Source organism: Ptychodera flava, chromosome 15, assembly GCF_041260155.1.
Source record: "Ptychodera flava strain L36383 chromosome 15, AS_Pfla_20210202, whole genome shotgun sequence".
NCBI classification, from domain to species: Eukaryota; Metazoa; Hemichordata; class Enteropneusta; family Ptychoderidae; genus Ptychodera; species Ptychodera flava.
Genome location: NC_091942.1, coordinates 33800188 through 34080963, shown reverse-complemented (window position 1 = coordinate 34080963; position 280776 = coordinate 33800188). Strand labels below are relative to the sequence as shown.

General features: G+C 37.6%; 8 protein-coding genes and 2 long non-coding RNA genes across 15 annotated transcripts; 5 read left to right on the top strand and 5 right to left on the bottom strand.

Moving 5' to 3' along the window:
* The first annotated feature begins 5663 nt into the window (after positions 1-5663).
* LOC139152397 (uncharacterized) lies at positions 5664-16880 on the top strand. The gene is made up of 6 exons (XR_011556626.1): positions 5664-5795; positions 10754-10825; positions 11346-11417; positions 11805-11876; positions 12660-12734; positions 16674-16880. It is a non-coding gene; the product is annotated as an uncharacterized lncRNA (long non-coding RNA).
* Positions 16881-69717: 52837 nt separating this feature from the next.
* LOC139151969 (uncharacterized) lies at positions 69718-94633 on the bottom strand. Of its 3 annotated transcripts, none has more exons than XM_070725034.1 (9): positions 94533-94633; positions 82821-83105; positions 82243-82476; positions 79465-79530; positions 78623-78808; positions 77471-77530; positions 74583-74726; positions 72376-72672; positions 69718-70978 (listed from the first exon to the last, which is right to left on the bottom strand). In XM_070725034.1, the coding sequence occupies exons 1-9, from the start codon at positions 94570-94572 to the stop codon at positions 70398-70400; spliced, it is 1893 nt and encodes a 630-aa protein (XP_070581135.1). In that variant the 5' UTR covers positions 94573-94633; the 3' UTR covers positions 69718-70397. The 3 variants fall into 3 exon arrangements, with proteins under 3 accessions (XP_070581135.1, XP_070581134.1, XP_070581133.1); XM_070725033.1 differs by lacking the exon at positions 94533-94633 and adding an exon at positions 91245-91555; XM_070725032.1 differs by lacking the exon at positions 94533-94633 and adding an exon at positions 86116-86388.
* Positions 94634-100090: 5457 nt separating this feature from the next.
* On the top strand, positions 100091-140994 carry LOC139151968 (fas-binding factor 1 homolog). Of its 2 annotated transcripts, none has more exons than XM_070725030.1 (30): positions 100091-100240; positions 100461-100497; positions 101924-101974; positions 102833-102911; positions 103580-103634; positions 104124-104171; positions 105002-105152; positions 112140-112265; positions 114030-114176; positions 114870-114986; positions 115234-115395; positions 116144-116243; positions 116704-116997; positions 118301-118390; positions 120329-120396; positions 120885-121177; positions 122290-122442; positions 125669-125740; positions 125960-126060; positions 127878-128084; positions 129261-129368; positions 130185-130324; positions 131986-132104; positions 132799-132921; positions 134120-134263; positions 134946-135164; positions 136955-137092; positions 137389-137479; positions 138752-138933; positions 140711-140994. In XM_070725030.1, the coding sequence occupies exons 1-30, from the start codon at positions 100232-100234 to the stop codon at positions 140807-140809; spliced, it is 3723 nt and encodes a 1240-aa protein (XP_070581131.1). In that variant the 5' UTR covers positions 100091-100231; the 3' UTR covers positions 140810-140994. The 2 variants fall into 2 exon arrangements, with proteins under 2 accessions (XP_070581131.1, XP_070581132.1); XM_070725031.1 differs by having other exon boundaries at positions 100096-100240; positions 120374-120396.
* Positions 140995-148325: 7331 nt separating this feature from the next.
* Positions 148326-157825, bottom strand: LOC139151967 (sphingosine kinase 1-like). Its single transcript, XM_070725029.1, has 5 exons — positions 157385-157825; positions 156655-156804; positions 155657-155751; positions 154463-154578; positions 148326-151578 (listed from the first exon to the last, which is right to left on the bottom strand). The coding sequence occupies exons 1-5, from the start codon at positions 157785-157787 to the stop codon at positions 150459-150461; spliced, it is 1884 nt and encodes a 627-aa protein (XP_070581130.1). The 5' UTR covers positions 157788-157825; the 3' UTR covers positions 148326-150458.
* LOC139151966 (rho GTPase-activating protein 44-like) lies at positions 156340-197350 on the top strand. 3 transcript variants are annotated; one of them, XM_070725028.1, is made up of 18 exons: positions 156340-156454; positions 158174-158271; positions 160331-160370; positions 160795-160896; positions 161435-161511; positions 164385-164496; positions 165145-165221; positions 172879-172999; positions 175300-175368; positions 185388-185645; positions 186041-186110; positions 186906-186987; positions 187536-187616; positions 188142-188255; positions 188583-188662; positions 190354-190555; positions 191723-191905; positions 192528-197350. In XM_070725028.1, exons 2-17 carry the CDS (start codon positions 158201-158203, stop codon positions 191901-191903), a joined length of 1737 nt encoding a protein of 578 aa, XP_070581129.1. In that variant the 5' UTR covers positions 156340-156454; positions 158174-158200; the 3' UTR covers positions 191904-191905; positions 192528-197350. The 3 variants fall into 3 exon arrangements, with proteins under 3 accessions (XP_070581129.1, XP_070581126.1, XP_070581128.1); XM_070725025.1 differs by lacking the exon at positions 191723-191905; XM_070725027.1 differs by lacking the exon at positions 156340-156454 and having other exon boundaries at positions 158078-158271.
* Positions 197351-199200: 1850 nt separating this feature from the next.
* On the top strand, positions 199201-214051 carry LOC139151962 (probable ATP-dependent RNA helicase DDX5). Its single transcript, XM_070725022.1, has 13 exons — positions 199201-199408; positions 201287-201500; positions 201840-201936; positions 202284-202417; positions 203069-203134; positions 203283-203424; positions 203633-203793; positions 204105-204277; positions 204645-204755; positions 205178-205239; positions 210544-210603; positions 212285-212524; positions 212914-214051. Exons 1-13 carry the CDS (start codon positions 199347-199349, stop codon positions 213474-213476), a joined length of 2085 nt encoding a protein of 694 aa, XP_070581123.1. The 5' UTR covers positions 199201-199346; the 3' UTR covers positions 213477-214051.
* A 2373-nt stretch (positions 214052-216424) lies between these two features.
* Positions 216425-222899, bottom strand: LOC139151965 (ragulator complex protein LAMTOR2). The gene is made up of 4 exons (XM_070725024.1): positions 222747-222899; positions 219791-219953; positions 218614-218703; positions 216425-217396 (listed from the first exon to the last, which is right to left on the bottom strand). Exons 1-4 carry the CDS (start codon positions 222812-222814, stop codon positions 217340-217342), a joined length of 378 nt encoding a protein of 125 aa, XP_070581125.1. The 5' UTR covers positions 222815-222899; the 3' UTR covers positions 216425-217339.
* Positions 222900-222907: 8 nt separating this feature from the next.
* On the top strand, positions 222908-235391 carry LOC139151964 (protein ecdysoneless homolog). The gene is made up of 14 exons (XM_070725023.1): positions 222908-223318; positions 225120-225237; positions 226010-226097; positions 226760-226938; positions 227929-228070; positions 229077-229127; positions 229260-229388; positions 230383-230523; positions 230937-231025; positions 231373-231476; positions 232262-232540; positions 233093-233170; positions 233725-233864; positions 234804-235391. Exons 1-14 carry the CDS (start codon positions 223060-223062, stop codon positions 235017-235019), a joined length of 2013 nt encoding a protein of 670 aa, XP_070581124.1. The 5' UTR covers positions 222908-223059; the 3' UTR covers positions 235020-235391.
* A 5564-nt stretch (positions 235392-240955) lies between these two features.
* On the bottom strand, positions 240956-248649 carry LOC139151961 (uncharacterized). Its single transcript, XR_011556521.1, has 3 exons — positions 248384-248649; positions 247498-247675; positions 240956-242619 (listed from the first exon to the last, which is right to left on the bottom strand). It is a non-coding gene; the product is annotated as an uncharacterized lncRNA (long non-coding RNA).
* Positions 248650-263615: 14966 nt separating this feature from the next.
* Positions 263616-274077, bottom strand: LOC139151960 (uncharacterized). The gene is made up of 3 exons (XM_070725021.1): positions 272281-274077; positions 267956-268136; positions 263616-266277 (listed from the first exon to the last, which is right to left on the bottom strand). Exons 1-3 carry the CDS (start codon positions 273496-273498, stop codon positions 266111-266113), a joined length of 1566 nt encoding a protein of 521 aa, XP_070581122.1. The 5' UTR covers positions 273499-274077; the 3' UTR covers positions 263616-266110.
* Positions 274078-280776: the final 6699 nt, after the last annotated feature.

Genomic DNA, 280776 nt, shown 5'->3' with positions numbered 1-280776 from the left:
ATAGATATATATATAACGTATACTTGATATGTACAGATAGCTCCCAGTGTTGTTTGTAGCGTGGTTTGGTAATAGCGGATGAATAAAGTTGAATACGTCTACTGATCTGCTTGTATATTTTCTGTTTATTCTGTTGGTAATTTTGATAGAACGTTTCGTCCTAAAAGTAGGACTTCATCAGGTTGAAGATGTCTACAAAAGGGGAATACAGACAAATAAAGAACAATATAAGGCTAGTGTTGATCTTCATTAAATGTTGAACGTACTTTATAGGCTGAGTAAATTAGAAAGTTACAAAAGATATAGGGTGGCGCAGATGGAAAGTGGCGATTCAAAATTGGCGGTAATGATTATTTATGATGCCTGTCCGAGGGCGCTGTGAGCAATTGTTATTTAAATTACTTTTCGAGCACAATTAGCTAAGAATGTTGACGCTGTTTGGTTACAATGTACCCAGTTTTGAAATCCGGATGGACTCTATTTTCTTGCGTAGCGTGTATATATATATATATATATATATATATATATATATATATATATATATATATATATATATATATATATATATATATTATATGTATATATATATATATATATATATGTATGTATGTATGTATGTATGTATGTATGTATGTATGTATGTATGTATGTATGTATGTATGTATGTATGTATTTGTTTCGAAGATCGATACACACGCTTTGCATGAGATTTCATCGGTCGTCGCATCTGTTTGTAGACCGAGGCTCATCAGATCCTTCAAAGTCACAGCTTATAGTCCATAAATGGTTTTGAAACATTTTTCATTTCAGGATGCAGCATTAGTGAAGTGATTTTCAAGGTTTTCCTGAAAGTTTTTTTAAGAAAATGGATCAAAGTTTCACGAAGTCATATATTGGTCTATTTATTAAACTATCAATTTGACTTCCGTCATTACAGGGAGAGGCTGTGGAAGGCAAAATGTTCAAAGACTTTCTACCAACACTTTTAAGAAACTGTAACTACACATTTTCATCGAAAATGGTTGCTTTTTTAAAGTCAGGAGCGGTTTCTTATCTGGTACAACAATACAGTCCTGGCTGATCGACGGAAACATCTTTACAATGCTGACAAACTAAAAAAGTTTCCTTTTTTTCTTATTTACATCGGATATCAGAACAATACGAATGCGCTGGATACTTTAAATGCCGCGGCACAAAATATTGTATTACTGAGGACCGTTTATGTGATGGTGCAAATGACTGCCCGGATGGAGATGATGAGTTCGGCTGTGGTAAGATCGTGTCCTCTTTCCCACTACTTCTCTTCTCCTCGGTACATCTTTCATTAGTCGATTCGCCTCCCTTGATTTCCTTCGACAACCAAAGTAACAGAATGTGTTTTTAGCAAATTGCATTGCTGACCAATCATCTGTAAACGTTATGACGGATGCTTGATAATTTTACGCTGGAGCTGGAAACGTTCTGGCAGAAACGTTCTGACCGTACATTCTTACACGCAGCAATCCGTTTCGTTCAATATAGCTTACTTCGTATTAAGGGGCGACGTCAAATGTAAATGCCTGGTAACGCCCCCAAACTTAATTGTTAAATGTTGATCAGAGGTTCCTTGCATTATTTCCTTTGATACATATTCATTCTGCTATCGTTTATCAGGAAACAATCACAGTATTATATAGACAAAGATAAAACAGTTTCTCCTTCATACAACAACGACAGCTCTTCAAAAAATCAATTGTGTTTTGTAAATTCGATTCATTCGATTTCATCAAAGTCATTATATATTTAGGAAGCAGTATCGTATGTTAACGCATCTCGCCCATTATTAGACATCTCATTCGATGCTACCTTTTTGTAACTCCCTGTTGATGAGTTTGGTGTGTACTCATTACTTACTCCGAGTCTTTGGGCTTAACTATGCAACTATATTATAAAAAATAATGAATTTCCTGAAAATTTGCTTCGATTTGTTCCAACGCCAGAGACGTGCACGCATTTAGATCGGTGTAATCGAAACAGATCGAAAGATGAAATATCAGTGAGGAATCCCTATTGAAACATTTCAAAAAACAACAAGAAACTCGTTTGCTAATCTACGTGACCTCGTGATCTTGGAAGCTGCTAACGCCGTAATTACTTTCTATCATGTTTATATTTCGACAAATTGTAAACGGCTTATTATACCAATGTGTTAAGAAAGCCCTGGTGTAATTTCAGTCGTACTTTACCAAACTGCAGCGATGTCCCTTTTCGACCAACATGCTGTAAACGGCCCACTATACATTGTCTCTGAAATACCGACCGACCACCGGGAGATGGAACACTTGTAAAATGCAGGGGATTAAAACGCAGGCGTTTCAACAATCGATTGAACACGAAACATATTTGCTTTTATCCTCTGCATTTTACAAGTGTTTTATCTCCCGCTGGTCGGTCAGTATTTTATTGTATCAGTTTTTACTAGCTGCAATTTTATCTTCCCTTTAAGGTGGTTTGTAAATTTCCATTTTGTTCACGAGCTCGCTCTCAGCCTCATTTAACAGTAGTTCCGGGCCTCGATCGACTTTGCCACAAAGAGGCGAAAACATGTAATTATTGCACCATTTTTAAGAAAGCTTTATTGGCTCGACTTAGGATATCGTTTTTGTCGTATTATGGAAAGCTTTTTTGGGTAACCTCCCTTTCCGATCCTTTCAGTAGAAAATTTGAACTAACATTTTTATCCGACATGAATCTTTTGACGCAGTCCCTTCACTAGTGCAGAAATTTGCGATGAATTTGCGAGAAATGGACATTTTCTCGCTTTATAGCGAGAAGTATGCGAGACTACATACTATCTCGCAATTAATTTGCTAGAAATTTATTTTCTCGCAATCAACCAGCGAGAACTGTGTTTTCTCGCTCTGCATCTGCGGAATTCTCGCAATCAATCTGCTAACAAAATTCTCGCACACTTCTCGCTAAAAAGCGAGAAAGTGTCCATTTCTCGCTAATTTCTAGCAGGATTCTGTACCAGTGCTTCTGATGCAATACTTTTTAAACGTTCATCAGTATTTGAATTAAAAAGATTTTTTACTAGAAGAGCTATATATGAGCCCAACAATCAGTTACCAGAAAGTAATGAAAACATTTAGAGTCCAAATATCTGTGCCTGAGGCATATCATACCGAACAGTCTCAGTTATTCAATATATTGCCTGGCTCTGATACAAGTTTTTCCTTTGTTCTCGCCATTTACTGCATGAGATTGACGAAGTCATTCTTATGGCTGTAGGTATTGAATGTCCCGGTCAATGTCATTGTTATGGGTTTACCATTTATTGCACTCAGAGTGATGTGTTCCTAGAGAATGTGACCGATGAAGTCCGCAAACTGTAAGTTCAAGTTACACAATGTATATTTCCTCATTTCTCCATCATCATACTTCCAGGGGTATTGTGTTTGTAAAATTTGACAAACTCATGATTCAGTTACGTCGCTTGTGTACTCTACGGAACAATGTATTTTCGTTTTGTAGCAATTAAGTCTCACGCTCTTCTTTGAAAGAGAGACTGACACTCATCAAATCACAATGATACATTTTGACATATAATATTCAATTAAAAATTCAGCGAGCTTAACCCCAGTTGGTTGAGACAATTAATCGAGGTAAATGTTAGGGTTTACAAAAAAGACATAAGAAACCCAAACCCTGTGTGTTCCCTTGGAAGCGTATACTATATACCGTGGGAGATTAATTATAAATTATTATTGAAAGACAACGATTGATGAATCTAAATGACTAATCCTTAAAAGTTTGATCGCACAATATAGAAAAATTGCCTGTTAGCCATAAGATCTTAATCATTTAAGATTCTTTGACTTCACGAACATTTTGAATAATTTTGAGTGCCTGGTGGTTTTAAAGAGGCACTCCCATTTGGTAACATTTTTAAAACACATTTTTTTAATGCCAACGGTCGATATTTGACGTGGCGACTGCGCGCGGATCGCGAGATATCGATAAAAACATGTCATTTCCCGAGCGTATTTTTCACATCCCGAAGTTTTACGATCGTTTCTGATTATGACGCGAAATCCACCGAAGGTTTGTTGTTGTGCTGATTGACGATATTCTAGGGAGTCCGTAATAAGTTCGAACGACGCAATTTTACCTCCCACTGCGAAGACTTTATATACAGCATTATGCCTTTACAACAGGTCAGTTTGTGAAAACTTCTACTTAGCTTTGTCGTTGTCGTTATTCTAAATCAGTTGTATTATGTTTTTCACCAATACCACATAAACATAAGTTTTTACGTGTTAAATATTAGCCGCCTCCGATGAATACATTTTGTCGTCTGCCACACAGTACGTGTGGTTCGCCGCGCGCGTGGTATGCGTCTATGCATACCACGCTGTGGCTGCTATGTATCAACCGCACGTTACTGGGCTAGTCACCTATGCCAATTCTGGTGGAATCAGCAAAAATTGTTTTTCGTTTTATCACCAAGTCAGTAAGACTCAGCTTTCTCCCACGGGGCATGACCGATCACCGAGGCAAGTGGTACTGTGGCGTACAGCAGCGTCAGTGTAGACTCGTACTCCATAGCTTAGTTGACAATGGCCCCAGTGCCGAACGTTCGATATTCGGAAGCTGAATTTAGGTGGGCCACCGGAATTCAAACTTTTACTTTTTTGAAGACATGTTTTTATCGATATCTCGCGATCCGCGCGCAGTCGCCACGTCAAATATCGACCGTTGGCACTAAAAAAATGTGTTTTAAAAATGTTACCAAATGGGAGTGCCACTTTAAAATGAGCAGATGGGGCATGTTCTCGTACACTTTTTATTGATTTAAAATCTTCCATGCTTGTCAATAAGTTTATAAACCCTAAATTTCAACGTTTCTGCTACATTACAACAGAATATGTAAATGGTCCAACTTACCATCATCACTATCATACTCCATGGCACAGCTTAAGGAGCCGTTATCCATAACTTTTAATAAATTTTCATCGTTTCTTTGAGTATTGCATGTTGAATCAGTGTTGCAGCCAGGGATGTTAAACAAGGGAACAATGTATTCCACTACCCCTTATTTCGGGGTACATTTTGCATATTTGGGGACAACATGAACCTGTCAATCAGAGCACAGTCGGACTTCAACAAATATCGCAGTGTTTTAGTTACTTTTAATCATAGCTTCGAAAGTACGTAAATCTATTATTATCACAATAATCCTGCAAAATAAAGACCCTCGTCTATTTTTACACCCATGTCGTCAGTAACAGATATTTCTTGCAGACTACACCCATTCACAGTCCCAATATAGGGACTGTGACCCATTGAACACAGTCGACTCATGAGTGCGCCCGAGGTGACCCGCAGTACGCGAGAATGCGGGACAACGGGTTCAATTTTGCGGGCATTGTCGCAAGGGGGCGCCCTGGCTGCAACACTGGTTGAATTTTGTATGTACTTATACATGTATTTACGTATGTGCGTACGTATATAGGTACGTAAACTATGTATCTGTGTATGTATATTGTATATGAAAATTGTATTTATGTAAGTATATGTATGTATGTATGTATGTATGTATGTATGTATGTATGTATGTATGTATGTATGTATGTATGTATGTATGTTTGTACTACTGTTCCTTGAAATGCCTTTTTTGTAATATTGTCTCTCAAAACACATTTAACTCACTGAAGAATTGTTAGCGGTAGGCCATGGAGTACTCGATTTCAATCAAGGAAGTCAAACGAGATCAGCGTCGACGATTTAGGAAGATTTACCTTTCTCGGAGAATTGTGAGTATTGTTGCAACACAGGCAAATATGTTCCAGTGCATGTCATAGTCGACATCATCTCAAAGAAAAGTGCGTCCCGTGATGCAAGAATCTGTATTATTGAAATATTATCGTTTATCATACATGCTATGCCTGTATTGCCAACCCAGCTACGAATTATATTTTCACTGTAACCGTACTTACAGCGACGTGTACGCGTGACCTTCGCTGGTATACATGCATGACCTTCGTTGGTATATGTACATATAAAACAGTTGAGCGAATAAGACAAATGACAATCCGAAACGTCATGATGATTATGTTCAAAATTCTGTTGTTTGCAGTCACTTCATGGGCATTGCACTCAGGCACAAGTACAATTGTACCAAAAACATACAAACAAACGTATTGAAAATTTGTATTATTTGCCGACACCTGTCATCGTTCACGGCCGGTCCCGTGGCGGTACAGTATTTTCATGTCGTCTACGCTGCTGAAGATTACACGTAAGATATCGGTTGACAGTGCATCATGATAGAACCGCTTTACGACAAGTTTTCTGTTTTTGAGCTTAAGTATCTGGGCGGTGAATTACATCGCTTACAGCCGTAAATGAGCAACAGAAATCCAACCGCACTGAAAATACTCGCGACAGACAAGGTTGAAGCTGAACATAATATTTCCGATTTGTACCTGTCAGTGAGATTCACAGGTCATGATTGTGTCTGGTGCCACCGGTGCGGTGGGGGTTTCAGATACAATGTAAGATCTAGGGAAAGTCAAACTTTCGCTTTGGTTGTTAAAGGAAGTTTAGTTCTATTTAGGCAAGCCAGGAACGAAAATATACGAGCAGACGACGGAAATACCTTTGAAATGTTTTATTCGTACAGCAACAAAATCACAAACGAGTTACGACACTACAGCTTACAGTGTACTCACTTCATGTTTTCCCTAATCCGCTTACTAAGATGGTAAATTTGGCATATTTGACGTCGGGGGACATGTATAATTCTTCGAGATAAACGGACTGGTAGGGGTATGTCCACTGTGCATCCATAGATGTCGCAGAGCTGCTTGCTCCAAGCTCTCAGCTGTTCATACTCGATCGACTTTGAAATCGAACGCTAGCGTGGCGCGAGTATTTTGACCCGATTTTTGCGGCCTCATAACTTTCACGCAGGGATGAGGTAATGTATGAAAACACGAAAACACATCCATTTTACAAACTCCCGCCTATGTTTTACATCCACGGTCATTTTAAACTAAAAATATATCTTCTTCAAATTGTGAAAAGCTGTGTCGACATCGTAATATTTAAATTGTTCGCTTTAAAAGTGCTCCATAAACCCTCTTATGAAGTGGAAAGGCCCAATAGCGGAATAATATCAAAGAGTGATACGGTTGTCATCACTCCTTAGCAACCAACTTTTTACCAGTACAGCCCAGAGGAAGCAAGGTCGATTTCAAGTTGAATTCGTCTCTAATTTCGGAGCGTCTGTAGGAAAACAGTCATAACCAAAGCATGCATGTATGATAAAGGGATTATTACACGAAGTTAGGGCGATACCGCGTCGTATTCGAGTGATGTGTCCGTATTTTGACTCGTTGCTGCGCAACTCGTCAAAATACGGACACATCACTCGAATACGACGCGGTATTGCCTAAACTTCGTGTAATAACCCCTAATTACTATTGTATGTATAGTAGGATCGATAGCTGTTCATCGTATAGTATACAAAAGAAAATTAAGAATACACACACACGCGCACACCTACACACACACACATAAGCTTAAATATATATATATATATATATATATATATATATATATATATATATATATATATATATATATATATATATATATATATATATATATATATATATATATATATATATGGACACGAAGTTTGGGCGATACCGTGTCTTATTGGAGTGATGTGTCCGTATTTTGACGAGTTGCGCTGCAACGAGTCAAAATGCGGACACATCACGAGAATACGACGCGGTATTGCCCAAACTTGGTGTAATAACCCCTTTATCATCCATGCATGCTTAGGTTATGACTGTTTTTCTACGGACGTTCCGAAATTAGCGACGAAATCAACTGAAATCGACCTTGCTTGCTCATCGCTGTACTGATAAAAAATTGGTTGCTCAGGAGTGATGACAACCGTATCACTTCTTGATATTATTCCGCTGTTGGGCCATTCCACTTCAAAGGAGGGTTTATAGCACACTTTCAAAGCGAACAATTTAAATATGACGATGTCGACACAGGTTTTCACACTTTGAAGAAGATTTATTGTTTGCTCGAAATGACGGTGGATGTAAAAAATAGCCTGGAGTGTGTAAAATGAGTGTGTTTCGTGTTTTGAAACATAAGCTCATCCCTTCGCAAAAGTTATTAGGCCGGCCAAAAGTACTCGCTCCGCGCCAACGTTCGATTTCAAACTCGATCGAACAGCTGAGTGCATAAAGCAAGCAGCTCTGCGACATCTATGAATGCACAGTGGATATAATAGCCGTACCAGTCAGTTTATCACCAAGAATTATACGTGTCCTAAGTCGTCAAATATGCCGAATTTACCATCTTAGAAAGGAATTTGTGAGCAGATTAGGGAAAACATGAAGTGAGTACACTGTAAGCTGTAGTGTCGTAACTCGTTCGTGATTTTGTTGCTGTATGAATAAAACATTTCAAAGGTATTTTCATCGTCTGCTCGTATATTTTCGTCACTGGCTTGCCTAAATAGAACTAAATTTCTTTCACAACAACCTTAACAAAAGTTTCACTTTCCCTAGTAGCTTACATTGTCTCCGAAACCCGCACCGGTGCCACCGGACACTATCATGACCAGTGAATCTCACTGACACAGGTACAAATCGGAAATATAATATGTGCACATCGTCTGTCATGAGTATTTTCAGTGCGGTTGGATTTTTGTGGCTCATTTACGGCTGTAAACGATGTAATTCACCACTCGAATACTTAAACTCGTCAACAGGAAACTTTTCGTATAGCGGTTCTGTCAACCGAGATCGTAATCTTCGGCAGCACAGAGTAGACGACATGAACGATGACAGATGTCGGGTCGGCAAAACATACACATTTTCAATGCGTTCGTTTGTATGTTTTTGGTACAACTGTACTTGTACCTAAGTGCAATGCCCATGAACTGACTGCAAACAACAAAATTTTGACCATAATCACATTCACAATGACGTTTCGGAGTGTCACAAGTCTATTCGCTCAGCAGTTTTACATGTATGTGAACATCCCAGCGAAGGTCACGCGTACGCGTAGCTGTAAGTAGTTCGGTTACAGTGAAAATATAATTCGTATTTTCACTAGTTAAAATACGGGTTCATATTAGTACCGTCTAAAACAATAGGAGAGTTGCAATACAGGCATAGAATATATATATATATATATATATATATATATATATATATATATATATATATATATATTTAAACAATTAACAAGGACACTTTCATGAATTGCTTTTAATCATATTGTCACCGGAAATAAAATAAGCTACATCTACAAATCGAAACTTTCGACTCGATAAGTATGACATCAAAAGTGCCCTTATATAGTCTTGATATCGTTTCTTGGCATTACTGCTGCACCAAACTAGTAATAGGAGTAAATACATGTGTATGCGAACATAGCTGAGAGCATCAATGGTGGGAGCCACATGGGTTGGCACAAATGCGATATATATTGAAAATGGTGCAAAATGATATTAAAGTATGAAAAGGGTAGCCTATACATTTGGAACGAATTGTTGCCCTATACTGATCCATATTCAACAAAAAAGCAAATCTTTAGCCCTATTGGTATGTCTAGAATTAGAATAGTCTTGGGAGTGACAGTAGGTCAAAGGTGAGGTAATAAAAACTCGTGTGCTGTCAATCTTGTCCATATCCACCAAAAAGCTAATTTCTAGCTCTGTTTGTTAGTCTTGAAAATTTCCATATGGAGGATTAGGTACATGAAAATCGATCAAGATCATATTTAAAATTGCAAAAAAATGTTGAACAAATACTCCGACAAAACCCACACTATGGTACTTTTAATATTGTAAGGAGGTGTGTAATTCATAAACGACGTTCATAAAAAGCCCGTCAATGGTCTTCGAAAAATGCCAAAATATAGCAATAAATTTGTGTTGGTTATAGCCCCGTATCCAATTAAAAATCACTTGTCTGCCTCTAATATTTTGCCTAAAATTTGATGCACCGATAACGTACGAACTAAACGATCATTTTTAGCTTGCAATACAAACGTTGGATCATACGCATAAATAGTTTCCTATTCCTGTTGCTCAAACATTACATTAAATGCGACTACTTACTTTTTTCATCAATAAATCGCATGAATCGAATCCAGTCTCACAGTACAAAGCATAATTATATTTCTGAATGTCTGAAAATGACTAAGTTGCATGGTGATAGTATTCCCGCAGTTTAACTTTATTTGCTGCCTTTGAAAAATAGAAGGGTTTTCACCCAAGGAATTTTCCGTGCGTCGAAATTTGCATCCCGACTGATAGCAACATCGTTGTGTCCCATTCGTTGTTTATACCGCATTCAGTTTTACTCTACTGCCCTTGTCCTCTTCATCTCATGATGGCAGCCATATTGCTGTCCTCGTCATTTGTGTTTCAGAACTACTCCGCTTTTAATTAATCATCCTGAGTTACCTGAACTTAAGATTTCAGAATATCGAGTCTTAAACTAGTATTGAAGTACCTTTTACTTTAATCGGAACAATAGGAATATTACAGAAACAACCTGCATGGCCAACCACTGTACTATGCCCGCCTCTGTGCGCTTGGTGGCTTCAAACTGCGTCCGTACTTCTTATCTCATTTTACTGGAGAGCCAGTAAAGAACGTTATATCCCCGGAAGTTTTTTTGAATTGCGTAAGCAGGGTACTCTTTTTAATTCACGGTGTTTCTTATCGTAGAGACCTCAGAGCAACTGGACTGACCAGAATTGCCCCTGGTGCCTTCCGGAACACAAGGAATCTTTACCTCCTGTAGGTATATCTTTGAAAATTATGATTAATGTTGATCAATTCCTGTGTCAGATTTCCTATTGAGTTATGTACGGAACATCTAGTTTTACCATATTGCGTTTAATTTATTTAAGTTTCAAAAAATCTTTAAAAATTTACTTTTCACAGAAACAGCAAACAGATCTGACATAAGATTATACATGTATGCCCTGAAATGTACCTGTGTATGTATCGAAGTTGTCCTGGAAAAATTAACAATTATTAGTTCCTCACGCTAATTTGAACCTCTGATTGTCTCTGTGGAACAGAATTTAAGTCTTTATTATGTACATTTTAATCAAATATTGACTATGATGATTCGAAAAAACTGACAGACCAATATTCATGGCAGATGACCGAGGTATGCTTACTTTGAAAGGGAGGGGCATTGTGTTAAAAGTAAAATGTCATCTGTGGATGCAACAGCGATCTGAATAAAGGACTTTTGCAACCTATGCAAAGGACCACGAACAAAATATCTACCCTTGTATTGAATTTTCAGGGACATCTCGAATAATAACCTGCAAGTCATACACATCGACACTTTTCTTGGCCTGGACAATCTTCGATACCTGTGAGTCAACCTTCATCCATACTGTTATTGTTATGCACATATTTATGCCGCAAACTGAAACATTTACATATCTATATTGAGTGGCTGAAGTTTGCCATCAGCTGAAATCATAGAAAAGTAATAAACTGAAAGAGTTCAAAATGAAATGTTCATTTCGATCATAAAATCTACCGTACATCAATATAACGAGTGATCTTATTGGATTGGAAATATGTCCCCCGTTTATCTTAGAAGCGTCTTCACTCTGGAAGAATATCATAAAATATCTTCTGATGATGACAATGGATTTCAGTTTTAAGGGCACGACTGCTATAACTTTGCCCTGTTGATATAGCCCTTCGCTTCGTTTGTCTTTTGCCCGAATGATCTTGTTTGTTACACACCCAGATTCGCCAAAAACGCTGGCATCAAGACAGTAGAAGAGGGAATATTTGATCATATGACCAGAATTAAAAATCTGTAAGTAATATATGTAGTCTCTGGATCCTTTTGGTATTCAACCACATCAACCCCTGGTGTAGAAATTCAAGAAAAAAACTAATTACGCTTTTTAGGTTGATCACAACAACCTCGCCGATGGATTTACGCTTTTTAGGATAATCACAACAACCTCGCCGATGGATTGAAGACTTTCATCTAGACTGCCATCGGGGGTGGGGGTTAATGGTAAAAGTGCAGATAAACGGGCAGTTTTCCATATTACTGGTGAATAATGAGTTGTTAGTCTCAGAGTTTAAGTAATTGATAATCTAGTCCCCGGGACACGCCTTCAGTGTATTTCTTGGTTTGTATCAAAAGATTTGTGTTCACGGATCCTCATTCTCGTCAAAGATTGTATCGGAATTTCGAAGTTCCTCGCCATGACAAGACTTCGATCGTACGAACATGTTCGAAGATGCTGACTCTAATGTGAAATTTCTCCGTCTGTGAAATTTTCAAGAGTTTCAAGAGTTTACGGAATTGTTTTGAAGGTTTTAAACACGTTCAGGAGTTTTTATAATTCATCAATGATATTGACGAAGAGATACATGACTGTTGAACTGTAGATGTAATTTATGGTCTTTGAGTTGTTTTACCTTTTCGGTATTGTGTTTGTTTCTGTAATGTTAGGATAATAGCTTGATTAAGAGTCACGATGGAATTTTGGTACAAAATTGAACTTAGCCTAACCGTGCTCTCGTCGTATGTTCTTTCACATTGTTGGATGCCGCTTACTTCTTCTTCTTTTCTCGTTATAAAAAGAGACTTATCGAAGAACACTTTGGATGACATCGTCAAGGGCGTGTTTGACAAGATGAGATCTTTTCAAGCAGACTTGTAAGTGTGACTGCATCAAAGCATTGCTTTCAGGGACAAGGCGCAAACCTCTCACCCACTTTTAAATCAGATTTAAGGATGCGACTCAGGTTCATTTACACGTATTTTCAATCCGCATTTTCAAATAGAAGAAGTGGTCACACACCCGACATGTGGTACTTTTTTATCACCGAAGAGTTCAGAAAGTGTGTAAGATTTTCAAAAAAGTGCGCATACGGTTATTGTACTCAAAACACGTGGTGTTTTTAGGTTTTTTCTACTCAAAAAAGTGTAAGTACAAATCTCCAATCGGCCTTGGTGATGTTTACAGCAATCGGCGGCTGGTATACTGGGTATACTGGGCAAAAAGCCGTGTCCCTGAGTTTTGAAATTCGCTTTTGTTTTCGCACGATGAGTCTTCAAGGTGTCAACTTGACAATTTTTGCATAAATTTTCGGCCTTTGTTCACGTTTGTCAAGATACCTTCACTTCCAGGCCTTTTATCGGAAATCTGAGACAGGTTGCTTCAGATATATTCACTCACTGTCCACAGGTGAAAATTCAGGCTAATCTGTCCAAGCGCCGCCGACTTATACTTATTTGAATAATGTACACACTACCAAAAACGGAGCTAAGAAAATCGTCGATTTGTGTAAACGACCTATGCGTCACAAGTAGTCAAGAAGTCCGACTCGCGCACTATATTCTGCGAATTTTATTACACCAGTAATAAGCTGAAATATTTAGCGTCAGTTTTGTGAAGTTAGAACATGTTGGGATTGCAGATCGTGTGAAAATAGAAAGAAATTATACACTGAACTGGCAAATGCTTGGTGCCAGCAGTGGTTGGTATTTACACAACAAACACACTAGGTTAATTCGCTATTTAATCCATTTGTCGAACGTTTAAGTAGCATATTTACTGTATACTATTGTCTCAACGGTTACAATCTGGTTACCAGAGTTCACAGTCAGGATGAAGATGTCAAAACTTGTGTAAAATAGTCTATCCGATCGAGACCTGTGTGCTGTCGTCGCGTCGGGCATTCACTTGTTCTTGACTCAAGTGGTCTACTTCCTGTCTCGCGATAGGCAATTTATGTTCTTTGTGAGAAGTGATTGTCTAGTTCGTGTTAGCGCCGACATCTGTGCGAACGAGACGTCAGTTGCTAGTTTTCCCACCTCAAGATGAGAAGAATACATGTAACTTTGCTGCAGACTTGTCGCCCTTCGTTACGATGGGAGAGATTGACTCGTGTTATTTTTTCAAACTTTATTTATATGTATTCTTGTTCTTGTGTGTCTTACATAGAGTACCGATTTTATCAGATTAATACTCACGCCATAGCGTAGAACAGTGCAGGCTGTCATCGACAGCGTGTTCCGAGAGACAGAGTACCGAATTGTCTACAGTGAAGTCACGCAATCGGGAGGTTGCACTCGACTTGCACAATACCAGCGCACACATAATTATTTCGGAGATTTTTTCGCGAGGCTATTTTTAATCAAACTTTTGATGACCGACTATATTTTGTCACCAATTCTTTATTCACCGTAAGTTGAAATTTTATGCACCGCTAATCTCACCACTGTATAATAGAACCAGCTAAAAAGAAAAGAAAAGCGAAGTCAACTGATGCTGACCGGACCACAAGGCATGAATACAAAATCCTTGCTAATATTTTCTGAGTATGTTTGTCTTGCGTGAAATCAACCTTATATAGCAAAACTTGTTAATGTGTCTCCGTAGTTGGCAGCCTACGTTGTTGGAAGATCACCGGGTTTGTTTTACGTTTAGGGTTGAGGTCCAGCTGTGGAGTTTGCGGATAATTGACAAGTTCAGACAACACAACTTTCCACAGAGATCATTTGTGAACTCTCGCAATCCACGTGTACTTTGATGTAATTTATTTTTAGGGTTATGTTTAAAGAAAGAAAAGGCATGAAATAAAAAATATTTCCATTTCGGTTTGAAAAATTTAAGCAGAACGGCGAACTTGCTCTTGTGAATCTGCATCTGAATGTGTATGAACTCAAGAACTCGCTTGTGAAACTCCTTGATATAAATGTCGCGTGTTGCCGGGTACGGTGTAGCTCAACGTTTGTGTAATCGTACCTTAGCAGACACGAAAAGGCTGCACGATAGAAAGATGAAACTTCGAGTTTCAAAATATAAAGGAACACGATACTAATACCAAGCCAGAGAGATAAAATTATCGCAATTAAGATGTTTCATCTCGCTCAGGCTAATTTTAGGACTCGGGTACACAATCAGCGTAGCCTACTATGTTCGAAAAGCAGCATGTCAAATACTTTCATTGTTTTTGAACTGAGCACGCCTCCCTCCGTTAACGACTACGTCCTCGGCCAAATCTGATTCTTCACTTCGTTCTTGATCGTTGTTGCAGTATGAGCCAAAGTCGGACAGTTTTTAATCATAATCATAATAATGGTTTTAACCCGACTTTGAAATTATCAAGTGACTAAAATGCACGAAGGTGCGACGGCAAAGAATTCCACACAAGAGGCGCACATATTGAAAACGCTCTATCACCATAGTAAGCTATGCAGCCAATGGGTTGATGTAACTTAATTTCCCCATTTGAAAATGAACGCAATGTGTGACTCGTAATACGTCTAATCAAAAGCTCATCAAGGTAAGATGGTACATGACTACAGAGAACTTTGAAAGTGGTACAAAGTATTTTCATTTAAATCGACCTTTGCGCACGTTGCCGTCTTTTTTGGGTTCGCTTTTGTGGCCCTCACTTGCTTTTTCGACTGTAGTGAGCACGAGCGCCGGCTTTGGTCTGCTGGACGTGTTTGCCATACCGATACCGACAGAGTTGAGAACGCTCAGCAGGGTGTTGAAGATAGCGCATGCGCACTATTCCGTGAAGACTATGCATAATCTCTGTGTGTATATCACCGTTAACAGGGAAATAATGGTACGCGGTGTAGCTGATAGTTTGCCATTTTAGTAATATTTCAGGAATTTCCCGGTCCGATGTGACCCAACACTTTTCGCCAAAAGAAAGCTGTCAGGGGTTCGATATTAGAAATAAAAAATTTAATTGCTAAAACTGACCTTTGAACCTGAGTCGCATCGTTAAAGAATACTTATTTTTGAAAAGGCAATATGTGCCATACAGTGTCTTTTTGCTAGGGTTACTAAGGTATGACAGTTCACAGTTTCAAAAGTTCAAGCCTTGCCCATGCTTTTACAGGAGAAAACCCCACTGCCAATTCTATGAAGAAATACATCCTACGTAAACATTTATGACTGAAGTTTTGAAGACCAGTACCGTTATTTTAGAATGCGCTCAGGCGACAGATTTTTGGATCGTCAATATTTTGCAATTTGTGTGTGATCTAACTCTTTCGTTGACTCAGTTTGAAGATCTTGGAATAAGTAAAGTTTTCACGGCCTTATCTTTGAGAAAATTGAAAACTTTATGTTTCCCCATAGAGCTAACAAAGAAATGAAGGTCATTAACAATGTCAAATATCGGTAGATTTTAGGTTATGTGTTTCCATTATCAAGAGGTCTGCACGGTGACACCCGACTTTTATATTTATTTTTATTTCGAAATACAGTGATTTAAATTGTTGCTTCAGGTGAGCTAAATTTTGTCATTCAATTTTGAGGCGCATGTTACCTTAATCTTTACCACTGAGCAACATTTTCACAGACATGTGGAACAACCATCATATTTGACGTGGAAGGAAAATTTTAAAAGGGACAAAAATTCAACGATCTGATATTTTGGTGCCATTTTATTATTGTTTTTAGCATTATTTTGTTCATTCCCCTCTCAGATGGTTTCTCTGTGGTTTTTGACAGAGGTGAGCTTTACAGTACTAACAAACGTGCGTGTCTGAAGAATGAACAAAACTGTTCAATGGTTGCTTTCCCTCTCCATGATCTAACTCGCTTTCTACTTGTTTAAATTTTCACAGAAGCCTGGGCAGCTACCGGTTGTGCTGCTTGGCCGGGGACAATTTAGACACGTGCCTGTCAACGCCAAACGAGTTCTCATCGTGCGAAGATCTACTCAAAGAGAGGCTTATCGGCTCGATGATGTGGGTTATTGGTTTCGTCGCTCTGTTTGGTAATGCTGTTGCGATCATGTTTCATTTTTTGGGGAATAGACGGGACAATATTATCGTATCCGAGAGGGTAGAAAGCTTTCTCATGCTTAATCTAGCTGGTGCTGATCTTCTCACAGGGATCTACTTGGTAATCATTGCATCAATGGATCAGGTGTACCGAAATGAATACTATCTTCATGATGACCAGTGGCGTGGAGGTGCGCCATGCAAGTTCTGTGGGTTCTTGGCCACTTTTTCGATTGAGATGTCAGTCTTCATCCTGACTTTATTTGCTGTAGATAGACTTCTGCCTTTCATTGTCCGTAGGCCCGCTTCACCGATCAGAATAAATGTCGCTCGTGTTACCATCGCTATTGGTTGGGTTACAGTCGCTCTCTTTGGGCTATTACCCTTCATGGGCTTGGAGTATTTCCAAGGAGCCTTCTACTCTCGTACCGGAGTCTGTCTGCCGCTTCATACTTCTAAGACCTTGCATCCTGGATGGGAGTTCTCAGTCGCCATCTTCATAGTTCTAAACTTGGTGTTGTTTCTGCTGATGTTTTTCATCTACACGAGTACAAGTGTTTACACAACACTCAAGGTCAGGGCAGCACGCAAACGGGATCTGGCATCAGGCTCTACCTTGATCACAATCACTAATTTTTTCTGCTGGGCGCCATTGTGCATCCTTGGATTTCTTGACGCGAACGGACAAGGTATTTCACCGACTGTCTATGCATGGGTTACACTGGTCATGCTGCCTATGCACTCTGCCATAAATCCATGCCTGTATATTCTTTCTACACTTGGCGCCAAACGAAGTAAGGGTTTTGGGGGACCACGTGGAAAGCCGACCTACCGCAGCACGAGCTCTAAAGAAGGTGAGTGTGGCATCTGTTTATGGACACATTTTGTAAAAATTATTATCTCTTTCAGAATACTATTTTGCCTATGTCATTGGGGTTTTCTTTTCCCTGGTAATCAATCATAAAATACAAATTTGTCATTGAGTTACGTTTCAAAGCTTCCCATGAAGTATGTTCACTAACTTGTCGATTGTGAGTGTGCCATGAGAAACCTTGATAACGACACTAAATCTACTACTCTACATCCTGCTCTCTGCCTTCAGCAAATAATCTTCATAATCACATATTCAACTTTTTTAGTGATATCCAGCCTACTCAGACGGATGAATTCACTGATGATAGATTTGGACAAAGGGGAGTTTCAGCCCGCAAATGAAGATCTCAATACGTTACAAGATAGAGTAATTGGCGCCTTAGAGGTTATACATGAGATCAAGGGAGAAGAAGGGATGGCATTGGAGCATTCGGATGGATTTGGCAGGGACTTACCAAAGGTTGGGATATAACGTCGTATCAAGTTATGTGGTTTTGTGTCATGTGCCCTGTTTTTGTTTTATTAAATTCCTCATATAACGAATATTGTGGGCCAAATAGAATTCAACGGTGAATTGTTGATGACATAGCGGACTGCATTGTCATTATTTGACTGCAAGTGACCTGGAACTGTTTTCAACTTCAAGATGGCAACTTCGGGATTGAATTTTCAGAAAATTGTGCTTATAAATTGACAGACCCAATAACAGTTGTTAAAAGATATCAGTGTTCCGTTTGATGATTAAAATCATTCTTATTTTTATGGATTGTCATATATAATGAGAATTAAGCACATGATTTGTCACTTGCCAAAAATCCAAAAGTTCGGAGTGAAAATTGTGTAAGAGGCCTATAATAAAATCGTAGCCTGCCTAAGCAAGAGACTATGTACCCTCGAGCAAGGAGGCAAATTTCCCTCCAAGCAAATGGTCACCTGACCTCAGGTACAGAGTCCCTTTTATCGGCTGTAATATATCACGTGTCATGTTATTATATGTTTTGACATGACATGATGAGTAGATGCATGGGTAGGTTGTTTCTATGTTGCTTTGTGTATTGTATATTGCGTGATAGATCACAATACCACGTGAATGGTATTAAGAGGGCACTGAGAATGGATGATAATATTGCATGACTTTAAGTGACACATAATTGCAGGCGTTACGCTGTATGCTGTGCAACTCTGCCAAGTTGTTCACTGCAGTAATAATGGAAATAATGTTGAGAGTAACGACGTCACGACGTCAGTCAAAGCATAGTATCAGGTTTGAGTGTTATGACGCATAATATACCACTAGACCGGGTAGAATGGGGACCAAAACGTGGGACAGAAGTCTGCAGAGCATAGTTATGAAAAGTTAGCCATGTTATTTTGCGTAACATAATTACATGACAGACATGTGGGTAACATTCCAATCAAAGAAGAGAAAACCATGCAACACGATTGGAACTTCATATTTTTCAAATTTTTCAAAAGTGTTAGGTGCCATATAGCTGAATATTGCAATATTACAAATTACTCATAAAACAAGTGTGTAACTTAAAAAGAAAAGCAGGTGAGCTTACATTTGCAGGTGAAAACGACTTTACTTCACTATCCAATTATCCCAAATTAGTTCCAATCGTGTTATGCATAATCTGCCTACTTAAAGGAGATAAGTAAACTCTAAAAAGGCATATGATATCCTGACCCGTAAGTTCTGCCACCCTAACGCGCATCTCCGATCTATTGTAATGTGAATCATTAGAGGAAATATCCGATTGCGTGCATCTCTGCGTTGGCAATCATCCTGCAAACGCCCGTCACAATTCAAGCCAGTCCCATCTATACACTTGAGATAACTTCCCTCATTGACACTGGTTACTATCCTTATCTGTATGACAGCCGGAATATGTGTACGCGACGCATGAGCGAAGGGGAACAAAGACAAGGCTAGAGTCTACGCAAAGTACAAGATTTGGCGTTTTGATTAAATACCATTACAGGATAGGCATTTGGATAGGCATTTACAGAATAGAAACAATTACAAAGGCAAGTTGAACCAAACTGAACATATCTAAAGTGATACTCAACACGCAACCATTGCAATGGTGAATGTTAATTGTTGAATATTCTTTCGATTACGCAGTCCCGAGCAAGTTTGCCCCGTACATGACACACTTCTCCGTTTTTATATTACTGAAGGTCCCGGACGGTGATCAGAACGGTTCAGAATGCAAGACGCGCGCCGACGCACCTGATGTGAACGATGGCTCCGGGAACGACGGCTTCATAAGCAGCCGCGATGTCATTCCGCACATTTAGCTAAGATAATCAAATACAACATGATAAATAAATTACAGTCCCATGTATTAATGTTATTTCTCTGCCTTGAAGATCCAGACTCTTTGTTAATGACACCTTTCAAAAATATTGTGCTGTAAACACGAAATGCAGATCACTCTAGTTTAAATGATTTTTTGCCGAACCGTGAAATTGGTATGAAAACTGTTTATTAGTATCTTGGTGAGCTATTGTTTCATATTTTATTTGCAAAATATCTTATATGAAAATATATGTAAGACAAGTTATGTTTTGTGCGTGATTTGCATACAGGGCAAGTTAGCATTTGAGTTCGTGTGCAGTCAGGTTTCTATAATGTCACGATTCTCCGTATGTCTGAAATTTATCACGAAGAAAAAACAACAGAATTAAAGACGCTGAGACGACTTTTAATAGACTGATTGATGAGTTGCTGTCATTATGTGTTGGTACTATCTATAAGAAATATACCAACATCAAGAAGGTTACTCTGAAAAAAAATGATTTAGCCGCCGCCAGGCAACAATACTACTAACTGGTCCAATATAGTAGAATTTAAGGATTTCTTGTAATAGAAATGTTACCTGCAATGGAAGAATGTCAAGTAGTCGGTACCAAGCGATTATAACACAGTTTTCTTGGTCTGTATAAATGTGCCTCGCGCGGTTTATTATTCTGTATGTGACTCTTGTAGTTTTTATCATTAATGTTAAGGTGACTTACTGATTAATGTTATTTATCGGCCAAAATTTAAACATGGAACATGTCACATGGCATTTGTGAATGCACACTGACATTTTTAAAATTGTATTTAGGGCAAAGCTTTTTCGCTCGGGCCAAACACCGTAAGTTCTATTTCACCTTCAATAAGCACACACCCTTTTATGATAGGAAGGTAGACTTTGGATCCGTCTGTTATTGCGAATCCTGACTTCATCACTTTATCCCTCGAAGCAATTAAAGCACAAATTAAATTGTAATCCATCTATATCATTACATGGTCAATGAATATACAACGATGATTGGAGAGGAAGAAACTAGAAAAATGTGTTGTGTTCCATTCATTAAAGCCCCAATAGCTACGAATTTTATGCATTGTTTTCATGATTTTATTTTTAAACCAAAAATGGTTCAAGTAAATGTGCTAACGGAAGGACATGTATAGAACTGCTCGCAGATTTTGACCATGCCATTGCATTTTAACAGGTCAAATAATAAACTGGTGCTTCACTCATAAATTGCGCCCCAACGGAATAGTACAAAAAGGCAGTATTTCCTGCTCATACACATCGTGCTCATACCAGATACAAGCATGATGCCATTTACGTGAATGCACAACACATGATAGCCAAATTTTTGTTGTTGTTATCTCTATTTCCTCTGTCACATTATTTCGAAAATGGCGGGAAATCTAATATGATAATAACTAGAATTAACGTACCACTTTCGACATTGTTATACAGTGTTATACAGTTTTTCAGTCTTTATGGGTCTTATTCAAAGAAAACTCTTGGATAACTCAGGATATTTTGAGATCGGTTTATTACACATTCACATCTGTTGGGGCTTTAAAGAATGCCAAGACAAGAATAAATACTTTTTTTTTCACTTTCTACACTAAAATTTCTAAATGTACAAATATTCCTTTTCATACTAGTATATACATATATACATATATATCGAAGTATACAGATGTCCTCGTGGGAAATTACAGTGCTCAATGCAAAAGCAGAGCGTTATAAATAAACAGATTACTTCAAGTACAAAGTAATGAAATCTATTACTTAAGTTTCATGCATCTTGCAGTCCTCAGATAGAGTGAAAGGATTACTAGCTCGACACTCTGACATATATGATTGGGACGAACCATTCTATTTGTAGGTGGTGTTTCTATCGAATTTTAACACCACCTACAAATAGAATGGTTCGTCCCAATCATATATGTAAGAGTGTCGAGCTAGTAATCCTTTCACTCTATCTGAGATTGCAAGATGCATGAAACTTAAGTAATAGATTTCATTACTTTGTACTTGAAGTAATCTGTTTATATATATAAATATATATATATATATATATATATATATATATATATATATATATATATATATATATAATATTATATATATTTGAACAATGTGTTGACCACACTTACGCATACGCATATACTTTGTATCATTACAGAATGACTTTTTCTGAGTGAATCATTAAAAGTCATCACATTTAGGCCAGAGGCTTTGATTGTTATATCTTTTCTAGGTGACTAGATGGCGTACTGTTTTGAGATCGAATCTGATCGAGAATTCGCTGAATTTTTAATCACATACCATGTTCATTCAATATTCTTTGTGTCATATTATATGTTCCACTAACATTACACAAAACCATGAGAAGCACATAACCTGTAGGGAAAAAACATGTTTAATTAGAAAACAGCAATCACTGCATTGAAAGAGTTGACAGAGATGCGACGGCCACTGCTCAGTCAGTTGGTGTAGGTAAGCAAGATACCCACACTTTTGATTGTGAATTTTGTAAAGACTTAAAAACATTAGAATAAACTTGACTGTACAGAGATCAGAGGGGTGGAGAGGCAGTTGAGGTTTTTACTAGTTATTGGTGATAAAAATATGTTTGCTTGTCATTTATTGAATTAAGTAAACAATTCAGGTTTATCATTTGATCAGAAATATTTTGAAATTGACAAAATCATGACCTAAGGCTATTGACAGCTATGGAGAGAAATCCACACCGGAAATTAAAATCACTCGAAATCTTCAAGACAAAGCAGATGAAAAGCGAATTTTTCAAAGATTTGGCAACAAGGTTTTGAAGCTTGTTCCACCAATTCCTACGAAGCAGAATAACAATCATATAAAGACAAAAAAGTAAAAGTAAATTATTCAAAACTTCAGTTTTACCAAATTGATGATTGGTAGTGTTTGATAGATGACGTAAAAGATATGAGATATGCTCCGCATACTTTGTCCGAGCAGATCACCCAGTGTGGTAAAGTCTCTGCAAACATTGGAGATAGGAGAAAAGTCAAGGTCCTCTCATACTATTCCGCCCTGCATTTTTTGTTCAGTTATAGTATAATTCCTTGAAAGGTAGCTTTTTGCTACATCTTTGAAGTTATATTGTTGGTCTATCCTCATTATTCAAAGGCTAGCGAGAGTGTAGCTATTAATGCCGGTAATAGAGAGATATGGCAAGATTGTCTCTGCAAACAATTCTCTGTATTTTACTATTGAAATAAATTGCACTAGATGTCAACCAATTCAAGGTTTGTTCTTGTTCTTCATTTCGTCAGTTGTGTGATACCTTAAGGTATTATGCGCCTCGAAAGTGAAAGACTTAAACTTTTGCTAAAACTTTCTAAACCATTCTCTTTCAAAATCAACAAAAAATCGGGGGTCACCGTGCAAATTTTGGTATTAGAGAAACAAATAGCCCAAGATTTACCGATATTTAAAATTCAAAATGGCCGCCATCCCTGTGTTAATTCTATGGAGAAAAATAAAATTTTCGAATTTCGAAAAACTAAGCCGGTGAAAAGTTTTCTTACACCTAGAGCTTTAAAATGAACCCCCGCAAGTGGTAGATCAGAAAAGAATCGTAAAAGTTTGAGAGTCCGAATATCTGTCCCCGAGGCGCGATCTACCTTAAAGGCAAAACATATGAAAACAAACATATGTATCCATTCTCGGTGCTGCAGCTTATCAAACAGGTCATTAGCAGATAGGGCTTGATGAATGTATTCACCGGTCAGGTCGACGATGAATGAAAAGAAAAATAAACAACCAAGTTTTTCTTCCCCTTTGATGCTTCACAACCTCTAAGTCTCCCAGTGACCAAAGAATGGACTGAAAAATTCATTTCGCCATGTCAGTCCCTGACATGTGTCGATGAGAAGTGGTTAAACCATAGACAGTGGAGTCTATGGTTAAACATAATCGTCAACGAGAACCCTACGACAGCCTTTGGTGCCTGATTACTATTCGACATTTAGGGAAACAGAAGAAAAAAAATCAATTTGCACAATATGTTTGAAAAAAGTCAGCTCAGATATGTCTTCACAACGGCTTTGGATACAACTGTAAAATTGTTACTCATAACCGTATTCCACAGCATCGACAAACACATTGGTGTGAAAGTGTACTCTCGAGCTGTAACAAAACCCATGCATTGAAGTCTGATTAATGGCTTTTGACCAGAAAGAAGCAATGTTGGCTCATATCGCAAAACATATGTATAATGTTTCTGCACCATGGTATATTACGTTCTCGTTTTGCCGGTTTTGAATACTAGAATTAGTGCATGTCTGAGGAATGACTTTTAATTTAAAAAATATCACTATACATTGCTGACAGGCTGCGGCTATATTGGATCGCATCGCGAAACAACCAAAAAGTCAAAGTGTATGATAAGGAATTGTTTCCATGGAAAGTTTGGATAAAATCAGTGCAGCCGTGTAATAATCAATGGTACAACAACTCTCTCATCATGATGGCAATTTCGCAGCCTATGTCAAAGAACAATGTTTTCCGCATTTTCTCATTTGCGCCATATCACATTCAAATAAGGTAAAGCTTAACAGGCAAAACAGTACGGAGAAGAGAGAGTCTCGGAACAAAAATGGAGATTTATGCCATGGCTACGAGCACCTTTGTCTATGGTATCAGTTTCGGAACTCTGTCGGAACTATTTTCTGTCAATACTCGCTCAGAGCTTAACCATCTACAAACGGTATGGTGGCATCTAAATAGTTACAATGGTGCACATGTACTGTGAATATTTCAATCGCGTCCAACATTTTGGGGAGAGAGAGAGAGAGAGAGAGAGAGAGAGAGAGAGAGAGAGAGAGAGAGAGAGAGAGAGAGAGAGAGAGAGAGAGAGAGAGAGAGAGAGAGACAAACAAACAAGACTGACGGACAGACAGACAGACAGACTATAACAGCGAGTCCAATAGTTGTGCCGGACCATTGATTTTGATGACGCTTACATTCTTACCAATAACTATAGGGCTCATTAATATAAATGTATTGTTGACTGCTTGCCGTTAACAAGGTCGAACTTTCTAAATATTTTTTGATTATGAATGCCATTACAAGTCTTTGCTGCATGAGTTCGCTTTCCGTATTATACCACAAATATGCAGAGTTTTAGACCCTTGTTTTCCCGCCGAAAGTTTGGATTCGTGGTTTTAGTGCACTGCAAGTTGAAGCGTTGGGAGGGAAACATTGAAGCATCCTGCCTGCACTGCTTTCAGTCGGCCCGACGTTGCTTGAGCCTGTTGGGAAACGCGGGACACAAACTTGAAAGATCTACACAACACAAAAGTGTGTCAAAGTGATTTGTAATTTTCAAAGTTCAATCGCATCCTTTATCAATTTTTAGATTGGTGCCAGCCATTACTGTTTCGTAGCCGATTATGAAACCAACAGCAACAAGCTAATTAAGGTTTCAAATTTGGTCGCATACTGACTTTATTCTATAGACATCTGCTCTCAGGGACTATTAAAAAGGCCAGAATGACATGTAGCCATAGCTTAGCTGCAGAGGTATAGGGAAGGTCAAAGGTCACAGAAAAATATGAACAAAATAATCGGGTCAGTCACAATCAGGGTGCGCTAGAGTGTGTCACTTAGGTCAAAATTTCAAGTTCATGATAACTGTCCAGTTAAATAATATGTTGAAAGGTTATGGTATGGTATGGACACAAAAATGTCATAATAAATTTTTAAACAATGATTTGTTGATGCTTTCTTATGTTAGTACAATTTAAAAGATGCATATTGGCATTAAAATAAGCTATACTTGGTATGATTTACTTAATTTTTCCATGAATAAACACAACCTCAAGTTTAGTGAGAAATACAACAATATTGATCATATTTATTAGTAGGACTTTCAACTTCTCTATGTCCTTCCGCTGGTATGCTGTACTTAAAAGTTTTATTGTCATGAATTAACCATGCTATAGCAACAATATTAATACCATTCACTGTAATCAAAATGAACTTCTTTCTAAAATATTTTCTGTTTAGTATGACATTTAATTTTGTCACGAACGCTACCAAAATCAAACTTGAAAGTTAGGTCAATTTGAAATATAAAAAGCTATTAACAATCTGGTTTTTTCTTTCTCTTCTCTCCAAAACCTTTCTCTATCAAACATTTGAATTGTGAAAATTGTGTCAAACATTGACAATTTCTTTAAATTGAACAAGAAAGCTATAGCAACTACTGCAAAAATCAGTTGGAGTATATGAAAAATGTCTATAACAGTAATAAACTTTCAATACGTCAAAAAACACAGAAGTTAACGTTGCTTTGTGCCTTAAAGTGTAAAACCAAGATAAAACAAGACACTAAAGGCTTAAATTTCAACAGAAGTGTTCATAGTATTCAATTATGTGAGTGCTGTCATGGACGCTACACAGCTACATGTCCTTTCCACTCTCAAGAAAATCTCAAAGTGTGTATTATTGTAGTCTCTGACCACTCATTTTAATATCAGTTGGAGGTTGGAGTACTTTGACGACTTGGTCTTGTTCAATAACAAATGAGGTGAGGCTGGAGATCAGAGATGTAGTCTGCCAACCTTTGACCTCTCTTCTATAATTTATCTGTACTCTCTGCCTTCTAAACATGTGAAAGTGGTGGAGACGGAGTTAACACAAATGTCATTTCTTACCCCCTTGATTTTTTAAAATTCAAAATGTGATAACAAAACAATAAAATGTGGTGGTTATTTCACATTTAGATTGGCTTATAATCTGAAAAACAATGTTTGCATTTTATTGTAGCATCCGTGACATAATGAATTGAAATGGAATACACAATAATAAATGCATATACAGCACAGAATTCATTGTTCTTTTCACTAGAATTCTAATAACATATTCAATATAATTACTGCATTCTTAAAAAAACACCAATCTAAGTGTTACAGTTGAGGCTCAACATAACTTTTTGAGTGTTTTATTACTTTTTAAAAAATCAATTTTGTGCAAATTTAGAATTTTATGCCTTGAAGACATTTTGTAACCGAACTCCATGTATGTACACACAATACACATTAGTATTTATATGTTTCAGTGGATTAACTGCTTTAAAAATGTTTTAAGTAGATATTAATTATGACTATGTAGCAAACACCGTCACGGACGCTACACCGTCACGGATGCTACATTTCCATATTTTAGGAATATTAATAGTGAACCCAAGGGACAGTAGTTATATAATTTGTTTATTTAAGGTAGGCACCTATTGACACTTAGGCCTGTGACATCAGATCTTTTATAACTCCTGTTGTCCTTAAGAAATGAGTGTGTCACGGACGCTACAAGAAATTCCGACCACAACGATCTCCATTTTCATCCATTTCTCCATTATTTGATGTCCCTTGAAGTGTCACACATAGGAATACATACATATGAAGTTAACATTCTAATCACGATAAACTTTGGTTGAACGACAACGGTCACGTTTGTACTCGCAGTTACCTTCGACATTTCATTCTCAACTGACGGAGTTGCATGCGCCCCAAAATCTGCGTATAGTATGCATTTCGTTTCAGAGTCTCTATGACTATCAATGAAAATAAACGATGTGAATATTTGTTTCTCTTCAGCTCGCGCATTTAAATTTCGATTAAAAAATCTTTCCATACACATTTTTCAGAATAATCTTGCTCTCACAGCTCACCTTGCTCCAGCACTTGACCCAATTTTGGAAAATTAAGGATAGGCGTAGAAATTTGTTGGCATTAGTATTGCCTCCGGGTCCATGTCCAAACCATGTTCAGTCCCATTTGGCATGGAAGTAAGCGAAATTTAGTCAAATTTGTCAAATATTACCTTTCCATTTTTACGTTTCCCCACTCACTCGATGCAAGAGGCTTCTCACAATCATCAACGTGTTGTCAGCTATGAAGAACACTCAACTTAAATGCGATAACCCTCCCAACGACATACAATCAGGATAGATTTGTTAAAAGACGAATATTTTTAAGAGAATACATAGATGTCTAAGATGACTTCGCCGTTCATTTTCCATTCAATTTACGCATTAAAAGAACACATGACCATTAAATTGCTAAGTTATCTATAAATCTATAATTATATTTTTTTTTTTTTTTTTTTGTTTGTTTACATTAAAGCATTGCACATGTTTATGCTCAGATCGAGCTGAATTGCCAAATTTGGATGTAATTCTCCATGGGTAGATAATTCAACATAAATATTGTAACACTTGTAATTACTGACAACGGAAACTGCTATTTGAAGTGAAGTTTCTATTCTATACCATACAATGACACCTACGCAAATACCAAAGTACAATAATTTGTTCTCACTGGACGTGCAAGCGTCGTAAGTAACTCTTCGGGTTAAAAAAGTGACGGACAACGCACATTTACATTTTTTAACTTCGAGTAATTTGTTTGTATCGTCAATAAAATCACACAATCTGCAAATTTAGCACAGATTCATATGAAACACACGTTCAATAGGATGTCTACGTATTACCCGGGGTTACACTCAATATTTTCACACGGGGTCAATAATCTACCCATGTTTGTTGTCAAAAACAGACCCAGTGTTAGGGACGTTTTGTTAGGGAATAATGCAGAGAGCAAAAAAAAGCCGACCAGTTGTAAAGTAGAATACTAGCAACCATGAAAGTAATGCTGTAAAATAGTACTCATGCAAATAACTACTACTTCCATAAGTTTTATTGCTTTGGATTACCATATTTATTGCCAGCAAAAAACAAATTGTTAATTTTTTGGGAGATAGTGTCATTGAAATATAAAAGTATCTGTTGAAACTTCAAATGTCCTTAATTATCATGCAAGCAATGCCTTTATTGCCACTGACCTATCTAAGACCATATTTCCACCAGTCAAAAACAGAAATGGATTTTCACTTTGTAACCTGAATCACTTTTGAGAATATACAAAATCACAATAACTGCACAGTACAATGAATGGTGAAAATAACTTGCGGATAATCAGATTGTCATTTACTTCAATCATATTATTATGTGATGCGTTGAAATCACCGTCTAATACCCCCCCCCCCCCTCGGCCGATTTCTCCCAAAAGAGGACGGCCATCCAAGGCGTACATCCTCTGAGCTCGTTCGGCACAGCACATTTCATCATTCCGGCTGTGTGTGACTGGAAGCCGTGCCTGGGAAGGCATGCAGACAACAATATATGAATGAAATCAAAACCCGATATCTTTCACAGCTTCGTTCGATTTTGTAACACTTGAATAAAAGATCGAGGTTATTCCCGGGGGTTTATTATAACTTAAACTATGGGGATTTTCTGGGGAAAAAAAACTGGAATCCTCACCTTAAATGCGTGAATGCCACTGCAGCAGCACCTCCCGCCATGGCAGATGACTTCCAAGGGATCAGACACACACACAGGAACTGACGATACTGGTTGTCAATATTAAAGTCTTTCAGTGGAGAGATAGTTCTCGATCGAGAGTTGCGTCACCACGTCACCGCGTACGCGCATCGCGTAAACCGTCCTATCTCGGTGCGGCCGGCCCGAGGGTTTGGTCTTGGGGATTTTATACCGTTATTCTAATACGTGTAAAAATTTTAGGGACGTTCGCTGTGTTTCCGACCCATGTTTAGGGATATTTCCAATGAAAATTCGATCTATATTTACGAGTTTTTCCGCAAAAAAGTGACCGATTTTGGCAGCACATACCCGTTCACCTTCTATGGGAGTACCCCCTTCCCCGGCGTATTACATAATAGTTTGTGAATAAAACTCACAACCTTGATTATATAAGTGTACTCACTTATAGATTCCAGTGACTCAAACCAACAAAATTTGCCGGTCCAAAGTATTATCCACCTGGTTTGTCTGAAGATGTCGCATTAGTGACGGAGACACCATGTATTGTACCTAGTGACGGAGACGCCATGCATTGTACTTTGCAGATACGTAAATATTTAATTATAATAGCTGACAATTGTTGGTTAATTTCAAAAATTACACCATCAGTTAGCCTAATTTGCAAAAGGTACTTTTTGTGGAAGTTCTTTGGGAACCTGTAAAAATTTTGCGTCAACATAAAACATGCGTTCAGCACAAGGCCCTTTTCAAGGTCAGGTAACAGTACCGGTATATATAAAAACTCAAAAGTCGTTAGTCTATTATTTATATAAATAAATTATTTCTGAAAAAGTGTTATCTCTATTTTCATCTTCTCCACAACAAGCTGAAAATTATGAAGGCAAGATTGAACACTGTTATTCAACTCTCCAGCGAAAGACAAACTATATATATTACCATTATTCTTCGAGATACATGGATCAACAAACAGTTCAGAGAGTTATCTTTTATGGGGGACACCCACCTTCGCAGACACTTATCTTTAACCTAATTTTTCATTATTAAAATGAACCCGACATGTAGTATACATTTGGGTAGCTCGACAATTCAAGATTAAGAAAATTGTAAGAATATTTCAATATCTGTGGGCGTGTGTTTGTCTTGCTCAAAAATGTGTGTTTTTGAGTTTTTTCCACTTAAAAAAGTGTAACGACGAGAGGGTGATGGCTATTGGTGAGCCGTTTACTGCAATCGATAGCAGAGTAGGGTGTTTAAAGACATTGTCTTGGATTTTTGATATTCCGCTTTGTTTTTGCACAATTAGCCTTCAAATTGAGAAGTGGTGGATTCTGAATAATTTAACGGCGTTTGTCCACGTTTGTCACGATATCTTTGGTTTTTAGAACATTATCAAAATTCTGGCACACTGTTTTGTAGAAACAGTCACCTACTATAACTTGCCCAAAGACAAGGCTAATCCGTCTACGTGGCACTAAGTTACTCTCTCCAAAAGTTGCGATACATTGCTAATCAAAGTGAGACTTGAGTGGACACCGTGGGTCATCAGTATGTATTAGGGAGATGGTGCAGTGGCAAAGAATGTGAAATTTTCAGAAGAGTTACTTTCAGAATGTGCTTAGGAATACAATTCAGAATAACATTCAGACACTCACTATGTGAGATAATATTCTGTATATTCCAGAAGAGTCCTTTAAGAATGTGCTTTGGAATACAATTCAGAATAATATTCAGACACTCACTATGTGAAATAATATTCTGTATATTCTAGAAGTAACAAGTCATTGACAATGACATAGTCCTCACTTGTAATAGGAGTATTAGTCTTGATGGGGCAGGGAAATGAGGTCATTAAGAAGTATCACTGGAGTGTATATGTTCAGATCTATGGACACATAGGTCTATGTCATTGTTCCCATTTTGAAACAAGAGGCATGTCTAAGTTATGGTTCTAAATCGGGAAAAAAGATCAGACCTCTAGCTGTATTGGCCTCCCAAGAAATACATATGTGCATATAAATGGGTACAAGATGTGACATCTTAAGGTCTACTATCCTATCAAAATTGAAGCGTAAAGAACTTGTGGTTACTGAGTTATGCATATATATGCATATTCAAGGTCAAAGGTCATCAAGGTCACGTGACATTTTGGAAAAAAAAACCATTGTATTGCTAATTAATCCATATATGCCAAAATTCAGACCTCTAGCTCTATTGGCTTGCCCACAATTATATATGGGCATAATTAACGAGGTAAAGCATGTGTTGTCATAAGGTCTCCCATCCTACTAAATATAAAGGACATAGCACTTGTGGTAACTTATTTATTGACATAATCGTGTATTTTAGGTAAAAGGTTATCGAGGTCATGTGACATTTTGTCAAAAAATTTCTTTCCTGTAGTCTGTCCCTATATACTAAAAATCATACATTTACCTCTATTGGCTTGCTCAAAATTAGATATGCACATAATTAATGAGGTACAATATGTGGCGTCATAAGGTGTCCCATCATACCAAATATGAAGGGTGTAGCACTTGTGGTTACTGAGTTATGCACAAATATGTATATTTGAGGTCAAAGGTCATTGAGGTCACGTGACATTTTGTCAAAATAATTGTATTGCTAAGTTATCCCTACATACCAAAAATCAGACCTCTAGCTCTATTGGCTCGCTCAAAATTAGATATGTGCATAATTAATGAGGTACAATATGTGGCGTCATAAGGTGTCCCATCATACCAAATATGAAGGGTGTAGCACTTGTGGTTACTGAGTTTTGGACAAATATGTATATTTGAGGTCAAAGGTCACCGAGGTCACGTGACATTTTGCCAAAATAATTGTATTGCTAAGTTATCCCTATATACCAAAAATCAGCTCTATTGGCTCGCTCAAAATTAGATATGTGCATAATTAATGAGGAACAATATGTGGCGTCATAAGGTGTCCCATCATACCAAATATGAAGAGTGTAGCACTTGTGGTTACTGAGTTATGCACAAATATGTATATTTGAGGTCAAAGGTAATTGAGGTCACGTGACATTTTGTCAAAAAAATAGCATTGCTAAGTTATCCGTACATACCAAAAATCAGACCTCTGGCTCTATTGGCTCGCTCAAATTAGATATGCACATAATTAATGAGGAACAATATGTGGCGTCATAAGGTGTCCCATCATACCAAATATGAAGGGTGTAGCATTAGTGATTACTGAGTTATGGTTAAATATGTATATTTGAGGTCAAAGGTCACCAAGGTCACATGACATTTTGTCAAAAAATTGTATTGCTAAGTTATCCATATATACCAAAAATCAGACCTCTAGCTCTATTGGCTTGCTCAAAATTAGATATGCACATAATTAATGAGGTACAATATGTGGCATCATAGGGTGTCCCATCATACCATATATGAAAGGTTTAGCACTTGTGGTTACCGAGTTATGGACAAATATGTATATTTGAGGTCAAAGGTCACGTGACATTTTGTCAAAGCGTCTGAGATATCTGCGTGAACGGATGGACTCACATGGATGGACTAACGGACTGACATGACCCAATCTATGAGCCCCTTGGACTTTATCTGTGGGGACTAAAAACTGTGTCACTGCATCCTTTTTGCCATATGAATACGATGAGAAACTAAATTTTTATTTTTCTTGGCCTTATACATGGGAGTCTGTGGACTGCCTTATACATAGGAGTCTATGGACTGCCTTATACATGGGAGCCTATGGACTGCCTTATACATGGGAGTCTATGGACTTCCTTATACATGGGAGTCTATGGACTGCCTTATACATGGGAGTCAATGGACTGCCTTATACATGGGAGTCTATGGAGGTGAAAACTAAAAAGTCCTCTAACACGGCCAAATTTGACCGCATTGTGAAACAAATCAACGTTCATCTGTATGAGGTAGAGTACTATCCTTTTACCAAGTTTTAACGAAATCGCTCCAGGCGTTTCTGAGATATCTGCGTGAACGAAAAAAGTCATAAAATATGCAAATGAGCAATTAATAAATAAGCCACACCCACCAAAATCTAATCAGATCTAAGTCTCATCATGATAATACCAAATACCAAATTGCATGACATTGGACCTAAGGGTTCTTAAGTTATGAGTGGAACAAAATCTGTCTACGGACAGACGGACAGACGGACAGACGGACGGACAGACGGACGGACGGACGGACAGACGGACACACACACAGACATTGTGGCGACATAGGACACCTTTGGTGCTTCGCACCACGGTGTCCAAAAACGGTGCACCAAGTTACTCTCTCCAAAAGTTGCGATACATTGCTAAAAACGGAACGGAGTCAATCGCAGAAATGTGTACGTGACGCTTGGAGTCGCACAAAGTCAGCTAAAATTCCGGTTCGCTCACATTTTCGGTAGAATTTCCAAGCCCATAATAAAGTACGGGACTTTTTACACAGTTGTTTGAGTTTATGGTGTGAATGAAATAATTCAGAACGTGAAAATTGGAAGAAAATGAACACTGAAACAGCCAGTTCGCGGCGTAAGCGTTAGGCTTTATTTGCACAAATGTCACTCAGAGTTAAATCTTGGGATATTCTTCTTGCTAAATATAAATTAGCGTATTAACTGCACACTGTAGTATACAAGTTAAAATCTGATTATCAAGCGAAGAAATGGCCGGCTGCGTATATATTTCATTAAATTGATGAGACTTTGCAAGCGAAGTCCGATGACATTGTGTTTTTCTGTCTTTTGGTTGCGCAAACGTCACCGTGTTTTCACCTTCCTTTTCGGAGAGAGATTCATGACAATGAATTAACAATGTCGTACATAGCGACAAAGCAAAAGTTCATTCAGACGCCGTGTTGCGTACGCTCAGCTGTAATAAGCTAGCTTTTACGTTCCGTACTGTCAAGATGAAACTTCTTCCTGAGCACGACTGCTGAGCGAGGGGACCGAGTCAATTGTAGTTGCATCCTAGCTTTTTTGCGTCTTCCACGTTATCAGAACCTGAAACTTCGAGTTTGTGTCAACTGCATGTTGTGGTTACGACCACAGTCCACCTTGAACACGGTTTCCGACGACCTCAGAGCAGTTTCAGTGTAGGGCTAACATTAGTAACAAACACTGTTGTGCCAGGTTAGAACCAATCGTTATAGGCTAAACACGAATATAATACCAGACAATATCTGGTATCTAAACGATTTTCTAATTCAAGATAAAGGATAGCAGTGGGCGAAAAACTGAAAGAAATCGATTCTGACAAGAAACTCAAGCAATTCTAAAAGCAAATTGTTTTTGCTTCGCGAGTACGTAAAATACTCGTGAATCTGTGACCACTCTGATTACTGAATCGCGACGGTCGAGTTTTGTACATATGAAATACGTGAACTTCAGTCAAACAGTTGAATATCACGTTCTCTGATATGTTGAAACGAGAATTCCGTTATCGTTCTTGGATCATGGCGACTGTCCGTTTAACTACTATAATAACGAAAATAGACAGACCAGCAGCACGCTGTTCATCCACAGGAAAAAAGCAGTTGCTGATTCGAAAAAAAGCATGTTCGTTGTTGTTTAAATTTTTCCAAGTTCATGGAAATTATTCTATTATTTTTTCTATTTTGGTTTCTTTAAATTTATTGCGTCAGAGTATAATTACCTAAAAACACTTTAATCGCAATCATTTGAAAACTCTGCTGACATGAATTTGTGCTGTGAATTATCATATACTTTTAAATGTAGATTTACTTCGACTTATTTCATGAGCAGTCCGCCAGTAAAAGTAGGTTTGAAAGCTGGACTTTGTTTGGCAAACATGTAAAACATATGGAAAGGTCGTACTGGGTTTTCGGCCGTTATTATTTGTTTTGTACGGGAACAGTTTTATTAAATACGTACGATATATAAAAACGAGGTAAAAATAACGTAAACTACAATAATCAGCCTGTAAGTAGACGCGACAAAATGAATCACCAGCTTTTGTTCAAAGCCCCGTCTTTGATGAATGAGTAGCGTTCTGCGTTAAAGTGCGTCCTTACGACAAGTTCCAGATCACACCTTTTGTGAACGCATCTGAAACTGGCGTTTTATGGGTGATCGAGTCACTTATTACGTCATCATACCTACAAACAATAGAACGCGCACGTCCACTGTACGGGACTGTGCTCACTGTAAAAATTACACCGTGGTTTTGATGGGAACCTATATTCATACAACTTATTGTCAGAGTTTTTAGCACGAAAGCGGACGATGTTAGTGATGATTGAATGATCATTATATTATCTTCGCGTTGTAAAATTTAAATGGTTGAATTTCGATATATTTACAAAGTATTTAAAAGCCCCAACAAAATAATTTAAAAAGGACATATTTCTCATCAAATTATGATTTTTCCCCCTTTCACATGTGGGAAGGGGGTGATGGTCAGCGATGAAGCATAGAATAGAGGCTGGTGATCCCATATTTTTATTTGATACATATAATGCGCAATATCTGAACAATAATTTATGGAAAAAATTGTTGGATTGGAAATTTAAATAATTCTAAAAAGTGTGGATAAGGCGTGGTCATTACATTTAAATTTGCAACAGCATTAACTGTCGTTTGGAAGGCCTGAGAAGTGATAATTTAAATTCTTATGCACATTTTCAGCGGAAAAATAGCTAAAACTTTAATTTATTATTCAATGTGGTTCACATGTAAATAAAACAAGTGTAGCATTTCAAGAAAGGAACTGAAAGTAAATATATCGGGTTGGGCAAGGCTCACGGGAGATTCATAATTTCTGTCATTCAAATGGGATAAAGTGGGATTATTTCAAATTCTTCTTGCTGCCAAATTAATGATCTGGTGACATTTTGATTTTTTGTCCTAATCTCATCCTCACATACTGTTAGAGAAAACGAAAATTGTTGGTAAAAATTGTAGTGGCTCGATCACCCTTAACATAACCTGGACTGTAACTCTGACAGTTTCAACTCTTCTCTCATTCCTGGCCATATGCTTGATAGTTCGCTTTTGTGGACCATGCTTTCGCTGTCGATAGCTACCTTCTGCAGCCACTACCACAGGCGTTATGTGGACCAGGTAGTTTGTAAAATTATAGACGGTCGAGAAAGGGGACGGTCTATGGTAAAAGTGTAGTTTATGCTGTGAGTTTTTGCTACTTTCGACGTACTGTGGTAAGGCTACGTATCAGAACGTCGGAACGTAGCATAAACCACACTGGAGACATGTCACGGCCTGGAGCTAGTTATCACCATCGAAAGTCTACAAACGTTTTTGCTTCAGAATGGACGTAGTTAAATTCACAGGTAACTTCGAGCGTAAAATATTGAATGGCAATATGAATTTCACTGTTAAGAAAGTCTATGACTTTCAAACTAGTCGTACAAACAAGATAAACACAGGAGCAATGATACCGACTTCAGAGACTGCGTATTTTTTTCTTCGGGAAATTTTCCAACCTGGTGTGCTTGGTTATGCACATGTAAACTAATAACAAAAGTTTAGTATTCTCTGTAAATCAATAAGCCTTTCGAACACGAAAGATTCGGATATCTGAGCCTCAACATTTGCTATGCAGCTCGAAATTTATCCTCCGAAAGAGGACAGGAACATGGATCAAAGCCGGATTTCGCATGGTAGCTATGGAAACATGCGATTCATTCTCAGAAAGCATGCGATGTACAGCCTACTGCTGATGCTCCCTTGGGTCCGTGGACTGTTGCTGTCCGTCTCGCCCCGACACACCGTCAATTGCCTAACAATCACAGAATTCAGTTACGTGTGTCTTCAAATTTTGATACAAAACACGGAACACATCAAAAAAACAATGGTCGCAGCTACGGATTCAAGGACGTTCACTAGGAGGCACCATCATTGTCGCAGAATTGTTTTGACCAGCTTTAAGGAGAACAACTTGTCATTGATCTGTGTACGGTCGCACATCGAATCGACAAGTGTACAAGTTTTGTTTTATTCCCCTTTTTTCGGGGATACTGTAACATGAATATCTCCCCAATGCTACTAATGGCCGAGTTTCCAATATTCATTCACCGTTTCGCAAAACATCTCATCAAATATGTGCTTCGGCAAACGGGCCAAGTTTTTGTACGTTGGTCAGAAACTAATGACAAAATAGGTTAAGATATTACATCTATCAAATTAGGACAGAGTATTGAAGATGAAAATACTTTCATCGATCGACAACGGAGAGAAAGAATGAGTCAGTGAATATCGAATCATAGACGGGAGAATCGAAATTGTCAATGGTTTAATCAATTGGGAACAAAAAAAATTCGATTGATTGACTAACACAATTAGAAAGGAAATTTTAGGGAGTATTCTTTTTTTATGGGGGGGTCAGTAAAACTTGAGCTACAAATGAAATGTAAAAAGCGACCCCCTTCGAATCAAATTTCTAAAATTCGACACCCCTAAATTCATCAATTGTAAAATGTGACCCCCCCCCCAAAAAAAAACAATCATCAGATTTGAGTCATTAACCCTTCGCACCCTATGGCCCTGGGCTGAAAAATTAGGCCCTTCAAAAGTGTTTGCAAGAAAGAGAGTTACCTACCCCAATTTTCATGCACAAAAATAGCGACCTCCCCAAGATGTCACAGTCCGTATCAATAATATCTTAATTGGCTTAAAATCTTCCATTTGACTGTTGAAATTTCAAAGAATCCTTTTTGACTTTACAAATAATCAAATGAAATTCCAATATCATATTGGTTTTTCAGATCTGCCCTTTCAAATATGATATTCTCGTCACGTACATTTACATCAATTGTCAAACTTTTTTAAAGCACAGATTTTAATTAATAGCTAGTTTTGTATTGTAAAAAAATATTTAAAGTTTCATCACATACCACAATGTTTGGAGAATCAACATTTTTGGTGAAATTCTAAAATCGAATTTTTTGCACAAACGTGAACTTGTAATCGCCCAAGTCTAATCAAGTACACTAATATCATTAATCAAGAGTACATACATGCACAAATTTACCTAGTTTGTATTGGAAAAAAAAATTCATAGTTTTCTCATAGACAAGATAGTGAATCAACATTTCGGTGAAATTCCAAAATCAAATTTCTTGCTCATGTACCGGTAACTATCCTAGTCTGTTCGGGTACATTAATATCAATAATCAAGACTCTATAAATGCACATATTTAGCTAGTTTTGTATTTAAAAGAAATTATTCATAGCTTCTCATAGACTACTCACAGATTATGTATGGAGAACCAAGCAACATTTCGGTGAAATTCCAAAGTCATTTTTTTCCATAACTCCATACAAACCTTTATAAAATATGACCCCTTCCAATCATTGATTGTAAAATTTGACCCCCCCTAAAAACGGTTTTGTAAAAGTCAACCCACCCCCTAATTTTTACCGACCCCCCCCCTCCCTGTAAAGCACGAATGCTCCCTTATTCAACTTTGAAAATAAAGTCACCGCCTTTTTTGACACCAGATTCTATGGCAATGGAGCAGCACACGATGTCGTTTAGGTCCTCAAAAATCTTCTAAAACGGCACGATACTTTTCACGACAACAAACAACTAAAAGAACTTGAATCTTAACATTAAATGACAGTTTTGTGGAAGAATCGATCGGAAATAGCGGCATGCCTTTGTACGACGTCTTCGCGAGAACGCGCTATGGTTCGAGTGACAGACATACTTGCGAGCACAGGAGATAGGTAGCTACTAAGCTAGGTAGTCTGCTAAAATAGATCGATTTTCGGCTTGATCTATCGATGCCGTCGTCGATATGCCCGCCGCTGCAACCCAAATGAGTCCTTGAGTACTTCGGTCGCCCCATATAATTACAATGCTGTACCGCATCTAACATGTTGACATCGCAAACGTTTACCAATTCATAATAATAATAATAATAATTTATTTATTGCCATATGCATTAAAATACAATGGAAATTGATTTTTCACGTGCGCATCAGTGAAAGATTTAAAAATATCATAAACTGGAATAAAAATACTAAAAATAAACACACGTTAAAATACAAAGACTAAAAATACGAAATGTGAAACTAATATATTACATTTGATTTAAAATTCGAACTGCTGATGGATAAAAACTCTTGCGAAAGCGTTCAGATTTTGTTCTGATGCATCGATAGCGACGCTCAGAAGGTAAAAGTTCAAAATATTTATGGGCTGGATGATTTTCATCATTAATGATAGATGTGGTTTTCCGAATGGTCCTGGAACGATAAATTGATGGCAATGAAGGTAAATCTGAACCAATGATCTTCTCTGCAGTGCTAACGACTTTTACTAGTGAATGAAACTCTGCAATAGTGATATTTCCAAACCAGACTGTTATAGCATATGTTAAAATACTCTCAATTGTAGTGCGGTAAAAGTTAATCAAAATGACACGACTCATGCCAAATTTCTTCAGGCGTCTCAAAAAATACAGGCGTTGCTGAGCTTTCTTAATTAAAGACTCTGTATTTGTCTGCCAAGACAAAGCATTAGAGAGTTGGATTCCAAGATATTTAAAAACAGACACAATTTCAACCTCACTGCCTTGAATCACGATGGGAATAGTTGGCTGACTGACTTTCCTAAAGTCGATAATGATTTCTTTTGTTTTACTGACATTCACACCTGTAGCGTCGTTTTTTTTATGGCCGTTTGCCACGCTTGTTGAAGAAACAGAGAAATACCTTCATCGATCAAAATCAGCTTTATATACATTCAATCACTCGACATTCATAGGTAGGTATAGGTATATGTGCATGGATGCCTGCGTTTCTTCGGCTGTGACCATTTCGGCATGTTTTTTACGGAGCGATCGAGCGTGACGCTACCCAAGCCACGCTTTGCATGAACTAACTCCAGCAGGGGCAGCTCGCTATTTATACACCGACCTGTCCTTTAGACATAAGAAAAACAACCGCACGCAAACTGGCCTACAATGTTCATTTTTGTTAAATTGTAATAAATTTCCGAGTATGGTATGGTTTCAAACTATTCGTCCTCTCAAAGCCCATATTACAAGAATTCAAAATTTGCCATAAAACAAAAATATGACCAAAATCAACCAAGGAAGGTGAGTCTCCCCCTTAAAATCGTCGTGTTACCACACTTGCAGAAAACATCTTAATTTTACACAGGTGTTTAGTGTAAACTATCTGCTAAATTTATTTCTTACTGGTGTTTTACAGCTGTTACAGTAATTGATGTTGGCAAAAATCACATTAGTGCCGATGTGCACACAAAATACGCGCTAATGGCCCCATAAAATGTGTTGGGAGATTAATAATGTCCATGTCAACGACACGAATGATTTATTAAGTTAAAGGAAAATATCTTAATTTAGTCCTAAGTATTTAGTGGCATTATTATTGTTGTTGTTTTTTATTGTTGTTAATGTTCCTTAGAAACGGAACTATCAATTCAAAAATGGGAAGGCGATAATCAACATAACGACAAATGCATGCGTTCATCGGCAAACTCGCACTTATTTCCTGTTTGTTTTCCTAATTTTGCAAGGGTATGGCAGTATTGAGACTTAAAGTTTGCGATAAATTACTTCTCATCATCTAGGAAAACCTCAAGTAGTTTTGTATCAAGTATACATGTCCTGTCTATTGATAGCTCGACACAACAGGAAGAGCTCTGCCAGGCCGGTAACACAGCCCAGTAATACAAACCATAGACCCTATACCTTGTATTCAACCTTTGATATAGTTGAAGCTGCTACTTCAATGGTAAGAATTACTGTGGGGGAATACACAGTGAAAGCACAAACAATCACCTTCGGGAACAGTGATAACATGTATATACCGGTGTGTTAGAAAAATGGATGTTTTCATAGCTCAATGTCATTTTCATGTGAATTTAGTCCAACCCTCAAGAGATCAATTGTACACCCCTTGGTTTAGTTGCTCTCACTGTCACATAGCCCACAATTCGAAAGGTGCAATGGGGAAGGAGAAAACACCATTCACGACTGGAGGTCTAAAAGTAGGAGTAAAGGATTATCGTAAAGATTACTGTTTTAGTTGTTTGAGAAAATTCTTACCGGGACATTACTTGGAAGCCTCTGTGAACAGTTCGTCCCTCTGCCATGTGATAGTTGCTATCCTGAGATGTCACTTCCACTGATTCAGCTGTAAGGCTCCCAAGATAATACGCGTGGCACAGAACTCCATTTTACAGCGTCCATACCGCAAATAGGGGAGCAAAAAATTGCGCAGTCTTTATGCCACAATACTGTCCAAACTATAGAAGCGAAAGTCGGCGTGGTGTCTTCATATTATGGTATCCTATCAGTACATGTCCATGACGTAGCATGTATATACGGCGAGTCCGTGCAACAACGGATATTACAGATGATGAGACGGTAAACAACTGATAGACATTGTACGCCGTGACTCAGGTTGCTCTCCATTCTGTTTTCCGAAGAGCGCCGAACGTGCACACTTCGGTCGCTTCCAGATTTTCGCAAATTTTTCGCAAATTTCGGCGAAGTTCATGTTGTTCTTGTCGTGTAGAATTGGCGTGCTGACGAAAACGGGAAAAGGTTTGAGCTTCGGAGAGGTGAGTTTTACCATTCTAAAAATTCCTCTCATATTTTTATGAATATATAATAAGTGGGAAATCTCGTCCTACTTCTTCGCATAATATCGTGCAATTATCAACCACGCTCCAAATCTGCCAAAAGTATAACACCTGTGAAGGTCATTTTAATATGAAAAGGCAATAGTTTATCGAGACGACCATGACATCAAACGGCGTGCCGCGTTTCTAGCCTGTGTTTCTCTCTGTCTGTGATCAAATTAACCAAACTATAAAATTCACGGCTATGGAATGCAACGACTGCAAGACCTTGTCAGGCGTCCTGTTCTGTCAGGGAGATTTTATGCTCTGTCAGAGGTGCAAGAAGAAACGCTTTGGTCCTACGGGCGGTGCGACAATGCATGGTGGCGTGACTGTAGCCAGTGACAATACGTTTAGTTGTCTTGCTTATGAAGATGACGCCAATAAGACTTCTTCGCGGTGCACTAATCGTTCTTGTGTTCATAATGGTATCGTTATCAATGAGCTGTTGTGCTTTATTGTCTGTAAAATGGACATTATGCCTATGGAGTCGCTACTGAAGGCATGTGCTGATTTCTATTGCGACACTGATGTTGAGGATGCCAAGAAACTTTTGTTTGACTTGTCAGTCGAGTTCCTTCTTGCCACGGACACCAGATTCATCAGAAGACAAGGTCAGTACAAAAAGAAGAAAAATTTACAGGACATGTACAACTTATTACAACAAATAAATGCTGAAGAGATGCCTAATTTTATGTTAAGGATCTTTCGAAATTACCACCTGTTGACATCAGCCATATTGACGTGACTGGACTGCTGAGGGAAATACGCACTCTGCGCCAGGAGATTGACACAGTGAAGGTTACCCAAGCGGAACATCAGATGCAGATTGATGAAACTGAAAAATCTGTGAAAGTGTTGAGTGAAGAAGTAGCCAATATCAGAGGCAATGTCAGAGACAGTTCCAGCATATGAATGTCGACATGGTGATAGAAGTCGCCAAATATCATCAGGCGGTAATGCGACGGCATCATGCGACAAAGACGGTAAGGTGATAATGAGCGATACCAGTGTGAAAGCATTATACTCTGAATTCGCAGCGGTACGTACTATTCCCGATAACAGCGCTAACCACTAAGGTAATCACCAAAACACAGGTGGTGAAGGTTTTGTCCTTGTACAATGACGTATAAAGGTGAGACAGCAGCCCGTGATTGGAGTATCTACATGCAGCAAGTCAAAAATCAGGGGAGTAAGACCACATCACACATACAGTATATTCGTCTCGCGGCTACATCCTACGACGTCGGCAGGTGATATTGAACTTTACGCTCATTAAAAATTTGGAGTTCACGCTAACTGTACCAAGCTGCAACTAAATATGACACTTATTCCTCATTCCTAGTCGAAGCATCGGGGGTTGAAATCAAAACGCTACTTGATCCAACTCAATGGCCAGAAAATGTTCTAGTTAGAAAGTACCATATTAGGGACAAACAAATAATTTATGAATCTTACAAATAGGTTACGAATCGTTTCTTACAACTTCAGATCTCTGAAATCGTCTTTGAATGCAATTTATGAATTATGTAGCAATCATGATGTCTGCCTGCTGCAGGAGCACTGGTTTGCTAAGGAAGAAATTCAAGATTGACACAACATTCATCCTGATTTCAATGCCTATGGAGTTTCCGCTTTCGATATCCAGGAACTTCGTTTTGGTAGACCGTTCGGGCGAGTTGCGATCCTTTGGCGTAAACGTAACCTTTGGGTAGTTTTGCAAAATTCGTCGACTTTAAGGATTCTCGTCTATTAGGATTGGCTATTAGAAATGGTGATAGCAAATCAGTTGTTATTAACTCTTACTTACCATTCAACGCAGCTGAAAATTTTGATTCTTTCAGTGAGTACTTACTTAAAATTAAGCAACAACCCCCGCCGCAGGAGGTTATACACGAGATTTTGGTACAGTGCGCGACACATAGCATGAGCCGATAGGCGAGTGCTATATGGAGCGAATAGACCATGTTCCGAACCGCGCGAGACATTCCGAGATATCGCGAGAATATGTGGTTCGCAGTGGACGCGTTCTCGCAACACAGGACAAACTGCGTAAAACAGGACAAGTCGCTAATTACGTTAAACACTGCATAAAATATATGAAGTTGCAACCTTTGCTCAGTTCTGCACTTTTTCTAGTTCCATACAAAGTTTGACTTGTATTACTGAGCTGGAAACCTGTTTCTACGGGCATGTATTAAAGTCTCGCGAGATCTCGCAATCAGCGGAAAATCGTCTATTGTCCAAAATCGAGTGTATACCCGACTGCGAAGGGGGTTATTGCTATTATATTAGGGAGCCGTCATTATTTACGGCCTGGGGGTCGGAGGAATTGCTTTCGAAACTCCAAAATTTCGAGTAACCCCCTGCCAACCATGACGTGTTTGAGTAACCCCCCTCTCTGCTACAGAAAATTTGAGTGACCCCCCCTCCCCCCAAAAAAAAATTGGGAAAGTTAAATATCTATACAGTAAAATGGATTGCTGCTGCGACAGGCCCTGTACAGACCCTGATTAAACCCTGTGGTATAGGTCTTTGTCGGAAGGAGGTTCCAATTGCTGTGGCAGGGGCTGATGTACAGGTCTGTATCCAGTGCTCTGGTGACATGCAGTTATTCTGTAGGATTTTTTTTCAAGAGGGGGAAGATGTGGTGTGAAAGCACCACAAGAGACCGCATAAGCGGTCGCGGGGGCAGTCAGGAGGGGGGTGTCCTCCCTCCTGCCATTGGAGCTTTTGAAAAATAGAGATTAAAATGGTGTTATTTGGTGGCACTTGGGGAGTATTTTTTTCGTATAAAAACTCAAAGGAAAATAAATCTGAGACAGTATTCCAAAACTTATATTTCAGTTCACTGATTTCAACTATATTTTTGAAACCGAAAAAATAGCGACAGACATACATTTATTCACATTTATTATTTATCATTATTTTCCTGCAATAAAAGATGGTTTGTTGTCAAGGCATTCAACTGGCTTTAAACTTTATAGCATCAAAATAAGCTTGCTTTACACATTTTCCCCATATCGGTAACCTATACAATGTAGAATATAGAAAGCAGACGTTTCTCATTAATGATCAGGCAAGTATATCAATCTTTAATCAGGAAATACTGAAAAATGTACTCAGTACTAGCCTCTAACATAAGGCTTGCCACGTCGAATAGCTGATCATTCTCGTCTGAAGATCACAATAACGTGAAACACATAGTGTAATGAGATTTTAGTTTCTACTTGAAACCACCTGTATTATGATTGATATATAATATATATATATATATATATATATATATATATATATATATATATATATATATATATATATATATATATATATATATATATATATTGTGTGTGTGTGTGTGTGTGTGTGTGTGTGTGTGTGTGTGTGTACACAAATACCGGGTATGAATATACATATCTTTACTATTATTGTTGTATTAATTCGTAACTCCACTAAATGCTTCAATACATGTCAACAAAATTGAGTAGCCCCCCCCCCCCTTTCTGTTCTCCACTTTTGAGCAACCCCTTCTTGTAGCTTTCGATTTTTTTGAGTGACCCCCACCCTCAGGTTCCTCCGACCCCCCAGGCCATAAATACGACGGCTCCCTTATATCAACTTGCGTGTCTTTGTTGTCTTACTTGGGTATTTTCATCACTCTAAGCCCAAATACAGAAAACGGACGTCTGAGAGATCGTACGGACGAAATTCTGCGCCCGAGACCGAGCATTTTTATTCGTTGGGATTACGTACAGGCACACAGTAGGCCTATCCTACGATAAATACGCATTACGTTCATAATTATATTGCATTTTATTCGCTAGCTGTGATATCGCAGCGGTACTTGTGCGTATATCGAACGCGCTCGGGTCATTGGGGTCATCGCACTGTGGCGATGACCTCAATGACCCGAGCGCGTTCGATATACGCCACAAGTACCGCTCCGATATCACAGCTATTTATTCGCGTGCAACACGAACACTATACTTGTCAAAAAATATCTGCTGCAGTCACACAGAAAATGGGGCAAGAGTTCAAATCAAAAGAAAAAAGTAACAATGTTTTTCGTAAATTTACATAAGAACAATAGTCCTGGCTTTTTGGATGTTTAGTCAGGGCATATCTTCTGCTTTAGTAATCAGTAGAAATAACTAATGATTGGATTAGACTGACCATTTAACAGATATACTATAGCACACTGTTTTCTTTGAAACACTATAAAGAGCGGGGATTAGCTGTATAAGGCTACGGTCACTCAACAACTGACACTGTTCAATCTTTGTCAAAGAGGAAGAGTAATTCATCATAAGGGTAAACAATTAAAATTGTACTGTTCCGATAACCCGACCTACTCTATTTTTTACCTGACGACCCTAAACTTTTTAGAGCTACATAAACACGGAAGGAAAAAAAGAAAGAAAAAACCGGTAAAATCACGCGTTCGTTACTTTGCATTTGATTTCTGCTTGAACGAGGATGTCTTTTATGTTTTATTCCTTTTATATGTATGATACGTTTTTCTGGAAATGTTGTGGCCAGTGTTTGACCGCCCTGAAACCCTGAAAAATGCATATATAAAAATAAAAATATTTTGGAAAAAAGAAATTCCTGCCGACCTACCTACCCTATTTTTGAAAACCATGTTATCGGAACAGCACAATTTATTTATTTATTTATTTTTTGACCTGATTAAAAATTCAACACATGCCTCGCAAGCGCTTGTTCGAATCGTTGATGTTCCTAACATGTGGTGCCGTGCCTCCATGTCCCCACTGTTACATTGCGTTCCCCCACAAATAAACGAATCAAAGAAAATAGGCCAATTAATTCAAGGGTAGAATGAGGTATAAGAAAAGTCAGGTAACGAAATTAATTTTCCTAAAACGTTTTGGCACATATTTCTCGGAAAAAATGCTGCAAAATCGTCGTGAACTCACAACCAAACCGAAACTTCTCACGCCGCGCCGTCAGACGTGCGCGTAATGACGTGTAACTAAACCTCTCTTAGATTATTGAGACGTTGCTTCGTACTGGTACCGTTCGCTATCAGTGGCCGCTGGTGAGAAACGTTGTCACATTATAGGAGTGTGAGTAGAAAGTTGACCAACTTGTAAAGCAACAGCAGAAATTGATTGCACAGCTCACGGTTATCGAATTTGACCTGAACCGAAGTAGGTCATGCAACTACAGCAATGCTCTCCACTCTTTCAGAAATTGAGAGCAATATCAACATTCCACGCTCTCTGGATGCCTTGGAAACCATCACACATTCTCAAAGAACATGAAGAAATAGCAATACACCATAAACCTGAGGGTCTATGATTACACACAGCTTTATAATGCTAGAAAGTGACTTCTTAAATACACCGCGGGCTTTGTTCTCGGTTGTGTTTTCCTTCTTTGTATTTTCTTATGGTTCTAACGTCATGCCTTCAAATTCCCAGCGCGGACAGGATCAGCTCAATAAACTGAATCCTGTTCTGTCAGCAACAACCCATGATAAGATCCAACCACAGATATTACTCTCGCTTCAATTTCCTATTCTCCTATATGCATTTTAAACGTGGTATGAGAAACCGTCGCTCATATATTCGCGGAGGGCGCTAGTTACTTTCGTATCTACTTTAGTCCTTGGGAAACTATAAGTTTTTCTCGGTATTTTTGTTCGGTGTAGCAACCATAGTGTCCGCTCCTTTATGTATGCTGATATGCGTCTTGTCAACATGTGTTTGTGTGAAAAGCATTGTTATTATTTACAAATAAAGTTACGAATGCACATGTAATCATTTTTAAAAAGAGCACTGTGCGTGCGTGCGTGCGTGCGTATCTGTGTATGTATGTATGTATGTATGTATGTATGTATGTATGTATGTATGTATGTATGTATGTATCTATCTATCTATCTATCTATCTATCTATCTATCTATCTATCTATCTATCTATCTATCTATCTATCTATCTATCTATCTATCTATCTATCTATCTATCTATCTACCTATCTATCTATCTATCTATCTATCTATCTATCTATCTATCTATCTATCTATCTATCTATCTATCTGTCTGTCTGTCTGTCTGTCTGTCTGTCTGTCTGTCTGTCTGTCTACCTTTCTATGGCTGTTATCATTTAATGATAATGGCAGATATTTGGCAGGTATAACCAGTAGGATAGCGAGTCAAATTTAGCTTAATCATAGTATTGCAGGGCAGCTTATCCTTGCTCGTTGGCTAGACAAATTTTACAATTGGGCGATAGCGTAGATTCAAAGGAAGAAAACAATAGGAAAGAAATAGATCTGAGAAAACAAAATCATGGCTCAGTAGATATGAATTGTCACCTTTTACATACAAAGAAAAGTGGCAGGTCTGTCGATAGAGCTTTATTTCGTCCTTGTCTATGAGATGATTAAAATAAATTATCATTCAGTGTTTTAATTGGCTGCTTCACGTCAGCGATTATTTCAGTATATTTTGATAAATATCAGCTGTCAGCATTGACATATTAACGTGCGCCTCTCCTCTTATTACCGTAAATTATCGACAATCAACTTTAGAGAAACACATATCATACGTATAGAAGTTGCTTAGAATACTGCAACCTTTCGTATGTTTATTTTCTACTTTAATCTGCCGTTTTATATCAAATTCACTTTTTCTAACAAAATGTCATGACATCGCGCTTCATATATGTGAAAATGTTACTAGTGAGAGCATGCCTTCAGTTAGCGGTAGTCCGATTATGAAGAGCATGATCAATGAGAAAGCAGTTTCCTGTCACAAAAGTGCATCTCGGCCTCAATTTTGACGTGCAATATAAATTTAAAGAATATACTCGGCTGTGCGTGGTAATTTTGTCTAAAATATTCAGTTGCTCTTTATAGAAAATGTGTACGAAACGTCTTGTGATAAACTGCGCAGAGTTAGAACAGTGCTATGAGCAATCACGTATACTTGATCAGTTTTATAAAACATAAATCTGTAGAGAGTTGCCAATCATGATCGACAGCTAATATGGGAAGACAGTTTGACCTTGTTTTCCCACGTAAGTTGATGTCTTGAATGAAATAAAGAGTCTGAAAAAGTAAATGTGACTGATGTATCTATATCAATTTACACGTCATATTGACATATGGATTTATTTGCCCAGAAGCGATCCATTTCTGGTTTACAAGTAAAGATACATATAGGAATAACTTTCAGCTACACGTATTTGAAAGTAAAAATACACTTAGGGGTAACCTTGTTGTCTTGACTGGGCAATATGGGTTGAAAAAATGTTTCAGGGAAAGAGCAGAGTCGTTACCTTAATGTAGTTCCAGCTGCCTGACATTTGGTTTCACAAAAAGTTAAACTGACTTAATATTTGTCCGAACAACGCCCGCTGAGGTTGATTTGGTAGAAGTACGTGATCACTTGTTCTGAACCGTTCGTAACAGTGTTGAAAGTTGAATTGACTCTTGAAATAAGGAAACCAACGCCAGTGGACGATTATTTTACTAACAATTACACTCATAATTGTCGGACTAATACTGGGAATCAGTTCAACTCAGACCCCCTTATCTGGCGTTATTATGATAACCTAGCACTGGTAGTGAGATATTATCTCGACATCATTATATGATATTACATTTTTACGTATTCAGAAACCACAAGCATTTTGAAATACCTACAATATCAGCGGATGTTTATAATTATTACAAAATACGTTAACTAATGTTACAAAACGCTGATACCCTTATTACAAATCGCGTAAACAATATTTTATTACAAAATGCTGATACCCTTATTACAAAATGCGTAGACCATTTTATTACAAAATGCTGACACCCTTATTACATTTTGCGTAAGTTGTTACAAAATGCGTCATATTACAAAATGCCGCAGTACAGTGTACAAAGAATGAGACATCCTAAAATGGTAAATCTGGAATCATCTGTCCATAATTAAACAATTGAACGAGTCTTTCAAATTTTTCAGTTTGCTTGTTCAGAAGGACTATCCCCCTTTTAAGGACTCATATAGAGATGTTATACTTTTGTCCACAGATAATGCGTACTTTCCGTCTGGAATGCTTTTAAAGCTCACAAGATGATACGCACCTCTGCGGCACGCAAAAAGGGTTGTCCTATTATAGGAGTTAACAACGACAAATACATATTCAAATCAAACAAATCTTGCTGCCGAAGTTTATGATAAACTAAAGTGATCAATCGAACACATCTAAAATAATGTCTCTCTCACAGGCCCAACTTCGCTGGGCAGCTCTGATTTTCTCCTATAAGAGAATGCACCCTCAACCGTCTTCGAATTCGCGGCTATTGCGACTCACTGAGCCAGCCAAACTAAAACGCGCGCAGCGAATCTAGACTAGTTTGATATCGCAGATTATGATCTTTGCAAAAATGTTTCAAATCCAAGCTCCAAGCTCAAGCCAAACAAGCGTCAAAGCAGGTATCTAATTCAGCACTCAGCACTCTTTCTCACCCGAGTTCTCGTGAATTACAAGTCTTGTACAATATCGGTGTCGTCTACGACCGAGACGACTGATAACACAGAAACTTTTTTGAATCTGCAGAGATGAAATTGGATAAGATGGGTCACAAAGCTCATATTGACTGGCAATGTTCAGGTAATTGCGTTCTGGTTTTTCTCTCGAGCCTGAAAGTTGCCCTAAATAGCTTTAGCTTACAGCCTCATGAAACAAACTGTTTTAAGCCACCTCTCAGGGCCTAGGGCAATTGCGCTCACTCCATCGATTAGGGTCCTAATTGTACTTTACCTGGCAAAAAGTGGTAGATGCTGCTTTGTCTGAAAGCAGATTGCAGGGAAATACTTGATCACGACAGACTTTCAAGAAGTCTCATTCGACATTGTTACTTTTTTCTCAAAGAGTGACAATCACCACGATACAATTTTAGATCTGTGTTGAAAGCAATTTTCAATTACACAGTGTATTTGCAAAAATCAATACTGTTGTATTCTTGAAACGAATATAAGAATGATATCGACTTACAGATTTACAGATATAGGCATTTAGAATGCCTACGTCCACGGTCGAATCGTCGCTATTCATGTTTAAATAGGAAGTGTTTTCCAGAGGTTTTTGTAACATTCTGTGATAAATACATTTTTGCTTGAGGTAGTAAGTTTCCTATTTTGACTGAACGTGTTTGTATTTACAAGCTGCCCCGTTTTAAGATATCAATTTGAATTGTAGCGTAAATTCAGATGTCATTTCATTTCATTTCACATCGTTTGAAGAGGGAGACATTACAAACAAGGAAAAGACCGACCAAAGCAATAATTATAATAACAATCATATATACAATAATAATGTTACTGATAATATCATAATTTATTTCTTAAATAAATATTAAATACTGTATACATCAAAATATATAATTTTATAAATACTATGTTTTAATCATAAAAATAGTCTCAATTTGTACTTCTTTTGCTATAAATATTAAATTCTGTATACATCAAAATATATAATTTTATAAATACTATGTTTTAATCATAAAAATAGTCTTAATTTTTACTTCTTTCACTATAAATATTAAATTCTGTATACATCAAAATATATAATTTTATAAATACTATGTTTTAATCATAAAAATAGTCTTAATTTTTACTTCTTTTACTATAAATTTTTGACACTAAATTATACATTTTTGTATCATTTACTATTAGTATTACTTAAGAAAGAAAAGGCACAAGAAAATAGCAGAAATACGTTTTCAGATAACAACTTTTCTTTAAAAATCAATGTTTGATAGTCAATAATGATAAATTTAGACCCATAGGGTCTGTGGATAAACTTATAGAATTAGCAATATGCTATACCATAGAAAGTGCTATACACTTAACATTTGGTCGTTACAACCACATTATAAAGAGAATGTCATTTGCTGCAAAACAAAGTCGTGTCCGCACTAAATCTGCGTCGATTTCATGGAGTGACGGCATCTTAATCTGTAACAAAACACAAAATAATTATCACAGAGGAAAGCTTATGTGTTTAATGAAAAACTGCGCCATGTTCTTTCGTTTCGATTCCGACCATTTTAATGATACCTCAAGCATGTATGTTGTATGCATTCAATTCCAAGGTCGAATGCAACATTATTTAATATCCTCGCCCTTCGACATCGACAGATTTCCAAAAGTGAAGAGTTGAAGCAGCGTGGAGAATAGTAAACTTTCTCGTCTCAGAGTTCGATATGCATCTATTTGAAAAGTCGTGCGGAGTTGAAGCCCATAAATTCATTGGCTGACATGTACGTGTCAAATCCAAACCGCGAAAAACAAAACTTAAAGAAATCAAGCCAGCCAGTATTTATTCAAAGAAATCTTTCATCTGTGGGTAAATGAAAATTACAATTGATCAGCCTACAAATTTATGGACAGCACTTCCGGAGACAGTGACTTCACTGCGCCTGCTATTTGAAAAGCAGACTGTCTTAAAATGTCATTCCCCTCGCGAAACAAGCTATACCTTCTAAGGAGAACAGTGGAATGGTCATAGCAAATAATGTGCGTCTGTGCCCCTTGCGTAAATTCTGACTTCGCAATAAGATAATAATTAACTTACAATGATTTAACATGTCAGTTTTAAACTGAGGATTTTATCTGCATTTGGCCAAAAGAATAATTTTGTCTGCGTATACCATGAGCAAACTTTGGCATATTGGCAAAACAGTTATTACCTAATTAGAGCAGAGATCCTTGCATTGGCAGATCATCTGTAAACGGTCTTCTTTAAATTTCATCAATCTATAGTAAATAACCCAAAACCTGTTCTAGGATTATGGATTGAATCATTATTCAGTATTGTTCTACACTGCTTTCAATCAACAGTTCACATTTGGGAGCTGACAGTGCATACATCAAAAGAACATACTAAACTAGAACTATACCTTTTATTCTACTGACGCATTCACACTCGATGTCCACAGGTATGTCAGCTATCAATTTGCTCTTTACGCCATTATGTTCATGATATGCCTGGAGGGTGAAAAATAGTCATCTTTAGTTTATAAAGTTGGAAAACTTTGAACAGTACGAATTATAACTTCAAAACTTTTATGAGCTTCAGTCGTTTTGATGATTTCGACGACAATCATAATTAAATTCAAAAATGAATGAATGCTTTATTTCACCAGATGCTTCACAGTATATACAATGATAAAAATGAAAAGAAAAGGTGACTTACTGAAGTTGTACAAAGTCAAAAAAGAAAGAACATTGCAGTATTGTAAAATCTGGTGGGACCATGAAAATAACCGAATAGGACTAGTCGAGTTCATGGCCCCTGAGTATACTAATAATTATTCATTACAAGCTTAAGTGTGGTGGAGGATGGAAACATACACAGCTTTAATGCAGATTCAGTAAATGATGTGTCAATGCGGACTTGAAAACTTGTCTACTTGACAATTGTTTGAGATAGCCAGGCAGGGAATTCCAGTGTTTCACAGCTGCATACCTAATATTATGTTGTAAAATTGTCAAATTTGAGCTCAGGATACGAAAATTTTCAACTTGTGTTAAACGTGTTGGTAATATGTATCAGACAATGCTGAGCTGACCCAATGCAACGCAGTCAAATAGAGGTTGTAAAAACGTCACAGGAATGACGAGTTTACATTTTTTACATTTTGATACTCACGGTAAAACCTGTATATTTTGATGTCTTTCCTTCGCAAACCTCGTCTTCATCTTGACAGCAGCCACTAATTGGCAGGCATCGCTTCACCCTGATGTGACTCGGATAGATGTTGACGCCCAGCCCTTTAGGGATATCCAATTCTTCATATACATCTACAACGACGCTGGTCGGTTTTCGACACCGCACATTTTTGTTTTGTTTGGGTGGACTGCCGGCTGCGAAAGATGAACTCAGTTATTTAAACTGCAGTTTTTAAATGAACAACTGACATGTTAATAAATGTTCATTTTCTACGTCAAGTTAACAAAAGCGTCAGAGTTATGATCCCAGTGGCAAAACTGACTTGGTTAATCAGGCATTTAGTCATTATAGGCTGACATCGCCTGACCGTCAAAAGTTCAAATGGTAGTTAAATGTAAACAGGATACAAGTAACGTGCTTTACATTTCCTACTTGGATTAGCAAATCAGGATACTTTTAGTGTGTCCCACTTCTATGCATTAAAGTTCACACAACTGTGATATGTATCAACACTTCACTATCGCAGACCACGGTAAAATAGGGTAATATCGCACGAAAAAGTTCAACTGGTGATAGAAAATGGCGAATACAATTACTTACACCATGGTTCCAATTTGTACTTGGCGCCATTACTTCTTGATGCATCCCTTGCTGTACGTAACGCTGCCGAATTCTGAAACTGAAATTCCTATTCGTTTAACTTGGCTGACAAAGTCCTCGCCCATACTATAGCCTTGGCAATCGTTCTATTTGCACGTGTTCAAATATTTCATATGCGTCGAAAAGCGATGATTTGATATTCAATACTCGATTGCCCCATTCTCAACAAACTAGCATGGTAGTGGTAGTAGTTTTCGAGGAACCATTTATTCACCCTTTCAGTCAATTTACATCATATACTAAAAATAAGGACACGTGATTGACTGAAAGTAAAAAATTAAAAATAGCAACTAGTATTTATGTAAACAGAATAAAAGGGCAGTAAATAAAAAAGTATGAAACATCGAAAATAAATCGGCATAAAATAGATAACAGAAATTAAAGTTAACAAATAATCAGTTTAAATGAAAATAAGACATCTCGGAACAGGAATTGTAAACAAGTGACAAGAGCGCGCCGACCCGAAATCAAAATGTTAAGATCAATTGCACTACTCTTACTGTCATGAATAATTCCATGATTACGTCACTGATAAAGATATCTATTTTTGCATGAGGCGATAATATTGGCATTCATAATGGACCATTGCATGAGGACGCGTTTTAAGAATATCCAGTGGATTTATAGCGTAACAGTTGTAGAGTCGTCTCCATATCAACAGAGATAGAAGTGCACCAAAAGAACCAACCAGAATAAAAAACCGACGACGTACGGAGAGGCCAAATTTGGTCTGATACAAATGAAGGAACCCTCAGAGTTGATAATTCTAACTTAAAATTATATCATTCAGGTCTTAGGCAAGTCTTGATAGATGCAACGTTGGACAGCGAAGAGGCAATGAACATTTACTTCCCTTCGAGAGTACGTTACACGAAGTCGGAAACTTAATTTCCGCTCTTATATGCATTCGGTCAATTTCGAGAATTTTTCAAGCTAGGAGACAAACACTAGGTGTGAATACTCGATAATACAGACAATGGTATGATATGCAAGCTGTATGAAAACTGTTTACCGTGATTTTCCGATGTGGTATGATCTCGTCATCAAGTGGCACTGCCATAGATAATGTTAATACCACCATAAGATAAGATAAACTCAAAAGCAGAAGAATAGTAGAAGCTGGTGGAACCATGTCAAGTATAAGTACAAAGAAACGATGCCGGTGGTATAGTTATGGAGGTACTATCTTGATTTGTCGTCTCTTACTATGTGATGTCGCATCTAATGAAATTATTTGCTGAACTCTGGCTATTTATACTGTGTGTTGAGGGATATTGAATTTATTTAAAAAGACGTGCGTAACATTCCGGTTAAAACTATTACTTTATTTAACGGATCATATTAAATCATATCAGCAGCAGGTGACTGCAAAATGACATATATGGTTATTGCGTTTAACTTTGTAGTAGGCCGATGTTGATGTGACTCATACATTTGGTAAGTCCTTTATGATTCGTACTGTGAAACATGATCCCCACGTCGTGTAACTTCTTGATCGAAAAATAGCCACCGAGATGTCCCGACTCGAAACTGCTAAAAATAATACGAGGTCAAATAGGCGGCATCTTAGCGTGACATGGAAATAGGATTCGTTCGCGAATACTAGCCACGCATTCCGCTTTCTCGTAATACTTTCCTTTGCTGTGTGACGTATTGGTTTCAACTCGCAGTAGCAGTGAACGTAATGTGGCGTATGCAACCCTAGACGAACAGATGTTCCTTATAGTTATGAGCCACAACGCATGCGTAACCAGTGGCCGATCCAGATAAAGCACTTACGCTGGTAGCGGTCGTCGATCATAAAAGCTGGCGCAATCGGGACGTAGGCCTACTTCCTTAGTTTGATGTCAACATCCCCTCTCTCCTCAAAACGACATTCCCTGATGCGAAATTGGTGTTAAGAAAACTATGTTCTTTATTATGTATGGAGAACTTTAATACCAAATTTCACGCACATGTTGCGAAAAATCTATACATTAATATAGATAAACAAACTTAATACAGTTTACACTTTTTCAAAGAATCGAAAACAGTGGTTTGACCACGGTAGGTGTCATTTTCTATATGGTAGGAAGACATTTCTGAAAATATCGATCGATCATTATTTTCTCCGGTACAAATGTACTAAAAAGTGTCAAAACAGCCGTGTGTCATAAATGTACAACAGACAGATCATTAATCAGGGTCATGACTGTTAGCAATTCCATATGTTGCAATCAAAATACATGTACCGTAATTGTTTAAGTTTCAGGGTCTTGGAATCCTTATTATTTTGACGCACGAAAAAAAGAATTGAGGTCTTACCCCCTCCCCCTCCCCTAACTAAGGAATTACGTTTCTAGTGCGTCAGCTTTTACGATCGACGGCTCCATAGAGCCCGGGACTATGGATATTTAAAACGCACGCATAGCACACGAAATTCACTGTGTTCGATCTCAAAGCACGCTGCCATAATTATGCTTTGGACTTCCCAAACAAGAAAATCGCTGGAAATAGGTTCTTGAAAATGTACACTGCTGACAGATATTTGAATGACACATGTTTCAAAACAAAATCTAACTATTGATCGAGTATCATGCATATTCATTATGTCATTGCGTAATCTTGGCATATAACAGGTGCGAATCTGCGCATGCTGATCAGAATGGCAATTCGTTTGTCGTTCGCGTTTTTCAATTAATTATTCCTACGCTGAGGACTGTGGACATTTCCCGGTTTTTCGGCCTTCCCTCTCACACAGAAGTAGTTGTCATAGTGATTACATGCAAGGCAACCACACCCTTAACGTTGCCGGCCGTCATGAAAATACGATTGAAACAAGATAATTGACTGGCTGATTGCATCAGTCTTCAGAGAGCGGAAGCAAAACCATGAGACCAGTGCCAAATGCATGCGTTTTCAATTCCATTGCCAAAATCTGAGATCAACCAAAGAAATTCGGCGTAGGTAAAATATATGACTCAAATGCTTTTTCTTCAGCAAAGTTGTGTTAAATCGTGTCGTCTGAATAGGACACATTACCAAATATATGCTACATATCATTGAGCTAACTGACCAAAATATATTTTTTTTATTGTACGCAAATGAAAAGAATGAAGCAAGCGTTGCAGTTATCTATTAAGGGAGCAGCCTTACATTTACTTTATGTCATATTTTAGCATGTTCACTTGTCAAATGTTTCTTTTTCCCCTGACCAATAAGCATAGTATCAATCCGGTTTCTTGATGAAAAATGGAACATCTTGCCGCAAAGAGAGACTGTGTATTTGTTTAAACAATCAATTTCACTGGATCCAATTTCGTACTGGTACCGACTGAACTTCCGGGTACACAAGTAGGCCACACTGGCTAGTCTCGGTAGATACGTTTCGTTTTGATATTCACCTAAGAAATTCTGCTACAAAATCAAATGTGTGAAATAGAAATATTATGAATAAAATTACGTTTACTTATCATCGGGATAGTGTTTGTTTACAGTAGTACCATATTTCGACGATGAATAATCCGGGTCACAAATTTAGGTCGTGTAGCAGATTTACGAATTGCTAATGCCACATCGTAGCTGTTACAGAAGGTCCATACAGAGCCTGTTCAGCGTTCTATATAGTATGAACACTATCATTGTCATTTGATTACACAAACACTATAAATATCTTATACTCTTGCATCAACGTTTCCTACAGGCTGGTCGCGGAATTCAAAATTTATCAATGTTTCATGCAATTTTAAAGTTGTACAGAAAATTCAGAATATACATATATTATATATATATATATATATATATATATATATATATATATATATATATATATGTATACAGCTGTATAACTGCTTTTGAATATATATATATATATATATATAATATATATATATATATATATATATATATATATAATATATATATATATATATATATATATATATATATATATATATAATGTATAATCCCATGGTATTTTTCTCTGTTTGACGTCATCGTATACGAGTGTTTTTCGCGGAGCCGTACAACTTCGAGCCGAAGGCGAGAAGTTGTGCGGCTCCGCGAAAAACACGAGTATACGATGACGTCAAACAGAGAAAAATACCATGGGATTATATATTTATCACATGAACAGTCTTCTTATTTTTCTTTTGACGTAGATGGATCAAAATTATCGTAACAAATTGCATGAATTTCGTCGCGATTTGTGTTTTACTTACGCGGATTACTTTCATTTAAAGAGTAAAGCGGCCCGTCACCCAGGAGATACTTTCATTCATAAATCCCATCAAGCTGAAATTTGCTACATGAAAGGGTATCTCCACCAACCAGACGTACGGATTCGGTCACGTGAACGTGTCAATCATTGTCTCGCGCTGTACCGAGCACCGATGCCAAGGCAAGTTGGCCACCGGCGGACATAGTTTTCACCGTGCTAGCGACGGATAACCATAGTATTCAGAGTTACTTAGAATATTTACAGTTATATTTATGAAGTAAATGAGACGACATAATCGAAACAGTAATTCCCATTCTCAGAGATGCCGTGGCTTTCAAAATATCACACAAGTTTACGACCTTTGCGAGCGCGAAAGATTCCGTTCGATGACACACTCATTGCATGTCTGTGCCCACAACGTTGCCGTCACCGGTCTCTGCCGGTGTCAAACTCGTCAATCCCGATCTCGGTCATCAATGTTTTCGTCCTACGAACTTTGATGTTTGCATTGACACATATCTCGTCCATGGATACATCCTAATTTTGTTGACGGAAACTCTGTTTTGAGTGTTGTCTGAGTCAACTTTCGAAGTACATGGGATTCCACAGCGCAGCGCTGCACATGTAGCTCGACAGCTTGTCTTCGCTACAGCATTATGCCGCGCTGCAAGTTTAATTCCGGGCGAGACTTTACGGAGTTTTTGTGTGATTAAGGAAATTGATCGTTGTTAGTCGAATGACTTTAGGCTTGTGCCTCCTATGTCGCTTTCCCGGAGATTATACTATACTCTTTTATTCAGTTTGAGGTGTAGGTTTCGGTTTTATCGCCAACTGGGATCGCCAGGTACGACGTCCACACGACTCGACTGGAGCCGAGACGTTACTGAGCCATTAAAATAACGCTCGTCGGTATCTCCATTCGATTCTCGGGAAAAGCTATTGTTATAGCGACTTGAAATTTCGTTGGACAAATATGCTTTCTATGTTTCCATGTCTGGATTTATCGGGTCACCTTTTTGTAAAAATAACGTGCGAGCTAGCACGGCATCGATCACAACAAATCTATTCGTGTCGCGACGCCTGCATCAGTGCATGTATGAACGGTACCATGAAAGAAAAAAGTTCCGGTTGATGACGTACAACAGGGGTAATTCGGATTTCTTATCCGTCCTGTTCTACGTCACACAGGTGGGAATTCGGGCCAGTTCATGTGATAAATATATATATATATATATATATATATATATATATATATATATATATATATATATATATAATATTATATATATATATATATTCCAAAAGCAGTTATACAGCTGTAGCACAGGCATTTTGAATAGAAATATGCCCATCTGGTGGTTAGCTAAAGTCGGGGTCTTTATTTCCATCTGGCAGACACTGGCGTTGAACGGGGGAAACTGAAAATCTTATCGTATGTTTGGCTATGACATGATGAAAATTGTTGGGTTTCACGGTATCTTAGAGTTCTCCCTAATTTCGTATTCTTAAGAGTGACAAAGATTTTATCAAAGCAGTGATATGGCGCCCGCGGTAAAAGTGTTTGAAGTTGTAAGCGTGACTCTCAGTGACATGTAAGGGCCTGGACTGAATTAACAGAGGGGCTGATTTTTCATGAATCAGTTTTTTTTCATTTCCTGCATGAATCAGTTGGAGTGTCATTAATGTAAACATATAGAAAAAATCAATTTTTAATTTTAAACACTGCATTGAAATTTAGGTGTAAAAAGTAAGCCAGGATTTGTAAATATATGCGAAAATACTCAAATATCCGCAAGAATATATAGATAAAGCGTAGTAGTTTTGACTGTATACTGGTACTGTCAAATATGATCCTAAGAATAACAATTCAAAAGCTCACACTTTTTACACCTGTTGTATTTAAAATAATACATGGAAAACAATAAACAAGACATACATGTTACAGCAATGTATTATACAAAATTAAATAATGAAGTACTGAATCAGTTTATATCAATGTTATAGGAGTTGGTGAACAAAAAAGACGAATTCTTTGTTATCTAATGACGTCACGCGCGCATTTCGAATTTCCAGCTGGCGGGCAACGCGCGCGTTCCGCGTGTAGTATGCAGTCCTATTATATATTGCAGACGACAATGCCATGCCGTGCCTGACACATGTTACGTGTATTGCTGTAATAATCGATCAAATAGGAATGTTGGAAAGACATTTTTTAGGATGGTGAAGGAAGTTGTACACAAGGGTGACAAATCAAGAAAGTTGAGTAGACTTTGACTTGAAAAGGGGATTTGTCAAAATGTCAGCATCTGGTACCATGTTGTTTTGCCCGTTACTTGGTAACAACAATGTCGTTGATCACATGCCCAGGTCACGTGATTGATAGTGAAGAATAACAAAATACTGAGAATCAGTCTCTATCGCTGTCTTTACCATAAACATCGACTCCGCCATCACTTTCTGCAGCATCACCATGGCTGTCAAGGTCATCATTGTCATGAATATCTTAGTTGTCAAGACAATCCTCCTCCTCGCCCTCCTTTTGGATCTCAAATTTTTACAATTCTTTTCTTATCTACCGCTTGATGGGCTCATCATAAAGCTCTTGAATTTAGAAAAATTTTCACTGTCTTACCATTTCGAAAATCGAAAGTTTTATTTGTCCCCCATAGAGTTAACACATCGATGGCGGCCATTTTGAATTTCAAATATCGGTAAATGTTAGATGATTTATTTCTCTATAACTAAATTTTGCACGGTGAACCTGATTTGTATTCTTGATTTTGTAAGAGAATGGTCGAAAGTTCCATTATGGAAAGTTTTAGCAAACGTTTGTCTTTCACTTGCGAGGCGCTTACTGCCTTAACGTGTGTATTTGTCGTTCTTACATGCGAAATTTACAAACATGTATTCTAACTTTTCGGACTGATAATTATTTTTGCACATTGATGTGAAAAAAAGACGTCATTTGCAAATAGGCCTAACCATATGCAAATTATTTGGCATAGGGGAGGGTCACTTGTTTTTAATCACGGAGAAACGGTCATCTCTTTCAGGATATGCTACAAGATCACAACGCTCCGTCAAAGGGAGACAATACTTAGTAAACTTGATCAACCACTATTGAAGCTATGTTTTGTTTGCTTTATTCTGAACGAAATACTTCTGATTGGAAACATATCACTTGTTAATCATAAAGATAATCCATGTAATGAACTTTCATCAGGTTAATTATACTAAAACATCAAAGGACCATTCACATGACTACCAGTTGGGTGCAATCCATTATCTATAATTCTAAAATAGCAAACTTTCACAGCAACGTATTTTTCAAGCCCTATCTTTCACCTGAATATTCAGAGACGGTGGAGGTGGTCTCAGATGTGTCAGGAGGGTTTTTCACATCAAGAAACAAAGTCTCTGTCAGTGTTTTGAACCTGTCATCCGACATTACACTGTTTCTACTGCGCAGTCGCGTACTGTATCGTGAAGAATGGGCGGAGGTTGGTAACTTCGGCCAATCAGTTCCATCGCGGTGTTCTGCGGTGTCTGATACAACCACTGAATCTCCTGTTGCACCTGAATTGATCGGTGGCAAGAGAAACCTGGCTTTTTCAGTAAACGTGTGCGGTAATGTTTGCAATAAGTCTTTTCGATTACTTTTGTTTTCATTGAGTTTCGAAGAAAGTTCCTGTTGTCTCTTCAGAACCTTTTTAATTTGAGCGTCCATACGAGCAATTTTTCGGCGATGGGCCGACTCTTCTCGTTCGAATTGTTTTCCGTTCAGTCGCTGCCTCTGTAGCTCAAGACTGGGTGACTCAAAGCTGGTGTAGGATTTTTTCCCGATGACCTGTCTCTTGAAGGGAACGCCCATACTTTGTGACCCAAGGTAGTTTACTTTCTGCTGAGACGGATGCCGGGGTGGTTCCAGTAATTCGGTTTTCACGTCCCTTGTTCCGTCATTGTTTTCTCTGAACATTAATAAAAAAAATATTATCCTTGAGAATATTTACACGTTATTGCCTATTAGTCTCAAGATCTTCATTTGATGTTTTGATTTTCCGTTAAAATAGATATCGAGGCTTTTCAAAATGGAAGCTCCCTTCTAAATGCTTTCATTATTAGAATTGTTGGGGGAAAACGTAAATAAAATATTCAGTTTATTTTGATAGAGGAAGGGCCCCAGTAGTCATAGCTAACGTTGCAAATAACAGCATTTTAATAACAGATACAGCAATGGTATTACAGACAACTGTTATTCTAAAATATTTTGTATTTTGCTCAATATTTTAATTGGAGAATATCGCCTGCTCTTTCACATAAATATCACGTGGTCAAAGTCAGCGCATGTCAACAAAATACCAAGATTACGACGCTAGTCTGTCCGATATGTTGTAACCCTCCTATCCCAAAGGTCTCCAAGGCATGTTCATGTTCATTTGAAGTGTGTTAGTCATTATATCTACTAAAGTGAGTGACATTAGAGAAAAGTGTCTCTTATTATATTTGTCTTTCGGTGTTTGTGATAAGGCCAACAATTAAAACGCAAAAAACTAAAATAAACCAGAAATATAATTAATCTGTGAAGAAATTTGAAATACGAAATCCAATCATATGAATGACTTACTCAATGGAAGTCGTTTGACTTTATAGTTATTTTGGTATCTTTTGCAAAGAGTCTATAATTCACAACGTTCAATTCAAGACTCTTAGATCACACGCCTCATTTTTATTCTAACGACAGTCAGTAAATAACTGAAATAGTGCACGCAAATATTCAGGTGCAAAGAACAGCTTCTTGAATGCATGTATCACAGTCCACAGTTCCTCCATCACGTGTGTAGGGACTATGCATGTACTGAAATCAACAACGCACCCTTGACTGCTGTATATGGAGGGGAAAGCCGTACTCAAAGTACCTATCGGTATACATAGCAAGCCATAAGAATGCAACGCAGAACCAGTGTAGCCTACTATATAACTTATCTTTGTTCGCAATTGACGATTCTTTCATGAGTTTAGGGAATTGAGGCGTGTTCTGGTTGAGAAAAGTGAACAGTGTCTTCTTGAGTATCTATCATCGGTAAGCAGCACAAAATTTTGATGAAAAATAAGTTTACTTACTCGGTATCCATGCCGTTGAATTGCACACAAAAGTTGCCAGAGGGAGTTTGACGCAAAAATTATAGTGCTCACGCGAACATGTATCGCTTGTGTCGTGTATGTTGTTAGGTACGCGTTGCAAGCTTATCCATATTCAGCGCATGGTTCTATCAATGATCGCGTCATTCATGGACTAGCGTACCCTGCATCTGTTGATTGGTAACAAAACTGCCACTCATAATTGCTTTGCTGTAGTCCTCTCAGTCCATTCAGGCTCTCGGTGCCGCTTTATTGTGATGCAGTGTCAATTGTTGAGTTGCAACGCATAAGGTACAATACAAATTAGAACTATGGACTCTTTTTTAAGGTCTTTGTCAGAACACAATCCCTCCGCAAAAGGTCTGTTGAGGGACCGTGGTCAGAACCTGACGACAAAGCGGCTAAGATTAGGTCAGCTACTTTCATAGTGCAACTATAGGTTCCCTACTCGTATACATAACCATAATGGATTTCAGAATTCCTTGCTTACAGTTGCGTTATAGCGTTGTGCTATGATACAAACATCATGGATGCATTGACTTGAGTAATAAAATTACAAATTACAAGGTTACAAAAATTACAAAAGCTGTTGATATTTACGTCGTTAAAAAGCGACATAGAAAATCAAAGGCAGCATAAGAAGGCCTTTAGAAAGAGATGGCATCATTTTCTCTTATCTACCAGCTTCATATGCTAGTAAGGTGACGACCGGCTGCTTTGCAATCGCAACCTTTGACGTGGTATAAACACTTCATAAAAAAGGTCTTCCCCTTCCAAAAGCGTGACATCCAGTAAAGCTAAGATATAGTTGACTCTCATCGTAACGTATTTTGACATTAACTGAGTTCATGGTTTGTTTGAAGAAGATATTACAGTTTTTCTTTCAATCACTCAAAAAAGCTGAAAAAGAGTGACTATGTTTATAGAATACAGATGAAAATTGCACGACTTTGTTTATAACTAGGTACAATTTCGGATTTCCCCAGAAATTCGTGTTTATTTGATGGAATATAATTATTCTTGCATGGCTTCTATAAGTCAACTGCTTTCGCAATTATGTCATACTTACAGGAGAATTGTGTGATTGAATCACCAGGATGATAAATGGATGATTGAAAACACAAACTCGAAAGAGAAACGTCAATGATTTGCCTAAATCAATCATATGCTATGATGAATTACATGTAAAATACTGTTTTATGGTGCTGTATTGACATTTTTGTGTTAAAAATAGACAATAAATAAAATGGTATAACACGTTGTACCGTAGAAAGGTCGCAACGGCAACCTGTTACATGTTGTGGTGAAACCATTTCGTGTCGATTATTACATGCTGCGATATCGATTCGCCCAGTGCATTGACACTTTGCAAGGCTGCGGAGTAGTCCGTGCAATAATTTATCGCATTGTGTCCGAATTACACTTGCCAGAATGCATTTGCGAAAAAACACGAACTTTTTGTAACCAGAACACATTGAGTTGCGATTTTCATAGTCAGGTTCCAAGAAATTGACCTCTTTAATCTAACAATTCTCTGGTCGTAAATAACCTCAGAACCCCCGTAAATTATATATTTTCGGAAAGGCTGGATATGGGGGAAGATTTTGGTAACCACAGTGTTACCATTGTTTACATAACTATCACGTGAGAGGTAATTTGCATAACCTTTCAAAAATCGGGTTTCCCCATGTTTTGTCTCAATACTTCAAAATATCTTACTCAAACTTTCTGGAATGCAAGCTGTCACAACGCTCTTCCAAAGTCTGTCTCAGATTTTTTATATCTTGCTTAGTTTTTATTTGAGCACAATTTTGAAGAAATCAACTAGGATTAAATTCACCGCTCTGGAAGTTTTTCTGGCGTTAAATTTGTTTAAGATTTAAAAAAATTCTGAGACACACTTTAGAAGATCCTTAAGATAGCTTGTACTCACACAAATTTCGGCCACATATCTCAAAGCATTGAAACAAAACATAGGGAAAACCAATTTTGAAAGGTTATGCAAATTACCCGTCACATGATAGTTATGGTGACACTATTGTAACCGAAATGTTCCACTATAGCTAGGCTTTCCGAAAATGTATAATCTACGTTGGTTCTGAGCTTATTAACCACTAGAGAATTGTTAGCTTAGAAAGGTCAATTTCTTGTCTTGGAACTTTAACGTGGTGATAACGGAATGGCCATTTTAAGGTTTTTGAGTCGAAGAGATGCAATTTTGATTTTCCCAGCTTCAGTTTCCTACAGATAATACGTCAACTACTCATATGATCAGAGTCTGCTTTAAGGTATATAATGAAACACCTACGACCCGGATAAGGCTTGCGGACTTCGGTCGCATGGTTCAATGATGACCGGATACATTTCCGCCGTGAAATTCTTGCCCAAAACTCCACGAAAGCCGTATATGAAGCCGAAAAGATGGACGTTGCACCATTATTGGTGACTAACGTTTTACAGGAGAGAAGGACACAACGTCATTGGCAAGGAATTCACTGCAGACGTGCAAATAATGCATCCTATTGTGTAAGTTGAAGAATCACTGAGAACTAGGGTCATCCGGAGATGACCCCGAGATATTGAAATAGCAAACACACGGTCTCTATTTCCGTGAACGTTTGGATGGCAGCCGCTGCAGTCATTATTACAGACACTTATCTACATTAACATATACGTGCATTAATGAATGATGTATACGTGCATTAATGAAATTCTAATTAGTTCACATTCATAGTGTACACACTGGCATTAGACCTCCGTACTTTGGGACATTTATTACTACTCTTCATATAGGATTTTCGTGAAAAAAATGACTTTCTACAAAAAACACATTAAAAATTTGTATTCATCACAACATGTTCAAATGTGTGAACCTCCTCCGAGGTCAAGTTTGTAAAACGTACTCCCTCTGAGGGTAGGTTTGTACATGTAGAAAGCTGACCCCCTCCCAATCCCCCCCTTATAATAATCGAAAGCTTCCTTACACAAAGATAAGTTACAGGAAACAGGTCTATAAAGCATGTATATATGTTTCAATGCTGTAACATGGCTCTAGTACATGACGTAGGTTGGTTGGGACTTTTTATTATTCATTTGTTACATTTGGAGACCAAAACCTCAAGGAAAGTGCTTAATATGGCAAACCCCGCCCTTCGTTAGCAGGAATTTGCTTATATTTTGGGAAACGTAAAGGGTGGGAAGAGTCTAAATAGAGATAATGACCGGATTACCGGAATCAAACATTTTTCTTGACCTTATTAAGAATAATTGTACTATAGTTTTCAAATGGCGAATTTTGTAATCGTAGTGGCGAGGTTACACTGTTGACTTCATGCTGGACCTTGTCATGACGTTCAGGGAAGAATTTACTGTAAATCCCCTATTGTGGATAACATCAGGACATGTAGGATGTGACACATGTAGGCAGACACACAAAAATAAACCAAAACAAATCTTAAAAAGAAACACACCAAAAAAAAACAGAGCGAAGGAGACAGGGACATCAAAAGGAAAGACATCAAGTTTTAAAATGCTTCGTAAGTTGTTACAAAAAAGTTGGAGTAATATGCCTTTTGATCTATGATAGCTCAGGGAGGGTTCGTGTGGCTGAAGCCAAATGTGTGAGACGCTTGCGGTACAGTGGACCCAGTCAGCGAGTTTACATCTCAGCATTATCCTATATATGTATATATGCACTCCCCGAAAACTTAGATAACTGCTTGAAAGATGATTGGAAGTCATATTCGTACAGATGTAATAACTTACTATTTATGATATGTTGAAGTCGCCAGGTCACGATGCATTGTCTCGCTGAGCGGTGCTAGAGGATACTATTTCTCTGATGTCATTGATATTCACATCGTTCTAATCTTTGGTGAAAAGTACAGGTCAAATTTGGCTGATCTCAAACGACGTTATTTCTACCTTAATTACACCAAAAGATACCCGTAACACACGAGAGGCTCAAATCACGGACTATCGCAATAAAGCCATCAAAATTTATCACCGGAAGATTTATTTCGTGACAAGACAGCAATCATGGTGAGCGCCCACTCATTTACTGAAAGAATATGTGTAGGGCTTTCATTTCATCATGTCCGTTTGTGGATGTGTAAACTGAACGGAAATTAACTGATAGTCACTGAAATCAGCCGTCATCAGTCTCGACGTCCGTAGCCTATTGTAAACGACGCCCTCATCGGCATCGGGCGGTTTGCATCGTTCAGAGCCCTCGTCAGCATGCACAAAGCTGCTCTCAGGCTAACGGGTAGAATTAGTTCAAGTCGGTGAATTTTTAAAAATAAAATCATTTGTAATAGTTTCTCTTGAGTGTCTCTCCTATTCCATACAAACCTATTTGGAATTTGGAAGCCCAGGCCAGGTATTCCAAGCGATTGAACGTGTTACCTTTGAGTCTGCGCAGTAGTGAGTTAGTTTCCGTCGGATTTTATTCCGGAAATCCGGTACCACTCATCGCGTTCATGCCCACTCACGCGTTTCACATGAAAGCAGAACACAAATCATCGCGTTCATCCCACTCAAACATTTACAAGTCACAGAGTTGACCCAAATCTAGCTAACGGGCTGTATTAAGGTAGAATGCGACACTAACGTGAAAGACTTAAACTATGTGCCAAACTGAACTAAACAATTCTCTTTCAAAATCAGGGGTTACCATGCAAATTTTTTGTATTAGAAAAACAAATTACCTAACATTTCTCGATATTTGAAATTCAAAATGGCCGCTATTCTTGTGTTAACTCTATGGGAAAAATAAATTTTTCGATTTTCAAAAAACTAAGACGAAAGTTCTACACCAAGAGCTTTAAAATGAGCCCCAAAAAGCGGTTGACCAGAAAAGTACTGAAATTATTTGAAAGTCGGAATATCTGTCCCCGAGGCGCATTCTACCTTAAAAATACTAAACCTACATGTTTAGATATATTGCTGTAAATGACAGAATAGGAAACACATAAGTAGGGCAAATATCCCGAAGCAACTATCAACAGTAAATCATTGAGTAACGACAAGCATGACTATTCTTAAAATAGTTGTATACTTTATTTCAAAGACACAAATTCCGCTTTCTTTTCGAGTGCCGTGTCTCTGAGACAGATGCTCAAGGTGACAGTTGCAAGCATAATTTACAAATGACGTTTATATGTGTGCTTGTATCAGCCATGTTAGCGCCCTCAAATAAATAAAAAGTTAATACATACTTCACATTACCGAAATGGCGAACCCATAAATGCTGCGTTCACAACAACTCTGGATGGTGCAGTGGGTGACGAGTGATTGATTTAAAGTACCCCCACCTTTCACAACCTCAAAACATCCATTTACCCCACTCAAACTCATAATAGGGAGACTATTAGGGGGTCCAACAGAACCATAAGGTGCTAATCAGTCTGCTAACTTACACACACACACGTTTGGTTCATGTCTCTGCCTAGGAATTCAGCAAATTATTGTTTGGTAGACTACATGCGTAAATTCATAAATATTCTGCACATGACGAGTTGGTCATTGTACCTAGATCACTATAATAGTGTTCGTACTCAAACAAACAATGTTCTCTGACACAATCAAGTGGCTGGATCAGTCTCGTGCGATATGTGCTAACCTTTATGGGAATGACAAAGCACTATTTTGACTTCGCAGGAAGCTAATAGAATAGTGAACAAGTGCAAATGTGACATGAATTCACATCCGTCGACTTTTCTGATAACAACACCCGGGCCTATTTATATCTAATTCTGTCAATTTGTGTTAGAAAGTCACAGGAGTAGGCGTTTTGAAAATAATTCCTTGCCTTTTTTAGGTATCATTGTGATCGACTTGATCATTACGAAAACCATGTGTGCGTGCGTGCGCGCATGCCATATATATATATATATATATATATATATATATATATATATATATATATATATATATATATATATATATATATATATATATAAGTGACTTTTGTTCAATATTGGTTCATTATGACACTTCCAATCAGCAGCATTATTTTTTTCGAGTCCCCCTTTCAGTACCACAGTATTTTCAGGTCCATAGTGTCACAGTCAATATTTTCAAGGCCGCCTAAATCTCACCCACAAGGTGTCTGTGAACGCAGCTTATACCTTTCCATAGCAAAATCAAATGTGAAAGCGCTAAATTGTGCCCATTGAAGAAAAAAACCGTGGACACATGGTTATGTAGTGTGCTGTAAATATCGACTCGGTCCGGCTGTGATGTACATAAGCGGATGGTAAAAAGTGTCAGATTTCAAACACAGATCTTTTCAAACATACCAATTAAAATTTCGTTATGCTATTCTAACTCTCTCGTTTTACCAAGAGCAACTGCAGTCAGTTGGAGTTAAATTGTGATACATAAGCTTAAGGTGAAACTTGAAAATGAACATCTACATGTCATAAATTTATGGAAACATGAGAAAGCACCCTATGGATAAATGACTTGTTTTTCAAATTTTCAACTGAAGAGTTTGCTGTGTCACGTGTATTGACGTTTGTAAGCGTCGAAAATTGTAAAGCTCAGTACCTGTCAGTAGGTAGTGGTAGCTTAGGCTTGATAAAGCTAACATGTTACAGTTAGTCCCGGGATCACATTCTAATAAAACGTAACGCAGATATGTTTTGCATATCTACATTTCCTGTGTTCTGTATTTGGATGTTAAACTTTACTGTTGCTTTCGTCTTCTTTAATGTACATATCAATTCGACGGTCAAACTTCCCGGCAATTTCAAGCACAGTTGGTAGAAGACTGAGCACGGGTCTCAGGGCTAACAGATCGGGAGTCGGTGTGTATTCCTTGGCAGTGTGGTGTATCTCTATCTGGGAGATGTCACATTGGTGATCTAGTAATTTCTCCCATTCGCCGAGCTGACTTTTCACCTTATCACGGCATTTCCTCTGTGTGTCAGTCTCAACCTCAGGTCGAATTTTCAACATGGTTTCTAGTACATTTTCCTTAGCGTTGCTATGGAGCTGCCTCAGTACGTCGATAACGTTAAGGTAGGTGCCTATGGCTCGTTTCATATTGCTTGTCTTAGACGTACAGATCTCGAAGTACTTTTCGACCATGAAGACAGATGACACTTTCTGTACAGACGGGGGTTTGATACGTTTCAATGCCGACACAAAGTTCGTCATGTTCAATTCAAACTTATTGTATTCCTCAATTGCTTCTCTATATTGAACTTTGTGTTTGTCGAACTGTTTCTTCAGTCTTTCCATGACTTCCTTCTTCGGACCTGACAAGATATGATATATTAGAAATTAGTAAATACAGTTCACTTCATTACCAACTATTTGTTTCATTTTATCAGGGGCGGTTACTTTCTTATCCCCATGATTTGATAAAGTGAAGACACCGAGGGTCAGGCTCACTCACATCTGGAGGATGTTGTGTTCGAGACTCGGTAGGTCCAGAGTAACGCCAAGAGTAACGGACTCACTGTCGGAGGTGTGTTCGAAACTCCAGCACGGTGTTGTGCCCTTGAGCAAGGCACTTCGGTCCTTATTGATCCATTGGGTACCTCATCCTGTAATTGGGCGTTCACCCGTCGGAAGATGGATTTAATTAAAATAAAATAAAATTCAAAAAGTAACTCGTCATTTCAACACCAGAGAAAATCTTTATTATGGTAGTACCAGGAACGACCTAGATTTGTCCGAAATCCGCGACTCTACTTATATTATAACACAACGCTGAATATGGTTCTGATGCTTGGGACAATCGTGAAATCCCACAGAAGAGTCGCTTGGCAAGCATACCGCATACGTTCGAGAAACGTTACAGAAAAATACCAAGTGCATTATAGTGGGCTAGTCTGGGAACGACCCAACTTTTCTTTCCTTTTTACTTCATGCAAATTCTGACAGCTCCATGGGGGCCATGTTTTTCTTGAAGTTTTGGCAGTATATATTGACACTGTGCCAAGAGGAGTCATTAAATCTAGCTAATGGGTGTGTACTGGAGTGCGTTGATCCTGTCTCTGCACAACACTGTTCCCGTAAACCTTCATTCTTTAGTGGTAAGACTGCACATACTGCACATATCATAATGTCTCTATCTGTCTATACTTTATATACACATCCTGTTTATGAAAGTCTCCATTTCATTTTCGAGTGGCTAGTGATGACTGTGTTTGTGAATTTAAATCTACTATTGGGGATCTTACGGACGAAGGAAGCGAAACACGGCCTAACAGAGTAAATACTATAATAGAGTATGTTGTGTGATCTATCTTTTGATGGTTATCTGAACCATTGACAGTAGAGGGTGCAGATCTTCTCCCTCTATAGTCTATGTCCAGAGGGAGGTTTCACGGTGTACTAAAGCCGTGACAATGGGATCAAAGACGACAAAAAAGAAATGTGGTGAAAAAAACAGGAAATGACATGGCCTTGAAGACAGAAAAAAGAAAATGGAGAAAGTTCCGGAAATCTCATCGTTTTTATCGGGTTAGATATCAATAGATAATATGATAAAAGTGTCCAGTAAAAATAATACAATAACACGCGCAGCATTCACATTACTGAAACAATAACGTGCGTATCAACAAATAAATCCTGAATCCTATCACATCAATGGTTTCCCTTTCAGATCATACCTTTGAACTATGAGATGGCATGATTGTTGACCTACCTGAATAAGACATTGGTATGTTGAGACCAGCGGCGGCGGCAGCTAACAATTCCTCTCTGCAAACATGAAATTCCTCCTCGTTCATAGAAATCTTAATGATTAGCCCTCTAGCGTCGATTTGTTTCAGTAAAGGTTCTGTCACTAACGTCTTCTGCATGAGCTTAAGCAAACGCTCCCCTTCGCCGTATCTATCCCATAACGCATCGACCGCCGTCAATGTCCTGCAGTTGACGATAAAGGTCACACTGCCATCTCTTAACTTGATGACGTCATCCACCGATAAATAAGGATTGATCCCTGGACATAAAAAGCGAGTCAAAGCCAGAGAAATTATTGCAACATAAAACTTCAGATGAAACGGCATCGGGTCTGTTTGTGAGGTTATGAAACTAACATTAAGTACATTTATTTCCATTTCAAACATTTGAGCTGGACATTTCGATTTATTTTATGGACAACGAGGCTGGAGAAACAAAGCGACAGTAAATACAGAGGGCGTTACATTGACCAGGTTCCAGTTCACATTTAAAGACACGGAGTTCAGAAAATGAGTTCAAATTGCAGCCTGTTTATCTGCTAGATCTGATAACACAAGATAAATTAGGTCGCTCATAACATATTATAGAGCTTTTTCCATATTTCAAATAGCCATAAACTGATGCTTGCTAAATTTTAGAGACAATACTTTGATCATCTTGGATTTGACAGTTTAGATTACAAAAAGGCACTATGATTGAAAGACCAAGTTGACATTTAAATTGAATGAATTACTCGTAACCTTTAGCTGAGCGTATCCCGTGTAAGTATTGTCATGCCCTAATAAAGTTGAAAGGTAATTCTTTTCATAACCAGTGCAATCAATGTAATGTCATTATTGGCGTTTAATTAGATCTATAGAATTATCAATGCCATCAGAAAAAAGAGAATCTTTATTTTCGCCTTCCCTATTTCGTCTGATATTAAGTCAGGTCGGTATCAAATTAAATACGACGCCGTATAGCTGGTAATCAAAAGTAGGATCCCGATTAAGACGATTAAGGCTTCGATAATTACGTTTTAATTTTCGAAAAAAATTAGGGCTATGATTTCTATGCATCTGTTGTCAGCAGCTGCTAACATGGCTACAGGTAAGATCTCTTCGAAGCTCGTTAGTGAAATGGAGTATTGAACACGCTCCGCTTTTGTAGTCTATGTGTAAGTGGGTACAAATTGTTAATTTATCAAAATCAAGTGATAAACAACGCTCACTAGTACACTTTGCATAAATGAATATATTTATTTGGGGAAATCGAGCTCCTGGTGTTACTATGGCTGTATTTTAAGATTATAGCTCTGTTTTACATGGAAGTACATATAGTCACCTTCCTCCATATAATTAATTCAGATTTCGAATTGTAAAATACGAGGGATGGAACATCATTTTGAAAAGTAGTTTCAAGTAGACTAGAGACGTACTCGAAAGTGTTTCTCACAGGGGCGAAATGTAATCTAACTATCATTCTCTTCAGAGGGAAAACAATTTTCATTTGGCATATTCCTAACTAAATGTAGCAGATTCGGGCACAATGCATGTGATTGGCCGGTTTTGGAAGTATTCTATACCGCATTTCCGAATACCTAGACAACGGACAAGTGAATTTTAAGAATGTTATTATCCCTGGATATAGTGTAATTGAGAGAAATGCTGTCCAACTATAAATTCCCCGTAAATCCCTTTGATAACCAAGTAAATTGTACTTGTATTCCTAAAAGTTACCCACTTTTCTTACCTTTTTCCATAAATATATTTGACTGCAATATTAATTGATGTGTCGACCATCAAGTGAACAGCCAGCAGTGTATATTGAAATCAGTGTGTATATTCCATTTAATCAGTGTGTATATTCAACAGAGTAGGAGATCGTGAAATTCAACGATAATGCGGTATATTACTACACACAACCGACATTATTTATGCTGGAGATGATTTTACTTGACGTGATAAACGCCGAGTGAAAACAAAATAAGATGTGTTTCACCGGGCGTGGAATTTGCTAAATATAGAATAATAAATATTAACTATCTCGACTCGGCATCGTATGCCACAGCTGATATGGCTTGTTTCACTCTATAAAGCATTCCTATGATGACGCGATTGACATATGCCTGCCATGTTTTCGTCTTGCTTATACCCACAGTCTTAAAACGATGGAACGTTTTCACCTTACCTTCGATGGCATATCTGGTTGGAGCTGAAAGCTGTTTGTCTTCAAGCAGCTTCTTCAGAAACACAGTGATGACTTCCTCCTCGGGCTGACGTGGGATTGGCGACAGTTCCACCGCCTCAACGCTGACGTGGATCCTCATTTCACCTGCCCAAGGTGTTTGAAAAAAAACCCGAGATATATTAATTGATGTTTCGTGACTGTATCAACCTAGGCTGACGTTTACTGTTTTACTGATTTCGGAAAGAAAATCTCGATCAAGATGTTTTCACCATGTGTGTTTGATCTAGTAAATTAGACCGCGTACGTGTCATGGGATGGCGTTGTCATGACAACGGTACTTAACTGGATCATCTCAGGCTGGCGTTGTTAATGCAGTCACTGACACCATTAACTAGCTGTACTAAGTTGAAACGCATTACAATTTCCGATATAATTCGCCCATTTGTGACGTTTAATCATGAATTAATTTTCCATTTTAAAAGTATTATTTGCAGTGTTTGTGATTTCAACAATTACTCAATAAAACTGACAATAAATAGAAGTCGTTAAATTTTCAAGGACTCACGTTTTCCAACGCGGTTGCGCTTTTAAATTCCACTGTGTTCTAGTAACATATTAATGCAGAGCAAACAGTCGCCTGAGAATGTTTAGAGTGGAATATGATGTACACACTACGGTGAAGAAAAAAGTTTGATGCCCCAATCGAATTCTGTCAAATTGCTTTATACCGGTGTTCTGCTATCTATCTTGCTGCCATCTATCCTGACATTTCTCATTTGCAAACATAAATATGCGTGTTTGGGCAACGTGTTTCTATTGATATGCAAATGAGAGGATAATTAGCAGCTATATCTGCCATCTATTTTCCCGTGCTATGTATCCTTCCAGGCGTACCGTCAAAGCTCTGTATGCGTTATTCGGTTTTATTCATTTGGGGCAAAAAGTCGCTAATTTTATTCTTTGCGAAATATGCTGATGTAAGTGAAATATTTCTTTTCAAGGAAGCAGTGACAACTATAAGAAGGTAGTCGGCAGAATCATCAAGTTTGTACTCCATGGCCGATCTGCAAAAAGGACACGGTCCCTCCTTGTGGAGTGACTGTTGATATGACAAATTGACTACAAGTCATCGATGTAGCCCTAAATTAGTGCTGAGCATTGTTCAATTTGCTACTGGAAACACATGTTTTAGGAAACATTCGATTCTGTTTTTGTATCATCATAAACATATATACATTTGTTAAATGTTGTTTTCTTGGGGTTGCAATCAAGACATAAACATTCAATGAAATTATGCACTATACTGATTACAGTTTCGGGAAAAAAACAAAGAATAGCAATACCAGTTACTCTGCTCTTAATCCTTGAATTGAACTTGATCCTGGGTACTACAGTGCATTGAGTTTATACTAAATAATGGATTGCGCTACCAAACAATATCAATATAAATCTTTTCTTTGTTCACATTTACACCAAGTCAGAGTTGACAATTTACCTGCCGTATATCTTCTCATTGGTAAGGCTGAGTTCACAAAAAAACGGTTAGGGGGCTGGACTGGAGGAATTCAGTGGGGATTCGAAAATTTTGGGGGTATTAGAGGGGGGACTTTACAATTTTGCTCTACCTGTAGTGGGGGGACTTGAAAATTTAATGAGCCCAAAATGTTTTGTCTGTAAAATATTACAATCTCGACAGATTTATTGAAGTTTATCACAATCTCAGCACAAGCTACAGTTACAGCACAGCACAAGTAAAATGTTGAAGAAATGAGTTGATACTCAAATTTTGTAGTGTTTTTGTTATTCCGTCACAATTTATGTGTTGATCTCTGTGTCGATTCATGTCTTTCATAATCTGTCTACCTACCTCTATAAGTATCTGAGTATGTCTCTGTCTCTGTCTCACTCTGTGCCAACATCTCTTTGACCAGTTTATGCAGCCTCTCTCTCTCTCTCTCTCTCTCTCTCTCTCCTCTCTCTCTCTCTCTCTCTCTCTCTCTCTCTCTCTCTCTCTCTCTCTCTCTCTCTCTCTCTCTCTCTCTCTCACATGTCTTTTTTGTTTATATCTCTTTCTTTTTTTAACATTTCTCACTCCATTATTTTTCTGCAACTTCATAATCAGGGGTCGCGACAAGGAATTACCGGCCACTAGGTCACTATATATTTGCGGAGTCAAGGGATTTATTTGGCTAATATGTCACCAAAATGTTATAGTGCTTGATTTGGCAGAATTCTCACAGTTAAATTTGCCACAGTTTCTCCACAACACGTTGCAAATATCTTTCCTCCTTGTTCACGATTTCTTTTCAATGTCTTGGGCTCTCAGTTCATTTCTATTTAGCTACCGTATTGTCGCGTTTCGCTAAAGACTGTGAACAAAATAAGCTTCTTAACTGGAACCAACGGCCAGGGATCCGGTATTACCGTAAGGTATGGTGTCCACTGAATTATTTTACCACAAGCTTGTTTGAGATTACAAACTGACCATTTATACTGGAAATCCTTGCCCTTTGTTCCCGCCTTCAGTGTGTTAATGTTGGTAAACCAGCTATACAATAGTCTTTGTGTCCTTGCCAGTAAGGTGCGGAATGCCGCCGTAGGTATGGTTGTAGCTTTGCTTTGAAATGGCTGTATTACTACTCGAGTCATAAACAGCAGCATTAGCACTGTGTTTATGATCAAGATGAGATCGTTTTAAATTTTAGCCACATGTTTCGGCAAGTTTGCAACGTCGTGGAGAAAACTAGAAAACTTTAAAGAGCAGAAATGTACGTACAATCGTGTTATTTTACGTCACCCAGAGATAACGCAGCTTGGACATGTGTAGCGAAGAACGTTAAAACTAACCAAGTGAACGATAAATTTACCTTAAGGACGATAAAACTTACCCAGTGAACGTTTAACAAGGTCCTCTTCGAATCTTACTCGTTTTTGTGAGTCTTCTTCATCTGTAGACGAAATTGTAAAGCGACAATGATAAAAACGCTTGGCGACGATTAAACAGTAATTATATGGATGTAAAGTAATAAAGTAATTTCCACCAAAAGTAAACAATTTCGTCAGTGGATCTTCAGTCGCTGCCTTTGATAGCGTTTACAGAATTTGTCCGTTCACAAGTCGTTCATTGACGGTTGGTTTGCAGGACCTGGTGCTAGCTTGATCAACGAGTAGACTCGTGCGGAAATTTCAATTTACTACCAATGGATACATAATATCTCATTCGCAATCTTTTTACGAGCTTAACAATGTAAAATCTCTATCCCATCTCCAAGGTTTACCGAATTAAAGAACATAAAATCTGATAACATTTCGAATTCAGATCAGTGCTTCGGTCGAAACCATCGCGCTGATGCCTTACATAAAGTCCTTGCGATTCCAGTGATTTTAAAATTGAACCATGACAAAGGACTATATCGTAAAAATTTACTATGACATTGGCTGAAATTGGTTAATAGGTCAATATTAATTAATAGTGTGTCTTGGCGCCAGCACCTCCGTCGATAATTGTCATAAGAAAAAGACTTCGACTGCGTCCTTTATTAACACCAGTATTATCAACGTCTTTCAAGTTCCCAGGGTTCGGTGCTTGTGTGTTAATAAAGTTTGAATCAGGGGTTAGAATACCCATTCGCGTTCGTTATCTTTCTCATTTCTCGACTTCTGAAAATTAAAATATTTCCTCGGAGGTGTAAACAATGTATTTGACCAGTCAATTTTGAACACCGGCGCTTGTTGGGTTTCCAGGCTCGAGAGGTCGATAGCGCACTTGGCGATACTATACTGTAAGGCCGATGAATCTACAAAGTCAACGTTGATGTCACGGCTAAAAGCTCAAGCATCCCACCCCACTTACATTTGTAAATATTTGTCATTTAATTCACCAAACTTGACAACAAAACTCTGTAGATAAAATTTCTATATACCTTTTCAACACGCGGAGGCACAACAAACATGGAATATGCACTCTATACACATAAGCCTAAGATGCCACACCCTCCATTCTTACAATTCTACTGATTTACGATGTATACAGATCATACCTTCTATTACTGTGTGTTCTTCGGGTTTTTCGTTCTTCTTTTTCTGTCTTCTACCGCCTTTCACTCGTTTCTTGGGTTTAGATGACAAGTTGCTGCTGTTTGAAAAGTTACCGGCCTGTGTTGGCACAGCCAGCGGGGCTCGGGAACGCTTTACTGACGGGGACGGACTGGCCTTTCTCCTCGCACCTGAAACCCAATTTGAAATCTCGTCATGTGAGCCTATGGTGCTGAAGTGGCAATTGTAATCGCTATACGTTTGGGTGATCAACGAACAAACAAACCTTGTGAAGCGGAAAGTTGAGCCTTTGTGATATAAGCTGTGAAAAATTTCATATCGGAAGATGAACTGCAGAAATATAGTTCAAAATTATATATCATACATTAAGATTAAGGCGACTTGGCAATGAAGAACACACTGTTACAAACTTATCATCAATAACAACCGCGTCCTCTGACGTCAAACTACCGAGTAGTGCTCGCTAAGCAAAATATGATCTTACTCTTATAAACATGTGTTAGTGTCTTATAATCATTTGTTTGAGAAAGTTGTCGCCTGTATCCAATCAGGGGAGGCCCTATACCAGTTGTTTACGAAAGTTGTTATTACATCACATTTTCGAGACGTGTGTATCATACTTTGTTGGATATCTCCCACGTTAGATCATGGAGGTACTTCCATGGTTAGATAGAGCGACCGCTCGAAAAGAAACAACCTATCTATGTGTTTGGAGACTCGACTGCTACAATCGCTGGGTAGAATTTCACCAAAACATTTCGGCTGAAGAATGGATTCTAAATAACACAGCTTCCCTGTTTTGTTTTGCCCCGATTCACTGACTTACCTGTAGATTTTGTTTTCTTTCTCCTTTTCGATCTGGACTGTGTCCGATTGAGCTTCTTGAGAAATGCTACAAAGTGATAATAGGGTATATAGACAGTTAGTTTGCCGGTATGGTATATGTACAATGGCGAAACCTAACCTGCCTGTGCTAATTCTTGCTTCACAATGACAGCTCCAATATAGACCGTATCCCTAAATATACACTGTGAGCCCCGAACCGTGTAATGATATGTGAGTAAATAGACTATAGTGCGTGGGTGATTTGCCCCCTGAATCATTCGTCTCTAGCACCATAGAAATGCACGAAAGGATTCATATGCCCAGGTATTATATTGTCGTAATATCTAAACGCATAATAAGTTGGTCGTCACGTGAGTCGCAATTCAAAACCATGCTTGAGAACAATCGTACCACTATCAAAGAACCAGGCGTCAATTCCGTCATACTATTCACTTGTGTTTGATCACTATGCACATGATGTTATTGACACGTCCCAGATATTTCAGACCCAAGCTACTGCAAACCACTTCTTTCTCTTTTCACGTTCTTTAGAAACCGTGGCAACTCTGACTTAGCGAATATAACTGGGGCGGGGCTGTCGGAAGAATAGGGGAATTTTATGAATGCAAAGTAATGAAGAAAGTGGTAAAAATAATCGGTGGGAACAACACAGATTTCCGCTGAAATTGCTTGCTCCCTTGACTTTACTTTTTCAGGAACGATCACAAATATTTTGTCTAAAATGTGGGCACACAGAATTTCAAATCAAAATGTAAAGTTTATGGTCATAATTCACGTTTTACAATCGATAAACAGTTTAAACTTTAAATGTTTTGAAACGAGTCGGCCATAGTAACGTTGTTAAACTAAATACTAGATGTCGAAACCATTATAAGTATTTTCACGATGAGCTTGACAATGTAATTATGGTTAGAGGTACTTTGTGACGACAGTGCTATGTAAACGCTGTGTTTCTAGGACACACTGAACAAAGTCAATGTCTACTTCTTGAATGCGACAACTTGACCTATGTATGTCTTTAAACCGTGTGTTTGTTCACTGGAATAAGCATCATCTATTCTTCTTTGTAGTCTCGAAGATAAGAGTTATACAACACAAATTGATATTCAGGGAAAAATTATAGAAAAAAAACTACGAGTTTGGGGTGATTCACTTCTATTAAGTCAGTTCATGTGAAAGAAAATAAATATGGGCTTTAACTAGACAAAATACCGTACCGATAGATTGTTGCATGCTATTGTAAAATACAGCGGGTGGGAGTCGACAACTTTTATGGAGGTAACAGCCAACATATATATCATTTACGGCCGTCACGGCAGATAATACATTGTGATGTATATTAATTACGATCATATCTCAGCATATCACGCTTTGCGAAACACCCCCTTCCAAAACTGAAATCCAAAAAAGACACAATGATCGAAATATCACATATTAACTATCAAAGAACTTTACGTGACGTAATGCCTTTCATTAATATATTGCACAAATAGACGATCTCAGTATCGTTCGCCCTATTTATTCAGACATTTTGTAAGTCTGAGATTTCTCCTTCAGTTACATCACCTATCAAAGTGCCAATTCACACTTTTATTTCAAAATAAAACTGACGGTTCGTATTTTGGACTGAAACTACGTCTCTCCATTGAAAATACCCACATAATCAACTTTCATTGTTTTAAATTTTGATGATTTCGTCTCAGGATAAACAAATGTATTACAAAAAAAAGAAAAGTAGATGAGCTTACATTTGCTGATTAAATTAACATTAATACGATATCCAATTATCCCAAATTAGTTCCAATAGCTTTTTTTATGATAACTTCAAGCTTGACCGATTGTTATGGTGAGTTTGTTAGAACGTTGACAGTGCTATCAACTATGCCAGTATCGCCATAGACAGTAGACTGTCTATGGTTGCACGCAAATGGAATATTTTGTACGTATATTCTCTGTTGTTATGAACATAGTTTTAAGAAGGGAACTATCAGTTATTCTGTCCTTTACTGTCAAAATTTAAACTACCAGTATGTTCTGATCTTGACTGGCTTTTGGTACAGTAATGTTCTTTACATGGGGGAGGGGGCAATCGAGCGTAATCAGTATTTGTAATGGGCAACCACTAAATTTGCAGTACTATCACTGTTTCCAAAGCAAACATGGCTGACATTCACTTCTATTGTATATAGATATCTGCAAATATAAGGTGATCTCATTATTTTGTCTTTCAACGAGTGTATTTGGTATACAGATTTCTGAATCGTCCTCTATTATAATTCATTTGAAAACACGGTTTCCTATGAGAAGATTACCATTTAAGGTGAATTCTCAGCTAATATTCGGCAGATATGCACATTATCAGCGTAAATAATATTGTATGCAAATACGTTTGACAAAGAATTAAATTATGCTACATTTTACAACTTCTACGTTACAATCGAGAAATCCGTGTGTGCCAAACAATGAAATACGGCTAGTTTTCAATCGGATTCGAACCCACAACATACGGCATCAGTCAAAAGACAAGCGCTGTAATATCTTATGGAAGAGAAACGACACGTCAAATCTATGTCATAACAAATATGGGTCACAATGAAGTTAAGTTCCAGTAGTTACCGTATCTGAAAGAAGTATGGTGGACAAAAACTCACAAATAAGGCACCGATCACTTAAAATTACTTGTTCCTGTGCAATCTTACTTTACATAAAATAAAACGACAAAAAGGAAAGAAAATTATCTTAAACAATGTAACATTACCTGCTGCTTTCTTCATCCCACAGTGTTGTAAGGTTTCTACTAAGGTCTTCACGTTGGCGTTGGCGGCGTCCTTCTTCTCCCATTCGATCAACCAGAATAAAGCTTGTGCACGCACGTCGTTGGGATAGCGGGACATTATCTTGGGTATACTGTCGTGAGTTTTCAGTTCCACCGCCAGTCTCTTCCAGTGGTTGCCAAGTTTTCGGGACGCCGGGTCCCAAAAGCCGATAAGTTCTGTGTCCAAAAAAACAAAAGCAAAGAAAATAAGTACTTATAAAGATTACAATATCTTCACCAAAACAGACATAAAATATGCTATGATAAAATATGTGGTCAGTAAATCTTAAAATGACTTTATTTCCTCAATTTTCACTCTGCGTTCTATAAGGCATCTATGCATCTTCTCCTATACAGAGCAAGAATGCAAATAATGGTGACAAAAGTGTTTGATGTACCAAAGCTTGTGACTGCCATTTCAATAAATTTCAGAAAAAATGTCATAAAAACAACAGAGTGAAACCCCTTTTTCAAAAAAGTTTTAGAACAGTTTTGTTTGGGACATAGCAACAATTCAATACCTGACGTGACGTTTTCTTGAACTAAATCAGCCAAGAAGTCTTGTCCATTTCGCTGGATAATTCGACAAAGCCGTACAATATCAAGGTCATCTCTGCTGTACAATTCAGCGATGATGGCTTCGTTCATTTCCTTGTTGGTTCCCTTGCCGATTTTTCGGATTTCTTCGGCGGTGGCTTCGTTGAGAATCCGGTCTTTCACAAGCTCGGTGAGAATAGTTCGGGCCCTCATATTACTGGCAATTACACCGCGATTTCGTAACAAGGCAGCCCGAAGTGGGGTGTCGACTGTAAGAAAAGGATATTTTTGTAGGTTTAGTCACTTAATTTTACTTAATTTGTCTGTATCCGTATCTTATTCTGACTTTTACATGTAATGTTTCGACTATGATAGAAAACGGTCGAAAAATATAGAGGATGGGCCAACACCTTTTCTTTCCTACAATGGGCGTTATGCAGCCAGATTTTCGGGTGTGAACGTAGAGGTACTAAGCGAGGAATGGGGCACTATGCAGTATCCTGAAAGTGATGAAGTGGCAGAGACGATCTTGGTGGTCAACCATACACGAGTGAATTGCACTGAATTTGAGTGTTGACAGGTATCTATCAGGTTTCCTTCCACTAATGAATGTGGCTGGTTTACTCAGCTTGCAGTAAATTGATTTACATGTCATGACATACTAGTACTTGTTCATGAAGAGTGTAGTGTTCACTGAATGTACACAATATTCCATGCGGATATTTGACAGTTGAATAGAACAGGGTCGAATGTTTACACGTTTGAACAGGAATCTGACGGGCAAAGTTTTTTCAATTGTAGAGTCGAACTTTGATGTGTATCATGACCCATGTTTTGATATTGCGCAATGCTCTTGTCCAATGCGGATATGATGTCCGACTGAGAGAATGACGGAATACTTTGATCTGCGTAAACAGGTTTAAGCGTCTAATTGGTAAGACATACAAATTTGCTTAAAGTGATAATGCTTGATTAAAATTGCTACTAATTATTTTTTTCTAATTCAAGGAGGAAGTTGCCCCAATCCCTTGACTTTTGGCTAAAGTAATTTATTGACGACCGACTGTGTTATGATCACTGTTCGTGCGGTAAACGAAAAAAGTGATATATTACCTCGGGGAACTAAAAATAGTGGCTGTTGTACCAGGTGACGTGTAATATTGTGAAATCTGCGAGCTGCTGACGTGGTTCTTAATATGCCGTTATTCGAATCATACAGGTAATTATAAAGCATCCTTGGCAAAACAACCATATGTGAAATCATATACTGCGAGCGTTCCTAATGCAATACAATGGCGTGTATCTCCTTAGACGGTTTTATGGATGTGCTAATTTGATACCCTTTCGGTTTATCCACAGGTTATCGTAACGTTGCTTGGACAGTCGTTCGAGGCGGGCAGCTGCAGGTCGCCGTTTACTTGGAAAAAATCCAGTAAACGGCGACCTGCGGCCGCCCGCCTCGAACGACTACGATAACCTGTGGGTTTATCCCTCGGTCTTTTTTCACCAAGTGAAAAAAATCATTTGCTATATACTTTTAACAAATTAGACAAGACTTGACGTAAGGGTTAAACAAAATCTGGTCATGTCATTTATTCTGTTATTCCAACCAACACGTATGAAATTTGAATTAACGGTTGTACGGCCGAGGAAGGGTCGCCCAATCCGACCGACTCAATTATCAGCTTTGTTCTGACTGTAAAATTTACCCTAATGTACTCCATTTCCATGTATACACGTCCAACTCTGCCACAGAAACAATGGAGTTGGACCAAACCATGGCGATGGAAGGGTTGAACATAGTTTAACTTTATATCCAGTCTCAGGTTCCCCACAGCCCAAACAACATGTAATAACATCATGATGTAAGATTGCATAGAGGTCGAGAGAACCCTGGAGTATTCAGTTTACAAATTTCAACTCCCCTTCTTCGCGGTAATTTTCAGAAACTGGGCGACTCCTTAAAGAATTTGCCGCTAGGAAAGCAAAGGAGATTGCCGTCATACAAAATCTGACATCAAAAAACAGCTCATTGTATACCTTGACGACGAACATGCTAGACAAAATTCACCGACGGGTGTGTCTCAGCAGCGTAATGTGAAATATGGAACGACTGCATCAAATAACCGAAGGTTACACATATTAAAAGTCAAATTATAATACATATACGTCAAATAATAATGTTTTGAACTAAGCTAATTAAAATGCTAGATCGGTATACTGACCCTGTCAGTGTAAGTATAGTTTGTTTTCTTATACACACTGAACCATTGCAATCATTAAACAGTAAATTATGTTTTTGTACAAAGCAACATACTCAAGTATGTCTGTCATGTTCTACAATCTCTTCAGATAGACACCTTGAGATAACCTTTGACACGAGGGATCATAAATGATCTGAATGATGGAGCTGTCCACGCATATCAGTTAGTTTCCACGTGGCTTCTTGAATAACATTATCATGAATGCTGCAGACGAAGTGTGCTTCATAAAAACTTTTCAATGGACGATTTTTATCTGTGAAAATAAACCGTTTGTGGTATTTGTGCAAATCATTACCAAGAGGCATAAAATTGTGCAGAATAAGGAACAAGAAAAATACAAGGAGATCAGAGTCAGAGGAAAAGAATGAACGTCAAATTGTACTTTATGATATTTGCACGCAACATGTCAACAACGTCTTATTCCTGGTACCTGAATTCAAAGCTTGGTAATAAAAATATGTTTGAAGGAACATTTCGTACATTAATCAGACAAACACTGCTACGTGAACTCGGTCTCGCCACAGAACTCTGAAATAAAGTACTTTTTTCAACAAGGCAAAACTTAAAATTATAGGTTACAAGACAGTTTTTTCGATTCGACACATTAGGACGATAGAGATACGGTTTCAATACAGTAACTCAAAACCTGAACTCATATCACACATCTCGTATTTCTAAATGGTCAATTACATTCGTACAAAGGCCGTATCTTTGAAAACGTTACACTCACAGTATGATGCACGCATTTCTATGAATACATTTTTAGAACCACGATGATGCAAACTGGAGGACGTGATATTGATTCACTTGAAGAATATCAGTACAGTATATGCTTATTGACATCGTTATGTCCACCTAACTTGCAGGTATTCCAATCATTCAAATGAAGTAGTTACCATGGAAATGAACTGCTGAGACAGTAAGCGTACATGAAAGTAATACCGTGTAATACAGACAATCTTATCCGCATAAACTGTATTCAATGTTACTTGTGAAATAGCGTTTATGGACTTACCATTGTCAATATTCAAAGCCATTGCAATGCCAGTGCATATGTTTGGCAGTGGTGCAGACAACAAGTTATGGGCACCGCGAGTGACGACGCTTGATTCTTTCCAATGGCTAATAGTTTTGACAAGCTGACGTGGCAGGGGCGTGTTGCGGTCACAGATATCGCAACCATGAGGGGATGGCGACAAACTATATCCATGTGAAATCATGGCGGTGGTTGAAACTTAACAAAACTGTGTGAGAAGTAATACAGCATTCGGTCGATCTGAAGGCTTCTTCCAGATTTTATAGACATAGCAACACCTACTAAAATTGATTTGCATAATACTCTATAATTAAAAGTAAGACCAACTTTAAATTCTATTGTTTTTATCAAGTCATTACTGGTCTGATTACATATGCAAACCAAGAAGTAATTGAATTCTGTTTTACAATCTTTCTAGTTCAAATCCAATTTACAACCACTCATGCTGAAAGTGCTTCAGCGACGCATGCCATTGTTTTTGACCTCTGACATCACGTCTGACCTCTCCTATTGGATTGGCAGCATCATGCATTTCGATATTTCAACCGGGACACTGCCAAAACCATAAACTATAATATTCGTTCAATATATAGCATCAGACTCTAGATTTTGTAACGTTACTTAAAACCGACTACTTTGTGGTGGTAATGGATGCTTAGACACGAGAATATTCATCGAATTCCATAGAGTGCAGATGCCTGAACTTAAAGTAACTTAATCAAATGACTGGACAAAGCAAGTATTATATTCAGCAAGTTATTGAAAGAAAGTACAGATGCTTGAAATTAGATCTACTCAATCAAGAAACTGACAATATAATTAATGGACTGTACTGTCAAATGTGCTGCAACGAGTAAATCTTACCCTTACAAAATGGTGGCGCTTTTTTCTGTATGAGGTGTCTGTTATATTCCTTTCTACAAATGATACGAAATATATAACCAACACCTGATTGGTTGATAAAAGCCTAGCTGTGCATTGAATTACGTTGAGGTCACGTGTTATCTGTGAACACGTTTATCGTCTGCACCGATCTCTGCATTTTGAAAGTTGCCACAGCAACTATGCTAGAATCAAGGGGACAGCGTGGCAAAGGGCTTGTGATCCTCTCAAATTTAAGTTCGTACACGGTATAATTTTCTCAATTCTCAGACTGCCCATTGAGAGAAACTCTAGTGTGATGGCGATAATAATGCGTATGGTGAAGTTTTTCGATAAATGTTTTCGGCAAAAAGGTTGGCTTGACCACCGACAGCTGATTTGCGGTAGGTTTTGCTCAGGCGTTGCTTGTGTCCTGGGTGTGTGCGCGCTTAGATTATTTTGCTAATTTTCCGCGATATGACTTTGACATATGCCACGCACAGGGGTCTATATTGAGATAACAAGATTTGGGTCTTAAAAATGGGGAATGGCCGCACATCCCTACCATTTCCTCAAACGTGTATCCCCCACCCCATTTGAACACTAAGGGTAAAGGGCATCTTGATTCAAACAAATCACAGCTCCTAATAAAAGTATGAGCATCTTCTGAAACTCATGAAACTTTATACTGTTTCGTTTATTGAATATCAGTGCCAGAATAGCGCGGATGTATGTTTCTGGTTCAAATCAGTCTCCATAACTACTTTCACAACGCAAATAAAAAGCCTGCAAATTACTTCCACTTTAGAAATTCAGCTCTGTGTGGGGTGAAAATAATGGCAACTGTTCTAATTGTAGCTGCACTGATAAATTTAGTTTTCGTGTTCTATTTTATATATTTCAATATACCTGCTTTATCAGTGAATGGACTCATAAAAAGCCCTAAATGACATAAACAAAAATGTAGAGTAGATGCCAATAACAATTCGATGCAGTGGATATGTTTAAAAGAGACTGCTAATATTTCATGTGAATGGGTCCGCACGTACAACGTCTAAACCCATTCTGAAATACGCTATTCCTATAGCACCATTGGGTCAATTACTCGTTATGGATCCAAGCCATTTGCCCTGAGTTCGTTACGCACATCTGAGAGTCGAAAATTCCCGTATAGTGTCTTGACAGCAGTTGATACAGTGCTGCTGTCGACATGTTTTAAAACTGTCAGCAAAAATGCAACTGAAGGTTTTGAAATTTCCTAGTGTTAAGACATATATACTGGCAAAATGTATGTACATATCACACACACAAACATACAATACACACGCACGCGCGCGATGTGTTCAAAAGTTCACTTAGACCAAATATTACTTGTTCTTGCCGCCGTAACAAATCTTTTCACAAATTATAACCTGCCATTGGCATATATAGACTCAGATCCCGACCCTACTTGAGGTCGACAACAGTACTACGTATGTATTTTAAGGTTTAAAGAAGATGCGAGACTAAATAATTTACGTGTTCACAGCACTGGACACACACTCTTTTCCAAATATAGATTATCATGATTAACGCACCATCTTTGTGATAGTATTGTACATGTGTACAGTCTTCGAGGGGGTAGCGTTTTCTGGCATCGGATTACATAAACAGTCTACCATAGCATCGGTCTTGAAGAACAAGAAAGATTTCAGTCGTAAAAATATTTGAACAGCTTTATTTAGTCAAAGAAGTGTCAATTCTTTAAATATAAATCTTCTGAATGTCGGCTTTTGCCAACGAGCTTCCCCTTGGAGAGCGCCCTCCAATGCCAGAATATGGTAGGCGTGGGAGGATAATTTGTGCTTGCAAACTTTAGGAATGGACCATTTAACATCCTAGGGGGTCTGGAAGATTTTCAAAAATTATAGATTCCAAGAGAATGCCTTTGAAAAAATCTAGTTAAAGACAGTAGAAAAAATTAAAAACAGATTGTAAGCAGACATTGCAGCCATTTTATAGTAATATATTGCATTTTTTCACCAGATCTTTTAATTTCAAATATAATTTCAAATATATTTCCATATTTCATTTTGAATGAAATGTAATACCGTGAATTAGAACCCATATATCACTTAAACTTTCAAACATTTCTCTAGCATGTACGTATACATATAAGCTGCATTTGGAATTCTTTTCATTAACAAAGGGTGTTGAAAAAATCCTCATTTAAGCTGCCACTTCCAATAAAATGTTTTCCTATAGGGATATCCACTTGTCTCTTTTTAAAGGTAATGAAGGGAAATCATTTTGTGAGCTGAGTCTGATATAATTTTGAGCCATTTTCTACGAAATTCTGTGTTTGAAACATTCCAAAACGACCACAAAATGACTCCATTTCAATTGGTAATTTTAAATTTTCTGTGTCAGGTGGGGCACACCCCCTCCGACCTCCTCTGAGTAATTTGATTAATTGTGACATTTTAGTGTATATAAATCCTGTGCCTCTATGCAATGCTTCTAGCCTGCTACCTTAAACTAACTTAATCACTGAACAGTGGTAGTGAGGGTTTTGAGTCAACAATGACTTCGAAGTCTTTTTCAGTCCTCCATCATCAGTAATCTTTCTGCATCACAGGTTGCTTCTGTTTACTTTCCAACTTTCCAGCATTTTGAAACGGATGCTGTTTGCACATAGCCACATGTCAACTTTGTGCTGCTATGCAATTCTTTCCCAATTCACTGTTGTCATATGTCATGTGAAAGAAAACGTTTCAACAAAAAGAACAGAGAATTTGTGCAAGAGAAAAACAAAGATTCCTCTGAGAAGGAAACTAGGAAAAATGGCCGAGTTTAAAAAAGAATTCCAAGTGAAAAAGGGAGAAAAAAGCAATCCCCCTGTCAGTTTTCCAGACAGACCCCCCCCCCCCTATAATACTGAATGGTCCACCCCTTATCAAAATGTGTACCGCAGTCGGGATGATCAACTGATGGCACTTCAGTAGAATTGAATTTTCGTTCTTGATCTGATTTTGAAAACGACTTTAGTTCATGCTCGACCTGAAGTAAGTTAAACCCACACCAAGTCGAACGCGTCACGTATATCCTAAAACAGACAAAAAAGTGCGACTGTCACGATTTACTAACATAATTGCCCCATTATGAATGTGAGCATGGGCAAAATATTCATGTACTACATCTATTGAAAAAAATAAACCCTTAATCGATGTAAAATCTCATAAACCTATACGAGCTCATTAAAAGTACATCATCGTGCGGTTCTCACTTGTCGTCAAATACTATACCCACCAGGGCGACGACTGAATTAGGAGCGACGATTAAATGCTGGCAGACAGGAAATCTAATTTAAAATGGATGCGGGAAACCCAATTTTATTGAAAGTTTGGACGTCACGGAATAAAGATTGATTATTTTCACATTTTTGCCGAGCATTGTAATTATTTGAGGTGAGGGACCCCAGTACTTGCACTGATATCCAATCTCAACTTAAAATGGCGTGACATTGCCATATGTTACATATTCCATAAACATTTACGAAAGACAGGCGTATCCTGTTTGCTCGATTTTAAATTCTCTGAACTACAAATGTAAAGCGCTTGTTTAAAATGTATGAATGATATCTTGTGTGATATTTCACTCAGCCTTGTTGACCAATAGCTATTCTTATGTTGTTCTGCTGGTGTTTTCGAAGATATTACCTATTGTCTCTTGTGGGGGCTACACTGATCTAACGTTGGAAGTTTGATCGTTAAGAAATGCACCAGGTCGGAAATATGGTAGTTACACACTGGTGGTGACGTACTACTCATCGGATTTAAAATTCGTTTTGCGCTGCGGTATCGAAGTTTTTCATGGGAAAATAGATACCCTGCTATCTGTGAGAAACGATGGTCGATAATGAAACGCTATGCATTGTCTTCAATAGAGATAACAGAGAAATTACAATAATGCTTGTTATGGGATCGCTTGCAAAAGCTATCAATGGACCTAATGGCCAACAATCGATCTGTTGCCTTCGGTTTCATCTCGTTTTGAACGCGCTTTTACGTGAAAAGTTGTGCCTGGTCTAAAAAAGTACCAGGATTTTCAAACTTGTGATTTTGATAATGGTATAAACGATGAGCACAAGCTAATGGTAAAGGCAAAGACTAGCATTCGCTATACTTGGCGCAAGCTACATAGACAACAGCATAAACAATGGAGAGCAGACGTTCCTGAGGAGTGTATAAACAATAAACTAGGTTTACCTAGATCACGTGGAATGTCAGCTTGTGAGTTACAACTTCTTTCTGGAGCTCCAGCATTGCCGTTCCTAACCGCATGAGCCTTCTCCATCGCAGATGTGTATAAGGTACAGTCCTCTTAATCGAGACTCGCCTATTTCATTTAAAGCGTAGCAATGCTGTCTGATGTATTTGAAGCACTGAAAATTGTCCTCATCGATGCTTGCGTCTGCGCCTCAAACAGCTCAACACGTTGCATGTTTTCAGTACACTCTGTAACAGCCGGCTCCTCTAAAGCTTGTATTTTGTAACTGTAGCGACGAGTGTTAAATGGCAACACTTGTCAAGGCTCTCACAAATTTACCCTTAAACAGTCTGGCGGTATTTGTGTCAGGGTTTGGTTGCAGTTCACGAAGAAAAGGCGACGACTCGAATTACCAAGCCCCTCTTCTATATTAAGTTTCAGCTCTATGCAGAGGCAATGGCCATGTCGATCTCATATTCCGTGCTGGAATTTAGGTCTTATTATCAACTGAAATGAATAAACATAACGATCTGTACGCTCAACAATATGTCTCCTCCCAATGTTATCACGCAGAGAAAGGTGTAGTAAACGGTACTAGAGACTTAGTGTTCTGAAGTTTTCCACGAGATCGGTATTATTGGTAAACTAATACCGGCAGCACGGCAAAGGTCGGCAAGTCATCAACGATATACAGCTAAATGTCGCCGTTGTCAATGTGGGCTGAACTGGGGAGCTTCCCAAGTCGACTGCATGTCAGTGGCATTTGGAGATCTTCCCGAAACTTTCGAAGAATGCACCAATGAGTAACAAGGTCCAATTTACACGAATGTTAAGAATAACTTCCGGCATATTTACCTCCATAGCAACGAGAAAATATTCCATTCCGGCTGGAAAGAAGATTTGGTCAGTAGAAATTCAGTCGCCCTCCATAATTCTGTGAAACTGTTGAATCCTGCGAAAAATTTGGAGTTACCAAAAACAGTTCCGTGGAGCAAGAAAGAACTGCTGCCCGTTCTGTCTACTAGTTGCCCAATCGATAAAAAACTCAGCGGTGTTGTTTTATCTTTTGAACCCTGGCTTTCGACATTTGACCAGTGTGTATAACAATGCCCCTCGTATAGCTCTATCGATTTCCTTGCCAGACGATTTCGCCCTCCGAGGCTATCTCAATATGTATTAAAAACATTGATGCAGAAGAATGGAGAATGGTCGTCGGAGGGCCACAACCAAAGGAGATTACATGCCCTTACACTGTATAGACACACTGAAGTCACTGTTTAATACCTTTTATCAGCATTACCAGCTTTTCAAACACCACAATGGATTAATGTTCACTCAATATGCCCTGTAACAAAACCTGGAATTAAAAATACGAGCATGTAATCCCTCGGTGCCATTTCAAACCAATATACAAATACGACCTCGGCCTATAAAACTTGCCGTTTGATCAAAGTTCAGTCAAATTATGCAATGCTTCGATCCCTTAAATTATCTGTTTGGGAAAAGAAATGACACAATGAACACTTACCCACAAGTATTAATTTCAGAGTGTCCCACTTTTGATATTTTATCCTATGGCATAGCTTAGTCAAATCAGAACTGACATGAACATAAAGCCCGCCTCGTGTACAGGTCGAAAGGATTAACGTACAGTGGATAACACATCAAAGCGCAGGATTAATGTCGACTTTGTGACGTCATCTTCACAAAAATCACAATTGAGCTAATATTGTCCGGGGACAGTTCTATTGACTGCCCAAGTAAGGTATATTTCACCCACGGTATCAATAAAATATCCATTAAGAAACAAAAGCTATTACAGATGAGGAACAATTTATTGCCTCGTTAAAAGATCCTAAGCCTGGAATGACTTTCAGACTTTCACTGCAAAACAAAACTGACGATACGTCATTGCAATTCGAATATCTTGCTTTGACATTCTATGAATACGAACCTTGTTACATCAGGATGGCATACCTTAATAAATTTACATTCGCCCGCAAAACAAGTTAAAGGAAAAGTTGTTTGTATACACAGTGATATTAATTCCTGTAGGGATAGTGCTTGCGTATTAGATAAACCGCATAAGCTGTCACTTTTTTAGAACGGAGCTGTTGCGTTTAATTCAGCTTATTCTTTTCATCTTTTTCGGATTTTCGTCCTACTCGCCAGTCAACCTGTTTCGCTCAACTTCACACTTAAGCCGGTTTTTACAGAAGTTATTGAAGTTATGACGAATAGCATTGGTTAACAGGGCAAGGCCTTGATACGGGGACGTCACTTTTAATTGATCGAGAATTCATCGCTCTCGAGATTTAATACTCAAACATTCCAATACACGGCCTTCAGTATCAACAGACAGACAATACATTCAGTTTTCCGCATAGTATATCCCGTGAGTCCTCAGCAACTGATTGGAAATGAAATCGCCATAGTGACATGCAGTATTAAACTGCAGATCTCCGTTGGTATATCCATCATTGAAATAAAGAAATGGTTTATCACGAAATCGCAGGAATATCACAGGCGATTTTGGAGATCAACTTTCAAAGAAGACAATAGTCTTCTTAAATGTTTGATGATGGCGTTATCTCCTTATCGCCTGTAGACATGACTCTTTCTTATAGCTTCAGTGTTCAGTATGCGATGATACCATACATGCATCGGATGATTCCGACTTTCCCTGTATGGAGATATCATAAATTCCAAATATACTTTATGCGATAGTTTTTTGTGGCAAAATAAATCGATGCACAAATGTTAGTCACTCGACGAAGTGAGTGCGCCATGTTGTGCATGTGTGCTTATGCAACATGTACTATTGTCGAATCCAAAAATCAAATAAATGTGAATTTACTATCAAAAAGACAGTTGCTGTGGTAACTTTCCTTCTCTTTCTGGTCATAGACAGCAACTTTATATCACGCTTCGATCCCTGCAAATGTAATGTTCTCCCCAGTGCACTGCAGAGTTTACAAGTTGTTAGGATGTTATGTCTGCCCTATCAGATTGCATGTACCGAATATCAGTGCGACGCCAAAATGAATTTACTCAGAGCTTAATCCATATATTCATGGGAAGGAAACAAGAACTTTCTCTTTCATGTCTTTTGCCTGTGTATGAATTGAGGTGTCAATGAGAGAGAGGTCCATTCAGTCTACGCATATGCAAGCTGCTAAGAAAGCGTATAGGCACATATAACAAAACACTTGACTAGAGATTAGAGTCTCGACCTTCTTAATCTTAGACTATAAACACGTTTGATTATCTGCTATAGCTTTCATTACCTGTGATGTGTAACTGCAGCCGGTCAAAGACATCAGACATTGTTCACAGCGTAAGTCCCGTTGCGTGTACTAAAAACCGGGTAATAGGTATCCTGCGTAGGTGTCACAAAGAACGGGATACGCGTAGGTAGTAGAACTAGAAACTTCGCTTGACAACTATACACAAAACGCCTCTCCGAAAGTCATAAAAAATATATCTACTTTCCCTTTAACCATCAATGAGCTGAGTTCTTTTCTTCACAGCTTTATTTATTTATCACTGATCTGCATTTATGCTTGACAGGGACTGGGTGTTTGAGCATTCTCATTCACCAATCATTGAGAACATACATTATTGAGTAGGACTCAATGCTGAGTCGTGGGTTTAAATGAAACTGCAACACAGTGTCCCCATAATACTTAATGAGCGGAATACTATTTTTCATCTAATGGAAGGTAATTATTCTTTGAGAATAGATCAATGTCAGCATGACAATCACATTATCGTAACAGAATCCTGAAACGAGAAAGTCATACCTCAGAACAGAATGTATGCAGACACTTTCTGAACACACAGCAAATCAGAAATATGTTTCCAGCTGACGATAATCCTATTAGGTATGTAATTAAAATTATCAATTAAAACCAAATGCGTTTTTCAAGTACAAATTACAAGGATTTCGTTGTACGATTGCAAGATTGATAACTTCAATTTCATCCACACAACATTTTGCACCAACATCTGAACATGCAGTCGTATTTTTGCGATTACACTGCTTTGGAAGGTCGTCTAAGGGACGTAGAACTGTGGGACAGTCCCATATTTAAACGGCACTCACGAATTACGAATTTTGTTCCGAAATACTCGAAATAATTCTTTGAATTCATTTTTTCTGAATCTACTCTGTACAAAAAATCTAGTTACACCCCATGCATGGTCTCATGACCGATTTTCGAATCACCTGACTCGTAACGCTGTTGCATTCCATTCAGAACCCTCCAGGATTGTAGTACATGTCCAGTCAACATTCCATATCTGGCGGGAAAATTAGGACTTGTTCATTTAAAACATAGTCAAAATGTCTACTTTGACGTAGTAATATCTGTATCTTAATGTTTTGAATGTATCTTTTCGATAGGGAATGTGGTGTCACTATATTCATATGTCACAAAGGTGGATGAACGTTGACAAAATTAGCATGGAAAGTGGTTTAAATCATAAAGGTACTTTGAAATTCTTATGTCACATCATCGGGTGTTCTGGTTGTTTTCACACCAAGTGACAAATTGAAACAAGTTGCGAACTAGAGTTTAAACTCTGTCACGAGGAGCGCACTCTGTTGCGCATGGGATGTGTTCAGTGGTCTTTTGAATCATAGGAAAATGCATAGGTGGGTGAAAATGCCAATGTGGTATACGCAGCAATAGCCAGGTGCAGCCAACGGAGCTATTCAACGAAAAAGCTATTCCGGCAGCAATTTTTGAGGGCAGGGGACATTTTTTCAGGTGACAGGGGAGCAAATTTTAGTGTTTTTTGTCGGGCAGGGCAGATATCGGTTGATTGTCCTTGGGACAGGGCGAGGAGAGGGGAAGCTACTTTTAAAATGGGGACAGGGGAAGTTGAGCCATGGTGTCTCCAGGGATGGGGACACAGGGCAAGTACTTATACCTTTTAAAGGTTACCCAGACTACTTAGCCTATCGTAATTGATCCCACATCAATTTTCAGGGGATTTTTTTTCACGGAGCAGGGGAAAATCGACATGTTTTTTCATCACAGGGTAGGGTAGCTTCGTGTCTGAAATGGAATGACAAAATTTTGAGGGGAATTTTTTCCAGCGCAGGGGAAATAGCAAGTTTTTTCGCCACAGGGCAGGGGAGCTTCAAAAATTCACAGTGGGAGGGGAAACAGCCAAAATAAGTGGGGAGTGGGTAAAAATGAAGTATGAGTGCGGGAGGGTAAGTCGAAAAATTTTCTGTGGGAGGACAAATTATGAACAGCTAATTAATTGCCCTCTAGTAAGTTCACATTACTTGTCATGCACAATATATCTTATCATAGTAAGGACCCTTTTTAAAAGTGCATTGTTCGTTGGCTGCACCTGACTTTCTAAAATTTTTGATTTCGAGGTGTACAGGTCACCGCCTCCCTCGGACATCAACTAATCTGATCAAATATGAAACCTGGATTTTCGAGCGCACAACAAACTAGCATGGGGTCGTTGCCCGGTGTCCCATTGAAGAACAAAATGGTGAAAATGCGCAGCCCAGCACTGTAAAGCTTAAGCTTTACGAACACAAGGGAAATTTTCTGATATGGTGTTAGTATCTTCCACCTGGTTTGCATCTTTAAAGTTTTATTATGCAAATTATATGCAGTACATCATTAGACCGGGTGCCGTCTCGGCTTTGCCGGCGAAAGGGTAATCCGGCCCGCTGAGCCGATTTGGAGTGCCGTACCTGTCAGCACATCACCGTTGCAAAAATTTCGCCCTCTGTCCTGGTTCACGCCGAGACAATATATATAGGAGGCAATTGTGCCAGTTGGACTTTACGTAGCTCTGCGTGGTAGGGCTGTGTGTTACCGGCGTTTGGCCGTGTAACGCCGGTAACACACAGCCCTGCCACGCAGAGCTAGACTGTACGGAGACTGCAGGAGGCTAGGCGGTAGAGGCGTTTAGGGCCCCAGCCTGGAACGTTGGCTCCCGTAGGAGAGCAGGGGAGAGCCTAGAGCAAGAACTTGTCTTCCTAGACCCTAGGGCAGGAGTATGCCGAGAGCACTGTGCACGTGATAGTCGGAGGCCCGGCCGGAGCCCGACGCAGGTTGCCAATATTTTCACCCTCAATTGTGATTCGTGCCTAGACTTTTAATAAGACAGCCGTCTCGGCTTTGCCTTTGCCGGCGGAATGGTTATCTGGCCCGGTAGGCCAATTTTGGCGTCCCGTACGTGTCAGTACACCATTGCAAAAATTTCGTTTCTGATCTTAATATTTTACTATTGCATGATATTGAATCTTACAAAGGCTCCCATCTCACTCACATTGAAGTTGAGAAGACTTTAATGTTTACAAAAATTCATGTTTATCAATAAAAAAATCGCGCACGCGCAGCGCGACGACCACTGCGCTTTAAGCATGAAGCTTATAGGCGATCAATGTTTCAAATTATTTCACTGCATGGGGTAATGATTATCGACAACAATGTTCATTTCTATTTAATCTTCAACTCGCTTTGCTCTAAATGTCAAAACATGAAGAATCTTTACCTACACTACAGGACATGCGTCCTTAAAGCTTGCGTTGATTTGATGACCCTATCGAAATGGTAACAGCTAACAAACAAAAACGTCGCTGTAGATGGTCAAATAGATGATTCCCGCTTAAAATTAGCCTCACTCATATCTACCCTTTATGATGCAATGATGGTTGATAGTATTTCCGGTAAAAATTATTTATTGTGGGCTTATAGTAAGACAAGTTGAGGCTTGCATCGAACTACAGAGGCACTGACCGACCATGATAGCAAAGGTATGATAAATATATAGAAAAGCTTGTTTGTAGTTATTAATTTCATGAGAGTAATTAATTGATTTTGAAGTCTTTAGGTCTGCATTCATATCTAGGAAAGTCAATAGGAGGTAGGGATTAAGCCGCACGACGGCCTAACTGTAGTCGAATGATAGCTATTATCACTCGTACACAAATTCAAACGTGGTAATATCAAATAAAATTAAACTGCAGTTAGTGTGTGGAAAATATACCGGAGTAAATAACTGTACTTGCGTGTAACTGTTCTCATTCACCTTTAAAGAAATACAGGCTATCTTTTAAAATATTTTGAAAAGGCACGCCTATCAGAACGATATGCTCTTCTGTACGTGCAAACATGGCGATGCAGTGATGCGAAATTCAGTGATAAATGTATAAAAGAAGAGAAGTGATTTATAAATTCAGTTAATAACTATTTCCTCTTCATTAATCTTGAATAAAATGGCTCACTGTCTCATGATTGTTGAAACCAAACTACTGACTTTGTACACATCATAATTGTTTGCGTTCGCTTTTAATACTCCCTTGGAGGATAAGAACCTATCCTATTATTTATGATTCGAGATCTCCTGTCTATTTTTGGATTGCAAAGATCATTTCAACTCTTTACAGAGAAGTGTTTCAGTGAAACCAACATGGCGAAATCAGAAATTTAATGTGTACTGGCAAAGTACACTCCGAAAAGGACAGGTATACACACTAGAAAATTGATCCCACCGAGAAAACATTGATGTCCGATATTTGGTCAAAAGGCACATTTAAAATACTTTGCAATACAAATGAAGATAAATAAAACTATTTTGAGGAGTTCGAATCGCCAGTTACTATGTTCATCCAAAGAATTATGAAGGACTTCTTTACAGTCTCCCGTTTCAGCGTGATCTTCTGTTTGTTTGTGCATCGTATTTTTGTGTTGTCTGTTTACTATCCCAGGCTGTTTTCAGAATCATTGCACACGCAGTTAGTAAAATAACCAAGCCTCCGACAAGTTCAAGTGCGATCGGTGGATCTTCTTCCAGAAAAATGTATTGCAAACTATAGGCCACTGGAAAGTCAATGTTTAGGATTAGTGAGACCAAAGCTACTCTCCCGCTCTGAGAATTTTTGATTTGCGTTGTCATGACAATAGCTATGTTTGAACGCGCCTCGGGGACAGAAATTTTGGCTTTCAAATTTTATCAATTCTCTTCTGATCTACCACTTGTGGGGGTATTTTAAAGCTCTTGGTGAAAGAAAAGTTTTCGCCGGCGTAGTTTTTCTAAAATCGAAAATTTTATTATTTCCCATAGAGTTGGCACAGTGTTGGCTACCATTTTGAATTTCAAATATCTGGAAATCTTCGGTAATATGTCTCTCCAATACCAAATTTTGCACGGTGACCCCCTGATTTTTATTTGGTAAAGAGAATTGTCGAAAGTTTCATAGAGGAAAGTTTGAGCAAAACTTTAAGTTTTTCACTTTTGATGCGCATATTACCTTGATAAGGACGAGCAAAACTTACGAATTTTCTCTTTTTCTGGAAAATGTCGTGTCACCTTTGGCGGAACGAGACATTTAGGGGCTCGTCCTTTGGAACGTAAGCAACGGCCGGTGACTCAGTAAATAGAAGTTTTTTATTTACTATGTATCAGTGCATCATGGCTGATCGGCTGATTGGATATATTGATATTGTTGATTGGAGGATTTGTTGAAATGTTGAAAAAAATCACATGTCTTGGTCTATCATAGACCATATAAATAAAGCAATAAACTTCCAGACTGTCGCATGCGTTGTAGGTTTTTCCTTAGATAGTGGGGTGCCGGGTGTAGTATTGGCCAGCCAGTAGCTGTTGCTGATAAAAAATAAGCGACTGGGGGCCAGTCTAGGTCTTTTGGTACCTCCATGGTCTATCACTAAATCTTATGTACATTTGAGTTTTCATGCATGTATTCTTGTGAAGTTTGCCAGTCATGACAAATTTTAAAGGCCCTCTAGGCTCAAGGAAATAAGAAGTCGAACGAACAGTAAGTTAACGGTTCTACATCATACGCATGCGTACACAACGCTTCCATCATGGCGGACATCTGACAAGCAACAAGACGTTTCGTGCAAAGTCGTCGCTCGTCGTTACAAAGTTTCTGTCGATAAAATCGAAGATAAAAATTCGGAAATAGATAGAGATAATCACCGCAATGAGCTTGGTAAGTTAAGTGCAGCCCGTCCGTATATTTTTCGCCGCATTGAGCGTTGCCATTTTCAAAGCGTCCCTTGCAACCGTCGCTTCGTTGGCTACAAGCCAAAACGAATACATACCACCAGTACATGTATATTGACAGTTTTGAAGATTTCGCCAGTTCAGTTGAAAAGAGCCATATCCGATGTAATAATGTTTACAAATCTACTTATCTTCATCTTTTTCAGTCATCTACATTTCCTGGTCTTGGACGACGACCAAGAGGTGAGCGGAACGTTGAAAAAATGTAAACAACACAAAAATGCAAAGGACTCTGCTATCCATTGATTGATGAATGGATGAATGAATGTGATCGGTTGTAACGGACATGTTCGTTATTTTAAATGCACAGAGTCATACTTCATCAAGATAGCATGCTTAGTAGACAATGTCAGATTAGGATGCATCTACCCTAAACCCCGCCCGCCCCAGACTGAAATCTCTGTAATCTTTAGACTTTCCTCAGAGCATGGATGTAAAAAAATAGACCGTTTTTACATCCATGCTCAGAGAAAGCACATCGTACGTAAACTTGAAGGGTTTTTAAGAATCGTGGATAAGGTTATTGTAGGTTTAGCATTACATACATACTGTATGTAGTTTATCTTATGTAAAAGGGAGAAGGTTGACGAGAGGACCTGTAAAGGAAGTCTTGCCCAGTATATAAAATTTGCATCGCCATACCTAATAAAGAGGTCTCTTACCTCTTTAGATGCCCATGCAGTGGCATTTGTAAGACTAGCTTAACAGTAATAATGAACTTTGTCAAACCATGAATAGAGGGCAATGGTCAAAGCATAGAATCATTAGTAGTCACTTGCAATGGTAATATTGGGACATTTTAGTTTGCAAAAGAGGAATGGGTGTCACTGGACAACACTTCTGTTTTATCTTGGCAACTTTGGACTGTTTTCTTTTGTATTGCTGGTGACAAAACTCTCACGTCTTCATTTCCGCTATCAATTCCCAGAGTTTGAGTTGCTGTCACTCAGCAGGGTGTTTTCACCAGCCGAGGAACTGTGATGGGTTCAGTAAGAGTGATAATCAGTTTGTACCATGTTTACAAGATTTACCAACATTCAATCACAGAGAGTAGAGTCTCACTTCTACTGTGTATGGTTTATTAGAGAATATTATACTTACATTGCGATAGAAATTAAATTACTATGTGTATTTATTTGCAATGCTCGTAAAAAGAGAAAGAGTCTATGCAAATGAAAAGAGAAACAGTAGGCCACTGCACACTGTTTATAAAAATGCCCATCAATGATGATTCGTGCAATTAAACTCAGGGCTCGTCAACTCTGGGTTCGATGTAATGAATGAGGTAAACCTAAAATAATGTAGGAAAATGTTTCAAACAAATTATGTTATGATGGGAAGAGTTGGAGAATGAAGGGAAGAAAAACTTGCTTGCAGCAATTTGGTAATGTGTTGGCACAGTAGTTAGTCTTCCTCTGGAGTTGTGCCAACAAAGAACAAATCAAGCTTAGTTGACAATGTTATAATCTTGAGTCTTCAAATTTTAAATCTAAATTACATTGGTACCTTTAGACACTGCTTTGAGATGAGTATTTCAGTGACCTTTACAAATGATTGTATGACACAAAGATATTGAGAGATAATTGTTTTATTTCCTTTCCATTTTCAGCCAGAGACACATCCTATGATGATATGTTGGGTGATTTGCTAGGAAGTGATGGTAAGTGTTCACTCATTTAAGTACAGGATACTGTAAGTATCCTGTATAAAAGCATGGTCAGAGTAAAATTTGATGATTTCAAATCATAATTATTTTATTTCATGATGAGGATTTCAATGTGCTCTAATCTAGTCTGAAAGTTAATTGCTCTAATTTTTTTACCATTTTTGTTGTGATATCCAACACTGTATATTCAATCTAAGAAACAGTTTGCAATTTTTAGTCAAAATTGCCATTTTCCATGTCTGCAAACCCAAGCCACTGACTGCAAATCATTGTCCTCTATGGTGTCACCTATCTCATTTATTTGAGTACATCAAATGACCACCATTGCAAAACACTGGATGTTTGTATGGCCACCATATCATGGATGTGGTCACCTAAGCTTTACTTGAGTAGATGACCAGTCAGATTCTATCACTGGTATTTCATATCTTCAAAGTTTCATTGCATAAACCTCTCTGATTATTGTCACTCTGGCTATAATTCAAAAGTGTTAGGCAACAGAATATGTGATATACTGGAAAAAAGAGCCACAGACATTTCTATGGTATACATACAAAGTACTAGTACTGCTGTCTGCAATCTGCACCAGATCAGTACTTTCAAATTTGCATGTTTTATCCAACCAATGAACTTTCTCGAGCATCTGCTGATATTTTATAGGAACCTGAGTAATACACTATTTCAGTCAGATCTTTGAAAAAAAATATACTTTTTACTTCAAATCATGAAATATTTTAACCTTGTTATCCTGCTCCTTATTTTTATTTTGCTGTGCTATGCAAATTTCTACACCATTTAACGTGTTTAATACTTCATCGATTTTTACCCCCCACTTTTCAATCAACCTTTCAGATGACACTGCAAAGAAGAAGATTGGTGTTCGTAGCAGTCCAATTACCACCAGGGGCAGTCCAATCACCACACAAAAAAAGTAAGATGTTACTTTGCCTTTAGCTTTGGAAAAAATGCTTTGTCAATTTGATTAACCGATTTTTCATTTACCAAAGAATCTACCAAAGTGATAAAATAGAGCATGTAATATAGGGACCGTGTCTAAACTCAATGGAGAGGGTTTGGCTACTAAGACTCTCATTGAATTTTCCAAAAAGAACCTAGCTTTTGCACTTTGCTATGCGGAGCCAGTGTATTTATACAATTAATGTTTCAACAATGAGGAATCCCATAGCTGTCACACAATATGAGATCAGTATAGAAAATATCTACATCACATTCAAATTTATGCTGAGGTGTGGTAGAAATTTAACTCTGTTGTGATGATTCTGTAAAATGCAGTCTGCAACGAAGAAAAGTTTCAGAAGTCAGATCAGAGGCTTATCAGCAATTATTTTCAGGTTCAATTTGAAACTAATGCATGTTTCTGTTTGTTTGTAACCATGATTGTAATTATAAAGATTCGTTTCAGAGGTTGCAGTGTCCACAATTTTTTTAGAGCAATTTAGAGCACACCCATTAGTTGTTGATAAAGCACTTCAAGCAGTTTAGTGAAGAAGGCCAGTCATTAGTCAATGGAAACTGCAGTTCAAAAACATTTGCTTTCTGCCTGTTAACGTTTTGTTGCTGATTTCTTTGACTTTTCAGGGATGAAGATTTTTACAGTACCCTAGCAGCAGATGTTGGAGATACAAGTGAAATGGTAGGATAAAGTTCCTGTCTCTCTGTCTCTTTACTGTGCATACTGTATCATTGATTGTCTGTGTCAATGGCAATAGTACTGTATTATCTTCTTATATATATGTAGGAGGAAGACCAAAGATTTTAGAAAAACAATGATTGATTTAACAAATCGTTCATTTATTTTTCCATTGGTATACAGCCAGAGTATGCCACGTGAAATGGTTCTGAATTCAGCACATATAAAATTGTTAACATTGTTACAAATTTCCTTCGCCAACAATCCTTCTTTGGCTACTGTACTATGGTTAACCACAATGCCTCATGCTAGCTTCTTTGAACATTTATTGTCAATGGTGTGAAGTCATCCTTACAGCTAAGTTGTTATGGTCACACAATTTTTGTGTGTAACTCTTCATACTTGCTTAGTTTAAATTGGACTGGTATGCATGTTTTTTTACCCATTCTACTGCCTTGTTGATTGTTCCACAATGTTTCCTTCTGTTTGTAGTCCGAGGTGTCTGAAGCAGACCCAGCAGAGATTGCAAAGGCCCTTGAGGTAAGCAGTGTGTACGTACATCATGAAAGATCAAGCGATTACTGGGGTAATTCTTTGAAAGACGTTATTATCTGCCAGTGGTGAAATTTGTGTAATTCATGTATTGCCAGTGTTTCTGGAAATCAGAGATACTAATGAATGATTTCCACAGTTTGGACTGGAGGAAATTGTAATAGATTTTGTATACCAACTATAACAAGCATGCAATAAAGCAGATACATGTAGATACAGGATCTATACACTCCTGGAAAGTCCTTTAATTTAGTCTTTGAATTTATGAGCCTTCTGGAAAGTCTGTAAAAATGAAATTGAGTCCTAGAAGTCCTGAAAATTGATAAGTCACCCATGATTTTCAAAAATTACAAAATGTTTGGTTTTGATATCATAAAAATGATATGTGAAAGGATATTTAAAAATTATATATCATAAAAAGTGACTACTGGAAAATGACGATTTGGATCTCAAAAAGTCGTTTGAAATTGGTGAAAAGGTCCTCAAAAGTCATCGAATTTTCAGTAAAATTTAAAAAATGGATCCTGTTGATATTTCAAGGCAAGGCTGGCACCAGCTTTATGAAACATTCATTTTTTGGACAGATGTGGCTGACAGACGTCATTTTAAAATCAACTGTTGAATTGAATTGAAGTATCACTGCATACTCAGCATATAATATACTACTGCTAAACACTTGATTTCTATTGGTACTGTGGCTTATAACTATATGTGGCACCCTGTCCTAATATATCATTAAAATTTCCTGCTGTCTTCTTTAGAGTGTTTGATGGATGTGAATTCATGGTTTTGATGTTTCCTGTAATTCATAAACTTAGGGAGTTGATGACATGGACGATCAATTGTTGGGATCTTTAAAGAAGAAATCAAGCAGCAGCAGCACTGTTCAACCAAAAACAGAACCTCAGAAAGTGACAAGAAGCCATCCTGAAAGCAAAGCAAATCCAGTGGAGGAGAAAAAGAAAAAGGGTGAGTTTCTTAAAGGAAATGTGCGTTGGATTTGGTGGATGTGAGTTTCAAACATTTCAATAAGGGTATAACTGTTTGAAACAGTGACGAGAATTTCTCATTACCGTTGACTCTTGAGTAGCATATGGTATGTGTACATGTCTATGTGTATGTAACTGTATGTACATAACTCATGCATTCTGTGCTGGACAGGCAACTATTGCCCATGATTTTTAAGGGGCCATCAATAATAAAAGCTGACGCACAAGAAACGTAATTCCTTTGTTTAACTTGAAACCCCCTCCCTCCCCCCTCAAAACGAAAGTTCTTTTGCGAAATCAGTTTTGTATTATGATGCTGTTTCTGACAAACCCACACGCACCTCTTCGATCTGCACGTCCATAAAAAATACCAGAAGTGCACATTAATTAATAAACCTCCGCTTTATGCATGTCACTTTTTAAGACAGAACATTTTAATGTATTTCTCATGTTTCACGTACATGTTTTGCGTTGAAAAAGCATACAAGTTTTTATTTCACATTTATGTCTCTTCTTTGTCTTTTTTATCTCCCTATTTTGTGGTCATTCTGTTCTCGATGAATTCGAAGGTAGTATTGCGTTCAAAATGTCAAAATGTTAAAAAATGTCGGTTGACCGCACCGCGTACCGCATGTGTCACTGCACTGCGAGGCTCTATACAGAAAAGTGTATTAATTTCAATTCAAAAGTAAATTGCGACAGTATTTCTTTTATAATTCATGTTTGAACTCTGTTTATTTACTCCACAATCCTGCAGTAAATTCATTTCAGCCCCTCATTCTTCCCACAAGCGCAAGTAGTCATGATTTAGAAAACAATAGACGAAAATCCTTATGTGATTTTGACACACACAAAACGAGATGAGTTTTTACCCCCTCCCCCCTAAATGAAAGAATTACGTTTGTCGTGCATCAGCTTTTATTATCGACAGCCCCTAAAGCAAATTGTCTTATCAGGAACTGCACATAGACCAAAAATACAAAAATAATAAACAAATAGTGAGGCTTCAGTAACCTTGAATTGAAGGTTTTATTCCTCAAACAACATGAATTCAGGAAGCAAAGTACAATACTTGATAAATTCAAAATTATTACAATTTTAGACTTACCTTTTCTTATTGTGAAAAATTAAACATAGTAAAGGTAAGTACAGAACCATAGTATTAAAAATAATGTGTAGACTCATAGGTTACTGGGTTAACTTATATGTGTAAGGACAAAGGTAAGGAGAGCAGTTTATGTTAGATCACAGTCCCTCTGTGGGGCGACTGTGGTTAGACTTATGAATAGATATACGTAACATTGTGTCAGATTTAAGACAGAACTGCAGGAGGGATTATTTGGGAGTCTGAAAATACCTGTTCTCACCAAATTATGGTGTATTGCAAGTCAAAAAAGTTCTTGTTGGGGAAGGGGGTATGTTTCTTGAAATGCACTTGGAGATTAGCAGAATACCTCTGTTTGGATGATTAGGTCCATCATTCTTCAGGAGTGCAAGTATGTCACTGGAGAGGGTGTGCCAGTATGTAACTGCCAGTGTCAGAGAAGGCAGTATGTAACTATTGTTGTAGGAAAAAGATTTAAACTACTACCTAACTGCAGTTGATTTTATGTACATTGTGTTGGACTGCAGGAATTAATTCAGTGTATCCCTCAGAAAATGAATGTGATATTAGAGGTGTTGAGTGTGTACAATGACTCTGACATGAGGGAGCTAAAAATACCATATGACTCACTTTGTACAAATGTGTAAGTAGGTAGACAGGCATTGTCTGCAGTTTCACATGTACCAGTGTATCACTTCAAATAACAGGTAAATCAACGTGCCTTCAGATGTGGATGTGCAGATAGCTCTGACATTTGCAAAGTTTAATGTGAGCATATATTTGTAATAAAAAAATATTACAATGTTCAGTTTTTTTGTGTATTTAAGTTACGTTGAAATATTTTTGGTCATTGATACGTCATGTAACATGATCAATTATTCTGAACAATCTTTTTGGCCGGCAAATATTACCAGCAATAATTCTGTCAATGTAAACCTGTCTGTCTGCAGCATTAGATCTAGTCAAAAATCAGCAGGGTGTGGCCCTACTTGTTAATTTGAATCATTGAATTTTATTCAAATCATGAAAAATGTGGCAAGTGATCATCCAATAGTAAAACATTCACAATTTTCTTCAAAGAAAAATGTGATTGTCCAGAAATGTAATTGTTTTTTGCAACATTATAGTCACACTTGCTAGTTACTATGTCCAATACTCTAATATTTTGTAGAATAATGACCTTGATTGACTAGTAACAGATATTATCTGTTGGCTAGTCAATCAAGGTTATTATATTACAAAATGTGTTCAGATATGGACCACTCCCTGGTAGTCAAGTGTTAGTTCATTCATTGTGACTTGCATGTAGAGATAAAGAACTTGACACTTTTACAAAAGACGCAATAACAAAAGCCAAATTGAAAAATGTGTTGAACAATGTGTGCCCTCATGCTTGATTGTGAGGTTAGACAGCTAGGGTACATCTTGTTTCAAAAACTTTTGTGAAAAGTGATGACTCAGCAATGTATGACAATATTTAGTAAAAATGTGGTGTTTATACCTCCATTACTCCATAGATGATCTTTCTGTGTACTCTTACATTTTGAAAGTAACCTTTAGGGGAGTGTTGTTAAAAATAAAAAAATGTGAGGAAATGGCAAGACTTTAATCATCGTCAATTCAGTGCTCAATTCTTTGAATTTCTTTAAGGCCATGAAGGTAATCCTAAAACTGTATAAAATTGAAGTTGAAGATGTACCATATAAAATATCTCAAAACATAAATGAGAAACTCTGGATTTGTGTGTGTTTTGCATGTCTACTCACTTCAACCTGAAATATATGCACTTATGGGGAAAAAATTACAATACTTCTGATTTGGGTAGTTTTCCACAGTAACAATTAGTTTATGACCTACACTGTAGGATAAATTTAGAAAAATGTAAATCAGATTGATTATAAATATCTTGAATTCCAAGTTATAGACATGAGGAGATGCCAAAGGTACTTTGAGTATAAATTAATCAGCTCAACAAGTGGTTTCTGCAACATCAATGTAAATTTTGATAGTTGTGATATCAGAGCAACTATGCAGCGATATTGCTAAACACCTGTTCAGTATATGCTTTCTTAGCCATAACATAATGCAATAAAACATTCAGTGAAAATTCCTAGATGGTAAAGATTCAACCATCATTCAATAGTGTTTGTGTACCTCTCCCAGTATGGTGAGTGGGGTGACATCTCGACTTCCACTACATATTTCTTACACTCTTCCTTTCGGATTCATAGCAAGTGTATTGATTTCAATAGGCACATCAAGCAAATTTTTCGGTCCATTGAAGCATGTGTGGTCAATTGTCGGTGGTCACAGTCCATTAGAATTCCAGTAGCCACTGCGGTGCTTTGTACTGATCAACTGAGCTAACTTGCCAGTGTGAAATAACCATCCTCCACATAGCTATGAAGGATTGTTACATAAATCATGTGAGATGTGTGGTCAATTGCAAAGCTTGGTGCATGGCTAGTGGTTGACATTGTGTACAACTGATGTAACCAAACACTAGCCACAGGCTAAACACTGGCATACATGTATGCTTCAGGTGGTCTAATTAAAGACCTCCCTGCCAGTATCGGTCTCTCAACTGGCATAACTGCTGTTGGCCTATCCCCTTTCACTACAATTAACTGAACCAAAAAGTTACATTGAGCATAATAGTTTGTATAATTTGACAATGGAAGGAAGCTGTTGCCTAAGCTAAACCACATTTTGCCATGCATTTAGTCTGTACTCTAGCTGTCACAGTACATCGACAAGTGTCCATGTACCGGTATAGACACCAGAAGGGTAAAATTCATTAGCAGGGATGTGTCGCAATTAAGACATTCAAACACTCATTATTGCAGAAAGTGCTCAGGGCTGACACCTTCAGGAAATCAACATTGTTATCAAGTCTAATTGTGGTTGAATGTGTGCTCAATCAGTAGATGGACAAATTGTCACGTGTTATAGTCTATTGAAGTCACAGAATGTAGCCCTCGTTTGGACTGAATATTTAATGCTGGCATCAGAGCCAATGTGTTTACCATAGGGCACAGCCCCTCCCTGTGTTCATAGGGTTACTATTACTTATAGAGTAGAATATTATGGCAAACTAAAATGTTAGCAGAGATTATTAGAGTAGCATTTCACCTGTGAAATTTATGATCTTCTTTAATACACGCATTCATAAACAAATAATAAGGCCAATATGTAAACATTTATTTCATGCCATACTATTTTAAAAATGTGCGGGATTTATTTTCATATACCGGTACAGACCAATGAAAATAACCATGAAGTTTGTTTATAATTTTTAATTTTACATGATCAGTTGAGTACTAACTTACGTTACAGTGTGATAAAATACAAAGTCCCCTGTATGTAGACTGTAAACTTCACCAAATAAACATGCAATGAACCCTGGGATATCTTTGTGCAAATCCTGACTGGTACTGAACAATCAAGACTAGTCATACCGAGATAGTTTACGTATTGGTTTACCTCTCTCTCTTGTTTTATGATTACCATTTTATAACCTATGCCATCCTTGAGACTGTTTGATGACTTCAATTCTTCTTACATTCTACATTCTTACATACAGTCAAGCGTCAATTTCTGTTACCGATGTAATTCATCAAAAACTTTAAGATTCCACATGTATACTTTGCCTGGTCATAAAATAGTTTGAAGACCAGGTTTTAATAGGCATACACTGCATCAATGATGAAAGATTACGTACACCCTTTGTTTTGCTCTGAACCACGGCCTGCAGCTAACACTGGAATCTATGGTTAAACACCATCCCAGTGAACAATGTAATTTACAATACCACCTCCTCATGATGTCAATTGCAGTGTGATGAAGAGAAGGTCTGAGTAGATGTTGTTAACTTACATGACCTTCTAACAAGACATGGTTTAGTTTGATTTATGTCTTCACCTCCTCCAAGCAGTGCTAGAGGAGAAGACACCCTTTGACCTATCTAACAATGTAGCAATTTATCATAGAAAACAATGGAACAGTGTCAATTCTATGTAACAAACTTCTTGTTAACATTTTTCTCATACTTCTACCCTGTACATTGAGAGCATTCTATTCTTATTGTATTCATAGTAGGTTCATGTGTATATCCAACCACTGGTCTCACTCCATTCATCCTGTAAATAACTCAGATAATTTTGATTTTGCTTCCTGTCTATTAAATTTTTAGAAAATACTTACAGGATGAGATTTAAAAGTTTCTGGATGGAGATTTTTATGAATCATACAGTTTCTAGCATGACATCTTGGCTGTAATTGTTTGTGAGTGCCAAAGGAATACTGCACAGTATTGTAATAATTCACTAGTACAATTCTCTGTAAACATCTAGAATTACCAATGATTGTAAGGTAGCAGCATACATTTTAGAATGCATCTAGTCTGCTTAAAGATGAATATACCTAGAAGAAAACTTTGCTTGGAAAGATTTGTTGACAAGCACTTCCTACTAGCTTTGAGAACATGCATGGAAGATACTCTATAAGTCAAATACACTGTGACATATTGCATGTATTTCAATGGGTAACTAGTTGTTAAACTCAAATCAAAAATCAACCTAATGATAATGATCATTGCAAAATGTAGATGCATCCAATAGATCTTGCAATTTTCAAGAAGTTGCAAGTTCATAATTTGAAAATGTCTGGTGTTTATTATTCAACCATTGCCAAAATAAGTAGTTCAATGCCTCAATATGAATCCTCGATACTGTACTGAAAGATTTATTTTTGAAAGCAATACTTATATATAATTCTATTCTTTTGTATATTATATATACTGTACATGTTACTGTAGAATTCTGAATGAAAATATTGAGATTTTCCTCCAATCTATAGACTTTTCTGCAGAAAATGTTACAGTAAATTATTAAGTTGAGTTGAGGACTGATTTCATATTTCTTCAGTATTTTCCATTGGTTTTTTCATACTTTTAACCTAGATAATAACTCATATTGCAACATTTGAATTGGTAGTCAAAGAAGCTTTGAAAGTTACACATACAAGCATTTTTCTTCATAGAAAATGAAACGTTACATTTTTCGTGTAATCTAAAACTGTAACTATGGTACATTCAGGACAAATAACGTGTTTCATTCTGTGAAATCATCTCAAATGCAAACAGGAAGCAAAGCCAGAGACCAGACTTTCTGTAGTCTATCCTGATCTGACCAGACCATTTACTGCTCATACAGTTTATTACTCCCATTTCATCCTGGCTAATCAAACTGCAGCAATAAAATTTAGTGGGTAGATTTGTCAGTACCTGCTACAATCAATACATGCACTACAAAATTTGTGGAATTGCCTGATTGTCAGTTGCTAGGAGGCTCCAAAGTGTTTGACAACAGCTGTTTGGTGATATGGCATGGCCTCTTTATCAGGTGATATCGTATTTCTTCTCTGGATTGTTGGTGCCTTCATTCCATGTGTATGCCAGATGAGTCATCTTTTGTATTGTTGGCAAAAAAAGATTGTTCATCTGTGTAATTTTGTACGCAGCTGTCCGTAGGTTATTGCACAGTATGTGTAGCTTGCAGGAATGTGTGGTCCTTATGAACTGGATGATATTGTGGTTAAATGTTACATGTTGAAAGTGAATCTACCATGCATTATTTATAAACACAAGGAAAATGTGTGTGTAATAATCATACATTGTTTAATTCTGCAAGAAAACCCTCAAAATTTGAAGATGATAAGTTTATCCAGCTCCCCTGAATATACAATAGTCATCACCGAAAATAAACATTTTTTTTCAGCAAACTGAAGAAAGCCTACAAGACTGTTTGATTATTCAGTGGTTGTAAATTGTGTCAATCTTCAACAATGTTGTGTTTTTAACAGAAATTGAGGACGAGTTGTCAACCCTGTTGAATGAATCACTGAAAGCAGAGACTACAGTGACTAGCAGGGTATCTTCAGCTCCAGCCAAAGCTGCTACTAAACCCAAACCTAAGATTGATTATGGAGGTAAGTGACTGAATATGCACTGATCCAGTCATCTGATCTGTTTAACCCATGTGTTGTATAATAATCCTGTCAGTGAAATCACCATTTGTACAAGCGTGTATGAAGTCTTTCCTTTCAAACCAGTTGTAGATGCCGTAATGCACACCAAACAAATGGTAGATATTTTATTGAATTTGAAATCTGAAGAGACAGTGTTGTTGTTAGGTCAGTTTTGAGAGTAATATAGCGTATTATTGCTTTTAATGAACAGCTCAATGTGTATAATTCACATCTTTTATTATATTTTTATTTTTTAATTTAAAGTACAATGTAATCAACTCATGATCAAAAGCTATTAAAAGTTGAAATTGTTCACTCAGTCACTTCAATTATGCTGCCTTTTGCTGTGCTATCTTTAGTGAGTCAATTGATAATATAGTCAATTAATACTTAGTCTATAAAAACTGTTTCTTTAACACTATAAATTAAGCAATGGCTATACCGGTAATTCTGTTTGCAAAACCAAGCAGTGTGTGTTCATGTTTGATAAAGTTCAATCAGCTAATTGGTCAAGAACAATTTTTTTCTTTTAACTCAAATGTGAAGAAGAAAGCATGTCTCTGATTTTGCAAAATATACATCACCAGTAAATTTCATTGTGTCCACCCTTGATATTTATCAAGAACTTGATCGGCGTCACTTATGGTTTACAGTTCAGAACATCAGATTTTCAGTGTACATACTAAACTAAACTACCACTGACTCAAGGAGGTTCTCTTTCACAATAGACAGTTTTATATGCGATATGTTTTGACATAGAACTGATGCAATGAAATCCTCCTGAAAATTTCCTAAATTGACATCAACTTCAGAAATGTTGTCAGATCCAGATTTATTCTGAGATTATTGATTGTAATTGCCATATGTAAAGACTTGATATTTATCATAACCTATGGACACATACAAGATACGAAGCCGTTTTAATAGAAGAGTGATTTTCTATTTCTCAAACAGCAAATTTTATTTTTCTTTCCACGTTTATGACATGAATATCTTTGTCTAATTATCCAATTTCAAGAATGTTCAAAATTATTACATTACTGAACTAATTGAAAGTTTAAGCACATAATTTGTAACATAATACTGAATTACAAAATGATGCAGGAGTGGATTAATTGGCATATTCACTCACAGATCATGGCCATTTACAGCAGCTATTGTGTTGTACTGGGGGCCCGCTTCTTGATCAGCCTCCCACAGTCATGGAGAGCGCCCTCAAGCGACGACTGTTTTTGTCCAGGTCATATACTGACCGCAAGACAACTGGGTCAGTCAACTGATGGTTTCATCTTCATTTCAAATCAAAATTGACTGAAGTCTTTTTTGGGTGGTGAGAGAATAATAACATACCACATTAATGTATAATTATTGAAAACAATCTAATGAATGGAGTCAGAATTAATAACTACATTCAAACTGGATCTGAAGTTCATCCTTCATATAGTTGAATTGATGTTGTATTGTATAACTTGTTAAAGTACTCAGTGTTAAGTGATTAAAACAGTCAAAGAGCCATACTCAAAGCATATGCATGAAAATCCTATAACACTTCTCCGTTTGGGGTTGATGTCAAAACAACAGATTATCGACTGATCCTGTCATGTGTGTTTAAGTCACAACTGACTGCTGCAAAAAATGACCAAAGATCCATCATCCGGACAACTTGACAGAAACAACAATACCAGTACTTAAATCTGTGTTCTTGTATCGTGTTTGCCACCACAGAGTTTGATGAGGATGATCCGCTGGCTGGCCTTGGGCTCTCTGATGAAGAAGATGATCCAAAACCAAAGAAAAAACCAACACCGGCAAAAACCACAGTAGAAACACAGAAACAAGCACAAGAGAAAGATTTGCAAGCCTCAGTGACCGGTAATTATACCACTTTGAAAGATACAGTCACGTAGAATCAGGCATTGACAGTATTTTATGTTCTGCTTTGTTTGTGAAAAAATAGTCAACCCACATATACAGGAGTATGTGTATCTTCATAGTTACCTACACATTGTAGATTTCAAAACAAACTCATCAGTGACATGGCTGTATTGTTATTTTTATCAAGAGTTCCAAGGAGAACCCAAAATACAATTTTGTATTCAGAGGCCTCCTATAGAAAGCTGTTACTGGTGTTGACCTTATTAGTGTCGATAATAAGGATCAGTAGAAGAAATACCGGTAGATATGACAGTTCAAAGACACCTGTTGAAGAAGTTTTCAAAACATACATGTAGCATGTGTATGTTTGTAAATTTTGTAAAATGATTAGAGTTAAGTTTCACAGGCACCTTTGCGATTGTAGAGTGTTGCCTGCCACATGTTGGAAAAGTTTTACTCCCTTTCTCAAAGGAAATGTTAAAAATTTAAGATATTCGTTTGGCCAAATATTCTTATCATTTTTGTTATTTTCAACAACTATTAATGTTTCATTCCAGTGTTAAATTTTTAGAAGGCAATTGATGAAAATTTTAAAGCTGGAATCTTTAGCCTGTAATTTTTGCATCAGGAGATGTACCCACCCTTTCCCCATGACAGCATGCACCTGATAAATTTGATGTGTATTCACAGCTAATGACAGTGCATCAACTCAAAGGAAAGCACCCGTCAAGAAGAAAAGGGAAGAGGTTGAAATTGGAGATGATTTAAATGTACTTGATACGTTAGGTTTTGATGATAGTCCAAGAGGTAAGATGTTTACATTTATATTTGGCCAATTCTGATTGGCATCGGGTACTTGTATTGATTCTTGGCATATTATTATAGAATCAGAGAACGTCTTTCATTGATTAGTCTGACTTTTGGCTTGTATCAACTTCTTGATACAACATTTGTGTTGTGTCTGCAGCTGGTTTACAAAAGAAAAGAGAAATCTCACCTCAGACTCTCTTGTTTGCACAACCCATAGCCACAAGAAATTTTATTTCACTTGCAGATAAGAAATCCAGCAAAAGTGAAGATCCAGAAATCCAAAAGGCAAAGTCCAAAGTCAATGAATTGTTTGGTAGAGGCAACACTGCCAAGCTTTTAGAAAGACCACCCACTGGTGAAAGACGGGAGTTTGTACTTGACAAGAAATACACCAAAAATAAACAAGGTGAGTTGTTAAAACCAGATGAGCTCCTGTCAATTACTTTAATGTTGTACCTCTTCAAAGGCTTTTATATCATAAGGATATAAGAATTGCATGACAGAACTAGAAGCCAGCCAGCTGACAATTTCTTGCAGAAAATTTGGACGCTAACAAGATCTAGAATCTGTGAACAACAACAGATATGAAATGTTCTTTTCAATTGTGTGTACCTAAGAGTGGGATCTGACAGCATTTTATTGAATGTCAGAATTAAATGAAATATTTTCATTTCTTATCATCCTTTTCCATGAAGCAAACATAATTTTGCATGTATCTAAAGATTTCTTAAACACTTTTTTATGTAAAAACAAAGGCAATTGACAGTACAGTGTATGTATAAGATACTATAAAATTAAGATACAATTTACAATTCATATTTCAAACGTTGTTATGGCTCACTTTTCCCCATTTTGTAAAGTTCTGATCATATCATATCATTCAAAAATGTTGAATCCCAGTGTGGTCATGGAAGATTTAGAACAAATGGAAGAAGGAATTCAATTTGGACGACATCTATTCATCATCTCATTTTAATAGAGCAACACCAAATCTTAGCAGAGCAGATGACTTGATCAGATTGCAAATATCAACAAATCCTGAATCAGGAAGGAGTCTATTATACCTGAATTTTACCAGGTCTGAAAATATCTTTGTGGAAAGTTTTGTATGTCACTGACCTCTTTACCTACTTTGTTTGTTATCAATCTTAAAGAGTCCAAGGAAGAGGATTTCAATTTTGGAAGTTATATGCCATCAGCTGCATCTACTCCTGGCTCTAGAGGGGGTACTGCCGGATCTAGACGCTCTGTCAGGTATGCCTAGAGTCACAGTTCTATGGGTGCCAGGTCATATGTATAGCAACACCAATATCTGTTGCCACTTGTCAAATTTTCAAAATATAACAACAATAAAGTTGCAGTATTACACAGTTGAGAAAAAAATTGATATGTCTTAAAATCCTTGAACTCCTTCAATGACATATTGTAGAAAACTTCAAAGACGTGTAATACTAGCATATTTAAAAGTTTAATTATTTAACAATGATAGAGCTAATATACTGAAAACTACATAACTGTGAACTCACACTTTATTTTGAACAATTGAGTTTTGGGCATTGCCAACATTCAGCACACCCTTCACAAGTCACTTTCATCAGAGCAGTTGTAAAGCTCACATTCTATGTCCCCTATTCACATCATATCCATTCTAACTTTCAAAATAACACCATTGTCCTTCCCTTTCCTTCGCCACATTATTTCTCCCAAAATACAGATTTGCTGATGATGATGACTTGAGTGATTCTAGGGGTGGTTCCAAGAAGCAATCTGATTGGCTAGGACTTGGAGACTCACAAACCAAATCAAACACAGTTGATGATTGGCTAGGACTTGCTGTTGGCACTAAAGATCCTGAACCAGTGAAAACTAAACCCAGTACTACTACATCTAGACCTGGTCCAAGCCCTATGATGAAAAGAGATGAAAGCAAAGTGGCAGATACCACACCATCTGCTGGTGCCGATTATCTTGGCCTTGGTGCTGATATTGATCCTGACTCGCTTGTACAGTAAGCAGTAGTGTAGCTATTGTTGTCAGTTTCCATATATATAGTTTGTGAAAATTCCTGTAGTAAAGAGTCATTAGCTGTAACTTTTGACAATTTTTTCACTGAAAGTTTCGTTTTTAATGTCATGTACAGTTTCTGTTCTACTCCCCAAAGCATGTTGAGATATACTGTATTCAGCTTGTCAACTCAACCTTACATGTGTAGACTACATTGTTATTGTTTACAAGTGAATTCTGGTCCAGACTAGAATTCAAAGGTAAACAATGACTTCATTTTATGTGTGTAAATGCTGTGTTGATGAGCTACATAGTTGGTACATGCTTGAGGTAGTAGAACAAGAACTTGCGATGGACATACAGAACAAAGATAGTGAAAAAAATCATCAAAACTTCGGCTGACTCGCAGCGTGTTTGCAAGGTTATATCTGATTGGTCGATTGTCACTATTCACAGCCACTTAGGGAGTCTATTTGTATTGTTTTCATTATATTGGTAAGATTCAGCGACCCAATTGGATAACAGCTTCGAAATCGCTGCGAGTCGGCCCCAAAACTTTCAGTTACTCAGCCCTTTAAATGAATTGTAGATTAATAAGAGGATTATTTAGTATTCAGTGTTTTTGCTGAGATCAGTGAGCCATAAAAGTGAAATGTTTTTCTGTGTCGTCATTTTATCCAAGTCCCTTTCAGTAAATCAAAGCAATCATATGAGTGCATAGCAGAGTGAACGGTATGTGAAGTTGCCACCCAATTTACAAATGCTTCCAAACCTGAGCAAAACCATCATGTGTTAACCTATACTGATAGTGAAGGTTGAGATCAAATCACTCATTTGGTTCTGGAAGATTTAACAAAGTGTACATGTTATGATTTATTGCAGGCACATTGCTTTTTACTGTGTACTAATAATATGTCACTGTTTTGAACACCATTGTTACATTACTTATCGTTACTTTTAACACATACTGCCCTATTTAACATACAGAATTAAACACTTGTAAGATACGTCTCTAGGGCACATCTAAACCTGTACTCATGTATTACAGTCAGATCAAACCTGCTGATGAGATTTTGCTCCTTATACATGTTTTTTTTACTGAAAAAAATATTTATTGAGTTGTATTACCGTAAAATCTTTCAATAGCCATACTAATATCTGATATATATTGATACCTTTAATACAGTATTATCTCTGCATTGGCCAGCCAAACATCAGTATTATATAAGGATAGTACATCAGAAAGCAAGTCTTATAATTTTTTGTGCATTTTATCTAACCACATTCTTCTTGTTGCTATTTCTCAGACAGCGACAGATAACTCCTCCAAAACGTGCTACCACACCAGATGAAAGTGGACTGGATTTGTTCACAGCACCTGCCAAGAGAGAAACATCGTGAGTGTTATGACATCTAATGGGAATTGTTTCATCTTGTAAGACATTGAACTTAACAGCTTTTTGTCAAGTTCAATGTTGCTTGAAATACCACAACGTATGCACTCATACAGTTACAGCATATGCATCCCTACTGTAATATTGCAGAACAACTTGGATCAGGAGTTGATGAATGTCACTGTGAATATAGGAAACATTGTCTTCACCAAAGACAAAAACGTTTTGTTCTATCAAAACTGTAAATTTACAGTACTCATGGTGACATGATCTGGTCTTGGTATCAGCATTAACAGAACTCACTAAATAGGTTTTCCACATTTGGCTTGGTGTCATGAGAGTGTAACCACAGAATATTGAATTTGTAAAGATGAAAGACACTATGCTTGACATAGTCAATCTTACAATGTGTCAGTGCTTGTAGCATGGCAAGGAATTATCCTGAGGTAAATTTACTAGGGTAATATAAAAGAACAATTCTATCTGCGATGGATTCTGTGTTTTCTCTATATACAATTGATTCTGAGCAATACAATACACGCTTGATCATGTGTGCTGTACAATATGGCCTTGTTACATCAGGTCATAGGTCATGACATGAAAGACAAGAGGAGACCATACAGCTGCAATGCCTCAAAGCAAGAGTCCACACAAATCAATACAACAGCCCATGGAATATCTGTACAGTATAATTCTATTGGACATAACTCATTAAGCTTGCATGTATTTGTCATAATATGAGAGTTTGTCTTCCAAGCCCAGCTTCCTTCTATCAATGATTTGAAAAACTACTTATTGATGTTTTTTTAATTTTATTTGCAACCATTGTTCCTGGGTATTTTGACCTCAACTGCTGCTGTAAGTGCAATCTATAATGATAATTAATTATGGTTCGTTACTTCCGTCTCACCCTTTAATTAATCTCAGTATGGAAGTTTAGTTTAGCCCAACTATTTCTTCTGTCCTCTGCCTTTTAGCTGAATAGTGATCATGAATTAATCTTTACCCCTTAAGCATGTTATACATTACTAGATTTGTTATTTTTTGTATGTCTCTGTATGTCTATGACTGGATGTCTCTGTCTTTGGCCGTTGTTGTCTGTGTGGTACTGATTCACATCTATCCTAAACAGATATCTCCTTACATACATACATACATACATGTGTATCTATACACTGTCAGAGAAAACTTTCACAATTTGTTGGTGGATACTGTATTACCATAGCTTCCAGTAGTGTCTAGTACACTGCACTTGAATTTCACACCACACTTTTTGAAATAACAAGTATAGTGCTGTCATGCAGAGCACTCTTTCATGGTCAACTTTTTGTCCAGTTTCATTGTTTTAATTGTTGTATCGTGTCGTTTCCACTGCAGCTATATTAGTTTTACCTTTTCTATGTACAGATCATTATACACTGTAAATTCAGATCTTGTCACTTTGCTGAAACAACTTTTGCTGTAATCTTTATAACAAATATTCCGAGATGTAAATTTGCTTATGGTAGTCAATAGTTCATGTGTTATCAAATTTTTTGAACATTTAGAGTGACCTACTGTAAATGTAATGAAAGAAGATACAAAGTGTCAACCATACACAATATGTCTTTAATGCTCCTTGAATTTCAACATGCTAAAGTTTATTTAGTTTATTACAGTGCTTAAAGCTGCCATGCTTGTAATCACATGTACAAGTGCAGAGTTCCTAAAAGGGATATTGTTTCCCTCACTGCATTAATGGTATTTGTCTGAATGGTTGAGTTATCTGATAATGAACAAAGAAAGTAAATTTCTATTTATCAAAGCAGGGAAAATGCCGTCTCTGATGTACTCTTAATATTTTGCAAAGTCATTGTCATCATATTGTGGAATACACACAAGGTTGTAATAATTCATATTAAATCTACTCAAATTAACACTTTGATTTCACTTCTGATGCAGATCTCCTTTTCCATGGGATTCTTCAAATCGTGGCCGTCCTCGCAGAGATGTATCTTCAGAATTCTCAGGTAAGTCTCCAAATAAAGTTTCACTTTCCCAGGAAATGTGAAGGTTTAACAGCTCTTCCTTGTAAATCTGTATGTTGCTATAATTTATTATTATGAATGAATATCTGTAAAGGCAGAGGCCGGTGGTAATAGTGATTTCATTCCTATAAGTTCACTCTTATGGTGTCTTGTGGTGATATCAAAAGCGATGCTTTTGATGAATCTTAGGTTCATACTCAGATGCATAGTTTGAGAAATACAATGCCCCCTAATATCATTGCTTGAGTGCACCTAGCTATGACAAATTGAATAGATGATAAAAACACCTGATTAAATTGACTCCTAAGTTTATTTCATTTTTGGTGCACTTTTGTACCCAAGTATTCCCAAATGATTCTAGATAAAGGATGTTTGACTCTTTCCAGAAAATGACAAACTTTTCTCAGAGTACTGTATGTATGATTTTATTCATCCTATGTCATATTTGTTTGATTACCTAACTATCACAGATGAACCAGATAGTACAGCAATGAGTCCTAGAACAGCAGCCATGGCTGATCATCTGGCTCAGATCAGTCAAATGGAAGCCACCGAGTTGCCAAGGAAACAGGAACAGCCCAGACCAGCAGCAGCTGAGAGTGTGAAGAAGATACCACAGTGGAGACAAGAAATGAAACAGAAACAACAGCAACAGAGACAGCAGCAGAGATCATCACCAACGATGGATTCATCGTTTATGCCACAGCCGTCCATGGTTTCACCGTCCATGTCTGGTGCCAATACTGATTTCATCAGACAACAGGTACTGATGGGTGTATGCAGGTCATGTACAGATAATGCTTTGGTACAGAAAGTGAAAAAGATAAAACCATACATCTGAAGGACAAGTAGAATACATGTTGTTCCCATCATGCATTTTACAGTGCCTTTATTTGATAATTGTGTAATGTTTACAGCATTTACAAAAGGGATGTTTTGAACTGGTACATTTATGGTTTTTCATAGAATACTGGAACTTACCTAAATCACAATTTTGAAATTTTCGTCTTCTGGCATATTTTTGTTGTATTTGAAAAAGGTGCTGCCTGTTTAAATCCCATCAAGAAAACACCTCTTTAAACAGGAACTTACAGGACCGTGGGCGCACAAAAGGGGATTACTGATGATGCAGCCATTTGCATACACTTGGAGGAGTTTTTGAATTCTCACATCGCTTTGGCCATATGAGAAAGTTGAATAATCATGATGGACACTTTCGTGACATATGCAAAGAGAGGTCAAATGGTTGTACAGGGAACACATTTTGAAACATATGTGTTCTCCGACAAAAAACGGAACTTTTTTTCAGTTTATTTTTGACTCAAGTTTAGTCACTATATATTCATAGAAATCATATGCCAGACTCAATGACAATACACGCCTGAAATATTACAAAATCGTGGGATTCTGGGACCATCTGATCAGTAGCGTGGCTTTTTTACATTTGCATAGATTTACGATAATCCGGCTTTTATAGGGGAAGTTCCTGTTGAAGAGTCACTTAAACAAACGGACTCAAAAATTGTCAGCAACAAGTGTGAATTAACAATATTTATATAAATATTTCACTATCTTACTCATGAAGTTTACTCATATCATTTCCAGTAGCACATTTGGATTTGTAACAATAAGCTTTGTTGGCATCCATCTTTTGTAATAATTACTTATTTTTTGTGTACAGATAATATTATACATGGTTCCATTTGACAAATAAGTAATGCACATGTATTACTGGACCATGAACAGTCAGGAATAAACTCAGAGATTTGGGAAAACAAAAAGTTTCAAAGCAAACTTTACTATTCATCAAGCCTACACAGTAACTCTACTGAGTGTATTTCAACTGATAATTTCAACTTTGTTGGTTCCCTCCAGGAAGAGATGCAGAGACAAATGAGAAAGCAACATGAAGAGCAGCTGAGATTGTTACAACAACAACAACAAATAGAACTAGAAAAACAACTCAGAGAACAAATGAGACAACAAGAGGAACAACAAAAACTACAAGAAGAGGTGATGAAAACACAGGTATGTGATTTCATAGTGCTTTGTCAACCTGGGACAGATTGTTGATCATAGTATTGTAAAATCTATTTTAAACACTAATGTCTATGATGCACTAATTATTGGTTGGTACATTTAACCTTTTCACCACCACATTCCCCATAGAATAACCCTTGGGACACCAGCCCCCTGGGGTACTCACCAATAAAATACAGCACTGTATACTATGTAGTATTTTACAGACTAAGAACTGAATAAAACCACACGTCATATATCATTGTAAAGCTTTGTTGTTGCTCTTTATTATGTCATCATCAACTTGACTCAAATAACCCACAATCATGTGAATTTTGGGGTAAAAACATTCAAAATTGGTAAAAAAAATACATTTTTTCATCATTTGACAATTACTGATTACAAAATGTGAAGAAGTTATTCCCAAAATTTATTTTTGTACTGTTGCCAACAAGAGTAGATAAAATTTTTGATAAAATTTCATCAAAAAGGGGATTTTTGACCAAAAATTCACATTTTAAACAAGGTCATGTGACCCTGTATTTACAGTCACAAGTACACTACAGCAGTCTATACCACTGAGAATTCAAGAACAAATTATTACCAAGTACGTTTAATTTATAATTCATGCCATATATCATCGTAATCCTTGGAAAATTCTCTTTCAGGTACAGTCAGAAAATTGTGTCAAAATATGCAAATTCGTGTGAACTTTTGGGTAAAACATCATAATTTTGATAAAATACTCATTTTTCACATTTTAGTTTCAAATTGACTACCAAATCTATGGGAGTTGTCAACTTTGCTTACAAAAACACATGTCAAATCATAGCATTAATCAAATTCTTCAAAAAAAAATCATCAAACACTGCATTTTTGATGAAAAATTGGTATTTTAGAAATTAAGGTCATGTGACCTGTATTTACAGTCACAAGTACACTACAGCAGTCTATACCACTGAGAATTCAAGAACAAATTACTAGCAAGTACATCAAATTTATACTTCATGTCATATATCATTGTAATCTTTGGAAAATTCTCTTTCAGGTACAGTCAGAAAATTGTGTCAAAATATGCAAATTTGTGTGAAATTTGGGGTAAAACATCAAAATTTTGATAAAATACTCATTTTTCACATTTTAGTTTCAAATTGACTATCAAATCTGTGGGAGTTGTCAACTTTGCTTACAATAACACATGTCAAACCATAGAGTTGATCAAATTCTTCCAAAAAAGTCATCAAAAACTGCATTTGTGACGAAAAATTGGTATTTTAGAAATTAAGGTCATGTGACCTGTATTTACAGCCATAAGTACACTACAGCAGTCTATACCACTCAGAATTCAAGAACAAATTACTACCAAGTACATCAAATTTATACCTCATGTCATATATCATTGTAATCCTTCGAAAATTCTCTTTCAGGTAAAGTCAGAAAATAGTGTCAAAATATGCAAATTTGTGTGAAATTTGGGGTAAAACCTCAAAATTTTGATAAAATACTCATTTTTCAAATTTTAGTTTCAAACTATCGAATCCATGGGATTTGCCAACTTTGCTTACAAAAACACATGTCAAATCATAGTGTTGATCAAATTCTTCCAAAAAAATCATCATACAGGGCATTTTTGACGAATAATTGGTATTTTAGAAATCAAGGTCACGTGACCTGTATTTACAGCCACAGGTACACTACAGCAGTCTTCACCACTGTCACTGAGAATTCAAGAACAAATTACTAATACATCACACTTTCGATGAACCTTAGGAATTTTGCTCAGATAAAAAGGTAGAAATTCACAAAACTGACAGAAATTATGTGATTTTTTTTTCAAACTGCTAAATTGGTAAAAAATTACATTCCTTGTTTTGGAATATCTTCTCAAAAACAGAAAGTTGATGTCACCTGTACTGTTCAAAGATGTTTTGCTTCAGAGAGTTGTTCAAAATTTCGTGAAGATTTCATTTTTTACCCAAAATTCTTATTTCAAAATGGCCATGTGACATGTACTCACAGCCTAAATTTTAGGCACACAAGTTATCTGTACTTGGCCCAGAAATTCATGAACTAAAAAAAATCAATTTACATACAATGCCATATTTCGTTCATTGTACTCCTTCAAATGCATTTTTAAGATACAATGATGAAAATTTTCAAAAAAGGTTTAATTACTGAACAAATTTCATATCTACTTGGTCGATCATTGCTTCACTGACTCAAATATGACACTCGTATGTCACATAGAACCACTTGGGTAACAACTCTACCCATAATTTATATTCTGGAATCACCAAAGGTCAATGCATGTACATCGTTATACAGCACAAAAAGTCCAGAATTTAGCAAGGGATGGTAAAAATGGAAAAAAAATGGTAACTGTGAAATAGTTGAAAATATCGAAACAATCAAATGTAAATTGAATCTTGGCAGTGGATGGTATGTGTTTTTGTAAATAGATATAAATGCTTTCAACAATGTGAATAAAACATCAATGAAAAGTATTATTATTTAATAATAGAATTTAAATGTAAATATATGTAATATCAATAAATATGAAAACAATTTTAAATAAAATTCAAAATAATGTAAATATGGTATACTCATTTGTAAATGAAATTGTAAATATTTATGAATGTAAATAACATCTGAGAAGAATTTTTCAACAAAAAGAAGTCTGTTCTTTCACAAGTAAGCCTAAAATATTTCAGTATTGTTATAAATTGTTATAAACATATATATGTCAAATAACAGATTACCATTTTGGGTTCTCACCAAACTTCCCACGAAAAAAAATGACATAAAATATAACTGGGCATGCATGGAACGTTTTATGGCAGTAGATTTGTCGCAAATTTCCCGCCAATATCGTAAAATGGGGTCGCAAAAACGTTGATCACTGCTATTTGAAAATGACGTAATGCTGGACCGGTACAGCGGGAACTGGTGGCGCCCTCTAGTGTTCCCGGTACAGCGGGAACTGGTGGTGAAAGGGTTAATCATACATTTTCATATCAACTTCTACTCAAAGGAAATCTGTAAATGCAGAGACATTGCCATCATAAGAAACATTGATTTTGCCAAATTTTCCTGGTGGCAAATCAAACCTACTGGCATACATCAGTTTAATATTTTCCTTAGAAAATTAAAGTGTATGTTTGTCAATAGAGTTGTCAAGATTTGTGTTTTTATCCTGGTATTCAGTGATAAATGAATGAAATATTGTTTTTTGCAGTTACAAAGTGCAGCCCCACAGATGCCGCTGTTAGCAAATATGTCCATGAACATGACTGCTTTACAAAGCCAGGTGAGTTGTCCATGATCTTGACATCAATCATATATGTCAGCAAAATTATTTTGATGATATCAGTGAAAACGTGGAATTGATGGACATGAGACCATACCAGAGGAATTATGACTTGGTTGCTTCAGATGATGTTGATGTTTTGTTGGCAACTGAAAATCTGTTTGTATTTTCATTTGTGTTGACACTTTTTAATTAATTTTACTATGGCATTCCAAACAGATCCGTAGACTTGAGTTGGAGAAGGAATACCTGGAAGTGACTCTGGATAATTCCAAGAAGAGATTCCAGGAAGACCTTCGATCACTAGAAGCAACTCATAGGTGAGTATGAGACTCATGAAAATTAAACTTGAAACTTCATGTCCCCACAGCACATTATGTAAGCTCTTCATGGTGATTACGCATATTTCATCATACATCAAATATCTCCAACTTTCATATAAAGGTGTGTTTCCAGAATATTACATAATTTATTTACGTATTACAATTTTATCCTGAAAACTAAAACACCTTAGTCAATCAATTGATGTTGATCTATCTTATCATCGATCGATAAAGCATTGATAGGGATTCCTAAAATCCACACAGTGCAATGTTGAGTGGTAGTCGAGTTTAGAAGTTTTGCTCTGTGTGTGGAGTATTACTTCATAATTCAGAATTTTGAACATTTTCTGCTTTTGAATTCGAAAGACTGAAAATTTTACCTAAAATTTTCCGCAAGGAAACTTTAAACCATACTTTTTCGAAATTAAAGAATATAATCTGATATCACCTGGATCATGCAAAATTTGGTACTAGACAAACATTTTCCAATATTTACCCACACTTGAAATTCAAAATGGCTACCATCCCACTGATACAATGAGGGATACCTAAAATCTTCTATTTTCACAAAACTAAGCTGGTGAAAATTTCATGTAATCCACAAGATTCAAAAAAAGCCACCACAAGTGGTAGACCTAAAAAGTATTGTAAAAGTGTTGAAGTCCAAATGTCTGTCCCAGAGGTGTGTTCAACCTTAATTGCTTCTATAATGGTCGAACAACATCATGCAAAAATGAAAATTTAAGATGAGATTGATTGAAGTTTAAAGGGACAAAGTCGGCCATTTTTCTTGAATTTGTGTGATACGAGATACTTTGTCTGACATGTTGAAAGATACTGAATAAGTGGATGACCATGTATATATTTGACCCCGGTTTTAGACATGATACATGAAACCATTGTGAGAATGAATAAATGGTCATGACCATTAATTCATTTTCGCCATAGTTTCATTTAATTTGTCTAAAACCGGGGTCCAATATTTGCATTGTCACCCATTCATTCAGTATCTTTCAACATGTCCGACAATATAAGTAGTATCTCATATCAAACAAAATTCATGGAAAATGGCTGACTTTGTCCCTTTAATGCTATGTCATAAGTCTAGTTGCATGATGAAATCCTGAAAAGTTTATTCTGATTTTCTGATAATGTACATTACAATATGGATTATTTTACAACCCTTGTTGGCAATGACCATGTAGCTGCTTTCTGCCCTGATTTTGCACTGTTAGGGTTAATATCAATACAGGTAACACATTATAAGCTATACGGCTTTAGTAGTTGCCCTGGTTTTTGAGCTTACACGTAGTTAGCTGAGGGCACACCAGAATAGGTTAGGGATTAAAAGATGTGTAGCATCTAGAAGCTGAGTAGCAAATCATAGGGACTGTAAAATATGTCTTTATTGTTTGCATCTTTTTTTAGCGAATTTGGTTTTGTCTGTCAATTCACTAGTTCAAAATGCTGCTAAGTTAAACTTTCCCCTATATTTACCACAGTTAAGATGTTGTTTTGTATGCAGCTAAATCAAAAAACTACTGATCACAATGAAAATCTGAAATTACATAAAAACATACAATCAATACTAAGTGATTTACAGTAGTCTAAGAATACATCTTTCACCTGAATGTCCATGTTTGTAGCTTCCAATACATCTCTAGAGACAGAGCCAGGCTGAATCAGAGCACAGTTCGTGACGGTGTTATCAGTGTAATATCAGAACATGAATATTTGCAATTTACACATCAACAGAACACTGCTTTTTCCAAGATTTTCCAATATTGATATCAAATTGTTATTTTTTCTGTCAGGAAACGTCTTCAGGTGTACGAGGAAGCAGCTGAGAGTCGAGAGAAGAGATTGAAGAATGAGAATGATGATTTGGTCTCCCAGTACACGGCAAAGGTCAAACTCTTAGAGCAACAGAAATCTGATCTGATTCAATCCCATCATCGGAAAATTATGGAATATGAGGATGAGAAGATTATAGAAATAAACAAACTCAAAGAGTTACACAGGTAAGATAAACTCAGTATAAAACAGTTTTATTTTTCATTCTTTAAACTCTTATTTTGTATCTGTTAACTTTGCTAATTATGCTAACTCAACACTGTGGATGTAAAACAATATTATCATATACCTACATTCATGTGCCTGTGTAAAGCTATGGGAGAAAGCGCCCTCAGATCCGTGCATTTTTTTTACGTATCACGCCCCGGCCCGGTGCCCAAATATGGGCAATCGCGTGCATTTCTGAGCTACCTTGATTCTGGTTACTACGAGCATTGCTATCGCAAACGATCCATTCGTACACAAAGCCAGCCCGAGAGCAGGAAAATGTCTGCTCACTCAGATCGCAGTGGTGCGTGGCGACAGTGGAGCTGCGCTGGTGACATCGGCTGATATTTCTAAATTCTGGTGAAATCTTGTGTATACTAAGTGCATGCCTGTTCAGAATAAATTACAATAAATTGACATCACGCTTTTGTGCTTCTCACACCTCGATTTCAGCCTAGATCTTTGTTGGTCATGTACCAGTAGGCATGTTGCTCTGTGCGTTTTAGAATTCTGCGGTAAACAAATGACGTCATTATATATGTCAGTCCGCGATGGGAAGTGGCCATTGCTTTTCTGAAAAACTGACACAAATGGCGATGATTTTTTTATATCGCATGCATTTTTATCGCCTAAACAAAGTTGAATCTTATGTGAACTACATATTTATCCTTCCATAAGGTATATGATAAAACCTTTACGGCCCTGATACGGCTTTTGCGGCCCTGCTGGTCGTACGGCGTACGGGCCCTGGCACGCTCGGGCCCTTCCGTCGTACGACCTCGGGCCGCAAAAACTGTATCAGGGCCGTAAAGATTAGTATAACTTTTGAAGGAAGAATTATAATTCTATAAACATACTCATTCAGGGATAAGCAAATCTAATGGTCACTTTTGTATGCAGAGTAAATACCAGATACAATATATAATAATTTACAAAAAGTAAAAGGCTATGAGAGATAAGGTTGTTATACCCACACAATGTTCAGTTTAAAACTGTATAAAGGATTACCAAAGCAAGCTGGATAACTACAACTGTCTTTCCATACTGGTCCTTGGACTAAGAAAAATCTGAATAGATTTTTGATCCTGTCAGGTGAATGACCTGCTTTGAAAAATGTGCCATCTTTTATGTTTCAGGTCTGCCCTTGAGGAACAAATGAAAGATCATCAAATTGAACTCAGCAGAATGAAGAGAACATTTGAAATGCAAATTGATACAATAAAAGGCGCTCATACACACACAAGGTAAACACTCATACAGAATGCCTTTAGATAATTTGAAGGAAGCAAACAGCAAGTATGATCAATGGAAATCTTGTGTTGCTTTCTTTGATCAAAAACTAAAATAAATTCATGGTTCTCAATTGAGGGTCATGGTTTTTGATAACAGATTTTCAATCATGTACATCGTGCTTTGCGGTATACACGTACACCAGTAAAATTTGGATTCAGCTCAGGTGTGAATGTCATAGCTTTGTACTTTAATACATCTGTTAAAGAACAAATAAACACAAGGCAGTTTGAAATAAAAATAAATATTGATGAACTGAAGAACAAATTGATACTTGCATCATCAAATGTAACCTGTTGTGAATTTTAGGGTAGTATATGCCTCCAACGTGAAAGACTTCAACTTTTTCTCAAACTTTCTTCAAGGATACTTTAAACTATTCCCTTTTGAAATCAAAAGGCAAAATCAGGTGTCACCATACAAAATTTTATAGTCTAGTGAAACAATATAAAGCTAAAAATCACCAATATTTGAAATTCAAAATGGCTGCCTTCCCCGTGTTAACTCTATGGAGAAAAATTAAATTTTTCATTTTCAAACAATTTAAGATGGCAAAACTTTACTTTACTCCATGGACTTCAAAATGAGCCCCAAAAGTGGTAGACCAAAGGATATTGTAAAAATTTGAGTGTGAATAGCTGTCCCCGAGGTGCATTGTATGGCACCTTAAGTTGAAGCTAATCTTTCCTAGTATGAAGAAATAGTATCTGTAGCATGTTTCCTCACTATTATTTTACACAAGCTCCTGGATTTGTTGGTTTCATTGACAGGGCACTTCAGACTGTAATCGATCAAGTTCAAAGCAATGCCAAGGAGTTAGGAAGCTTACAACAAAGAGTTGAAAGCCAACACTATGCAAATCTGGATGACAGAGAGATTGAAGCCAGACAGAAGGATGAACAGCTCAAAAGTATGTGTCTGTATTTCAAGCATATTTGCAATGTTTGTAGTGTCGGAAACAATCAACTTATGTACTATTTGTAACTTGAGTTGTGCACTGCTTAAACTCGCTTTTCCCTGAACCTGTGAATTACCAACACATGAGAAAAAGAGAAACACAAAAATAATAACATGTGCAGGTTACATTTCAAGAGATTTTTAGCTACTTTAGACTATAGTCTATAGAAGCTATTGGGATGTGTATCCTTCTGGCGTCCGTTGTCAGTCTGTATGTATGTATGTATGTATGTATGTATGTCCGTCCGTTTGTGAGGCGTCCGTCCACTCAAATATCTTGAGAACCGCAGTACTTACTGATTTGATATTTGTTATGTAGATGAAAAATATGGTTTTGAGAAACTATTTTTTTTAATTTTTTGATATTGTTGAAAATATGCAAATTAGTGCTAAAAAGGCGTTTTTGGTAAAAAATCTTCTTCATAACCACTGGTCAGACAGCTTTGTTATTTGGTGTATAGGTCCCTAGGGATAACCCAACTTAGATTTGTTCAAATTGTGATGAAATATTCAAATCTGTATTTTTAAGGAATTTTTTCTTCATTTTTGGTCAAAACTTTATTTCATCAAAACCGCTTTGATATTTGGTATACAGGTTCCTACAGATGAACTAAATATGATATATTTATGACGAAATTTGCAATTTTGTATTTTTGGTGCAATTTTTGCCATTTTGGGTCAAAAGATGTGTTTCTCAAAAACTACCTGTCTGATGCCTTTGATATTTGGTGTAGAGGTTCATAGGGGTTGTCTTAGTGCGATATATTGAAATTTGATGAAATCTTCAATTTTTGTATTTTTGGGTCAATTTTTGCCATTTTTGGTCAAAATATTTGTTTCTCAAAAGTTACTTATCTGATAGCATTGATATTTGGTATACAGGTTCCTAGGCATTATCTTGATGTAATATATTGAAATTATGATGAAATCTTCAATTTTGTATTTTTGCAGCTAATTTTGCCATTTTTGGTCAGGTCATCCTGAAATGAGCTATCAAAGATAGCCACCTTCTTCATCAATACATGTGTCACAAAAAGTTATTCTCTACATAAGACAGCAGAGCTCTGTCAATTGTTGGGTTGCTTGTTTTTTCAAAACCGCTGGTCCGAGTCAGACAGCTTTAATATTTGGTTTACAGGTCCCTAGGATGACCTTAGTGAGATAATTTCATACAGTCAGGAAACACTTAATTTTGTATGCATGTCTATAGTAGCTTCAGGGACTTTGGCCCTATGTTTTTAATTTGTTTTAAAATGTTAGAAATGAATTTTTCTACTATGTAAAAAATTGTGAAACAAAAAAACTTACGGTTTGCTGCATATCAGTAAATCAGCATTCCCATTTTCCATCCCATCACATCTCCTGGAAAACTTGACCTGATTATGCCCATTGTGAATAAGGAAGTAAGTTTGTGAGGCGTCATCTTTGAAGATTTATGCAAATTGTATCCAAGTTCTGTTCCTTCATTCATTCATTCATTCAAGGGTCATTCATTTACCCATTGACTGATGGAAAGATAAAATGTCCACTGGTTGACTGAATAACAGCAACCATGTGACAATTTATAAAGAACTATGTTATCATGATCAAAATCATTTTATTCAACTATCACAGTACTACAGCAGAGGTTGGCACGGCAACAAGAAGAGAATGATCAGGAAAGATCCAGATTACAAGAACTGATTAGTAGAATGGAGAATCACATGAGTGAACAAAGCAAACAGTTAGAACAGGTATTACAGTCATTTCATATGGATATCAACTGATTCTATTGTACCGCCATCTATGTACATTGAAACTGGGACTAATCGTGGTTGAGGTAGACCAACCCTTGGCACTGTTCCCTTCTTTCAGGTTAAATATTAAAAGGGGGGGGGTTACACTATTTTGTAAAATGTAAAATATGTTTCCAGCCAACAGTGTGTACAATTTTTGCTTGTTCCTCCAGCTTCAATTGAAATTCATTCAAATTATGAGGAAATAAACAATCTCACATGTTTATGAGAGCATTTCTGTCATGTTTGGGTCATGAAGTGTTCTCATTTGCCACTTGTCCCTGTTGCTTGAATACAATTAGCAGGTTTAAAGGAATGGCTTTATTTAGATTTTTTAAACATTCACCAACCAGGCAAGCTGGATATTTCACACTATTTTTGGTGACAAATACTCTAAACAGTTGTTCCACAAGCCTTGAACTTTGAGTTTCAAGGGTGAAGGCAAGCCCTGATCCAGTTTTGGTTAATAAATTGTTGTTTAATTCACATGCTTTTTACTGGCTAACTTATTATTAGCAAGCGTAGTAGTTTGTATTTGGCATTTTCTGTGAATGAGTCAATATCATTACAGCAAGCTGTTTTTCATTGCTATTTAAAGTGAAATCACAGACAAGATCCATGATGGCTCATGGTTTGTTGTCTTTTTCAACAGGAAAGATGGAAAGTGAAGCAAGAACAATCCAAACTAGAAACTTTGCAGATTGCATTGGATGGGGAAAGGAAAATCCTGACGGAGAAAATGATGGTGGAAAGAGCAGAAATACAAAAATCTAAGGTACAGATAATAAAATGGATTTTACAATTTCCAAGGCTAAATCTTGCACTCAAACTGTTACCTATAGTTTGAATAAATCCTTCTTCCTTGTATCCAGTCAGAGTTACTACATCTACCATTGTGGTTCCAAGGTAGTGTTTATAAGCTGGAAATCATGAAATTGTATTTTCAGTGAAAGAGAATAATAGTGGACTGATATTCTGTAATTGATAATTGTGTCGGGTTGGAATGACATTTCATGTTATCAAATGTGAAATTTGTATGATTTTTTGTTTGTATAGATGTTCTCCAGTGTGTTGGTATTACATGTACACTGAATGGAAATAAAGATAATACACTGACTATTATGATTATTTGTTTGCATTTTAATACAAAAGAATAAAATTTATTTCTAGCTTGTCCGCAGATAATATTGGCAGCAATATTTTTAGATAATGACATCCTTGAACTGTCAAGTGCTATGCACAGTGGGTCAGTGCATAGCAGACTTAATGAATAGAAATATCAATTGACGTGATGGTACTAAATGCATTTACAGTTGTCCATGTTTGGATTTAATCATTTTACTTGAAGTACCTTATCGTCTAATTGGCAACCAAGATGACTGTGTATAGAATCTTCCTCTTATCCATAAATAAACACAGATAAGCATCTGTACCGCCATTCAAATGCAATGATTTGTTCTGGTCTAGCCAGTACTAGTAGTGTATGTTAATGTAAGGTCGTGCAAGGTTAACGTATTCTGTGCTTCGGGGACAAATATTTGGACTCTCAAACCTTTGCAATATTCTGTTGGCCTATCACTTGTGAGGGCTCTCTTTGAAGCTTATGGAGAAAATAAAGTTTTCACCGAACATATTTTTGTGAAAATGAGGAATTTTATAACCCCATAGAGATAACACAATATCGGTAAATATTTTGTAATTTGTTTCTCTAGTACCAAATTTGCAAGTGACCTCATATTTTTATTCTTGATTTTGAAAGAAAATGGTTAAAAGTTTGCTTGAGGAAAGTTTGAGCAAAAGTTGAAGTCTTTCATTTTCCAGGCGCATACCACCTAAAGTCCATATTGCCACCTTTAGTCTGGAGGTTATTCCAATCATATTCCTAGCTCACATTATCTTAAAGAATGAAAAGGAAGAGATACACAAAACTGATACTAAACTTTCATAATGTTTTGTGGTGGTCTCTCTTACAGGACAGTATTCTTGCTGAGCAGAAAGCTGTCATGGCACAGCTCTATGAAGAGAGGAAGAACCTGGCAACCGAAAGAGCTCAGCTGTCGGCCAGTCAGAAAGTACTGCTAGAAACAAAACAGAGAGACAGTGCCAAAAATATGCAGGTATGGACAGCAAATCAAGTGATGATACTACATTTGTTTCTGCATCTCTGTATTTGTTAACCTACAAGACCGAGTGAACACAATTGTTGTAAATATTTGATTTTATTCTGCAGGTAGTACAATCATGTTCTGCTTCAAGGGAAATGTCGTACATGTATCTATTGTACGGCAACTAATTGTTCAGTACATGCTATTCTGAGATTTAAGGGTCACAGAGAACATTTTAGCAACAGTTCATTGGAATTCACAATATGAAGATTATCCCCATTCTTTTAAGATATCAATATAAGATCCCAATCATGTCATCAAAGCATTTTGTGTGTTTATCTTTTCCACATACAAGAATCAGAAGAGTATATACAGTCAGTAACCAAGAAAGCCTTCTCTTATCCACAAATTTATTCGATGAAAAGCTGAAATATGTTGTTAAGCCATAGTTTGCTCTTTTTTCAGTGATATATTTGATCCAACATTACGTTTGTGTATTTGCAAAGTTTGTGACAAAAAAGCAATGGCAGGGTTCCTGCATGAATTGTATAATTTGATGTGAATATACGGTACTTTAGTTTATAAGAAATTGTATGCTCACACGTACCACAAGTGCACTCACAATGTAAGTACTGTCTTGTCACAGTCAGTGTAATTCTGATGTGTTGATTTTGCCAAATATCTGCAAACCCAGGAGGAAGCTGAGAGAGAAGGCTTGATGACAACTCTTGCATCACAGAAGGCGGAAATGGCAGGAAAGCATGCCATGCTGAAACAGGAAGCGGAGAGACTGGCCTCACAGAAGAGAGCTCTGGAATCATACAAGGAAGAGCTTGAAGCCGAGAAGATGAAGCTGCAGGATGTTGCGGAGCAAATCAGGAAAAGATCTGAGGAGATTGCCGACAGTGTCAATGTAAGTAATGACTGGATTCCAAAATTTCCATGCATTAGAGTGATGACTATAACTACGATGAAAAAAAAACACAGGAAATTGCTTCTTTTGACACAAGTGCATGATATCAGACTAATTCCTTTCCATTGCAAGTGGTTGTGAATCCAGTACTGAAGGCAACATCAGAAGTACAGACATTCATTCCATATTGCTGGTAACTGTTACCTTGTTTACCGTAAATGTGTGACAAAGAATAGTTAGTCAAAATTGACTGCAGATTTATTATCATTATAATAGAGGCAAAGCCTGACATATAGTTCATAAACATTGACAAAGGTAGACAGACTTGTGAACTCAATATGCTGCATGAATAAAGAAGAAAGGTGAATATGATAATGTCTGTATAAAAAATTCATCTGCTGGGATAGAACTCATTAAACTAATTCAAAGTGTTAGACTCTCACCAGTTTTGCAAGTGTGTGGGCTGACTAAGGTGTACATAACCTAGGCAATACATGTATTTACTTGCTATAAGCGTCATCATGACATGTGCATATTTTAAAATAGTTCACAGTAAATATAAATAGCAAATACTGGTATGTGTTTAGGCATTCGGTTAATTAATGGACGAGTTCATTTCTGTTCAATGGTTATTTCTGTTCTGTGAAATTTACAAGTGTAGATTGAAATATTGTATGGCAGTTGCATAGTTTGGTCTATGCAATAAGAAAAGGATTTCAAGAACAATTGCAACAAAGTGATAAACAGTAGTTGCTTTTTGAACCTAGCATAACATTAAGTTAGTTCCTTTCATTTCCTATGAGTTCCTATCACTTTATCATTAGGAAAATACTAAATTTCATACAGTCTCGATTTTTATATCAAGTGAAATTATAGCTTCTGATGACATTTGATGATAATACAGCTATCATAGCGTGTTTCTTTCAGTTGCTGAGATAACACTTAATCAATGTGTTGAAATAAAATCTGATGCAATGCAACTCACTGTTACATTTCATGTGAGCTATATTTAGCTTTAAATTATTCAAATTTAAAACAATCAGTGATTATTCAGAGCTCATTTCTTGTTAGATAAACCCTGTCTTTCCGTATGCAGATTTCAAAACTGTCTGTCAAAGTGTGACACATGTTCTGTACAGATATATATCTCTGGAGTCCTGTCTTGTAAGTTTAGACAGTGTGTGTCATAATACATGTACATGACTGTTTTTGACACACTGCCAACATTGACCGATAAATTGACTGTGAAACATGATTGATAAATAGTTTTTCAATCCTGAAGCTAATTTCAATGATGTCATAGACAGCATATTATGGAAATGGTACGCTAGTATTTTATGTTAGGTAGCACAGAACATTTACTTATTTATGAATTTTTTATAACATAGACTATTAATTCATTTTCCAAATGTCACAATGATCATAGATATTATATCTATGATCTTGGTGATATTTGGATATGTTATTCAACGGTTCCATCATGTTATTAAAGCTAAAAATAATGCAGTTTGTATTAATAAAATATGACAGTCGTAAACAGCAATTTTGAGTGAAGGATAATCCTTTGTACAGTTGTGTACTGAAAACTCTAGCGCTGTTCAAACTGTCCTGTATGCTTCATTCAAATACAAAATACAGATGTATTCTATGGTAGAAATACTAAAATAGGCAAAAATAAAATATTTCAAAACATCTCTTTCTGTCCCTTGATGGTAACACAGTAATGTTTTCAGTGAATTGCTTATTTCTGTTACATGCTGAGATTAAATGTTGTATTTTCCGTGTGACAGGAGGCTGCCAGAATCAAGGAGGAAGGAGAACTAGCAATGAAGGGTTCTAGGAGAATACAGACTGAGCATGATCAGAGACTGGCTGAAATACAATCACAGATACAGTTATTGAAGGCAACAGAGAAGCAAATAGCCCAGGTAGTGCAAAATAACTTATTGTTATAAACCTTGTAGAAGAAAAATTAATGGTATTTATGACTGTTGACAATGATAGAAGTTTAATAAAAAGTTTCCTTTGAAATATGCAGTTATTGCATTACTTGGTAACATCAAAGCCTTCTACAGGAAGTCAAAGTATATTCCTTATCAATAATTTGACATCATGATCTTGAAAAGAGTTTTGCTGACCACATGTGGTGCCAGTTTTGCCAAACAGTTAGATTCTTTTATCATAAATCCATGTTGACTGTCATTTCTCTATGTGAATTTGAAAGGATCGATTGAACTTGGCAAAGGAACAAAGGCATCTGGAGGAGTTACGGAAAACTGTCATGTGTACCAAATGTGGAGGTGCAGTTAATGTGTGTAAGTATCTGTGTGCAGCGTTGTAGCTTTGTAATGAAACAGGGACAGTGTTTTCTCTGTTTTACATCCTATACTGGTATCAGTCTATAAGACCACATCATTACCCAGCATCTAATGATAGAGTACATACTGCCTCATGAAAATTGCATGAATGCTGAATATGACATTTTACTGGTATTTATTATTAAATATTACTGTAAGCCCTGCTCTTAGGTTTCTGAAGACACATCTTCTGTGATCATCAGTGTCCGATTATCAGAGAATCAATTATTTTATAACCTATTAGCCTAAGCCCATTATCTCAAAGCTCAATCAAGGAAAATAAGACTGTTGTTGGGCATTGCTTTAAAAATAGTGACTGAAATAACTATACTTGTTACAAGAAAATATAATCACGTTGTCATGCACAGAGTATTTGCACTGTAATAGTCGCGCCAGCGGCTTACTGACTACGCATGCGCTTATTCATAATATACTATGCGAGTAACCGGAAGTGTACCCTTCTTTCTCATGATGGGCGCCGCCATGTTTTGTTTTTTTGAGTACTCGTAAATAAACAAATACGAAACAAATTACCATAATATAACATGCCTTTTATAAAATATACCTCTTTTATTAGCCAGTAAATGTTATTATACACCTTGTCGCTGATACAAAGTATCGTTGATATAGATAAATGGAGAAAACTGTCGTGCATATGAACGGGGGCATACGCAAAGAATGCTGGGATTGAATTATAGAAGAGCGCCCCCTGTGTCAATAATTAGATTCAAAAATTGCAAGTTTTTAGACGGAACGCTATAGTTTTCAGCTTGCATGTGGAAGGTGGGTAGTGCGGTTACCATTACAATGATAATTATTGCATAATACGTCCCTTGTTTAACGCCATAGGCTGTTATCATTGTAAAAATTGCCAATTTTTGTCCAAAATTTTTACACGCTACAGAAAATCTATACCTGCCCTGCTGCAGGGTTTGACGTCGTGTAAGTACGTGAACTGCTTTCATCAGAGGGAAACTGGGCATAGTTGTCATATAAACGTTTATGAAGTAACAATTACAGTTTATCATGAATCAATACAAATAACATTGCCAATCTTAACCCCTGGCGCGACACCAAGGGCTGAGCCCTATATAATATTAATAATACTATTTTACTTACCTTAAGAAGCTGGCCTATCTTCCGTGTGACATCAATCAGTGCTTGTTTGAAGATGCCATTTTTGGAGTGTAAATGTTATCTCAACTGAATCGTTGCTGTGTTCTCTCCCAGATGCTGGCACCAATGCAGGTCTAATGGAGCAGCCACAAATGATGCAGCCAGTCTCAAATCAGGTGTTACAGCACACACCGTCATCAACTGTTATCCTTGATAAAGATGATGGTTTGCAGAATCTTGTAGCTCAAGCTGAATTGGACAGTGTTCTCAGAATGTGGAAACTGTCGGCAGAAAAGGTAATTGATTTGTGATATTGTTTTTTCATTGCCTGTTACGATGCCAGATATGTCGTCTGGTCAAAACTAAAGTTCTATGTATTAGAAATTGATTCTCTGATGCACTGCACAGTAAAGAGAGTGAATGATCACTGTGAGATACGAATCTTGGTGTTAAATGTTATCGAAGGGATGCCTATACAGTTTGTTAATTCTCCATTTGCTGGTCTTCTTGCTTTATTTTTCATGTGTGTTTTTAGATTGATTCAGAAATTACAGCAGATATGCAAATTTACTGAATTTGTAAATACATCTGAGAACAATGTGTAGAGTAATTATTCTTTGGATACTCAAACCCTATATCACAGTGTTAAAAAAATGCAAAAGTTTAGTTTAGGGCTCAAAATTTCATGCATATAGTTGACCAAATCTTACTGGTGAATAATGTAGTAGTATGCATCTTAGGGACAGATTTTTCGACTTAAAATTTTTACAAGACTTCCCCAATCTGCTGTCTGTGGTGACTAATTTTAAATCCTGTGAACTTTCCCCTGTCTTATTTTTGTGAAGCTCAAAAATTTCATTTTCCCCAGAGTGTTTACTAACAAAGGGTATAGCAGCCATTTTGAATTTCAAATATTGGTCAAATTCAGTTAATCATAATGCTTCTCTGATTCCAAACTTTACACCCTGACCCCTGATTTTTATTCTTGATAATGAAAAAGAGTAGTATAGAGTTCCGTAAGGAAAGTGTTTAGTGAAAGTTTAAACTTTCAGTTCCAAGGCATGTACTAACTTAATCGCAAATTTTGACTCAATTGTTTTGAGTTTATTGTCAATCAATGATCAAAACTGATATGGTTTGATGAATTGTGCAATGTACAAAGAAGGTTCATTGCCCTAGCAACCAGAGTTTTCCCTGTACTGTCATGCTAAAAAAATCAGAGGGTGAAATAAAACGTATACATTTTTTATAGCCTCTTGAAAATGCATCTTGCATTTCTGTATTACTCACAAACGTTGATATAAGAAAAATGCACTTGTCTTAAAACATTGACATTGAAAATGGCAATATTTTCTGTCATAAATGGAACAGGGACGTACATGTGGATTCAAGGATTTTCAAAGCAGCACACATGGCCATGACAATGATAGTGAGGATAAAATGATACGTAGTATTCTTGTATTTTTAAGAGTCAAGTCATTGCAGCTCAGGTTACTCAGCGTAATTGGTTTTGATCATCAAAATCAATGATTTGACCTTTCAGAGATTTTTAAAATTAGTCACATATAATACCAAAGCTACATTCATAGCAGTGGTAGAAAATTTACTCGAAGAACACTACTGAAATTAAAGAGTTTCTTGTTACAATGTCAATAACTGATTGGAATCTCTGGATTGCGATAAACATCAATTTGTTTTCTAGAAGAAGCTGTTTTGTCACCTATTACAGTTTAATTACTTATAACAGTGAGATTTACTGTCACATTTTGAGTACTATGTATATTATTTATAAAAATGAATCTTACCTAATCTGTTGGCAGCTCTCTTCTGACCTCTTTCATTTTGAACTCTGTTGCCCAACAGGTTCTGGCAAATTGTACCTTGTAAACTGCAGAACAAATGTTTAAGCACTAATTTATCAGATAAATGGGAAAACACCTAAAGAAAGAGTTTAACAAGGACGTTTCTTGTGAACACATTAAATTCTTTCACCTCAATTTGAATTTAGCATGCTGAAATGCTGTTCACATTGACATGTTCTAACATGACATCTTTCTGTCTCCATGACAACAGGACAAGGCTTTTCTTGAAGATGAAAGCTTCTACCTGGAGACACTGAAAAATTCATCCTTAAAGACCTCAATGCCGTATGGTGCAGCACAGAGAGTGTAGTATCTCTCACATCATAGTACTATACAATCAATCAGTTTGATCCTTTTTAATTCCTTTCAAGATTTTTTTAATATTCATAGTATTTTTGTACTCAATGAATTTCATGAATTTTACTTGTAATTGATTTGTAATTTATTACATGAGGGTAGAGTATCTCAAAAAATAAACTATTTCTTTATTATAGACATGGATTTGTCAAAGCTGTTCTTGTTGTTAGTGTTCATGTGTGGTTTGGCAGTGTTGCAAGTTAAGAATATTGTACTTGTTGCAATATTGTAGTATACTGAGGTTATGTGCCGTATTGCAATTCAACATACTGGGGGAAAAGTATTGGTATTTACTTCATTATGAAAGATACCTGTACTAAAGCATATAACAACTTACACTGTAATACTAAAAGGAGAACTGGACTCTTTGTTTAACCCTTTCACCACCATGGTTTAGCCCAAACCCATTGTTAGCAATGGTGATTATGGACCTGTTTACAGGAAATTGGGGATGAACAGGTTTGGTGGGCCATTTACATGTATATTGAGTGTCTGTCAATGCCAATGCACCTTTATGAAGCCGACTTGAAACCTTGGCTGTAATTTTTCATGTTCAATTCCCAAAATCATGTTGAATTGAAACGAGTCTAACTAGTCAACACAGCCTTAAGTATGTAATGTACAATGTTACTATTGACAAATGAATTTTGTCCAGACCTTGAATTCACTAGTCAACAATTTGTCCAAAGAACAGGGCAAGTGACAAGATGTGTTGCTTTCTTGTGTTTGATCTCAAGGCTATTGCCATGAATGCTTTTGAGTAGACTGTCACACCATTTGTCCAAGTTGTGCTGAAACTTTTACAAAATTTGGCAAAACATTTGCCAATTCACTGAAATCTGAAAGAAAACTCAAATATTAATGATCAGTGTCAACTTTCTTTGCCCCTGTTGGAAATCAAAAGTTAGTGGCAGATATATTATGAACATAATTGTGCTGATATGGATTTATGGACCACACCTTCTCAAGTGTCATTGTCCCTTTAGTACAATATGGGCATAAATCTAACGGAAGTTCTAATTACAGTGATCCAGTTCAGATATCACTGATGTCCACACACAAACAATGTTGTCATGTTAAGAGGGTGAAAGTGACATATATAGGTCATATTCATGACCGCTACATGACCTTGTATTTATTCACAATAATGCACTGTTCAAATTCACCGTAATATACAGTCAGAAACATGCTTTAGTTTTACTTGCAAGTTACAGCGGCAATTCAGGAGAGAATTTGATGAAAATGATTGGCTACTACAGCAATCAACTGGATTTTTGTATGAAGATGAACACCAGGTCATGTAGTGATCATGGCAATGGTAAATTGAGTTGATCAGTCTCCACAAAAAAGTCACCATGCACACCTGTTCTCACCATACATTCATTAAGCTGTAACATATTAGAATGGCAGTCACATGATACCATTTCTTTCTCTGTAGAGGCAAAATGCATAACTAAACTTCAACCTAGCAAGGCAAATATTGGGAACTGGGAAGTATGCACCATAGAAACTGTTTACAATACTTCCAGCTCTTTAGTTTTGCTCTCATTATATACAGTTGTTTCAGACTTGTGAGTGTCAAAGATAGTGTACATGTTTCACATCAGAAAAAAGAGACGTTTCCTAAGGTTTTCCCTTTGTGAAGTGATTTTCCATTATGTTTGTACTCTTGAGAATGGGGTTTCCTTGATCTGGGAGGTTGGTAATTTCAATGTACACACAGCAGATCTATACAGTGATGAAGATAACTGATTTTTAAAGGTAAAAGTATGCAAGGTTAGGATTCATTTACTCCCAGCATAGGGTCAGAGTAATTAAATGAAGTAAATTGTTTTGCGTCCCTGCTGGTGTAGGGCTACAAGGACTTTTTTTGAAAAACAATGAAACTTTCTTGCAGAACTTTCCAGCGTTTGCAATATGAAGCAAAATCAAGCCATGGCTTATACATTGCAACAAAGGACTTTCTTCCTGCAGTCATATTACAACCAATGAACTTTATGGTGATGTAAAATTGTATCCTCAAAAAGCATTGAGTTACAGGAATGTACATGTGTTCTGAAAAAACTGTCAAGGAAATACAAATTGATTTTGTATTAATTTCAAATGTGTATCTTTCTATAACCACTTACATTTTGGAATTCACCAGTGGCGTGGAAGCAAATCACAAAATTTCCTTTCTTTGGTTGAAGAAAGAAATCATTCAATCAAGAACTGGAGTTCAGTTGAAATAGCTTGAGAATGGAAGATAATGAAATTTGTTAAAAAAGTGTGGAAGCAAGTGACTGAAAAAATTGTGAGATACCTATGCTGGTAGACAAATATATCAAAGAGAAATACACCCTCATATGTCAGAAAGTCAGTACTCATAAGATGAAAAGAGTGATCTATGCTTGCAATAATACTGTACAGTCCCTAACACATGTATTACACCGTCTGTTGCATTAGAACTTTGTCCATATTGCAACGCTGTTTTTTGAATCTTACATAAATCACACAGAACACAGTCAGGTATAATATTTTCATGTTTTAATAATCAAACAACACTAAATTCTAGAACATTTAAAACGTGCAATCAAATCACTGAATACAGTATGCTCTTTGTCAGTAGCAAAAACATTAATTTTCATAACATTATGGTTTGACTTTTTTGTGTGTTGCTTTCTTCAAATGTACAACATCATATTTTTATTACAGAAAAACTTTCTTGCATCAGACAAGAATTTCAAATGAAATGGGAAAATGGCTCAGTGTAGTGATTTAGACTTATAGGACTGCACATGAGGGATGGTAACTGCAACTCTTGATAATTGTCTCAGTATTTGAATTTTCTATGAATTACATGTAAGTGTTCAATATTGAAGTGGTACTGTCTTTTCATAACATTCTGATACCAACTGTCAATATTTGACAGATATTATGGGCGTATCGTTCAAAATTGCGAAAAAAGGAACGGTGTCAGGGTGCTACATTCAGAATAGGTTGTTTCAAGCCCATCTCTGAGTTTGAGTGCTCCAAATGTGTGTTCTAGGCAGTTTACTTGAAGTACCCTACAGTATGCTATAACATAAACTGGTTAGGTTTAGACTGTCATACTCTTCAGTTCAAATTGTGCCAGTGATGAACATCTTTTCTTTGCAACTTAACATTCAGTGGGCCATTGAGAGATCAATTTCTCCAATAAAGCCATCAGTTTTTTGTTGATCTGTGTATGATTTCAGGGTCAAAGGTCAAATATTTACAAGCTGACTATGGATAATTAAACATACATCAGGAGTTGACAAAGAATCTCATGTACTTCATACACAGAACAAATATACTGAAAAAATTGTCAAAATTTACAGTTACTTTCTCTTCTTATAACTGGCAAATTCACATTCCTTGGAAGTGGCTTTCACTATCAAAACCTACTTTCTTTTTTCTAGCGTTTACAATGACCATCTATGGTCAGTTTCTTACATTACAACAATTACATTTACGTAGATGGAAATATTTACATTCGATAAACAAACAAAAACATACATTTTGGTCCAAAATGATTAATTCAAACTTTTACAATGTAGTACAATCCTACTTACTTGAAAGATGGAGACAACACCGTATCTCCGTACAGGTTGTAACAGTAAGAGTAATGAAAAGTAAAAATCGTTCCAAGACAAAATACCCAACAATCAAAGTAACAACTACTTTGATAATTCCTTTAGTCACATATCACTACTTTTTCCCATTTCAATAATCTTGAAACATAATGGAATATTCTGTAAAACATTTGCAAATACATCCAAATTCTAAAAAAAGTCAACTCAGTATTCTCTGTGGAGCGCACACTAAAAATAAAACATGTAAATTCTTCAAATTTTGTCCATCATAGATCGTTCACAAAGACCAGAAATACACAAAGCTGCAAATCACAGCAGTGACAGAAAGACAACGACAGCAAAGGAAAATCACTATTTCATTTGGAATCACTTTCAAATATTAATATGAAAACTGATGAGGCTGTACCGTGTGTTTCAGTATAATAGATCTATATCAAACTGAAATAACAAATGCATTCCACACTTAATGTCTGCTTCATTTCAATCAATTTCTCATATTTACTGCTTCCTTGTAAATTTCAGAAGGCATGTTGAAAAAGTATGTGGATACGTTATGTGTGTCAACAGACCCTAGTTAGTACTGAACAAGGTGTACAATCCAACAGCATCAGAACCATTTCCTTTGTTGTGAATAGGTATACCTAGATGATTCTGGCTCAAATACTGAAACAAAATACCACTATCTGTTATGAAGAGTAAAATCAAACCACTATTCATTGCTATGCAAATAAGAAGATACTGTATATCAACACTGATTATCATTACCAAGACTGAAAGATTCAGTCTTGTGCCGGCACTCTGGCACTCTGTGACCTTTGACCCTACACTACGGAGGTCGTGGAGCGCTTGAGCGCCAGCACACGGCGGGCTCTTTCAGTTTAATCATTAACTTGACCAATCTAGTACACAATTTTAACTACCCTAAGAATTTACCAAACATTTAAACCCAACACACATCAAAATTATTTACTTCTGATTATACACTTCATGGTTGGTTTCATGAAACGTAAATAGTTGCATTGACTGCAAGGCATATACCCAGCACAAGTGGACTGATCTTATTAGCCAAAGTTCGTTGGCTATTGATTCAGAAGCAGCATACATGTTCAACATGTTCCATGGTTTATATGGCACATTAAAAATGTCCTTCAGTGTACTTCTTTGATGAAGGTCAAAGTATCAAAATGTCAGCCCTTCTTAACATAGTACAGTAGAATATTTCAGGTCCATCATTTGTTGAAACAAATCACGACTTAATCAAACCATTGTGGAAATTGTTTTATAACGAACTATACAAAAACATAAAACTGTTTATTCATTTATTTATTTTGTTTATTTATGTATTGTTATTCTATTTTTATTTTTTGATAAGTAACAGTAAAGGCATTGCTTTATGAGGATAACCATTAGTGTCGAATCACAATGCTAAACATCAGACAGCTATTGAAATATTTATGATGTTTTTTACAATCTGAATCTGTTGTGATCTCATTTACACTGACAATCGAGATCATTTGAGCCATTGGTATGCTCAAAGCCAAGCCATGCAGCAGTTTTTGTCATTTCAAAAGGTTTGAGTGCCAGAATAACAGGTGACTGTAAGTTGCATATACTACGGTGTAAGTAGTTGAGTGGTATATTCTATGTAAAATCATTAGTAATAGTACATAAATAAATTTCTGATAAAACTACAGAGGGTTGGTAAAGCTGAAGTTCTTAAGTCGATTTTGTTTGTGAATAATATGGATTTTAATTTTACCTTCATCTAGCACCAGTGAGATTAAAAGAAGAGAAATAAACCACTCAAAGGGTGACGATATGGTTTTCTGGAGCCTTACAAGTTTCGACAAAGGTCTTGTTGACATATATTTCTGGCACAATACAAATGTTGCATAGAAGAAATTTAATATAATGGCAAAAATTTGAAACTTTTGCCAGTTATGCCATGATGAGCAATCAAATACAATTTTCCATTGTCACTGTTTTATGATTAGATTTCCAACTTCTTGTGATAACTCTCTTGTATCTACTAAAGGACTATGTTACAAAAGATTCCAGTAAACATTAACTATAGAAGGAATATTTATAAAATCCAAACATTAATTAGTATTATAGGTTTACAGAGGCTTGCTACTTTTATCATGGCATGATTGCAAACAAGTTCAAAGAACAAGATAAGAATACCGAGAAAAAGGCCCCACTAACAAATATTATTCTCCTGTCATTAGCCAGACTGATGGCCAAAAGGTATTTTACAAACAATACATAGGAATGCTATGAAGGATTTCGTCTGAGAGGTTGGCCATCCACACATCATACTGAAAAGAAGCTATGATATCGATAAGAAAATTGATAAAAAAACATCTTGGGAATGAGGCAGTATGTCATATATTATGTATGCTATACATTCGCAAACCTTTGACATTCATAACACAATCTCATGTTAGGTTCCAATACATTCATGGTAAAAATATGCAACTTATAATAATATAGGCAATGTGCCATGGTGCAGAAAACAACACTTGCATTGCTTTGTGTGTAATTACAAGATTATTGGATTATAAATGAGCAATTACTAAAACAATTCACTAATTGTTTGAATTGAAACACCACCATTCATATCGCCACAATTAACTGTTATCTGTTCAACAACCTCACTATACACTATTAAGCATTCAATGGGTAGAACTGCTAAAAATTTTGCAGAGACAGACACGAATAAATCCAGAAAGAAACATAAAGAAAAGAATCTAAGCAGCATTTTGACAATGGCCACTTTTAACACGCTATTATAAAATCCTAATAATTAAGTAACAATAATTTGGTACATCTCAATTGGACACACATGGAAAACAGTTTGAAACAAAATTGCATAAATATGCACATACAGTAGGCATATTTTCAGAATGTACTTGAAATTAAAGTAGTACCAGTAAACATAAATCTGTAAATAACAAGGTAAATTCCCAAGAGTATTTGTCAACAATAAAATAAAAAATTCAAATAATATTAATTTGCAATATATATTTCCTATCTAAGTTTTCTTAATTTGCAAAAATATACAAGAATGGGCCTCTGATATGAAATTTTGGACGACAGTCCTGGTTTATTCAGTGGACACAGAAAAAGAATCTATATTTGGGGCTAAAAACAGCTTTGCTTCTCACTCTTGCATATGAAAATGATAGAGTGAAGCAGCACATCTTTTTTGTTTTCTATGTTCATCTTTGCCTCCACCAGAAAAAAAAACAACAAGATTTAAGATTTTGAAGACAAGCTCTGATGCACCCAATATATATTCAAACTGATGGAGATGAGAAACAAAGCTTTTTTTATCGCAAATGCCCAATATGATATACATTTTAGATATTTTACAACTATGGTTCATAAATGTATCTGTCTGGTCATAAGTGGAATATACCCTTTTACCGCATGGATATGTGAGCACTAATAGATATTTCTGAGACGGGTCACGTTCATTTTGGTCCCAAAGTTACAATTGCAGTCATCTGGAATGATGCACTGATATAAACAGTGCATAATTTGTAAACATACAAACAAACCAAACAGCAAAAAATCCTGACAAAGGAAGAAATGTCTAAAAGAATGCAGAAAAACCCTAGAGTTCCAGAGTGTGCCCTCTGGAAATAATTACTGAGCCACTTATGAGTCAAATGTTAAAATAAAGCAGAAAAACAGGATCCTCTTTCTTTGTCTCTAAAACTGGTTAGTAGAAGGTATCAGTTTTGAACAGAGATAATACTATGATATAATCAGTCGGGCAAAGATCGATACAATTCTGTAACAATTTGATTTAAACCACAGACAGAGCTGTGCTCAGCTTTACCTGTCGTATTCTGCATACCTTTTACATTTGCTGTCCCTGTCTGCCCACTGAGGCAAGGACTAACCTACAAGGGATATGAAAGATGAAGCATAGAGGAAGAAGCCAGTCTATCCATCTAATGTTAATCAGATTGTGTGACATGGATATAGTGATACATGTGCTGCTGGACATAAACAAACTAAATGGGTTTGATAGAGTAATAACAAAGCTCTTACAAAGATGCCAATATTCTCACTTGAAGTAGATACTTTTCAAATTCTTTTCCCTAAAAAATTCTGATGAAACAACACAGCAACAAAATCAAACAAAGTTACTACGTCATGGAATATAAAATCCTCAATGATTTTTCACCTGCTGTTATTTAGATGCTACACACCACAATGTGGTGATACTTATAAAATGTGAACAATATTTCACAAGCTGTATGACACACAAAGTGCAAGCAGAAAGTACCAGGTATTTGCCTATTAAAGCAGATAGCACAAACACCCATGCAAAGATTGTTGACAAATTGTGCATATGCTTATTCTAGATGCACAATACGAGAACTGAGCTTTTATAAATTATATGACTCAAAATGTAATATTTCTTCTATCCTCAATCAGTTTTTCTCTCAAAGTAACTACATTTGACAGAATGTTAAACGTTCACGTCTGACAAGTCCATGTTTAAACATTTCATAGCCATCATAAATATACATAACAATACAAGAGGGATTGCTATTAGCAACAAAAATGCCCAAGGCAAAAAAGACATCTTGTTTACCAGTATTATTTAGAGATGAATGTAGCATATCTTGTTATGACTACAGTTGAAACTTGATCTTTTTTTGTACATCAAGTAACTGATGACATACTAGAATTATTTGGCTGGTTGTGTTTCATCACTGAAAGTGATTTTGCAGTTTAAACAAAGCCACATCAATCCAGAGATGTGAACACATTTTGCACAGGAAAAGCTAATTCTTCATGATTAAGTGTCACTTAAAACTAGGAATTATCTGTAAAAACAGTTCATATAACTGAACAGTATGATGACAGTGGAAAACAAAAGTACTTTTTCAACAGTAAGTTTTGTCATGAAAAAATTACTAAACCAGTATCATTTCATTTTAAGATACTTCCACAAGACAGTAACATACTGATGTTAGCAGAGAACACCATTTTTCAGAAGCTTTAATTAACTACAGAATAATGTAAACATTTAATACACAATCATGAACGCATCGTAAATATCAAAAGCCACGTCACACTCAACCCCTTAGGGTAATAATCAGTTTTGAAATTGAAGAGTAGTTATTACATTGTCCATTCTGTTAGCTTTACATCAACAATGAGAAAAATGTGCATAGGGAGCTTGCATTTTGTTCAAGCTCTCAGGTAAATATGTTATCATAAAGCAGACAATCAATATTCAGAAATACAATGTACCTTGTGTTTACTCCAATAATGGCAAAGCTCAACGCAAGCTTATGCAGACTTGACAACATTCCATACACTACTGGATACTGACACAGATATTACAGTGATTTAGCCTGTTAGCGTCAACACCCATGATCCAGTCTCATGTAGGGATGTAGAAGATTAATGTCTGAATTTGTTTAATTGTTGTCCTGAAAGTTTTTAGCCTTACAACTTACTCAGTACAATCTACCACAGATACTCTAATGCTTTTCCTGCCGGACCTGTCACCTACCATCAAGCCAAGTCTGTGAAAAAAGCAGTATCAAAGCAAACGCCATTTTTAACCTGCTTAGCATGTTTCATATACCACAATGCAATGTACTTGTGCTCAGCTGGGTAGCTTAAACACCTGGTTAAAATTTACCAAAATATGTTGCATGTCTCTGGACTTGATGGCTGTTGTACAGGGACATCACCTGAACTTGACTGACCTAACAGAATAACGGCTCTTGAATCCCAGTGTCTGGGCACCCTGAAAATCAATGCCAATGTCATGGACCCTGCAGGAAAAGGATTAAAGGCATGCGATATCACAATTGTTGTGAGAACAGTTTCTTTACTGCTGAGGTGATTTTGAACAGCTGATGACAGCAGTTTGTATCTTTGTTTACAAAAGTTCTCCTGTAGCCAGTATACTTTATGGAAATTTCTATGGAATGCTGCAACTGTGCATTAAGTCTTGAGTTGACTACTATCTCAATACATAACCCTGGCGGCATTGGGTAATATTTCGCCTTGGATAGGGCCATAATCAACCTTTTCCCCATCCACTGTGATGATCTCTCCCTCACACATTGGCTCAATTCTGAAGGCCTTCACATATTCTACACTCACATACGGTGACTTGAGATGCTCCCCCTTCTCCAAATCTAGGAATATTGACAGCAAGTTTTTACGGGACAGCGGTGCTTTTAAATACTGGATGCATATGACCCCCTCCTTGAAGTTGCGGTTGGGCCACGCACAAACATCTGTGCTGAGATGACTGAGATATACTGCTGTAATATTAACAAAGTCACCCTCCACTGTTTTCCAATCAGAGGGTACTGGTTCATCAAGTGGTGGTAAGAGAGATTGTTTTTCTTCTGTGTTTGTATCTCCTGCTTCCTGCTTTGCTGCTGGTTCATGATTGGCTACAGGCTCAGTTGTTACATGCTCATCTGGCTTTCCATTGGTTAAAGGCTCTTCCTCTGAATTTGAATCTGTTTGAATGACTCCGCCATTGGCTGTCACCTCTCCTGTGGAGTCGTTGGTAGCTAGACTTTCATCTGCTTCAGAGTCACTTACCTCTGACGTGGGCGACTTGTCTTGTGAAGTCACCTTTAAAAAGTGTTCAGAGTAAGACATGCTTCTGTCCATGGCTGATGGGGCTATTTCAGACTGACTTCGCACCATGTGGGGCTCCACTCCGTTCTCATCGAACACCATCTCATCTAGGTCTTCTGTACTTGTACATGCATGTGTCATACCACTTCTATCAGCTACACTTTGAGTTCTGTTGATGTGCTGTGATTGTGCTTGTTGGTTCACATGTATCTTTGCAGCATGATAGTCCTCATCTCGCAGGAATGACAACCTTCCATGATACACTCTAAGCTTGGCAATCCTGGCGAAAGTCTGGATGGTGAACCTAGTATCCCCCAGTTTACGATACTTTTCGCTTTCAATGTCTACGTCAGATATAATACCCCAGCATGTCGACAAGAATGAATGAATAATCTGTTTGGTACTTTGCACCCGAACCAGGTCCATTCCATGTGTCTGACCTTTGATGAGAGAAAACGTAGCATGCTGCACCAGATTTGTTAGGGGTTCCCTGCAATATGAATAGTAATTTCAAATATTAATACATGTACATGTATGTTCAATGACAATATGGAATAAACTGGCAAAGATAGCGATTTAAAATACCAGGATCATTACACGTGAATAACATGAATGACCATCTTAAATTGAGTGAAAAAATAACTCAGAAAACTGTATGATAAAATAAAATATAAATTGATTTATACAGAAACAAACAAAATCACAAACATGGGCAGTGTGTTAGAAGCACTCTGTTGACATTGTCAATTTTGAAGGCCTGTATTTAATAAAATGTCGTGACCAGATGCATGCCATTGCACATACTGATAAATTATACCAACTGGTATCTACATGTGCATTTGTGTTTGTACAGATCAGAGATGGCATTTGTTACGTGACAAACCAGATATGAACTGAAAATGTTCAAGCGCTTCAGTAGATTTAAGTGAGTGCAGTTGTCTGTAATTGACGATATCATTTTCCTAACAATAAGCTGAGTCTTGTTAATGATCAACATCACTGGCAAAATTCATTAAATTTGGTAGAGCTGGAAGATCATGATTAAAAGCAAATTACCAATTATTTCATGTGAAACTGGTGCACATTTCAGATCACTAAATATGTGTAACAAATTTCATCAAATTTGAGGTAATCACTATTGTTTTATAGCCTAAATCAAAATTATCACTCATTATGCACATTAGCAATTAGCTGACATGAAGCTGCTCGATGTCTTTAACTACTGTTGTATGTTGATATCATGATTATAATATGTTGCCAGTTTCAACAAGTTTGGTCAAGTCCTCCCAGATATATATTCCAGTTGTGAAAGTTTGTTAAATACCATATGTAAATTACCAATGATTTGACATAGCCTCACTACATATTTCACTCTAGTAATATTCTATTAAAAAACAATATGTGTACCAAGTTTATCATATTGTTGTATACTTGAGCACCTCTATTTTACATCAGTTTCAAGTTGATGTAAAACTTGGAATTGATTAATATTGATTATATTTTTGTACAATGCACGTGGTAAGTTGAATTAGATCTGATGCAATCATTCTGAGAATATCTGTCTTCTGGACAACTAATTATGCAAACAAGTCATCGTTGATGACACAGTCCCCACTTGTTATCGGTACTTTGATTACAGGTCCTCAAAGAGGATAGAGTCCTCTTCATTAGGTCTGTGATAAAAATACTTTTGAATGAATTCGCTTGATACATGTCTGAGTTATGGTTCAGGACATGAAAAAATCGTAACAAAATGGTCACACAGCGGCCATATTGGATCGCATCACAAAACAAATTGATGTGCCTAGCTATGACATTGGTCGATGTCCTTGTACCAACTTTGAATAAAATTGGTCAAAACACGCGGATATGCCTGAGAAATGGCTCTGTACATGAAAAAATCGTAATAAAATGGCCGCCTGGCGGCCATATTGGATCGTATCACAAAACAGATTGACGTGCATATGTATGACATAGGTCAATGTCCTTGTACCAACTTTGAATAAAATCGGTTGAGATATGCCTGAGTTATGGCTCTGTACATGAAAATCGTAATAAAATGGCCGCACAGCGGCCATTTTGGATCGTATCACAAAACAAATTGCCGTGCACAGCTATGACATTTGTCAATAAGCTTGTACCAACTTTGAATAAAATCGGTTGAAACGTGCCTGAGTTATGGCTCTGTACATGAAAAAATCGTAATAAAATGGCCGCCTGGCGGCCATATTGGATCGTATCACAAAACAAATTGACATGCATATCTATGACATTGGTCAATGTCCTTGTACCAACTCTGAATAAAATCGGTTGGAACATGCCTGAGTAATGGCTCTGTACATGAAAAAATCGTAATAAAATGGCCGCCTGGCGGCCATATTGGATCGTATCACAAAACAAATTGATGTGCATATCTATGACATTGGTCAATGTCCTTGTACCAACTCTGAATAAAATCGGTCGAAACATGCCTTAGTAATGGCTCTGTACATGAAAAAATCGTAATAAAATGGCCGCCTGGCGGCCATATTGGATCGTATCACAAAACAAATTGACGTGCATCTGTATGACATTGGTCAATGTCCTTGTACCAACTTTGAATAAAATCGGTTGGAACATGCCTGAGTTATGGCTCTGTACATGAAAAAATCGTAATAAAATGGCCGCCTGGCGGCCATATTTGATCGTATCACAAAACAAATTGACGTGCATCTGTATGCCATATGAAGTAATCCTTGTATCAAGTTTGAATGAAATCGCTCCAGGCATCTCAGAGATAACGTGCGTGAACGGACGGACGCACGCACGCATGCACGCACGCACGCACGCACGGACATGACCAAACCTATAAGTCCCCCGGACGGTGTCCGTGGGGACTAATAAACATTAATTATGCAAGGCCAACCAACCAAAAACAATTACTTCTTCCAGAGTTAAGGTATCAGATTTCATCCGATGATCTTGAGATATGCACCAACGAAGAGATACAAACATACATACAGACACTGCTAAAACCATAGCTCACATATTCATGAAGACATGGACTAAAAAATATCAAGCAAGAGTGTTCTATGCTGCGTTAAAATGTCCAAACCCTAAAAAATACAGAAGTTCTGTCAATATTTTATTCCGTCTGCTTGTTATGTCCCATAGAAATTGATACAGTTGTGGTATAAGAACCAAATTTTCCCAAGCAGAACATACTCAACTTCGGAATCAACAGAAAAAAATTTTATCTACTGGTTATTTCAGTGACCATATCATTTCTGTCTGAATAGATAAATCATAATTATTGACTGTTATGCTAGGAATGATGTTTTACCATGTATTTTAATTTGGATGGCTTGGTAGTTTAGCAAACTAGAAAAACTTACCCCTTTGCATAGAGCATTGCAGAGATGAGAGCATTACCAGAACCACCAGGTATAATACCAATGGGAATCTTCATTGCTGTTTCTCTATCTTCCCTAGACATTAGACCATTTATCACCTGGAAAAAAATATTTTTTCATTTTATGATTTCACTTAAGGGCATTTTCAATTTATGATTTTATAACAAATCTATATTAAATTCATTTCAGTGTTTGCTGAGACACCAATCGCATCACTATGGACTTAGAGACACACATCGCATCATTGAGACACCAATCGCATCACTATGGACACAACAAAATCAAGGTGTAAATACAATTGGACAAATTGCCATTATTAGCTTAATCACTTTGAATCTTTTGTTCAGCTCTCATATCGAGGTCAGTCTCGGTGTACCATAATTCATTGTTTTTAATGGTACATTTGAATTCCGTAATCAGGTTTTAATAATCATCACCAGTCTGGTAACGGTTGGATATAAGCACACAGAAACTAGGTAAATGGGTTAATGTACCAGTACATGATGGTAAATGCTAGCTCATAATTAGCGTTGCCCATTGACTTATCATGTCAAGAGAGATTTGCAGGTCATTTGATCACAACTTGTGTGACAAACTACCGGTACTGCTATTAATGACACAATTCCAAAAACCGGTAAAATTCAATCTAAAAAGATAAGAGATCTGAGCAGGCAAAATCAGACATGTAGTGGTGTCACAATCTCAACGAAAGCTAATTTGCATATGGTACAATGCAACAACTTTGTATCTTAGCAACCTCTGATTGATACACAAAGTCATTACTATGTGCACTACATATAGAGACACTAGCTGAAATGCAATCAATTAGTGTTTCTTATATCGTGAAAGTCTGAATTCTTCAGTGCTCGAAACAGTAATACATGAGATGTGTAGAGTTCCACTTTTATGATTTTGAGAATTCACACAAATATGTAAACATCAAAACAAAATGCAACATTACCAATAAACTGCAACTTTGGAATGTGAAAGTTACATAATTGATGACAAATCAAATATTGCACCAACATGTATGTATGTTGGGTCATAATGGCTCTACTGTATGATATTCTACAAAAATATAATTAAAGTAATACTTTTATCAATTTGTGAAAGGAGTTGACAAATACAAAAATTAATACAGAAATTCACAAAAAACATAAATTATATACAATATACCTCATAAACCAGTCCATCTCCTGAGACAATGGCTAAAGCATCCCATTCATTTACTTCAAGTCCTTTGGCAATCTCATGGGCGTGGCCTTGGTACTCTACAAATAAAGACCCAACATTTTCATCAGACATGGGAACAATTTCAACATATGCCACATAACTTATATAAATATATATATATATATATATATATATATATATATATATATATATATATATATATATATATATATATATATATATATATATATATATATATATATATATATATATTGTGAGTGTGTGCACTTGTCTGTTTGTCTGTCTGTTTGTGTAGCAAGAATATTTGAAAATATTTTAGTCAAGAAACAAATTTTACATGTTGATATGCTTAATACAATTGGTTAGATAAAGATTTTAAATGAATTATTAATAACAGTTGATATATCTTTTGGTTGTTTTCTGGTATTGAATCAGTGCATTTCTATGATGAAATCTGCATTGCCAAAACAAACAGTGATGACTCTAGGGTAAGTTGCGGGGTCATGGTCTGTTATTCATTACAATAATCAAGGATAGCATAGTTGTCTACAACAACCTGATTACCAGCAACCACCTGCCTAATGACTCATGTCAACAAACCAGCATATGCATCGTTATCTCTGTTTCTGTAATCATCAACTAGGATGATATGTTTACTGGTTGAACTTTGACCACCCATAATCCAAACCTGTGTGGTGTTCCCACATTAAAGTTTACTGTCTCAGTTTTTCATATTGCAAGGCTACCTGGATATCCAATATGACAGGGTGAATCCTCAAGGTACGAGCTTTTATTGATACTTCTAAATGTGTCACTACATCTCATTGGCTGTGAACTGTAATTCGATACTGCTATGTATAAAACAGTAACACATTAGTATTTCCTCCAGCATTTTTATTTCAAACCACGATACAGCAATAATTACATTTTACTTTCAGAACCTATAACTGTTTCTTAGTTTTACTGACATCACAATTTACCTGTACAAATAGGATGATAATTCAAATCACTCTCTCCGAGAAGTGGAACCACCCTCTCTTTGAAGATTTTATCAGCTTTTCCTTGTCCACTGTAAGGATTGATAAGGAACAAGATTTTCTTTGCTTGTGGCAGTTCTTTGATGTCTATATCTGTAGAGAGATGGGAACAATTGCAAACTTTGATGGCTTTACATTCTTTCAGAGCAACGGTCCTTGATTCTACCACAGAAAGGTGTGTCATGCAATGAATGCAAAGGAGAGATATGCACACCTTCAATGCAAATAAATGTTGACATATTAACTGAGTATCGTAGTATCATCCTGTACTATGGTACAAACTTATTACACTATATCTAACAAATGCAACGATCCAGTTTTGAGCCTCGATGACCTGACGGGTTGCGGCGCATATGTGGATTTCATTTTCAAAGCAGATTTAGTAATGTCAATGACGAGTATGTGCTGTTTATATTGTTATGCGTTACCGTGATTGCACTCACGTAACAAAACAAATGCGGTATAAAAGTATATAGATTGGTTAAATTAATGAACTTGCATAAATGTGGCCAACTGGTTTTTCGTAAACTAGACATACTAGCCCTACTAATATCGGGGATATGCCTCAAAAGTTAATCGATTTCTGCATTCTGTGCGTGCGTTGGCATGTACCGAGGACGAACCCTCGAGGGCGTTGTGTCTACAGTACAATGATTCACAAAAGTTCACTCACCTTCTTCACAACTAACGTCTACACCGCGCAGCAACATCAGAATCCCCTTTCTCCACCTCTCGGCGATCACCAAGTTGGCTTCAAACGTGTCAAACTGAGAAACACGAAACACGACCACCCGTCGCTGCCTCCTGTCACCTCCGAAAACTTTCTTTCCCCAAGGATATGCATAGATACAGAAATACGCTGAATGGTCTCCAACTTGTCGTCCGCTCATGCATTGACAGCCGATAATGTCTTCCATTTTGAGGACCGATGGGGTGTAAGAAGTTTCCCCATTTCTAAGTCTATCAAAAGTTATAGCTCCCCTGTATAGGCGAACATTATGGGGCTGTTTCTTTGGGTAGATGGTGAAATTATCTTCCAAAATTTTCTCAGCTTCCGATGCTTCAAACTCAGCCATATTGACCGACTGCGAACCTCTAACTTAGTAAGAAAAGTGACCAAATGAGAAACCCCTAAATGCTTGAAAATCATGAGGTGGTTACCTTTTATGATAGTTATTTCGTGGTCTTTCATATGTCCTAACAATTCATTTTTGCTTTATATATCTCTTTGATACATTCACTTCTTGCAAATATTTAGGTTCGTTTTGAAAAAAATGTTTCAAGTATTGTCATTGAAAGGATAACAATACTGCCAGAGTGGGCGTGTCACTGTCCCTATCACTTCCGCGTTCCCATGGTACTTTGCAGGCGAAGTCTGTGTGTCTGTGTTGCAAAGGAAAGTTGTGTTTCACTGTTTTCAGTCGCAATTGTCAAAAACTGACGCTTGCCAAATCTCTTTCAGAGTGATCCAGTTTGACACTGGGTCACTATGTTAAAGAAAGAAAACATGAAGAAACAGTTCTTACGGGTGAAGCAACTTGCCAACCAAAACTTTGGAAGGTAGGTGTGAAACATCTCGCACAGTATCTCTGTTAGGCATGCAGGCCCTGCTGTGAAGTTTATCATGTACAACCGCTGAACCTAACACCGATAACTCTCCTCATGTTTTGGTCATTCTTTGTGAAATTTTAGGTCGAAAGCATCTGGAAATTTGTACTTGTTTTCCACAGTTTAATACAAAATCTATGATGGCATTTTCACGGTTATCATTGTTGTGGAATCTTTCATTTCTGAATGAAGATAACTCGGATATAGTTATCGACACATATTAGTGATAGTATGTTCGAAGGCAGTATCTTGTATCCTGTATTTTAATATTAAAGCGACATTTAATACACGCGTGATAGATTAACACTAATCCCTAAGTTTATTCTGAACGGAAATATGGTTCTAATCCATTATTAGACATCTGGCCATGTTATACACTGCAATTTACAACTTGGTATGGTATCAATGATTCTCCAGTACGATGTATTCAGTGTGTTTTACTGTTATAGCAGATCTGAGACATGTTTATGGCAGTTTATGGGAGCAATCTGCATATATATGCATAGTCATTGTCCTAACCCTGACAACAAGGAGACTTCAGGATTTTTTCCTCATACTGTATTAATCCATTGTTTCCATTTGTTTTACCAATTTTCATGTACTTGTTTAATTTTGAATAGACTATCTGAAGTGATAGAACACAATGAATATTTAAAACTTTTATTTCTTATTTTTTTTACTTTTATTTCCTATTATGCATTCAATTTCTTTGACTTTGAAAAAAATTAAAAGAACTATTTCAGTTGGTTCACTTTTACTTCACTTGATATGTTGTTTGGTTTTAAATATCCCTTGCCTTGGTGGGCAGATGTTGAATTAACTTTCAAACTTTGCAAGGTTAGCCCCTGAATGCTAACATCAAATGACGACTGTTGGAGGAAGCTTACTTTTTTAAATGGACTAAGGATAAGTGATAGATAAACAGCACGATATAGTGTTTCCAAATAGTTGTTAGATTTATGTTCAGTCATTTGTGTTTCCCATGATACACTTGCAAGACACCAACATTGTGTGAAACTCGCCTTTAAGTCATCTGAAACAGTAATCATTACCAAAAAATGAAATGTTTATATGTAGAACACTTTTATCAGCAAGTGAATATGGAAGTAGACAAACACATGGAGCTCTCTTAAGATATCCTCTGCACAGGGATTTGTAGACCTAGACCAACCCTCTGCTAAGATTGTAATAACTTATCATCTTCTCCAATGAAACAAAGGGAATCAGACTTAATGTACAAATTTTGCAGTATTTCATGAGCTTGACAGTATAACATTTAGAGGTGTGATGACCCAACTGTTTGCAGGGTCCTCCTTTGAAAACGTCTTTGTAGGTATCAGTGAATGGCAAATGTAAGTAAGCCTTTAGTAGGCATAGTTGAGACAATAGCCGAATGAATACTGGTAGGTTGTCAAAGAAGGCACTTTTCAACCATATAATACTTAGTGTCATTGCTGACAATAAGTCTATTTTCTCCCTTTTTCCTCTGAAGACAATTCTTTTTCTTCTTCAGTGGAAATCTTCATTTCTAAATTATCATGCAATCTTCTTATTGTTCATCACAAATTTTGTAAAATTGCAATTTAGCACTTAAAAGCATTATACATTTTGCACTAACATCAGAATTTTCAAGAAAGCAAAATATGCTTAAAAGACCATGTACAGATTGTTATTTTAATGGGCACAGAAGATTACATAAAACATGCGTGACAAAGAGTAACATAGTGTAAGCACACTTACTCTTGATTGTTCACAATAGGTAGAAATCTCTCTCTGTGAATGTATACAGTATGTGTGACTGGCTTCAAATGCAAGTAAATCCCCATTCATGCAGAGCATTGCTGTTATCCCAATCCTTTGGTCCCTAGGAATTCCAAGCTATGCCACAAATTACAGCTACAGCCAATGATCTTGGCCATGAGGATTTTTTCAATAAACCCCTATGTTTAACGAAGATTTTGGTATCCATTAAACAATCTATTTATAGTCTTCCTAACTTTTTTCATTTAAGGGCAGAGAAGAGTGAAGTACTAAGCGATGAACTTCTCCAGGTAGACCATCTTTTATTCAGAATGTGTAATCTCCAAGCTGTAGCTCACTGATTTCTTAGTACCGGGATCATCAGTGATCAGAGATTTCAAATGCAGAATTACAAGGCAAATGTTGTAATGTTTATGTGAAGCAGTGAACCTCTGTTGAGATCTTTTAAATGTAAAACCGGGTTGACAGGGGCCCTGGTACAATATGTATGGTGGTTTAAATCAATCTAGTATTCTCTGCAGATAGTTACTGTTGCTTTTTTTATGGGAAAGTATCAGACAAGTGACAGACAGACAATACACAAGAGGAAGCAAAAATAGACACAGGAAGCACATGCTTGTATCACTCTCAGTAAGTTTTTATTTCTGACTTTTTATCCGAGAGAAATAAAAAAAATTCCACCAGTGAAACTGAATGTCTTTTGATTCTTTCCAGTGTGAGAAAAAGGTAGAAAACTTAAAACATGCATCACACAATACTGCAAAAAAACTTGGAGCGTGTCTCCTAGGAACAGGATATGAATATGAAAAGCGAGTGGTAAGTTTTTGATGATATCTGCAATTTAACTTCTTCAGCTTTCATGTTCCCTATCAGAACAGATTTGTAGATCCAGCTATTAGGTGTGTAGTCCATCTCTGAGTACAACTGAAGCATGCATCATTTTGTTAATATTTAGGTGAAATTTTGAGCTGTTCCCAAAGTGATGTCATTCAACTGGACTGAGGTCAGCAGAAATATTGATGATATACCAATATTCAAGATATAGGCTAATCATGAATATGAAAGGTCATAAATATCTTCTGCAAATTAACCTGAAGTAATGAAATGCATAATCTGTAACTGTCACTGGCATTTCCTTCCTTGTGGCATTGATAATTATTTATAGAGTAGTTCATCATATGTGATCACACATCTGCAAGGTCAAGTTTATTCCCAATCCCACTTTGACACATGTCAAGTTTATTCCGAATCCCACTTTGATACATGTATCATCATTGGTTTTAAAGAGTGTGGTAGTTTGCAATTCATTTGTTAATTCAATTTATGATTTGTATTTTCTTTTTTCCTTCTGTAGAAAAAATTACCGGAAAGTACATTAGCAGCAACAATGATGGAATCAAGCATACAGTTAGGCAACAACTCCATATTTGGGTAAGAATCTTACAATTTACATCGAATCAGATTCAGGCAATATTTCCAGGTTTTGGTAAAAGTCATTTCTTTGTATCATCATATAATTGCCAGGCATTATATAAACAGGTTGTTCTGACTCCAGAATCTACAAGTACATGAAGAAAAGGAATTTCTTCAAGGAAGTTTTTATTGCATGCTTTCTTGCATTGTCCAGATAATGAATACCATATCTAAGTTTTTCTGAAAATACATAAGTTAATATGGACAAGCACTCAAGTCTGTTTGTTAACGTATAGTGATACTTACTTTGAAACAAGAAAGTTTTAAACGTCTGCTCAGAGTTTCTGAAAGGAAAAGTTAGACCATTCCCTTCTGTAATCAATGATAAAAATCAGCTCAAATCAGGGTCAAATTACAGAAAGTAAACTGATGCTTGAAATTCAAAGTGTCTGCAATATCTTTTGTTAACTCTATAAGAAAATATTAAATTTTATATGTTCACAAAAAATAAGGGTGTAAACTTCATTGACTCCTCAAGCTTCTAAATTGGTCCATGTAAGCGGCAGACCAGAAAAATATTGTATAAATTTGAGTCGTAATATCTGTCTCTAAGATGTATGCTACCATAAGTTTAGGCTTGCCATTTTCAATATCTAATAAAGTACAGAAATGTCAAGACATTTTAGAATCATTCATGTTGAAAATTCATGAGGGTATCAAATGATTGAAACAGCCTTTCTCATTCTTCCACTGCTGTTGACATCAAAGGTCCCATAAAAAATACAAAAGAGTTTCAGATCGTGACTCAAAACATTTTACTTGGCATGTTAACATCAAGAAATGTAGTGTTGTGATACAAGTTTGTCATGAATCACAGCACAAGTTTGCCCATGTGAACTAAAACTGGCTTGTGTACAGTCCATAGAACTTCTTATCACTCATTTAATCTCTGTTATTCAAATTTTGTCTATCAGTGCATTTCCTCTTTCCATGATGCCACCAGAAGTGTTTTGTTCGTAAAGTAGTATGTGTCTCAAAAGTGAAAGACTTAAACTTTTGCTCAAATTTTCCTCAAGGAAACTTCAAACATTCTCCTTCTAGATAATTTCTTTAAAACTTTGAACCACAGGAAACAAATTAATTCCTTAAATTTAGCAATATTTGAAATCCGAAATGACTGTGATATCTATATTAATTTTTTTACAAAAAAAAGTTTTGACTTTTTGAAAAAATTTCATTTATTCCAAGAGCTTCAAGATGAGCTCAGGCAAGTGGTAGATCAGAAGAGTATTGGAAAAAATTAAGAGTCTGAATATCTGTCCCCGAGGTGCTTTATACCATAGTGACAAGATTTTCAAGGCACTGGCCTGGATAATTAATCCCCATTTACTTCTATGTATTCATCATGCATAATCAAAAGAAAGTGAAAATAACAGATAGTAAAGAGAAACCTGGTTTTACTCTCAGCACAACCATTTGAATCATTTTTTTGTCAATAACTAAAAATAGAAAGGTTTCTATCCATGTTGAACCTAGGCCAGTACAAACGTCTCCCTGCCTGTTGAACATATGAAAGAGTTACAGGTGAAGTAATAAAGTGGAGGTCAGAGGTCATGGCCCATATGCCACATGTCTTATCTCAAGCGGATCATAAAAGCATGCCCTTGTAACTCTATCTCAAGGTGTCCTAAGTTGTGGTGTAATCTTTGATATTTGAAACCTAATATTGTCGCTGTCAAGAGTGTGTATAGACTCTTGTGTTGTGATGTATTTTATAAAAAATACTTTGAATTATAAATGAAACGTGTGACTCATAATATATATATAACTCTCATGGTTTCATCCATGTTGCTCCATATGTTATGTGATACTACTGGTGCTTTGCAAAGCATTTATAATACAGCAGAATTCACTCTAGAATTTCAAGAAAGTATTTGGTACAGTAGCTTATTAGGATGAATAGAGATATAAGTAGGCAAGTTTATAAAGATGTTAAACTGCTGAAGGTTTTTTCATATCTTTCACAAATTTGTTGAGTTTTACGACATTATAATTACCTACTAAATAAAGTCCAAAACAGACAAAATGCAGATTGAGTCCCATCTGTGCGTCTGTCTGTCCGCCAACACTCAGACATGCTCACAGGTCGATAAGGCATTATTTGTGATGATTTTTCCTATTAGTATCATAAAATATGATTATGAACATTAATAAATTATTAATATGAATGTTACAGAATTTTAAAAATTGTTTTACAAACAATGTCGTCTACTTTGTGTAAATACCGTCAGGAAACCCCATTGTTGTGATAATTATGATTATTAATAAATTACAATAATTATTAATAAAATCATATTTTACACATTGTAATCTGCTTATGTGAACAACCCTCTGGAAACCCTTATATAGTTTCACAATCTATGCCAAAATATACAAGTAACACCATTGCCCAGGTTCAGTCTACGGTGAGAGTTACTACACAATGATCAGCAGTCACTGTTATGACTCATACACAATGCACATGAGTACGTTTCATGATAAGATCAGTATTTCACTAGGGCAGTTACTTTTATTTTGTAATATCCACAGATACTCATGAAATTTGCTAAAACAGATTTATTTAGAATTGTTTACAACAATAAATACCTTACGTGTTTCATAATTCTTTGATCAATCATCATACTTCAAATATGTCTCAAGTGGCCATTTTGTAATAATTTTGTTGCCAGAGGTATTATTCAAACATGCCAGGGTCAGTTTGTGAGATTTCTTGAAGGCTTAAAACAAAGACAACACAATACAACTCGCTTATAAACATCTAATTTATTTTTGGAAACAATAAAATTCCAAAAATAATTCATTGTAATAATAATTGTACTGTATATTTGCAGGGCAATGGTAGCTACGTGTGGAGAGTGTCAACAAAATGTTGGTAAGGAATTAGCACTCTATGAAATGGAAATAGAACACAGTGTTTTACAATCACTCAACACATTAGCAGAGGTAAGAATCATTGTCTTTCAACGTGGTCAATATATCCTGATGAACAGACTTGATATGCCAGCATTAGCATTCAGAGCTCAAATGCAGGTGAAATCACAAAATGAAAGAGTTTCTGATGTTGTGTATGCACTTTGCATACTCAGACTCAATGAATTGTGTTGCCTGATTTACATGTTGTGGTTCTTCATTACTAACCTTTTAACACGGTTGACAGAGAGTTGAGAGACAGGCAGTTCCACATCATGTCAAAGGGCAAACTGTCAGATAAAGGTTGCTTAGCAAAGATGAAACCTCAGTGTTATATTTCATTTCCTTGTTTTGTTGTTTTCAAAACACATAGGAAATCACTTTACAGGTATTGTGTTGCCCTTGCATTAGGATCTCGGCTAAATTAAAATAAACCTATTTTCTTGACACAATAGCTGATATTTGAAGTCTTGAATATAAATTAAGTTCAGTCAGTTTTTAAAGTATACCTGTGAACAAAAAAATCTTCCTCTTTCTCATGGGAGGAAACACCTTACCTGGCATGTGTATCTCTTTAAACACTGATATGTTGAATATTTGTATGTCACTCAGTAATTACAATTTATGTAATACTGTAAACTCTTTATTAGAAAGTTTCATATCATATTTCTTATTTTGCAGACGGACATTCCAAATGTTACAGCACATAAGAAAAAATTAACAAAGGCTGTATTAGATATGGATTCAGTAAGATCAAGGTAAAAACCATGAATGACAACTTTAAAACCCTTTTCCTGCCGAGCGCCCCTGTCCGTTATCCTGCCAAGTCGGTCAAAACCGGCCCCCTTTTTCCGTGTCTACAGAAGATTGGCTCTCCTGCACGCTTTCCTGCCAGGCATTAGGCGTGAAAATACCGCATTTTCGAGGTACGATTACTGACCATATACGTGACTCAATCTGATTAAAATCAGATGTAGAGTACGGCGACGTCTCTGTACTTGCGCGGTTTTCTCTTGCTGTCGCCTCTCACTACATCTGACCAACTCCCATAGAAGGTCGCGTTCAAATCTCGCGCTCTGGCCAGAACAGCCGACCTATCAGAAGGCGCCTTACAGAGAACAATAGGTATGACTCGCAAGCGCTGGGGCATGCATATCACGAAAATCAAAATGGCATTAAAGTGTGTAACCGAGCCATCCACCCAGTTGTAAACACTTGCGCACGGCGAATTTTAAAATCGCCTGTGTGTAATTTTAATGTTGAAACATATGCCTTTCATTAATAACTGTGCAAACGGAAATCAAGCGGACAGACTTTGAGACCAGCCCTGTGTACGATGATGTGTGTTCGCGTAAAATACGGCCTCCCTCTACAGCCTGGCCCTGCCGACCCTCATAGGATCTAGGAATACACAGCGACATCGGTACGCGGGTCCTGATTTGGACCGCGCACGAAAAGCTTCCTTCGGCCGAATAACTATATAACGCCATTATATACGATCTTCAAGATATGGCCTGTTCCTGGACAACTGACCGACCGTGAATCGCTGGTAAACTATTAACGGTTTGGGGCAATAGCAAACTTTTTTGAATAGAAGAGAGGTCGGCCAGGGGGATAATTCCGAGAACCCGGCCAGTTACGAGCTCGGCCAGCTGGAGAAGTCAGCCAGTAGGCGAACTAGGTCAGTAGGAGCATGGTTATATGATGAGACTACAGTGTTCTTCTATTTTCTAGGTTTCGCCAAAGTTACAATGTGAAAGCAATATGCCAATAGGCCCTACCGGGTGCCAATATCATTCAAGAGCGTGATGTTTGCAAACTTACTTCCTTGCTTCAACGCTAACTACAAGATGACATCGGCCGCATGCCGCACACTGTGGTACATCTTGTTTTGCTTTCCATTAAACCTACGATTTACTCCCGTCAAACCATAACCTAAACCGTTATTCATCCATGGAGGTCTCTCCTTCTACCTCCATGATTCATCCAGCGATCAACGTCGTCGTCATTATTGCAAATTTGTATCTCTCGATCGTACGCTCTACTCGATCTGCAGAAACGTTGAGGCCGACCAATTTAATAGTGGAACGTCTTCTCGTTGTTTTCTGAATGTTCAACAGAATAACATCAAAATACTAAAATTGGCGTGCGTATAAAAGCATATGTTGACTGTGAATGGAAAATGTACGCAATCATATGTAAGTGGCCGACCTCTCCCACTGGCCGAGTTCGTCGCCGCGGGCACCGGCCTAGCCCTGCGTACAGGTCTGTGCGTTCCGGGCGTACAGAGTTTACGCAGGGCTTGCACTGGCCGACCTCTCTGGTTCAAATTTTGTTGCGGTCTTTGAGTGAGCGATTGAGTGACTCGGGTAGACATACATCGGAATCGAGCTGCTTTCGACCGAAAGTAGTTAGAAAAGGTAGTTTTTCGTGCGCGGTCCAAATTGGGACTGTGGTCGCTGTGTATATTCCGCCTATCAGCAGGGCTGTGGGACATGGTGGGAGCAGGCCGTGGATACGCCGGGAACACTGATCGTACGCAGTGCATACAGTGAGCAGCGCCAAGTGAACGACTTTGGCTGCTCAGCTCTACTGTTTGATACTTATACACTCCAGTACAATGTGTACAATACAGCTGAGCGGCCAAAAATTTCTAGACTGGAATTTGAAAGTGCGTCGTGTTGTGTACTTCTCGCTGCAGATTTTGAACAACGATCGGATGTTTACAGCGATAAAAGCAAGAAGGGAACACGACATTGAACACGACGCACTGGACCTCGCGATTGCGTAACATGCAATCTGATTGGCTGCTTCAGAGCGCGAGATTTGAACGCGACCTTCTATGGGAGTTGGTCAGATGTAGTGAGAGGCGACAGCAAGAGAAAACCGCGCAAGTACAGAGACGTCGCCGTACTCTACATCTGATTTTAATCAGATTGTATACGTGTTAGACTTGCATGCCCGTATAGAGGGGCAACCGCTGATGAGGTTGTGTCGAGAAAATAACGAGGTCTTGGGCGTTGTTTGCCCCGGGGGACGTGCACTTTTATGCCCTATTCTAGCTTACTTTTGCGGAAGTAAAGCTCGTTTGCCGTCACGCACGTCCACACCGCGGAAACATCACCTCGCTCGTGAGTTAGTAGAAGACCCAGGGGTTAGTGCTATGGGTGCGGCAGCACCCTCAAACCTGTCCTTTTCCCCCTGGGTTGTGTCACTTGGCCACGTACTTTGAACGACTTGGAAGAGTCGCACAGTGCAGTCTGCTTTGACGTAGTGTCAACGACATAGCTTCGCCATTGAAGGAAAGCGTGTACGTAGCTTGGCCAGTTCAGTGCACAGTTAGCTCGTTAGTGTTACCGTTTTCTAACAGGTTAGTTGTGCAGTTGTTACTAAGGTGCAGTTTTGTACACCTTAGCTCTGGACAGTGCAACTGCTCTATGCACTAACCCAAACGACAGATGGTTGGTACAACGGCTACGTCGCACGAGCACAGCCTCCGTTGGGCTGTGCCCCTCCCACGTGATACAACGCACGTTCATCCATTACTATAGCGTCCTTACGGATCTGCCAAAAACGAAAGTGGGGGTAAAAACAAAACGAACGAAAATATGCGATCATAGATAGTATTTTATTCGGGAATAATTTACATTATGCCGAACAATAAATCTCGGAGTCTGTCTCGACGTCCGAGTGCATGGTCCGTGTTTCAAAAATTACAATCGGGGTGGCAGGTCCGTGTTACAAAAATTACAATCGGGGGAATTGTACAAAATAATCCGTGTTTCAATTCTATTCGGGAATAATTTACATCATGCCAAACAATAAATCTCAGAGTCTGTCTCGACGTCCGAGTGCATGGTCCGTGTTACAAAGATTACAATCGGGGGGATTGTACAAAATAATCCGTGTTTCAATTTACAATCAGCGGGATCGTAAAGCACAAACAAACGGCACAACCGTGCTCAAAATGTGATCATGGTCCGTGTTAAGAATACAGTCAAGAAGAGCACCACTGTGAGGCGAAGCTATCCCCTGTCCGTTATTTACGTCGGGTTCTCTTGCTGATGGGTGTCGTCGGGGCTGTGTGAGTAGAGGTCTGCACGCCAATGCTCCTCTTACCTCGTAGCATCATGCGATGATGAAAAGCCGCAAAACACTCGCCCTCGTGAAGATGAACCCCGCACAGACTACATCCTTTGGACGTCTCAGACAGTCGTCCGCTGGCAGTGGTCTTACCCTCTCTGCTGCATACTTTACAGCATTTCTGCCGCCCCTCCAAACGGCTGACAACGTGCATCGGCTGATTTTGTGGATTTATGTACGAGGCAAGAGAAACGGTGGCCTCGACCTCTCTCACACGGGGCTGCGATCGCCCACAATAACCGCCAATGATCTGTTTCCCGACACGCAGATGAAACATCTTATGGGTCAGCTTACTATCAGGGTGTACATGCTTGAAGCATATATATGCATTTACCAGGGCAACATCAATCAGGTAACATGCCAGATATGTCCACCATCTGTGATTCTTGCGCCCAGTGTGAAAGTACTTGCGCTTCTGGTTGGCTCGGTCGACACCTCCCATGTACCGGCGATAATTATACAGCGACAGAGGCACTTGTCAGTGCTGGAGTCGCACAGCTGCCATATCTTAAAACCGTCTCGGTCAGGCTTATGCGGTAATCTCTGCTTAAATTTAGAACGGCCCTTAAATCACACCATGCCCTCGTCGATGGAGATCTCTCTACCCATCTTATAATTATTTACGCACTTGTCAACTATGGGCTCCATCCATGGATTGATTTTATAAAGGGGATCCTCCTTACACCGACGTTGGCGGCGTGCCTCATCAGGAATCACGACGTGGATCGTTCTCTGGGTCTGCCAGATGAAAATATCGCATAAGCTGCTGAAAGCGACTGCGGGTAATCACAGTAGAAATACCCTGGTTTCTCAGAAATGGATCGCTAGACCAATAATCCTCCACTGATGATTTACGGTCGATACCCATACAGACTAAGACGCCAATGAACGCCTGCACCTCTCGGTAGTCAGCGTTACGCCAGTTTTTATCGATCTTTCTAGCGATATATCGCTGGTGGAATTTGGCGTATTTATTAGTCTCGTCTTTTGCCAATCTGATCAGTGTAGCAGGAATAAACTTAAAAAGTAATCGATCTCACGAGAGTGGCTGGGCAAGGTGAAGGTCGGTCCTCTTTCATGATCAAACTCGGTCTCCTCAAATATATTAGCATCGGTAGTTTCTGACATACGCCAGACAGGAGGGTGTTGTCCTCCGCCAACACAGCAGCAACGTCATCATCGTCGTCAGAGCTTGCCTCACCTACATACTGCCTGTCATAAAAGTCATCGTCCTCTGCCGCATCCTCGTCAACCTCCGAGTCGGACTCAGCGGTGAAATCACCGTCGTCTTGGGCGTCTGGGCCTGAACTCGCCCGTAGCGGCATCAAGGATCATATCTGGCTCAAAATCAGGTGGGCTGTCCTGATAACGAACCCTCGCACTATCTTTTTTGGCGGGGACATCGCAGCACACGAAACTATGGCAGGAGCGGGCTGGGCAGCCTCTGCTGATGACGAGGACTCAAGCTCTTTCGCACTGGGCACAGGAACCTCTCCTGACGCAGGATGAGGGCTCATGGTGAACGCAACAGGTGGTGTCTCTCCAGAGCAGCCGGGGGAGAACCAATGGCATCAGCCGTCTCGTTACTAACTGTCTCACTAGCAGCAGCAGACGTAGTCTCTGCAGATGTAGTCTCTCCCACCAGAGCAGATGTAGTCTCTGCAGGTGAAGTATCTCCCACAAGAGCAGCAGATATCTCTGCAGGTGAAGTAGTCTCTCCCGGAGCAGCCGGGTGAGAACCACTGGCAACCGGTGACCCATCATCATCATCATCGGCAGAGCGATCAGTCTTACGTTTACGCTTACCACTGGGTTTTTCAGCCGGAGATAGCTTCGCCTTACGGGCACTTTTCTTGCCCGACTTCTTAGAACGTTTACTAGGGACATCGCAACGATCGCTACCACTACCGCCCGGAGACTCTGCATCTTTGAGCTTCAGTCGTCTGCTCGCCTTCAGAAAACTTTTGCGGTCCGTCAAGCTCATGTCTGGAACAGTGTCGACAGACTAGCAGGTCCCACCCTTTTAAAGCCACAGGGAAACAAAGCCCTGGACATGATTGGACGCAGGGGTGTTTATATATTATAATGGACCTACAGCAACAGTCCACCAACCGGCGCTGACATTCCTACCCGTCATGTAAATTGCCTGTCCGTACCATTTGATATGCTAATAATACTCGTTTGCAATGCAAATCCCTCGAGCACTTAGCATAACATAGTCAATGTCATTAGCATCTCAACTTGACATTCCGTCCAGCTGGGTACGTGGCATGCGCACCTGCCACCCAAGGACGTTGGCCCAAGCCCATGTTTCAGTACGGGTGGGAAACCCGTATCTTTAACCTCATGTCCCTTCTAAGTACGCCCGAGCAGGGCGTATTGTCATCCAAGTCGGTGACAAGCCAACCCGACAGATCGCCCATTAAGCAGTAATGGACTGGCCGTCTCGTTCTTGTACGGCAACGAACAGTGCTTCAGCGGCTTGTTTAGGTCATAACCGTTGCCTTCCGAGCGGCTTACCCAACTAAGGCGGTCAAAGATGAAGGATGCCAAAATTGTCAACAGCTGTCTCAGCCTCATCCGTTGGGCAAACATGGCTCCTTCAAATAACGTGGCCAGCACGTCTACGTCATCAGCGGTGATGACGACCCGTCATTGACGCCCGAGTGCGTAAAACTCGGAATATACCGACAGGTACCTCTACCTGAGTCGGTCATACTACAGTATAAACCAAACACAGGTCTGCCAACTCCCGTTAGACTCGGCCGTTAGCCGAACTTCACAGGGACAACATAGGCGTAACAAGTCGGTGAACAATGGGATCGAATTTTGAGGCCATGTTCGTGAATGGCAAGGCTGAGGCGGTGTGTTTCGTTGCACGGCTTGAACGTCTAGAGCCAAGTGCAGCCGACAACGTCCGACATCTGAGTGGGTAGTCTTTTCGAGAAGGTAACAAGTCGGTTAAAAGCGGTGGTTACCCTTCACAAATGTCGCTCAAGTCCGTTCGGATCAGTTCCATGGCAGGGACTAATCAAGCCGAGTCCGTCAAATCCGTCCGCACTTCCCGTCAATCAGGACTAAGTCCGTGATTTTCGTCTCGCACCATTGGCAAAAATTGCACCGCCAGCTGAGGCGGTCTTAGGCCGTTGCCTTATAGATTAGCGTTGCCGAGACGGTCAATTTCGGCCGCAATCTATGTAGTGCCTCAGAGCCAAGTTCGCCCAAACTCCGCTAGGATACGTCACCGTGCTAACCTGCCAAGTACGCTACTCGTCCCCCCAAAAAAACCAGTCCCCCAACGGGGTAGAGGACTGGCTGGGTAGCTTCTGCACCTTTCCCTGTGGTTGGATTCCCTGTGAACCCATTTCGAGAGCAAACGCCGTTCCTCGCCCAAAACCTGTCCTCGAACGACCCCTAGCGTGAGCAAGGGTTTGCTACACGTAGTGCCGTCAACTAGGCAGGAAAGGGGGTACCAAAAAGTAGCCCAATTTCCACTGCCTTGGCAGGATAACGGCTGTGGCTGCTCAGATTCTAGCTACACCGAATTTCAAGTGGATTTTCACCAACTTGGCAGGAAAAGGGTTAAACTCAGTTATGTGAGTTTGTAAAGCTCAATCCTCAAACTTTGTCATTAGTACCGGTATGTTGATGTGTCACCACTTTTGACAGCCAGTGTTAACGTAAATATATCATGAAATTCATAATCGCCTTAGCTAACCACTAATGTTGGTTGACTACATTGTTTCCACTGTAAATGTTATGGAGTTGCTTCACATATTGACTGCTTGTGGCAAATTTACAAAGACAAATGTAACAAACATAACCAATGTATCAAATTATTCAGGAACTAAACGTCAACTTGCCTGTAATGCCTGTGTATCTTTCTTATCGTATACAACATACTGCTTCTTATTTATTAAATTTATCACTCATGAAATCACAATAACAATGTAAATACGGAACGAATCTTATCTGGAGCAACAGTCATGGTGAAAACAAATATGTACATACCATATGGACAGTGTTCTACAAACTTTCCCATCAGAATATGCTACTTCATGGCAATATTTGACATACTTTCTATTGGAAAGTAATTATGTAACCATGATTCAGGTAAGGTATTAAATTGTGTATAAAACAAAGAGAAGAAGTAGGAATTGCCTGTGTAGCATTATAGATTAATAGAATTGGTATCTTTGTAAGAAATCCTATGTTAACTTATGATCTTGTAATGGAATTACATTCTTATTCTATTTCACCGAAATTTTGTAGGTACCACTCTGCTGTTAGGGCAACAACATCTGGCAAAGGAAATTTACAAGAACAAGTCATGAAAATTGAGCAACTCAAAGATGAAGTTGAGGAATCTAGCAACAAAATGGAAGCTGCTCGGGTAAGTGCAATACGTAAAAGTCATAAAAGGAGTTCATTTGCATGTGTAACTATGTCAATGGTGGCCACTTGTTGCAAAAAACAGAAAGTTGTCATAAATTTTCCAAGTCCAGTAGTTTGTTAGCTGTTACTATGTCAGTCATCTTTTTCTACAACCATCCTTGGTGTACTTAACTTCTGGTAAGTCACTGTTTGAGGAATTGAGTCTGACACCCTTTTTGATTGTTTTCATTTCTCATATCCCCAAAGCTACCCCTGCCCTGTTCCACCCAATGACTCAAGTATTTGTAGAACATTTGAATATCTTGTAAGCACTGAACAAGTACTGTACTAGTTTCTCAAAGTGGGTTTCTGTATTGATTTCCTTAGCTTTGTTGCAATGCAGACTTCTTTATCTCGTTGTTATTTTAATTGACATAGGGTACTTTAGTCTCTGAGGGCAACATCTGAATAGTGTATGAGCTTGGTTTGACCTTTGACCTCATGCTGTACACCAATCAAGCCTTTGATTGATTACAGTATTGTTGTATCAAATACAAATACTTAACCCATCCTGCTTAAAGTATTCACTTGTTATATGTATCATTTCCACTTCATTCATAGATACCTTATCATTTTTATGTCTGTTCCATATACCTTATATATTTACATTACCATCACAACAATAAGTCAATTTATTTATGAAAGACACCTCCAGGAATCACACTTCCTGATAAAATTAAAACAGTGTAAATGAGTGTCACAAATTCTATCTGTCATCACCATGCTGTAACTGATCACAAGTTTCGATATGTGATGAAACGTACAGCGGTAAATGACTAGCTCTTCTGTTTTCATAATCCTATACAGAGTTTTGTTTCCCTGCATTCATACAGGAAATCAGCAGTGAGGATAAAAGAATGCACAGTCGAGCATTGTCAGTTACTGTCCTCTGATCTCAGATTGTTGTTTCAAGTTCCTGTTTTTATCACTGTGCATATTGATCAACAAATACTGTCATTATGTCATGTCAGACACAGATAATATAAAATAAATAAAGTCAAACTCAAAAATGGAATGTAAAATTCATTATATCCTAGGCACAATGTATCTTGTCGTTGATGTTTTCATGAATTTATTCTGTCATTTATCTGTGATAATCCTGATATCTTTATTTTAAATGTCAAGAGTTTAATTATTTCTTGATCCCTAGATTACATTTCAGTAAACAGACTGTTTTTGACTACCATTGGTGTGTTCAGTGATTGAAATACTTTGAAAAAAGGTCAGGGTTTTTTTTGAACCACAATTCGTACAGGAACCAAATGTTACCTTATGTATGCTTCTAACAAAAGGAAAGACCAGACTCTTCAGTGTTTTTGATTTTGTCAGCTGTCAGGCTGTTTTGTAATACACTGGTATTATTATCTCTTTTAAATTCTGTGCACATTGTATGTTTGGGCTCTCTATTTGATTCTTCAATGCATTGAATGCCTGTATAAATACACATGAATAGTAAAATTCAGTGGATTTTATTTTATTTAATTACTCGACTTTAAACTTTATAGTTAAATCATTGACTCAGGTTTATCAAGATATGTTTCTGTATTGCATACTAAAAGTAATGCAAACAGAAGAAATTCAGCCTATCAAATTTTTAATTTAGGTTTGCTGAAACTGAAAATGATATATAAACTCAAAGTCTCAACATATGACACCATTTTTGTCTGTCACACAATTACAAGAAAGGAACCATAATGTATGACGTCTTGCAATAAAATAGTGACCAGTGTTGATTTTATCATGATAATTTGAATGATTTCAATCATTTCTGAAGCTAAAACAACCCGCAATATATATGATAAATATGCATTATAAAATATTAGATATGCAGCACATGACCTCATCAAAGTCCATACATGAGTTTATCCTTCACCTGACTGTTTATATGTATCTGTGCTAATGTCCTTGATTTTCTGCAAAGGGGTGTCATGAAATGTTGGTACTGGTATGTGAGTTTCTGTCATTGTTATCATACCCACTATCAGTAATTGTAAATTCCTTTTCACAAGATAAGAACACACAAACTCTGGCCATTTTACATATGCTGAGTTTTTCTAAAACAGCTGATCTAATAGGTTTAGATAACTTCTTAAATATTTGATGAATTTGTGGTCGATCAGCATAATCAAAGTACTTAATAATAACATAGACCCTGGATCAAGATTATAATGAATGCCAAGTTCATGTCAATAATTAGTGGTGTGCTCACTTTATGTCACATTATATCATATATGTTAACTAAGTTTGAACTTTTCCCAGGATGCCTATGTGACAGAAATGCTGGTGCTTCTTGCGAGAGAAGGAGAATTTGCAGAAAAGTTTGTTGAGGTAGGATGTCATAAAAATGCTTTTTAAATCAAAAAGAAACGTGTCACATGACTCTCCCATATTAGTCCTTTGGGCCAAAGGCCCAAAGTACTAATGTGATGACGCGGCCTCTGTTGTTGCATACAGTGGGCCGTATGCTGTGGACGCAGGTATCTCAGAAACGCTTCAGTAACTTTTTCTGAAATTTGGTCTGGTGGTCACTTGGGCATGTATCTCAAACGGTCTTTTTTCTTTTTTGATTGAATCATTTTAAAGTCACTTTTTTAGCTTTTTTCTGATAACCACTATTTTCACTTTTTCCTCAAAACCACTGATTTGATTATTGTGATGTTTGGCATGGGTGTTCGTATAGTTGAAATACCGTCAGAAATGTTCAAGATTTGGTGATACATGCCTCACATTATTTTTAAACAATATTTTTATCCATTTTTATTTTATATTTACTTGATTTTGCCTCACTTTCGCTAAAGCTACCGTCTGCGCATGCGCACAACTGTAGGACAAAATCTGAGTTGAAGAATCAAAACGGACGCCATCTTGTTTCTCGGTATGGGCACATTTTTGGTAAAGTTGACAGTGATGCACTTTTGCAGCTGTCGTGTATTTTTTGGTACGAAAGGCGCCTTTGATCGACTGAAGAATGATGGCCTCCGTAGGCGATAAACACCGGTACTGGCAGGCATATCAGTTCTACTGAGGAAGTAATCCACTGGCCCGTATAGGTCAGGGGCTCACTTAGGGGAGAACCACTTGATTTCTGGGGGGGGGTATAGAGGATTTCGAGGAAAAAAAATTGTCACCAGGTGAAATAAAAGAAAAAAATTAAGCCTGTAATGGCTTGAGAAAAAATATTCTCATAACAGACAGAAAGAAAAAAGGAATTGTCACAATGCTGTTGAAATGAGCAAAATTTTGGAAACTTCATTCTCATGTATTCTTTGCTGGCATGCTGCCAAAGCACGCAAATGTTTTTACCACAAGTAATTCTTATGTGTTTTCTTCCAGCACTTATGATATAAGCATTCACTGCTTTACACCTCGGTGCACTCGATGTTTTTCTTCCCTTTTCTGACCCAAGAAATCATGTTTCAGGATTTCTGTTGCAATATCTCAATGGTATAGGCAATATCTAGATGGGACTATTTGACTTCTGTAAATCGTGAAAATTTAAAACACAAGATAGGAGTCAATAAACTAGTGTTAAAACCAATACATTATTCTCTCAATATAAATATGTTTATGTTAGAAAGATTACAAGTTGACAATGAAAATTGAGGAACAACAAATATAATGAAATACAATGTGTGAGCCTTGTTTCTCTGACCACAAAAGATAACATCTCCCCTGAGAACATAAAAGGAATTGACTGTTTTAAAGAAAAGCAGGTATAGTACTGATCACAGTTGATTTGCTAAAAAAGTGTTCTATAATTTAAAGTTGTATATATAATAGACTTTCCATTTTGTTTGTCATTTGTTGGAATGTAAAATGAATAAATAAAAACATCCTGTGATATGTGAAACACTGGCTTAAATTTGAAAATTGCACTGCTACTCCATTTGAAAAAAAAAATTGATGCAGGTCTGACTGTAGAAATCAAAAAATGCTGTCTCTCTAACAAAAAAAAGTTCCCATACCCACTTCCTGCATACCCCCCCCCCCGAAATCAAATGGGTCTCCCCTTAATATGCGCATGCGCACATAACAAGTTAGCGTTGTTTTTCGAGGACTTTGAAAAAAAAACCCCGAGGCCTTCATGTTTCTCGGTCAGTTGCGAATTTTGACGTTTTAAAGGTTTTAGCGTATATTTGATTGCTGTCATGTATTTTTTGGCACGAAACGCTCCTTCGATAGACTGAAGAATGATGGCCTCCGAGGCTCCGTACTCGGTACTCCCCAGTACCGGCGAATCCATTGCTTTTAATAGCGAGGCAACCCGACCGGCGGCCCGTACTAATAGCTGGGTGAGAGCGAGGGAATGCTCTGTCCTTCTACCTCCGGCCTCCATGTCATAACAAACTGGCGTCTTTTTATGTTAACTTTGTACGCAGGGGTTTCATTAAGTTTTGAAGTAGGGGGCCATGATAGAAAAGTAGGCGGCTTGCAGCGGCCAGACCACAAAGCGGTCGTCGTCGGGGGAGAGTCCGGGAGGGGGTCTTCCCCCTCCCGGCCGAAGGCCGGAAACCCTGAAAAATGAGCTAAAATTCACTTTTTACAGCTCACAGTCACTTGGATTTCTAGGTTTTCAGGAGAATTATCAGCAGTGTTCCAGGGCAATTGTGTTCATATCATAAAAGCCATTTTACCTGGGAGATTAGGCCTAAATATGATAATTCATAATTAAAAATGATAAAATGTGGTAATGTTGACGATATTTTGAACAAAGAAAACTGACATTTTTAGAGCCTCTACGCTTTTAGGAGGTAAACTATAATAATTCATAATTATTAATGATATAAATTTGATATGTAGATGATATTATACAGTGTTACATCTAGATAGGGGGATAGGGGATTCCCCCTCTAGCTCTGTTGAAATGTTGGCACCCCCAATTTATTTGTCAAGGGGGGCCACTCCCCCCAATGAAATGGTGCAAGTCACACCTTAGAGGTACAAGAAGAACACATGAACTGGTGAAATGCCCACCGAAATTTTCTGGTAAAGGGGGAAAATCCCCCTTGTTGATGCCATCCTGGATGAAAAACTCATATTTTAAGCACAGTAAATGAGAAACTTTTCATTAATGTATAATGTTATGCTTAAAATTAAGAACCTTGATGTTTGGTATGGAAATCTGCAAATGAAAAACTTTTATACCACTGGGGAGGTAAAAAGGATAATTTATATAACAATAATGATAAAAATGACAATCATTACCATATTTCGCAAATAGAATCAAAGACTCTCAAGGTTATTTGACTGTATGGGTATGCAAAGTAAGAACCTTGATATAGGATATGAAAATTTGTACGTTCAGAAACTCACATTTGGATTTAACCTGACGACCGTTTTTGAAGTGAATTTAGAGGTCTGATCGTATTGTAACCACTCTGTACGACATTGTTATTGGCGTCGATAGACCGAAAAGCAGTACATGTCATACGTCCAGCTGGTTCTATACCTTCACATCTAAGCCTACCGCAGTGCAACGCACGTCGGCTTACTAAAATTCGAACTGTAATCGGGAAGTTTTTTCGTGAGCAAAAAATCAGGTCATTGCCTTCGAAAACAGTTTAAATCCACGTAATTATCCTTCTCTTGTTTCTTGGTCCACTTCAAAACCGAGGATCGTACAGCGAAGCCTGACCTTGCGATCGCTACCGTCGTCATTTGTTCATCGACCGTTTTGAGTTGAGCTAAACACGGCCGACAGGTGTAGTATGCCCGTTTTCATTGGCGTATATAAAAGTCACCACATAGGAATCAGCAATTCAGGTAGCCAATAGAATCGTCCGTTGCAATTCCGATTTTTTAAGGCAGTATACGCAATACCATGCTGCATCGTAGTACAAGGCGATCGTAGTAGTCGCTTGTCTTCTAAATTTTGTTTCACATAAAAGCCATCATTAAGTTTGATTACACAGCTTGTGAAACTTGTCCGTATCATTTAAGAAGGTAAAAAATATTTTCGCTATGAAAGGGTTCAAATTTCCGAAAAAGTAGCCGGCGAAATCGTGAGAGTAACCGGTCAATTTCGCCGGCTGCCGGCTCTTAATGAAACCCCTGAGTACTGTCCTTTCGACACAGCGATTCCTTTTAGTTTTCTGTTGCTTATTTTGGGTAATTTCGACAGTTGTGCATTGATTTTGACATCATTTTTGACTTCGATCGCTAAAGTGTGTGCTTTTAAAGTTTTATGTTGACCGATTTACTAAGGAAGTACGCGCACTTCAGAATCACGGCATAATCCGACATGGTAATTTGGCATGATCATCAGATCATACATGATCCGAGATTGCACTTTAGCAAGGTCACGATAACTAATGTTGTTTGTTTCTCTGTCGTTTAATACCTATATTTCCACTAAAAGACCATTAGAATTTCCTCCTGGCTACTTTGAAATCGTGCACTGGCATGCATGTAGTTGTCAACATCACTATGCTTGTTTGTGGCGAACAAAAACCCATCGGCAATCGCCACGATCTCAAAAGCGTGGCGACAGCTGATTTCGTCGAAATTGATAAACTAAGCAGTCCAAATATATGCTAAAGACAAAATAAAAAACTCTTTATTTAAAGCGCTTACTTGAAATTGTAAAGGAAGACAAAATATTACAATTACATTCTCGCGATCTCCATGAACTGGCCTTCCGATCACGCTGATACTGAGATCATGGAGGTAGTGCTGAGCTTTATTGACACAATATTTCATATCGCAGTATCAAATCAAACTGATTACAAAATCACTGGATCAGCGATATTTTAGTGAAATTTCCACATTAATCATAACTTGTGAAAAGTAAACGTGAAACAAAGACATCGTGTATGCTGTCGATCGACAGCATTGTGTGAACCATAAAACCAGCTGGCATGGCATGTGCATTGACTGCACATGATAAAAGCAAGTCGACATTGCAATATCAAACGGTCTACATCTTGTGAAAACAACGACGTAGCAGTGAAAGTTGTAATAGTCATCGGTAAAAACTCTTCACTGATGAACTGATAATAGCGTCAAACAAATGAAATTGCATATTTAGAGAAGGAAAACCAACGTCTCATCGTGGCCTTGAGTGAGAATAAACAATGGCGGATGTGCGGAATGGGACTATTCTATTCAGGTAACGGGGGTACGGAGGGACACAGATTCATGAAGGTACTGGCAAAACGTGCCATTTTCCTAGCGATGCTGTCGCGGGAACTTCAATGTCCCATTGTTGTAACACCTTTTCAATAGTTTTTCTGATCGGAAAAGTAATTTTATTAACTGTAATGATCTATTATACGCTCATCACCTTTCTGTATCGGGGTTTAACCAGGGTAAGAGCACATAAAGTAAAGTGAAGTAAGCCTTTATTGAAATCCTATCCCCATTGGGGATCTTGATCATAAAGTGCAATACAGGTTTTGCAAAATCAACAACAAAAGAGTATATATAGATGAGGATGTAACATGTTCATCAATATTTTACTCTTTTTCATTTTTATTTTGGTCTGAGTTGAAACAATTTTCCCAAATCACATAATGATGATTTGTCTGTTCTTGAAAAATGTTTATAAGGTCTTGTGTGTCTCTGAATGTGTTTTTTACAAATGTTTTATTAGTTTACTTAAACATCATGTCTACTGTGTGGCTAATGAAAGTTGCTGTGTGGCTAATAAAATTAGGACCAAATTAGCCACACTGAGTAAGTGTGGCTACTAACTTGAAAATCCTACCGCTAACCCTGATTGTATGTCCTTTCCTGCACTACATAATTCAAAATTAAATATTGTTTTTGGCCTATACATACTTGAGGGGTAAGCTTATTTAGTCTCATACATTAAAGATGCACTGTTGACCTACAGAGTCCAAACTTTTTATCATTGTATTGTAGATAGGTATACACTCCAAATACTAAGTACAAGTGTGGTGAGTGTAACAAGCAAATGTTTTTTAGTCAATGGTTCATATCAAGGTTGTTGATACTTACAATCCACACTTGAACTTATGCTGGAGCGGTAACCAACCAGTTCAAATAACTTTCATTTATGTCAAAACAATTTGACATTTTGCCAAATTTCACATTTATGCAATTAATAAACAGTAAGGAGGTACAAAGGACGTCGGTGCCCCCGGGCCCCATGTTTAGTCCTTTGGGCCTTTGGCCCAAAGTACTAATGTGATGACGCGGCCTCTGTTGTTGCATACAGTGGGCCGTATGCTGTGGACGCAGGTATCTCAGAAACGCTTCAGTAACTTTTTCTGAAATTTGGTCTGGTGGTCACTTTGGCATGTATCTCAAACGGTCTTTTTTCTTTTTTTGTTTGAATGAATTTAAAGTCACTTTTTAGCTTTTTTGTGAAAACCACTATTTTCAATTTTTCCTCAAAAGCACTGATTTGATTATTGTGATATTTGGCATGGGTGTTCGTATAGTTGAAATGCCGTCAGAAATGTTCAAAATTTGGTGATACATGCCTTGTAATATTTTTAAACAATATTTTTATCCATTTTTATTTTATATTTACTTGAGTTTGACTCGCTTTCGTTAAAGCTACCGTCTGCGCATGCGCACAACTCTAGGACAAAATCTGAGTTGAAGAATCGAATCGGACGCCATCTTGTTTCTCGGTCTCGGCACAGTTTTTACTTTTTGAACGTTTCACTGTGTCTTTCAATATGTTCTATAGTTATGAAGTTGACAGTGATGCACTTTTGCGGCTGTCGTGTATTATTTGGTACGAAAGGCGCGTTTGATCGACTGAAGAATGATGGTACCGGCAGGCATATCAGTTCTACTGAGGAAGTAATCCACTGGCCCGCATAGGTCAGGGACTCACTTAAGGGAGAACCACTTGATTTCTGGGGGGGTATGGAGGATTTTGAGGAAAAAAAATTGTCACCAGGTGAAATAAAAGAAAAAAATAAGCCTGTAATGGCTTGAGAAAAAAAATTCTCATAACAGACAGAAATAAAAAAGGAATTGTCATTATGCAGTTGAAATGAGCAAAATTTTGGAAACTTCATTCTCATGTGTTCTTTGCTAGCATGCTGCCATAGGCAGCACAAATGTTTTTACCACAAGCAATTCTCATGTGTTTTTTTCCCAGCACTTATGATATAAGCATTGACTACTTTACATCTCAGTGCACTCGATGTTTTCCTTCCCTTTTCTGACCCAAGAAATCATGTTTCAGGATTTCTGTTGCAATATCTCAATGGTACAGGCAATATCTAGATGGGACTATTTGACTTCTGTACATTTTGAAAATTTAAAACACAAGACAGGAGTCAATAAACTAGTGTAAAAACCAATATATTATTCTCTCAACATAAATATGTTAGAAAGATTACAAGTTGTCAAAGAAAAATTGAGGACCAACAAATATAATGAAGTACAATGTGTGAGCCTTGTTTCTCTGACCACAAAAGATAACATCTCCCCTGAGAACTTAAAAGGAATTGACTGTTATAAAGAAAAGCAGGTATAGTACTGATCACTGTTGATTTGCCAAAAAAGTGTTCTATAATTTAAAGTTGTATATATACTAGACTTTCCATTTTGTTTTCATTCGTTGGAATGTAAAATGAATATATAAAACCATCCTGTGATATGTGAAACACTGGCTTAAATTTGAAAAATTGCACTGCTACTCCATTTGATAAAAAAAATTGATGCAGGTGTGACAGTTGAAATTTAAAAATGCTGTCTCTCTGACAAAAAAAGTTCCCATACCCACTTCCTGCATACCCCCCTGAAATCAAATGGTCTCCCCTTAATATGCGCATGCGCATAAGACCAGCTCCTGGCAAGGACTTTGAAAAATCAAACCGACGCTGTCTTGTTTCTCGGTCTTGTGCGAATTTTGACGTTTTGAAGCTTTTAGCGTTTATTTGATGATATTTTGTAAATATGAAGTTCACAGTGATTGTATTTTTGTTGCTGTCATGTATTTTTTTGGCACGAAACGCTCCTTCGTTACCGGCGAATCCATTGCTTTAGCGAGGCAATCCCACCGGCGGCCCGTTAGTATAGTAATAGCTGGGTGAGAGCGAGGGAATTCGCTCTGTCCTTCTACCTCCATGTCATAACAAACTAGCGTCGTTTTATGTTGATGTACTGTCCTTTCGACACAGCAATAACTTAAGTTTTCTGTTGCTTATTTTGGGTAATTTCGACAGTTGTGCATTGATTTTGACATCATTGTTGAAGACAGTGTGTGCTTTCGACTGTCGACAGTCCTCGTGCCTTCTTTTGACCGGATCCGGAGTCACTTGCGGTAGTAATCCAACGTAGGCGATCGAGCGCCGAAGGCGCAAGGTCGAGTGCCGAAGGCACGAGCTTGTATAAATACGGTACCGAAAGCTACGCGAGACCAAGCAGTACAAGCGACTGGCGAGAGTCTATGTCTGCTTTTGTTGACCGATTTACGCGCACTTCAGAATCACGGCATAATCCGACATGGTAATTTGGCATGATCATCAGATCATACATGATCCGAGATTGCACTTTAGCAAGGTCACGATAACTAATGTTGTTTGTTTCACTGTCGTTTAATACCTATATTTCCACTAAAAGACCATTAGAATTTCCTCCTGGCTACTTTGAAATCGTGCACTGGCATGCATGTAGTTGTCAACATCACTATGCTTGAATGTAGTAGACTCTTACTATGAATATATCGACTGTCACTGCATATTGCATATGTGTGCAAGTCACTCCATATCATATCAAAAAATGTAGTATTGCGATGTTTGAGCTGCCACAAGCCAGAATTTACAGTTTATGAGAAAGTTATCTTGCATGTAAAACTCAGTTCTACTGTGAACAAATGCAAGCTATGTTGCAACTATGGTGAATAACATAATATTTTGTACCTAATATCACCGTGTCAGAAAATCAGAAGGAAACAACCACTCAGACAAACTCTGGTCAGGATGATACTGTCCAATTTTAATATTTGTCTCTCGGCACACACTAGATACTCATGACTGTAAAACAACATTTCCATATAATTGTATATTCAGTTTTTATATTTAGTTTGCTTTTCACCATATTCTATGTCCTTCCCTGCACTACATAATTCAAAATTAAATATTGTTTTTGGCCTATACGTACTTGAGGGGTAAGCTTATTTAGTCTCATACATTAAAGATGCACTGTTGACCTTCAGAGTCAAAACTTTTTATCATTGTATTGTAGATAGGTGTACACTCCAAATACTAAGTACAAGTGTGGTGAGTGTAACAAGCAAATGTTTTTTAGTCAATGGCCCAAATTTATTTTCTATTTGATGGACAATAAATACATGTGTAATCAATGCCAACAGTCCAGTTTAAGTAATTTGGTTTAGATTAGCCATTGTCCATTATATTACAATAGTTTGTGGCTAAATTTTCTCCCCTTCTGTATCATATAAGTTCACCGTTTCCTGTTTTAGATATTGTTGATCCTATTGAGTTCCATCTCTTATTCTTGATTCACTTTCATATTAACTTTCATTTATGTCCAAACAATTTGACTTTTTGCCAAATTTCACATTTATGGCAAATAATAAACAGTAAGGAGGCACAAAGGACGTCGGTGCCCCCGGGCCCCATGTTATACAATAGGATTGAAATATGATAAATCATACATTCATCTATTTTATAAAGTATAGATGTATGGCAGTGTTGTTTGTCATTTCATTTTGGACTTCATCTCAAAGAAGCTTTTTGGTGACTTTTTATGATGTTAAGCAAACATGCTCTAAAGGTGTATGTAATAGCTCTGATAGCATCTTGCATAGAAAGTTTTACACGAAGCATGGTGAGTTCCTCTACACCTTACCAGGCCGTACTCTCATCAGGTGTTGAAGGTATCTGTTCTGCCTAGCTCAGATTGCAAGAGCACTGGTGGCAAAGTGTGATCTTTGGAACTCACAATCAGTGGGTCATGGAAATGCAAACTTCTCTAAAAACATTTTTATTGATTTTGCCAGATCAGCACACAATTGCAAGGTCATGTATTGACCATTGTGTAATAGATATTATAAAATGACAATGCCAGGTTCGACTTACTCATTTAAAAGGTGTTTATGATAGTCAAATCTTGCTTACCATATTGCCAGCCAGAATCTAGAGCCCAAGTTATCATTGCTATAAACAATCATTTTACTTTGCTTTTTGTAAATGTTAAGGTTGCCAGTAATGTAATGAAATATTGCCAATTGTCAATACATACTTCAAAATTTTATCACAATAATTTAGCTATCATAGCTAAGACCAAAGTTCACAATAACAGAGAATGACCTTAGTGTTTCTATTGTGACTTCATAGATTTATATGTACGTAAAACTACATTGCCCATGCTTCATACTGTATGTGTTCTCATTTCAGCTTGTAGAACAGCAGGCTGATTATCACAAAAGAGCTGCTGGAGTCTTGGATCGAATGCTGCCTGCCATGCGTGAACTACTCGAAGAAAATCCTCAGCGTCCTGTATTTGGAACGTCACTGGAGTCTCACTTGAGAGTTTCTGAAAGGGAGATTGCACTCCCTGTAGAAGTGTGTTGTGAGGCCATTATACAGTTCGGCTTGGAAGAGGAGGGTCTGTTCAGAATAGCAGGCAGTTCATCAAAAGTTAAAAAACTTAAGGTAAGCATGTGATATTGATAATCTACTGTATCGATTTATCAATTAATCTTTATTACATGACATGCAATAGCAGAGAGTAAAATATGGTACATTCCAGATGATATGCAACATGTTTTTAAAAATAGAACACCACCAAATGGGTAAAACAGCTAAGTCAATTGTATTACATATTTGTAGAAAGCATAGATTTTTCACTTTATGAAGTTAATGTGTTTAAATTATGATATGATCTCAATCTTCATTAAAAGTATGGATGTGGTGTAATTCAAGGATTGTCATAAAATTTTTGAAAATTTGAAGAGAATCTTCTGGTACATTTTGATGTGAGTGGTGTGTCATGCCATCAGTATTATTAGGAGATCTGTATAGTTAATACTTTTGCCTCTTGTTATTAGGCGTCCTTTGATTTAGGTGTAATGGATGACGCAGACTTTGGCGATCCAGCCCATGTACATGCAGTCACAGGTCAGTGGTACAATCTATGACTTCTCTCAAAGTAACATTGCACCACATGTAATCAAGCCTTTCAATATGCACAACCAATCAGACTGCTAAATGGGAAAAGTTATCACATCATGAAATTTCAATGTGATGTAACCATCATAATATAATCAGTTGTTGCATTCAAAACATTTTACTTCAACAATATGTTACACATCATTGGATTTACAGTGATTATGTTCCCAATTTTCAGATTAATTGAATTGTCTCACTCTTTTCAATATGTTACACATCATTGGATTTACAGTGATTATGTTCCCAATTTTCAGATCAATTGAATTGTTCACTCTTTTCAATACGTTACACATCATTGGATTTACAGTGATTATGTTCCCAATTTTCAGATCAATTAAATTGTCTCACTCTTTTCAATATGTTACACATCATTGGATTTACAGTGGTTGTATTCCCGATTTTCAGATTAATTAAATTGTCTCACTCTTTTCAATATGTTACACATCATTGGATTTACAGTGATTATGTTCCCAATTTTCAGATTAATTAAATTGTCTCACTCTTTTCAATATGTTACACATCATTGGATTTACAGTGATTATGTTCCCAATTTTCAGATTAATTGAATTGTCTCACTCTTTTCAATATGTTACACATCATTGGATTTACAGTGATTATGTTCCCAATTTTCAGATTAATTAAATTGTCTCACTCTTTTCAATATGTTACACATCATTGGATTTACAGTGATTATGTTCCCAATTTTCAGATTAATTAAATTGTCTCACTCTTTTCAATACACAGGAGTCCTAAAGCAATATTTGAGGGAGTTACCAGAACCACTAATGACCTTTGCACTCTATGATGAATGGGTTTCTGCAAATAGGTAAGGGATTGCAGCTAAATGCATGGCCTTCCTTGAAATATTACAAACATGCAAAATGTTTCTAGCTGTCCAGCCTGTCTTGCTGGATATGTTGTTATAATATCTATTATGTTTTTACCAAACACTATATGTTGTTGTGTATGCAGTCCTGTATTGTTGAATCAACTTATTCTCTCAACTGGTCACTTGTGGTCGTACATTTTGACTGTTTAGATCTAGTAGCTTTCCCTTGGTACAGAAACATGAAGACTTAGTTGCAATTCAGTGACCGATAGAATTTTGATATACTACCACTTTCTGTAAGGAATTTCTGTGATATTTTACTGAATATGTTCATTCTAGATAAACAAGAGTATCCAATACAACTAACTGCTTGAGTTATCGACAAATTGGGTAATACTACAAAACACATTACACAATACCTTGAATGTAACTTCACATGAAGAGAAAATTTGTATGGAAATAGTCATTCAGATAGAATTTACCTGATAGACCTAGTTCATAGTTATCTTGACGACTGATTGTTTTTTTTCTTTTCCATGTTACAGCATTCAAGACACAGATACAAGGCTTCAAGCATTGTGGACATGTGTTGGCAAACTTCCAAAACCAAATTTTGACAATCTAAAGTAAAGGTTTATTATTTTTTTATCATTTATTTGTTGCTTGAAAGCTACCAAGTATTTTATGTACAAAACTATTTCTCCATGTGTATGATGTATTGACATTTTGTATCTGGAAGTGCAGAAACATGTAGAAAATACCGTCAGCATCAATGGTGCTTTGACTGCAATAACTATCAGGCATTAACTTTCAGTGGTTGATTTTTCAAGCCACTCAACTTTCTTTAGAAAAAAATCAGCTGATAAATGTAGATACAGCAAAATAGAATGTGACACAAAATGTGTAAACCTATCTCAATATAGCTCAGAATGGTTACCTGTAATTATACATAAATGTGGCTTCCCAGGTTAGAGTGTTTAATTTCTTTTCTGATATTTATTAGGATTGGATATTAGAAACAAGGCCTGTTGTTTTTCTGTAAACAGTTACAAAGACTGTGACATATTTTGTCTGTCATTGTCCTGTTCTTCAACTTTTAGATATTTACTGAGTGGTATATGTAATGCATTTGGACTGTCTTTTCCCTGCAGGTATCTTATGAAGTTTTTACGAAAATTACTTGATCACAGCAACATTACCAAAATGACAGCTAGCAACTTGGCTTTAGTCATTGCTCCTAATGTCATGTGGGCCAAAGAAGATGCGTAAGTAACTTACAACTTTCTGTGTGTCTTTTTAGGTGTTTTACAATTGATATTTGAAAACCGTGCCACCAACAATGGCATGTTAATGTTTCTGTCAAAGACAGTAATCTAGTGAGAAGCCCTGCTACCATAATTTCTTGTTTGGTCGGTTTGTGAAAGCACATGACATATCAAACAGCAACTGGGATTCCCAAAGCATGCAGCTTTGTTTCCAAGCCTTGGCAAAATTACACCACTTGTGTAGAAGTGGCTCCCATATTGAGAACTCAGGGTGTGTAGAGCTGATGATATGACATTTCTGAGATGACTTTGTGATTGTTTTCACAGAATATCAGTGATGTCAACAGGGACAGCAAGTGTCATTGTAGAATCTATGATCTACCATGCTGATTGGTTCTTCCCAGGGGGTAAGTACAAAACTGAATGGAATGCTTTGGATATGTGGATGGATGGTATGCACCTGACATAACAGTGTTCACTGTTTAGACATAGACTAGTTCAGACATCAGTCAGGTTGTGTCAGCAGTATATTCCGTATGATATTTAAGAAAAAGCAAATTTTTGAGAGGATTTAAAATTCAATTGACAACAAAGACTTAATGTGAGAGAGAATAAGGTGAAAATGTTTCAGCAAGTTCAAATAACCTGTGCTGTGACCGAGTCCCAAAATGTAGGGCCTACAGTACTGTTCGTATTCCCCTTGGAAAACAGATTCATAATTCCTTGGAAATATTCGACATTTGTGCACTTGTTCAGCCTGCTTGGAGGTTAATTGATTCTCTGTAAATTGGTTTAAACTAATTGGCCCATCAAGATAGATAGTCAGCAAAATAGAAAAAATGTCTGACAAACTCAAAAATGTAAAAACACAGAAAAATCCCATATATATTTCAACATGTAAACAATCATCACTTACAATTACCGGTATATCAGCTTTCTATCTTCTAAATTTTTATGAATGATATCAACCGCGGCAAGTAATCAAAGAGTTTGCGTGAAAAGGGCAACTCACTTTCGGCAATGAACAGAATTGGACCCAAATAAAGAAGATTCAAATGACAAAGATGTGAGGAAACAAAACTTACATTTCTGTTGATGGTATAGCAGGCTCTAGAGAGACATGACCAGCTATCATACACATTGGTAACATACGCAGGCAGTACTCTAGCTCATTTATTACATGCCTCGATATGAGTGCAAATCAGTGCATTGTTTGAACAGGAACATCAGGGAGTTAGTGGGCTGTGTGAATGATGTATGGACCGTTTTCCATTGTTACCGGTCCGGTGAAGCCAACGGATGTCAAGGTAGACGCTTAAAGCTAGTTGTAAAATATCCATGCAGGCACTGCTATTTTGACTTTCATTAAAATCTGTTAGATGCTGGTTGATAATGGTAAAATTGTTTGAGAATGCTGTGCATGTAATAAATGTCATACAGCATTAACTGTGAAGAGGCATGTTATACTATGTCATATTATTGCCTGAATACATGGGTTTATGTGCCCTCGCAGCAGGAGACAATTTGCCCTCCTGTCATTGGGCAAATTGTCACCTGCTCTTTGGCACAAAAACCCATGTATTCAGGCAATAATATGTAATGCAGCACACTCTCAGTGTCACACAAAGGGTAACTAAGTGAAGTAAGAAAGAGACATAGCCTAAGTGTAACATGCATTCACACATACGAAAACTGTGCTTCACAACATAATACATGTTCAGAAGAATGTCACGGCAGCCAATCATCGTGATCGCAGTGTAATGTTATGGTCTCGAAACATGAACATAATCGTGTATGACATCCTAGCCAGACACTCATAAATTCTGAATCAGATATGTCAACAAAGTCTGTGAGTATCTGAGAGAACTTGCAGTAATTCCGGAGCTGCATCTGAAAAGGCTTTGATCAAATGTAAAAGTACTACGGTCAAGGTCAGTTAGTTTAGAGAAACAAATAGTACTTATCCACAGTGTATCGCACGGAAAACCTTCCTCGGAATATGAAAACTTTCGTACAAGGCTTAAAACAGATATTACTTCCAGAATCAAATCCAAAATGGAATTCTTTGAAACACAACGCTATCTCTTCCCCATTTCAGAAATTGACTTCTGTCAGAACTCGGCACAGTCAGGGACCCACACAGGGCTTGCAAACAGGCCAACTCATAACGATGTTCACCCTGAACATAGCAGTACTCAACAAGTGCAACAGACACCACCGCAACCCATGGCAAGAACACCATCACATGAAAATGTGCGAACAGAACAGAAAACACCAGAGAAGCCAGACAGAGTTGATAGGTACTGAACATAGCTTTTAAGTGCAGTGATAATGTCTTGTGTCTTAGACATGGCCCTCAATTTTAAGGTTTTGTTCTTTGGTTTTGTTCTTTGGCCAAAAGAAAGAGGAATTGTATGTAGACTGTCAAGTTATTCAGTCTTCTCCATTTGATTTCTCCTCTTATTCTGTTTGGCACAAACTTTAATGAAATTAAAAATCATTTTTCACATTTTGATGTGACAATATTAAGTATTTTTCTGTGAAAAAATTGGGTGGGCTTACCCTTCCTAGAGTGTCGATGCATAGGTGTACATGTTACCACAATGACTTGATGAAACTTTGTGACTTTCAAAGAAACAATCGCGTACTATAATTGGCAGTGTGCAGGAAATAATGTGTTTACTTTAATTTTTGCACAATACAGTAATTAAAAAGTTTATGGATGTACACTTGTTTAAAAGCTCAAATAATCAAAATAGCCAGGTTTTGTTTCATAAAATGTAACATTATTATTAGTACTTTGTCTTTATGAATTGTATGATGTATATGTGTCACATTTTCTCATCTGTGTACATGTGCAAACAATCATACTCCAACAGGACTACATTGTAACCATACTAAGTGTATTGCAACATTTTTACCATTTCTTCCAACAATGCAACATCTTGTTGAAAAAGACATAGCAACATTGCACATCCCCAAGAAAATTCAAAGTGAACAGCTACCCAACATTTTGATCTAACAGAAATCTAAATATTATTTTCTTCCAAAGTTTAGCTAATTCAAATGTTGATAGTTAAAAGGTAGCAGATTTAACTGAACTCACATCAAACTTTGTACTTGATTCTTATAGAATATGTTACAATGATTTTGGTTTAGATCACACTGCTGCTGCAAAGGTCAATACTGATGCACACTGTGTGCGCGACATTAAAGCATTGATAAGAGAACATGAATGCTTTCTCACTCAGACAAGTGTTTTGCTTTACTTCACAAAGTGTCCACTTCACAGTTTACTCCCAGTTATCATCTTGGCTAGTCATCTGTTGTCAAACAACTCCACACTCACATTCTTCACCAACCGCTGGTACATGCAAGGCTTGTGTGTGAACTTCAACTGTGAACCTCACCTGTTCTTTGTATATCTTAACGTACTGTAACTCTGTTATTTCTTACTGACTTTGTAGCCTCAATCTTGAAACCTCTCCAGTGAATGAATCAGCACACCAATCTCCAGTGTTAAGTAGCCATGCACGGAATGCCCCTCCGAGGGTGCCCACTAACAAGCCTACACCACCTAAACCAGCACCCCGTCCTAGAACTTCTATAAAGCCTCAACCTCCTCCGAGGCCCAATAACAATCAATGACAGTAGGTATCGTAAGGGCCAATTAATGCTATGAGTGTCAAAGTGTTTTTCAATGACAACTTTAGAACTTCTAACTCTGCTTCTAACAGCCTAGGCCTTGCCAAACACGTAATTTTATCTATTTATAACCAAAACATGAAAAGTTAAAGCACTTGTCTGTTATGAGAGACTCCCATGCTCTCTTTGAATATAATTGTAAGTGAATAATAGTTTCACTGGTTGCTACGCAAACTCACCATAGAAAGGTTGGAATGGTAATTTTGAACTGTACAGAAATGTTGCATGAACTGATTGCACCAACTAGTGTAGTCACTGTACTTGGAGAGAGCTTTACTAATAACGCTGTGGTGCATGCATTTCATGTAACAACTTAACCCCTCCACCACCATGGTTTGGCTCAAGCCCATTGTTATCAATGGCAATATTTGACCTGTTCACAGGGAGCCGGGGGTGAACAGGTTAAATTCAAAATACATGTGATAGCTGTGTTAAATTAATTGCGTAAAGCAGGTATCACATAGATCAAAATACATTGCTTAAGCTATGGTGATGTGGAAAATTTTTCCAATGAAGTTAACTTCTTGATCATAATTTTCCGTTATCATCATGCCTATGCATCTGTAGATTAGCGGTCAGCCCAGAGAGTGATGTGCAACGCAGGAAAAGCAAGAAAAAGCAAGCACCCGCACCCCCAGTACCAGGTAACAAGCCTAACAGACCCCCAGTGCCAGCTGCCAGAACAGACAACCCTCCATCTCCTGCCAGTAAGCCAACAATGTCCCCTAAAGAAGCTCCACCCCCACCGCCAGTCATCAAAGCTGACAGCCCTACCAGCTCCAAAGAGAACAACGACAGCGATGATGAGACTAAGACGCACAAGAGGACTGCCTCGGCACCCATGGCTATCCCAGAAGACACAACTCTTCCAGCCTCTCCCAGTCCTTTTGCAGATGACCAGACGGGAGGCAAAGCGAGAACTCTACCTGCCAGGAGCAAGCCAAGCACAGCCCCACCACCTCCACCAGTTGCTATTCGGGAAGAAAGAAAAAATAGTGACACTGACGATACTCTTCTGTAAAGCAGATTCTACTTCAGTTGCAATTACTTCCAATGAGTTTTCAAGTATAGGTAATCAGATTACAAGACAGTCAGCATAACACAACCTCCAGTAATAAATGGGCAGCTTTCTTATTCTAGAAAATCACTCTACATTTCTTTAGCAACCATATTACGGATTGTGTCAGTTTTTACACATTTACAACTCTAGCTCCTCAAGAAGCTCAGCTTTAACTCTTTCAGCTAGCAAACAAGCTATGCAGGACGTATTGGTGCTTTAGTGAAATTACACAACTCATCATTTATTCAGCGTATTCATATATGACACCCGCAGTATATGTTGTGCATGCGATATGTACCCAGCTGTGTGGCAGTCACACTGGGCTGTCATTTCTAATATGTCATGTTACCCGTAGTTGCCTTTTGGAAATATAGAAAACCCTGGTGTCCCATGGATGTAAGGGTTGATCCTTACACACCAAATAGTATATAATCATCTTTTCCATGATCAGTGTCAAAGTTGTATGATGTCTCTTATGCTACCAGGCCTGTCAATTCCCCATCTGTCAAGTCAGTAAAAAGCAGTAATGAACCAAAACCTAAACAGACTTTCACTAATGTGCCATAATATGGTATAGCTGGTTCAGTGAGTAAAAATCATGTGTAAAATATGTCTGTTTTCAGGGGGCCTTCAAATGTTCAAGTTTTTGTTCAAGTGTAATACCTGGGACATTTTATGGTGTATTGCTTTTAACCAGCTCAACCTGATGGTGACATATGAACTTGGCAGGATGAGGTTGACAGTCACAATGACAAAGAATTATATTTGGTGATAAAACAGGAAAACATTGTTAGAATATGACAGCAAAGGGTAAATTCTCAAAGTTTCATTTAAAATTCTGAGTGTCATATGTAGCTTTGTGTTCTTCAAGAAACTTGATTATCCTCACAAACATTAAAATTTCAAGAGTTTGTAATTTTCTTGGTTCATGCTTTCCTTGGAAGCAGGTATGTTTCAATTGATGCCCGACAGTTTATCATTACGACAGAAATGACTGCAGCTTGCCATTCAGATAGCTATGACTTTTAAAGTGTACTTGAAAATGCTGAAAGTTTACATGAAATTGCTACAATTTTCAGTGTTGGTACAGTTGTATGGATGACTTTGAGAAAAAACAGCATGTCTTTTTGACAAAACTGGCAACAAACTAGTCAACTCATGATAGGAAAATATGTACTTGATAAAGTAACACCTAGTTTCCCTGTGATTACATCGGTCACCTTGTGTCACAAAGTCATACAAACATTACTCCATCAAACTCACTCATACAAATCAAAAATGCCCTTCTAAACTTGCTGATTGCCCTTAAAATGTAATTACAAAGTATGCCAAATGTATCAATCTGTAAATTTGAACAAGCCAAATTTACCAGAGAATTTGAATTTATTCAACTATTTGTCTGGATAATCTAATCTTGCCTCATATGTAAATCAATAATTCATTAATATCTAGATGTCAGAATATTAAATGATAGAACATTGATCAAAAAATAGGTAATTAATTTGTAATTGTAAAATGTGTAGATATAGACATGTGTTACCGCAAAACAGTACTAATATACTAAATTTGATATTTTGGTTCGCTAGAAAAAAGAGATTAAATTGGTAAAATTAACCTTCATATATGGTGGTAGGGAGATATGTGAAGTCTGACATACCTTTTCTTCATCTATGAATCTGTATGTTAGGGAGTCTTGTATAGTCAATAGATTACAGGCAGTGTAAAAATGAATAGATGAATTCTGTTGTGCTGCTTCTGTACTTACCAGTGCAGTGATAACCCACAGCCTGGGTTTTACTCCAAGTCAATATGGCATAGTTGTAAGGCAACTCCACCAAAATACGCCAGACTACAAAAAATCAAAACCTTGTCTTGTGCAGAGAAAACAAACCAGGTGTTTTCGAGGTTGCAATCATTTATTAAATAGTCAAAAAAATATTTTTCTTTTTTCATTGTATGATAGAAGCGTCAAGTGTAAATTGGAGTCAAGTATAAATACTGAATGTTTATCAAGCAAATGGGGTATATTTTGTACTTTGTATTTTCTATAACGGGAATATTGTGAAAATATTTACTTTTAATGAATTGAAAATTGTCCGTGTAGCTATTTCAAAATTGCTTTGACATATCTGAGTAACGTTTATATCTTTAATCATCGTTAAACTTTTTTGTTTTACATTTATGTTGTACTATATTGAAATGAGATTCTGCATTGGCTGTATTGTCTCATTTAATTCACATTGAACCTTTGTTACTTTTCTTTGCGTGGACCGTAACTTCATTGTCAAATTGACATGTTGCATCACCTGTCAACCGTTCTTGCTCTTGTTGTATCATTTCCTAATTGTGTCGGTGGTTCCTCTCTTAACCGTTTGAACTTTGCTCTCTAGGCTGTTTGCATCTGTTTAGTAAACTTAAAAAGATAAGAATCGCTTGACCATCCTGTGTATCCCATATAAATGAACACTACTCACAAAAATAATTCAAAATCCCTCGTATTAGATAGCTGTGCCATATGTGTTATCATATATTAATGTTTGTTTCATGTCACATTATAAATGTATATTTCAATTTCAGCCAACCATTTTATTTACCGGTACCCAAGTCTTTAGGGAAATTTCAAGTATATCCAGGAAGACAAACACTGAACTTGTTTCATGTTTGATAAGGAATTTCTATTGTTAAGTTTTCAGAAACTCACACTTTCATCGTTGTGTTTAATGTGCACTTATATTGATAACAAAGCAGGGATATGATCTTTCTCTCAAATTGTGTTTTGTAAGTTGCAAAACCATATAGCATTCCGCTTATTTGGAATAACATTTTGTTTCTAAATGAAATATCATTGATTGCCTTGCAAATTGTATGGTTCATAGCAAAGGTCATTTTCTTGTTGTGGAAGTCATCACATAGTACAGAGTTCCTTTATATTAATCAGTGAGGCACATTGACGTGAAACGGTTTGTATGCCAACCCATAATCTGGTAGATTGTCCATTTTACATGCCGCTGATGACAAGCAAACAATAGTAGCAAATGCATTTGCCAGGTTGTGATCAGGGGAGCATCACTGCAGATGGGAACACACTTTTTTTATGGTCAGTGAGTCCAATAAGTGAACCCAGTATGCTTTGATGTACTCCACATCGGATGTGCTTCGTCAGTATAGTTTCTCCTGTCACCTTTCCAAGTAGATTTTCCAAAATAGTTTTAGAAATTGTAACAATATGAAAGTTCTGTTCACAACAGAATTTTAAATCATTGTATTGTACCTCCCAAGTTTAATATGTATGCTTGCTCCATTATGTATCCATGTAGATATTTCTGACATCCTAAACAATTTGATGTCAACCATATTTTTAAGGAACTTGAATTTCCTCCAGTGCAAATGAAAATGTAATTAATTTTTTACTCACTTTTTCAAAATGGTATTATGCTATGTCAGGTAGCAGCAGAGACACGCGTACCATTTATTATTTGAAAATGCTGAATATAGCAGAGTTTAAGCTGAACTACCCACTGCAGGCATAATGTGTAGTTTCAGACATGCATTTCTATTATATGTCCTTGGAATTAAAGGGGTACATATATACTACTCACTACTCAGTGTCAACCCTTTTTACTGTGAAAACATGTATGTCCAAATAGACTTTAAGGATCCACAGCCTCACACAGTTACATTTGACATGTCACAAGTGTGTAATTGTACAGTCTGTTATCATTGTTTGAGCGGGTACTTCATGTATTTGCTATTTTCCAATGAGTATGTGTAATGTTCATTTCATTTCATTGTTTAAATGTCAAAGCAAGATGCTGATTGGTGCTTATCTGAGACATTTATGATGTAATATGTAGTTTTTATCGGAGACCAAGGAATAATCGAATTCACCAGTGACAGAATTGTCTGCTTTTTCTGCCCTCCTGTCTTTGTATACATCCAGTGATGCGTAATGTTTCATAATCTTTCAACTTAAGAAGACTGCTCATTAGACACTTTACTCAGCATATAAAAACTGCCTAAGAGGGCACCAACAAATTGTCACGGCATTGCTTCAACTCTGCAGAGCAAACTCTGCATATTTCAAGTGATTCTTCTACATACACACATGCTTTTATACTAACTGGGCCGCAACATAGCAAGTGGCATTTTTCAACTTACAAAGGCTACACAGCTATAAGATTGGTTGGCAACATCTGTAGCTACATTGAATCCTTTTGTAGAAATCCTGATTGTGTTCATGCAACGGCTTTTGCTTTCTGTATGTGCCATATCACCTGATCATGCAAAGAAGTTGCAAATAAAACAACTACTTTTCTTTTGTTTATCAAAACATCTTTTGGTTTTTGTTTGAGAGAGGATTGAATGTCACTGGGTTGGTGTGTGTGCCATATTTGTACCAAGTAATCTAGCTAGAACTTCTGATTGTGCCCACAAATCGTGCTGAACATTTACCAATGGGCTATTTTCTACCTACCACTTTAGACTTAGGTTTAGGGATAGTGTTTGGGTAAGTGTCCAGCCAAAATTGGTAAATGTTGAAGGCGTAAAATAGGCTAGAACCAATATACATCAGTCTGACTTCACCTCTAGATATGGCATCATGACAGCGGTACGCCATGATTGCCCAAGTTGCATTGGTATGGGAGCCTGAAGAGTCCAGACTAGGCAACTGAAAAGACACTTTTTGAATGTTGATCGTCTTCCATCAAAATTTTAGTTTCTCGCTGAAAGAAAAGAGGTGACGGGCAGGTGATTTCCCTGTCATCATGCGATCCAGTCTCCTCTAGTTGTTACAAGGTGAAAAGCTTTAAGCAAATTTCTTCCTTTTATGAAATGCAGAGTTCTATTTGACTTCCTGTATCCTTGACAAAAGAATGACACAAATATTTTGTTTTAAATACACGATTGCAGAAATAAAAATATAGTAAGAATCTGCATAAATCACAGAACAGACACAAACATAAAAAGTGACCTGTCCCTGACAGCCAGCTTTACATATACATACAATATGCACCAAAGTTAGTATTTGAGAGCAACACTGCTCCATGTATTAATTGTACCAAAATAAAAACGTGAAATGTGATGTCTATTTGATCCAAAATTATAAAAAAAAATACAGAAAAATTCATAAAAATTGGTGAAATATTGCACTGAAATTTTGGTGGGAAAAATTACAGCACTCAAAGTACTCAAAGGGTTAAATATCTAATGCAAAATTTCCGATGTGAAGGTTATTTGTTTGTGCAAATTGTAATGACAAGTGAGGAAAACATTCAATGACTGTTGTTAAGAAATATTCACTTCATCTCTAAAAGTACAAAGCACATTACAGGGTTCTCGGGCTGAACAACAATACAGTAAGCAAAAGGACAACATACCAACAAAGCAAAAGAAAGTAACAAGATGCAAAGACAACAAATAAATTTAACACAAAAGTGGCAGACTGACTGAAAAGTTTGTGAAAAATGTCTATTATACCGTAAGTGATCCTTTCACTATGCCAAGAAATCGGTGGACTCAGTATTCAAAAACAAGATTGCAATTGTTTTACTCAGATTACTATACATATAAATTTTGCAACACATTTTTCAGTCATTTTGTTTGTTTGTATATGTGTTATGTGTGTTATATGTGTGTTAATGATTTGTCGTCTAAGTCATTTTTGTTATATATCTTTCCTCTTGTCATTACATGTGTGTTCATTATTTAGCTTGATGCCTCTGTGATACAACTTGCTGGCCCAGGGAATTGGTGAATACTTTTAGTGTCAACTAGTTAAAATCTGTGTGAATTTCCTCAAGCTTTTACAAGAGACCCATTGGGCGATATACAGTTTATCGATGGGCTATGGTTTAAAATAGTTGGCGTTCGCCCTCAGGACGTATGTATGATGGAAAGCGAAACTAACTGAAAACGAAAGAGGGGCGATTCTAACAATGGTGGCGTACTATAAAACGTCACTTTATCGAGACTTTTTACACTGATCACTTCAAATTGGCTTTAGGTCGGATGAAGAAAAAAGTTCGTAAAAGTATGGAAGGAAAGATATCATTGTTTTTTGATAATGGATAATTTTAACGTTTTATTTTTCTGATAAGTAATACAGACGGTTTACACTTTGGAATGGAAGGCAATTTACTTCTTTACAGTTTAACCGTGACAGTGACGCGTATAGATATCAGTTGTGTGTACAGCTACTCGGTTTAGCCGGCACAAACGAGGCAGTGACGTAGCTACAGTGAAAAGCACACATTTTTGTCGTTTTTCGAGACAACAGTTCCATAAGTGTTGATATTTTTTCACGTTTTTGACTACAAACTGAAGATATGTCGTCTCGCTTCGATCGTGATAGATCATATGACTCTTCGAGCAGATCTGATAGACGAGGGTAAGTCTCTGAACCAAAATTACTTTGTAGAAAAAGAAGTCAAATCGGCAAAATGGTTGGGTAGGGTTTCTGTCTACGCCGGATGGACTCTGGGTCCCGTAATTTGCGAAATCTGGCTTTATAACATAGTTTTTGGAGGTAAATACAGTTCTCTTTGTACTAATTACGGATCAGACAGCGAAATGGTGATTTTAGAGTGTCTCTTTTACGTGGTAAATCGTCTTTTAGCTCTGGAATTTTGAAAAGAGGAAATCCAAAATGACGTTCATAGGCCATGGTTGGTCTCACGTGACTCATTTTAGCGATAGAAATTCGAGTTGATCCTCAACCTTGCGGCTTTTGCGAGTGAAGCCCCGACTGCTTACTTCTCTGAGACTACCTTACGAGAGATTGCTCATGCATTGCTGCCATGACTATAGTATTACATTACATTCAATGGTTGCCAGCGCAAGGCAGAGTGTCGGTGCGGTGTCCCACGACTGTTGTCTAATGCCAACGGCCTGTGGGCTCAATGGTCTCGACATAGAGATATGGCGGCCTTACATCCACTGCATTTACCGTAAAAACTTAAACAGTGAGAGATAGTCAGTCTCTTCCCAATTTGCTACAGTCAGAAGATTTCTAATTATTTGGTATTTCCAATGCCAGTATAGTAAATGTATTTAGCATTTACATGTATCTTTTAAACAGGAACCTACACCGTAAGCCATTCAATTGAAGTCTGCTTGTAAATATTGTAATTTTTGCCTTCTGTTGCATGGTTTCGATAGTACATAAATAACATCAAGGCATGCAGAGGACACTTTCATTGCCCACCGAATACAGTGCATTAATGTTACGTAGTCTCACTGATGATGTTACAGCTGGTACCACAATGGCTACCGTTGAAGTTTGATCTATTGGTTATACACTTATTACAGCTAAATAGCCATTCATCTTTCAGATACTTAGTTTGATAATGAAAGGAACATTTGACAAATATGGAGAAGTTAGTGAATCTTAAGTTAGTGAATAAGCAAATTTTCACAGCTCTATTTTAAAACGTTTCAGCTCCTACAAATTTGCACCAAATTTTCCAAAATTTCGGAATGTAACACATGAGATACCTGTTTCGAGCCCCTAGCATGGACTAGGTTAATCTGTTCAAGTACAAACGATTTTTGAACTGGAAAATATCTACTGTGTCATTTTGTGAAACTTTGAAGGGTTTTATGGCGATATCTCATAAACGGTCCGTTGAAGTTTGATCTATTGGTTATACACTTATTACAGCTAAATAGCAATTCATCTTTCAGATACTTAGTTTGATAATGAAAGGAACATTTGACAAATATGGAGAAGTTAGTGAATCTTAAGTTAGTGAATAAGCAAATTTTCACAGCTCTATTTTAAAACGTTTCAGCTCCTACAAATTTGCACCAAATTTTCCAAAATTTCGGAATGTAACACATGAGATACCTGTTTCGAGCCCCTAGCATGGACTAGGTTAATCTGTTCAAGTACAAACGATTTTTGAACTGGAAAATATCTACTGTGTCATTTTGTGAAACTTTGAAGGGTTTTATGGCGATATCTCATAAACGGTCCGGAATTTTTAGAAACGCATGCTTATCTATTTTCTCAGCTATGACTGCAATAATCCTACAAAATATCAATTAAATTGGTTGACAGTTGAGAGAGTTGAAAGATTTTGAGCATTTTCAAAATACCAGGAGTCGAAAATCCATAGAAAACAACAGAACAGTTAGATTTTGCACATGCAAAAGTGTGCGTTCGGAACGTTGCCAGCGATAGCAACCAACATGCGCTTTGAATCATTCGGTATCGCCTTAATCATCTCAAAGTACAGTAGTTTAAACAGTGGTTTAAATTTTACAGGTATGGAGGTGGTCGTGGTGGTGGATTTGGCTTTGGAAGTGGCATGAATTCGGCACCTCGCTTTGGTGGCCGTGGAGGATCTATGGGGGGTGGTGGAAAGAGCAACAGCCAGCCTGGTGAAAAACTTAGAAAGCCACGATGGGATATGGCCAGGCTTCCCCGCTTTGAGAAGAATTTCTATGTGGAGCATCCTATGGTCTCAAGAAGGTCTCCCGTAAGTATTTTTCTTTTTCGCATTTTTGTTCATTTTAGTGAAAAAGGCTGAAGACCTATGAAGTTTTTAAAGCTTTGAATAATTTTCTTGAACATGGTAAACAATGTGGAGATTGATATATGTGTATAAATATTCAGTACCTGCACAGGAATAAATGTCATATCATTGAATATCCTCAGACACTATTGCATGTGCAAAGTGGCATGTCGGGAAAGTTTAAGGGCATTTATAACTGTCCTTAAATTTTTACTCCTAATGTCTAAACATGTAGGTTTTGCATATGGTCAGAAATGTGAGAACCCATTTTAACTTGAACTTTAATCCTGTGAATTGTTACAGGAGGAAGTTGAGGGGTACAGACGTCAGAGGCAGATCACTGTCAGAGGACGTGATGTGCCAAAACAAGTGCAATCATTTGATGAAGCTTCATTTCCAGGTAATAAAGCTGTCAGTTGTCTTCTTGTAAATATATATGCAAACATTTTGCTCAATTATCTCATTCTTACCATTGTAGTTTACTATGCAAAATAGTGCATTCATGCAAGTTAGCCTAGTGGTTTTTGTTGGTGACTGGTGTGCAAGGTCAATAGGTATGGTATCTTGTGAGTTCCAATGTGATCAAGAAACTAATGATTTTAATTCTTAATGACCAAAGTTTTAATCATGAAAGATGTGATTGATTGTCATGGATGCATGTCACTTTCATGCAACAACTTACTCAGCAGTTCCTATCTATTTGATTGAATTTGTACGCTAATATTTCTGTTGTGTTTCTTTCAACAGATTACATACTTGAAATTTTGAAAAGGCTGAAGTTTGTTGAACCAACTGCTATCCAAGCTCAGGGTTGGCCAATGGCTCTAAGTGGACGTGATATGGTTGGGATAGCTCAGACTGGTTCAGGAAAAACACTTGCTGTAAGTATCAACAAAAGCTTTCAGTTTGTGAGTATGTAGTCAAGGAGGAATTCGACTAAAATTTATATTGAATGTTCTATCAGTCATACTAAACACCTAATCACATGATAACTAAATTTTGTCACTTGTTCAATCATTGCAGTTTCATTTATTTATCAAACGAAGGAGTTAGTCAACGTGTTGGTATGATAAAAATGATACAAGAATTTGACATGGTAGTGAGTGTGAATACCTGTCTAATGTCTAACAAGTGCATAATCACATGAAAATAAAAGGAACTTGAAGCAATCACAAATTTCCCTCGCAAGAACTGACAAGAGCTGTCATCAAAGCAACTTTGCAGCTGAGAAACCATGGTTTTTTACAAGGGCTGTGTGCCATTCATTCAGGCTTTGCTGATGATTTTATAGGTACATGTTCTAAGACTTAAGAGGACCTCAAGACCAAAAGGATATCAATGATAACTGAAAACTAGGCAGTGCATGTTCTGCGACGCATAATTTTACACAAGCTGTGTTTCACCAAGAGCCTTTTAGAAACCATAATGTTATTCAACATAGATGTATTTTATGTTTGGTTTGCTCACACCAATTATGCTCATAGGTAAACTTTGCATTGTCTTTTTTTGATAATTTTCTGTTTCACTTTCAGTACATGCTGCCAGCAGTTGTGCACATCAACCATCAGCCCTTCCTGGAACGTGGAGATGGCCCAATTGTAAGTATTTTAAAAATGATGCACTATTCTGCAATATAATATTCTGACTAGATTATGCATGCGGTGGTTGCAAAATTCAAATTCAAAAACTACACCACGTCCCCCTTGACTTAAACAGTAACTATATTTGTTACCTTACTCACCGCAGTGTTTGGTGCTGTGCCCAACCAGAGAGCTGGCTCAACAAGTCTCTGCAGTGACAGTGGACTTTGGAAAGTCGTCAAGGATAAAGAACACGTGTGTCTATGGAGGAGCACCCAAGGGACCTCAGATAAGAGATCTCGAAAAAGGTAATTAAATGTGCCAGGTTTCCTTTTTCTGTAAAGCCTGGTATCTGTCACTGATGAAAATGATTTTTCTAGGAAGAAGTACCAGTTCCAAAGACAGGTGTTGATGTGGCCATGTTGAAGTTTGACTCATTCTGTAGTGCAGCAAGACCAGATTGTGTTGCTCCATACCTCAAAATGTGTTCACAAAATATTATGTTGTGCTTTATAGGTGTTGAAGTGTGCATAGCAACACCTGGGAGACTGTTGGATTTCCTTGAAAGTGGTAAAACAAACCTGAGGAGATGCACGTACTTAGTCCTGGATGAGGCTGACAGAATGTTAGACATGGGTTTTGAACCTCAAATCAGAAAGATAGTTGAACAAATCAGGGTAAGTAAAAACTACCTAACCATACTAAGTACTTTCTTCTTGATTTGGTTACAAATGTTAATTATCTCAATGCAAGTAATTTTGCAACCACATATTCTTGATTGTACTCGGCTTTAATAATGGACAATATACTGCACCATTTTGAAGACAGATGTATGCAGAAATTCTGATGTAACCATGTGAAAAAAAACAAAAGAAATTCCACAAGTGAATGCAGACAAATATGTCGTTGGTGTTACATTGAAATAAATAAAGCCAGCAGTTGTATGGAATGTATATTGACTGCAGCTTTTCATCCTGCCTCTGTACAGCCTGACAGACAAGTACTTATGTGGAGTGCTACATGGCCAAAGGAAGTCAGAAGCTTGGCAGAAGATTTCCTGAAGGATTACTTTCAAGTGAACATTGGTGCTCTTGAGTTGTCTGCAAATCACAATATTCTACAGATTGTTGATGTTTGTGGAGACCATGAGAAAGATGACAAGTAAGTACTGCACATTATGCTGTCTGTCCATTGTAATTGAATTCCTTATCTTTCAAAGCTGACCGTAATTAAAGTCTCTGTGTAGCCCTTGATATCAAGAATTGTGAGAAATTCAACTTCAAAGCCTGTACCAATAGTTTGTTGAAAAGAGACACCTATATTCAGACTGTTAGGCAGTATTCAGCAGATGAAATATCAAATCAATTGTGTGTAAGATAATTTGATCCAGTAGTTCATCAAAAATAGAATATACTTTCATCTACATTCGGTCTGGTTATTGTGAACTGTAACCTCACTAAGGTAAAGTCATGAAAATTAGGAGAAGCAAACATAGCAATCTCTAATACCAACTTGCCTTTCCTGTTAGATTGATACGACTGATGGAGGAAATCATGCAAGAGAACGAAAACAAGACACTTATCTTTGTAGAAACTAAAAAGAGGACAGATGATCTGACACGTAGAATGAGGAGAGATGGGTAAGTTTATTTAGATTTCATATGAGAGAGAGAGAGAGAGAGATTGTTGGCTGGCTGTACGGTTTGAACTTTTAGATGCTTTCATTTAAGCACATTAGACCCAAAGTTTCTATGGTTTATCCCGTATTACGGTATCAGTGTTTATGCAAAGATCAGGGAACAGTGATTTATGCATTTTGAAACCAAGACTGCTGATACATCTAAGAGGAAAGTAGATAACACACACAGGCTTTTCCCCTTGCAACTGAAACTTTTGTGAAAGCAGATTTGAGTACAGTTCTTCTTATATACAAATGTTTTAAACCTGTTATTCATGGGCTTTCACAGTATTTGTGTGTATATACTCCATGCTGCATCCATGAGATGCTTGTGTGGAACTGAATCCATTTGAGAATTGACATTTGATGAATTGGATGTTTCAGGTGGCCAGCAATGTGTATCCATGGAGACAAATCACAGCCAGAAAGAGACTGGGTTCTCAGTGGTAAGTTTGAAGTCATAAATTCTGATAATAGAAAAATTAAACGAACCTTGTAAAGGTGAAGTTTGATAGAAATTCTACCGAGTTATCTATAGCGCTGAAGGGATTACGTGAGATAGCATTGCGCCTGCGTGGCTTCAGTCTTCAACAGTCGAATGAGCACATCAGCAAATTGGTTTCATCCTAAAACCAAAGTTCCAAATGAATACTACCATAACATAAACACACAAGTATATAGGGGTGGGATAATGGGAGTGGCACGTAATCCCTTCAGCGCTATAGATAACTCGGTAGAATTTCTATCAAACTTCACCTTTACAAGGTTCGTTTAATTTTTCTATTCTACCTCGTTATCCCGCACTTCGGGATCACGTGAGACTTTAAAGCATCTGATGTGCAAATGAGACACAACACAGCATGTCAATATCAATTGCAATTTGCTTATATTACTCATTCAAGAACTTGAAAAATCATAACTATTACAGATCGGTTTATCATAGTACCTAGCAAACGTAGTCTTGGAACTCCAACCTGCAATTCTCATTATACCTTCAATAGGAACATTTTTCCTTTTTGCCGCAGAGGTTGCAGCGGCTCTTGTACTGTGAGGTTTAAATAAATTCACATCAATTCCTGATCTCAACATGACTATTTTAATCCAGCGGCTAATAGTATCACGGGACACTTTCTTATGAGGTTTTACATAACTTATAAACAACTTTGTTTCACCTGAACGAAAACTTTTCGTTCTACTTAAATACTCTGAAATCGTATGAGCAACACACAGTCTCTTATCAGGTGGATACGCTTTCAACTTGATCACAGGAGCAATATAACCAGGTCTACTCTGTTTAATGTGAGAGTTCATTGCAAATGTATATGACGACTTGCCAACTTTCATCAAGTCAATGTCCAAATTGTGAATAGACTGCACCCTTTGGCCACTTATCAATGCAACTAACATTACAAGCTTTAATGTCAAGTCCTTGAGAGTCAATGTTCTTACAGGAGACAACTGTTGCAAGTAAGTCAATACTGGTTGTACATCCCAAACATCATTGTATCTAGGTAACGCAGGCCTAGATTGAAAAACTCCTCTTATAAGACGAGCTACTAAAGGATGAGCACCAAATGTACAGTGTCCAATAGGAGTGATAACTGATGACAATGCACAGCGTGCTGTATTCATTGCACTGTATCCACAACCCCTTTCATACTGAGCAGCAAGAAAATCTATTGCCTGCTCTATAGGTGGTTGAAAAGGATTAATTTCCCTTTGCTTACAGAAGAAAATCCATCTATCGATGTAACATTTATACTGCTTCTGAGTTCCTGATCTCCATGAAGCAAGGATGAGGTTGGAAGCCCTTGACGAAATTCCTCGCTGTTCAAGGGATTCCCTGACAACTTCCATGCCACTAGTCGTAATTTCTTCCGCAGTGGATGAAGACTCTTTGTGTGTGGCATTGTCATCAGATCGCTGTGCATTGGAAGAAACACTGGGTTGTCTGTTAGTAGCTGTAACAGCTTGGAGTACCACACCTGCGTTGTCCACAGAGGTGCAATCAGAATTCCTGTGGCTTTGTCCTGTTCTATTTTTTGTAGAACTCTCATTATTATGCTAAATGGAGGAAAGGCATAAAAATACAGATTAGTCCAACAGACAGTGAAAGCATTGAGAAATTTGGCATGTGGATCTGGCCTCCATGAAATGTATGTTGGTAGTTGCCTATTAAGCCTAGAAGCAAATATGTCTATATCTGGGCAACCCCAATGCCTTGTCAATTTATTGAAAATATCAGGTTTAAGCATCCACTCTGTCTGATCATGAAATATCCGTGATTCTCTGTCAGCCTCTGTATTTTCACAGCCAGGTAAGTGTGCTGCACTGACCCAAATATTCCGATCTATGCACCATAACCAAATCTCTCTGGCAATTTTGTTGCATTCTTTTGATTTGTTCCACCCATGGAGTTTATATAAGCCACTGCTGACGTATTGTCCGTTAACAATCTAACATGTACGTCAGTGTCCGATACACACAGAGATTTCAGTGCATACAACGCTGCCTGTATTTCTAATATATTTATGTGTAATTTAGATTCGTCTATATACCATCTGCCACCTGCTGTGACATCCCCTCTGACAGCACCCCAGCCTGATATAGATGCGTCAGAATTCACTATAATATCTGGTTTACCATGATCAATTTGGTTATACGTCGACGAGATGTTTGCAATCCACCAATGCAAATCTTCACGAGCTCTGTCTGATAAACTCATGGTAGCATCAAAGTTACCTGCACATTTGCGAAGAGCCTCAATTTTGTCAATCTCTAACCAATGGTAAAATAACTTGCCATGTTGTACTCCAGGAAAACTGGAGACTAAAAGACCAATAGTCTCTGCAACAGCTCTTATAGAGACTTTGTTTGCCACATTAAGAAGATTTTCACATGCAGTCTTTAGTCTAGCCTGTTTTCCAGCTGTAAGCATTACTCTCATTGTAATTGAGTCAAGCAAAAACCCAAGAAAAACTAGTCTTTGAACAGGTACAAAGACCGATTTATCCTTATGTATGATAAAACCTGTTTCTCCAAACAGATTTACAGTATCTCTAACATTAATTGAACATTCTAAAAATGTATCTCCTTGTAAATATGAGTCGTCAATATACCCAACATTGATATGCCCTTCCTGTCTCAATTTAGAGTAAATGGGCTTTAAATTTTAGTGAAAATTCTTGGTGCACTAGCCAAGCCATTGGGTAAACAAGTATACTGATATACTTTGTCTCTCCACACAAACCGTAGAAATTTCTGATGATTCCGAGCAATAGGAACAGTATAATATGCATCTTTCAAGTCAATTGATGCCATATAGCAACCTGGTCGCATTAGTCTGATCGCAGACTGGAGAGATTCCATTTTGAAATGGTGATACTCTACTAAATGATTCATACGTTTCAAATTTAGAATCATTCTGTAACTTCCATCTTTCTTTTTTCTCACAAAAACTGTAGAGATATACTCTCCGACAGAATGAGTCGCTTCAATGAGTACACCTTTTCCAATGAGCGTTTTAATCTCTTTGTCAATAATTTGGCTCTCAGCCTTATTAAATGGAATTTGTCTTGGCAAAATCCCTTGCTTTGGAAATGTATTCTCCATAAATTCAATGCGATAGCCCGACACACAATCCAGAATGAATTTATCTGAGGTAAGTTTTTGCCAGTTATGTACAAAGTATTTCAGTCTACCTGCCACTTGAATGGCTGGTGTTGGCAAGTGAGGAGTAACACTCACCTCACTGTGTGGCTGTACTAGTATTTGCCTCTCCCCTCCTTCCTGGGAAGACTTGAAGACCGTCCTAAAAAAGGACGTCTACTTTGGTATCTACCACGGTAGCCTCTTCTACCTCTACCATGACCAAATCCTCGCATACTGGATATTTTCTGACCAACTTTGTTAGCTTCCGTTAAATCCTTGAGCTGCTTAGACAACTCATCACCAAATAATTCACAAGTAAATGGCACTGTTGGTGAACACAGGTGTCTATAGTTCTGATGCAAGTCTGGTTTAATACACTCACGTCGTCTCATATTAAGCTCATAATTTGCATGTGCACACAAGGCAACAGCATCAGTAGCAGTCTTAACTAGTTGTTCTAACTTCAGCTGTCCTGCATTATGGTTGTTGTGTGCTTTAAGTAATTTATCCACCACTGAAACCATAGCACATATGCCCTTTACAAGGGTAGCCTGTACTTTCTGAAATCTCACTTCAGAAGATTTAGTGTCGGGTTTGATCTGATCCTAAATCAGCTGATTTACTTTGGTTAACACCAGAGATTCGCAATTCTCTGGACGTGGATAACGATCCATTTTCTCAGTAACTTTATCATCAGTTGATTTCTGTCTCATCAGTGTATTCACAATAGATGCCAGCTGTGAATCAATAGCTGGAGCACATGCTCTTGAATTTTCCAATCTGAAGCAATATCACTCAGCACCCCAGCATGAGCCTGTTCACCCTTATCATCATTACTCTGATCTTGTTTATCAGCAGAGTTGTCAGCACCTGACAATAATTGATCAATAGCTACATCAGTGTCTTTCGGAATGTCATCATCAGTTTTCTGACGTTTAGTCGATGGTTCACTCTGAGTCTCAGTATCATCATATTCATCATCATAATTCGAATCTGTCAGACTCATAAGCACTGAAGTAATGTCACTGAACGACTTTGACATGTTCTGCTGCAAACTCGAAATGGTGCAAGTCATCGACTCACCAAATCTCTTCAATTCATTTACTATTGTTGACTCTCCACCACTAGCGACGCTAGCGGTCTCACTGACTGCCGTCATAGCCTTCGAAGTACTTGCAGTCGAAGCACTAGCTGATATACCAGTCTTACTACTGTCCTTACTTCTCAATCCACCATAAAGGTTTTCTTACTAGCCGTTGACGAGCCTTGAACTGTTTTATGGGTCACCTTATCAACTTTGTCGCCTCTATGACAGGTCGACGGTGACTCGCTATCATGAAACAAAATGGCGTCGTCCATTGTTGTACTGCGTACAACGTGGCCTGATATATTTGCCACGTACTACGTACGTACAATATCTAAAATTGGAAATAACCCGTTCAATGTCAAAACATACACGACCCCGGTCTAGAGTCGAGAAATAACGTACCTGAAGCACATACAAAAAAAAACATCGGCCACACAACGTGGAGCCGAGGGGAATACGTCTTCCGCCACGCAAAATCAGCAACGCACTGAAGCCACGCAGGCGCAATGCTATCTCACGTGATCCCGAAGTGCGGGATAACGAGGTAGAATTGCATCTGAATCCCAATCCCACCCATATCCAGGGTCCATACAATCACAGTCACTTAAAATTCAAGAACTTTTTCCACAATTTTCAGGGACTTGAGGTAAAAAACAAACATTTTCCAGATATCATTTATACTAGATATCATTTGTACATAGCATTTTAATATCATATTATTATATCAAGATTAATCCTCTTTCTACCAGGCTCCATAGACAAACCATAGAAATAAATGCAACTTAGGAGATAAAGGATTAAACATCTTGTCATTTTTGAAACTCTGGGTGGTTTATCGCTTTTCACAGAATCAATTTCATCTTCAAGAACTCTTCCAGGACTTTCCAGGAAGCTTTGAAAATCAAGGATTTTCAAGGAATGTACAGACTATATACTTATCTTATGAAAATATTTCTTCAATTCAAGATGTTACATCCATCATTAAGTTGACTGTTTTTGTCTTTTTTTGCAGAATTCCGGTCCGGCAATGCACCCATCCTCATAGCCACAGATGTTGCATCTCGTGGTCTAGGTTTGTATATTCAAATTAATTGCTTAGTATTTGTGCTATGCTGTGGTGTTTATGTTTCCTATTTTGTGAATACCAGTCAGCTGTTGCATGTGTCAAATCGCTCAGTCTTTGTCAAACTGTCAAATAGAGAGTAATATCTCATTGTTTTGTTACCTTTCTTATTAACAGTGCATACAGTAACGTCACTGGGTTATTCTCTCACCAGTACCATACGTAGGTTTCAGTCCCAAATTGTACTTCTGTTGTATTGAACCACGGCATTACAGTTGCACCCTGCAAGTCATCTCGATAATGTTCCTGTTTCAGAGAAGTCCACACTCACCTGTTGCGCTCCTTTTGAGTTTGGTCTTTTCTGTAGATACTGTCTGCGGCAGGACCCATGGCATGACAGTGGTCGATTTGTCGGGGGAGATGAGCGATTCCGTATCTCAATCAGTGCAGTGCCTCAGCTTTGCACACGTAGATAGGCGTGAAGTACGAGCACTTCTAGCCTCATGACAAATTGGTCATTTAGCTTTGATACATCATTTGGAGAGAAGCATCCCTGAAGAAGAGGATGCTCCTTTGCTGCCGGAAAAAAAAAAATTTTCTCTTTCATGGAATTCATGGAAGACTTTGAAAAGTTTACGGAGTCACAAAGGAGGCTTTCTAAATAACCTTTTTCAAGTCGAGAGTTAGAATATTCAAAAATGCCTCCTTCCAGTATGCAGATAAACAACTCGCAGCTGGAGGCATTCCATGATGGAAGAGTTTGGATATTTTAAGTTTGCAACATGTGCAGCAAAGAGTTGACTTTATGAATTGATGAGGTTTAGATAGTTGTGTCAGTGCAGTCTCGCATCACTGTGACAGCTCCGCTGGAAATGAAGACGTTCTCTCCCTCACCAACATGTGATTTGATGTCATGTCGGGGATCACCTGCCACCTGCAGCGGTAGAGTAAAACCTGTTATTACATACCATCCACCAAAAAAAGCTAAGACATTGCCAGTTTTGAAAGACTCTTTGTCAATGCAAAGTATCCCATGGACAGTGTACGCAAAACTTGTCAGCTCTGCTGTTCTCCATTGATTTTTTGCCTGTTGAGCTGTACAAAAAGGTTTCGCTGTGTATGAGACCCGCAGTTCTATGACAGACACAATTTGTGATCCCCAAGCTTTTTAAAATGTGCAATACTGAGAAGTTGGGAAGAAAGTTTTGTTTCTGGTCCCGACAAGCTGTCCGTATTTTCAAGTCTCTGGGATCAATTACCGAGTAAAAGGAAAACATGGATGTTGACAAAGGGTGTGGATACGATGCATGCTCCCTGCCAAGGTAAGCAGTCTTTAGACATGAGCTCCTTATGAGTGTTACCTTGGGGAGTTTTCCTTTCTTATGAATACTTCCTGGTGCCACGAAGGAGCATCATACTAAGCTGGCCAAAGGACATCACATGACAGTCATGTGAGTAGCATTTTGAGTTTATGTGGGAGTGTGCATCAGTGCTGGTTTCTTTACCTACAGCAAGTAGTGGTCATGGCAGAAGCAAACAATGACGATTGTATTTTCATGTTCCAGATCTCTCTCCACCAAGACTTCATTTTATAATCATTATTTCCTTTGTCCTAACTTTCTTAACTTTGGTTCGCTTTGTCCCATTGTTATGGTGTGTTGGTACAAAATCACACTTTAACATATAACAGATGTGTCAGACATCAAATTTGTGATAAACTATGACTACCCGAGCTCAACAGAAGACTATGTTCACCGTATTGGTCGTACTGCACGTAGTGAACGTACAGGCACAGCTTATACTTTCTTCACTGCCTCCAATATGAAGCAAGCTCCTGAACTGATATCAGTTCTCCAAGAAGCTAACCAAGTTATCAATCCAAAGTTGCTCAGTATGGGAGATGCAGCCAAGAAAACATTTGGTGGGAGAGGTTAGTGGAAAGTTCATTTTATAGGTTCCATTTTATCTCGCTGCAATTAGTGAACAGCTCAAACTTGGTACCTTGATGTTGGCAACAATGTTAGCACCATTTCATGTGCAGAATGTGAGGTGTTTACTTCCCAATTTCATTTGTGAATTCTCAATGAAATTGCTAAGTAAACATTTTCTCTCTGACTTCAATCACTAATGATAAAATGATCTATAACTATATTCTTGTCTCTTTAGTAAACTAATGCGAGGTGACCCAGCTCTTTGTAATTGCAAAGTAAATATTTTTCCGTTGATGTGTTTCAAGAATGATGTGTTTATTTCTTCCTATGCTGAATGAAAGGAAGTGTTCTAAAACTGTTCCATTTCTTCTTTCTTTGATTCTTTTAGGGGGTAGAAATCGCTTCAGGACCGGTGGTGGCTATGGTGGAGGATCACAGTTCCGTGGCAGTAGTGGTCCAAAACCAAGTTACGGAGGTTCCAAGTTTGGTGGTGGTGGTAATCTGAGTGGTCCAAAGAAACGTACTTTTGATTCTGGTCCAGGTTCCCGTAGTGGGGGGTATGGGGGTTCCAGTAGTCAAGTTGGTCGTAGTGGGGGATTTGGTAGTTCTGGGGGACAGGGTGGTGGTTATGGGGGTTCCAAACCAACCCATGGGGGACACAGATCCAGCTATGGTCAAGACAGTGGCCCACCACGTAAAACCCAAAAATTGGGTGGCTCAGGGGGTTATGGGCAGCAGAGCAATGGGCAGGGAAACCAGGCTGGAGGACAGGCAATGCAGAATAATCCACACATGTATAATCAGGCCAATGGGTATGTACAAAATGCCCCAGTAGGTGGTCAACAACAACAGCAACAACAACAACAACAATATCCAAATATTCAGCAGTATCAGGCATATGCCATGCAGTATGCTGCCTATCAACAACAAAACCAACAGCAGAACCAGTAGATACTTGTCATCGTACCTAAATAAGGCACAATAGATCCTTTACAAGTTTTTATCAGTGACACGTACCACAAGTCTTACACGGACCAATGTTCAGCCAACCCATGGCTTACTTTAGCACAACATTGATATTTACTCAAATTGATTTGTATGATCAGTCAGTAGTGATTGTGAGAAGGTAATGTTCAGTAAGCTACTGTTGCATCAGTTCTGGACTATTTATTATATTTTTACCTTGTGACCTTTTATGAAACTGTCCCATTTGTGTTTGTTTTTTTTTATTTTAATTTTTTTTGGGGGGTCCTTTTTTGAAGGGGTACCACGAGAGACGGCGCTGCAAGGAGCTTTGAGACAGTGCTTCAAGGGACTATAATTGTGGAGATTTTCCTTCGCCCTTTTTTGAGATGGGGGGGGGGGGGGAGGTGTAATTTTCAGCTATTTTCTTTTTTTTTCCTTTTTTTTTTTTGCGTATTTTTGCAGCCATAGAGGGGGTAGAGTTTACCTATTTTTTCATCATGTACTTGTTAAGTGTTAATTTTAAGACACTGAATATGTTAATAAACAGTTATAAATTGAAATTACCTTGTTGGACTTAATTTGCATTAGAAGAGATTTAAGGCAAATTCCATTTTATGAATTTCAGGCTTACACAAGACATCTTTTAAAACCTATCAAGTGAATCTGTGAGTGATGATGTGCATGTTTGTTTGTTTGGTATGCAAGATAAAGTAAAAGACTGTTTCTAGCACATAGCCAGATCTTGCAATATTCAATATTTGTTACTATGTAGTTGCCAGCTGTGCAGAACAAGCCAAGCTTTGTATGGAATGGTGTTTGTGCCATATAATTGCAATAAGCAGCAGTACTTATCTCAATGCCAGACTACATTGAAGGTAGCGTGAAGTCCTGCCCAAGTAATTAATCCTATGCATTGTGGCCAATACAGAAGTCATTCCTGCAGCACAAAACATTTCATGTTAAATTCCCCTTCTAGGAAAGCTCTTTACTCTAGACATTCCAGGCATCACTCAAATCAGCCGTACAATATTTTCATTAAATGAACTAAGTCACTATCTTCAGACATCTTCAGCAATGCAAAGGTTTTCACAATGTTAGCGGCATGGATCAATGAAATGCACCTCCAGCGTACGTGAAATGATAATAGTCTTCCATTGAGCAGAAACATTCTTTTGAACTGGCATATCTCTTGCTCGACACAACGGAAAACCATTACAATGTTCCCTGGACATTGTCATCACTTCAACAGATGTGGGTAGTAACCTCCCAATAGCAGCTCTACAGGTATTCTGTATGACTTTTTTTACAACTTCATTGCTCTTATTATAATAAAGGTCCCCAGCCCAAATTGCAAAAATTAGCCCACAGAAACGAAAAGAGAGACAATACAAGTGTACACACAATAACAATTATTCCGTTCTCAGTTCAAATACTTTGTATATAAACACTGCCAAGTTAAAAATTACTGTATGTCTCTAGAACAAAAACGAATAAAATTTCTCAATTGTTGGTCATTAATAAGACATCTTGGTTGATACTTATGCCCTGACATTTGATACAAGGACGCTCACAGATGAATTGATACTCCACGTCAATATCAGAGGACTTCACACCCTTTGCCTTGCCCTCAATTGCCTGTCCCAGAGCAGTGGTTCTGATATTCTGTATGATCCAGCTTTGTCGGTACCATGACAAATAAACAGATTGAGGCAAGGTTCAGGCAATGAAATGTGTAAACAGGGCTACCCACAACGAAATCTGCTGATAAGATGTACATTAAGCTTTGAGATTAAAAGAATGACCGCCCATGGCAAATCTTTGTTTGATCCACAGACAAGGAAAACTTTGATCGCAATCCCTCACACCCATGGAGGGAACTCTAGTCTTGTGAAACTGCAAATTTACAGATCTTTGGTGTCCACCAACTTTATTATCTGGGGTGACAACTACAGTGTCGGTGCCAGTATATTTTGTCACATGCACAAATTCTCTTCTCATGACACTAGCTTGATGTTCATCTTCAATGTACACAGTTCAGTTTCTATTGTACCAGAGAGGTAAAAAATTGAGTAACGCAGAAAGATGGAATTTAAGCCAATGGAGTCCTTTTTAAAAAAAAAGTGATAGACACAGATCTTTGAAGTTCAACATAGTTCCTGCATGTTTACACAGTTTATGACCGTTGGGCTACAAATCTCAAGGATTAATATTTTGTTCAATATTAAATAATGCAATGTGTATACACATCATAGTGACACCTATCTAATGCCAAGGGGTCCAATCATGCACACCAGAAGTACTACAGACTGCATCTCTAAATTTTGCAGCGTTATCTTTTGTGTATGATGAAAAGTATCATTTTGTAAATTCCAATGATCTGCAAAGACTGCAAAAATCAAAAAGTTGCTGGATCATCTTTTAAACACAAGTAATGCATTCTCTGTGCACAACATGCTACAGCAAGGGTTTGCCATTGAACACACCAATGCTATCATAATGGTACTTACACAAACTCTGTTGTCACAAGCCAATGCTAGATCTACCGATTCTTCAGAAAATCACCAAGATTGTCAATTTCAGAGTTCAAGTTTCGCCTTTGTGAGCTTTTGTTTACAGATATGACAAACCATGCATTTTGTGTTTTTATATGCTCATGCACAAAGCTTTCACAATTTTCTCTGCATCTACCAGATTCCCCCGCCCCCTCCCCTCAAATCAGCCAACTAATAGGACTTATCCATGGAGGTACTTGGTTGTTTGGTCATGCATGTGCAAACAATCATGGTGACCAGGTGAAACAATTGTTACAACTGTTTCACAACCATGATTCTAACAAATTTGGCAGTCATCTGATCACTTCAGTTTGTATCACAGCTCATCTGGATTTAAGCTTAGTTTACTGGTAGGAAACAAAAACAAATCGATCACAATGATAAGGTAGATGTACAACTTTATTTGACCAAAATTCTGATGCTGTTCCTTTTGACATTAATATAAAGTTACATATATATGCTGTGTGGCTGGTAAAAAAACTCCACTCCAACTTTGCTCAACAAGATGTTGAATGTTGAAATGTGATTTGGCAGTTCAGCATCTTCAATATTCATGTGCATAAATAATGAATGCAGGAAGCATTCTTCAATATTCATGTGCATAAATAATGAATGCAGGAAGCATCTACTGGTGTTAAAAGTAGGGGTTACAGGATAGTTACTAGTAATGCCAAAAAGAAGGCCTTTGCATAAATTGACCGCACACACTACATTCATCGATTTTTTTTGTATGCAGTTATTAATTGCCTGATCAGAGAGCCATTAATGGAGACCTGTTCTGTACAAGCAATGTAGAGCCATCTAGAGCTTGCATCACTTTCTCTGTCCACCCCAACACCTCTCTCTCTCTCTCTCTCTCTCTCTCTCTCTCTCTCTCTGTCTCCCCCCCTCCCAGTGGCTGTGTTTGCAAGGAGCATCAGGAACTTGGTCAAGTGAGATGGTCAAATCCTTGATGGCTACCCATGGGAAATGAATCTCACAAATGAAGAAAATTGTGAAATACATAACAAGCATCATGGTAGCATTATGGACAGACTGGGCTGTAACGTAACTTACATTGTATGAAATGTACGGTCAACAGTAAAATAAAGCGGGGAATCAGACAGCATATACTCTGATTACAAATAGTCTGTCCTTTCATTTTATCAGAGGTTTGCTGACAAGGCATCAATCTCTTTCCATTGTGGAAACTTTTGAGCTACACGGTTTCCTTTTTATACTGAAAATAATATTTGGGGATGGTTGGCTGAAAGGCCTCCAGTGTTTCGTTTCACAGATCCTAGAACTTCATTTGTGTCACGAAGCTGCAACCTGTGTCAGGGGTTCTTCCAAATACTCTGCCAATGCTTTAGCCTGGAAATGAGAAAGAAAATAAATCTTAGATTGAATATCAGCACAGGGAGGAAATGAAAACGGTCTACTCAAAAAGTCTTGCAACTTTATCAAAATTTACCACAGACATGTATACTGGAGGTGAATGAAACCATTCAAGTCTGGTGCATTAGATTATAATGAAAAGATAGAGGAGACAACATTTCTTAAACTACTCAGGTCTTTGGTGCATGTTGTACTATGCATGTCTTGGGTAGTTTGGAACAGGTAGGTTATACCAAATCAATGAGCACACTGTCAACAACCATGCATCATTCTACTCTTGGTCATTCTGACTGGCAAATGTGAAAATCTTAAATATTTTTTTTGGAAACTTAACTTAATTTCTGGATGATGTGAAGTGCATGAATAAGGAAGTCAGATTTGTACAACCTGTGGCCTTGCCATTGAACTGAGTTGCATTGATAGTACAACACAAGGATCCATCAACACAGTCATACAGTCCATGTGCTGGAATGTACATTGGATAAACTACAACCTGTGCACACACTGGGAAGCTGGTGCATGCTATAGCAAAACTTGTCAAGCACTGTGTATATGACGGCAAATTTCAAGCCTTGCTAGGATACATGGAAATCAACTCAATAAAAGACTTTGTATTGTATGGGAGAATTTCTTTGGGGCAAGGATTTTCAACAGTAAGGGTAACTTTAGCGTACCGTACCGTAAATTGCTCAGAAAGTAGTATGAATATGCAGGTGAAAATGTGTACATGAAAAGCTGACCCAGAATGCATTGCAACATCCCGAATGATCCTGAACATCGCTTTGAATACTACCAGTACTCCAGGTTGTGAGAATTACCGTAGTTCCATCTGACTGGGAAGTGGATCAAGGAATCTACTCTGGCTGAGCCAGTGCTGCCTGGTTACTTACTCTCAGATTGAAACAAGCTATTTATTAACAACAACAACATCATACATACTTTATTCAGAAATGCTAATACATACATGTGTAACTCCCATTCTTTAACCTCTGTAATATTAACCAGTATGTAGATTGACAAATACAAGGAATACTAGCTTTTTAGATTGTCAATGTAATTGGAGCATATTGATTCCAAATTAGCATATTTCTGATGTCTGCAAATGTTGAGTACAGTAGCTCAAATTACATGTACACAATATGAATCTATTATTTCCTGTATTTTTCAGTACATTTACTAATCTCAAGGCTCACCTTTGCCTGCAACATACCAAATCCAATGGTCTGTTTTGCATAGATACATAGCAGTAAATTGGCAACCTTAGTTATGACAACTTTGCCTTCCTGTTGGAAAAAGAAATACAAGGAGTTGGACAATAGTTTAAAATCATGAGTACGTGGGAAAGTTAACAGAGTTCTTCACATTGTCATGAACAGATACCAATGTCTTTGTTGATCCGTTCATGAGTTTGACATATGAGATGTTGAAAAGGAGAGGTACCAGTCAGAATGGCCTCATCCTAACATTTAGAAAAATTATGTTCTTGAACAATGGAGAGCAAAGTCACTTAAATATACTTTCAAGCATTGTTGGGCAAGTTTAATACAACGAAGATTTAGTATGTCAGCCTCTAACTTCATCCTAAACAAAACAACTTTCAAACAAATTTCACAGAGCTCAGTCCCTTTTTGCTTTCAAGGTAGAACTTATAAGCAAGCCAATTCATAAACAACTGTGGAGTAACAATTAGCTGTTATTACTAGATATCAAATTCAGTTGTACTTTCTCAATGTCATGTTGTCTTATTTTACTTCATGATATGAATGAATGAAGAACCTAGGAAAGATGTACTTTTGGAAATTAAAAGAGTCCATGATGTATTGCTTAGTCTGTCAGCAGGTAGACTGCCTAGAGCATAGATATGTACACTGTTGTAGCTGTCAGATGCTGGAATACAGTAACGCACACTACTTTGCGGTACAATGGAGAAGAGGTCGAAGTAACGTCATCAAATATTATATTTACAAAAGTAAGTGAGAATATCACAGGTAAAGGACCCAGATTTGCGATTCATTATTTAATTCTACTTGGGAAATGGAGTATTCATAAATACTGTATGACTGACACAGAGGCTCAAGTAGAGACCATCTTCAAAAATTAAAATATCTTGAGATACAATTAGAAAGGAAAGAACCCAAACATTAGTGTATTCCAAACTTTTGAAAAAATCAATAGTTTGTCATAATTCACAGTACTATACCTATTTCTAGCATGCTATTGTATATGATTTTCCTGATTTTATAATAAAAATGGAAAACAAAGAAAAGATGTGTGAAAAAGAGAAAACTGTTTTCCTGCATTCTAACTCAATATGTTAATGACTGACATATCACTTACAAACTGCATTGTATAACTTGAAAAAGTCTTTACCTCACAGTCCATTAATACAAAATTGAGACTATCTTCATTAAAAACCATCTTGCCATTTCTTTCATATGCTGCCCATATGTTACTGGCGATTGCTGCAGTTACCCTGGCATCTTTATCACCATAACCAGAATATGCCAGTAGAGATCCTTCACTGTTTAACAATCTGAAAGAAACAAGATGAGATCAATTTCTCTTGTTGAAGTCTGCTGAAATTTATTTTTGTTTCCTTTCCTGGCTTATCCATGGAGATACGCAAGAGAAACTAGCTCCATGGTTTGCCATACTATGTGGAAATGAGCAGACTGGGTCAGTGGCATTTATCAGTATGGAAAACTAATGTAACAAACAATAGAACAGTGAGTGGCGTTCTCTTGTTTATTACACACCTCATATTCTCTGTTGTACTCTGACACACCCTCAGTAGTCTCGCCAAGCTATGTAGATAATGTATCAGCTTGTTGGCATTGATTACACTTGTTTTAGATACTACCAATATGTGTACAAGGAGGGAGGATGGGTAACACAACCCTGTATATAGCAAAGGATAGGTTGATCAAAAGTAATAAAACAGCTTATTTTAATAGTTAATATTCATTCATCTTCTGAACACACAGAAATGCATGCATACATTGTTTTCTATGTTGAAAATTACTCTAAGTTCATACAACTCACATCAACCATGCTCCTTGGTTAAACCTCATAACTATGGGCATGGATTGAAGACAAATCTGTGATTGCAAAAATACATGCTGGCATGAGTAAATCCAGTTTTGGTTTTATATCAGTCAGTTATTTCTGTGTGTCTATACCAAATGAAAGTCAGTGTTACTGTTAGTGTTACACTACATTTTTTTGATCAGATATCAAATTATTGTTGTCACATGGAAAGACAACGCAAGAAGTATTTTAACACAGCACTAATGTTGACAGGTTATTTAAACTTTCCAAGTAACACACTATCAATTTGCCAAAGAAACTAGCAAAGCATTCTAATCACTGTTTCCTGGTGTAAGGTCTTCTTGTACTACATCTAACAGGGCTCAAAATTAACTTTTTCCCCGGTAGTCCACTTGGGCTACCATTTTCTGAAGTTGGTAGCCTAGCGACAATGGCTGGTAGCCCATGCATATTTTTAGTTCAGGGATATCTTGTTTCTTTACCAAGACAAGAAAAGGCTATTTTTCTAGATTCTGCCTATCAAGTGAATTTTCTAGTCATTTGATGTGAATATTGCACACCTTTAATACCAAAGGAAACAGGTATAATGGACGATGGTGATACTCAAAAGTTTGGTGACCTATTGACAACCTGTTTTACTCTCAGAGTTGTATGCAAATTTTGATTGTCGTTATGACAAGGACACGACCTTCTCAGCACTGAGACATACTGTAGCAGGGCTAAAAGTAGAGCATGGGCCTTTCTGTAGGGAGGAGGCATAATTTCCGTGTAATTGTGATTGATAAATTATGATCAAAATGCAACAAAAATGCATTTTCTTTGGCTATCATTTCCTGTGCCTGTCATTCAAGTACTTCAGTTTAGATATTGGAACTTTGTTGCGAAGTTCCACCACAGGACCGGTCTTCTTAGTAATTTGTATAACAAAGTCATAGTCTGGCCTTTCTGTGTCTAGCTGGGTTTGACTGCATCCCAAAGTGACCGACCGGGCATGGCATGCCAAGTACTGACTGAATTTCAGGTCTCAGGCTTTGTTAGTCTGTGTGGGCTACCATTTCATGGATTTTGGTAGCCCCAGGGAAAGTTGGTAGTCTGGGACGCGGGACTACCGCTAATTTTTAGCCCTGTCTAATAATGTCTTAACAATCACAAGAAGCTTTTTTACATTAAACCACTGATCAAAACTTACAATTTCTAAGGGAAACACTGTTGTCATGGAAGCCAAAAGGGGACACATACTTAGATCCACTTTTTTTTTAACATCAGCTTCTGCAAAGAATCATGTACCAATTGTGTTGCATTACTTCCAAACTACGTGTTCATATTACCTCCATACTTCTAAATTTCAATCACGTTATGTTATAAGCATTGCACTGTTACTGTTTTTGCTCAAATCAGGGAATCGATAAACACAAACTACTGGTATGCAACTCCTTCCTTTTCTCCAAACCTCGGAGAACTTCTACAACCTGATTTGGGAATCTCAATATGATGTGTATTTTAGAACAATACAGATGACTGGATATTGTGAAGAAAACTACCACTCTACCAGCTTTTGTTTCCTCCTACAAAGGAAAGCACAATATTGAATGAGTAAGTGTGAAGAAGCCAATTTCCTGAAGACTTTCATAGTGGTTCTTAACATACCATATTATACCATACTGTATACATACTCTATTATCATACTGATGCCACTGCCAATCTACAAACCCTCAAACAAACATACACACATACCTAAAATAGACAGACAGACAAACAGACATGCCTGTGCCAAACTAATTAAGATGAATTTGGTCTGAAGTTTGTTTTAACATGGAGGACAGGTGATAATGGTTTCAACACAGAGGTGGGAATCACCTTCCTCGTATATACCTCCATGCTATATGGAGGTAAGTACACACTACACAGACTATAGTATTACCTCCAACTCCTACCTATGCATGACAGGGCTGTGTTTTACAGCCGGCAGCCCTGTCATTTGTTTTCCCCAAAATGAAACCTGAGTCTGTCCCGGTATATGTTTAAACGGAAGCAAGTGGGCACGGATGGAAGCCCGAGGCCGAAAGAAAACAATGGCCAATATATGTCATGAGATTCTGCCCACAGGCGCTCGGGTCGCCCTTCGTACGGCCCCGTGATTGTTAGAAACAAAGTAGTACTCACAAGGCCGAACGTACGTATGTGCCTGTGTATTCTGCCACAAAAAGCGACAGGGGTACAGCACAGCCCATCCGCCCATTCGCGAGAAAGTCGAACAAAAATGAAGCACTTTACTCACAATGTACTTTGGACGTCGCCTGTGTTTGCTTGACTCAATACCTGAGTCAATGCTTTCGGTTTCAGCATGGTGGATTACTTGAGAGAAGAAAGTTGTCGTTTTTTGCCGAGTCGCTACGTACGTACAGGAAGTTCGATAGTGATTCAATGACACATGACCTTAATGACCCTGACTGATCACGTGATGTAAGGTGACAGGTGTCATCTGATCCAAGGCATGCCGCATGTGTTTTCTGTTTGAAAATTATTTTCAGAGTGATCTCTGTAGATATTATTTTATCTCACTTTAATGTAAAGAGGTAGAGAACACGTTGATGGCTTCTGGTGCACCATCAGGGTATTTCGGGGTCATGACCCCGGAAGTAAACAAAATGGAGGGCTCGAAACATGTGGATGATGATGTGATAGAATATTATCTGTACGTAAACTATGATCTGGTATATGCAGACGACAAAAACTACGAAGAAAAGACAGAAGAACTACTTGACAAATATTTAGCATATGTAAGCCATTATCTGGTCGAATACATTTGGCACAGAGACCCATTCAATTTACGAGTGGTGACTAAAGCTGGTAAGTTCTGTCAGTATCCACCGGTGTATATAGAGGGACTGTGGTTCTGTCCGGAAATTGAGCTCATGAGAGAGTTGTTATGTTTTCCGATGACGACATTCAGTAGCAAAAACACATTTACGATAAACATTGTGGTAGTCGTCTTGCCAATGTATGAGAATATTAGGACCAACAAAACAATAACTGATGAGAACATACCTGATACAGTGGTGATGCAGTCGAGGATACCACGACATTGGCACTTTAGGCATTATCGGATAATATTATCTAAGTTCTCTAAGTTAGAGTCTAATATTAGACGAATGAGGAAGTGGCGATTGCCCGACATGCTGTTTTATCGGATAATATCGGTTAAAATTGATAATATCGTCTACCATCTAAGTTAGAGTCTAATATTAGACAAGTTGGGAAGTGGCCAATGCCCAACATGCTGTTTTGAGGTATTGTACTGTACATACAAGTGAAAGTAATCAACTTTTACTGAGATCAGGCTTACACTATGTCAGACACAATGTCGTAATGTTGGGACATCGGCCACTTCCCCAACCTGTCTAATATCAGACTCTAACTTAGATTTGAGATGATATTATCATTTTTATCTGATAATGTCTGATAAAACAGCATGTCGGGCATCGGCCACTTCCTCACCCGTCTAATATTAGACTCTGACTTAGATTGTTAGACGATATTATCAATTTTATCCAATCATATCCGATAAACGTCAGTCATCAGCTAATACCTCACTCCAATATTAGACTGTAACATAAAAGTTAGAGTCTAAAATTTGAAGTGTGGGGAAGTGGTTGATGCCTGACATGCTGATTTATCAGATATTATCAGGTAAAATTGATAATATCATCTAACTTTTAAGTTAGAGTCTAATATTAGATGAGGGGGAAATGGCGGATGCCCGGCATGCTGTTTTATTGGATAATATCAGATAAAATTGATAATATCATCTAACTTCTAAGTTTGAGTCTAATATTAGAAGTGGGTTTGTGGACAATGCCCAAAACACTATTTTATCAGATAATGTTATCCATGTTAGATCACTTTGGTCTCATGCTCCTGGAACTCTCTAATGTAGACATCTTAGACGATATTATCAGATAATAAAGAAAAAGCTAGCTCAAACCTAGACCCTTAAGAAGGCTTTAGTGAGATCTTTCTTGCCCTAGGTGTATTTGCATCCACCCGGTACATTGATTGACATCTAGCTGTCATTGTAATTTTACATATCTCCTACAAGGCTTAGAATGTAGGTAAAGGGGCTGTACTTCGCGTACTTGGCTTATATATATATATATATATATATATATATATATATATATATATATATATATATATATATATATATATATATATATATATTCCCATTTTGGTATGACATTTTGTCAGTCTTTCTATATATATCCAATCATATCCAATAAACGTCAGATATATACACACACACACACACACACACACACACATATATATATATATATATATATATATATATATATATATATATATATATATATATATATATATATATATATTTTGGTGTGACATTTTGTCAGTCTTTCTATTTGTACCAGGTAGACAGACTATTGTCACAAGTGTCTATGGTTAGACCATGGAGAGTAGCTCCATGGTTAGACAGGGGTAGTCAAAGAGAAAGGTTTGAATATTCAGCCCACATCACCTTTCAATCACTACAATTGGTGGCTGTCATTCTATTGCACCAACACAACACAATGTGGAAGTGGTTGTGCCAGAGATTGCAGCAAAGCCAACTGAAACTTCTTCTCCTTTTCAGGGGATATTCCTGCATATTTACATGGAAAGACAAATTTTGGTGACAACATTGAAGATGAATGGTTTATTGTGTATTTATTGTTTCAAATCACCAGGGCTTATCCTGAAGTAGCAGTCAAGTAAGCAAAATATGAAACCTTAATATTGTAGACACTTTTATTACGCAAGGTTCATAATACCCACCTGCACCATACACTGTGCACATCCATTTTATGTCTGTGCAGGTGGATTCCAAAAGCCATCTGCACGCCATACAGGTTGAAAATGATGGACGTTAGGTTAATAATCTTTACTTTCCCTGAATATTGCAGATTGTCATGTTTCTGTCGTTTTATACGTTCAATTTTTCATTACATTTTGATTTCTAGTCAAAAACTAAAACAAAATGCCCGTAACAATCTTAAGCAGTCATAAAATCAACACAGAAGTTCACGCATAGAGCCAAGTGAGTCTCATAATACTAGTATACATCTCTCAAACACTACCATAGAAGGCCCCACCTTCAGCCTCTCATTATGTCACTCAAGTCAAATTGCATTGTTTTTATTCCGTCTGTTGTCACTTTGAAGTTTAATTAATTGGAAAGATGTCAAAACAGAGGACCCTTTGTGATTTTGGAATCAAGGTGGCGTCAGAGAAGCCAAATGAAGGGGATCTCCAGGTTGTGCATTATATCAGTATGTAAATTGATATGATACACCATATAATTCTACAAAGCATTGTCTTGGGAAACATTCCAGCAATAAAAGGTTTACTCCATTTTCACAACAAAATTTCATCATCACGTTTTGTTATGATTTTGTTTTCAAAAGATGAACAGCTGTTACAAGTACACTGCTATTAAATTTTGATGTGATTTTTACAAATTCTTTCTCTGTTCACTGTTCACAGAGTAAATGATACAGACGGTGAATTCCTATTGATAGAAGCTGCTGAATATTTACCAAAATGGCTTGATCCACAAACCAGTGTCAACAGGGTATGTAGACATTACAAAGACAAACTACAATAAAACATAGTTTTCAGGCAAAATTATCAATAGTTTTTGGCATTGTTAGGTCTGAATAAATTCATCAACAGGGTCCAGCTATATTGATGAAATTTGATTCATTGAATCCTGTAGTGCTCACAGTGTAACTTGACAGCCATTTTACAATTCTACAATTCTTAAAACCGGTTTATACTGGTAAAAAAAAAAAAAAAATATATATATATATATATATATACATATATATATATACATATATATATATATATATATATATATATATATATATATATATATATATATATATATATATATATACATATACATATATACGTATATATATATATATATATATATAGATATATATATATATAGATATATATATATATAGATAGATAGATAGATAGATAGATATAGATAGATAGATAGATAGATAGATAGATAGATAGATAGATATATATATATATATATATATATATATATTATATATATATATATATATATATATATATATATATATATATATATATATATATATATATATATATATATATATATATATTTTACCAGTATAAACCAGTTTTAAGAATTATATATATACATGTCAATCATTACTAGCAAAGCATAACATTTAAGATGTTACCTACCACTAGGTATTCCTGCAGAATGGAGATGTTCATATCATTCCAATACCAAATTCACCGGCAGATGTAACCATACTGCCTGCAGGAACACCAAACCTTCAAATAGCATTGCAAACTCTGAGACATGTACCTGATAGGACCAGGGCCTCTCCACAAATCCAAGATTGTGTGAAGAAAAGGATCAAAGGGTAGGTTGTAGCATATATTGTTCAGTGAAAAAGAAATTCAGCTTTCTTTCTTGCCACATGTAATTCATCAAGTAATAGGACTGTAAAATACAGAGGGATTAAGTCACTATATATTTGATTTTGGGGTAGTGAAGTTTCTGTAGTGTTCATTGTACTAATGGCAATACTTTTGAAATACTTTGATTTTCTTTTGTTGAAGAGACAGTAGCTGTAACTTTTTATGTTCTTTTTGCCATTTTGTTTTTTATGTCAACTACAAGTTCAAGGTTACAAACAAACATCTTTTACTCTGAGTTCAAATTCACTCAAACTCAACAATGGTGGGGAAATGTCATTAAAAGACCGAAAATGCAAACACATATATTGGGTTTAAAAGTGCTCTTGAATCAGAAAAATACCTATTTTTAAATTTCAATTTTAAGGTTCTCCAAATGATTTCTTGTTCTACCTTTGAATATAGAAATAGGTAGACGTGAAGGGATTGCTTCAAATGAGAGATTTTGCAAAGTGTGTAAAGCTCACAAAGTTGAAGGTGAATTTCATTTTCTAACGGAATGTTCTGCATACAGTGAGCTGAGATCACTATACATACCAAAAGATATCTACTTTCATCCAAATCATTGTAAATTTCAACATTTTAGACATTCTTCTCATGAATGTACTATACGTAAATTGGGCACTTTTCTTGTGAAAACTTTACAGATTTGAAAGGAAATTCTCTGTATTTAAATGTCAGCATTCCTGTAACTACCTCATAATTAATATGTAAGTTTTCCTTTGACATGTAATTCCTTTGCATATGGGCCAGAGACCTGGAAATGCAATAAGCTAAACTAAACTAAACTAAACAAGTTCTAGTTCTACTCCCAATGATGGTGAAAGGATCAAGCACCTATCCAATATACTAGAGACACAAAGAAATATTTTTTGGTCTCTTTCATGTTTAGACAAAGTATAATTAATGTTTAAAGTTTTGCTTGATTTCAACAGCTACCCAGGAAAAATTCAGGAATATTTTCACCATAGTAACTGTTACATCCCGGCAAATGTGGCAACAGTTTTACACGAGAAACCAGCGTTGATTTCCCCAGCAGTACAAGCATTTTATAGCAGAGATGCTTTAGATCTTAAGGTAAGCATATGACATCACAAAAAATCAACAAAAGATGCCTTCAGTGTGACATTTTGGCTCAGTGTGATTTTTTTTCACTCTTGACGTTGGAATCATTCACAAAGAAATCGGTTTGTGAGTTTTTAAGTATCAACTTGTTCACAAGAGTCACTTTATTTAGAAAATATCAGGGTGACATAATGTCAAACCATTGTCAAAATCAACCAGTCCATTGCACAGATGTGCCGATAAAGGTTGCAAAGTAGGGAATATATTATTATTTATTGTCAATAAGATGCAGTTAAGTTATATTAGATTGAGTGTGAAATTCTCTCCCGATCTTACAAAATTGTTCATCGTACATATCCTTGGCAAAAAGAATTGTCATTACAAATTTTGAATAAGTACTTAGTGGAACCTACCATTTTATAGGCTGTGCAATTTACGTTTAATATTAGCATCCAGTGATTGAAACTTTTGTTAAAAATTGAAAGCTTTAAGAGGAACTCTACAGTTATGAACTGACCTTGAATTTGCCTTAAGGATGTACGATCGGTAAAATTAAAAGTAATGTCATTTCTCTAAATTGTCGATTTTTGTATTCTCCTTTGTAAGTATTATCAAAATGTGTGATAAAATGTAGGGGTCACCGCACTCGTTTTTGAGATACAGGACCATGAATTTTGCCATTTATGATTAAAAAATGCTGAGTCAGCATTTTTTCACCAATGCATTTTCTATGGACGAAATAATTCAATGCAGTTTATCTCAAAAGTTAGCGCGGTGACCATATCATTTTATTTGATCACTATTATTTATTTCTCTAGACAGAGCTTTGTGCAAATTTTCATGAAAATGACAATAGTAGAAATTGATTTTCCAGCAAATTTCAATGTAATCCTATGGGAAGTGACAAATTCCACGCGCGCGTACCGCAGGTACATCCTTAAACCTGACAGAATCATGTGCAACTTTAATCCAGTGCTGTCACACTTCATATGTATCTGTGTATTTGTTCTTTATCCAGGCTTGCAGAAGTATGAAGTATTTTCCACCACAACATAGGATTATGAGAAGGGTAAGTGATTTTAATTTCACTACTCAGATACTGCCATCCAAACCAGGTAACGTCCCTTTCATTGTTTCATTGTTGTTCACTTTTTTGGTTACCCCAACGGTATATTATGCCAAAGTCTCATTTTCGTCACAGGTGAAATTTACAAGATGCCTGTATGGTCAGTTGATACAGCAAAGATTTCAACCTGTTAAATCCAGCAACTGGGCAATGCCTTCACAATCAAATCGCAATTTCAAGGCCTGGGATCTAGGCATGAAGTTGGTAAGTTCTCTAGCCCCATCTCCTTCCAAAAGTAATTCCAAGAAATACTTATCATGCTGACAAGATTGTGTTCTAAATTGTCAAAGCATAATCCTATCTCATAGCTGAGGTGTTCTTATGAAAGATTTCAACCATATCTTTGACAAAAGGGAATGTTGTGTTGTGAGACAGATCAGGAATATTCAATGGACTTTACCAGTATGTATTATATCATATTAAACTCAAACACTTATCCTTGCCATCAAACACAGTGCTATGTTTAGTTTTCCATATTTCCCATGACTGGTTCTCTGTTTTCCATTCAAACCAGCATCCAATGAACTAGCTTTATTTTAGACTGAACTTGTCGGTGAAGTTACCACACTATATGTGTTCTTCACACTGATTTTTTTACTTTCATGTTATGCCAATTCCTATAATTAGCAGACTGATAAAAGAGACTAAACCAGGACAACGTTTGTCTCACAGAATTTTAAGCTTTTTCCAAAACCCAAGTCATATGGTAGTTACATGAATGTGTCCTCTCCCAGTGGATACCAGCAATAATCCCAAGTCTTCAATTATCTGCTTGTCGATTTCAGCTTCTGAATTAAATGTTTACAATATGGTGACATTCACAGAGTATAAATATGGAGAGTAGAAATTTGTCAATCTAACTACACTCTTGAATCATGATTCACTTGACACAGTTTTGCAATGTTTGGTCATGCAACATTACTCCTAGATATCTAGACCAATTCAAATGGGACGTGATAGTCAGAATTTTTCACTTGAAGTGGAATAAAAGAAATACAAAAGATACATTATATCCATTAACTGATCGACCAGCGTTAGGCAGTTTGAATAGAGAAAGATTGATGTAAATATGGATGGAAAACCAGTTTGTCCCACTACTGAGTTTCTTGAAGCACACGAGCAATCAAGCACTTTCACACCGTGTGCATGATGGTGCTTCACAGCATGTTAGCTGTTGACCGAGTGCCTTTCTGTCCAGGCTTATGGCTTTGAAATTCTGTGTGCAAGATGTCAGCAGACACCATCAGATTCAGATTCAGAGACGGCAGAGAAGACAGAAGTGAATGAAGTCAGATGGCAAGGATATGTGAAGTGCTTGAAGGATAGAGACTACTTCAGAGTAAGTACATGGACTTGGATGTTTAAATTGATTTTCAACATGACGCCCTATGGCAAAATGATAGATTCAGCGATTGTGAATGGTTGGGGGCTGGACTCGATTAGTATGATACTATTTTCTAGTCCCTACCCAATTTACTAATCGTTAATGTGTCTATTTTTTCTTTTTCTTTTCTGTTCTATTGGGAAATAAAATATCCTTATCCTTATCCTTATTTTTAAAAAATAGCTGTTTTCCATAATTCTGCATTGACTACTGGTTTAATGTTTTTGTACAAAATGCAATCTGTTGCTTTTTCTTACCAGTAACAACCATTTCAGTGCAAAATTACAATCCATATCATTCACACATATGTCCTCCAGGACTGACTTTATAGGGATGTCACAATAGTCTTGTAATATTCCTCATTTCAGGGTGAACTTGAAGGTTCAAAGCTGTATCGTCAGTTGTTAAAATCAGCCAAGGAGTACTATCAACAAATTATGGTACAGTCAGATCAAGTGTGAGTAGATATTTCAGAATTTTCAGAAAGTGCCACGTTGTTCAGATAAGTGAATGCCCAAATTCACTTCATTTTCAAGCTGTTGCCCAGCTTGAGATGTATCCCATCAACTTGTATGGCTGACAACTGCTAGTCTATGGAGTATTTCTTTTCCACTTCACACTGGTTTAGTGCTAGACTCAGTGGAATACATCTTGCTCTTTGACAAATTTCCCTGACATGTACAGCTGCTCAAACACAGTAGAGCATTGTATGAAAATGATGAGAATGTATTCCTACACTTTGTCATCATCTCTATTCACAAGCTTGGTTCATTTGTTCATATTCTGTCACTTTCTGCATTTCAGAGAAAGTGCAGACCCAGGGCATCAAGTTCTTCAGATTTTGAAAACAACTGAAGTGGATCTTGATAAACTCAAGAAGGAAGAAAAGACTTTGCCTCCAGAAGATGGTAAGTGTTTGCAATAGATGTCAATCATTCAACAAACAAGTGGGTTCTGTGTTAATGTCAACCATAGCTGTTTAAAGTGAAGTTTGAGTAATCTGGACTGTGAATAAGTTGTTATAATATGAAAGGTGTTGTGGAATTGGTTATCACCCATACAAAGTAAGGGATGCGCCATTAGTCTTTAAGGGGTGGCTAGGATTCTGAAATGCACTTTTTTCAGTTCAAAATTTGCCAAAGCATCTTTTTCTTCCATAATGTGGCATTTTTTCCCAAATTTACACACTTTTTTGGAAAACTCAGCTTGGCTGCAAATTTTTACTTTCAGCAGTTTCTGCTCTACAGAGTTTTTTCCCATTTTGACCACCCCTTCCTAGATGTAATGATTTGCCCCTAAGCAGAAAATTCAAAATATCCAAAGATCATTGACACATACACAATGCTGTAAAATTCACTTAGACTATCACCATGACACATAATAAAGTCAGTGTCAATCAGTATGTTTATGTATGTCATAGCAAGACAAAAATGTGAAAAATGTTTTGTGAAAAATGTTTTTATTTTTGCGTAAGGTGTTTTCAAATGGTCAAATTTATTAAAATACGCCATATTGGTCATTTTGTACAACCAGCTTGGTCTTACAGTGATGTGTGAACCAAGCAGTGAGGCTAAACTAACAAAGGCAGTGTACTTTTGTGGTCATGAAAAGAATTGGTTACATTATACCCATCGAATATTTTTATCCAAGAAGTCATTATTACAATGGTAACATTTTGTACACCTTTCTGTAGATGATAAATGGATGTACCTGTCACCAGATGAATTGGATGAAATGCTATATGAAGCAACTGGAAGGAGAAACACACCGAGTCAACCAAAGTCTGCTGAAGAAACTGACCTTTCACATGAAATGAACTTTGACTCAGAATCAATAACCTCCGGTATGAAAGACTTTGTGAATAAAGTGTCCAGTCATGAGGGTGCTGAGTTCCCATGGATGTCGGACAACTCAAAAATTAGTTTCAACCCGGAGGCATTCCTTCAAGCAGTTGAGAAAATGATGAATGTTGGTGAGTCTTCTCTCAAATTCTCCATCTGCAGTTGTTGCAATCTTCATTGACCACAGTGTAATTGGGTTTACTGAAGTTGTATTTTTTTTTGAGATTTAATTATGCTTAAAAAGCATTGTGGCCTTCAAAAGCAGTATGGTGGCTGGTGACTTGGTTTGTGACTAAAAGCTACTCACAGGAACTTGAACTCGTAGAGATTGGTTTAAATATAGTCATGCTTCAAGATTGCAGTATCATGAACATAGCAGTTGTCATCAGATAATAGAACACTCTCTCTTATTATTCTGCCAATGCTGTCAGGCTGTATCAACTTGATTTCTGTTCCTGGTACTTTTCATATTCCATTCCCGACATTTGGCCATAGTCATAAACAGTCATATGAATGTGAGGCTGTACAGAATGCAGAGGTGGTTGTGCAGGACAGTATCAGGGCTAGAAATCTGGTATCATGGTAGGAGTTTAGCTAGAAAGCAAGTTTCAGGTTGGCACTGTGACTTTGTAGAGCGTGAGCCAAATGATTTCTTTGCAAATATTATTTTCTATATATTGTAGGCTTCAGAGGTACAAAGAAAGATGACCATGATGAAGATTCTGATTTTCTTGATGAAGATGATGAAATTGAAGAGCAAGGTTAGAAATTGATTTCCTCACATCATTTCTTGATTCTGTGGCAATGCCATGGTGTGTGTGACAATGGGCATATTAGCTTGTCATATACTTCAACAAATATTGTAGAGCAAACACAAGGATTTACATTCAACTTGTTTGAATTTAAGGTTTGATAAAGTAGAAATGCATTAAAGTGAGAATGCTTGATGGTCAGTGAGATCAAAGTGTGTGCAAAGCAAATTTTACTAGTTTTCCAACGTATGTTTGTCATGTCTCTACCATTCTCTCAGCTTTCCATAGAGTGGGCAACACTATCATCTGTTTGTGTTACAAGTTTGAAAGAAAGTCTGTCAATATCAACTGTTTCTTACCTTGCAATTATTCATAAAACCAGCATTCACACAGTCACAACCCTGTACAGATATAGACCTCTATGATAGGTATATTTGGTTTTCCTAATTATGTTGACATTTGAAAACAGAAATTGGAATTATCTACGTTTGTGGTTTTAAGTACATGAGCTAATTTTCTGTGCCTCCCATGTTACACATACAAATAATTCTTTCTATCAACAGAATCTGATGGTGATGATGATGATGATGATGATGATGATGAAGAAGCAGGTGATGGTAGCATGAAGGCTGTCATGGAGCAAATGGACAGAGAACTTGCACAAACCAACATTGGGAAAAGCTTTGAAAAGCTGCCAGCTCAGGTACAAAAATGAAAGCCAACCTTGTCAGTCTGTCCTCTTTTTATGGCAGACATAAAACATGTACCCAGGTGCAACTCCCCCAAAACAATCAGATAAAACAGACTTTTGTAGTGGAAGTGTACACAGAGAGAAATACACCAGTTTGTCCAGATGTGGCGTTGATATCCGCGGAAGTCTTTGCAATTATAGATAACAGGAGTTATATGTTTTAATCAGTGTCCATGATCAATTCCCATATCAAACTTTTACCATGTGTAACGTTATCTTGTACAATAAAATGTTAGGTAGCTATGAAGATGGTATTACAAAGGAGACACCGTGTCTACAGCAAACACCAGTTAGTGCTCAGAAATTGTTTCACTTCAGAGCGGCATTTCAGTGTACCGAGAATACTGCATGATATGAAAATTGACCAAGGATTTTAATGTAGTATGTGCCTCGAAAGTGAAAGACTGAAACTTTTGCTCAAACTTTCCTCAGTGAAACTTTTAACCATTCTCTCACCAAATTGAGAATAAAAATCATGAATCACCATGCAAATTTTGGTACTAGAGTAACAAATTACTTAACGTTTACCAATATTTGAAATTCAAAATGGCCACCATCCCTGTGTTAAATCTATGGGGAAAAATAAAATTTCAAAAAACTAAATCGGTGAACATTTTTCTTATGCCAAGAGCTTTAAATGAGCCCCTCCACAAGTGGTAGATCAGAAAAGGATTGTAAAATTTTGAGAGTCCGAACATCTTTCCCTGAGGCGCATTCTACCTTATGTTGATAAAATTAATTTTAATTTTACTCATTGTGTTGATAGATTTTACTGTTCAATGAATATATGTGATTTCTTAATATGTAACAATAATTAGTAATAATGTCACTTTGAACATAACGCATATCTTAAATCTAGGCATCACTTTGTTTTGTTTTTTTCACATCCAGTCTGACGTTGACACAAAGCCTGGTGATGGCAAATCGGAAGAGACAGCAAGTGCAGCTGAAGATGATGAAGACACCAGACCTGTTGACATTGATATGAACTTACTCAAAAATGTGTTGGAATCGTACCGGTCACAAGAAGGACTGGCTGGTCCGGCGTCAAATATTCTACAATCGATGGGGATTACTATCCCGCATGACATGGATGATCTGGATTAATAGCCGGCATTTAGAACTAACATATCCTAAAGTTATGTTCAGCTACTATTTTGTGCATGTATGCTGGAGTTTGAAAACAGAACTGTGCAAAACATATTCACCATGTAAACTGACCAATTTCCAGTTTCACTGTCTGCAGCTTTGTCGGTGAACATTTGTGATCAGAGCATACCTATGCAGCAAACAAGTCTACATTGTCCCAGTGGTGTTGTTTTAAAGTCAAGCAATCACGTCAGATGTTTTCTGTTTGTCTTTCCACAATGTTATTCAAGCTCATCAAGATAGAATTTGCCAGTCATTGTCATCAATGGTTTCCACTGTATACAACTGTATCATTTACCAATAAAGAGAACAAAATCATTGCTATGGTAACAGCAAGAGTTGTTGTCTTTGCCAAGGTTAGGTTCAGTTAGTCTCACTTTCCAGACCCCGTTCGCTTCGCTGAAGCAATTTAACCATCAAAGGAAAGTGCGTCGCTGGCGGTAGGGACAGACATGTCATGGAGCGAAGTGACCAAGGGTCTGGAGACTACCACTGCATTCCATTGTGACGATGTCACCTGGGCAACCGGACCACTGAATTCAAATTTTAGATATGACCCTTGACCTAGTTGAACACTACTTTCCCCAAAATATATACTATCGACTGTATCAACCTTGTGTTGCTGCAGAAAATTTACTTGGTCTTTCATCAGAGCCACTAATGGAGACACAACCACAATGACCGATTTTTGCAAGTCTCCTTTATATGTATCGTAGCAGAATGGTGCAGTCTGAAAGACAACAGACTTTCTGTCTTTCCACATAAAAAAGCAGCAATTGCGTCAACCTGCTTGCCTATCAGACACTCTATCGACAGTTTTTCATTGCCACAATCGATTGCTTTCTTCCGTTTTTCTGTCAGCTCCATTTTTTCAGTCAAACTAACTACGATGCCTGTCATGTTAGTACTCTTGTGGTATGTCTGTAAGTTGAGGGAATCCCTCAAAGTCTTTACTAATGATCAATACATCATTTGATTGGATAAAGTCACCAGTGACGAGTTTATTGACTTGTTCTTTGTAGTTATCTTTAGAAACTCCTATTAAATATGCACGAAGTTTCACCTATTGTCTCAATGTTGATGGAGCCATTTGATTGGTGGGTATAACTATCCTGGAATGTGGAAATCAGTAGTCTCCAGACCTCGTCGCCTAGCGACTCCATACTAAGTCACACTCCCAAATGCTTGCAGAGCACTTTTCTATGATTATTATGCAAGGGCGAAGCGACCAATCTGGAAGTCGAGACTAAGCTTCAGTAAGCCTGTCCTGTAATGAAACAAAATTTGTGACTGCTTCATGCTTTCAAAACATTTCCTAGAACAGATGGAAACGATAAATGATGAGGTTTATTAAAATGCAAGATTCAGCTTATCATTTCATTTTTGCTGTATATTTTTGTGATAAATAGTTAAAAAAAAACATGTAATTGTTCAAGGTTGCCCCATTGAAAAATTGATATGACCAACACTCATGTAGACAAACACTACAGGCACACTCATGCATACACATACACATACACATACACACTGCAGCTTTAATTGTCAAAGGCTGTATTTATATTTTTGATAATCAGAAAATGGAACTCTGTTCACAGTCAAAGTGGTATGAGTCTGGAAACCTCTCGATGTTGTGACTTGCTCTTTCCTGATGACAAAGTCAAGTGTAGCTTGCAGGCATCTCTCTTTGAAATCAAGTGGTAAACTTGGCTTAAAGAAGTCCATCTTCTCCAAGTTAATTTGTTGCCATGGTTTCTCATCGTCCACTTCTTCCTGAATGTTTGCTGCCTTTCTTTTCTTATATATCATAAGAGGAGTATCGACAGGTTCTGGAGTTGCTGGTCGTGGGGGCGCTTTTCTTCCTCTCCGCCTTCTACGTTTAGGTTTTGGTTTGGCTTGCTTTTCTGGTTGCAGTGCGAACGTCACATGCCTGAGTTGTCTCCTGGCCTGGAGTTTTTGTTTGTGTTTTTGGACCATCAGTTCAACACTGTATGACATGTTCAACATCTCCTTGCGTAGTTTCTTTCCTGCGAATTTTTTGATGACGTGCTGGAGAATCTCTTGCGTTCTTTCGTCTGCAGTCACCTGTGTACTGTCGTCTGCAGCCGTCGTTGTTCTTTCTCCCGATCCGATCTCAGTTGACCCAGTTTCGGTTGATACATGTTCTGTGCTTTCCGGTGTCTGTTCTTCACTTTCTAAATTCCCGCCTGAAATGTCTTCCCTGATTCCTCTTGATCGGGCGATTCGCCAGGTGATTCTTCTTGATCTGGTGATACATTGTAATCCGGTGACATCTGGTGTTCCGGTGATACCGCCGCCTCACCATGTTCATCATCCGATACTCCAGCTGCAATCTCGTGGCTGGCTATCACAGTGTCGTCTTCATCCTCACCTGCGCTAGAGTAGTCAGGCGCAGCTGACGTGCTCTCCTCACCAGTGATTTGCGCATGCCCGTCTAACTTTTCCGCAGGTGTCTCTTGATCGGGCTGTTCTTGGGATAGTGATTTATCTCCAGCTAATTCTTCATCCGAGATTGATTCGGAGGATAATTTGCCATCGACTTGTTCAGCCTGTTCTTGGATATTGTCAAGTGGTTTGATGCTGCCGTCTAAGCGCCTCAACACAGCTCTCTTATTCAGTTCATTGAAGCTGACCTTTGCTAGCAGTTTTATAAATTCAAAGGTCACGTTTTTTTCTCGCTCCTCACTTTTTTCCGCAGGCGATTCTTCCGCCGACTGCAGTGTATCTTCACGTTTTGACTCTGTGGCTTGTTTCAGAGACGACTGCTTCACTTGGCCTTCTTCCTTGGTCATTTCTTCTTTTTCCTGACTTTGTTGCGCAGATTCGTGACGACATCTTGATCGTGCCCTCTTTCTGGCTTTCAGTTTTCTCTGCGTCTTGCTTTTCCCGCTTGCGCGGCTTTCCAGCGCGGAAACAGCGTCACCTGAGAGCTTGTGAAATTTGTCTGGCCGACATTTCCCTCTCTTGTCCCTATCTCGTTTGTGTCTGTCACCGAGAGATGTCTCTCGCTTGCACGGACTATCGACCAACGGTGGCAGTGTACATGTTACCCGGAACGGATGTCTGCTTCCGTAGACGTCTTGTAAGAACAGCAGGCCCTTTTCGCTCGGTCCGTAGTACGTAAATTTTATTTTGATGGTTTCGTTCTGTAAAGAAAGTGAATCGTTATTTAGGAATGAACTGTCGGAACACTTGAGGGATGAAACTTGTGGTTTTTGATCTGCACAAATACTTATATTCCTTGCTTTTCAGTTAAATGTCCTACACCTTTGATAATGGTCTTTCTTTTCTAAAAAAAAATACCGCCATCTTTCCTACTCAAAAAGTCTTACGTTGTCTCCTGCAAGCCTACACTGAACAAAGTCTACCATAATCGTCCATCTTTGACCACCAAAGCTGCAAAAGCGGGTAGCCGGGAGGTTAATATGTGTGAACAGACGTCTTTTGCGACTGACTATCAGCTCCCCGAGAGATTAAATACAATTTAAACGGGATTATCGGGGCTACCAAAGTTGGAGTATCAATAACGAAGTTACCATGGCAGAACTTGTGTAAATCGAAGGTTCCAATGAAGGAGAGAAAGGAAATAGAATGCAACTTTTTTCTGTAACATGTATGCTGTCTCTTTGTCACCCAAGAGAAGATGACTTAACAGATCAGAGGTTATTACTATTTTGTATCGACCAACTCCACGCTGGCCCGCCGGCAATTCTGTGCACAGATCTACACTATTTCTTAGTTTCAAATTCTTGGTCTGGGTGATATACGCTACCTTATCGTTGTTGAAGTGTGTTTTCCTCACTGTTGTCGACGAGTTTTGTACAATGATACTGGTCGTGTAAACTTTCATAAGTCCCCGTTTGACAAGAATGTAAAACGTCTCCATCAGTCGCATCATTAGTGACCCGTCTGTCACTCGGAGTGACGTGTATTCAAACCATTCTGCCGAGTACACGTATGACCAGAATGTGTCTGAGAGGGAAAAAAACAGTAACTGTTGCGTGTGTGATCCATTTGACTGTAGAATATTTTAAACACTATCATTGCATTTACTTTGTGGAATTTTTCTGTAGCTGTTAAGATGACTACATGTGTGACCACTACAATGACATCTGTGATTTCTTGGGAAGACAAACGGGACGATGAGAAAAGTTTTGTATTTTTACGAACCAATGAATTTTCACAATAATGTCATGATATCAAGCTCTTATAGTAAACACAAGAATAACATGGTATAGAGGAAAAATACTACGTCTTTGTGTTGATTTCATGGATTATCTACTTGATGAAGAGCCAGTGAATCAACAAAGAGTCGATTTATTCACAAAGAACATTGCAATGCGGAAATCTTTGCAGATGATTTTGCTATATTGAAAAAAATTTGGCAGACGTACAAACAGCAATTCTCAGACAAAAACATTTTATTTATTGAACAAGCTACGTAACTGTCAGAGAAATCGATATATTTCAAAGTATAGATACCATCTTTATTATGTATCGTCTTTTGTGATTGACAAGCTTCTCGTGAATGGTGGAAAACCGCCTCATCTCTTAATCTCTCTCTCTCTCTCTCTCTCTCTCTCTCTCTCTCTCTCTCTCTCTCTCCTCTCTCTCTCTCTCTCTCTCTCTCTCTCTCTCTCTCTCTCTCTCTCTATATATATATATATATATATATATATTACATGGACGTTCGATCTATATCTTGGTTCCTGATGATTATTCTCTCATTATGCAATCTAATTAGACAGGCCATACATCACAATGCTATTAAACATCTTGGTAAACTCCATATTGCGGCCTTTTGACACTTTAGACCTGTGACACCTCTAGATTGACAGACACCTTCAGCGGTGGACTTATGGATGTTGGATGAAAGGTGTTTGTCAATTTAGAGGTGTCATTTAAAAGGCCAACATGACTCAATACGAAGAAGGCTTATAAGACTTTTAACAACACACAGTTGAAGTAAAGCCACCGTTGCATGGAGAATATGGCCTGTGTAATTATATCGCATAATAGCAGAATAATCATCGGTAACCAGGATAAAGAACAAACACCTAGATTTAATTGCGTTGAAAGGTGACTGTCAATCTAGCGGTGTGTCCAAAGTCTGAGCAGGACTTACACGGAGAAGGTTTGTAAGACTTTTAACAGAAACACAAGTACAGTAACACACTAGCACAAAAACAGATATCTGGATAAGCTTGTCTGCTTTTCATACAGAAGATACATCACAATGTCTCTGTACTTTTTCCGTTCAGTTTGTACAAATTCTCACCTTCCAAAGCAGTTAGTATCGGTGTGCTACGGCTCAAATCATAGCGTTCACCGTATATCTCTGATTTGTGGTAGGTAGTCCGTTGGTACTTTTCGCCTTCCAAGTGTTTGAGTTCGGTGTTCAAATCGACATGTCTTTGCAGTTGAGGGTTGAGATTAAATCTCACACGTTTCCTTCTGTTTCTCAAATGTGTTGTAACCTTACTGTACGAAATTGGCACCTGTTCGTACATTTTTCGTCAAAATAGTCAATTTGTTTTCAACCCATCGCGCGATTGGTTTTTTACCACCGCGTGTCGTAAAATTCACGTCGAACGTACGACGCCTGTGACGTCACAATGGGTAATGACGCGGTAAAAGAGAAAGGAACGAATGGAGTGGACTTGATTTTCACGCGGCGATGAAAATCGCTCACATAAAACTTTAATTGTTTCTTCATCCATCGACTGTAATACACCGGGAATTAATGTTTCTACAGTAGCTGTTCATCACATACATGACTCGTTCCGTTCCGCAATAGATCGCTGAAAACTTGAAGAGGACTGACTCGCCTACAATTGCAATCATCCCCAAAAGGAGGAGAAAACATTGACGATGAATAAGCTTAGAGTGTATTTTTATTTACCAAAGAACCAATAACCACCATTAATTTGATTTTTCAAAAGTGAATATCTCTCGGAAGATTTTTTTTTTATTTCCATGACTCATGATTTAAACCAACAAGAATCAGTCGACAACCACGTCAAACCCTCTTTACATCACTGGAAAACCGACCAGTAACGTCTCACATGATGGACTCTGTTAGATTTTCTTCGAAACATGATTTAAATGAATGTTTAACTAAACTAAAATATACAATGTTGTGAAACATGTGTTTGTATGTATTTGAAGATGGTACAGATTGTATCCAAACGTAAGCCTAACTGACTCAGTTATACCTAGCTCTCATTCATTTGATAGCACTCATTTGTAATTCTATATCTCAAGTTCCTTCGCGTGATTTTCTCTAAATGCCCAAATTTAATGTACAATATCATGCCACCGTAGTTAAACCAGTATTTAGTCCAGAAAGTAAAACTCATACAGTTGTAAAATTGGGAAGTTTGAACAAGAGTCCTTACAGTATTGTCAGTGCTGTAATCAGTAGCTCGTTTTTCGTTTGGCTGCTGTTGTCATCGTCATTGTTTCTCATTTCGGTGAAAGTAGTTTGGTCAGGATGTACGACAAACTAGGGATCAGATGAAAACAAATTATCTGATTTCTTCGCTGCCTCACGCTTCTTCTCTTGAAGATTGCTCATCTCCGAACTCAAATGTTAAAAAGATAGTTACGATAGTGGATTTTAGATTGAGAATAAATATTATATGACGATGAAGCAGTATTCAAAAAGAACAAACAGGGATGTGTGTTTTGACGAACAAATACGCCACATTTTCCACATATTTTTATTCATTTTCGTTTGATTCAAATTTGATGACAAACATGGTGAATTCGATGCGATGTGTTCCCAGTCTCGTCGGCATGTACGATTTCAAATCTTCAAAGCCGGAACGATCTTTATGAAGGTTAGCTTGTGACCGAGCACCAATCTTGTGTGAATGTCATATGGAGATCACATGATATAAAGAAACTTACACCATGGACCCTAGAGTCTATGCTTACTCATATGTCCTGAAAAAAAAATCAGTTTCAATTCTTGTTCTTATTCTTTGAAATCAGCTCTGTGAACGAACGCTTACTGCCTTTTATTCTTCAGTCGTGTAGAACACGCAAGTCGTCCAGCAAAACGGCTTTGCACAAATCATGATGTATCGGTATAAACACAACAGTTATCCTTGAACTTTACACGTCAGCAGTCCTGAATGACGTCACGGAAACACACTGATTTGCCATGGATATGTACACACATTGATAATTTTGTACAAATGCTTGAAAGTCCGGAAACTGGCGTAAAGTAATAATGCTTTTCGTAAGAAATGAACCACATGTATAAAGTAAGTTTCTACGAAAGCTACCGTGAGAGTTCTTTCTAATTTGTTCCTCACGCGACGGCTCTGCCTTGCTTTCTAGGGGGTAACGGGCCACACTCCATTGAGAACGGGCCTATAATTTCACCAGCTATACACACCGGCCAATAACCCCCCAACTTTGTGCACCTTCCCTCGTGTTTGATCGTCTCCTGTGTTTCCACCACGCATGGTCTCTGGTTATATCTATCTAGTTTGTCACCGCCGTCTCCACTTGTATCGTCTGTTCCGCTTGTCTGTGAAGAGAAACATGAAGAGTCAACTTTTAGGCTTTGTTTAACTCTCGAATAAATGACCCATAAAGACTGTGGTCTGATGTTAGTTGGTATTGATACAAGAATCGTGATAGGAAGGCAATGAGTGTTATTTGTTTATGATTGCGATGATCAGCCGACGGTAGCCGTCTTGTTGCTGTGGCGGCATTCGGATGATTATGATGATGATGATGATGATGATGATTATGATGATACGACGACGACGACGACGACGAAGATGTAATGTTGTTGATGACATTCGAATGATAATTATGATTATGCTGCTGCTGGTAATGATGGTGATGGTAATGATGATGATGGAGATGATAACGATGATGATGAAGATGATAATGATGATGATTGTTGTTGTTGTTGTTGTTGTTGTTGTAGTTGTTGTCGTTGTTACTGTTGTTGTTGTTGTTGTTGTTGTTGTTGTTGTTGTTGTTGTTACACACTAATGGGGCAGCGATCAATAGAAATGTCTAAACCAATAAAAAGAAGCATGTCTTCTGTCTATCCATCGCATCCAATAACGGCAGTCCATCAAATACTTGTCGTCTACATGTCAAAAATCTTTCGTGATGAAATTTAAGAGCACACCAACATCACCCATGACATAACTACACATTTCATTGCAACAAGAACCATGGTATAGAGATCATAATATCATCATGGAGTCACATGCACTCATATTCCCCAGTGCAGGTACGGAAAACTAATACAGGCCAACTCGAAGTATTCAACAGTTTTCTTTTTCACTGAAACCTAACAGGTGGGGTTTATGTGGTCAGAATTTATTCACATTTATATTGATAGTAATTGTAACATCTTTTCCAATGGAACATGTTTATTATGGTTCATGAGGTGGAAGAATACCAAAATTCAGATGCACTTTCATTTTGTTTGGAATTACATATGTTGCTCGTGGTAGCAGGTAGCCAAAAAATGTGAAAAATTAGTGTTATCTAATCAATTATCGCAGACACATCGCGTGAAAACATGTCTCATTTCTTTAGTGGAAAGATTTCGCCTTCAAGGAAGCATGAAGCTTGCCAGCATTGAATATTGTCATTTCGCTTCAACAAATATTTCCAGAACACATTCATTCCTGTACTTGTGACTTTTAGATCTACATAAATGGGTTACTCACTGAATGATACTTAAAATCTTAAAGGGCCATTATTTGTAACTTTTGACCATTTTATCTCGAAAAATTCCATGTTGGAGGCTCATATTTGTTGCAAAATGTTGTTTTACGAAAAAACAAACATGATTAGTGATGTTATAGCCACATAAAACTGCTAATTTTGTTCAAACGTGTTGCCCTTCCGAGCTCGTTTGTTGACGTCTGGCATGCTCAGCGTGCTGGGGAGAACAAAGATAATGTTGATGCCGCGATCACGCGATATGTACAAGTTCACGTTTATTGCGGGATCAAAACAACATTGCGTCGTGGATTGCCAGACATCTGGCTACGGAACGTGCTCGGACAATGGACTACGACGTAAGTAATGAATATTTATTTTGAAATTGCTGTAAATGGCTCGCGCAGGTGCAGAAGAATGCCTATGTTGCAATCCGCGTGTCAACAAAGTTTGTATTTCTGTCCGGACAAAAATTGAAATTTTCGTTGTAAAATCACATGTTATTTAGTTGTAGGGCATGTAATGTTTCCGAATAATATGCGATTCTATGTTATTTGACAGGCTATTCAACATGAGCCAGTGATCATTTCAATCAAAACTAACGGAAAAATCTCCAGAAGATACAGCTAATGGAACTTAAAAATATTAAGATAGTAAACAACCTTGCTGAGTCGGCAATTTTTCTGGCCGAAGTTTTGCCAGACTTGAAGATACTACTTTCCATTTCACATTGAAATGAATCGTGGACACCATTTTTCAATCACTTTTAAACGCCGCTTTCCAAGTATTTTGTGCAAGTTTCAAGAAAATGGCAATATTACATTGAATTTTCCTGGCGATTTTCCGTGCAACTCAATTTCATTAGCGAGACTCCATTGGTAGTCTACTGGACTGACTGATTTCATGGTGATAATTGTCTTTGTTTGAAAGGGGGAAATTACTTAACTATTGCAATAATCGAAAGCGGACATTCCACAAAGGTTTGTTCATTCATCTTGAGCTCAGCAACTCACATGCGACACATAAAAGCGGTTTTTTTCCGTGACTACAGATGTGAAATGTAAACTAAGTCCTGAAAAAATCTCCTTTCTCACTGACTATTAAAGATGTATAACTGATCAGCGCCTTATCCGATACAAGCAAACTCTTTCGCAGATAGCAAATTAATCGCACAGGATCGTGGAAGCGTAGATGTTAAACTGAAAAAAAAATCCTGTCGCTTTTCCGATCAACAAACAGACCTCTGATCAGACTATGTTTCGTTCCCGCGCATGCATAACATAAACGCATGTTCAAGGTGCGATGATACAGGTTTATACAGTGAATATATCGTAACGCTATACGCATCGAACTTGTTACATGTTGTCATATCTTCTGTTTTTTTCACGTCGGATGGACCTTCACGCAAGTTGGACGGTCGTAAAACACAGCACCTATCCGTGTCGTGACTGTGATAAAAACTCCATTTAGCGTTAGAGATAAATTTAATTTATTTGGGAATCAAAGCAGGACCGCTGGTTTTCACATCTAAACATTATGGAGATGCGCAAATCGCCGACTCCTTAAGTACGCAACAGCGGCGCACTAATGAATGTGCGTGGCTTGGGCGTTTAATTGTAGTATTACTACAGACTGTACACGTCCACCGACTGAGGGGACGATAAAATGATAAAATATTGATTTCTCGACCTATTAAATCCTCCTCTTCTTTGTATTGTTACTTTTGCTCATGCACGACTCTCTAATCTAAACGTCGGCAATGTATATTATCAAAACACTGCCCATGGCAAGATTCTCCTAAACCACGTAATTGTAAAATTTTCAAAATTCATACTGGGGCGCCAGAAACTATAATTGTAGACGGTAGGAAGTGTTATTTCATTGCGGCAAATGTGTCTATGCGGAGACTGAACACGTAAAGAAAACTAGTCGAAAGTTTTCATTTAAGTGAATTTGTCAGTTGAATACAATATTGATTTCTTAAGAAACAAGCATTTGGTAATTGCCAAGTCAAATATTATTACGTTGGGCCATCTTTCTTATCACATCTTAATCATATCACGTTGACTGCGTCTGACATAGTCTCAAAAAGGTAAGCAGATTTATAGACCATGAACGTGCAAGATAATTCTTGATAATTCTTATCAATTAAGCAAATTTTCTGGGTCTTAATACGGTGCATCAAAGTCAAGCACGCAAAGGGCTCGCTCAGTTAAATTTCATCCGATGAATTTCCAAGGGATTCGGTGATTATTCGACTGATAGTTGAAATCGAGAAAGCACCATTAAAAGGAGCTTATTCTGCTCTCACAAGGACAGAAAAAATTGCCCCATAATCGAAAGTAAGTTATCGACGGGGTTATCCGTGAAAATGTTATCAGGCATGTAGACGTCTGTGCTCAGAGTGACAAAGTGTTAATTGTATAATGCAAACGTTTAGTAAGACCTGCAGGCTAAATCAATGCTGTGGACAAGATAACACAAGTAGAAAGCAGGCCTAGCTTTGTTATGAGAAAATAAAACGAGCTAGGAGACGAGTAGAAAAAAACGACGAGAAAGAACTGTTTGATAAATGCGCAATTAGAATGGTAGTTTTCGTTGTTTGAATCTACGAACAGGAGGGTACATCCAGAAATATCTCATCTGTCAAGTTGAAATACCATTTTTAAAGAATGGCTTGTTAAATGTGCGTTCCTTTCAGCAGCTTAAAACCCACAGTACTTGAAGCCAGTTTCTCGACAGATACGGTAGCATAGGTCGAAGTGGAAATAAAACAAACAAAAATTCAGAATTATTTGTAAAACTGATTGCACTGATCGTCAACGGATCTGCAGATGCAGTAAAGAAAAACGTTCCAGCAGTTATTTATCATCAGTGGATATTATTCTGTGCTAGTATGGCCAAATTGTTAACACTGTTAGAGTCGACCGATGTATGGTAGAATACATTGTCTAACTACAGTAAGTCTACAAGAACCTGACCTGTAGCGACTGCAGTAGACTAACCATTAATCCAATACAAATGATCAAATCTCCACCGCTAATACTTTTCATACCCTCTCGAAACTTTATGATAAACTAAATGCCATCAAATTTGAAGAGGAAAGTCATAACGTCTGTGAGAAGACGTGGTCAAGATTATGCCACTTGTCCACGCTTGACTAATTTCTCTGTGAACATGGTCACCTGTCTTTAAGTCCTTGTTTTAACTACCTCTCTAGTTTCTCGAATAGCCCATATAGCAAGCGTTACTGCCCTGTTTAATACTATGTCTGATAATTGGAAGCGGCACGATGCCTGTGATGATAGGTTTACTGAGCACAAATCTCTAAATATCGCCTTGGTCAATTTGCAATTATCCTGTTATAGGTAGTAGGATTCCCCTTGATAAATTGACGTGTCGAACAATTTTGTTCTTAACGGAAGCGTTATGTAACATTTATTCATTGAATTTCCGACGAGTGTAAATGCATTAGTTGAGATTACCTGAAAGTTTACTGATGTGTTTCCTACAGAATATGGATATTTATAAGGTTAGTTATTACGACGGTCAGAATTCTGGTCTTTGCACCTAATAAAATGAGTACATCGTTATCTCCAACGACTTCTCGATTCATGAGGCTACAAGACTTCAGCGACGACAAGATGTGGCTCATAAATAAACTAAATGAACCAAAATAAAGATAAAAAAGGCAATGCAAACGGGTTAAACTTACGTAATGAAACTGCATTGGAAAAACTCTCTTTTTTAGCGGAACGGAGTTTTTGTTTGAGCCCAAATTTGGCGGCTGTGAACATGTTGCCATGGTTACGATGTAACAGACCAGGAAAGCTATCGTCCACCAAGTCATTTCTGTAGAAAGACAATGCGGTCACCGTTCTTGTCCAACGCACCTGCAAGATAGGCAATACAAAACGAGGATTTAGAATCCGAGGGACATGTGGACGTCTTGGTGTTCACGACTATCTGTCTGCAGGTATAGTCTGCAGGTGCAATGCATTGCACCATTAGTATGCTTAGTGAAAGTTTTTTTGTGATTTTACTTTCAGTGGAATAATCTTGATCATTCGTAAGAGGATGAGTGGTCATACAATATCGAAGAATGCCAGTGTAACGTAAAACAGATAAATATTACAACATCACAGATATGACCACGCCAATGCTATCTCACATCTCACGTACTAGCTTTCGTTGGACTTTAGGCAATTAGTCTGTGGCAGAGGCGTTGTGTGGGAGACGAAGCCATTGTATAGTACAGCGGCTCCGTGGATATAACTTAACACTTCCCCTCTCAATATAGTAGACGGCTTTGATGAAATCCATACGGAACATCCGAAATCCAAAATGACGCCAAGACGCAGAGCCTGGATCAGAAAACGATTGAGCTGGTTTTTTCCACCGGATCATACCTACTTGATATTTACACTTACTCTCCCCGGGAGCTTGTTTTATAATGTTCGATGAACAAAGCTTTTTGACAATTCGAAGACAATTGACACTAACAAGGCAAAAGTTTAACAACTATATTAGAGACGAAGATGAAGAACAAAATAAAATCGCATGACAGTTGGGAAAGAAATAAACTGTCTATATTACCTCACCTTTGCAAAGCAGGAGTCTGAAATTCGAATTTTGCACCCCCGTTATGCAGCTGGGTTATGCGTCGGGCTGTCTCTCACTCTTGAGGTAGTTGTGGTGTGGTGAGCTGAGTTTCATTGCTATTTATACCATGAATGGAACGTCGTAATTAGGCCTGCCCAACCACAGCATCGACGGCGTAACGTCATCAAAGTCGACAATGTTAGTCTCCAACAATAAAGTCTTGGTCGGTATAATCAGACAGAAATTACTAACAGAATTAGCATATGTCTGGTGTCTGTCACATGAAAATTATATCTCGCCGCGTCTGCTGACACGCCAGCTGGAACGACATCAATCTAGTACCGACGAGAAGATATGTCTTTACTGAGATCTATTTTATATTCCATGGCTGATCATTGTATTTGAGGTCACCAGGAATAGCGTCGTAAATTTATGGTTGTTTTACGTATGTTTTACTCAGTACAATAATTATGGGAACAGTAGTCCCTGGATCGATTTTCACTGCGATAATATCTCGCTTGTGTGCAATGGTAGGTGTAGCGACACCCAAGCCACATGTGCCATCAGTTAACAGGGAACAATTTCTGTCTCCGTTTTGTCAAGCTTCAATCTGCATGTCACAAAGAAATGATAAGACTAGCTTCCGTCTCCGTTGATGCTCTTGAAAGCACCGGCCGAGAAATCATCATTACCACAATCTCAGGTTAAAGTCTTTGAGTTTCCGCTCTCAGCCATTAATCGATCAATCACAATTCACTGCAACTGTGACGGCGGGCACTATGTAAATATCGGTCAGACAACGTGAACTGGGAAAAAATGCAGGTTTTAGGCCGTAGTGCAATTAGACTTATGCTAATTTCATTAATCCTGGTCAAATTATTGAAAGTGCGTCACAAAAGCTAATTTTAATCCAAAAATAAAAAAAGTTTTAAGTCAACATATCAAGATAACCCGCAATAAAAAAGTTCTAAAAATAAATCTAACATGGTCATAGAAATTAACAACAGACAATCAAGGTCCACAGCAAACTATTCCACTCTCGAATTTCAAAGGTAAGTCTAGGCGTACAACAATTTTCCTGTGTATACTATATTCTTTGGCACGTATACTCTTCTAGACATTTGCTTCAGCATTTAAAAGTGTGCTGAAAAAGGTAACAATTCCCCTTTTAAGGAGAAAAACGTTGTCCGAGACACGAGCTTGATTAGGTTATGGCACATCTACAAATCTTACAAAATAATCAACAATGAACAAAAATAATCGAGTGTACCCTTCCTTTGTCATCATTACCAATTTTAAGGTATGAACTGTTTTTAACATGTTGTGTATTTTTAGCACAGCGTCATGTGAAGACTTTTTTCAAATTCGTCCTAGGTATATGCACTCAGAATCCAAAGCTGACTCATCCGCCTCACAGATGGCGGTCACTTTTTTTGAAGGAGGACGCTACTAGGAGATCTCTTTAATATCTGGGTTTCCATCACAGATCCGGCTCCACCGATATCTGTACACTAAGTCTGAATGTTTCTAAAGTCTAAGACGAAATTTCACTTATCTTTGAATTCTGTACAACCGCGACAGATTTCGTGCCAGGCTGCGATAAACGCTACAATGCGTTCCAGCGGCGAGAAGCGTGGAGCTCACATGGATAATACAGCGCTGTTTAATAGTCTCAGTATTGGTTGATGTCCTTAATGTAATGGATGGAGTTCTGAACGATTTTTCTTTTAGAAAAAGACCGCCTTTCCCGACTTTGGAAATTCGACGTAAGATTGATAATTATTCGACAAAAGTGAACACTCACGACATCCATCGGTAATTATAGGTGGAGATTCAAAAGTAATGTTTCATCGGTAAAAGGCTTTTCTTTGTTTGTGTGTGTCTTAAGGAGTAAACTGTCGCTGGGCTTACAGTTTCTCCTTTGTTCACATTAAAATTCTTGCTGCAGAGCGATGTATTTTGTCATGTGCAATTTTTCCAAGAACATTACGGTATCCTGATGTGCATTTTATTGCAATAAAACAGTGATCCTATAAATCCGCCGGCCTCCTTTGAAGTATCGACGACATCAATCCAAAACCCTCTACACTTCCTAGAACTGTTCTTGCAAGGTATACAGGCAGCTCAGCTCAAATCTTGGCATTTGGCCAAGACTAGTGCTAGTTTGTTCGCTTCCCTGGAGAAATATCCAATACTGCGTTCACCATCTGAATATTCGCTCCAGAGGTGTTTCAAAGAATCGGACAAATCTGTTTCTCGTCTTTGGCAAATTTCGTCGTTTGCAATCTGTCGTGCACGATGACCCATAACGTCGGGTCCTTTTATGTAGTAAAGGACAGACCCTCAGCTGAAAGCATTATCAGCAATATCGATTCTTGATCAGAGATACAGCCTTTATCATTGTAATATGCGTCACAGCTGAAATTTACTTAAAATCTACTTGTCTATGACATTTATAAAAAATATTTGAATATTACCATATAGGTTGCTGTGGTGAGTTCCATTGGAGCATAAATTCTGCTTGCAATATCGGTTACTGCACGCTGTCTTTTAAAATCAGCGATTTTACTGCGTAAAGACGATTCAGTAAGGAGTTTCATGTATTGCGAGTTCATTCGTTATGTCGCATTTATTGGATGCGTTTCTCATTCACAGGCCATCTATTCATTCAAATGTTCACCGAAAAAGAATTGCCGCGTTAGACGTGAAATGCTAATCAAAACCTACATACCGATTTCCGGCGAGTTCGCAGGAGTTCTATGACCGGACACCTTGACCGTCATAAAGGTCAGACTTGATCTTACCTAGCATTCCCACTTCAATACGGTTTTCTACGACGAAATTGGAACTGTCTGATTTAATAGACTTTCAATAGGAAAGAGATACGATGCTGTCGATGGCACACCAAACTGATGTAAGTCCCCTTACATCTGTGCGAGAGGGTTTAAAACGAAACTTTTATAATTCATAATATTACCGTATTGTTAAAATTTCTGACACTTTTATCCTTCAGGCTCGTTTATTTACAGCTGTATTTTGTGAAATTATTCTTCAGAGTCTTCTATTTTAAAGAGGCCCTTGTCATACCATTGTGCCCATCGAGACATCTAACCTTCTTATACAAAAATGTATCTGTCATTTTGAGCGTACAGATGACAATGTCAAGACAGCTTTATTGAAATTTTAAGCATTACCACTTCGTTCACAAACACAGGGTCCAGTCAGGTCTACAGTAATCGTCTTTCGGAAACAGATTTGGCCATTTTCAACTCTTGATCATTCAAATTTGCAACCTATAGTTCACGGCAAACACGATTTTCAGCTTTTCAAATGTGTGAAGATAGCGAGGCCTTGCACCGACTGGAACATTGGACAACATAACGCTCTCGTACAAATGCGATACAACTACCTCCTTCACGTCCCTGTATCAAACTTTTGCTCGGCACAGCGCATCCGTTTAATTCGTTCAAGTAGATGAAAACCTAGACCTAGCAATCCCCAACCCCTAAACTGCCCTCTATGCTGAGCCCACCGCCCGTGACCTTTAGGTGTCGAGTTGACTGAATGAACAACGAGAGACGAGCATTGTACAAAAGTTTGTTTCAGGGGTTACACATCAAGGGCATTACGGTGTTACAAGTTGCCCAAGAAAATTACGTTTGTAATTTGAAACCAGGTCTTTACTCGGGTTTTCTATAGGCCCTATAGTCAATGATGGTGTTTTGTGGAAGAAGTGACGCAAATCTACATCGATGTAAGTTTAATGTATACGTACAAGCTGTGCGTTACTGTACAATTTCATTTCAAAACATCTACTTTGTATCTCGCAGCTTTACATTTTGTATTCGCGATTTCGACTTGTAGTCTTTGTTGTGCTATCGATGTATGTTTTAGCGATATTATTTTCATCGTGATATTTTCATAAGCATATACAGCAATCTGATTACACAATTGAAGTAACATGTAATTGGTTTACGTCACCAACGCGTATTACATGCACACATCTATAAACATACCCGGCCATTGACTTATTCACTTCCCAACTGACGTAACCTTAGTAATGAATTTATCGAAGCCGAAATAACACTTCTGTGTCTTATATAAACATATGTGTCCTGGAAATGGTAAGTGGATCCGAAATTTTTTTTTCCTAGGGCACTGTGATAAAAAGGGCAAGGACGCGATTTGCTTAATTTACTCACAAAAAAGGAGTAAAGGTTTAGGGTCAGCAGGTATAAAGTGGGTGGGTCGGATTATCCGGATTCCACCCTCGCTCGGCCTTACTTTGAAAATCCAACATGACACATAATTTTTTCTTCTTTTTCAATTGTCGAGCTGCGCTGACAACTATAATTGGTACGTTGAACATCGCCGGGCTTGCTCATTATTAACAAATTAAAGAACAGGTGGCATTCTACCCGTTGTACAATACGAGATTGGTTAGCGTGATATTATAGGATTTTTTCCAGCTTTGAAATACTCAGTCGTGTTTCTTGTCTCCAAGTATGTTAATTCAACTCTCGTTCCATGGTCAATTGTTGACCGCTACATTGACGATTGCTAACCACAAGTGTAATGCCAATCCTTTTAAAATTACTCCGAGTTTGTTGGGTAATATGATAACTAAATATATCATCAACAATCAAAATTAAAAGAACTTAAGAGATAAGACTGAAACTGCTGTCTCCCGTGACGTGATATCATTTCATGTGAGATTTTCCTACGGAAAAAATCCTTGCCGGGATTTTTGAAAAATTCCAGAATAAGCGCGCGCGGTTTTCGAGGATGTAGTATTTGTGCTTTAATGCATTTCTAGCCGCTTTAGCAGCAGGCATTAGGAGTGCACGCCAGGCATATTAAATATAGATATGGAATACAGTTGAAACGCCTTGATTTTTAATTCAATATCGCGAGGTGTGAGTGTGTAAATTAGGAAATAAACAGTGAACGGATCATTTATTCCGTCGGGCTCTGATCTGCAGTTTGTAATTCCATCGAACGATGCCAACGTGGCGAGTATCTCTGTCTCTTGCCGCTGATTCTATTAGAAAATGATCGCCCCACTCCCAAGCATTTTATGTCGTCGCTCTCTCTCTCTCTCTCTCAGCGAGCACGTCAAGGACATTAGGAACAGGTCTCAAAGAGAGAATTAATTAGTCTGAATATGGAGTTCAACGAGGCAGATTTACATGCATAAATCAAGTTGTTATATCCTAGAATTGTTGACGAAATCCGGAAACTCTCCTTCTTTTTTACCTTGGACTTTCAGCATGGATTCACAACGTCGCTAAATGTAAGGCGATCGGTTGATCAGTGATTCCAAGACGCGCAAAGCCTTGCCCCATATATTTTTATCGAGACAGTCAACGTCTTCCTAGGACTGAGAAAGTAAACACAATTTGCGGGCTGTTCTGTTGATAGCCGAGGTGCTTCACCATCATCGCTCGGCGCCAGCAAAAATGTTTCCCAAGGCTATATATCCATTTAATTTGTATAATAAATTTGATAACCGCAAAAACCGCAGAATGCACACCCAGTTTAACTAATTGTCTCTCAATGCCAACACGTTTTAATCGCAATAGGCCAAGAAAGCGACAAGGCCTTGAGACAAGAAGTGACGTCATCAGCTGAGATGAATAAAAAAACATAAACCGTGATTTTAGGACGGCGGGTCTAAGGCAAGAAGCAGGTAACTGAGATAAGGAACCATTTATCGTATCTGGATTATATAATTGTTGACGAAATTTATTTGAAAACTCCTAAAATCGAACCGTCGATTTTGTTCATGGCTCCGAGTATTGGAAATAACTGCACGCTCGCCTGAACACTGGAGCAACAAACCGAATACGGGCATAGTGATATTGGCACAATCATTTGTTGACGTGGTTCTTGTACTCAATGACGCAGGAGCAATTATTTGTTTGCTGAAACCTTTTTAACTCCTGAAATGTTTTACATGGCCATGCAAGTTTTCCTATGCTTGAAAGGACGTTGCAGCATCGAAGAGGACGTGGTTGTTAATGTTATGGGAGGTTAAATTGCTTTTGCAAGCGCCATCAGAGAGAGAGAGAGTTGTAAACTGCGATGTGAGGGCGTCTCGCATTATTATGGTGAATTATTTAACAAAAGAGCGTTCTCTTTATGTAGATCAAAGAACCAGTGATCAAGCAGCATAAAATTTGAACCGCTAGGATCAGGAATTTCCGAGGAGAAAGCTTTCTCTTGAATGGATGCATGTGTGATAGATGCATGCGTGAAACGCCTCGCAGCTCATTTCACGCGAAAAGAACGTGATATCGGGACCGTTCAACTTGACGTTCAAGTATTCGTAGTGGAGTCTACGTTTTCGATTGTGAGACGACCGAAAATGAACAACGTTCGCTATTTTTGTTCTTTGGATCAATTTTTCATACATTGAGAACTTTATATGCCGAATGTTACTTGCCAATTCTCTTTACAATGAAGTCAGTATTGGCTGCATATCAAACTCTGAAATCCCTCCAACCTCATAATTACAGAGTAGTCCCTGGACCACTCAATTCAGCTTGGCCACCTTGATGACACAGGTGGGACGGAAATTAGATGGGATCTTCAGGTTGAACGTGATGCAAATGCAGATTCCATTCCAAAAGGCAAATTCGAACCCTCTTCTCTACACATCGTGATTCTGTCGCATACTGAAGGTTGAAATTGTCATGGAAACATCGGGACACTGACAGAGTAGTTACCTAGACATGGTGAATTGGAGAGCCGAAAGCTCTAATAAGTTGAAATAAAACGAGTGAAGTGAAATAATGGTGGCGTGCTATCAAGATCTTGCAACTACTTTAGCAAATCAGATTATAATTGCATATGAAGAACTAGTATAAATCGATACGGTCAGCGAGGCTTATAGTGTTTCTCTTTCCCCTCTACTGATGTATTCATGTGAATTTTGGTTTTCGTGAAAACTGTTCTCTTGAATTCTGCTTGCAGATTTATGTTTTCTCGAGAAAAGTGTCATTATGCATGCCAATACATGGTTGAAAAGCTAGAACGCCAGACAGGAGGGGGCAGCATAGATTTTCCTATTTCGTATCTGCTATGTACACACACTGAAATGTCATGCAGTCTATTTGTCATGATTTCACCTGACACAGACACTCGCTATTAGGTCATCAAGCCCGCAGTTCTCTTTGAAAAGTCATCGCACGTGTGTAATGATGCCCGAAGGCACGTTCACAAGGGACCTAAGAAAACTTACAACCGCGGCGAGTCCCCAGGAAATAGAACTGAATACGACATACGGGGGAGTCGAACATGTTTGGCAACTTAAATGAGACCCGGAAATATATTAATGGACCAAATGACGCAACACAAATGCGGTCAAGTTAAGTTTCCGGGATCATTTACGGTTAAGATACAAAAAGATATGATGATACATAATTGAAGCGGCGAGGAATACATACAGAAGGGATGCGATGTTATCCACTAATTAATTCATTGGAGTTTTTTTTCACGCAGCAACGCAAAGACTGATATATCAGGTTATCGTACAAGAACTAGTAGGCTTAAGGTAGTTCGCACCTCGAAAATGACAGACTTAAACTTTTGCTCAAACTTTTCTGAAGCAAGTAGTTAACCATTCCCTTTCAAAATCAAGAATAAAAATTGGGGGGGGGGGTTGGTACTAGAGAGATAAATTACCTAATATTTACCGATATTTTAAATTCAAAATGGCCGTATTCCCTGTGTTATCCCTATGGGGAAAATATAATTCCCCATTTTTACAAAACTAGGCCGGTAAAAACTTCATTTACTCATAAGCTTCAAAGTGAATCCCTCACAAATGGTAGGCCAAAAGAATATTGTAAAAGTTTGAGATTCCGAATATCTGTTCCAAGGTGGGTCTTTCCACATTCTAGAGTTTCTCTCTGTAAACGTATGACCACACTACAGAAAATGATTTAGTCAAATCTCAATTGCGTCAATGCAAAATATTAGGTCTGCAGTCGCGAAAGACTGTATCAGCTCACCTATAGCAAAGTGGTCGGTGTTTCCGAATACTCGATTATACAGCTGCTCTAAATGTGTTGCTTGGTTCAGCGACCGAGCTGAATTTTGAACATCAAATTGTAAATGTCAATCTCGGGGGGGGGGGGGGGTACCTGGTAGTGGCAGTTTATTATTATTACTGCAGCACTATTTAATGGGGATCCTCGATAATAGCAAACAACTATTGTATAATATTAAGGATCTTAACAACTGTAAACAACTGTATACGGCCTACAGCAAAAGCTATCGCAGATGAACAACGAGCATGATACCGTCAAAGAAAGCCATGTTGATCTAGGTTAGGAAATGCTAGCTGAAGTTCAAAAATCTGTTGAAGTTGAGTTGGACAAATGTTCATATTGATTCAGGAAAGAGCGTTTTGGGAAACGTTGCCAGTGACTTCCCGGTTTCCTGATCGGATGCCAAAGCGTTTAGCAGGTCATGTAAAACACCTACACACATGGTTTTATGGTCTCACTTGGAAATCTGACATCGTTCGTCGTTGGAGAATCACCACCGATTTACGTCATTCTCTCAGATAGCTTGTTTCGGATTTTTCTTTGTCTCCCACGATTCACCCACTCAGACAAGACCAGTGGCAATTATCTTTTCCCTTGGCCTTCAAACACACATGTATTCAGAAACCTTGTCCCATTTGCATAACTTGAAAGAAACTGTCCCTCTCCAACTTCCTGTTCGATTGTAACACAAATCTCCAATTAATCAAAGTTCGATATTGATGATGGTTTAAGGTCAATATTCGTTAAGAGTGTACGAACGCGTGGGCGAACTTGGGTCTACGGCAGTCACCCCAAGGTCGAACGGAAGATGAGCAAATTAAGACGTGTATCATTCTGTGTACGAAAAGTTAAAACTTTGGCAATCGAGGCATGGAACGATGGAAAACGATGCAACACTTACAGCATTAAAGACATCGCAGCTTATTTCTTAGTATTTATTAAGTACAATTCAGGATGAACGGACATTTTATCTTGTCCCCATGGAGACTGTCACGTTTTCCATATGCAGATGTGCTCTGATATTAGAAATTATACATCTGTTCGCTGATTGCGTGAGTGTTCCCGTAAACGTCAGAAACAAGTATGCAAGGGCTGCTGCACCCATGTCACTTCGAAGAAATTATTCTTCTTGACTTGGAAGGTATGATTAGCGGTTTAACGTCCGCATGGCTAGGTGAGCTCGGCCGAGTACGTGTAGTCTCCCGTTGTTTTGAGGAAGTGTCCCTCACTGAATGAACACCCCTCAGCCTGGCTAGAGAAGTTGCATGTGTAGGGGCCGACTGGTAGGGCGGAGTAATTTAGAAGAAACGTCACTTAATTGCCTTAAGGGTTAGTCTCTGTTTTTTACGGATTGATACAAAACAATCATTTTGTAAATTAAAGCGGAAGCTAAAATTGTCGAAGAGCCTGAATTCTGAACAATATAGAGAGATATGTCAGGTCATCAGCATAGCTAGCGGGGATCGGAGTCAAGAGACGTCGGGGGGGGGGGGGGGGCACTTGTACAATTCTCATGCAAATTTCCTGATCAATCTGTCAAAATCACCAATTTTACTCATCAATCTAAACATTTGATGACATCCTGTTATCAAATTGATTTGCATAATGCATGTTTCATACATGAGCTCTAGTTCTAGTCCAATATTCCCTGCCTCCCGCGAGACATTACAGCCTTTTTTGGATATCACCGACTTTCGTGATATAGGCCTACACAGCGAAAGATGAATTGTTGTCAATGTGAACGAGTAAATATGGACTCAGTAATTTAATGAGTAGAGAGAGAACTGACCGGCCAAATATGAAAATTTGTGATCAGAAAGTTTTATCTACATGTATGAGTGAGATGAATGCTTTCCTTAACTTGTCGGGATCTCCAATAAAAAGACTTCAGAGAAAATCATAAGCTTCCTCTAGCTCTTAGAAGATACTTTTCTTTTTTTTACTAATGTTTGGTGTTTGACATACCAATATGGTATTGTTCAGCTGATACATGTAGCTTTCGATCGCATTCGGTCGAAAACAGTAAAATCAAGGTTTCGATACTTTTAAAACATTATCAAACGAAACTAGGGTTATAGTTCCGTGGGTATAATATTGTCAGAAACAAAGCTATTGAATATTAAGTTCGGAGAGGTTGATCGGGGCAAAATTTTAGCCCATAATACCATCAAAATAGCATCAGTGTGTGCACCAGTATAGAACCCGTTTTCCAAGAGTGACAAATGTCTATAGACACGCCTGGACACACACTCACAGGTGAATAAAAGTTAAACGTTCACTGTGTCCTACATAGAATCGGCGCTCAAAAAAGATCTATAAAATTCCCTTCAAAGGACTACAATCAATTAAAGTAGACATTGTCGAATGTATTACAAGAAGCACATACTTTATCGAAATCATTTAAGGTCACAGTCGTAATAGTTGGTTAAATAGAGTACTTCTGATAACCCGGCAACCATACGAAGGTAATAAATGGTGATGGCGTGTTTGGTCCAGACGTCTCTTATGAGTTCTGAGAGAAGGTTTGACGCAAGTTTATCGACATTTATGAGTCGATTTACCCACTCGGTTTTGAGGTTGACTTCACCCACAAATTATCGGTTATTTGAACAGAATTGATGCACGTCTATGCGTCTATGGAGAGACTGGGATTAATCGCTGGATTCAAAGACAACGATCCTTGGAGAGCCATGGTGACATGATCAAATCGTGACAATATGATGTAAACTTAGTTTTTGCAAGGGATTGTTTTTATTAATTTTCAACATCTGTAAGCCAAGTAACTATTATAAATCATACGGCTATATGCACTCACTAGAATCCGATCTCGGCCTGCATCATTATAACAATATGTAACAATGGACATGACAAGAACGATAATAATCGTAAATATAAATTCCGTATAAAATATCCGATAGTGTTGTATTGTGTTCATGGCATCATTTACTACAAAAATCACGACTACTAAAGCAACGCGAAGATGCATTGTGAGATGGCCTTCAAGTTTGAAATAGGAGCATTAAAAACTAAAAATAAAAGATTAAGAAGGTAGCCCTAAAAAATTAAGAATTAGAAATTCTATAATCGGATTTTAAAGATTCTAATATGAAGAAACAATCCAAAGTTTCACTCTCATGACACACATCCGTCGCAAATTAGCCTTGGATTGGACAAGGAAAATAAAAAGATGAAACATAGAATTCTGTGAGCAAGGAAAGGCTGTTTTAAGTTCCTGGCTACTTTTCTTGTTTATGCTGGCACTGTAGTAAAGTTAGTAGTGGCGTGTAAAGTCGTAAATGGTTTTTTCAAGACACAGTCTATAAGAATAAATCAAATAAGGGCATGCGTCTACACTTGAAAATTGTACCGAAAAAACCTTGCCATTCAGTAACAAGGGCAGAATAACATTTTAAAGGTAGATCGCGCTTCCGGGACAGATATTTGGACTCTCAAACTTTTTCAATTTTTTTCTGATCTACCACTTGTGGGGGTTCATTTTAAAGCTCTTGGAGAAAGAAAAGCTTTCATCGGCTTAGTTTTACGAAAATCGAAAATTGTATTTTTCTCTATATAGTTAACAGAGGGATGGCGGCCATTTTGAATTTCAAATATAGGTAAATCTTGTGTTATTCGTTTCTTTAGTACTAAAATTTGCACGGTGACCCCTGATTTTTATTCTTGATTTTGAAAGAGAACGGTTGAAATATTCCTTATGGAAATTTTGAGCAAAAGTTTAAATCTTTCACTTTCGAGAAGCATACTACCTTAAATGAATATGACAGAAACAGTACTGTCTTCAGATCTGCAAAGACAGATTCCGCACTATGTAGGACGACTGCAACAAAATAAGCCCCTGCGGCGCGCATTCTGGATAATCTGATTGATGCTACAGAGCTTTCTCTGAATCAATTTTGTGTTATTTTCTTCTCATAACCATATCTAACGTCTGACATTTAACTCAGCGTAGTATTCCGTCGGATTATATTATTTGTCTGTGACATCCTTATCTTCAAATTCGTATGTCATATCAGTCTGAGAAAAAGTAAGAAGACCTTCGAAATAATTCCAGGTTAAAAGTACTTCAAGGTATAATTTCATGGAGTATTTAGATCATTGTAGTGTGAATGTACGAAGACCTTTGAAATACTTTCCAGGTTAAAAACTCCAGGGTGTAATTTCAGGACTTATTTTGCATCATTGTAGTGTGATTGATGACGATGTTAGAAGCGCTCATCCGTTTTGTATCGTCATTACGATAGGTATTGTACGACATTTGTGAGATGTAATGTAAAAAGAGTATGGGGTAAAGACCGACCTGACCTGTCTGCGACATCAGACACAAGTCGTTCCCCTCGGGGGGAATATCCAGACTTCCCCCCAGTTTCCGCTAGACCTACTTGTGGTATCTACGGCACAGATGACTCGATAACAATGGACAAACGCACTATATCAGTGCAGCACAGCCAAGATTAAAACGGTGACGTCAACGGGACAGGAACTCTGTCTGTCGAGAAGCTGGGGCAATGGGGCTCTTATCGAAGTCGGAAACGCCGTGCTATACTTTGTGAAGGGATTGACGGGAAACAAATACATCTCTGGCCACAAATAAGCTATCAGATCATACAGTCACTTTTCAAGAAGAATGAGTCATCCTTTTCTATCCCAGACTAGCAGACATCCATCGATTCTGTCTGAGTGGGCGAGATAAAAAACCTCTCACACGATTTATATTTATTGCAGGTGTTTGAATTGTCTGAGAGTGATACTTTGCTACCAAATGGAAAATAGAAAGGAAACGTTTAGCAGCTACCTGCATTCCGCTACATTTTTCTGATAAATCAAACATTATACACGGATTTCCCCCTCTGTTCAATAAAACTTTTAAGTTTCGCGAATATCAAGCTTTTAAGCAAAAAAGTTGAAAATTGTAACAGTTACACAGGTAAGGTCACGCAGTTAATTAATATTACGGAATATTTCACCCGACAACAGAAAATTGTAACTATTATTAGCTTGCCAATAACAATTTTCGCTAATTGCGATTGTTTTGCCCAATTACAGCTACAGCTATGGCCTATATATAGCAGATTGTAAGAAATAAATAGGTCAAGTTATTAACTCTAACACAAATTATTGATTTATGTTGGAAATTCTCGTGGCAAGTGACGATGTTTGCATAGATTCTTACGCACATAATGGTTGTTCAGAAGGGGTTGAAAAAATCTAGGTTTGCATACATCATAATTCTCAATCGCAGTCTTGTAAGTCATTGATATGGGGAACTTAAACTTTCTCAACAGCGCTGCTAATTTATGTAATCGCTTGTTCTATTTCCATTTCTGTTAACATGACAGTGTTTGCAGTGGACGCTATCCTGGTGTCTACTTGCAGATAACAATGTAATAATGAAGACGGCAACATCCACACGGTCCTTACTGCTTTCACAATTTGCTTTTAAACAGACACTAATATCTCAAGGCATTTGTAAAGAACGACTAACAATGAATGCACACATATGATGTGGCGAGACATCCACGTGACCTAAGTGACATACTTCCTTGAATGAATACATGATGTCAAGAATGAAATCCAAAATTACTGAATTTCTGGGTACGTTTTCAAGGTCCACCTTAAAGAAATCGACTGATTGAAGATCTTGTAACATTGCAGTTGGAAATGCATCACTCCTTTTGAAAGGAGACTTTGAATGTGTAATACATAATTTTCTAGAAATTGTGGTTTTATTGGCATGCTGATGGCTTATTACATGTATGACATGTAACTGAAATGGGACATCCTATGCTGATGATAAGCTTTATGCTCAAGTACCCATAATGCCTTTCACATATTATTAATCAAAGTAAGGCTGCCCACATGAAATGTAATCAACAAGATTTTATCCCAAACTGCATATCACCTAAAATTAAACATGGAAATAACTTGGATATTCGTTGATTTTTCCGTTAAAATAAGAAAACGCGATGAAAGCAATTGCACAGACCAGAAAGAAGTGAGCCCTGTGAACCTTTTATACAAAGTTTGAAAGCTATAGCACCATCATTTTATGAAAACAGGATATTTTGACAAAAAATGAGAACATTATCCTAAAATTAACATATGGAAATTTCATAGTAAAGATTGATTCAGCCGTTGGAACCTATTAAGCATCTCTGACAGCTCTCAAACGTGTGGTTTTGGAAAACAGGAAGTTCAACCAAAATTGAGAAAAATGCCCCAAAACATTTACATAGACAAATTTCATCTTCACGGTGACATCTGATTATAAGGTCATCTGAGAGAACTTCAAGACCAAAGTTGAAACCTATCAGATAAGTCATTCCCTAAGAGACAACTTTAGACAAAAACTGACGGAAAATGTCTTAATGATAAAAATATGCAAATTTTATGCTGGTTTGAGCAAAAGTAAAATTACTTGTCTCTACGAACATGTGTACCATATATCCAAGTAATAATGTCTTTATTAATGAAAATTTATGAAAAAGAATGATCTTGTAAATTTTTCTTAATGCAAGAAACATCTATAAGATTCCAATCATTTCTAGATAATTATCCAAACATTGTAAATACCTAAACTCGTCACATTCAAGTGGTTATTTTTGAGTTAAAAAGCACAAATTTAGTCGGTCTTCACACCGGTAGACAGACACACACATACACTGAGTGTAGAGATTGCCCCTAGTGTAAGGGGTACAACTGCGGGCACACAGTCCATGTAGACGACAATGAGATGCAAATGATATGCGGTTAAGGTCTCCTCAACTAACTTTCAGCTGGTTCTTCACTTTCTACTATTTTTATAGTATTTTTTACAAAGGCACAGACTTATTCTACCTGCAACTTAAAACTGATAGTGATTTAGTAGCTCATTCTTTACTATTTTTCATAGTTTTTGGTAGCCGGTAACACACACTTCGTGTTCGTGTCGGCTACATGGACGATCTGCCCAACTGCGACATTATATCTGAAAAATTGTCCAAATCTCTAAGAGACCAACACCAACTTCTGTATGAAATTTAGCAAAACACAGATAACGCTTTCATCTATATGCACACACACACACACACACACAGACTGACTCTGACAGTGGCACCCTAGGCTTATTGATATAGCATCAACATGTCAAAACCATGGAAATTGATAGGGACTGAAAATGCTGTTGACGTTGACAATAATGTCTTTATTTACACCTTACACTGTCGCTTTTCAATAGCAAAAGATTGACAATATATTTGCTTCGCTAAATGAAAATTCATCATAGGATAAACAAACACACAAAAGAAAGCCCTATCAACACAAATAATGACAAAATGAAAAGTAATATTTCACAAGAATATCACAAGTTCTTCAAATAAAATACTCTTGTCTGTGTTCATTTCTCATCTAGTTTAAATCTGAGAGATTATTGCCTTACTTGGATTTTCCCCGACACACATTCAAAGTCATCACAAATACTTCATCTTCCGCAAATATTGCATCATAATGTTCCAATTATGTAGGTGATACATCCTTGGCTCCGACCTTATTTGTGATCTCTGGGTTTCAGTACATGATACTAGAGGTTACGTGGTAGCTAAGACATTTTCCATTGTAGAAATGCATGTTACAACACTAAGGAGGTTACATGCAACAGATAATATTAAATACTGCATGTAGAGACTGGCTAGCGTTGCAGTTGTTTCGATGGGATGAAATATCCTTTTCAACATAGAAATCTTTACAAGTTACTAACCCACGTAACTCACATATAAAAATACCCTCATATGCAAATCAGATTTTAATAAACATATGTATCAACGTGCACAAGCAAAATACAGAGATTTCATATGATATCAATTGTAATACCTCTTTCTGATAGTAAAGTGCAGCTAACTTGTCATGGCTTGAAAGTAGAATTCCTTACTTTACAAAAAAAATAATGTACTTTCAGAGTCACTATCTTATATGCAACTTACAACTGAACTTTAAAGGCGTGCAGGTTGTCAGGTGCATATGATGGACCACACTTGAGAGTCCCTAGCGATACGCATCATTTGCATGTAGACATTTGCATATTTAGCCTACTTCCAGCAGGCATTGCAAAGGTTACATCTTGCTGAAATGGTTGTTCCAAGTGAGGGGCAAAAAACCATTAGTTTGTTCCAGAAAAGAAAAAAAAAATATCTAAACCATGAAGAGAGATACAAAGTTTTGAAACATACATTCCTAAAATACTCTCTTGCACATTAAAATCATTATTTCAGCACATAAAACTTATGTACACACACCTGACAACCTGGGAACTTAAAATTGCACAATTTTTCTAAAATTTGTGTTTCTCTGGCAGTCTATTGAAATATTTGTGCATAACATGGCAAATGAAAATATGTGTACGGACACACTGAACACTACAGTATGAGGTAAACACAGTGCTGCAAACTATTACTGAAATACAAATTGAGATTTTAATATTTTTTAAATTAAGTTTATTTATTTACATAGTTTTGTGAAATAACAGCTCAATTTGTGTTATACAGCGCACATCATAGTAATGAATGTTTATGTAAGCCAACTTCAGAAAAACAGAGTCAGTTGTGTTAGGTGACACTGCACAATTCTACACAGGAACTTTGGCTGCTGGGCTGAAAGTTGCTAGAGTCAAGGTGAATTCTACAGCCACCCAGGTGTAACAAAATTATCTCCTTGACCTCATTTTTAATCACTGAGAAGGAAATTTAAGAAACAAAAAAGCAAAAATAAAGGACTGAAGCTAGTGTGAAATTATTTATGAATATTTGTCAGTTATTAACACAACTAAAAATGGGTATTAATTTCTATGTACAAGTGTTGACTCACTATTTTTTTTTAAGTTCTTTGGATTTTAAATCAATTGAATAGAAACAAAATGTTCAATTACAGTGAAAACAAAAATGCATTTGACAATAAACAACTAACATATCACCCAAAACATGCTATGCTGGCCAATGTGGAGACATTTCCATATAATAAATTCGACAAAAGCAAATTTGACATTCTACAAAACTTTAAAGTTCAATACAGTATTTAATGTTTACAGTGATATTGGGGTCAATGAACAGACTATGGTTAGATAGACTCCAACAGGAGCATCTACATATGAGAAATCACCAAAATTATTTAAATTCATTTCAGTCAGATATGATCCATACTGTGTGGTTGACGTGAAATATTTTGTACAAAGAATTACAAAAATGCCAATTTGCCATGAAGAAATTTCCCAATAGTCAAGGTAACTATAACGCTGCGTCAGTGCAGTATGGTTGTAACTGCAAATTTCAGAATTTAGCAGGTGCACCAGAAAAAGTCAATTTGTCAATACTGGAATCCATAATCTGAATGCAAAATATGTTCCAATAAATAATAAATAATGATTCTACACAAAGTTTTCACTTTTTTGAATTTCAGCCAATGTAACAAGTTAATTCAGATCATTTTCAGAAGAAGATTGATTTTTATTGAAATGTCAGTTACAATCTTCTTGCACTGACGCAGTGATGACTGACTGTTATGACCAGCTATTTAAAATGTAACATGTGCTTGTTGCTTGCCTCTGCTGGATTTGTTCAACCAATTGTAACCTTAAACATTTACAATAGTTCTTGGAAAATCGGTATTGCCTTGTGAACCAATCAATTGCTAGCTTTCCATACCTTCTGGCTGTACAGCGCCCCCATGTGTTGAGAAGATTTGCAAGATCTCCTGTTGGTCCATGTCTCTGGCCAGCTGAAGAGGTGTCAAATCACCCATCTTGGCATTCACATCAGCTCCTGCATGTACAAGAACTTCACACACTTCCCTGTGACCTGGGTCAATGTACAAACAAAGCGGTCAGTCAGGAGATGATGTCATTGTGCGTGGGGTAGAAAATGTAATGAATTCACTGCAATGCTAGCTGCAGCAAAGTGAGCAGGGTGTCGTACCCCTTGCTGTCATTAAATGTCAAACACAGATGCTCAATACATGCATGACAACATATTTTTTCCAATGTTTGTTGGTTGCATTAGTGCATGTCCTTAATCTCTTAAGCATTTTGCCAGGAGCTTCTAGTGTTATGTACAGATTTCAATATTGCGAAGTGCAGAACTGATTCTAACAGAATGAACACAGTATGGGGTCAGTGGCATTTCAAAGTGTACCATTCCAGGGTATTAAATGGCCAATTTCCTTGTTTTCTTTCAATATCCTGCTACCATAATTTGCTTATCCTAAGGGAGCATCAACTCCCAGAGTAACTAAAGCCCAGGTAATTTATAAGAACCCTATGACATTTCATTCAAATTGAAAAATGGGGTCTACATCATGTGAGGCCTTGTGTCATTGATACATTTATGTAATTTCTGTCTGTTTTAGGGGGGAAAAGTACCGACAAAAGAGTTCAGGAAAGTTATGAAATTCTCAGTGTTCCAAAGTATCAGTGCATGTTTTTGAATTTAATGACAGCCATGTTGGTGAGTCATACCAGCAATGTATCTAACAGATATCAAGAAGTGTCAGATCATTTGATGATGGGACTGACATGGAATTTTAAAAGGGCATAGCAAAAAGACTCTGTGACCAGCTATATACAGTAGTATTCCTATAATTTATAAATTCTTGGTGAGATACTTTGAGAGTACTACAGTGAACAATATTATCATATATCAAGGATGTATCAGGTAAATGCTGTTGAAAATGGCATTTTACCTGACAAATGAAAAAATTTCACAACAGAAAAGAATTGTAAATTGTGAGCATACAACAAATCATATTTCTCCACTGCAGTTACCTACACCCAATGTGAGAAAGAAATCTGGAAATTATTGTAAGTCCTGAACAAATTCATTTTTGACCAGAAGTATAATTTCTACACACCAAAGTGAAGCTATTACCTAAATATACGGTACAGGTGTTTACCCTCCCCATTCTTCACATGTTTTTGAGTTCATATTTCTAAACTCTCTTTCTGAACAAATTGCATGTAGTAGTTCACTTCACTCTATGAACTTCATCCTTGCATTTTCAACCTGTGTGACAGCTCTGCGGTTTTTGAGTGCATCCAGCAAGAAAGAGTTACAGTAAAAAGGTAGCCATTGACAGAGACACAAACTGGTGGACACCCTGTGACAGTGTAATATGCCTTGGAACATGCAAAAGATGAGTGGAGAACAAATACTCCATAGTTTGATATGTTAGAACGATAATAACGGTATTTTATTATCAGCTCAAAGAGACTGTATCTAACGAAGACATATTACACAAGGAGTGCTCTGGGAAATCTTTTACAAGCCAGGGTAATTCAAAGCTTTAATTTGCATGGAACCTGTCAGGGAGATTTCTCATCACACAATTTCTGCAAATTGACAAATGACTCTTGGTTTCTCTGTTGAAAGTGATAACGATCAAAGGCACGGTACATGAGAGGAATGCCAAGACAGCGTGCTGCATGGGTCATCACAAAGCCAGGCAGACTCTACCGTTTCTACACAGTGTGACGATACTTACCATGCATAACAGATAGATGCAATGGGGTGGCATTGTCACACTGTGGATTGGTCACGTTGACATCGGCTCTGCCTCTCAGACACAGGATCTTCACCATGTTGGCATACCCCAGATTAGCTGCTGCGTGCAATGCTGTGTTGCCTGTATCAGCAGCTAGGTTGACATCAGCTTTCACTTGAACCTGTACACAACAACAAATACGGTACATGTCAGTCCTACTCATGGTTGACAGTAACTAAGAAATGCTTCATTAAAACGTTGAGATTTTATGTTTATTTTTTCCTCAATCTTAAAAACTTGAACAGGTGAAAAAGTACTATAGGTAAAAGTAGCTTGTGTTTTCACAAATCACAGGTAACCAATGGATCAAGCAACGAGGCTCCTTAGTTTGGAGAAACACCCTTTTTTGACATGAAAGGTCTCTTCTCTAGTCTAAATACAAAGGTTAGAAAAGGTCTCTTCTCTGGTCTAAATACAAAGGTTAGAATTTTCTATCTTACATTCACTGTCATAAAGATTTGCCTTAAGTTCAATTCCTGTTTTATGACAAACAGACTTGCATCAACTTATGATTCAAGTTGATTAATGATTAAGGTAGTATGCAACTCAAAGGTGAAGGACTTAAAAATTTTGCTCAAGCTTTCCTCAATTAAACTTTCATCCATTTTCTTAACAAATCAAGAATAAAATCAGGGATCATCATGCAAGTTTGGTACTAGCAAAAAAAATTACCTAAGATTTCCTGATATTTGAAATTCAGAACGGCTGCTATCACTGTCTTGATAACTCTATGAGAAAATAATTTTTTTTGTTTTTCAAAAAACTAAGACGGGGAAAAATTAAATACTTGGGGTCTGTTTATCACTTCATGTAACTGCATTTGTAAAAAAAATCTTGCATTGCTTTCAGAGATTCAGAAAATTTTGATTATAGGTGGCAGAAATAAAAGTATTGGCGGTTAAATGTACTGGTAGGGTATGTGTAAAATGTCCTCATTTTTTATTCATTTTCACAGCTGGCAAATTTTACCTGACAGTCTGTTGTTTTTGCCCACTGCATTTTCTACATCCCTCACCATGCTGATGGCTTTGTTTGGAAATATAAAATTCTCTAGCATGCACATCTATTGGACTGGTATATAAATTGAAAAATTACTATAATTGGGGCTGTGATAGATCGTGTATTTTCTTTATGGTACTGTATACACACAGCTGTACCCATTTTTCTACCCAGTGTCTGACAGCATGATACGCCATTCAGAGTTCCCAAGATAAAATTGCAGACAGAGCCATTACAGACAAATCAAGGACATTCTGAGAGGTTTTGATGAATTATAAAACATTTACAACAAACTGATATGCATTGCAATGTTGGATTCTATTTCAAAATACAGGAATTAATCTTTATCATTTACTGTGTGCAACACAAACGTGTACAATCCTATCTGAGATACAAACACACACACACAGCAGATAAAGGAAGATATGCCTACTGAAATTGGTTACATATCACTTGTAGCTTACAGACATGATTTGTCAAGTTATTCCCACCACTTTCACTTTTTGAAAAGAAATAAATAAAAGTGTCCACATTTTTAACCTGAAATTTGAAAAAACAACAGGTACTAAAAATTCATTAAAAAAGCAACAACAGCTCTAACTTTGATTATTTTTGTTCCACAGAACAAGTACATTTTTATCCTTTTTCCTATTGGCTAAGGTCTGCAGAAGGATATTTAATAACCTTGCAAAGTACTAGTCATGTACAATCATGGACCTTTGAGAAAACTTGAGGGTTTACAATGCAATGTGCAATGTTCTTCTTGACAAACGAATTAGGCTCTAGACTTGAATTCATCTGTCAACAATGAAAATGGACTTCAGAAACAAACAGGCTGTGTTGACACTAAGTCTTCATTTCAACATAAGTAGAAACATAACAAAAATTGAGGAAACTATAAGAAAGTTACAGCCAAAGGTTCTTTTACTTTTGTTTTTGTCTTTGAATCATATTAAAACATAATTTATTTAATGAAACTCCTCACAGCAAAAGTGGTTTTGGGACAATGACAACATATCCCTTATTGTGATTTTGGCACATGCTAAACGATTCAAGTCTGACGCCCTCCAAGCTAAACAAAGAAATTACAATCATTAAAGTAGAGACACACCTGAGTCCTCCTCTCCCTATATTAAACACCAGTACATGTACTATTGCTCATGATACATTCACCGTGTACAGTTATAGACATTGAGAATATTATCTTTCCTGCAAACATTGGTACATGCCATGGTTGCAATTGTATGAACACTTACAATACTTATTCTAATATCACTTCATATTTGACAATGGCTTGGGGAGTCAATGGGGACTTTCTCTAATGGTTGCAAAATTCAGGAAGATACTTTGTTAATTAAGGTAGTATACGCCTCAAAAGTGAAAGACTTACAACTTTTTCTCAAACTTTCCAGAATGACTTTCAACCATTCTCTTACCAAATCGACAATAAAAATCAGGGGGTCACCGTGCAAAGTTTGGAACTAGCGAAACAAATTACCCAACATTTTGCGATATTTGAAATTCTAAATGGACACCATTCCCGTGTTAACTCTATGGGGGAAAATTAAATTGTGGATTTTCGAAAAACTAAGACGGTTAAAGTTTTTCTTTCTCCAAGAGCTTTAAATTGAGCCCCCATGAGTGGTAGATTAGAAAATAATTGTAGAAATTTGAGAGTCCGACTATCTGTCCCTGAGGTGCTTTCTACCTATACGGAGGGTTCAGGTCAACTCTATGAGTGAACATGATTTTTCAGCGAAGTTCTTGTTATAATGTTATCATCAAATATTTTCACTTGCACACTTTGCTGGGCGGGGTAGGGGGATGGTGTTATGTTTGAAGTCAAACACTATGAAATTCAAATGTCATACACATGGTCCCTTAATCTACACACCAATACCACTACTTCCAGTAATATATCAACTAGTAGCTACTTGACAACATCACTCATGGCTTTTGGTTCTGCTATGCTCTGAAGACTGTCAGTTCTTTTAAAGACATAATTAGACTACTGATGACGCATTTGTATAATAGAACGTTTTGAGAAGCTACTTATTTTATTATAATGACAATTTATGCAAAGTCTGGAGCTTCTTGTCATTGATGCACTCTGAAGTTTTACTTATTCACTCATATTTGCTGATTTGTCACTATTTATCTGGGTCTTATAGAACACAAAGTTAGAGACAAAACCTGTGTGTATGTCAGCCACTTGGTATATAGTATGTTACAGCAAGTATAGTTCGTAAAAATTTTGTTTACGGTAAAGTTCCTTTTCAGGGGCCTTCAAATATTAACCCTTTTCCTCGCAAATTCACATTTCACCATCAGGTCAAGTTGGTTAAAACTAGTAAAGCAAAACATGTCCCATATGGTGCATTTTAACAAAGACTTGAAGATATGAAGGTCCCTGAAGACAGAGACACTGTAAACATGATTTTTACAGACTAAAGCTGCTACAACATACAAAGCCAAGTGGGTGAAAATACATACATGTATAGTTTTGGCTCAATACCACTTTTCACTGACTTGACACATCGGAAAGTGATACTGTCAGGTAGGTAAGGGGTTAAAGTTGTTGATAAAATGCAATATATCGGACACATTTGCCTGACTGCCTTTTACCAATTTGACAGGATGGTGACATATGAACTTGGTTGATTTAATGATACCACATTTTGCTTTATAAATGTGACTCTATGAGTACATGCTATTGCAAGACTATTGAAAGTGCCAGTTTGGCCCTTTTATATCTCTTCCTGGTGGCGCCACATTCAGCTGTTGGTAAAAGCATTCACATATATTTAACGGCACTTGCCTATGATGACTCTAGCTAGGGTACCACTTAACTCACACCTTTTCCAACCTGCTAAGAATCAACTTGCCCAATACCAACTCATCTAAAGCCAACTCACACAATTCCAACACACCTGATTAAAACTTGCCTGATACCAACTCCCTCGAAACCAATTTGTAATTTTTATGAGTACCTCATCCTGATAAATCATTGACTCCAAATAATGTCTGACCACAGTTGGTATTGGACTGGTTAGAATTGGGTGAGTCGGTTCTGGGCGGGTTGGAAAGGTATGATTTAAGTTGTAATTCCACCAGCTACATCGTTGTTTTAGGCAAATAAGCCACGATGGATCATTCACAGTCTAGGTGTTGAATGATTGTCACCAAAGGTAAAATGCTGTAACAACAAAAATCCATGTTACAGGTATGAAATTCACTTGGTAGCGCTTCAATAAAATTAAACTTACCTTTGTGAGGAGAAATGACAGTACAATAGGTTGATTATGCATCACCGATGTAAAAATCAAAGTTCTGCCATGTGCATCTGTGACCTTGGGGTCAAGTTTTTTGCACTTCATCAGGTAAAATAAGACTTCGGCATAGCCATGCTGTGCAGCCTGGAAAGCCCTACACTCAACAGTACTCTCTTGGTTTGATGCATCCTTCGTTGTGCTAGCAACATCGCCTCCAACAGCTCCCCCACTCTTTACATTGCGATAAAAGTTTACCACAGCGTACCACACATTTAGGAGTACAAAGGAACGGGTCGCCAGCATATACTGAGCAAAGTCTTTGTTCCTGGTTGAGATCTTCACATCCGACAGCAATTTCTTGTACTCATCCTTCCTCTCTGAGGAAAGTGTGTCAAGAATGTTGAGGAATATGTGGGACCCTTTCGAACTGCGCAGTTTGGCAGGGTATTCCCTGAACACAGCTCCAAGTAAGCGGTTCAAGTCTGAACGCTGCACCTTGTTAGCCCGAACACCTTTGGAAAATGCCACTGTAAATTCATCAAATATTATTGAAACTTCTAATTGGAAGATTTCGTCTTTCTGAACATCTGCAAAGTCTTTAAGCCAGAAATGAGCAAACTGAACAAAGTTATCTTCTGTGCGACACCACATAGAAAGTTCACTGACCATTTCTGTTGCACGCTTCAACCAAATGGCGATAGAATCTGTATCCAGGTATTCAAGCATGGGGTCAAAGTTCCCCAGTTTTGTAAGTAGTGGTTGATCAGAAACTTTGGCTGGTAAGTCACTGTTTGAACTGCTACTTGAGGATGGTCTTGAACTGCCACTACCAACAGGTGGCAGTGGTTCCCTCATAAGAGGCAGAGCTAGCTTTGGCAAAGGTTGGGTTCCAACGACACTGAAATCATTCGCTGATGTCGAACCTCCCGGTCTTGAACTCTTGGGTTGGGGTCGCGAAGCGGATGATCTATGCCTTGACGAGGATGATGATGGAGGTCTTGGTTGGAAAACCGCCCCATTTGGTGAAGAATATCCACTTTCGCTTCTTGAAAAATAATTGGCTGCGGTACCAGGCCTACCCTCTAGGCTGAGAGAATCAAAGGACGTCGGCAAACCATATTCATCATTATCGCTCAGTTCCTCGTCACTATCTCTGATCGTAAGCCTTGAAACGCAAATCAAGTCTCTCAAATCACTTGAATTTTGTGCCATTGTGTCCAAATGTAATTGTGTAACGAAATGTGTCAAATCAAGGGTGCCAGTTTATTTCGATCTGAAGTCTAATATCGAGTCCTAAGAAGACACAAGTAAGCAGAGCTGGTAAACGAAATTTGCATTTCCAGGCAAACTTAAAGAGAAATATGAGGTTTCTTGTCAGTATGGCCGACAGCTCTGGAAATAAATACGTCATTAGCTGCAACATATCACTCTCAGTAGGATGGCGGAAGGTGATTGTACTAACAAAACGCTGTTTTTGTGTATCGATCAATCCCTTCTCTTTCCATGCATTTGGAATCTATGGCTTCGTAACCAACGGCTGTAGCTGTATTTGTGGTAACTACGATGTCTGTTCAAGTTTCCGTTACGTGAGGGTGATACCGTGAACTACGCAGATTCGATGAGTATTCTCTTTCTAACTTTACCTTGTTATGTGACTACAAAGTAAAGGTGGATCCTGTTGAAATGTTACTTAATTCATTGTAAAACTTGAAGTCCAGATGCACAGAGTAACCAGGTATGGAGACCGCCATGTTGAAATATGTGAATGGAAAGCGCAGACTCGAGTCCACTCGAGTCACGACTTGTTCGGCCACTGAGGGCGTGTGTCAAAATAAAGCGCTCTTCTTCACGCTGATGCCAACACAAATCAGTATTTCAGATCCTTGATTCTGCAATTTTGATACGCAGAAATGTTTGTGCCTCTTCCCTGAGATGATAGTAAAGTTAATGTGTGGAGCTGCAGGGTAAGCTGAAATGAGTGTCGAGAATCGATCCTTGAATTTTGAGCTCCCGCCCTGACGACTTTGTTTAAGACTCGGTACAGTTCTGAAATATAACTCAGGGGCAACCAACAAAATTGTTCCCATAAAAATCTGTTCTGACAGCGATTTCTGAGCGGGCGAGCAATTTATTTTCGTAACAATGGTTATCCGAGCAGTTCTTCCTCATTAGCTGGCGCGGAAACTTCATCTCTCTGCTCAGCTTGTAAAAGTGAAAAAAACAAAAAACAATTGGAGTAGGCCTACATAGAGTTGTTTGGGGGAATTTTCCGATAGATAGGAAAAAGTAAGAGACAGAGACAGAGAGATGGCAATGAAAACTTTTATGGTGGGAAAATAGCAGTTAGGGGAGAACAATTTGATTTGGGGGGGGGGTATGGAGGAAATGGGTATGGGAGCAAATTTTATTCCTGTCACAGTGACAGCAATTTTTTTTTCTACTGTCAGAGCTGCGTCAATTTTTTTTTTTCATATGGAGTAGCAATGCAATTTTTTTTTCTTTGTCATCAAGTTTGTGATGCGTTGTCATTATTTACGGCCTGAAACTCAGAAATTTCGAGTGACACCCCCCGGTCAACCATGATGAATTTGAGTAACTCCCCTCTCTAACTCTGAAATTTTGACTGATCCCCCCACTTAGAAAAGTTAAATACAAATACATATATTTGTAAAATTTACAAAATACAGCAACAGTAAAGACCTTTGAAATCCTGATGTCCTCTGCTAGACTATCATCAGTTATCTCACGATGGTTCAAAAAAGGTGAACCCATCAAAATGAAATTGCAAGTCACAATAAAATAAAGATATAAAAGCTCACGCAGTATCTAACCATATAATATATTGTTTAATTTGGATGGGTATTATGACAGGGTTTTCACTAGGATATCTGACCGGACAGAATTTGAAAGTACAGGGGGAACATGCAAGAGGCTTAGGGGGAAAGAGTCACAGGGGCTTTCCCCTATCTTGCATGGAAAATTTTTAAGATATTGATGTGTGCAATGGTGCAGTCTGGTGCAGTCTGAGAGGTGTTTTTTAATTTTTTTTACTACGTGAAACTGTTAGAACACCCCAAAGGGGAGAGCACGAGAGGGGGTTTCCCAATCTCGTATTGGAAATTTTGGGAAATTGATGTGTTTAATGGTGCAATCTGAGAGGAGTTTCAGGTTATTTTGCACTTGGTAAAACTGTTTGAAAATGACATTGAACACTGCAATATTTTTTTACATTTTATGCATGATCAGTGTTTGTGTCACAATATTCAACAACCAAACAATGACAGTACAATTTGTGAAAAACAGTTCTGTTTGCCAGAGACTGAAGATAAATAAATATACAGGAATGGAAAATCTGTGACCTTCTTGTGTCATTTCTCCAGCTGCCAGCTTCTAATGAAAAGCATGAATATGGTATGTTTAACAGTCAAAATGGTCATTGAACTGAGGTAAATGAAAATATGTTTCTGTGATAATAAAGGATGAATTAACAACAGTTCAGTTTTGTCCTAGATCCTGTGAAAATTTTGAGAAATTGATGTGCGCCACGGTGAAGTGTAGTGCAATCCGATAGGTATTTTGAATTTGTCTTTTACCAGTAAAACTGTTAGAAGACCCAAGGGGGGAGAGCACGAGAGGGGGTGCCCCCCTCTCGCATTGAAAATTTTGAGAAATGGATGTGTGCAATGGTGCAATCTGACATGTGTTTCAATTTATTTCGCCAAAAGAAAATTGAGTAACCCCGCCCCCCTTCTTCCCCTCCACATTTTGAGTAACGCCCAACCTGAAGTTTTCAATTTTTTTAGTGACCCCCTCCCTTGTATTTCATTATATTTGTTGTTCCTCAATTTTTCATTGTCAACTTGTACATCTTCCTAATATATTTATATTGAGAGAATAATATATTGATTTTAACACTAGTTTTTTTTACTCTTGTCTTGTGTTTTAAAATTTTCACAATTTACAGAAGTCAAAAAGTCCCCTTTAGATAGTGCCTATGCCACTGAGATATTGCAACAGAAATCCTAAAATATGATTTCTTGGGTCAGAAAAGGGAAGGAAAACATTGAGTGTACTGAGGTGTAAAGTAGACCTATGTTGTGCATGCTTATATCATAAGTGCTGGGAAAAAAACATAAGAATTGCTTGTGGTAAAAACATTTGCGCCGCCTATGGCGGCGCGCCAGCAAAGAATACATGAGAATAGGGTTTCCAAATTTTGCTAATTTCTGGTGCATTGTGACAATTTTTTTTTTCACTTCTGTCTGTTATGACAATTTTTTTTCTCAGGCCATGACAGGATCATTTTTTTTTCTATCTCACCTGGCGACAATTTTTTTTCCTCAAAATCCTCCATACCCCCCCCGAAATCAAATGGTGTTGCCCTTAGGAGGGTTTGGGAGCAGGGCGATTTTCTTTCGGGGAAAGGGGGAAGTCTTGGGGAATATTTGCAGATTGTGGTAGGAAGGCAGTCGCGACAGCTCCTATTCCCCCCTCCAAAGTTTAGTTTTGTGCAAAATAGATTAGAAAACACGGAAAAATTTATCGAAATCGACAGATTTATTGCCACTAGATCGTTCAGTAATCAACGTATGTAATACAATATGCGAACGACTAATTTTGTTGATCGTGCAAGTTTCCCTCCGGGTATTAATGTCCGTAGTAGAAGTAGAACACGATTGGAGCTAATTTGGGATAATTGGATGGTGGTGTAATTTCGGTTTGATCTGCAAATATAAGCTCATATGCTTTTCGTTTTTAGTTATACACTTGTTTTTATGAGTAATTTGTAATATTACAACATTCAGCTTAGCGCATCTAATACTTTTGAGAAATTTAAAAAATATGAAGATCCAATTATCCAAAATTAATTCCAATTGTGTTAGTAGACAGGTTCGAGATATTATGATTTTGACTAACATACGCATAAGTTCAAAATTAAACTTATCAGTAAACTTATGAAGAAACCACAGGCCCACGCATTGTCTATTCGTACTGGGTTCACTATGAGAAATCCCAGAGATGCCACGCGGCTGTTTTCGTCATTGATGACCGGAAACTTAAAACCTTTAGTGGTTTATTTGTAAATTGTGAGCCGGAAAAGCGCAGAGAGTAAAAACAAAAATTAGTTTTGTTCATATAAGCACTTGTTGAGGACAGCAACTAGGTGTAATGATGAACCGGTGATCTGTAATACATTTGCACGTCTTCATTATAAAATTAATTGCAGGTTCTCAGGTTCACGAAAAGTTTAGTGACAAGCCTTTGTTTTACATGCTGATGAAATTTCTAGTTTAACAATTAATTTTTGAGCTCGTCCATGCAGCTTAATAGCTTGGATATTAAACAGACGAAGCACTGAGGTTATCTTAATTTACTCTTCATAAAGCTTATCCTCACGTGGATCTAATTTGTCTTATCAATTACCACGTGCCCAATGCATATTCCAGCTACCGTGCTGTAGTTAGTCTCGGTTACCCATACTTCTCTGCGCTTCCCTGTAGCAGCGGAAGCGCAGAGAAGTCTGGTAACCGAGACTATACTGTGGTCCCTGCTTTCCCTTCTGAAGTATTTACGTGGAGGAGAAAACTTTACAAAACTACTTGGGCTATTCAGAACATTACAAAATAAAAAAATAAATTGAACACATTGTATTCGTATAATGCTTTTTCACTTGGCAAAAATGGAATCAAGAACTGCAACGATAGTTTTCCCAATGCCATGGAATGAATGATTAATTTTTGTATTACAGATGTTTGATAGCATTCACTCTGATTAAATCAGATGTAGAGTATGGCAACGTCTACTCTCACACGATATTTTCTTGCTGTCGCCTCTCACTACGATAGCACTGAACACTTCGAGCAGAGTCCCTGAACCGTTATAAGTGGGCGGAAAAGATGATTTAGTCTAGTAGGGGCTTGTTCGATGGAATAATTGAAGAATAGAATACTCATAAACTAATTATTAGAACGCAACTCCTCCATAAAACTTAGAGAAGTATAATTGCACGGAAGTCTCGAGATAATCTGCCGAATCTAATTTGTCACATGGCACTCGAGAAATTGCGCACAAACGATCATCAACTTAAACTATCTACTTAACCCTTTGCAAGAATTGGCGCGAATGTACCTTAATGTGGTTGTGAGTGTCTGCAATACCATCTCGTGCCATGGTTAGGGTTCAAGGGTTACTGTGTGAAAACACAATTTCCTATACCTTGGCCCAATTAGGTGCATCATTAAACGACAATGTTTCAGATCCAACCGACGATGGGTTCACAACCAAACTACATATACAAATCTGACTTCCATATCATTCTTGCTATAGTATTCTGCCACATACTTGACAAGTATATACATAACCGACATCGGGACATTTCAACGAACACAAGAATTCGCCCTTTCCTTACGCCCATTTTTCCTTTGCCTAATCGCCAAAACTAACGACGAGGGGTCAAAGGTGAGGCCCCAAACATGACGAAGTTGAAGATGAACCTGTAAAATATGATTTATTGAGTGGCCTTGAAGATAATTAACTGCATAACTCCTCCAAAATTATTATTAAATGCGTGAACGGACAACTTACACGATTTCATAGTACTGTTTTGCTTCCCTTTGAGGGCGCACTTCTAAAACTCAGGTAGGTTTTAGTACCAAGGGTACACAGCAGCTCCAGAATCGAAGCTATTTCTCCTTTTCTATTGACAATGTGTAATTTGCGATGGCTCATAATTCATTTGCATTAAGTTTTCCTATTTAAGATTATTCTATCGTTTCATGCCATGATTTCAACATAAATATTATGCTTTATTACAGTATCTTTGTCCGTGAATGGTTTCATTTCGGATGCTTACATTTTCCAGCATGGGTCAAAACGACGGATGTACGTACTTATTGAGAAATACGATTTTCGAGTTAATTTTCTGAACACGAACTCGTATAGAGCATAGAACATTAGCTTCAGTATTTTTTATAAAATGTGCGATTGAATCGTTTAGATACCCACCAAATGCACTCATTAGTTCATTTTGAAATGAAAGTCTTCACAAAACTTTCAAGTTTCTACATCAATACCGTCAGAAACATCGAATCTTATGATATTACGCAAATAATTATGTTTTCACTTCGTCGCACGCACCCACCGAGTGTGAAAGCATGAAGGACAATGAATGACAAGTGAAGCGAGGTCATTATGATGTCACAGCGCTCTGATTGTTAGAGTCGGCTGTTTCTCTGGATCACGCCTTCACCGAGTGATGCAGTCAAACACCTTTCACTGGTTTAAGTTGTCCATTGAATGCAAATTATTTTCAGATTTGGCATTATCCGACAGTATTTAAACGTACAAAATTTTCAGAGTAAAGGACATCTTCAGTAGCTGATATTTGTGTACACTTATAGTTCGTGACGCGTTTTAAAGAATATCGACCATTTCAGAAAATATAGCGTCGTCTGCAGTTGTAAACCGTATGACCAGCGCCGCTGTAAAAACGGTTCGCAAAACACCGTATCAAAACATGTGACACAACTGTTTCATCATCCTTAAATTATCACGTGCAGTACCCGTGTCTGCAGGTTCCATGGGCTGACGGGGTAAAAGTCTCTTATGAGGGGCAGCCAATGGAATCATGTGAAAAGGTGTTCGCAAGTATTCGATCATGGCTTGCAACTTTGCGGGGGTGAGGGTATTTATTTTATGTCAGTTACTATAATAGGAAAGTTTTTGTGTTTATTTTCATGGTGGGCAACTTGAAAAACGTACCCCGGGCAGACATCATCCGATGCAGGTGCCTCTAAGATAAACAGCACTTAATCAACTTGTTCAAGCTAGTTCAAGCTATGTCAACAGGCACAGTTTAGTGGGAAGGACATTGATGAGAGGGCGATGGGGGACTCTTTTCTTACGGGAAGAGAGCACAGGGGAGTTCTTTTAGTGGGGAGAGCACAAGGAAGCCAGGATAAGCAAACAAACAAACAAACAAATAAACGAACAAACGAACAAATAAATAAACAAATAAGCAAATGAATATAAAGAAAGCATTAAACTGAATAGAATCGACTGAACAACACATGGAACATATTAAGAAGGACGTGACGTCAGAATCACAACTCACTATAATGTGTGGTGTTTTTTACATGCCTCCCTGTGGTGACAGATGTTTTCATTTTCGTCGTTTTTGTCACAGGCAAATCTTTTACAAAGGATCCTCGAGGTTAAAGTTCACGAGGGAAATATTAAAAAGTGGAACTTTATTTATGATCCAAAATTTGTTCAGCGTCTACATGATCGATCGTGTCATATACTTGCTTTTATTAGTCCCCACGGACACCGTCCGGGGGGACTTATAGGTTTGGTCATGTCCGTGCGTGCGTCCGTGCGTGCGTGCGTGTGTGCGTCCGTCCGTCCGTCCGTTCACACAGATATCTCAGAGATGCAAAAAGCGATTTCATTCAAACTTGGTACAAGGATTACTTCATATGTCATACAGAT

Coding starts and splice junctions, on each gene's coding strand:
- LOC139151969 (XM_070725032.1), bottom strand. CDS start 86,320: ATGATTTCACATGGATATAGTTTGTCGCCATCCCCTCATGGTTGCGAT. Junction 82,477..82,820: donor TCAAGAAAACGTCACGTCAG/GTATTGAATTGT, acceptor TTTTGGACACAG/AACTTATCGGCTTTTGGGAC. Junction 79,531..82,242: donor TGGGATGAAGAAAGCAGCAG/GTAATGTTACAT, acceptor ATCACTTTGTAG/CATTTCTCAAGAAGCTCAAT.
- LOC139151968 (XM_070725030.1), top strand. Junction 126,061..127,877: donor TCACTAGAAGCAACTCATAG/GTGAGTATGAGA, acceptor TTTTTCTGTCAG/GAAACGTCTTCAGGTGTACG. Junction 130,325..131,985: donor GAAGGATGAACAGCTCAAAA/GTATGTGTCTGT, acceptor CAACTATCACAG/TACTACAGCAGAGGTTGGCA.
- LOC139151967 (XM_070725029.1), bottom strand. CDS start 157,787: ATGGCTGAGTTTGAAGCATCGGAAGCTGAGAAAATTTTGGAAGATAAT. Junction 155,752..156,654: donor TTATCATCCTATTTGTACAG/GTAAATTGTGAT, acceptor CTTTATTTGTAG/AGTACCAAGGCCACGCCCAT. Junction 154,579..155,656: donor GAGATGGACTGGTTTATGAG/GTATATTGTATA, acceptor ATTTTTTTCCAG/GTGATAAATGGTCTAATGTC.
- LOC139151966 (XM_070725025.1), top strand. CDS start 158,201: ATGTTAAAGAAAGAAAACATGAAGAAACAGTTCTTACGGGTGAAGCAA. Junction 173,000..175,299: donor ACAAAATGGAAGCTGCTCGG/GTAAGTGCAATA, acceptor AACTTTTCCCAG/GATGCCTATGTGACAGAAAT. Junction 190,556..192,527: donor AAGCCAGACAGAGTTGATAG/GTACTGAACATA, acceptor ATGCATCTGTAG/ATTAGCGGTCAGCCCAGAGA.
- LOC139151962 (XM_070725022.1), top strand. CDS start 199,347: ATGTCGTCTCGCTTCGATCGTGATAGATCATATGACTCTTCGAGCAGA. Junction 203,135..203,282: donor AACGTGGAGATGGCCCAATT/GTAAGTATTTTA, acceptor TACTCACCGCAG/TGTTTGGTGCTGTGCCCAAC. Junction 210,604..212,284: donor TGTTGCATCTCGTGGTCTAG/GTTTGTATATTC, acceptor AACATATAACAG/ATGTGTCAGACATCAAATTT.
- LOC139151965 (XM_070725024.1), bottom strand. CDS start 222,814: ATGCTGAAACCGAAAGCATTGACTCAGGTATTGAGTCAAGCAAACACA. Junction 218,704..219,790: donor TTGTATTAATGGACTGTGAG/GTAAAGACTTTT, acceptor TTTTTCCAACAG/GAAGGCAAAGTTGTCATAAC. Junction 217,397..218,613: donor TTGGTATGTTGCAGGCAAAG/GTGAGCCTTGAG, acceptor TCTCATTTCCAG/GCTAAAGCATTGGCAGAGTA.
- LOC139151964 (XM_070725023.1), top strand. CDS start 223,060: ATGGCTTCTGGTGCACCATCAGGGTATTTCGGGGTCATGACCCCGGAA. Junction 231,026..231,372: donor ATGGTACAGTCAGATCAAGT/GTGAGTAGATAT, acceptor TCTGCATTTCAG/AGAAAGTGCAGACCCAGGGC. Junction 232,541..233,092: donor TGAGAAAATGATGAATGTTG/GTGAGTCTTCTC, acceptor TATATATTGTAG/GCTTCAGAGGTACAAAGAAA.
- LOC139151960 (XM_070725021.1), bottom strand. CDS start 273,498: ATGGCACAAAATTCAAGTGATTTGAGAGACTTGATTTGCGTTTCAAGG. Junction 268,137..272,280: donor TGTCATTTCTCCTCACAAAG/GTAAGTTTAATT, acceptor TGTTGTGTACAG/GTTCAAGTGAAAGCTGATGT. Junction 266,278..267,955: donor GCATCTATCTGTTATGCATG/GTAAGTATCGTC, acceptor ACATTGACCCAG/GTCACAGGGAAGTGTGTGAA.